This window comes from Equus przewalskii, chromosome 17, assembly GCF_037783145.1.
Source record: "Equus przewalskii isolate Varuska chromosome 17, EquPr2, whole genome shotgun sequence".
Lineage (NCBI taxonomy): Eukaryota > Metazoa > Chordata > Mammalia > Perissodactyla > Equidae > Equus > Equus przewalskii.
This window is the reverse complement of record NC_091847.1, coordinates 44,344,575-44,596,248: the sequence shown is the minus strand read 5'-3', so window position 1 is coordinate 44,596,248 and position 251,674 is coordinate 44,344,575. Positions and strand designations below refer to the sequence as shown.

Here is a 251,674-nt window from a genome sequence, read left to right as displayed (position 1 = left end):
AAAAGGAGGAGAGGGGCTAATATCTTTACACACTAATGTAAACATCCAGCAATACGTTTCCTTTGAGGGTATAAATTGGACGGCATCTGTATAACTTATGCATGGGGTCCTTGTCTACTTCACTTCTAATAGAACCTTTGCTCTCAACCCTCACTTGAGATCTCCAAATATCAGAACAGGTAGACTGCCTCTCCTCTGATTGTTTCCAACAATGTCAAGCAATAATTGTTGCTTCTTATCTGTCCTAAAAGGACTCTGAAATCCAGGTTATCCAACTAAGAAAATCCCAACTAGTCTGCTGGAGTCATACTGCATTCATCTACCTAATGAAACAGTAACTTATTGGACAGGAGCAGCCTTCCTTCTGTTTATCTGCTGTACTCTTCACAGGAAAGCAGTGTTCGTCTGTTTTTCAATAAAGCTGGCCACTGACTGGGCCAGGTGTTGTCAGGTCGTCCACGTGTGGTTTGAGCATGAATCAGCCAGTGACCATGAGGTGTTGAGAGTAATAATTAGCGACACCAATCCAATAAGCTCCTTTAAGAATTTATAATTACTCTAAAAAGTATTTAAAGGATTTGCCAGGATAACAGAGCCAACCTGTAGAGTGGATGAGAGATACCATGAGCTGGAGAACACAGAGGGGGAGAAAGAAAGAATACATTCATTGTCTGGAGCAGTGGTTCTCAGACTTCGACATGTGTCAGAGCCACCAGAAGGAATTGTTAAAATGCAGATTACTGGGCCTCACCTTCAGAGTTTCTATTCAGTACTCTGGAGTGAGGCCTGAGAATTTGTGTTTCTGAGGAGTTACCAGGTGATGCTACTACTGTTGGTCTCAAGATCATATTTGAATAATGTTAGAGGTTGGACATAAGAGAGATGCTGGATAGGGCCATCTGTTTAGAGGCTGGGTCAAAACACAATCAAGATGTAGAGATGCCATGCGGGAGCTCAAGGAAGAAACTGCAGCCAGAGACATAGGACGGAGAGCTATTGGCACATATTAAATACACTTATCCTGTGCCTCTTTTAAAAAAACATTTAGAGAAGCTTACAGAGGGGACAGGAGAAACCAAGACAGCAAGATTAGTGAAGAGTAATGACAAGAGAGAGGAGGAGAGTTAAGAACAAAGGAGAAAACAGATTACGGTCTAAAGTCAACACAGCTGCAGTGGTTAAGCTGAAAGTCTGGTCTGGAGCCTGTCGGCATTCAGGGACGATTGCCTAAGCGTCATCCTCTTAGTACGAGAAGGAAGAAAATATACCAGTTTCTCAAAAGTACACCAAGTTTTCCTAGGACCAGACTCTCCCTGGAATGTCTTAACTTGGAAAATTACATAAGGAATCGAGTAAAACTGGGTTATACTCATAACAACGTCATGCAGGTAAAGAATTCATGTCGCTGTCTTTTATAGGACACTTTAATAATCATTCCATTAATGTTTGCTCCCTGACAATGATCAGTATCAATAAATTTAGCTTTGGAATTTTTATTATATTATTCATTTATAGTGATATGTTAAATGCTCCATTTAAAAAAAGAAGCACAATGGCTGGCCAGTGGCACAGTGGTCAAGCTCACTGGCTCCACTTCAGTGGTCCGGTGTTCATGGGTTCAGATCCCGGGTGCATTCCTACACACCACTCATCAAGCCATGCTGTGGCGGCGCCCCACATACAAAACAGAGGAAGATTGGCATGGATGTTACCTCAGGGTGAATCTTCCTCACCAAAAAAATTGAAATAAAATAAATAAGTAAAAATTAAAAATAAAAAAAGAAGCACATACAGATTTAGTCTGTCCTTTACTCCTAACTCCCACCTGATTCTGGTCCTTACCACCTCCCACTCAGACTTATGCCATGGCCTCTTACCTGAGCATTCTGCCTTCAGGCTCTTCTCCCTTCAAGATGATTTATGCATCACTTTAAGAATCCTCTTATTAACCTGATGCTTTGATAACACTACTTGGTTGCTCAAAAGCTTTCCATGAAACTCTCGTGCTTTTAAAGACAAACTCCATAGCCTGTATTCGAAGCTTTCATAATAATATGGACTCAACATGTCATTCTGGCCTTATCTCTTGTATCTGTGGGAAGGAACCTTTATTCTAGCATAGCTAAAACATTACTTCACACAGAAATTGCTCTGTGCCTTTGCATTTGTCCCTGAATTATTGCCATTCTGTAATCAGAAATGTCCAAACCCCCCATCAAAACTCTGTCAATCGATCCGTCTTCTCCTTGTGCCATCCCTGACAACTCTAACTGCAAGTCAGTTCCTCCTCCTTTGGAATTCTGTAATTCTTGTAGTTAGATTATATGAAAAAACCTTGTGGGGCCAACCAGGCAGACAGTGTGTTTTAAAGAGAGATCACTGTGTTTTAAAACCTCTTTTTATTCTTTATAGCCCATGGCATGGTGCCTTAAATGTAGTAAACACTTAAGTATTTGAAGTGAGATTGATGATATGAAAAAGAAAATGGTTAATTGTACCAATGGCCATACAAATTATTTTATTAGATTTTTCCAGCTATAATGATTGTCATTCAGTAAAGTAGCGATTTAATGTGATGCAGTCATTCATCCAACACGCCGGTTTAGATAATTAAGTTGGGTTTCTTATTTTGCTTTATTATGCCTAGACCCTTCAGAGAAACTATTTGAAATACTCTTAAAAGGACTCTTTAAGTGCATACCAATTGGTGCTTATCTTCTCACTTATGTTGACTGCTAATTAAACATTTACTTGTATCTTTCTTAATTATAAGCTCCTTAGGACCTAAGACCATGTCATATTTAAGCTTATTTTTTGCCAGATGCTCATATTTCTTACTCATTCAAGATGCTCAATAAACATTTAATGACTGGAATCTATCTAATTGAGATGTATTTAACTCAAGTTTATAACCCACCAGGAAAACTTACGTTAACCCCTTCATTTAGTATTATTTCTAAAGAAACAGAGAGTCAAAACTTTAAACTGAAATGTATTTATGGTTTAAATGCAATTATCCACTGGCTTAACCTCTGCAGACAGCTCAGTAGTTTGATAGAGCACTGGAAAGAAGAGTTGCTTTAGGAACACACAAGCAACAATTGAAGAAAAACACCTCAGGCAACATGTCAGTTTGCAGTTTAAAATTGGAAAGACTTTGGAAATTTTTATTTGCAAAGCACAGTGGCAGCTATGTATTTATCACTTTTTAATTTTGTTTTGCTGGAAGACAACAGAGCCAGTGCCAGAAAAATGAGTTCCATCTAGGCTTCTCATAGTCAGGTCCCATCGCATAACAACATTGTTCTTTAATTCTTTAGGTTCTGAGAGGGAAAATAGTAAAGCATCTTCTAAGAAAAAAAAGAAAAATCCCTTTTTCCCGGAACAGCAGCCTTTGGGTGACTTCTGACTTTTCTTACATAATTTTGGATTCTTATAAAGTCTTAACAAAAATTTTCTGTTACCTCTTTTAACTGTTATTCCTTCATGTGCAAGATGTAGACAAATGGAAGTTGAGAATATGACCTTGGGTTTTCTGTGCTCTATGTCTCAAAGCATTTCCAAATGAATTTAGATTTGTTTCAAGAACTATAAGTATAGACAAGGGAAGGAAATTAACTTTAAACGTTTAGAAAAAGAGGTCTTAGAAAATCTTTGGGTTTCATAGAAGGGACTTCTAGATTGCACAATCAAGTGGGAGGTGCTCCCTCTTCTAAAGATAATCTGCCCTTTCAAAGTAGACATTTTAAAGAAGAAAATAAGAAATTTAAAAATATTAGCTTCAGGCAGAAAACTTCCTTGGAATAAATGATTTTATATGTGTAACCTAAATGTCAGCTGAGGACCCCTTACCTCCAAGTGATCTGTTTAAACTTGATCTTAAAATCCATTCCACGATCAGGAGCCTACTCCATAATTTTGGCAAATTTTTCTGATGTGCTTTCTAATGAATCTCTATGCCACTATAAACCTGTGTTCTTTCGCTTTGTACCTGTAAAACTCCACAGTACTTCAGATGCAAAACACAATCCCTTCATCATTTTCCATAAAAATCCACTCACATCATGCGTTGTGCTAACTTTTCATTGTTGTTGCATCTTTCGAAGATTTAGAGTAGTTGCAAGTAAGGGTCACATCCTAGACCATGGCTTTTGACCAGTCTTCAGGCTTCTCCATCCAAATTCCTCCTCTACTCTTCTCATTTTCCATCTCCTTCTCCAGATTAACAAGCAAATATTTCCCTCTGACTTCCTCAATGAAGTCCCAGCACTTCCAGGCCTCTAGAAGGCCACTCTCCCACTTTACCCCACACCATGTCATGGTATTTTTCCAGTACAAATGCCATTCTCTTCCTAAGAAGAAGGAAGATGGAAGCTGTCAACACAGCCATATTTTTCCATTTCCTTACATATAGGTGCCCTGTCATTTATATTCTGAATTGCATTTCTGATGACTTGCTCTCCATAAAAAGAGAAGCCCAGAAGACTTCTGCCTCGCCTAAAATTAAAACTTGGCTTCATGGCTTTAAATAGGACCTGTTCCATCAAAATAGGGAACAGAAGGTTGACCAGCTCCCACTGTGGTTTCCCAACTTGGTAAACCCACATGGGTTAAAGCTGTGCTTCCATCGGCCCCTATAGCTTATCTTCAGCCATTGTAATTTTTCACCTCACCACCTGTACTATTCTCCAAACATCAGCTGTGTTTCTGCCTACTTCCTTTGCACTCTGGATAAATTTGGCTTTTCAGAATTAATTAGCTGTAGTGGGTGAATAATCATCTGCTTTATAAGTAAGGGGAATCTGAAAAGTCTCTCTACTCATTTTCTCATATATCTTCTATGGAATGATACCATGGTATCTGACATATTGTTGATTGATCGTTAGTATTTAAAATAGAGACATCCTGGGGTGGGGGAGGGTGAAGGGATTGGTGAAATAGGTGAAGGGGATCAAGAGGTAAAAGCAATTCCAGTTATAAACTAAATAAGTCACAAGGATGTAATGTACAGCATGGAGAGTTTAGTCAATAATATTGTAATAACGTTGTAAGGGTACAGATGGTGACTAGACTTAGCATGGTCATCATTTTGTAACGCATAAAAATGTTGAATCACTATGTTGTACACCTGAAACTAATCTTATATTGTAGGTCAGTTATAATTCAATAAAAAAGTTAAATTTAAAAAGTAAAATAAAATAAAGCCATCCCTTAAGACTGGGGCAATAATTAGAGAATCCACATTAACAATTAGGATCCTCTAAGAGGATGAGAATGCTGCCCTCCCCATTTCTCTTCACCTCCCTAAATTCCAGCAGAACTTAAGATTCTGCCCAAATGCCTTATTCTCTGATGAGGTCATTCATCTCTTTTCAGTGCTTAGGCAAACTTGCACAAAATAAGTGTCAAAAAAATGTATGGGTTGAACCATGACAGCTGGTTTTGAGGGGGGCTTAAGAAAGGGAAGGGAGGACAACCTGGAGTCAATAAAGCATATGTGGAGCAGCCCTACGAAGCACCAGATCTCTGGGGATTAGGTCCCACGGAAGAATGGAAGCTCATAGGGAGTGAGAGGGCCCTTCAATATCTTCATTTATTCTCCCACTGTGTCCGCACAGGAGTCATTGCCACCACTGCTAACCAGCATGCAAGCCCAGGTTTCATTCTCTTCCTTCTTGTCATCATTCTTGATTTTCTGCTTAGGGGAAATATATTTGCAGGAAACACTAAACCAGCTGTTTAATAATTGTGGCAAATAGATTCATAAATTCTTTAACTGCCCCCTTTGATTGGAGGAAATTCCCTAAAAGCAGAACAGAACCCAGTCACAGACAAGATACAGACAAATGCGTCAAACCCATAATTGGATTCACAGATGTATGGCATCTACTGGCGATTAAGAGCTGGGAGGTGGTTATACTGCTTCGGCTGAAAAAGTATGGTCTGTGGACCAGCAGCACTGGAATCCCCTGGGAGCTCTTTAGAAATGCAGAAGCTCAGGCCCCACCCCAAACCTGCCAAACTAGAATCTGCATTATAACAACAGACACAGTTTGGTTCATGTTCGAGTTTGAGAAGCACTATTGTCCTTTGGGGTCATATCGGAATCAGCTATGAAACTGTTAAATAAGAAACCACCTCTCAGAGTCTACCATGCCCACACTAGGGCTTCTGGCACTGATGAGAATGTGTGATAACACATTTCTGGAGATTTGGGGAGGTAAAACAATTGTAAATCATTGATTCATGGCGATAGCACAATTTCTGTTTGTTCTGTTTTTTTGCAGAACAATCATGCAGTCAAAAAATGATTTTTTTCCCCAACATTGTCTAAAATTACAACACACTGGCCATGCTTCCTCTTTAGCTTATAATGGCAATTTCTTTTCAACTACAGTAGAAACAATGCTACAAATGAAGAAAACTTGCAAGACATCCTGTTGACTTCTAGTTTGTATGTGAAAAAGCCCCAATGAATAAGTCAGAAAGTTTTTAGTGTGAGAATGTGCTTTGAATTTATGGTCATATCTGTAATCAAACAAACATGGGGGGGAGGGTGGAGGAGCATCAGTGCAATGAATGTTTAAATCCTGAACATGGCATTCATATTTGAATGCATTACAAGGACAACGTATTAGATAAATGTATGAAAGTCTTAAAAAATACTCTCCATGTTGCTTCTAGATTGAGAAAGTGGTTGACTAAACAAAATATTCACTATCGTAAGACATGTTCTCCAATTAGACTGAGGAAGAGCTTAAAATACATTTTACTTTAATAGAGATACACACGTAATTACTTTTTAACATTAAAAGCTTAATGAAAGAAGCATGCTCTATTTAGAACCCAGTGATAACTGAGTCATACAACTTAATTTAAATTTAGTGAGTGTCTGGTATTTAGAGAAGGGAAAATATTCCTCATTCTAACCACAAGAACTCTTGACTAGGAGGTTGAGCCACAAAATGTCTTGGCTAGGTGGGGGCCACCCAGGTTTCCTCAGTCATCAGTGTAATAGGTTTTGAGGTCTGAGTCCAGAGTCAGAAGGATGAATCTCAACTTTGTCGTTATTCATGTAAGCAAGTGATTTAATCTTTGGATCCTCACTTTCCTCATCTGTAAAATGAAGAAATCATTATATACTAGGTTTCTGTGAGAGTTTTTCCTGTGTTTATTGATCATTTGAATTACTATATACTATTTATTACATTTACTTATTTTCTCCCCATAAGGTTTTTGCTTTTTCCTTGATGAATTAATGATATCATGCCTTTATGAATAATGTTTGTAGTAATTTTAAAAAATTTTGGTATTTACCTTTTAACTTTGTTAATTATTATTTTACCTAATGATGTTTTTCATTTTATATAGCCAAAATATATTGTTTTTGTTTTTTCAATAGTTCTTATCAATGTTCTTCAACTCTAGATAATACTTTACATAAATTATCTTCTAGTTTTGAATTAATTACAATTCACTCATGTTCTTAAGTATTTTTATTATATAATTATAAAGTGCATATTGTAAATAGAAGTGGAATAACAAAGCGTAAAGAGAAAATGAAAAATCACCGCTCTGTTAATAATTTGGTTTACTACCTTCCAGCCATTTTTCTTTGTATATTTTCTCCAAAATTGGGATAATGCAATTTTGACATAATAAAAAATATATATTTGGTCTCTGCCCCCAGTCCCTGACACAGAACTCCTGAAACCCTTGGAATTTCCTAAGTGATATGGGTGCTAGGAGCATCTTTTGTTCTAATTTTGGTCTTGGACCCAGATTCCTGACACAAGAGCTTCTGAAATCCTTGGGATCTCTGGAGTAATAAGAGTGTTTTTTGTATGCTAATGAGATGAGTGGTGACTAGGTGTCCCAAGACAGCTTCAGTATAGGGATTCATCACCAGAAAGACTAAGGCATGATTAGAAGGTTGAACTTTGATCTCCACCTTCAAACTCTGGGGAGGAGGAGAGGACTAGAGATTGAGCTAGTCACCAACTGCTAAGGATTTAAGCAACCTTTCCCATGGAATAAAGTCTCTGTAAAAGCTCTAAACAATAGAGTTTGGAGAGCTTCCTAGTTGGTGAATACATTGAGTTGCTGGAAGGGCGGCATGCCTGGAAAGGATGTGGAAGTGCCTTGCCATGCCCTCCACCCCAATACCTTGCCTATGCATCTCTTCCATTTGGCTGTTTCTGAGGTGTACCCTTTATAATAAACTAGTAATAGTAAGTAAACTGTTTTCCTGAGTTTTGTGAGCCCTTCTAGCAAATTATCTGACCCAAGGATGATATTGTGGGAACAACTGATTTATAACTGGTCGGTCAGAAATATGGGAACCCTGGACTTGCTTTTGGCATCTGAAGTAGGGGCAGTCTTGTGGGACTGGGCCCTTAATGTGTGGGATCTGATGCTAACTCCAGGTAGATAGTGTCAGAATCGAATTGAATCGAATTGTAAGACTCCCAGGTGGCACCAGAGAATTGGTCAGTGTGGGGAAAAAAGTTCACGCATTTGGTGACTAAAGAAGCGTTGTGATGTCAGAGAAACAGGTTTTCCTTTAGCTATACATAATGTACAGGGTCCATTTTTTAAAAATATTTACATTAGAGCATTTTCTCTTGTTATTAAAGTGTTCATGGTAGACATTTTTAACAGCTGCATAACGTTCCACTTTTCATATGTTCCATAATCATTCTCCTGTTGTTGTTTTTAGGCTATTTCTCATTTTTTCTATAAATAACATTAATGAACAATCTTTGACGTGAATCTTCATACCATATTTCCGTTATATCCTTAAGAGAATTCCATCCATTATACCATTATATCCTTAAGATAAATTCCTAGGAATACCATTACTAAATGAAGGAACATAGAATTTTTAAGGCTCCTCTTTTTTTTGTTCTGAAAAAATGAAATCTAGGTGTCACTGACTAACTGCCTCTAGTAACTCAAAGGAGATTTTGAAAGCACTTAACTGTTTCTCAAAGTTGCTTTCAGTTATGTTAAGAGAAGCAATCACCAGTCACCTTGAATCAGTCCAAACCCCACCACAAGGGTGACATCTTCACAGACAGGTAGAGAAGTGTCCAGAAGCTACCTTTGCTTCATTTTAATGTTAAGATCTCTGCTCCAGGAGGACTTAAGCCTTATTAGCATAACATTAGATGTATGTGAAAGTGGGTGTTCAAACTATGCCTGTGTGAGCTTATAGCTACCTCTACACGTGATGATGAAAATTCCCTTTTGAATATTCATTCCCCACCTGAAATAAAAGGTATCTGTTTTCCTTTGCTGGGGGAGCCATGGCTTTAGAAATGATTCCCCATGGTCTCCTTAAGTGATGCAAATAAATTATACTTTGTGTGACAACTGCTTCTGGGAAAGGCTTTGATTTTAACTCACCAAGAAGCGAACTCACTTTGGTTCAGTAACATGAGTAAGCTATACTAATTTAAAATTTCACAAGTATGCATGAAGGTCCATTTGCCACACATTAACACTATATGTTACCATTTAAAAATATTAGCCATCAGAGAGGAGCTGTTCTAAATGACTTTAAAACACAATATTTTGACTGTACACCACTAGAGAAATATACTTTAAAACAAAAAGAACATTAACAAATCCCCTGCAGTTTGATATAATCTTATTGATGGTATTTGTGGTGGTGTAGGAATTGCTATTCCAAGATTATTATGTAGATATTGTGGTTTAAGGCAAATGAGTAATTATGATGATGTCCTTCAAAATCAAGATTTCTGACATGGGATGCAGATATAACATCAATAACATTTTGTAAAATTCCTGTAGTCCTAAAATCGAATTGAAAATATTTGTATAAATTCAAAAGGTTTTTTTCTTAAAAGAATTAAAAATATATTTCTTAGTTCTGTCCACTGCAAAGGCCTAAAAGCAATGATGAATGCTTAACAGGTTGAGCACAGCAACGGCAAGACTGTGGCTTCCAAATACCTTTCCCACTAAGAGGAAGCCAGGCCTCTTGAAGAAATGGCTTATTTCAGGAGTAGAACAGAAAATATACAAGATAAGAATGGAGCATCATTTGATGACAGAAACAAAGAAGCAAAACCATCAAAAGAACTTGGAAGTCAACTTAAAGAGGTTTTCTCCCATTGGTTAAGGATGGGACAATATGAACATCAATTGGGACAATAATAGCAGTGGTTTAAATTAAATTCTGTATATGTGTTTTAAAAACCCAACTCATTCATCATCTTTGAAGGATTTGAAGGAACCAATGCATTATTTGAAAACTAATAAACTAGAGGAAAATTAAGCAGTTTTAGTCTTTCCTTTACAAGATGTACTACTAGGTAACCAAAGATTTGATGGGAGAAAGTTTCCCTTTTTGAAGTATTCAAAATAATAAATGAAAAGGGAATGTAGAATTAAAATATCACCATTTTTTACTCCTAGTGAATGAGCGTAAGCAATGATCATCAACTGCTGTCACAAAAAGAGGTAACCTGATATTGTATGCCATCAATGGAAAATTGCAACCCCACCTATCCAAAAATAAAAAAATAAAAACTCAGACCTGAATTATCAAGCTTCTAAATCTAACTTCCAATTTGTAGAAAAGAAAGAGGACAGAGGAACTATTAAATGACACCACTGGGATGCAATTGGCAAAATCCAGACTATATAAAATTCTACAGAGGAAATGATGTAGTTTCTTCAACAAATAAATTGCAAAAAATAAAGATGAGGAGTGAAGGAAGGTGGGGAAGAAGGGGGAAAGAGAGAAAAGAAGAGAACTTATAGATTAAAAGAGACTTAGGAGGGGGCCAGCCCCATGGTTGAGTGGCTAAGTTTGCATGCTCTGCTTCAGAGGCCCAGGGTTTCACTGGTTCGGATCCTGGGCATGGACATGGCACTGCTCAACAAGCCATGCTGCGGGGGCATCCCACATGCCACAACTAGAAAGACCCACAACTAAAAAAATGTATATACAACTATATACTGGGGGGGTTGGGGAGAAAAAGCAGGAAAAAAAAAGAGACTAAGAGACATGTTGTCCAATCACAATGTGTGACTCATTTAGATTCCGATTAAAGCAAACAAGTTGGGGTAAGGGGTGAGATGGGAAAATTTAAATGCTGATTGAATACTTGATGATATTAAAGGATTATTTAATTTTTTTAAGTGTGAAAGTAGTATTATGGTTCTGTTTTGTGACGGATTTCATCTTTTATAGACACACACTGAACTATTTATGGGTGAAATGGTATCTGAGATTTGCTTCAAAATAATCCATCAGGTAAAAAGCAAAGTGGATGAAGGTATAAATGAGAGAAGATTGTTCATAAGGTGGTAATTTTTGTCTACCTGGGTAATAGGGACATGGGCATTCATTATTCTATTCTTTCCTTTTGTATGCGTTTGAAATTTTCCACAAAAAAAAATGTTTTAAAAAGAACAAAATAGTTTTGGAGTGTCCTCCAAAAGGGGAGAAGAGGGAATGAATCTAATTACAAAGAACTTTCCAGGCCTACAAGGAGGAAATTGCATAATGCGACACTTTTTGAAACTATTTTTTTGAGCATTAAAAAAATGTGTGAGGGACTGGCCCAGTGGCATAGTGGTTAAGTTCATGTGCTCCACTTCAGTGGCCGAGGGTTCACAGGTTCGGATCCTGGGTGCAGACCTACACACCACTCATCAAGCCACACAGTGGCATCATCCCACATACAACACAGAGGAAGATTGGCACAGATGTTCGCTCAGGGCCAATCTTCTCACCAAAAAAAAAAGTGTGAGCTCACAATCTTCGGGTCATTGTAAAAGAAATGTTATCTTTGAACCAACACCTGTGCCCAACTTAAAGGATGATATAAGAGGAGAGAAACAGCTCTCGGTTCCCAAATAATAATTATTTTCTTGGGTGCAAAACTGAAATGGAAGTGAAAATAACTATCCTCAAATATTCTCCCTTCTTAGCTTTCTATTTTTTCTTTTTTAATATTAAAAATGGAGTTTGCTAGAATATAGACAAAGCGAGCTTGTCTTCTAACAGTGTTGAAGACATAATTATTATCTGCTGTGAGTTTTTTTTTAAGTATAGTTTGCCAGCGTACACATGTGACTAAAAGACATACAGTGTCCAAACAGGGTACTCAAATTTAAGGCACGAAAAGAAGCCTCTCCTTAGTGGGTTCCCTTTGACACTTGCTTTGGAGAAGTTTCTGGATAATCACAGGGCAGGATAGCTCCCCACAAGACCACAGAGGGAGGATCACTGTCTTCTTTTTTCACTTTTCCTCCCAGCAATACTCAACCTTCATGCTGTTCACAGCAACACAGCATCCTCAGGATGCATTAACACACACAACTCTTTAGGATCACAGAATCCTCGACTGAAACATTGGGAAAGGCTCTGAATCTCTATTGTAGTGTGAGAAAATTTCAGAACACAAATTATATAACGTTGAGGTAATTTGCAAGTACACAGTCTCACATTCCTCAATAAACTTGGCACAAGTTTAAAGCCTTAAACAGTCAGTTCTTGGATGGCTTACTTTTATTCCCTTTGGAGGCAGCTGGCCCCACCTTTGGCCTTGACCCAGGGTCACTGTCCTTTCTGGCTAGGCCTACCGTCATCCCAGGCCTCCTCTGAGTTTTATTTCCACAGATTTCCGCAGCCCCTAGAAAGCCAAGCTCCTTTCCAGCCTGGGGCCCGAGTCAGGTTCTTTGTGCTCACTTGAAAACTGTTCTGGTAGCTCCAAATGTGAACTGAGAATTTTTTCACCAAGCTTCCTCTGGAGTGTGGGCAATAACACAGTTTACCTGAGCTAAGCATCCTCCTATAATGAATATGTTCTGAATGAATGTGCTCTGAATGCACATGTTTCTCTTAATTATTTTGCTTTTTTCTCCTCCCTTTCCTATGTTTCAAATTTTAAGTAACTAATATTAGCATCTTCTTTCCCATCCTGATCACAGACACCTAAGGATTCCCCCCTACCAACCTCCGCTCGCAATTTCCATTACAGTTTCTCCGAAAATGCCCAAGTTCCAGGTGTGTCCTCGGACTTGTAACCTCTGCCTCACAGTTGAAGCCTTTGGCCCAGAAAACCTGGAGAATCATGGTTCCCAGCTTAACTGTAGATTTATGGCAGAATTGTGACAGCCATGTGTAGCAAAACCCCCTGGGGATCACCCAGACCCCCTCGGATCCTCTCTTCCGAGGACTGACCTTGAGCTGCTACAGCCCCTTCTGCCCTTGTGTTCTGTACAGAGAACCGGAAGTGCCTGAGAGGCACGACATTCCCGGGAAAACTCATAACCAAGTACTGACTTGTGTGAGAGTTTGACAGCCCATCCTGTACCTCAAAGTGGGACAAATCTGAGATGTAATTTATGTTCCAAAGCACCGTGCAGAATTGGTCTGAGGCTGAGAAATCACCTGAAATTTCTCTTGTGCTCGTCTTCTTCCTTCTTTCCAGTCCTGCTTCCTCCACTCCCTTTCCTCCCTCTCCCAGGAGCACCTCCTTAATAAATCTCGAAGATTTATGCATGAATCCTCATTTCAGGGTCACCTTCTGCAGAATTCAACCTGAGTCCATGCCATAAAAATGCCAGTACTTCATTACAGTCAATCTTTTGCATTCTGTACAGATGATCATTCCAGATTTAGCAAAATTTGGGAGAAAGTTTGCACTCTATTCTTGCCCCAAAAATCTAGAGATAAAATTATCCCCTGCTAATTTTTTATATTGTATTATTTTCTTGAGTGATAATTTTTTAAAACACTCGTGTCCAATTTTCATATTTTTAAGAATCAAAACTCATGTGGAGGGGTTTTTTTTAAAATAAATTTCCAAGAAAAATAAAGTATTTAATTTGTCCATAGAGTTGACTGAAAACAATCTTTCGACCTGTCACTTTGCTCCCAAGTATTCTGGATTACTTTTATTTGTAACACATTGTTCAGAAACATGATCAGTTCCAGAAGCCATTTCAAACAATTGGCTTTAGTTTATAAGTCAAACTAAGATGTTTCCAAGTTTATTATATGATATTTAAGTATAACTATGTATATAGAATTTCATATTGTGAATTTTTTCACTTATTGTATCCTTAAGGTTTTTTCATGTTATAAAGATATGTTGAAATACATCAAGGTCATATTAATGGACACATTTTTATGGTGAATAAATCCACTTTAATTTTATTTTTTCAGATTTTTCTCAGTTATGAATATGATACATATAGACATTTTTTAAACTATGTATAAAAATCTGAAAGGAAATACACCAAAATGTTATATTTATGTTGGGTTGTTTTCCTACTTGTCTATTTTTGAGACTATTATAAGAATATTCTATTTTCATAATGATAAATTTTAAATACATGTACAATAAAATCAAAGAAAATAGAAATATTTAAATAGCAAAACTTCCTAAAATACGTAAGTTCAATTTTAACAGTTTTTTCAAGACATCTCTATAATAGCTCATAAAGAAAAAAATCCTAGATTACTGTTATTTATATTGAAAATCACAGGTTATGCTTCCTCCATCTAGTAGATTGCCTAATACTGGAACACAATTCATATCTGCCAAATAAATGATATTTTATGGTTGAAAAAAAGTAGCTCTTATTTAGCTTTGTGTTCACTAACTGATTAAGCAAGATATTTCACAATGAGCATCACCAAGATATGAGGAAGGGTTTTGGTGCTTATATTACAGATAGAAATTCTAAATTCCTATTCACATGTAAAAACTCCTAATGAAAAAAGAAACATCAAGAACTGGCCCTGATGGCCTCGTGGTTAAAAGTTTGGTGCACTCCACTTTGGCAGCCCAGGTTCCGTTCCCAGGTGTGGAACCACACCACTCATCTGTCAGTAGCCATGCTGTGGCAGTGGCTTATAGAGAAGAACTAGAAGGACCTACAACTAGAATACACAGCTGTGTACTAGGGCTTTGGGGAGGAAAAAAAAAAATGGAACATCTATTTACATAAGCAGATGAATGTTAAACAGAAGATACAAGAATTTAATATTTGTCTTCCCTAAATGCAAACATTGATGTAGTAAGGACTTGTTTTTGAGATTTACACTTGTCATAATCTGGTTATCATTTTACAAATTTAGTCACTGCTTTTAATATTGTGGTTCTAAGGAAAGCCTATAGAAAGTGCTTTATATGCTATTGAGTACATCTGACTTCAATTTCAGACTTCTCATACGTCAAATGCAAACTTGTCTTAATCCATTGGCAAGAATGTAGAGACTTGAGCTAATTTAGGAAATAGAACACCTCTGCTGAGAAGAGTTGCGCTCTCCTATCAACAGTAGATAAAAAATGACACAGTGTTGATGTAAGAATTTCAGTCATTTGTAAGAGAGGTTCCACAGTTATTCTTCCCTTAAATTTGTATGAAATAATTAAATTAGTTGTGACATCTCTATATCAACACTCAAAAAGCATTCAAACATCTAAAATAGCAAAATATCACCAAATCTCAGCTCCTGCTCAATTTTCACTCAGTAATCACTGTCATAGTATGTCTTTTGTCCAGCTGTTCTGTCTTCAAGAGCAAAATCATAGCAAGAATGGGCATAATTCTTAATAACAGAAATTAGACAGATAAAGCTTCATAGAACAAACAAACAAAACAGGATGATTTAACATGAGACAGGCTACTGTAGCAAGAGGCTCTGGGTACTTTGTCTCAGGGAGTCTGAACAATACAATAACTGTCCATGTGTAGTGGACCCATCTGGATTCAGGCTGAAATGTGTCATTTTTTTTTTTTTTTTTGCTGGGAAAGATTTGCCCTGAGCTAATATCTGTTGCCAATCTTCCTCTTTGTGTTTTTTCTCTCCCCAAAGCCCCAGTGCATGGCTGTATATTATAGTTGTAAATCCTTCGAGTTCTTCTACATGAGCTGCCACCACCACATGGCTACTAACCAAAAAGTGGTGTGGTTCCATGCCCTAGAACAGAACCCAGGCCACTGAAGCAGATCTTGCCAAATTTTAACCACTAGGCCATCAGGGCTGTCTCTGAACTGTGTCATTTCTTGACGACTTTCCAGTCGTGTGAGCTTGTACTTATTCACGGAGGAAACTCTTTTGTATAATCTACAATATTTGACCTGTACAACTTCAGCTTTATGGAAAAAGTGAGACAAATTTATTTTCCAAGCAACGATTTAAAGAGGAAAAATATTTATGAGGTACTAGATTGTGATGTCTTGCAAGGCAAGATGCAATAAAACAAATGAGATTTTCTTTCACCTAAGAGGTATTTTTCACTAATTCAGATTAAAAAAATACTTAAATGTACTTGTACATTACGAAGGAATTTGAAGGGAAAGTTAACATTTTAATAGCACGTGTAATTAATGATGTCTTGCATGAAGTCAAAACAAGAAAAGTCAGTGTGAATAACCTTTGGATTGAGAAAAGGCAGCTGAAATGTCTTCAGTAATTATTTTGGCTGCGTAAAACCTGAAGCAATGAAAGCCGTTTCAAAGTTCTTTTACAGAACCCGTAGGACTCAATATAATTCATAAGCAGTGAAGTCTTGAGAAGAATTATGGCAAATTATTTAGATTAAAATATGAAAACTTGTAATAACTTTATTCTAGTTGTAGTCACCATGTATAGCCCAGCTTTGTCAACTTCATGAAACAAGAAACAAAACAAAAACTTTTTCTTAAGTTATTCTAATAATTTTGATCAGTTATTGCTAGTCTATGAGAACACAAATTTTTTCCTAAGGTATTTTATCATGCCCTTTATTTAACAGCCAGTACATATTCCTTATATTTACATACCAATTAATCTTTCTCATTTCTCAGAAATATAAATACATCTAGACGACCCAATGACAGTGCCAAGCCTTTCACGTTGTCCCTTATGTATTAATCACACATATGAGACAACTAAGATATTTTTACTGGTTAAGAGCAGCACTTAGGGTGTATCCCTGGCCTGATTCATCACCAAAGGGACTAAATGTAGAGCACCCCGGGATCAAGCCTTCCTTCCAGCATGTTCAGGCCCATTGTAGCATTCTTGTAGCTTTTGCTGTTTGTTCAAATCTATGCAAGTAAGTTATGAAATTTAGCTCATGTGTGCCCCTGGCCAATTTCCTTTGCCCTACACCCCTCTCTATTACTTGGAGATTCACCCCAGCTGCCTCTTCCAACTCTAATCTGAGGAGGGCCCTTTGTTGCCTTGGCTGTCTGCCAAATTTACCCAAGAAAGGCCAAGACAAACAGTACCATCAACAGACGTTACAAAATGGCTGTCAACTTAGCCAGGAGCTCCAGCAGACTCACAGGCCCTCAGGGGGTCTTTAGGGGTGAGATGAGTCAAACATACAAATCTCCAGACCTTCTGGAACTCTCTGCTGCCTAAGGATCAATGCTCTTCTCCTAAGTAGGAGGTGAGGATAATTTCAGGACGACTTTTCTGAGTCATTTACAGAACTTGCCCATGACCTCTGAGTATAAGAGGTAAAGACAATATTCCTTCAAAAGGAGGTAGGTAGGTAAATAAATGGCTACTCAGTCACACCAGGAAAGCAACAGCACTCCAAATGCACTGGGTTATGCCTGTCCGCTAAGAACCCACGGTATAGTATTTTTAGGTAACGTAGAACTTTACCAACAATAGAAAACCACTGGAGGGCTTTAAGAAGAGGAGCTGTGTTTTTAGAAGGTATTCTGGCTGCTCTGCAGAATATAAACTGAAGAGGACAAGAATGGGAGTGAGAAGATCAATGCAGAGTCCATTGTAATGGTATGGTAATAGAAGATTGTGACTTGGTTTAAGGTGCTGGTATGTGGGGAATGTCTATAAGAAAACAGTGTTCCACATTAGAAGGGCTTATCTGAGGACTGTCTTTGCAGCAATAATCACATGGCAGAGCTGATTACAAAGGTCACTTCAGTACCCCAAAATACAACTGTGTCACCAAATATAACAGTGTGCCGATTAGCTAACCACTCGGTTCTTCAACTTCTCCTTCCATAAAATGGGCTGATAGTAGTACTTACCTCATGAGGTTGCTTTGAGAATTAAAAGTATTAATACATGTAAGGCTCTTAGAACAGAGTTTTGCACATAGAAAGTATAAATAAATAGTTATTATTATTAACCTCACATTATATAGTGACAAACGGAAAGGCACAAATCAAAGATAGAATTTACATTAAATCAGTACATTTTACATTGCAACATAAAAAGAAGGAAACAGGGATAACCTTGCTTTGCCCCACAGATAAATATCTGATCTCTGATAAGCCAGTCCTTCTGCTTACTCACTTGGGTCCTGTAGGACTCGGAATGTCTCTACTGAGCAAAATTCAGTTTAGCTCATGGCTGATTCCTGCCCTCAGAGTCAAAACACAGAAGGAGCCTTTGAGGGACACAAGCAAGATTCTGTTATCCTACCACAGTTTTCATTACAGGGAGAAATTAGGGTATTTCTTCCCTTCTCTCCTGGTGTCCTAAGGAATCTCTGACACTGCCCACGGCTCCAACTCCTCTAGGCAGCACCCCCACCCCTTGCCCCCAGCAATCACTGGTCTGCATCTCATCATGGTTCAATCTCCAACCTGAGTCCAGCTTCTGGTTTCTGGTAACCACACAATCACCTGTTGTCCTCCTCGGCTGAGGGTGATTAGCGCTTCTCTGCGTTGCCTCACCAATCCATGTTTAGCTGCTTTGTTTTCCATCACCTGGGTGATCAATTCCCTGTATTAACTCCTCTATTCCAAAGACTGAGGGTGGTTTCTGTTTTCCTGGCTAGATGCTGAATGATAGACTATTCATGGAGTTGACAAAGTGGAACACAGTGGCAAAGATCAGAGCCCACTGTTCACAGCATTACATAAACATTTGGAGGCAGAAAATTTGGGGGAGGTGGGGGATAACTTTATCTATCGAGAGCTTTCAAGCTTTCAAAATAATTTTAAATAATGCTTAAACTTTTGTTGTAAAAATAATAACTGCTTATTTTAGGAAAAAACAGAAAAGTGTCAAAAAATAAACTTTTCTATTAATCACAGTTAATATGCCTCTTCTATATTGTACTTGGCCACTTCACAGTAGTATTTGGGATACGGGATCCGGAGGGGGAAGCAGTATTTACATTTAACCAACTAAATTTCAGCTTGTTAGGTTTGACCATTTAAGATAATGTAGATACCAATTTAATTTAATTCTATAATAGCAGAGCTCAAGAGAGGTGGGAAGGAGAGGAATGAGGATCTATTAAGACTCATTTGACTTCCTTTCCTGCTAAACGAAAGACCAGCAGGAGACAGTGACAGTTACTAAGGAGGAACAAGCAGTCTTCAAAATGGGGGCTTTCTGCTAGCATGGAGCAAGAAAACATGGAGGAAGAGAGAGAAGATAGTTCCTTCCAGGGGCAGAATGGATATATTCCTTTGACGTACACTCAGGCATCACACTTCACATTCCACCTTAATTCCTAAATAACATCTCTTCAAAGACTTATCTCTTGAGCTTTTCCTTCTTATCCATGAACACAGAGCACTGCTTGTATATTGCATTTAATAAGAATACCAGCATGTCACTCACGTGACTTTAATTAAATCTCACAAATCAATTATATTCTTCGTGGTAATTGACACATTCCTAAGACCTCAAAAAACATAAATTAAATGTTCCAGAATCACTCCATTTGAAAGAACTTACCTCCAAAAATATAAAATATTCTAGAATTTGAAAGAATGTAAAGAGTTCATTACATCTATCATAAGCCAACCAAGAAAGTTTATGTGTCACCCAACAATCATTATGAATTCATCTATAAAGTTCATCATTGAAATGTGTCCTTTAATTTCTCTTCATTACTTGCTTTCTTGTTGTCGGTGTCTATTCTACCACCTTAAGATTCTAGGAAGGGATCAAATAGCAAATGAGGGTCTTATCCTCAAGGGCAGAACTACCTTCCATTTTACAAAGGCTACAAGCAGTCCATCTTCTGTGCTGGAGGCCGGAGAAGAGGGAAGCAGACACAGCCTTGTCGGTAAGACAGAGCTGGCAGCTGTCTCTGAACAGCTGAATTCCAAGGTCAAACAGCCCTGCAGCTTCTTATTGCATCAGTCCTGTGGAGAAGGTTGGACGGTCCCATTTTTTAAAAGATTTAAAATAATAGATTTTACAACTTTCTACTATTGTCTTTTAAAATCAGAATATGTTATCAAAGGCTACCTCATTTTGAGGTTGATAATAAAGAATCAAAAAGTGTTGCAAAATTATAAACTGGCCAACAGAATGTTGACACAATGTATATATGTGGTATTGACTACTGGCTATATATAAAAGAACATAGTTTACTTATATTGTTCTTGTGCCTGAAAAAATACTTGATTTTAGGAGGTGGCCTGGTGGTGCAGCAGTTAACTGTGCCGGGTTCAGCGGTTCAGATCCCGGGTGCGGACATGGCACCGCTTGGCAAGCCATGCTGTGGTAGGTGTCCCACATATAAAGTAGAGGAAGATGGGGATGAAGGTTAGCTCAGGGCCAGTCTTCCTCAGCAAAAAGAGGAGGATTGGCAGTAGTTAGCTCAGGGCTAATCTTCCTAAAAAATAATAAAAAAGAAAACGATTTTAAATGCTTTCCACCTTAATTCCTAAATAATTTCTCTTCAAAGACTTATCTCTTGTACTTTCTCTTCCTATCCATAAGCACAGAGCACTCTTTGTACACTACATATGAGAATACCAGGATATTGCTTACATGACTTTAATTAAATGTTGTACCAAGTCAATTATAATAATTAATATTTTTTACTGAAAGGTCTTTTTCTCTCTCTCTTCATCTTCCCTTCTCTTTCTCCTCTTCTCCCTTCTCCCATTCATTCCACTTCTCTTCCTCTCCATCCTCCTCTTCCTTCTTCTTAATGTTTCTTTATTTAGCATAAACCTGATCCTAACACTCTCTCAAGTTCCAAATGTAGTCCTGATGCCCACTCCTTTCCTTCCCCACAAAATATCTTAAAAATTTATCTGCACTCACTTCCCATCTCTTTAAACCACTTCAAATCAAGACTTCATCACCATCTTTTAAAATTTCAGTTGTTATTTGTGAAAATTAGCGACAATATCCCAGTGTCACTAGCAATCGAGAATAACAATGTTAGAGTATTAAGAAAATTCTTCAGCTATTGGAAACTAATTTTGATACAAAATGTAATCTGTCCACTATACTCTGACTATGATCAGGTTTGTATTCACATAACAAAGTTTCTGCAGATATCAGAATAACTCCAATCAAATCAAATTTGAGTCACATTTTGTGATACACTCGTCAGGGCCACAGGCTCACTATGGGTGAGGCTTGGGCATCCCTTAAAAGAAGTTAATATTCCCACTGTCAGTCATGGGAAATGAGAAAATGAAGCCCAGAGGAAGGAGGCCTTATGATGGATGAGGAAAAAACATGCTCGGTCTGTCTCTGGGACCGGTGGTCTGCTTAGACTCCAGCCTTAGAGAGCCACGGGATTTCTGGTGGTGGGAGTGAACTGCCCTGGTCATGGAAAGAGGCCTGGAAAGAAAAAGCTGGAAGCCAGTGCATCTGGGCCTAGAGTAGTTGTAAATATTCTGTGTGTTTTCCTTCCATTGCATCATGCCCTCCCTTTGTGTTGTTTTCTTTAAAGCTATAACACGGTCTCAGTTGTACAATGAGTAAATAGAAAAAGATCTGTGCCCCAGTACAGAGCAAAAGGGTAGTGAGACCAGTGCTTCCTCCCCAAAGTCTGGAATGGGCAGAGAGATAGTCTCAGCAGCATCGGGGGCAGCAGCTCAGAGGAAGAGATGAAGAGGCCAAGCAGAGGAACCAACAGGAGGGCCTGGTTTCTAAGCACCCCCGAGGCTTAATAAAACCGAGAAACTCTCTAGTTTCTGGCAGACACAATGGGAGCTCAAATCATTGTGATTTGGGTTACATTTATGTCCATATCAAATTTAAAGAAGATTAAAAATAATTCACAGAAGCCTCAGATAATAGGAAACTATATAGTGAATGTTATAGATTTTAATACAACACAGTAAACATTCACTCAATGTTTATGTATAGAGAAGGAAGGAAGTTACAGACTGAAGGAAGTTACAGACTGCTCTTGAGGAATTTACAATCTACTAAAAAAATTCCAAATAAAAAGAGGAAATCATAAGGACCTTAAAAGTAGCCCAGAATTTTATGGAAGTACAGAAGAAGGAAAAATTTATTTCTGAGGTGGGGATTCGAGTAAGGTTTGATTTGCTCCATGAAGGATGCAGTGATGATGTAGTTTAAAGTAGAATCCGGGTGACACAGATCTATGGATGAAACCCAGATCTATCGAGAACCAGCTAGAAATTGTGACAAGTATGAACAACAGAAAACCCGATGAATAGGTTAGCCAAGTTAAGCTTTAGTCCTTTTACCCAGCAAGAATTTCTGGACAGGTGACAGTACAGCAGCTCCCAGTATCATCCCAGCAGGCTCTTTTCATCTTTTTGCTCTACCTTCCTTAGTGTTCGACTCAACCTGATAGTCTCAAGATGGTTCCTGCTTCACCAGGCACCTCGGTCCTGCTTCCTAAAGAATAAAGAGGAAGGAAGTGACAGGGACGAGACAACAACATATTGCCCAAATCCCCAGAAGACTGCCGTTAAGTCTCCTTGGCTAGAACTATGTCAAAAGGCTCATTCCTTGCTATAAAGGAGGTTGGAATATGTAGTTTTTTGTTTTCTTTTTGTCTTAGCTGGTCAAACTGCTACTCCCCTTCCCCAAAAAATCAGGGTTCTGCTGAAGAAAAAAAGGAAGGAAGAGTGTAGGTTGGTAAGTACTCAGATGTGCCACATACCGTTTATTAGTTGTACAGCCTAGGGTAAAAATCACTACCATTCGCGAATGTCCATTTCTTCACCTGTGAAATGGTTGTAACAATATCTTGCTAGGAGGTGTCTGGGTGGGAATTACAGATTATGTATTTACAATGTTCAGTATGATCCTGACATGTTAGGAGCTCAGGGCAAAGCATAGCTGCTGTTATTATTGTTTGGTGGGTTGGGTCCTTGGTTGTTTGACTAGGACTTGAAGGAGGAGTCAGATTGCAATACATAAATATTGGCAGAATAAAATTTTAGATGAAGCAAACAAGATTGCAAAAACATGGAATTAGGAAAAAAGTATTTAAGAAAATTTCGAGTGTATTCAGGAAATTTTGTATAGTTTAGGAAGACTGTCATTCATGTGAAAGAGAAAAAAGGGATAGTAAAGCTGGAAAGTCAGGTTGGAACTGGGTCATAGGATTTGTTGGCAGCGGCCAGAGAGTGGTGGAAGAGCCACGTCAAGGAGTTCGGATGCCTCAGCAGGTGGTGTGGAAGCCCCAAAGGTTTCAATGCAGGATTAAGCCCAAGCTGTGCTTTGTGCTGACCACTCTGACAGCAGGGCTAAAATACTTGGGAGCTGGAGAGAAACCAAAGCAAGGAGAAGAATAAGGGATTTATTTATATCCAAGCAAAACATTTAATAAAAGCCTGAAGTAAGATAGTGGCAACAGGATGAAGAGAAACTGATTCAGGAGGCATTTTTTAAAGCAATAATTGCAGCTTTGGCATCCAACAGAATATAAAAGGTCAGGGGAAAGAAGGTGCCAAGGTAGCAGGCTTTAAACTTGGAGTTTAGTGGTGTCATTACCATTAAATGGGCGGAGGGTAGAGAGCAGGCCAGGAAGAAAGAGGACAGCCTTGAAAAAGTGAAAGCAAAGAATGGAGAGGGAAGTTAAAGGGAGGGGAGAGATGGAAAAATACTGAGAGTAGAAATGTTTATTCATGGAAAATAAGATGTATAAGAACGATTATATTCTATGGGGTTGTTTAATCCGTAAAAGGAATTTTCTCAGGCAAATTAATGATTCTGTAACAGCTAGATGCCTAATCCTAGTCAGGCGCTCATCTGGCTGTGTGGGGAGGCACTGCCCTCTACACTTTAGAACATTTCTTCCTGTTGCAATTGCATTAGCATAGAAATGGTCCAAAAGTATGCAAACGAGTTTCTCAAGGAAATTCCTGCTTCTTAGTTTTTCACTCTCATTAGGATGCAAAATTAATCCTTTGGAAATATTTGGGCACAGCTTGCCCTTCCTAGAGGCAGAGGAATGAGTTCATTTACCTCTTCCGAATCGCTTCTTGCAACGTTCAGATCCTGTGATCCTGGGCTCTGGGCTCAGTTTCAGCAGTTAATGGGTCACAATGGAAACCCGAGGAGAAAGCAGACTGGGAATCATGGCTGGAATCAAGGCGCTTTGTCACTCTGAGAAGAACAGTGTAAGGAATATAAGCGGTCTATTGACAGAATTGTTTGCTTATCATTTTTAGCACCAGACATTTCAAACAGGGCAGGAAAGACCTTTGAAAAATGATAAGCTCAAACAGTTTAGAATTAATAGAGTACTTTCATCTCTATTTCTCGGATTTGGGGTCATTTTGATTTTAACATCGTATGTTGCCTCAAATCATCTAAATACATTCTTAAGGTTGCAGAAAGGGATAATTACAGTCTAGATTCATAATTTTAAAGAATTGTTCTGAAAATGATTTTAGCGAAAGCTTTTATACAGACACACTCTTTTCAGTAATTATTCAGTATTATTTCAAGTAAAATCTTAGCTCAATTTGAGCTTCAGAAATCCCTTTTAAAAATGTCATATGTGTTTTCTTCCTATTTTTTTAGTTTGCTTTAGAGTTAGTCATTTCTCCCCAAATGAAGACACGGGAATTTATTACCCTAGCATTTAATTTGGTACTTGCTCTGCCTCAGGCACTCAATTAGCACTGATATGAAAAGGCATAATTTTGTTATGCTAAATTATCTCACTTGTAATGTGTGATTAGGACTAAATCATCTTAGGAGTCGAAGTGGTTGTAAATAAATTCATATTAGAGGGCCGATTGGTTGAAAATCACGTGTTTCTCATCTTCTGGATTTTATTACGTGTGAGTTTACAGATCCCACGAGCTTATGGTACTTAACCTAAAGCACTATAAATGCCGAGCTGCATATATGATGATATCCATTAGTCACCTGATAATAAAAAAGAAAGACTGTGGCACATCCTCAAGTTGGCAGCTCTCTGGAATAAAACTAAGCTCCCAGGAATAGAACTCTTTCCTATTTGTGGAAGTACTCCGTTAGTCTGTCTCTCACTCTGAGGGTCCCAGCTTCTAAAGTAATAACGTCTTGAACGTAAATAGAACCTTCCTTGTACAGTTTTTTGGCATAAATACCAAGGAAGGAAATAGGAGATACCTGTTATAATCTCCTCTGCATTCCTATGGCTACGTCTTTTATAGACTTAAAAAGTAAGGGTTAAATCAAGGTCATCCAGTTAGAGATTAATTTTTTAACACAAAGTCTAGTGTTCCATTTATTACCTTATCTTTATTACCTTAAAAATCACACTCAGCATGCATTACAAGTGTAAACTTTGTAAAACACTTCAGATGGTTAGCATCTGAATGAAGGTATCACGCCTTACAAGCAGCTTGCTTAATAAACCCATTTGCTCAGGACATAATGCCAAGTTCAAAGAATCCAAAGAACTCGGATTGTGTTGCTTTTAGTAATTCTCATTATGACCTACTAAATCAAATTACAAATTGAAATGCAGCAGAAATAACCCTGTAACTGGTGCTGTTATGGCTCATGAAAAGGTTTCAGTCTCTAACACCCATCTCTGGGACATTTATTTTCATGAAAGTGAGGTCCATTTGCCAAGTACTAATGAGACATTTGTAGGACTGAAACTTTGTGTTTGAGTTCTTCAGGAAATCACAGCACCCAGGGAAGTGTGGGATATGGATGGGACTTCAATTAATTGGCATTGATTTCAAGTAGTTCTATTGACCTCCAACGACATGCCAGAGCCTGTGCCAGGACGCTTCTTGAACCTTATGACATTTAATTCTCCCTCAAACATGGTGGGATAGGCATGGCAATCTCCACTTCACAAATGATGACATTTCAGGACTCTGAAAGTTAGTTTAATGTTTTGTCCATAAGCTTCAGAGCAGCAAAATAGGTTGATGTTGTCAGCACCTTGCATTGGGGCCCAAGGATAAGCTAATATATGATCAAATGTTAACATTTATCATGAGTTAGTTAATTCATTTATAAATTGGGCTGATATTATTAGCAAACCGCTGAACTTATACATGAATAACATGCAACTTCAGCTGGGCTGTGGCAGTGGAACATATTGTAGGACTTTATATATTTCTAACTGTTTAAATGTTTATTAGACTAAATATTAATTAGAACTAATACCAAGTAAAATATAAGAAAATGGTAAGAAAACTTTGGTTAGATTTCTTTAAAATCTGGCACATCCACTTATTTTAATTTGATGCTGATTCTCCATACTAGGTGTGGCAGAAATCAATAATAATAACAGGAAACATGTATGTTCTATATATTCCAACATATTACTACATGCCATGTATGTTCTCTGTATAACTCATTTAATCCTAACAACTCTTTGAATTGGAGATTATGATTATCCCCATTTTAGAGATGAGGAAATTGTAGCACAGAGAGGCTAAAGAACTTTCCGAGTTTATAGATGTAGCAAGTGACACACAACCCAAGGATGCCTCCTAAATACAAGCCATTTAACCCCTACTCTTGATTCTCATACCTGCTTGAACTCCCCTATAGTGTAGTGTCATTTTGATACTGGTACTTTGTCAATGAATCTGCAAATTTCTAATCTTTGCCTGATTTAGTAATTAGAGAACCAAATTACATTCAATTCAATTCAACACATATTTCTGGAGAACCTGTCAGATGCTAGACAATATGCTTAAGATATATTAGCTATGTTTGGGTAGCTGAAGTGGTAGAAGACAGAGACAAAAAAATTCTTCATCTGAATTCTTCATAAAGCAGCACCTGTGACCAAGGCTTAATTAAATATAAGTGGTTAAGAGTATGATCTCAGTGGATGTGGGAATGAAAAAAGAATGGTGAAAGAATCCGTTAATGGATGCAATAAGTTGGCCACCACTCTGGTTAACTGGGTGTTCTATTCCATGGGATATTTCATGAAAAGCACCCTGGAACATCAGCCTGAGGGAAGAGAATGCCCACCGCCCATTGGTCAAGGGTAGTCCTGCAGGATTAACTCCTCCACCTTCAGATTACACTAATTTTGTACCCAGAATGTTCCCAAAGGCAGTCTGCAATATCAGAGAAGCCCTAAAGAAGGAATTTAAGATGTGGGTCTGAGACAAGGCACTATCAGGTTGCAACTGCATGGAGCTGGTCAAAGCCTGCAGGACACTAGTGACCACTGCCAAAGCTGGAAACATAAATGAGGCCAGCAGGATTAAAAGCTGTGCACAAGCTGTGTTCAATGTAATAACGACTAAAGGTGAGTAAATCCCATAGTATCTGAGAAAGTGGCAAATGCTATTGATAAATAAAAAATAAAGTAAAGCAGTGTAGGGAAATTTGGAATGGGTAGGATGAAAGCATTAGGCTTAACCCTAAATACATTGGTCAAGGTATCCTTTGTTAAGAAGGAAATAATTGGGACCAGCCCAGTGGCATAGTGGTTAAATTGGTGCTCTGCTTCAGCAGCCCAGGGTTCACAGGTTCAGATCCTGGGTGAGGACTTAGCACCGCTTGTCAAGCCACACTATGGAGGCAACCCACATAAAACAGAGGAAGATTGGCACAGATGTTAGCTCAGGGCTTATCTTCCTCAACCAAAAAGAGGAAGATTGGCAACAGATGTTAGCTCAGGGCCAATCTTCCTCCACATATAAAATAGAGGAAGATTGGTACAGATGTTAGCTCAGGGCTAATCTTCCTCAGCAAATAATAATAATAATAATAATCTGAATACTATCAATTATTAAGAACTGTTGAATAATTTCCTTCTGTAATCTTTTTGCTTCAACATCTGAAGTTGGGGGGGAGATTTTAAGTGTTCATTAAAATCTATTATTAACTAGAACTTTTGGTTTGTTTTCCAGGCATTCCATTAACTTCTTTCAATTTGCTGTTTTTGTTTATTTCCTGTCAAATATGGCAAGCTTTCATTAACCTTAGGTAAGAAATTAATATGGCAATAATGTAAAGAATGTATGTTTCCAACCCAGACTTCTCCCTTGGACTGCAGACCTCCAGAGCCAGCTGTGGACTGAACACCTCCATTTGAATGTCTGATGGACTTTTCAAACTTATCACATCCAAAATTAAGCTCCTGATATCCTCCTCATCTCAAAAGTGCTCATTTTACTTTTCAGTTCAGTACAATTCCATTTTTCAAGTTTTCAGTACCAAAATCTTGGTGCCATCCTTGATTCTTTTCTTTCTCTTACATTCCGCATCTGGTTTGCTATCAAATCCTGATGTCTCTGACTTCAAAATACATCCAGAATTTAGCTCCTTCCTCACAGTCAGAGGCTGGTTTAAGTCACCACCAGCCCTCACCTGAATTACTGCAATAACTTCCAGTGGTCTCCTTACTTCCCCCCTTTCTCTCCTACAGACTACTAAAGCTTGCTTCAGATCACGTCATTCCTCAGTTGAAAGCCTCCAATGGCTTCCTGACCCACCCAGAGTAAAAACCAAAGGCCAGTTCTGGCCTTCAAGGCCATACATGCTCTGACTGCTCATTGCCTCTCTGACCTCATCTCCTCCTCCTCTCTTGTTTCAAGCAGACACACTTCCTTCCCTTAAGCCTTTGAACTTGATATTTTTCTCTGCCTGAAATGGTCTTCCCCTAGATATTGGATGACTAACTCCTTCAATTCCTTCAGATTTTTCTCAAAAGACACATTCTCAGTGAGACCATCCGCCCCATGGAGAATAGCACAACTTCCCCACACAACACTTCCAGTTGCTCTTCTCTGCTTCATTCTTCTCTTTAGCATTAATCGCTTCCTAACCTTTCTTATCTCTTATTGATTGTCTGCTTCTTCCACTAGCATATAAGCACCTGAAACTGTGCCAAGCACATAACATATGCTCAATGCATTTTTGCTGAATGAAAGAATAAACAAAGGGTTTCAGAGGCATCCATTTGCCTCTAGGATAGTTATGATGAACAGAGTAGAAATCCAAAGAAGAAGAAAATGTTCAGCTTTTGACAACCAAGGTGTAATTTTTCAGGTAATCAATAGGTTTCAATATCAAAATTTGTTGAGAAACAAAATATTTTCCAAATTATTTTAGCTCTTCAGATGTATATTACGATCTGCCTACACCTCTCAGGAGTAAAATCATGGCAGGTGGGATATTAGTTAGGTTGAAAGGAGAGCCAGAAGCAGGATTTTTGGCCCTATCTCCCAATTAGTACCGTGGGAGTAGGTACTGGGAGACCATCCTCACACTGACACTGAGGCAGGGAGAGGAGAGTTGTAACAGTGTTGAGGCAGTGGAGGGAAGTGGTTAAAAAGGTGGTTACAATGAGGAAATCAAAGCACTCCCATATTAAAGAAGTTTGAGGCAGACACTCAGACCAGCCAGCAAGAGGGAGACACACCCAGAACAAATGGGGGATCCGTAGTGCTAGGATCAAGATCGTATGTAGTTAAAGGGAAAACAATTAGGTTCTGACTTAGTCAAGATAGACCATCATTTCTTAGCCAAAGACTTCACTGATGAAAACCAGCAAGATGCTGGTGGACTGGACCAGACTGATCATAAGTCAGTGGATATCAACCACCAACCATTGTAAATTCAGACCATCGCAAAGAGCATCATGAGGATACTTTCCCCTGCTCTAGATGCCCTCTTATGAAGGAGGTAGGCACAGGACAAACAGTCCTGATAAAGAGTTGATCTTTGAATGGACTAAATGTCTGCCTAACCAAATTGTTTTAACAGAAAGAAACTGTCTAAACTGAAAGAAAATGATATACCTCGAATTGGCAAATTGAAGTTTTATTCCCTACCTCAATTACCCCCACTGAGTGAACTGAGGTCTCAGGAAAATTTTATCAGTTATTGTTGTTGGGAAAGATTCACCCTGAGCTAACATCTGTTGCCAATCTTCCTCTCTCTCTTTTTTTTTTTTCTTCCCAAAGCCCCAGTACATAGTTGCATATTTTAATTGTAAGTCATTCTAATTCTTCTGTGTTAGCTGCCACCACAGCATGGCTGCTGACAGATGAGCACTGTGGTTCTGCGCCTTGGAACCAAACCTGGGCCACTGAAGCAGAGTGTGCTGAACTTAAACCGCTAGGTCATCAGAGCTGGCTCAAAAGTCATGCGTTCTTTGCATGTCTGTATAACAATGAATTTTCTACCCTACAACCACAAGAGATCCATCACACCTTACCTCTCTAGCCAGTTCTGAATTAAAATACTATGGCTGATGACAAACCAATCTAAATGACCAATTCTTCATCAGTTACTTTACACTGATCATTATAGGGCCCAGAAAGAATTTCAAACCTGTCCAGGGTCTTAGAGTCTACACTTCTGAGAAAAGTTATGTAGACAGGAAAACTAAGCTTTTGTAATAACAGAAATGTTGATTCTCAACATAATCAGAAGTTTATCAAATACAAAATTATATGTGTAGAAAAAAGATGTATACATAGTTTAGTCTACTTTCTTCTCCCGTGGTTCCAAGGAAATTCAGGACATACTTTCCTCTATATTCATTAAGCAGTCAGTCAATCAATATCCAAAGTAGGAACTCACACCCTAAAGTGTCTCCAAATGGAACACTGACCAAATATATGGTCGTGTGACTTCAGGTAAAACGTACAAATCAGGAAATCCCTTAATAAACATAACACTTCTGAATGAAAAAATTTCCTTGAAAATCATATAAAATATCTTGTTTTTATTTAATGGCAGTTTCTTCCTTTAACTCTATGTTTAATCTGGGAAAGTCTAGTTCAATGTCATCTGTAATAGAATCTCAGCTTTTGCATTGATCGTGTAATAAAGGAAGCTAACCTATCATTTGATGAATTTAATCACTATTTTTTGAAATAAAAATAAGGAATTATATCCTGTTGTTGTTTTTGTTTGTCCGTAACTGATTAGGAAGAGTTTCCTGGCTAAGCAGTTAAGCTAACGCCATAGTAATTACTTAAATTATAGATTGGTGTCTAAGACTTGCTGGGGAAAATTGATGGTCACGAAGACTTATTGACTAACCAAGACGAACTGTTCTATCCATCTTATAAAATCTCTCCCCAGAATAAGACAGGCAAGAGTAATTGAAATATCATTTGACAAAATATCATTTTGATCCAGGTATTCAAGTCATTTAAAATACTGTAACTGGTTTTAATGTGTACATCAAAATGAAAGACATTGTATAAGAAATCGAAGGTGAAGTGAGATACATATATTTCACTGTTTTTTTCCCATTTGCAATTTACTAAAAAGTTATCTCATTTGCCCCATGAAAAATAATTTTTTTAAAAAGTTTTCTTTCACTGCTAATACTCTATCTACCTGTTTCTCCAATTGACCACATTCTACGCTCAACGATTGGTATTTACTCCTCAGTCTCCAGTACCAGCTCGCACTTAGCCAGTTACAGGTGCTCCTAAATAGTAACACCTCATACTCAAAAAGTATGCTCTCTCAGCTTTCTTTAATGTAAAAATGGCTAGAAATGTATGTAGTTTTCAAAGTAAGCAATGAATTTACTGATGAGAAAATACTGTTGTAAATTTAAGACAAGTAAGGAGATGACAAGTTACCAAAAAATAGATCTGGTGATTTTTACGTTCAAACAGAGTGATAATCTGAATTAACCAGTTGGTTTAGAGAAATACAATCTTTTCTTCTCATTTAACGTTACAGAAATTTCAGAGATCAAGAGCAAGGTGACCCTCAAGGTGATCAGGTGATACAGTGTTTCCTTTAAGATTTTAAAAGTTAATGGTTTAAAAGTTAAACAAGCTTTATCTTGGAATAAAATCCCAAAGTTAAAAATCATTAATCACAATAAAATTGTAAAAAGTTAGGTGTGAAACCTAAAGTGGATTTAATTATCTTTTTATATTGTATCATTTTCAAAAAGTTGAAAACATGACGCTAATACAAATATAGACTAAACACGTGTCAAAGATTTATTTAGCTCATTAATGGGGGAAACAGGATGTTAAATGTGGTTCCAAGAGAAGAAATACCAAAAGTTACCAGTCCAGATCTCAAAAACGTGTTCTTTTCAGTGGGCATAAAATATTTTCCAATTCACTTGAACTCACAAATATACAAAAAACAAACACCAAACAAATAATCTCCAAAGGTTATTCTTGGAAACAAAAGAAGGCTGGTCTCCTTTTATCTTGACATGTGGGTGTCACAGGAGATGTTAATTAACCATAGAAATCTCCTTGCTGACGTCAGCTCATCTAGAGCCATACAGTGTTGAACAGCTTACCCAGGCCAGAAAATTTACTTCTGTGAAAATTTCATAAAGAATCTCAGGTTGCCGTTTCAATAGCCTCTATTACTCCAGAAATAGTTTTTAAATTGCTCTTATTGGCTATTTTATTCTGAGACTAAGGATCCAAACCAAGAAATTCATCTCAACAGAGTTCACCTGTAGGATCTATAAATTTGGGTAAATTCTCTTCTCCTCAAAGTCCCTAAAATACAATGAGATTTCTGGTCTGCCACAGAATGACATTATTTATAGCCTGTAAGTTCTAGAACGCATATCAGACCAATTTTCTGAGACTGTTTTATGGGCATTGGTTTCACCTTAGAAGTATAACCTTTGTTCCTTCATGGTGGGCTTGTCAGAACTGATGAAATGAGATTTCCTCTCACATTTATCACTTCCAGATATGGTCTTGGTTGCACAATCAATTTATCCAATTACGTCCTGGTATAAAGAAGGACAGATTCTTATTGAACAGGTACAAATTAACTATCATGCCATTAAAAAAGAAGCTAAAAGACTGAGGAAAGTATTTGTTCCCGAACTCTGAAGCCTTAGGAGAATAAGTTACCATTTAAAGACTGTTTCATTTCAATTTGCAATGAGATAGTCTCCTAAATTGAGGGCCAGGGAGAGAGATCAAAAAAAAGAAAAAAACTTCCCTATATACCCAATCAGAAAAAAATAACACAAAAAATAATGTCAACAGTTAGATTTCTCTATTATTTGAATCTTAGATATTACGTCAAGTCTGCTTTGTGCAGTTGTCTTTCTCAGGATTAAAAAGAGTATTGAAAATCCTGACTGGATCTTTTAGTGCCATCTGACAGTTGTCTAACTGGTGACAGTTGTCTAACTGGTGACAGTTGAAGATCCATATCCTACACCTGCAAGTCTCTGTCTTGAAATATCAATAGTTAAGAGTACAGGGTACAGTCCATATTTGTTTCCTATTGCTGTATGATAAATTATCACAAATATAGCAGCTTAAACAACTTCCACTTATTATCTAACGGTTCTGTAGGTCAAAAGTCCTCATGGGCTCAGTTGGGTTCAATCCTCAAGGTCTCACAACGCTGAGATCAAGATTTTGGCTGGAATGGGCTCTTAAGAATCCCACTTGCAAGCTCATTTAGGTGGTTGACAGAATGCACTTCCTTGCCGCTCTAGGTCTGAGGTCTCATTGGCTGTCAGCCGGAGCTCACTCTCTGCTCCTAGAAGCTGCCTGTGTTCTTCCACATCTAGCCCCTTCTATTTTCAAAGCAGCAACAGTGAGTGGAATCCTTCTCACACTTCAACTATCTCTGACTTTCCCTTCCGCCACCAGCTAGAGCAAACTTCCTCCTTTAAAGAGCACATGTGATTCAATTAGGCTCAGCTGGATATTCTCCCTCTTTTAGGGCAACTGATTAGTAACCTTAATTACCTCTGCAAAATTCCATTTGTCCTGTAACATAACATAATCACAGACCTGATAGCATATGACATTCATAGTCCTGAGGATTAAGAGGGAAATCTTGGGGGTTGGAGGGGAAGCATTTTAGGGTTCTGCCTACTACATAATCCTTTTAACAAGGCTCTGAGATTTTCTTTTTTCTTTCTTTCTAGCCTATAGTTTAGATCAGAGCATTCAGAGAAGGAAGAGAGGAAAGAAGTCACATGCTGATTATATGACAAAGTTTAAGGTTAATTTATTATAATAACTACCCATATCAGAATGGAAAAGAGTAAAATCTTCTATTGAAGTGTCACATAACTATTTCATATGGATTTGATCAATGTATTTCTTAAGAAAAAAATATGGAAAATGTGGGAATTGACAATTCTACATAGAAATATTCTGAGTATTACAAATGAATTGCTACTTCATAATTTCACACTCACTTCTCCTTACCTATAAATGACATTTTCAGAGCAGTTAGAGTCATTAAATAATAGCAGTGTGGGAGATTTTTACATGTTTCATATTCTTTTTTTTTTAGGAAGATTAGCCCTAAGCTAACATCTGCCAATCCTCCTCTTTTTGCTGAGGAAGACTGGCCCTGAGCTAACATCCGTGCCCGTCTTCCTCTACTTTATACGTGGGATGCCTGCCACAGCATGGCTGCCAAGCTGTCCACACCCAGGATCCGAACCTGCGAACCCCAGGCCGCCGAAACGGAACATGTGCACTTAACGGCTGCGCCACCGGGAGGCCCCTCATATTCTTCTTAAACCTCTCTCAACTACATAGAAGATGCTGAGTTTGAACACCAACATCTTTCCCAATCCACGCGTTGCCTTCTCCAGCCCCGACAAAAGATTTTAAAGGAGAAAAAGTAGTTAAAGGTTTAGCTACACTCCATTTTCTTTTTATTTGAGTTCTTGCTATTAGAGTCGCACCAAATCACTATTTTTTTTTTGAAAAACCGACCAGGTAATAACAATTTCTGTTCAGCAATAGCTTCTTTGTTAAAAGGAAGAAATGTTGCCCCCCAAACTCCTATTTTGTCGTCTTTGTCCTCTTCTTTTCCTGTCCGTGTCTCTCATTTTTAATTCAAAATGGTGTTATCCCTCCACATCATCCACAGAGCACAAAATGTCCTATGTTATAATAGAACAAACACTGCTTTATTTTTTAAGGCCTTTTAAAATGTTTGAAATGCTCATATTCATGAGAACCCACAAGATAAGAGGTGCTACAAAAAAGGTGTCATCTTTGTTTTCAGAGACGATGCTATTAATTACTCTCAGCAGGACAGTCAACAGTAAATTATTACTCAAACAGTGCTGATGAAATTACACAAATCCACTTCAGTTTATACTCTATTTTTATGACTGCTATCCAGGGCTCACTGTGAATTTAGGGAACGTGAAACAAAGTAATCCATGCGACACAGAATCTTTAGCCTGGCAAAAGAACATGTGGCATTGGACTTCTTCATTGTTTTTCCCCAGACACATATATTTGAAAACATCCTGCCTATGAAATTTTATCAGATTTATACAATATAAAAATTAAAAGAGAAGATTTGATATGGCATATTGACATGATAGTTCACTATACCAGGGACTGGCAAGCTTCTGGAAAGGGCCAGATAGTGAATATTTTAGCCTTTATGAGTCATCTAGTTTCTGTCTCAGCAACTACTTGATTCTGTAGTCCCATGAACATAGCCGTAGAAGATATGCACAATAAACATATAAGTGTAGTTGTGTTCCAAAAAAATCTTTCCTTATAGATGCTAAATGTTAATTTCATATAATTTTCATGCATCACAGTATTTTTTTCTTTCACTATTTTTCAACCAGTAAAAAATATAAAAATCAATCTTAGCTGGCAGTTTGCTGAGCCCTCCACTACACCATCTATTAGGCAAACCCTAAGAGTGCTTCTCAAGCCAGCATCTAGTAGTCATGGGGACAGAGAATGGAACACTGCTCTCATGGAACAGTGCAGCCACAAAACTCAACCTCTCTTTAGGGCTGATGTAGGAAGGGAAGTCTATCGTCTCCATTTCTCAGGTCCTTTTCTAATAGGGAAAAGTCAGTAAATGTTAGTAATTGCTATTATTATATTTGTCATTTCCCAGATGTTATTAGCACCTACTATGTACAAATCACTATGATAGGTACTTTGAGTGCCTGACATCAAGGGTGTGTATATTGAAAAGGAATAAGGGAAGTACAAGTAAAGACAGGACAAGACATAATAAACTAAGAGACTGTGCAGCTAACAGTAAGGCAAAAGCTTGTCTGTTTTGGGGTGGGGAGTGGATTTTAAGAAAGGCTGCCTGACGGAGGTATGATTTGACCTCAGCTTAGAGAAGAGGTATGACATCAACATTAAATATTGAAAAAGGACATTCTGGTTATAATTTAACTAATGAAGTTGCATAAAAAGCCCTGTGCACAATCCAAATCCTCTCTTTTTTAAACAAATGATACTTATCCACTAATAATCTGTGAGCTCAAATATTAGAAAGCACCAAGAGAAATACTTTAGGCACCCTAAAAGCCTTGAAAAAAAACCTCTGTATATTCACAAAAATATCAGTCTTTACTAATTATTAAACCCAGAAAAATCCGTCTACCTCCCCATTCAGTTCAACCCAGTGCTAAACCAATGGCTTTCCATTTTGTGTTTATCTGCATAATACTTCCGCAGTGTTTCAATTTGTGCTGTGAATTTAGTACGTACATAGTACTATGAGGACGTTTGTACCAAATGATAACAATAAACTAAGTGCTATGTAAATAGATAAGATTTTTCATTTGTACATTGTATATTTGACTTTGCTCTTTGCATTAGACGTAGTCCATTAAATCATCACAAAAAACAAACATCTGAGTGTGATATCACATTTTTTCACCGACTTATAGCAACATTTCAGAGACACTTAAACACTAAAGAAAGTTTATCCAAAAACATTGTTACAACACATTTAATCCTAGCATTTACTTTAAAAATCCCTCTTTACATGCATATGGTACACGTTCTCAAGATTTGCCTGCATTTCCACTGACGTTTTTCTCTAAATTAGAGAAGGTAGCTAAGCTTTGAAAAATCTAATTAAAATGAGTCACCCTAAGATATGTAATAGTTGGTAACGATGTTAATTTCCTATAGGCACTGCTTAAACTGCATTCAACAAATTTTTATCTGATATATTTTCACTAACAAAGTTAGAAATATTTTCTTTTTCTTTTTTTTCGTGAGGAAGATTGGCCGTGAGCTAACATCTGTTGCCAATCTTCCTCTTTTTTTTGTTGTTTGAGGAACATTGTCCTTGAACTAACATCTGTGCCAATCTTCCTCTATTTTGTATGCAAGACATCACCCACAGTGTGGCTTGATGAGCAGTGTGCAGGTCCGTGCCCAGGATCGAAAGCTATGAACCCTGGGCCACCAAAACAGAGTGCACACACTCAACCACTATGCCACCAGGCCGGCCCTGAAATATTTTCCAATTTCCCTTTTCATCCATGATTTCACTCTGATTTCTCTTTTTGCCAAGAACTATGTAGAAGTATATTAATTTTCAAATATTTAAAATTTTCTTTAAATACATTACTGTTACTAATTTCTAGTTTTGTCTCATTGCAGTTGGAGAATATACTCTGTATGATTTCAGATCTTGTAAATATACTGAGGTTTATTTCATAGCTCAGCATATGGTCTATACTGGTGAACATATCATGTACATTTGAAAATGTATATTCTGCTCTTTTGGGGGGCTATTGGACTATAAATGTCAAGTAGGTCTTAATGATTTATAGTGTTGCACAGATTGTCTATTTCTTTACTGATTTTGCTTTTGCCTAGTTAATTAGAACTAAATGTGGTACATCTCCCTTCTTTAGCCCCAGTCAAGTTCTTATAGGTGCCATGCTAAAATGAAAAAAAAGCAATCCAAGAGAGCAATAACTAGCTTTAGAATGAGTTTAGGATAAAAAAGGAAAAGGAATGATTCATATGCTTGTTGAAAAATGGCATTTTGGTTTTTTGGTTTGGTTTTTTGACAAGAAGCAAGCAGCTGTTGGAGTATTTCTTAACTAAAACAACTTCAACAACCAAAGACATCAAAGAGAGCCACCCTTGCTTCCTCAGCCAAACCCTCGCAGTTTACAGCCAGCCCAACCACGTCAAGTTGAAAGAGGACAGTTACAAACGGAGGGCGAGGATGGAAACAGCTGCGCAGAATCAGAGGATTGGGTACCAACTTCCTTGCTTTTTTCCTGTCTCCAGACTGCCGCAAGCAGTGGTTGATCATCCCTTTTTCTGCCCCATCCAGAATAAGCACATTCTGCTTGATACCTCGGTGTATTTAAAGGAAGGATGGCTGAATCATGCTAATCGTCGTGAGCTCCCACCCGTGAGTGACATGGCATGAGGGTTATGAAGTAATCTTGCTGTTCCATGTATCAGTTTTAAATGGTTCAGTCTCTTTCAAGTAAACTTTAAGTTTTTCATATGTATTTCTCTGTGATGTGGCCTCTGGGCATATAGAGGCTTATGTGAACTCATGGAGGAAAGGGATAATGGTGCCAGAGATGCACACATGTGCTGTCTGCTGGGCCAGGCTGATCTCTGTACTTGTTAGCACTATGATGCAACTGGATGCTTATTGCATGTGAGGCATCCTTGTACACTAGCGCTCTTTGTCATGACCCCAGGCCAGCCTATATCAGCCTTATGGTTCTCTCAACACCTTCTAAGAGCATCTGGCCAAGGAAGACTGCATGAAGGCTGGAGCACTAGGTTGAGCTCGCTTATCTCACCAATCTCTTACACCAAGGCACCACATTGGTATGTCACCAAGCTGGCTCCTTCTAGTGACCTCAAAATGTAGGCCACATGCTTTAAGCATTCTCAGGCTATCTTGTACTTATCTGAGCATTTCTAATACATTCCCCTTTCTGGAATTTGCACCTTTCAAGAGAGGAGATGAGGACACAAGATCTGACTTTCTCCCTCTGCCTCTATCAGTTTTCCTTACTTCCCAGGCTGGAAAAGCTAAGTTTTCTACTTCCTCTTCCTCTCTGGCAAGGACTTCAATTTAGTTACAGCCTCTTTCTTCAAGGAAGACTTAGCTGTTGGCTGAGCCTTAATGGTGGGTGTTATGTTTCTCTACTTAGTGGCAGATACCCTAGGATCTGGCTGTATAAGGCACGTACTCAAAAGCAAGCAGCTCCAGGGGCTGGCCCCGTGGCCGAGTGGTTAAGTCTGTGCGCTCCGTTGCAGGCGGCCCAGTGTTTCGTTGGTTCGAATCCTGGGCACGGACATGGCACTGCTCATCAAACCACGCTGAGGCAGCGTCCCACATGCTACAACTAGAAAGACCCACAACGAAGAATATACAACTATGTACTGGGGGGCTTTGGGGAGAAAAAGTAAAAAATAAAAAATCTTTAAAAAAAAAAAAGCAAGCAGCTCCATCACCAGGATCTGGAGATGACTAAGCATGAAGATATATTGGTATTATGCCAGATAGAGTATTTCTGTTACAGACATTTACAGTTTCCAGCATCTGGGAACACATTTGCTTTTTAAAGCAGGGTGAAAATATTTGTGGGAGAGACCATACCATTGATTCTTTATTTTTCTCTTAAAACATGAATGAGGTTATGGATTATGTGAGAATGAGAACTATTTGAGTAAATATGTATCAATATTCCTCGAATAGTTAAATGTATATAATAGAATATCATACATTTATTCATTCATCTCTCAAAAACTTACTGAACACTTATGAATTGCAACAAAATTTACATTTCTTTAATTTTTATGAATTGAATTGAAGCTCTTCTAACCTTTGCCAGTCCACCTGGAGGGAAAGCCATCACCAACCTATTGTTGGGTTATCCTCGTGCCATCTCCCATTAGTTGGAGAACACATGGACTTAAGCAACCCAAGAAAATTAGGGGAGGGCCCATCCTCGGTTTGCTTTAGTCAGTGGTGTTCCTGTAGCTTCTTTCTGTTCAGGCTCCTCTGTTGTATAGGATAGTGGTTCCTCCGTGGACAGACCCACAGGTTCTTTCCAGGCACTATTTGAAATGTCAGAGATACAGCAGTGTAAAAAGCAATTAGAGCCACTGCTCTTAAGGAGCTTTCACGTGAGGCAGGGAGGTCTACGCTGAACAAACATAGGGCATAAAATATAATATCCTTAGAATCTCATTACACTACTGTGGGAACCATGGAGAGACGATTTCCAAGGCAACATTATATTGGATTGCCTTACAGGAGACACAGTGATCCTTTTAGGGAAGTTTAGTTGCTATCGAAAAATATTTTTTTATCTCCTCCCTTATCGGGAATGAAGGTGCTAAAATGTCTTTCCTGACCACTGTAATGATTGTAAAGTCGTTTCCTGTCCCTGGGTGAACAGGCTGGCAACGTGTTTTGCTAAAATTAATTTTGGTGAGGAATACCCTACTACTACAATAATAAATGCTTGCTAAATGTTAGTTTTAATTATTTGTTCAATGCCATCACATGCCAGGTGATGTGAACCAAGTATTAACGGACTTGAGGACTGAAAACTTGAAATATTACTGAGAAAAGGGAAGAGTCAGCAATAGTTGATAAAAGACGGAAGGAAAACTGAAGACATAGATTTCAAAAGCTGGTGGTCTATGTTACTCAAAAGATAATGATTTATTGGTGATGAGAAAAGTAGGAAAACAGTGATGAACTCAGATTTCAACTTGCGAACTTTCATAATTTCAATATGTAATATATTAAATATCAAATCATTGTATATATAGATGTAAAATTGGGAGAACTATTAGTGTCGATTTGGGAGTTATTAAAAACATATGCTGAGGCTGGCCCCGTGGCCGAGTGGTTCAGTTCGAGTGCTCCGCTTCAGCGGCCCAGGGTTACGCCAGTTCGAATCCTGGGCACAGACATGGCACCGCTCATCAAGCCACGCTGAGGCGGCATCCCACATGCCACAACTGGAAAGCCCCACAACTGAAAATACACAACTATATACTGGGGGGCTTTGGGGAGAAAAAGGAAAAATTAAATCTTTAAAAATAAAATATGCTGGGGCAGGTCTAGTGGTGTAGCAGTTAAGTTCACACATTCTGCTTCAGCAGGCCGGGATTTGCAGGTTCCGATCCTGGATGTGGATCTACGCACCTCTAGCCAAGCCATGCTGTGGCAGGTGTCCCACATATAAAGTAGAGGAAGATGGGCATGGATGTTAGCTCAGGGCCAGTCTTCCTCAGCAAAAAAGAGGAGGATTGGCAGCAGATGTTAGCCCAGGGCTAACCTTCCTCAAAAAAAAAAAAAAAAATATGCTAGGGGCCAGCCTGGTGGTGTAGTGGTTAAGTTCCCATGCTCCACTTCAGTGGCCCAGGGTTCATAGGTTCAGATCTTGGGCACAGACTTAGCACCTCTTGTCAAGCCATGCTGTGGTGGCATCCCACATAAAATAGAGGAAGATTGGCAACAGATGTTAGCTCCAGGCCAATCTTCCAAAAAAAAAAAAAAAAAAAATGCTAGGTGAAGCCATGACAGTGGATGAATTTCCTCAAAAACTATATATAAAATTGAAAAATACTGAAAAATATGGGTCCAGTATTAAGATTGAATCCATAGATAGGAAAAATAAAGTCAGCAAAGAGATTTTCACTCATTTAGAAGTAATTCTTTCACTGCCTGACAAACGAGAGTGGAAGTGCTCAAAATACAGTAGCAGGGTAAATTATTAATAAATTAACTTAGGCCTTTTTTCTGACAAGGGTTCATAAGCAAAAAGAACATATATTTATTTTCATCTTCTTTCTTACAAGGGGTATTTCTAGCCTCGTCATGATCTTCGTGAGGTAGGGTGGGGAGGAGATGCTGTTATTTTGTTCTGGAAGATTCTGTCCATCAGGGAATTAATTGGAGTTGATAAGAAAGTGGAGGGCATGATTGCTGGTGTATTAATTGAAGGGAGGAAGTAACCCAAACCCGTTAGCGCCTAAAGTGAGAGATGGGCCGCGACTGAGAGATTTGTGCAGGCAGCAGGAGCCTGGGAGTCACTCAAAAGTATGCTGCCAGAGGAAGCATAGTCTTTGGGAACTGATAGTGTATCAGACTTGCTAAAAATGGAAAAGAACCTGCAGGTCTGTCCGCTGGCTCACACTGAGGAGCCACTGTCCTTTACAACAGAAGGAGCCTGAGCAGAGAGAAGCTACAGGAACACCATTGACCAAAGCAAGCCAAGGATGGGCCCCTCCCTAATTTCTTGGGTTGCTTCAGTCCACGTGTTCTGCTCCAACTAATGGGAGATGGCACGAGGATAACCCAACAATAGGCTAGTGATGGGTTTCCCTCCAGGTGGGCTGGCAAATGTTGGAGGAGATTCAATTCAACTCGTAACAATTAAAGAAATGTAAATTTTCCTGCAATTCATATAAGCTACACAAAGTGATTTAAGATATAATCTCTGCCTTCAGACAAGTATGGCACCTAGACAAGTATCTGTCTAGACAAGTATGGTGTGATAAATGTTACACACAGGATACAAAAGGAAAAGAATGTCACTGCTTAAGAAAGCACAATTCGGGGTCTGGCCCTGTGGCCGAGTGGTTAAGTTTGCGCGCTCCGCTGCAGGCGGCCCAGTGTTTCGTTGGTTCGAATCCTGGGCGTGGACATGGCACTGCTCACCAAACCACGCTGGGGCAGCGTCCCACATGCCACAGCTAGAAGGACCCACAACAAAGAATATATAGCTATGTACCCGGCGGGGGGGGGGGGGGTGCTTTGGGGAGAAAAAGGAAAAAAACAAAAATCTTAAAAAAAAAATTAAAAAAAGAAAGAAAGCACAATTCTTAAGCACACTAAAGGAAAGTACAAAGAAAAATATCAAACACTGAAAATGATGACTGTTAACATTTTGATATATTTGAATTTTAAGAAGGAATTTGCTTTTTCTGGCCCATTCACCCTACAGTCTTCTTACCCATGATAGTAATGGTAGCCAAAGAGACAGGAAATTTGATTCCAACCGTACCTGCTCTTTGTAATTTTGAAATATGTAGAGACTAAGGGCACTGGCCGAAAGAGAACTCACTTGTTCTGAATCACATCACATTATTTAAGGGGATAATTTTACTTCTTTAAATAAGAGTCTAAACTTCATCTAGCATTTCATTTGTATCTTGCATACTAGAAAACTATAAATCTTTTAGATCTCATCTAGGATTGCAAACCCTAAAGCCAGGGATAAAAATAAGAGGAAAATACTGAAAAGAAAACTCACCAAAGACCCTGTGTAAGGCCATAAAAAGCAAATATGCAAATTGTGGCTTTGCGTTGAAAAATTCCATAAATTGCATAGAGCACATATTGACTCCTTTATAGTCTAATAGGGATTAAATTCCAGGCCCCTGACAGCTGAAGGAGACAGGAATGGAGCTTACGGAGACTAAAAAGAGCAAAGTACGGGAAGGGGTGATTTCTTAGGAGTACAGAATTGGTTTATCTCTTTTGTGTCCCAGAATATGATTACTTCTACCCCATCAAGGGCCAGGTCTGGGATCATAAGGAAAAGATGGAAGACTTCAGGGGGTATTAAATTTATGAGACAGTGATTAACCACTACTGCAATTAGGCTCATTTTATACATATTTTTATATAAATGTGCAATAATTAACATGAAAAAACTTGAGACGCATGAGGCGCTTTAAGCCATCTGCTCTGAAAGACAATTTCCCAGTGCCTCTGACTATATTTGTTTCATTGATTTCTTGACTATTTCATCTTTATACACAACAGCTCAACTATTTAGTCAACCAGTCCTAAGAGATAGCAGCTATCTAAACTGTAAGTCACCTCCTTTGCTGTCTGTTGTTCTTGTTTTTATTAGACAGAATAAAAAGTTGAATTTAAGCCGGGATAAAGGATTTAAAAGGTGCAGGTATGCACCTGGTTTTGGCTGAATAGAATCTCCAGTTTATCCCCTCAAGAAGTAAGTTAATAACTAAGCAAGGTGGATAATTGTTAAGGGGGAGATTATTATCCTAAACTATAGCTAAAGTTATGCCAAGGTTAGCCTTTGGCTGCGTTAGACTCATTTGTGGAGTCAGCATTTCCATAACTAGTAGGCAAACAAAAGACTGGTTATCTTAGTTACATGTGACACATATCAGAATTGGCCTGTTTGCCTTGTGTGACTTTCCACATTTTGAATCACGATTATTCATAATTATGTTAAATACCAGTAATCATAAATTGGCAGGTACAAATCAGTAGTGGCGTGACTATGACTCGTTTTCACATGTACCCTGCATAGGGCAAGAATCTTTCAGTGGAGGGAAATGTTTAAGTTGGTAAAAACAAGGTATTAAACTTTAGAGTCAGAAACATCTACCTGAATTTGTCACTAACTCGACTTTATGTTTTTTTTAAAAAATTGGCACCTGAGCTAACAACTGTTGCCAATCTTTTTTTTTCTGCTTTATCCCCCCAAATCCCCCTGGTACATAGCTGTATATCTTAGTTGCAGGTCCCCTTCTAGTTGTGGCATGTGGGACGACACCTCAATGTGGCCTGATGAGTGGTGCCACGTTCCTGCCCAGGATCCGAACCAGCGAAACCCTGGGCCACTGCAGCGGAGCGCGCGAACTTAACCACTTGGCCACGGGGCCGGTCCCCCGACTTTATTTTTAATCTTATGATGAATCATGGGAGTCAGACAGGTTTACTTATTTATTCAGTGTACAACAACAAATATAAAACAATATTTGCACAACTTTGCCCTCTCGAGTAGACTGATATCTCGTGTGGCAGTACTCATGAAGAAAAGTTACCATAATCTCTTTCAAAGAAAGGAACCTCTTGTCTCATATATATAGGATGGTTGCACAAGTATAGTCATTGGTGCGTTTTTTGTTGAATGAATGTTACTTTTTTTAATGAGAAGAATGATTGATATTACACATTTCTTTATTGAGAAAAATAACAATCAGAATAGGAAGATATCTATATGGTTTTTGTGTGAGGAAGAAATCTCTAAGTATAGCTATAAAATAATATAACACAATTTCTTCTAATTGTACTGTCTAGTACTGAGACTGGCAAATGGAATTTAGACAGCATGGTAATAGAATTCTAACAAACCTCTACCTTACAGGGTAGTTGAAAAGGACTAGGCCTCTCTTCAATAAAGATCAATAATTTTAGTAACATCAATGCAAATAGAGACCTCACTGATTTTTTCTTTGGATAACCTTTAAACTTACCCCACAGTAAAAGTGTGGGGTATGTCCAATAAAAAACGGACAGGTGTAGAACTCATTTGAGGGCACTGAGGCCAGAATTATACAATAAAAGTTCAATTACATATTTAATAAGAAGTTAGGAGGCCAGCCCCACGGCCCAGTGGTTAAGTTCGTGTGCTCTGCTTCGGAAGCCCAGGGTTTAGCCGGTTCGGATGCCCGAGCGCCGACATGGCACTGCTCATCAAGCCATGCTGAGGCAGTGTCCCACATGCCACAGCTAGAAAGACCCACAACTAAAATATACAACTCTGTACCGGGGGGTTTTGGGGAGAAAAAGGAAAAATAAAATCTTTAAAAAAAAAAAGTTGGAAAAGAATAAATGTCATTTGTTTCCATTTTGTCCGACCAAAGCTTCCTTTACCTAAATGTCTTATGTGAAGGTAATCACAGATATTTGAGGACAATACAATTGGATGAATGTGGGACAGAAATTAAAAAGACTAGTGAAGGATCTGTCTTTTATTTGCCTGTCATGGGCCATGGCCTTCTCTTCTTGGATGAGAAACGCTCTAAGTCAATATTACTATTTATATAAAAACTCATTAGCGTCTTTTAATAAGAGCCTATTGTGGTGCTCTACTACACCCCACCTTAGGTTTGTGAAAAACGTGCTAGTGGCTCATGCATGTTATACTATAATACTCTGACGTGCTTTTTGCGATAGTGATTATGTTTTTTCTCATCAGTAAAACGAAGGTAATGATAACCATGCTGTATTTTTTTGACTCTTAAATAACGTCTACAAAGTGCTTAATACAGTGCCTGCAATACAGTAAGTCTCAAATATACGGTAGTTAGTCGCTATTTTTTTTCTTGGCTTCTTAGCAGAAGACAGATGATTTGAGGTTGTTTGAAGAAATCTAAAAGACTGCTTAAAAAGTGACTGTAAAGAAGCCAACTTAGAAGATTTAAATAGTCTTTTTGCGTCTTGTTCTCCTGGCGCTGGCTGGCACTATCTATTACAATTCATTATGCATTCGTATTGTTCACAGTTGCATCAGCTCTCTGTTCCCACATGCAGCCCTTTGAAGTGCCTCACCAGAGTCTCTCTCGGAACAGAGTTCTGTGAGTGCAGCCACAATCTTCCAGCACAGAGCCGCCAAGGAAGAGGAGTCTGAGTTCTTTAAAGGAGTCACAGTTTGCAAAATTAGTTGAACTTAAATGGAAATTTCTTAAATGAAAATTCTCCATTACTTTTCCAGGTATTCAAATATGATGAGGTAGTGATTTCCAAGAAAGAAGACTTTTGTGAAAATGGATTTGCCTTTTTTTGCCCTAAAACTTTTCCCTCTAGGAATCATAAATGTGTAATTAGAGTCAGAAACAAATACATGCATGCTCTTGCCTGTCTTAGCCTCAAGTTCGTTTGAATTTCAAGACAGAAAATGTTTGCAGTCTACATGGCTAGTTTTTAATCTCCTGTGGTAAAGCAAACGTGAGTTTGTGCCTGCTGAGTGTCACCTTATGGAGCAGTTTGCTTAAGTAGCAGTCAATGGCGAGCCAGACAGGAGAGGTAAAATGGCGAACGTTAAAACTGGAAGAGACACTGAGATGATGAAAGACCCAAAGAGTGTGAGATTCAAAACATTACAGAGCACATCAATTTCTATTTTAAGACAGGGTGGGAGAGGATGAGAAAACCAGGAATCAATATGTTTAACATAACATGTACACTAAGTGATTATACTGCTCAGCCAGGTATGAAATCCTGTCTTTGATAAAGACCAAACCCTAGAAAGGTCACAGAATTATTAAACTCCATAATTGTGGCCTTATCTAGATACTTCTTTTAACCTCTGCTTTAAGCAAGACTTTATTAACATAATTAGTGGCCAATGATAATAAACTAAACATTTTGAATTTATCTTTAAATATCAGCTCTGCCCCCTAATCTGGGAGGCTGGCCATGGTATTTTACTGCTCTGAGAGTCAAAATGGGGCTTAGATGAGTGACTCCTCAGGGTTTTTGCCAAGGTGATATTGGAATCTTGACATTATTGGTGTAAATCATCATAGCAAGTATTTACCAAATATCAAATAGTATATTTTGTTTAGATATGAATATTAATTTTCATTAATATATTTTTGTCAAATACCTAGGTAGTAGATGTAAATAAATAATAAGCATAAATAAATAGTGAAGGCATAATACTACATAGCAAATGTGTAATACTGTTATTACACATATGTATAAAATGTAGAAGTAAAACTAAATATATAAATAAAACCAAATGTATAGTACTAAGCAGTAAATATATAATACTGACAACATAAAAATAGTTCCCAGACCCTGGAAATATTCCCACACACCACTCAGCTGTTGTTTTAACAGCCCCTCAATTTATCTACATTTAGTAACCAAAACCCTCCAAAAGTACCAGGTACTTAAAAGCATCTCCTATGAGCTTGAGTAAACTTGTTAAGATAATTATAGAAAAATACTGTTTGTCTACAAGTGCCATCTACTTATGAAGACAAAAAATATGACAAGTAAACAACATTTTGACATATTCTTTTAAAAAGTGATTTACCCATTTGTTCTTTCTTAAAAGATTTCAAAATATATAGTTGATTTTGAGATCTATTTTAAGGCTTAAAAGACTTTAAGTTATCTGTATATTGCACTTTTCTTATAAAACAGTATGTTTGGATAATGCCATCCTGGCATGATTGATTATTTTTATAGGAGAAATTTGAACAACGTTCTAATCCATTTTTACTCCATTTTGTTATTTTTACAGTGATTCTATTATCATTGATTAATTATAATAAATTAGAATAATCTTAATCTAAAATAACTGAAAATAAAGTTATATTCCTTAAGTAATTTAAAAATAATTCCTGGCATTAAGGTAAGCTAACGTACTGTGTTCTTTACTAAAGATGTGGAGACTTAAGCACTACTCTTCCACTAATTTGTGGGTCCTTGGGGTAATACTATAACAAATCTGAGCTGCATTTTATTCATCTTTAAACCAAGAATAATTATGCCATCTCTTTGCCTTATGAGGTGTCACAAGAATTAATTACATCTTTAAAATATATAGAGCTCTTTACCACCTTACAAGTAAATATAACAAATACCAAACATATTATTACTGTAACATTAGTATGAGATTTTTCTCTTTCTTTATAGCTTGCTGGAAGGCAACATGTCTTGTAGTTTGCATTTTGAATAAAATCTCTTCTATAGAATTTCAAGATCTTTTATTTTTGATCATGTTTTCTTATTTCAGATATCTAAGGACTACTTTTATAAAAGAGAATTATAATTTGGAGTTAGCTACAATTACTAAATGCGCACAGCTCTCAAAAACAAAGCTTGTTAGATTTGGAGAGTATCGAAAACATTGGTCCAACTTCCCCTTAAGGGCAGGTAATCATCTCTATAACTTGCCTCATAAACTGACTTCTAACTCCAATTTGACCTTTTCCTAGGGACCATTTCACAGAGCAATGCATTGCATTTAAAAAATTTGGAAATAAATATGCAGTGGAGATCAATAAAGCCACAAGTTGGTTATTAAAAAAAGTTTTATAAAATCGACATAACTCTGACAAGGTTAACAAGAATAAAAGAGAGAAGACATAAATAAAAGCATTTAGAATGAAAAATGCAGTGTAATTACAGCTTTTCAGAAACTAAACAAATAGGATATTATTATCAATTTTATGTTGATAATTTTGAAAACCTATATAAAATGATTAAATTAGAAATTTCAGGGGCTGCCCCGGTGGCACAGTGGTTAAGTGCACACATTCTGCTTCGGTGGCCCAGGGTTCAGCCAGTTTGGATCCCGGGTGCGGACATGGCACTGCTTGGCAAAAGCCATGCTGTGGTAGGCATCCCACATATAAAGTGGAGGAAGATGGGCACAGATGTTAGTTAGCTCAGGGCCAGTCTTCCTCTGCAAAAAGAGGAGGATTGGCAGCAGTTAGCTCAGGGTAATCTTCCTCAAAAAGAAAAAAAAAATTCAAAAAAGAAATTTATATGAAAAGGATAAATTTACTCAAGGAGAAATGGAGAAGCCTAAGAGCTTTGGTGACCTCACTAGGTAAGGCCAATTCAATAGGCCCTGCCTCAGTTTCCAGGAAGTCCCCTGAGTGACATCCCTATCTGCCTCTGCAACTGAGGCTGTTTAATATACTAGCACTTCAATGCTAAAATCTTGGATTTGTTTTAAGTTACACACAAAAATGAATAAAGGTAGTGAGAAACAAAAATATAAAATAAGTGACAACAATCTAAAACATCAAGTTCAGATCAGAATAGAGCTATAAAACGATTTTGAAAGATTCTAATTCTTATTTTTTTTTAGCTAAGATTTTAACTACACTTAAAAATGACTTTAATTATTGACTAAAAGTATTCAGAAAACATGCTCTGAGGAATGGCTGCTATTCAGCTCTGGTTAACAGTGATGTCTAACCGAGCTACTCATGTTTTGACAAAAAGAAAAAAAGAAACCCTGATCCTTAAATGTGAACAGTTTTCAATTTCTGAGAGAATCGAGTAATTCAGAGCTTGGTAACTAGGGTCAATAGAATCAAAAGTTTCCATTTTAAATGATTAGACTGTTTTCAGTTTCTTATGAAGTTAAGGTTATGAATATGGTTATTTTACTTTTCTAAAACATACTAGTATAAAACTTAATCTCTTGTAGGAATGCTCTGTAACCTCCTTAATTATTCAGATTCTATTCCTGCATCAGCATATAGTTAGCCGTATGCCCTTTGAAAAGAATTATGATACATCTATGGGTAGTATCGCCAGATAAAACACAGGATACCCGGTTAAATTTGAATTTCAGATAGACAACAAATAATTATTTAGTATAATTAAATATTTATAACACATACATATGCCAAAAATTATTCATTGTTTTCCTGAAATTCAAATTTAACTGAGCATCCTGTATTTTTATTTACTAAATCTGACAATCCTATTTATGTCTCAATTTTCTAATAAATGTAATGGATGGCCTCTAAAGTCTTTCTCAAATTTAACATTGTATGATCCCTATCTGTTACAGTTAGACTTTTTTTATCGACTATAATCATTTGTCATATATATTCATAATTCAAACCTTGCAACATAGTTTATCACCATTTTATTTATGATGAAACTAAAAATTACAAAATTATTTTCCAAATTTTCCTTCAGATTTGGGATTATGAATTCCCACTAATAAAACTATGGTAATTGTAGAAGGATTAGCTTCACTGAATTGACTTGACTTTGAAATTTAAAGACATGTTAATACTGAAATAATTAGGTAATTTATTGTTTTTCTCTAGCCTGCTATAACTAATGTCAATTGAAACACAGAACTCACCAATAGAAGAATCGTATTTCAAACCTACCATTAACATGTTTCACCAACTTACTTTTTAAATTCCTCAACTTCCTCTAACATTGTGGAAAAAAAAAAGGTGAGCTATTTCAGAAAGAATTGGAAGGAAGCTCTTGGGTGTTGAAATCGTGTTAGTAATAGCTCAGCTTGTTCTGCAGTATTGACAGATTGCAAAATTTAATTTATAACATGCAGAAGAATCATGCTTCGAGCTATGAGGCAACACTTAATCCAAATCAAGATATATAGAGAGGAAAGTAGCCTCACATTTGCCAGGTGTAAAACTATGTCTTAGTAACAGTCCAAGGAAAAGGTCACTGATTGTCATGAATAGTTCCTATGCAGTCAGGGAATTCAGAGGTTAAAACCAATATGGTTGTACATCATTTCCTTTAGCACCCTTAGAAAGAACATCTTAATCCCATTTTCATGTTTTTATTCCAAAGGCAACCATATGTTTATTTAGTACATTCTTAAATCTCTGTATGAGAATATTCTTTCCTTGCTGACCAAAGTCATCTACTTTATTACAACAGAAAATCGTAAAGATCTAGAAAATAGCTATTACTACCTCTGAAATTTACCCAATAGCTCCTGTAAATATGTAATCATATAAAAACATACCAAATAGGAAAATCACCTTACTCAAGTAATTTCATCTTCTACCTACTCGTTTTGTGATGTCTGATAAATACTGCAAGCCTAGAAGAAAATATTTCAGTCAACAGTGATTTCTGCAAAGCTCTTTCTAGTAACTTTTTAATTGCAGACTTAGACTCATATGGCCAGAGCTGCTGGAGTGTCTTCTGTGTGCTAGTTCCGTCCAGTCTGTTAATGAAATAGGTATTATTTTTCCCATTTACTAGATGAGCTTAAAAAAAAAGACTCAAAGTTGACATGCTCACACACATAAATCAGTTTATAACTCCATTCTTTTCTGCTTTCCTATCACATCTTTCCACTTCTACTACAGTCACCAGAGCAAAATAGCTAAAATAGCCAATAATTAATATTCAAAAAGATATAAAACAGTACAGTAATTTCTACACACTAGATGGACTTTTGGTGGTGTGCTCTTTCCATCATACTATCAGTATTCCAAATATACATTTTGTGCGTTATTTTCCTTGTCTGGCAGCCTTTGTGTATGCAGATAGATTTTGTTTTTTCTTGTAAGGAGGGGGAAATATACAGTGTAATTAATTTAACTGCAAATACCTCACAGGGCAGATCTTAATAGGAATACAGAAGCATGCAACTTAACTTAACTCTGTTCTGTACAATTCTCAGAATATGTTGGGCAGTTCTGTGATCTCAGAATAGAACACGGATTGTTAATAACAGGATTTCACATTTTATAGCATCTGCTTTCTTGGTTTGGTCAAGGGTAGGTCACTCCAGAATGCGTCTGAATTTCTGATCACCCTTGAATTTTTCTGTTTTGTGTCCCTGACCTTCAGATTCCTTGGGTGAAACTGGAAACATCCACAATCTCAAAGTCTCCCCAGACGAGAGTGAGTCCTTTGGGATAAGGCAGGTTTGCGTAGCCAGTACCTTTGAAGCTGACAGCATTCAGAGACGGGAAAAGATGTTCAGCATGCTGTTTACACAATAACATTAATTTGCTGTGGAATAACTTTTAAAAAAATGTGCTGTGCTTGCAGCAAGTTAGCTGTAATATCTCTAAAAAATAAAAAATAGAAACAAGAAGTAATTTTTTTTTTTTTGAGGAAGATTAGCCCTGAGCTAACATCTGCTGCCAATCCTCCTCTTTTTGCTGAGGAAGACCGGCCCTGAGCTAACATCCGTGCCCATCATTCTCTACTTTATATGTGGGATGTCTACCACAGCATGGCTTGCCAAGCCGTGCCACGTCTGCACCTGGGATCTGAACTGGCGAACCCCAGGTACCCAAAGCAGAACATGCGCACTTAACCGCTGTGCCACCAGGCCAGCCCCAAGAAATAACTTGTGATCTTAGTTTTGCCACTTCACTAGTATCGAGGGTTCAGGCAAGTCATTTGCTCCAGTTTCCGGAACTGTAAAGTAGGGATATGAGTGTCTATCTCTGTAGGCTCTTAAAGGGCTCAAACTAGACTCAGTAAATGAAAGTACTTTGCAAGGTATTATAACATAAAGTCTTGTTATTCATTGTCCATATATATAAATTCAAAAGTTTTTAACACAGTGAGTTTGATTACTCAACATAGAAAAGAGTTCAGATCATAGAATATTTATAGATTCATTGTAGAGGTAAGAAAATTGAAGATTCCACAGTTAAGTCACTTAATCAAAGTCATCATGGGAATAAGAAGCCAGACCTCTCAGCGTGGGCAAGACTTCTGCTTTACAGACCCCACCTTAAGCAAAACACAGGCAGCTCCCATTTGTAACATTCTTTAAAAAAAGGGTCTCCATTACCCTCACTGGACGCTTATTGTATCTTCACTGGATGCTTTTTCTTTGCTAGGAACAGTAACTCTCCTAATGTCACCCAGACAGTAAGTGGCCAAGCCAGAGATGTAAACGCAAATCTGTCTGGCTCCAGAGGCTGAGCTCTTAACAGCTGGGGTACTTAGTTAACCACACACATGCTCAGCCTCCCAAGAGAAAAGGCAGAGGAGGGGAAGAGAGCCCTGCAAGAAGGAAATATGCCAAGGCTTGTTAGGTTTTAGGCCTGGAAAGCCAGAGTCAGTGGCTGCCTGGCTCAACGTTGTACATTTTGAAATACATGGAAACTGACAAGCAGTTAAAAGTTTACCAAACTCTTTAAGACTTATAAAGGGAGAAACACAGCTCTCAGTTATGGTTACAATTTAATAGGCAATATTAAAATGCTAAACACCAAGATTTAGTTAATAGTATCATATCAAATAAACATAATTTGAATTTTTTTTTTATCCTTAGACTGTTTGGGTTCTTTTTTAAGAGAAGAGAAGAAACATCTATATTTGAATGGTGTTTAAATTTTCAATCATGAGGGTTCTTTAAACAGAGCTGATACTATGACATAAAAGGGTTTATTCTCTTCTGATGAGTAAGAAAATTACTGCCAACCAGAACAGAATTATAGAATCCAGAAACAGAAATTCACTGTGACAAAAGGCCATCTTAAAGAGGGCATGAGAAAGTGGATTTTGGACAACTTGGTGCTGATACATCAGAATCTGTAGGCTGGTATTTGAATAGGGACTGAAAACTGTGCCCATAGTACTATATATTTTACCTGTCTGCATGCCCATGCACCTTTCTCCAGGCCTCACCTCTATCCTGGAATGTGTGCATGTTAATAAGAGAGTCTTGGCCTAGAAATGTATATGATAATACAAAAATATAGTGTCATTTATAAGAGATATAGTATACTAACCTCAGTCATTTCTTCTTTTGATAATTAGGATTGAAAAAATGTTTAATTTTATCTTTTAGAAGAGAGGTAGAGGTTCCTACACTGATCGTTGACCTATTTCCTTTAGATTTTCACTTGACCGAGGGCCACAAAAGCATTATTACACCCAGAAGTCTGTGAGCCCCTCAGGGCAGAGGCAATGTCTTTGCTGTCTGTTTCCCTAGTCCAATGCTTGGTATTGCAGACATTCAATAAATATTCCCTTTATTGAAATAAAGTTTAATTCATGAATATATAATCTACTTAGAAATTCTAAGAAAATGTACAGTGGTTGTCCAAGTTTCAACACATAAAATCTGGTGAGTTAAAAGCTCATTAAAATTGACAATAAAGCACATCTAATTCTACATTTAATCTCTAGAATGCTTGGTTATAAATAGCCTCCCAAAAGATAAAATGTATAACGTGATAATACAATTATAATTCCAAACATAGGGCCATGAACAGTGTAATTTACATTTTACCTTATAAATAGTATTGTTCTTATTTTTTTCAGTCTGATATAGGTAAATATTAAACTTCACAGAGGAAAAACAGGGGTTTACTTATATTTAGTAATGTAATAGCCAAATAGGACTTTTCTTTCTTTTAATAGTGTAAAAACAACTGTATAAAAATATAACGTCCTCCACACTCACCCTCTAAAAACATACCTCTGATCTACAATACTTAAAGAGGAGGCCTACATTATAGTAAACACTTGATAATATGAATAGTTGTATAACCACTTCATTAGAGTATGTCATTTATTTTATATGTTATAAATTATAGCAACTTGGATTACCAGTTTGCTAATGAACTATGTACCCAGAAGACTACGGGGGGGATAGTTTAGCATCACATGAGAACACCAAGTCTAGCCATTAGTGATTCTCAAAGTTGCCAAACATTATTATACCCAAGGTCAGCTAAGTAACGCTGGGCAACAGACTGCTATGGAACCAAAGTGGGTTCCCTACCTGGTGAGTTAAAATCAGACACTTCACCAGAAGTAGTTGTCACACAAAGTAGTTTCTTTGCAGCAAATAGGAGACCGCAAAATCATTTCCAAAGCCGTGGCTCTCCCTGAGCACAGGACAGCAGGGGCCTTTGATTTCAGATGCATAATGAATATTCAAAAGGGAGAGGTGGGAATTCGCTTGTGCAGGCTCAGATGGAAAACATGCTTCCACATACATCGCAGGTTATGGTAATAAGGCCTAAGCTCCTCACTGTGGAGATCTTAGCATTAAAAATAAGCCAAAGAGGGGCTGGCCCGTTGGCGCAGCAGTTAAGTTAGCACGTTCTGCTTCTCAGCTGCCTGGGGTTCACTGGTTCGGATCCCAGGTGCGGACACGGCAACGCTTGGCAAAAGCCATGCTGTGGCAGGCGCCCCATGTATAAAATAGAGGAAGATGGGCATGGATGTTAGCTCAGGGCCAGTCTTCCTCAGTAAAAAGAGGAGGATTGGCAGTCGATAGCTCAGGTCTAATCTTCCTCAAAAAAAAAAAAAAAAGTGAGGCAAAGGTCATCTCTCAGGCACTTTTCAGCCCAACTGCGTAGGAGTCACAGGCGTGGCTCTTGTGGTGGGGTTTGGACTGGTTCAGGGTGGCGGTGATTACATCTCTTAACAAAAAAAAAAATGATTTAGAGAAAGTTAAATGCTTCTGAAATCTCCCTTGAGTTCCTCAGGGCAATTAGTCAATGACAAGATAGCTCCAATATTTCAGGGGCTTAACCCAACACAAGTTTATTCTGGTTTATGAAGATTCTGTTGTAGGTCCTGGGGCTCTCCAGGGCAGCTGTGCTCAGGGTAATAGTTTAGCATTCCAGGATCCTTCAGTCCTGTCCTACCTCCATCTTAATATGTATTTCCATGCTCCCAGCAGCAAGGGAAGAGCATAGAGTCAACAGTAGCCCTTAAGTGATTCCACCAGGAAATGAAACATTTCACTGTCTGCTCACATTTACTTACCCAAACAAGTTACATTACCATACCTCATTTCAGGGGAGGTGGCAAGGTGGGGGCAGAGGGGGGGCTTAGTACAATCCTCCCCTAGCCTAAAACCAGGAAGGGCAGGAAGAATTGGTGAGCAATGAAAATGCCTTCAGCAGATATGAAAATGTTTTATGTTTCAGATTAGCTTAATGGAGTCAATATTACTAACGTCATAAATTAAGGTAGAAACTAATTAAAGATTAATCTTGATCTTGTGATTGAAAGTTATAGACTTTAAGTAGTTTCACTATTACTCAACGTTTGCATTATTGTCTGAGCAAGCAACTGGAAAAGCTAGTCATTTAGAGGCATAAGTGATTCGTGAAACTGTTTAACCTGAGTTGTTTGAAGGCTAAAATCCAGACACATTTAAATGAATTGATTTAATATTAAGTAAAATATTAAATAGCAACTTTTTCTGACACGGTTCCAACATTGTAATCCAAATAAACCATTTTTTATTTTCCTATGTAAAGATACACTGAAAGGAATATATGATGCACAGGAAGGAATAAATACCAATGAGTGTCCATAATAGACAAATGGCATATTACTGGGTATTTAGTATGTTACTTAATTTCAGCAATCTTTTTGGTTGCTACAACTAAAGGAGCATTTAGTCTAGCCTTAGTTCTAAGTACCAATTTAATTTTCACCACCTACCAAATATTATCCTACCGGTAGGGTGAAGTGGCTAACACAGATTTGTTACTTGATGCTAATACCACAGTAGAGGCATCCTTTAGGATGCTGTTTCATCTACCCTCTCTACAACAGTTTATTGCAACATTTTTTTATTTTTAAACTGTAAAGTTAATTTCACGTTATTTTGCTGAAAACAAGCTTTTGGATCTTCAAAAATTGCTTGCACCTTACAACAACTGGCACTTATAATAATATACAAGATATGCAAATACACCTGTTTGCCAGGTGTAAAGAACTAGCTAAAGAGCATGCACATGGGAACTAAAGCGTACAAACAGCACGCAGCTCTGTATGTGATTCCTTTATTCGTGTAAAACTTCCAAGAAGTGAACAAAATCCATCATTCGCTTCATGGCTTATAAATCGTCATCAGACACGCTATTGTTCAGTTCTCATGTCACAGCTGTTACAGGCTTAAAAAAAAAAAAGGAAATATTCCTCTGAAGACAGGGCAAGCTTAAACCTGCCACAGATCAGAAAGATCAGTGTCACAGGTACGCTTTTAACAGACTAGCAATCTTTGAGGTCAGGTTGAAAAACAAAACACCCAGAAGGTGGGAGGTCAGACTGCAGGAGGGCCAGCCTGCAGCCCGGTTCCTTCTGCCAGTTTCTCTCCCCACTTCCGCGGCAGCCCGGGCGCTCCCGTCGTCCTCGCAGGGCAGGTGCCCTCCCGGCCTCCCCACCTGTCCCGCGCGCGCGCTGGGCCAAGCGACGCCCTAGCGGTGGGAATGGGAACACTCCGCACGGTAGCTTCCTTTCCGTTCGGCCGGCCCCGCCGGACCCCAAAGACCCGAAGCCCTGGGGGGGAGGAAATGCCAGCTCGCTCCTCGGCGCACCCCACCCCCCGCCCTGTTTCTCGCTCCGGCTCGCTGCCTCCCTCGCTCCGATGCCGCCGAGCCTCGTCGCCACTTGTGGGTGGCCGTCTGGCGGAGGTGGCAGCGAGCTCCGGGGCTCCGGACAGGGACATGGGGCAGGGTGAGTTAGCCGGCCGGGGGGAGCCCCGCCGGGACCCGCAGCCCGGGGGAGGCTGCGCTCTCTCCTCCGTTCAAGTCCCGGCTCGAGAGCGGCCGCAAGCGCGCGGCCCGGGGAGGGCAGAGTGGGAGAGGCAGCCGCGGGCGGGAACAGGCGAGCCACTGTCTCCTTTCGATAAGCAAGTCGGAGCCCTGGGTGGGAAAAGAGAAATCAGCCCTCCCGCCTTTTCTCCCCGGAAGGAAAGTTTCCCCGAGGCGTCTGGTTTGGGCCAGCTCGGCCGCAGCAGCCGCGGGCTGCGCTGCCGGCGTGGCGGCGGAGCCTGGGCGCCTCGCCCCTCGCCCCGCTGCTCCTCCTCCTCCAGCCTGGGCCGTCCGCTCCCTCCCCGAGACGCGCCAAATGGCTACCCAGTAACCCCGCGGGGCGGGGGCTGCAGCGCCGCCTCCTGCCGCCCGCAGCTCCAGCCAGCCGCCGCCTGGGAGCGGGGCCCGCAGGTGGACGCGCCCCCGGGAGCGAGGCGACGCGAGGCGAGGCGGGCCGGCCCCGGGGCTGGGGCGGCTCGGGGGGGCTCTTGACGCGCGGCCAGGCGCGCTCGGGCCCGGGCCAGGCGCGGCCCGCCCTGACCGGCCGGCCTCTCCCCCTGCAGCCGCGAAGCGCCGCCTCGGAGCTGGAGCCCGCGCAGCGGCCCGCCGGGCGATGGACGGCCGAGCCCCGCGCGCGCAGGACGCCCCGGCGGCGCCCCCACCGGCCGCCGGCCCCGCAGGGTAAGCCGCGAGCGCGCGCCGCCCGCCGGGGAGGGCGAGGACCGCGAGGCCGCCACCCCGGACCGGGCTGCCCTGCCAGCGGCCGGACGCGCTGGCCCCGACACGCGGCCGCAGACGCGGCTTCCCCCGGCCTCTTCGGAGGCCGCCCGGGGTGGGGGCTCTGGCCGGTTGCGATCGCTTTCCGACTGGGGCGGCCCTGGGTTGCTGGAGGGCAGTTGAATGCCAGGAACTGGGTGAGGAGTCTGGGAGCAGGAATGGTAACAAAGGGCCCCTTGTTGGCGCTCTGGAAGAGCGGCGGGCGATACCTGTAAGTGAGCTCCTGGGAAGGGGGAGAAAAGTTTCCTCGGCCAAGGGCTGAGGCCCAGGCAGGTGAGCAACGTCAAGGTGACTGTAAGGAAGGGGTTTTCTGCGGGCGGGCGGAGGGCGACGGGGGGTGTGCCAGCTGTCAGCCTGCTTGACAGTTCCCGACCCGGCGGGCAGCGCGCCTCTGATTGGGGGGTGTGTGTGCCTGTGGCCAATTGCTGGTGCCAAAGCCCAGCGCAGTCAGGCTGGAAACAACGAAACTTTTCTTTGTATCCTCACGTGTTTGAGGAGAGATTGGAGGGGAAGGGGCTGTCACATGGTGAGTTAATATTAACTGAAGCATGTCTTCCTGCCAGATATGCTAATAATCACCTTGCTAAGCGTTTGGGTAAACAGTAATGAGAACAGGTAGTTCTGCGGGAGATGGGGAGAATCTGAAAATAACCTTCGTCTTGGTTAACAGTGGAGGCTTAAGCTGGATGCTAGTTGAGCTTCTGAAGTGGGAAACTCCTTTGTTGGAGTATAACTTTTTCTTATGAGTGTTGCCCCAGCTTACTTTCTTTTCTGGTAGTTGATCTGAACGCAGAAATGCCCTAAAGAGAATATGAACATCTCAGAAAAGAAACGTTAAGGAAAAATCGACGTTGGGACTAATGAATGAGAGGAGTTGTACAGTTTTCCTGATTTAAGCGTAGAGAAGTCATTTTTCCCTGGAACATGACAGGCGTTTCCTTAGGAGCCAGTCACAGCATGTTTATTCATCAGAGAGCATGCGAACATTGGCAGTTGTCTAGAGGAAACATGGAAAAGTCTCAAAGAAACATGACGAATGTAAAAGATATTTCATATGGTGCTTACATGGAAGGAATATGTAGTGTATGAATTCTTTCATTTTGTTCCAATTAGTTAACTTCTCCCCTCTGCAAGGAGCTTTATTACTGTTGACTTCTGCTCCTGCTCTTTCCCCAGTTTTTTCATTGTTTAGACATTATCATGTATTCTGCCATATATTCTCACATTAGGATGTAAGAGTAAAGAAATACATAGGTAGAAAGATATTAATCATAAAGTCCTGGGCCTGTAAATGGAGCTGTAGTTATGTAAGTTGAAGATGAGAGAGCTTTCGGGAATACTACTGAAATGTATTCAGGTACCACAACATAAGATAGTGTTAAATTGGTGGATTTGAAAATGGATTAGGTTAAGGTATTATTAAAAAAAAAAAAAGAACCTAGCATATGCACATACACCAAATCCACTTAGGGGTGTTCAGAACTCGAATAATACATTTGAGTAAAATAGTCAGGTGACATCAGGTGCTCTGAGATGAAGGAAGTGAGAAGAGCTTCCTGGTGATAAGCAGACTGTAGTAAGATACTTCAGATTTTACTGTTGAGAATTTGAAGCTTAACCTGATAAATTCTTTACTTCAAAAGAATGTACAACGCTGCTTTATCTAATTTCTCGAATATAAAGAAAATACCTTTAAGGAAATTTTGCCCTCCCCTCTCCAAATTTAAGGAGGAACATCTGGAAATGTGCTTCTACGTCTTATCTAAAGTAACACCCCCACTGTGTCATTTTACTTTGCGTTACTTTATTCAGAGGTTATCCATTTCTGAAAAGTATAAGCATAAAAATATTTCTTCTCTACTTTGTCTTCTTCCACTTGTCTATCTTGTCCCCTAGGCATACCCAACTGCCTGTGATACAATGTTTATTGAATATTCAGTATTCCTTTTCTTCTTTTGCTCAAAGACCCAGAACATTAAAAAGGTTTTAATTGTGGGGAAAAAAATTATCCTAGATGTGAGTATTCGGGAGGTGGCAGGGACCAATCGCAATCAATATGTTATAATAAATTGTTTGGTTTGGAAAGTAAATTTCTTGCTATAAAACTAATTAAATCATGACTCATTACCCTAATAGCCTATGAGGCCTAGTTGAGTCCTTATCCTTGGATGTTACTGCTCTCAAGAATCTCTCTGTAATTTTCCAAGTTCTGCATTGTCATAACACCATTTTAAAGAAATTGAGTGCAACTCCATATTTTACAAATGAGAATCTGAAGCCCAGAGACACTGAGTGACTTTGCTGAAGACTCAGAGCAAATTGTGACAAAACCTGAAGGAAAACCCAGTACTTTAGTTTCCCAGTTCCTTGCATTAATTGCTTTTAATCTTTTCCTGGCCACAATATAATATATTTAAATTTCAAAGAGTCAGCGTAGGTACCTTATCTTTAGAACTACTAGTGCTTGAGTTTTTTACTTGCCCAGACAGATAAGTACTTTTTTTTTTTAACTCTTTGAAATTTAAGTGTCAAAAGTGTAGGTGACCTTGCTTTAAGGAACGTTAACGTTTTGATCCTGAAACAATCTTTCAAGAATGATCAGGCAAAAAAAACCTGTCTTTATAATGTTTGCAGCTTTGGAGCTGTGGAGTTAATTGAAAGTGTGGTAAAAATTAAGAAGGGATTTAGCAGCTGCTTTCTTAAGCTTTTATGTGGGTGTGTTATTGGTTCTAAAGTTTTACTGATTGTAGAAACTTGAGTTCTTGTTAGCTAACATTTATTGAGTACTTAGAAGTTGAATGCCTTAGCTGAAGTTTCAGCCTGAAAATTACCTGGGGATCTTTAAAACTAGACCCACGTTCTCACACCCCTACATATTCTGATTTTAATTGGCCTGGGCTGGGCCAAGGGCATTGAGAATTTTGAAATGCTGCTACGTGATTCTAATATGCAACCAGATCTAACAGTCATTGATTAAGTAGATGTCAATAGCTGAGATGGAGACGAAGCCATAAGTGAAGTGGAGGCTGCTAGTAATCATTTTTAGGGAACTCAAGATCCTAAATTTCGGCTTTATTTTGCCTTTTTAAAGATTCCATTTAGGTGCTTTACAGTATTATTACTGAAGAAACTGTGCTACTCCTTTTTGAGGAAGCGTGTTAACTGCATTTTACCGTCTTGGAAACTGGGGTTCAGAGAGTTTAGTTAACATACTCAAGGCCACACAAATCTAACAGATGAAAGTGTCAGAAACAAGGTCTGATCTCCAAACCTATGTTCTTCATCACTAGGCCTGTTGTCTCCCAGGGTGTTTGCTACCATGGATTATACAGAATGGCTAAAGAGTTTTTATTTCAAGTGGCTTTCTAGATGCATTGTCTTGATTCTTTTTTCTTTCTTTCTTTCTTTTTTTTTTGCTGAGGAAGATTCACCCTGAGCTAATATCCATGCCAATCTTCCTGTTTTTTAGTATGTAGACTGCCAGCACACTACGGCCACTAACAGAGCAGGGTATGTCTATGCTTGGGAACTGAGCCGGGGCTGCCAAAGCAGAGTGCCACTGAACTTGATCACTAGGCCATTGGGGCTGGCCCTTCTTGGTTCCTTTTAAAATCATGTTTATATTATATTTTTAAACAACTCCTACAAATTCTAATGCATATGAAAAAACCCAAAGCCTAGCCTTTAAAGGGAACTTAAATATTTGGTTTATGTCTTCAAAATCATATTTAATACTTTCATGTGTTTGGGGTGATTTAATTTAACTCATAGTAAATGGACAGCCTTCTTTTGTCATATAACACTCTGTACTTATTTTTGCTATTAGGCAGCTATTAAATTTATGGCATCATTTCAAAAGTAGGATTTGACTACCAAATAAGAAAAATGAAATTGTTTGTTAAGATAATGCTAGACTTTTTGTTCAAAGTCTAATTTCCTCTGAATGTGTTAGAGGGTAATTGAATAACATTGTGATCTGACCTTATCGAAATTCCGGGTGCATTTATATAATAATAAATGTCAAGCTTCATGTTTTTTTTTGTTTTAAAGATTTTATTTTTTCCTTTTTCTCCCCAAATCCCCCCGGTACATAGTTGTATATTCTTCGTTGTGGGTCCTTCTAGTTGTGGCATGTGGGACGCTGCCTCAGCGTGGTTTGATGAGCAGTGTCATGTCCGCGCCCAGGATTCGAACCAACGAAACACTGGGCCGCCTGCAGCGGAGCGCACGGACTTAACCACTCGGCCACGGGGCCAGCCCCTCAAGCTTCATGTTTTTGAGACAACTTCTTTCATTTATATAGTCAGAACTTGTGAGCCCTTATTTTACGTAAAACACATTTTTCTAGGCACTGGGAGATTGGCTTCTGATCTTATGAGCTTTACTAAAGAAACTATCTGTAATTATGCCAGAAAAAACAAAGGAACATGATGTTAGCGTAGAAGTGGTACTTTGATGTTAGCTTTGAAACATTGTGTTTATACTTAGGACTTAAAATGCAATAGCCTAACTCACTGGTCAGCAAACTATGTCCAGAAGGTCGAAGTGGGCCCTCCACCTGTTTGATTTTGTTTTTTGTCCAATTATTTTTTTATTGTGTAAATTTTATAACATAAGATTTACCATCTTAACCATTTTTAAGTGTACCATTCAGTGATATTAAGTCCATTCATATCGTTGTGCAACCATCATCACTATCCGTTTATCTTTTCATTTTGCAAAACTGAAACTCTGAAACCATTGAACAATAACTCTTCATTCTCCTCTCCCCCCACCCCCAGCCCCGGGCAACTGATGAGGATTTTAGGCTGGTTAATTTTAAAACTGCAGATGAGAAGCAGGCTCCGAGGAGTGGAGTTTGCTTGCCCTTTGAGAGACATTTGCATTTGTGAAGGAAATCTCCATGCCTCCCCCTCTGCACCAGGAGGAAGGCAGGATGGCCTTATATCTGGAAACTCTTAATGGGGAAGGCAAGGACTTAAGTTGGTTACTGTCTGGCAACCTCATGTAACTGATTTAGGGTGGTGGCTTCTGGCCTTTACTTAATCCGATTTGATTCTTATCTAAAAGTTGTGGGACCACCCAATGGTCAGACCCCACCTGCACTGATACCATTTTAACTTTTTTACATGTTCTTTCCTTTGTCTTGTACAAAGATGGCTCACATACCTATGCCTTAAATTTAGCCTTACTCTCCACCCATGTTTGCAGCAGAAGCGGCAGCAGCATCGGCTCCTCCTGCCGGTGGGTCCTGTCCCCACACAGCAGCTCTGACTGCCCGTGGGTCCTGTCCCCATGCCAGCAGCAGCAGCAGCAACATGCCGGCACCAGCTCTGCCTGCCCATGGGTCCTGTCACCATGCCCACGGCAGCAGCAGCTCCCCATGCCAGCAGCAGCTCTGATTGCCCATGGGTCCTATCCCCATGGCAGCAGTAGTAGGGGCAACAGCAGTGGCTCCTCCTGCCCATGGGCCCTGTCCCCACGCAGCAGCCTGACTGCCCATGGGTCTTGTCCCCATGTCGGCAGCAGCAGCTCTGACTGCCCATGGGTCCTGTCCCCATGCTATTCCACACTATTCTCTAAATAAAAGAGCACTACCGCCAGATCTTGAGAGTCCAAGAAATCTTTCTTTCGACTCCTCAGCTCACCAACCCTGCATCAGCAACCACCATTCTACTTTCTATCTCTGTGATTTTGACCATTCTAGGTACCTCATATGAGTGGAACTAAACAGTCTTTGTCTTTTTGTGACTAGCTTATTTCACTTACTGTAATGTTCTCAAGGTTCATCCATGTCGTCTCATATATCATCATTTCCTCTTTAAGACTGAATAATATTCCACATTTTGCTTATCCATTCATCTGTCGATGGACACTTGGTTGCCTCTGATTCTGATTTCTCCACATCCTCTCTAGCTCTTTTTGATAGTAGCCATCCTAATGAGTGTGTGGTAGGATCTCGTAGTTTTTTTTTTTCTGCTTTTTCTCCCCAAATCCCCCAAGTACGTAGTTGTATATTCTAGTTGTGGGTCCTTCTAGCTGTGGCACGTGGGACACCGCCCCAACGTGGCCTAATGAGCAGTGTCACGTCCGCACCCAGGACCGGAACAGGTGAAACCCTGGGCCGCTGAAGCAGAGCCCGTGAACTTAACCACTCAGCCACAGGGCTGGCCCCTCATTGTAGTTTTGATTCGCATTTCCCTAATGATTAGTGATATGAAGCATTTCATGTACTTATTGGCCATTCATATATATTCTTTTGAGAAACGTCTATACGAGTCCTTTGTCTTTCAACTGGGTTTGCTTTTTTAATTTGTTGAGTTTTAGGAGTTTTCTGTATTTTCTGAATATTAATCTCTTATCCTCTACCTGTTCTTGTAGAGTTTTGTTGACACACAGTCATAGCCACTCTTTTGCATGTTGTCTATGGCTGCTTTCACATTATAGATGGATAGGCCACACAGAGATCATAGGGCCCACAAAGCTAAACGTATTTTCCCTCTGCCTATATATGGAAAAAGTTTTCTGACCCTCTGACAAGTTGGCCTAACTTGTGAAATCAGTAAATGGAGCAGAGATTATTTAATTCAAAATTTATTTACTGAGGAGGACTTCTAAGTATTGAACTTAAATATAAATTGTAACAAAAGGATTAATATTATGTTTGCATAAAGCAAGATACATCTTACAGTAAGCGATTCTGCAGAATGGTGATAGTGATTGATTTTTTTTTTCAAGTAAAGACTTAGGCTTGGCCCCTTGGGAAGCATTATAGAATTTTAACATTTGTATGATGTTGGAATATATTTTAAAGAGAAGTACTAAACTGAGCTGGAGACACTTTCACAAAAAATGACTGCTCCGTGGTTAAGATGTTTAGAAACAAATGTGCTTAGGAGGAGCTGGACCAAAGGTGGAAGGAGTTCCTATCTAGTTTTCTGAGTCTATACTTATTTTATGAGTTAAGTCAGACTGTCTTTATAATTTCCAGCAAGTTTTTTTGTTGTTGTTATTAAAGATATTTCATATCCTTAAGCTTTTAGTGTTCTAACATTAGTATTATAGTTGTAAGACTTTCTTTTTTTTTATGACTTTGCTTTGCTAAATTTTTTTCTCCATCTGTTACAGTAAAAACAAACTAAAAGTATGGGAGAAAGAAGTTTCCCATGACTATTTATAAAGGGCCAAATGTCTTCAGTTTTGCCTATAAACTTCATATCTGCGGAATGAATCCTTTGGAAAAAGCTCTCAATGACTTTAGAAAAATGCTAGAGTGAACTTGGGTTATTATTTTTTTTCATATAGTTTAAGTTTACAGTGCTGTTTATAAATTTAAATAAGCTAAAATTATTAATTGACTTAAGACATAAAAAAAAGGCTGTGGAGCTGAATTATGGAGTAGTTTGACAAAGGAAATACTTTAATTGGATGGTCATCTCAGAAGATGAAGAATGCAAAGGCAAGAGAATTAGTTTAAGCTCAACTCATGGAAAGCTGAAAACTTAGTACTATTGGTAACTTTTAACACATTTTAAATAGTTGTAAATCTTACAAAGATCAGAATTTGCAAATTTCTTAGGTAGCAAATAAAGGTATTTGTCTGTGCCTTATGCGCTGTAGCTAAGGGGTATGGTTCAGAGGCAGGCCTCTAGGAATTAGGTGGGAGGAAGGCACAATACCCTATAGAACTAGGTCCATTCTTAACTGCCTACTCTCTAGAAAAAACTGTAGCCCATTAAGGCTTTCAGGTTTGTGGTTGTGAGGTAGTGAGGATGGGGTTGCTAGGTGAGCAGGGGGAAGAATGACCTCTGAATCCCTCATTTTAATTTCCTCTAGTTACTCCTGTTCTCTCCCTATTGGAACCCCCTATTGAAATCAGCTTTAGAGATAATATAAATAATTATATTTTAAAAAGTATGGGTTAATAGGACAGAAGTTTTCCTTTATTATTGCCTCAGACTTGTAGAAAATTACTTTGGACGGAATTAAAAGGTGAAAATGCCATATTTGGGGGGATTTGATTTTTTTTTTAAATAACCAAAGTGGTTCAGAGGCAAGCCTCTGAAATAGGGTTGAAAAACAACCTAAGTGATAATAGTTTGGGTCCAAAATATGATTGTGCTTATAAAATAATGATTCTAATTTTCTTGTATGGGGTGTAAGTTGACTTTAAGTAGGGTTGAATGCCAAAGAATATGCCAAAGAAAATTAGAATCTGTTATTTAAATGATAGAATCATTGGAAAAAGTGCATTGCTTCTCAATGTGATTAATTTGAAATATTAATACCAAGTAATTTGTATGCATTCCGGTATATTTGTTAAAATTAAATACACCATTTCACTTTGTAGTCTAACATTACAGCTTCTGTACTTACACCAAGATATATTTGCAAGAAAGTAGAGTTACCACGTTCAAACCTGGGTGGGACGTTTATCACTAGTCCTTGAGGATTTTCGTCTCTCTAGCCTGCACACGTGTTATCACATGCCCATGCACACGTGCTATGATTTCAGGAGAAATGGAAGTGAGGAAGTATTAGATGTGCCCAAGGGGATAGTGGTGACAGGAGCCAGAGTTTTAACAGCTGCTCCAGTCATGTATCAGTTCAGATATGCTGGAAAAACAGGAAATTGAGTTGCTAAATCTGAAAATGGCTACCACCCTGCCGTTCCCAGGTCTGATGGATGTGCGGTAGTTTCTAGACCAATTGAGTCAACAGTTGTCAAGATAAGTATAAGAGCCACTGAATTTATTTTCTCCTTTGTGCTAAAGTAGATGCAGGTTGTACGGAAAGCACACATGTCAGAGAGAGGGGCGAGCCTTTGTTTCTCTCTTTTATGCCTGATAGTCAACTGCTTTAAAAGAATTAGGAAAGAGACAGGCTCACTGTCTTATGGGACAGCATCTGTATTTTGTGGTCTGAGGCTGCCCTAATTATTATTAGGTGTTCATGATTCGGTTACTAGTTGGCAACAAAACTACGGAGCAAAGTGTTGTACCAGATTACAGGAGTGGTTTCTTCCCGTCTTTTGCCTACATAAGATGTCCATTCCCAGAGAGCAGCTAGCTCGTTTTTGCTGTGTTTCAGGAGAGCATAGTGCAGAGAATAAGGTTAGCAGGTGAAAAGAAACTGATTTTTACACTGTACTTTGTGACCCTATGCTATCCGTCTTCTATCTTCAGTTTTCTCTTTCTCTAAAAGAGGGTAAGTTGGGCTATGGTGGTTTATTACCTATGAACTTTTTTCCCCCTAGGAAAGTAGGGTGTGGCTTCATCTGAATGAAAAATATGTAACACTAGTGATCCGAAAGGGGAAACAGGTGGATTTTTTTTCTCCTCACATTTTAATTGGGACAAATTTTGTCTTTAGAACCTATTCCAACCTGTAATTTACTCTGTTTTACCATATATTATTTTTGAAATCTAATCTGGTCTGAAAGGAGCAATATCCTAGAGTCGTTCACATCATCTGTTTGTGATCCTGTATGTATGTAGAAATACATGGGAAGTTCACTCTTAGATGATGCTAAGAAAATGCAGTCCTTAAGTTTGTGCTGGTGTCTTTGTGATGCCTAGGAACGTGTTTCCAACTAACTGAATGGTTATAAGTGGTATAGCCTTGAATTTGCTTAGGGACCTTTTTAGAATTTTGTAATCAAATTCAGGATTTCATATATATGTTTGGGGTGCCAGACTTTGGGATTTTCATTTTTTTATGAATCATAGTTATTTAGGACACTAAGCTGATTATGCAAGTTAGACTAAGCGGCAATTCTGAAAGTTATCTGAAGGTGTTGAATGAATATTTGCTGTAATTTTTGTAATCCAAATCCATTCTTTTTTGTATTCTTCCAGATATTAAGCATACCAAAAGTTGAAGTTGCAGGAATGCATATTTGAATATCAGGGATTTGGGTCATTCACAGTTTCCTTGTATCACTGGAAAACCTTGGCAAGGTAAAGAACAAGTTTCTGGATCCCCACAGATAATTGGAATGGTTCCAACACAAAGGTACCCAAATACCGTTGGTACTAAAGGAACAGCCCTGGGGCACCAAGAACTGATGTGCCGTGCTGAGCCGTACCTAGTTTAGGAGGCAGTACAGTGATACCTATTGAATTCCATTGGTGACATCTTTTACCATCGGTCTTCATAAGATTCCCTGTCAAGAAGCAGTTTTTAAAAATTCTGGCACTTAGCCATTGTGTTTTAATAGTTAAAGGCTATCTAGCATGCCTTGCTCTCTGAATTAAGTACCAAAGCCTCTGTTTATCGTGATGATCATTCATTCTGGTGCGTGATTTCGTGACTGATGAGGAAGCTGTCTGACCCAGGGGCTGAGCTGTCGTGGATGGCTTTGCACACGTGGTCTCTGTGGCCTGAGGAGTATTTCCTCAGTGATACTCACCAGCGCAGCCCTATGTCGGACATTCTTGTGGAAGAAGGCCAGTGAGTGAGAACAGGGGGAGTGCTTAGAAGTTGAGAATGAGGCTTTGTTTCTTCCTTAATCCTAGAGAACCACCCAGCTGAAATTTAACTCTGCTAGTGAGAAACAGTTTTCGTTGATATATGCCTTTTAAGCTCTAAAATTGGCCATGACTAAGTGGAAAAATTTTTTTAAATTGTCTATTTTTAAAATAAAATAGGAAAATTTGGAATAAGTGGTAACACCCTGTAGATAAAGCAATTTGATTTTTCATTTTATATTTATATACATAAAGAGTATCTCAGTTGTGTATATAATACTCATTAACTCCCTTTGCTTGAGACCCATGTCATCTGCTTATGTTTTTACACTACTGCATCATGGAAAAAGAATTAAATTTCATGGGTTATGAAGGGGAGAATTTTCCTGGCTTTTTTCCTTCTTTGGTTAGCCAAGTAGATGAATCCTGTGCTAAATGGAAATGTAGAGATAATTAAATTTTTACTTAGGGATGTAAATGAAGAAAAGAACAAGAAATATATTCAGTGAATGGACAAATGGAAAACAGAAGAGTCTCTGATGGCAGGAGAAAAGGCCGCAGTGCTAAATGTGAGGCCGTGCTGGCGTTAAACTGGCAGTTGGTGGTTGGAAGGCTTTAATCTCTTATGTTCGATTTATAACTCTGATGCTGTTAGTTTGTGAAACCCTTCTGTGATCTTAGGTTATTAGAAAGCATTTTCTACCAAAGACCATCTATAACCTCTTTAGAAGTACCATAGATGCTGTTTAGGGGAGAGATTCCATCCAAAATTAAACTGATAAGTATGCAATGACAATAAATCTTTACAGTGGTATTTATAGGTCACATCATTTATTCATTATTTTTCTAATAGGCAGTATATTCAAACAGCACAAAATTCAAGAGCAAAAAATGACAACATAGTGAGAAATCTACCCCCAGCCCCTTGGCTCCTGTCCCCCAGATTTTCTCCCCAGAGGCTATCAGTGTTATTGTTCTTGTGAACCTTGGTAGGATACTCTATACCAGTGATGTGCAATGGAAACATAATTGCCACAAATGCAATTTTAAATTTTCTAGCTGCTACATTAAAAATTCCATTTCAATAATATGTTGCACGATACAATGGTTAACATGATTCCAGTTCTACAAAACAACAAAACGGTCCTTAATACAAAAATATTTTACACTGAGTCAGATTTGAAATTTAAATTAATTACGTAAAATTTCTTAGTCACACTAGCCGAATCTCTAGTGCTGAAGAGCCTCATGTGGCTGGCGGCTACCGCATTTGACGGTGGATCTCCTCACACTCAGGAGCAAATGTGTGTGTAAGCGTATCGTTTCTCCCTCTTTTCTACACAATTAGTGCTGCTTTGTACCTTTTCTACTTAACAATATAACTTGCTGATTATTCCATTATATACAGGGCTCAATTTTTTCTCCCTAGCTCTGTATTATGTCTTTTAGGGATGAACCCAGAATCTGTATAACCAGTCCCCTATTGATGGATACTTGGATTTATTTCTCTCCCCTCACGCCCTGTTTGCTGTTATTAAGTGGTCATTTTAGCATCCTTTATGCAATTTACAATCTACTGTGCTAATACTCTTTGCTGGTGTGTTTGATTAAATTAACTAGATTGTGAAACCCTAAAAAGCAGAGGCCATATTCTTGACTACTTCTTTTGTGTGTACTGCTGGGTTTAATTTAATTTCCTGCACATACCTAGACACATAAATATTAGTTAGTGGCTAGATATTGTTTGAATTTGCGTGAACTTGAGCAAGAGGTCAGTATTGGGGGTGGAAATCATTGAATTACTCATCCACTAGCATGGTAGCAGGTCAGTTATGCAAAGAATCGAACTAAGTATTTAACATTCATTTTTGCAGCCATTAATCAATGAGTTGTTGTTAAGCCACCATCAAATGCTACACCATTAAAAGGGCTGTTGTGAATCTCTCAGCACTCTATTATTAAAGATTCCATTCTTGGTTTGAGATTCTTTTTCAGCATTGTTCCCTGCAGTGGTGTTTATAAAAGAAGTATGCATTTCATTAGTATTATAAGTGAAAATTCTGAGAAATGTTATTACCTCCTCAAATTTAGAGAAAATGAAAAGTTTGGCTATCATGGGCAGTGTTGTTTAACAGAACATAAGTGTTTTATTATTATTTACAGCCTAAATATTCCTATTTGAATAATGATAGCAGAGTAACATTTGATTTATAGAATAAGTTATTGCTTTTGAGAACAAAGCATTAGTTGTTAATTATATGATTAATTGGCGGATAAAAATTCTAATTATTTGTGTGAACACCCTGCAATCTAAATTGTCAGGAGCCTTGCTGTTTTGATCTGGTTCTTCTGCTGGTGGAAGAAATTAGCCTTCTGATGTGACCAACAATGGCTGAAGGATAAAACCAAATAATAAAGGGTATTTTCTTCCAGCTCCTGAAAGAAGAGATTGAGAATTAGAGTTAGTATGAATGGAAGAAATTAAATTGTTAAATAGGCACCTAGGGCAGAAAAATCAGTCTGAGTGCTTCTTCTCCTCAGTATTTTTGAGAGTTATACTTCAAAGTGGATACAAAACTGCAAATATCATAGTAGATAACAATTTTGTCCATTTTTTCCTAAGAATGTGTTTTTGGCAATAAGTTGACATTTTACGTTGTCCTAAAATAAGATGAAATTCTAAGCCAGGATTCATCAGGAAAAAAACTTGTTCATTTAATGTATGGGCAGGTGACACCACATTCCATACAGCATTTGAAGTGAGCCCAGTACTCTCCATTTAACTCTGCAGGCTGCCTTACAGTTGTCTCGTGGGGTGAACCAGTGCACTTGGCTCTCGGGCATTTAACAGCATTGGTTTTGGTTTCAAATAAAACTGGTCCAGCCAGAAGTCAGAATAGCAGCTCTTGCAGAACGGATTTGGAAACAGAAGACCTGGAACCCAATCTTGTATCTGCCACTTGCTGGTTAAGGCACCTTCTTTCCCCCTCATTGGGCTCAGTTTCCTCCGTGGTGGGACAAGATAATAATACAAGAATGTATAATTATACAAGATAATTATACAAGAACAAGAATGAAAGTGTGGAAGTAACACCAACACTTATCAGGCATTCAGTATATGTTTGTTAGTTTTTTTTTTCTTTTTGGAGGAAGATTAGCCCTGAGCTAACTGCTGCCAATCCTCCTCTTTTCGCTGAGGAAGACTGGCCCTGAGCTAACATCCATGCCCATCTTCCTCTACTTTATATGTGGGACGTCTACCACAGCGTGGCTTGCCAAGCAGTCCCATGTCCGCACCAGAATCTGAACCAGCGAACCCCGGTCGGCAGAGAAGCGGAACGTGTGAACTTAACCACTGTGCCACCGGGCGCCCCCTGTTAAACTTTAAATATTGTCTGCTTTGTTAGAAAACAGCCTTTTGTAATGCTGGCATCGATATTATTCTAATTGGAAACCAAGGAGTGAGGGAACATGCCATGTTCCTTTCCCGGGAAGTAGAAGATGGGGTTGGTTTTCTTCGTAAGTCCACTGTGAAAGTCCCTGTGCGAGATGCAGGGAAGTTGTTCTTGGAACACTGAATAAAAAATGGGTACTAATCTCAATGAAAATCACATTCTCTTTTAGAGGAGAAAAATGCCCCCTCTGAGATTAGGAATATGCTACCAGGGTGATTGTAATTCTGGCTGTTTCCTCACTTCCGCGTTCTGAGAATTGCCTTACCTTTTCATGTTTCACTTTTTTTCTATGTAAGATGAGAGTAACTCTAACTGCATTTCTTTGATTTTGTTAGGACTGATGTGCAGTGACTGAAAATTTTCAGTTGTAATGTCACACACAAGAACATCATTATTCAAAAGAGGAAGTGGGAATTTGAGACACTGTTCTAATTATAGACTATCATATATTGAAGAGAGCTTCTTTTTTTTGACACATGGATTAAAAATCAAATCTTCCTCTTCCTGTAAACTAGAAATTGAGGCCTTATACTATACCACACATGCTGTAGAATTAAGTGGCAATCTAGAAAATAACTTTAGCTATTGATAAGAGAAAGAGGAATCTCTGAGTCCTGACTCCTTCATCCTTAAGGATGACTGTGACTGTATCATTTAGTCACAGGGGAGGGAAGTGGGCAGCATTTGTCCCTGGTTGAGTCAAGCTGTAACTCTTTAAGTTCTGGTGGCAGGATGATGACACAGTCTGAAAAGTAACCCTGCAAACCCTTGACAAAAAGCCTTTATTATAGCAAGTACAGTTCAGTAGTCTTATTTATTTATATTTTTCTGGATTCACTCTTTTTTGTAATTTAGGAATATTTTCCATATTCTTGCAGGTGAGTTTTAATGTCAAAGAGGAAAGACTCATTCACAATTTCTTTTTTTTTTTTTTTAAAGATTTTATTTTTCCTTTTTCTCCTCAAAGGCCCCCGGTACATAGTTGTATATTTCTTTTTAGTTGTGGCATGTGGGATGCCGCCTCTGCGTGGCCTGATGAGCAGTGCCATGTCCGCGCCCAGGATCCGAACCTGCGAAACCCGGGGCCGCAGAAGCAGAGCGCACGAACCCAACCACTTGGGCACGGGGCTGGCCCCATCATTCAAAATTTCTTAACATGATTGTGATCTAGTTTATCTTAGTAAGTATAATGAAAATTTTCAGGCAGAATGAATTATACCCATGCACAGACTGCATTTGGAAAGTTTCTTGAGCATTAAGGTGTTCCTGGTAAGTTTACTTTTAAATAATATGTTTTACAAGACAGTATGTAAAATAATATGGAGCCTTAATTGCTTCAGAGGTTGAATGAATGTTTGTAAATTCATTCAGATTTCCACTAATTAAAAGCATCAGGGTCACTGTAATTGAAGGATAATGGGCAGTGATTTGTATGACTGGTCACACAAGTTACAAACATTTACTGAACACTGAGTATTCCCCAGGTACTGTGTTAAATGTACGACGCATATTCCTGCATTTAATAGTCCTCAACCACTCTGTAAAGTAGATGTGGTCGTTGTCCAGCTTGTGCGGAAGAGGAAACTGGGGCTTAGAGTGTAACGTATCCAAGGTCGCATGGCCGGGCAGTGGCAGATCTGAGACTGGAATCCAGATGCCATTTGAAATCCGTTTGCTTTGACCACTTTGTGTTCTACTCCCCTCCCCTCCACCCTTCAAAGTGCCAGGGGTGGCAAAGCCAATATGATAAATAACAGTAGGAATGATGTTAAATGGGACTACACATTTTTTTGCTCTTTTTTTTTCTGATTACAAAGTTGACGTGCTTATCACAGAATATTTGAAAGCAATAGGAATATGTAAAGAAAAATAATCATCATCTAGACTACCTGGAAAGCACAACTGTTAACATGATTTGCATTTTAGCATTTTCCAAGGTGCATTCTGAATAAGATCCAAGTTAACATGTTTTCTGCAAAAACAACTTCCATGGTCAAATAATCTTGGGAAAGTCTGGGTTAAACAAAATTAAACTGTTTTCTTCTCTTTAGGTCTTTTCAGGGAATTTAATATGCTAATATGCATACTGGGCTTCCAAAGTGGAAACATAGAAAGTAAAAATTTCCAAATTTATTTATCTGAAGAACACTGATTTATGTCTTGAAACCAGTGTTCTTTCAGATACAGTTTTTACGTAATGCTGTGGATAGAGTGCATACTTCCAGACTTTTAAATAAACATTTAGATTTTTAGCTACATACTCTATTTTTATATTCCTTTTCTCCAGGTTTATGTTATAGGTTGTTTTAGTTATTTAAAACTCATTTAAAAATCCTTTTTGAAATAGTTGTAAACAAACCATATGTATGTCTGAGTGTGTGTTTGCATTTTTTTTTTTTTAACCTTTCGCCTATTGTGAAACATTTGGGCTATTTCCAATGAAATCCTTAACTGTGGAAGAGTATGAGTTTCAGATTTGGGTGAACGTGATTCCAGAACTGAAAGACTGCAAAGTCTACAGCAGTGAGGAGACCAGCCCCAGGGTTTGTTCCAGTTAGAAACTGTGAAAGCCATCACAAGTTTCAGAGAAATCTGTATGGGATGGCCCTATGACATGCTGTCAGGGAGAGAGACATGCGTAAGAAAGGACATTCTTACTGGGAAATAGGAGTAGTCAGCTGTTAGAATGAGCTGAGAAGGTAGGGGTGTGTGTGCAATTACCTATTTGGTTTGGAAGTACACATTTCTTCAAATGCAGCCTGGGTGGTCCCCAGGCCAGGCTTGGTCTCCACCCAGCAGCACTGGGGAAGCTTGGACGCAAGTGGAGTTCTGGTTATTAGACTTTGCTGAGGTCAAGGATGGTAAGAAAGCTCGGGGTCTCAGGCTCCGTTGAGGAGTGAGGAAGCTGGGCTTGGGGACACGTATGGATTCTGAGAAGGGAGTTTTAAACTTGGATTAGTTGGGGAGGATTGAGTTTGGAGCTACTTAATAGATAACCCATTGTCACAACAACAAAAGTAAGAAATCGTCCTAAAAGAACCAACAGTTCCTGTTTGGTTTTTTTCATTCAACAGGTACTTTTGACAGCTAACTATGTCTCAGGTGCTGGGCTGGGCACTGACAGCTAATTGTATTGAAAATATTACTGTACATTATGTGGAAATTTTATTCATGGGATCAAGTCACTTTGGCTGGAATGAAAACATGATTCAATCTTATTAAAAATACACATCTTTGAAAACCTCCAAGGCAGTGGAAACAATACTCTCTCTGTTTTAAAATAAGTCCAAATCTCTGAATTGCCAGTTACTACGCAGCTTGAAATACTTTTTTCTTTTTTTTGCCTTGGTTAACGTTATATCTGGTCCCTCAGATTTTCAGAAGGTTTACACAAATATAGAACTTGTAAATGTGTATGTGCCCTCTCGCTGCCCCCATCACACTTCTCCCTGAGATGAGTTCTTCTCACTGGACTCTGGGAAGTTGTTAGTATTGACTTTTCTTGGCCAGAACTGCGTGTCGAAACTGCCTCTCTCTGCCTAGGATTGTTAATGGCAAAACTGCCTCACTGGGGCGGTGGATTGCAAGGTTCGAGGACGTGCCAAGGGGAAAATTCCTAAAGGGAATATCCAGCAGCCCAGCAGGTCTGAGGTTCATTGCTATGACAGCAAGAGGTGGTTGGCTCTGGCCTCTTCCTTCCATGCCCGGACTTTCAGGGCCTCCAGCTCAGCAGGCACGGGGCAGAGCTGCCAGCTTGACATCAGGCAGCAGCGCTCACTCTTCATCTGACTAGACTCTAGCAGTCACCTTTGTCGCCTTAAACTTACGACTTATCTATGTGAAATGACAATCAAGAAGCCCTGGGAATAGTCTAAGGGGCACAGGGTTGGCATTTCAGGGAGCCCTGTTGTTAAATTCTGGTTCAGCCTTTGAACAGTTAGGAAATTTTGGACAAATTATCTAACCTCTTTGCATCTGTTTTCTTTCCTTCTTTTTGTTTTTTTCATCTGAAAATAGAGCTACCTATCGAATTGGCTTACGCCTGGGATTAATTGGAAGTGTTCCATGAAATATTGACCAACTAATAAGACTCTCACTGACTGTGATTTTAATTTCACAATTAATTGTAGCTGAATTATTAAAGTTTTTGAACATCAGTCAAATGAAAAATTCACAAGATTGGTTTAAGCTGACCACTCTTGGTTTCTATTCAGTAAATTATAGTTGCTATTTGGTTAAGGACCATTGTTTCCCAAATATAAATAATGCCGTTTTGTAACTCATTAGTTCATAGAATGTGATTCTCTGTAAGCAGATTTTCTTGCCCTTTACAATCGTTAGAAAAAGCTCTACCCGGTAAGATGTGTAGATAGTGAGCACACAATGTGTATATTGTAAACTTTCATTCCTTTTTCTTCTAGGAAAGAAAATAATCAACTAACCAAATATGTTCTTTCACTGGCCTTCATTGTTGGCAGCGGTGCCTAATGAAAAGACCTTATCTTTGAGACTACCAGACAGTTCCCTCTTGTATGAGAAGACTAGATTTTTATTTTGTACCTTCCTATCCACAGCTCAGGTTCCATCCCTTTTTTAGGAAGCTGCAGTAACAGAATATAGGCTGGGAACCTCTCACCACATGGTCACGTACTTTCCACATCTGTAAACTACAAATAGCCCCTTTACGTTAAAAATGCTAGGTTAGATGAGAACCACATATGAATTTTTGGTTGATAATAATTGTCTTGAAATGAATGATTCAGTTTGAATAGGTTATGCATTTCCTTTCTAAATTCTTGATGAGGTTGGTTCTCTTGACAGCACAGATTCTCTTGGGTATGGAGTGTGAGGTGACATCTGCATGAAGATGTTCTTTCTCATTGAGCTTGTTGGTGTCATCTTCATGTCATGTCAGATTCATTTCCACATGGATACTCATCCAATTAAAAATTGTCAATGCCATTTCTGAAGGAACGCAGATTGTTACTTTGGTCATAATGCAAACAGCTGTGTTTTTTCCTCATTAAGGTATCCCAACCAGGTTACCACTGGTCATAAACTATTAAAAATTGGTGTGAACCCTCAAGGTCATCGAGAAGGAAGATATGATCCTGGAAGAGGGTAGCCTACTAAAGTGTGTTCACATTTTGAAATGGTGTATTTTCTAATAAATGCAAGCATTCTTATTGAAACTGGCTGTTATTTGAACTGTATGAACACTTGTCACACATTACTATTTTGTGATTTCAGAGAAGTGGGCAATTTTAAAGGTTTGTCAAGCATCATTGAATTTCCTGACAGTACTTGTATATTTTATGAAAATAACAGGATTTTGCTCTTTGCACTAAACTGTTCCAAACAGAGAAAGAGTACATGAAGTTAAAAAAAAGACAAAAAACAAGGGGCAAAACTAGCTGTTCCTCCCCCACCCCCCCAAAAATGAACAAAAGCCTATAAAATTTTTCCATCTTTTTAAGTCAAGGACACACTTTAAATGACAGTCAATGAAAGCCTGGCCTCAGGATTATAAAGAGTAGAAACATATCCAGTTTCTGAACAGTTATTTCCTTCTCCACTTAACATTCACATTGTGTTTGACACTTGAGCACGTTTCCTGACATCACGAGCCTTCATTGCATTTTTCCAGTTTTGAGTTTGATTAAAAAAAAAAAAATCACTTTCTACATTGTCAAACCTAGATGGTTTCCAGTCTGATAGAGGAAAATGATTATGATTATTTAAATTTGTATTTTTTAGTTCATTGATAATGTTTGAGAAGCTCTTAAAATATTTAATTTTCACTTGCTTTTCTCTTAAAAATTCACCTCATACCCTTTATCTCTTCTATGTTTTTATATTCATCTTTGTCATTGATTTTGTAAGAGCTCTGAATATGTATTTTTCTCTTAAAAACCTATTGAATTTTTATATTTTATGTTCTAAATATTTCCCCAGTTTTATCATTTATCATACAGTTTTGCTTATGGAAGCATTTTAAGCATTCTAGTTTCATATTATTTTAGAGACAATTCCAAGTGTTTTCATTTGTCTTACTTGGAAATGCATGTACGTTATAGGTCTTTGAAATATTCCCTGAAGTTTATGATAGATTAAATATTGGATGAAAACAAACTGAAGTTTATTCTCTTGTGGTATGAGATAGGGTCTAAATTAAAAAAAGTAATTGCCTGAGCATTGTCTATTGAACAGTTGATCTTTTCCCACTGATTTTAAATGGCACCTTGATTATATGTTAAATTTATTTTAATTCATGTGTGTGTTAGTGGGCTTTCCATTCAGCTGCACTGATTTTTATGCTTTTCTATCAATCCAAAATATTTTACTTGCAGTGTCTCTATAGTATGTTTTAATGATCTCGTAGGGTAAGTCATCACGGTCAATGTTCTTTTTAGAAATTCTCCTAGCTGCTCTCAGGCATTTGTTTTTCCATGTTGAATTTAGAATTGGGAATGAGAATTGATTACTTGCATTGAATTTCCATATAGATTTTTAAGGAGTTGATATTACTACCATGTTGAATTTTTCCATTCAGGGACATGTCTCCAGCACTATTTTCTTCCCCTGATGGCTCACCTCTCTGTCATAGGACATCAGATTTTAGAAAAGTATGCCTTTGTAGGTGCCCTCCGTCAAGAGCAAATCATATTGAGGGGTGTTGAATTAACCAAATGTATCCTATTAAGTAACTTTCTTTGTCATTGTGGTTTTCAAAGTGTGATCCCTGATCAGCAGTGTATCCACTGGAACTTAATAGAAATGCAGATTCTCAGACCCACTTCAGACCTACTTAATCAGAAAGTCTGGAGAAGGAGCCCAGCGATCTGTTTTGCATGGGAAAGGCTGAGAACCTCTGGTGTAGTGTATAGGGCATAGGCATTGGAGTCACATGGTATAAAATCCTGTTTTAACCCTTTACTACAGTGTATTTTGCATAAGTTACTTTTATATTTGTCTTAATATCCTCATCTGTAATATGGGCTGTTACAAGAATCATCTGTATCATAAACAAGGAGTGTAGATACTGAGTAGCTGTGATTGTTTCTAATAAGCAAGGGCTGAAGTAGTGCACAAAATAAGTATTAGATAGTAGTGGTGGTGTCTAGGGTAATGGAGGGAAAGGTCTGGAAAGCAAGGGGTGTTGCTGGTTTTGATGGGTTCTAGATAATGGGTGATGCCAAGAAGGGCATAAAAATAACCTGGTATGGGACGGTGAGAATAAACATTTTCAGTCTTGTTCATGGTTGGCACCTTTTAAGTGGGCAGACACACAATGGCATACTATTAGTGAAATCCCTGAATTTCCTGTTAACAATAGGTGGAGGATTAAATTGTTGCAGTTCCATTGTTATATTGAATGAAATTAAAGACTGTTATATTTCTCTAGTTTTAAAAAATTATCATAACAAATTTTTAAGAAATTGAGGGAAGGGTAACTAGAATATGCAAATGAAATAAGGGCTAATATCTTCATTCAAATGGTAAAGATTAAAATGAAAATGTAAATACAAAAAACCTTATCCGTTATTGGCAAACTAGAAAAATGTTAATTTACTCAACATATTGATAAATTACTTTATGCCAGAAACTGGGCTCTAAGTAGAGGGTATAAAATGATGAGTAAGTTTTAAATGTGGCTCATGAGTGGTTCACAATTGGGTGGTAGAAATAGCCAAGTGATGTGAGACTATCAATTGCAAGGCTAGGAATAAAGACAGACGTGGATGGCTGTGAGAGTCTCAAGGCTTCCTGGAAGAGGGAACTCTTGAGCTGATCTTGAAAGACAAGTACATCCAGGAGAAGTATGTAGAAAATGCTATAGGAACTCATTCAGTGATTAGTTCTGCTTGAAGGCACCAAGACTCTTACAGCATATGTGACTTGAAGGTTGAATGGGAGTTGCCGAGCCAGAAAAAACGACAGATATTCTAAATGAAGACCTCAACACACCAGAGTGACCTGAATATTGTGGAATGTGGAGTAGTCTGGTGTGAGTAGAGCATATGGACTGGGCAGGGGCAGGTGAGGCTAGAGGTGAAGTTGGGCCCAATTGCGCAAGTTCTCCTAAGGTTATGGTAGATTGAAAGACTTCTCATTTTAATATTTAGATTTGTTTTTGGTAAAAGTATTTTATCTCAGTTGTTGCTAGGTCTTCATCTTTCTTTCCTTTTTTTTTTGGTAACCTATGTCATTACACTCATATCAGATAGGGAATTTAGGTTAGGAGTTCAGAAAAACATTTCTGTTACAAGTTCATGTTCATATAACACAGTTTTAGTTTGGGTCCTATTCAGCCTTTCTCAATATTAAAGACTTTCAACCTATGGGTGCGAAAGTTCATTAGTTAATTCAGACAAAGCCTCTTCCACCAGTTGGTGTGGCCTGGAATTATTCTTGCCTCCTGAAGCTTCCTTGTTAAGTGTGCTCTCAACATCCATATATCCAGGACTTTCCCCACTGAGCCCCTGGATGTTTCTTATGCTGCACTGGAGTCCTGTCCTAAACTTTTGGTCATTTGGCTGGGCCCTGACTCCCTGGCTAGCTAATTTTTTCCCCTTGTGGCCTGGATTTCTGTGGCCTCAGTAAGCAGTTGTGAGCCTGCTGTGAATCAGAGAGACCACTGGGAATCTTGACCACACCCCTAACCTGACTTATACATATACCACAAGTGCCTTGAGAGCTTGGCTGTTATTTCATCCACCAGCTGACACCCCTTTAATATAGCATAGGTACCCCTTAAAACCAATATTGAACCTATTCTTAGCAACTGTTGGGGGTTATTGTGACTTTAGGTTACACATGACTGGTCAGGCCCTCTTGTCTCAGCCCCACTCAGCCTGCTATTAACTTTTACTCCAAGTAGAGGAAATGTATTTGTATATTATAAGAATTACAAATTGCTAAATCCTGTGGGCTCTTGCAGTATAATGTCTTTTCTTATTTCCATTTTTTGATGTCCTAGTGTAGGCTTGGACTGTTTTGATGGCTCCTTCTTACCCTTAGTTTTTATTTTTTAAGATTTAATATACTACAGGGATATTTCCAAGCCATGAGTCAATTCATTTCAAGCTCCCCTGCTCTCCCCCAAAATAATGTTTGCTACCTGTACAATAAAGGCCAGACTCTGTGGTAGGCATTGAGAATGCATGGATGCCTGGTCCTAACTTTCCTTTCGGGTCTTGGCTCCTACCTACATTCTTTTCAGACCTGGGAGACAGCCTGTGACATCTCCTGAATACTGGGGAGTTTCAACCTCCTTGTTTTTCTCTAGTGTTTCTTCATTGTGGAATTCTACTGGCCCACCTCACTGCCCAGAGGAATCCACACATTTTTCAAGGCCCAGTTCCAAATTCCACCTTCTTCTTGAAGCTTTTATAGATCCTCGAGCCAGATGCATTTTTTTCTTGCCTTTGCTTTCATGGTACTTTGCCTCTAACTCTGCCAGAGCATGTATGACTGTCTATCTTCTATTTTTGTTTTGTTTATAAGCTTGTTTTCTCAAGTTGTAAGCTTTTTAAGAGTGAGATTTAGTTATCTTTTTATCCATGGTAGCACTCCCTCACATTATTTTGTCCATTTGGGTTTTCAATAAATGCTTTGTTTGTGTTAGGATTTTGATGGTCTAAGAAACTTTGGTTTTTACAAAAAGGGGTGCAGTGGAGGAATAGAGGATTTGGGTGAATGCTTGAGGCTGTGTGAGAAGGAATGGTTTGGGAAGGGACACTCTCCATGGACCTTTAACTAGTTATGGTAGTTGTAATGCTTTATTTGAAAATTGCTTGAAAATAGATCATAATCCTTATCATTTATTGATATTATTAATACCAAGTACCTATCTTGGTTTAGCTAATCCTCCCAACAACTCCACGAGGTTCATGTTATATCCCTTTTTATACAGGAGGAAACTCTGAGGCTCATACAGATTTCTTAGCTGAGATTAAGTGAAGAATAGAACCAGGTTTTCATGTCAGGTCTGTCTGATTCCAAAGCCAGCATTCTTCATCACTGTGTTCTCCTGCTTTACCTAAGCATTTGGAAAGTAGGTATTTCTGACCCCACCTTCCTGCTACAGGGAACAAGTCAAGTTCTGCTTCAGATCAGCTCACAGCAGAAAAATTGATTTGTGTGTGCCCATCTCCAAACTAGTGCTTATCAGATTATAGATGCTTAAGACGTCAGCAAGGTACCTTAACCTATCAAATTGAATTATAGATAAGAAAATGAAGTTAAAAATGTAAATATTGGTTTAAAGACATTTATGTCATGTGCAGTCAGTCGATGGGCAAACACAAAGAATTGATTGATTTTGGCTCTTCTTTCTTTGTTGTATGGTTAGAGGACTGGTAATTAAGAGATCCTGTTGGAGGGTAGTAGAAGATTTAAGAGGACAGTGAGAATTTATACATTTTTCTAGAGTGGAGGGTGATTTACTTTCAAGTGGAGAAGAAAAAGCTGTGAATTGAGGTATTTTTTACATGCATGTCTGCCTGGTTTTTCTTTACATGATGTATGGAAGTTCTGGGGGGGTTTTTTTGTTTGTTTTTCCTCTTTCTTTAACCAAGTAGGACTTCCTCTGAAGGATCTTTTGTCCTCAGAGAACTTTTGAATCAAGGCATCATTGTAGAGAAAAAGAAAGATCAGCAAGATGGATACCTTCTTAGTTAACTATCCATCAATGTTTATATGTTGAGATAAATGTGAATGTTAAATTATTAGATGATTTGTTTATTCAATGACTGTTGACTTATATTCCAGACTCTCTATTGGGACAGGGGATAAGACAGACCCAGTGACTTCCTCAGAGACCTCTCAATTGTTGACCCAGCAAAGAGTAAAGACTCTAATTTTACATATGACAACAAGAGTAATAATATAAAAGTTGACCCACATTTATTAAGACCTTATTAGATGCTAGGTCTTAATGCTAAGTATCTTAAATATATTATAGAATTTTATCTTTATAACAACCTTTTGTGAGAGATCCTTCTGTCTTGGTTCTTATTTATCAGATGAACAAAAAACCTGAGACAATTAGAGGCAGCAACTTCTCCAGGATCATACTTGGTAACCTTGCTACTGTGATCCATCCATTAAAAGTATACGTATATGACTTTAGTATGTTCCATGTGAAAGTGAAAGACTTTCTTTAGAGATTAGTTTTCCAAAACTTCTTGAAAAATAGCGTTCTGTCTGCCTGTTCTGACTTTGTCACGTAGACTTTGGTCTGAATCAAAGATGTGCCATTTTCTTATTGGTTGACCTTAGGCAAGTTACTTAACCTCTCAGAGCCTCTGTACCTTTACCCATAAAATGGGGATTAAAACCACATTTTGCATGTATATGTAAAGCACAGGACCCTAAAATCTTAGTTCCCATTTCTTTTCCTCTTATTTTTCCATGAAATGAAAGATAGTACTGAATTTTTCAGCTTGACTACCAACAATTTGCTTGTAAACAACTTGAGGAGTTCCAGCAACTTAAGAAGTCCAGTTGTGATACTGGAGAGTAAACGTTGGACTTGAAATTGGAAGTCTTGTATTTAGGTTGCTACTTTGTGGTCCATTTCTTATTTTAAGAGGGATGGAAATATTTTCATCTAATAATTAACCCATGACTTTTTATTACTTCTTGATGCTTGAAAGGGCTACCGACTCCGCAGTCAGGCGAAGAGCAATAATCAACCTTTGGGTGTTCCATTTGGATAGTGGGAGTCAGTTGCATAATAGGAATAATGCTGTTTCTATCTCTTTAGCTAAACTAAACAGCCTTGATTCTAGATAAAAGCTTTCCTCACAGATAAGCTTCTGGAGTGCCCAGTTTGACTTTATAATTTCGTAACATTTGGTTACCCCCATGAGGTCTTTTGAAGGTACATGATTGTTTATCTAGTGGTTAAAGTAAGTACATGACTATGAAATCTTTGTTGTTGATTAAACGAAGATGTCATATGACAGTGTGGATTTTTTGAGGGTATTGTTCCGTTTAGCTGTGCTGAAAAACTAGATTTAAAGTAACAACTGACTACAGTGAAGTTGTGTAATACCATATTAATTTAACATTTCCATGTGCATCAATCCATTTGATGATATACCTATATGAATCATAATTAGAAGTATGTAACACTTTCTAAAATATAATTCTGGAGAAATTGTTAAAAAAAATCAAGTTTTTTAAAATTTGGAAATTTAATTTTGGTCCTATATGGACTGAAAGAAGTTGTTATTGAAAGAAATCAATGGTGAAATTTTTGGTGAGGTGAATGATCAAGTCCTAATTTATTTGAGTTTGCATAAATGGACTTTATTTGGTTATGCCATATTTATGGGAAAGATACAAAAAAGATTAATTTATTTCTATCTTGGTATATAATGGTTTGCAACTGCATAATAATCCTTAAACAATGACTTTTTTTTTTTTGCTGTGAAAGATTTGCCCTGAGCTAACATCTGTTGCCAATCTTCCTCCTTTTTTTTTTCTTTTCTCCCCAAAGCCCCAGTACATAATTGTATATTCTAGTGGTAATGACTTTCTTTTTATAAGGTCTATGCTATGTTAAAATGAATCCGGGCCCTAATTTTTAACATAAAAATCAGCTAACAATTATCAAGTGCTTACTATATGCTAGACATTGCACTAAGAGCTTAATGTGTGTTTTACTTTTGTAGCAACTCAGAGATGGGTGCTAAGATGCTTGTTTTACAGCTGGAGAAATGCAGGCAGAGAAAGGTGAGATCTTGCCAAAGTTGCAGATTTGGAAGGTGATGGAAGCAGCATGTGGACCCACTCACATTCCCTTAACCGCTGGGCTGCCGTTGCTTCTACGGTATTACAAAAATGTTTTTTCACTTTGCTGTGAGATTTTTTGTGTGTAAATGAAATTTATCTTTAATATTTTATTCTAGAATATAACTAAATAATAGATGTGAACCAAGTAGATTCTAAAACCTTAGGAAGACAGGGACAACGTATGCCTTCCATATTTCCCTACATTGATCACATATGCCTAGGACACAGTAGGCTAGTTCATTCATTTTTAAAATTGAATCAACTAAAACATGCTTTTGTAGAAAGTGGTATAAAAAAATCATATATGATGATTTTAATTTTGTCTGGAAAACAGGCATTCACTATTGAAAGGCGTTCAAGTGTTCTTGACTGATCTAGTTTCTTATACAATGCAATGAGTGTCAGAAACCAAAAGGGTTCTTTTATTTGTAGTGCTGGATGTTGGTGAAAATACATCACAAAATACCTCTAGCCAGTTGTGATGTCTGACAAAAATGCTACCATATAGCATCCATACCATATAGCATTATGAATTTAGATTAATAGTTGTGAGTAGATGTGTCTAGAGTTAGAGTTGGAGAATATAAATGAAAACATTTTATTTTCCTGAACTTTTGCAGACTGTTGCTCAGGGTCTTGACTTACTCTTAGTCTTACCTTGATGACAGAAACCTGGATTTACCTTTTGAATGTGCCACTTTTTAAACTTATCTCTTATTGATTCTATCCTTAGTATATTTCAGAGAGGGATTTTTGAAAATCTAACTTTGATTTTTTTTCTGGAAGTCAAAATACCTTTTTAAAAACAGTAGTCATAGAGCCAAGAAAATTGAGAGAGAAACTAGTGCACATATTTGCATTTGGGTATGGAAAGTAGAGCCCAAAATAGTACACTGGTCACACATGATAGATTTTAGCTCTCTAATAGAGTCAATCTTTAGACATACTGTATTTCATTGAATCTAGGATGCAGTCAAATTTCAGATTCACCATTATTTTATGTACCTCTAAAAGATAAGACATGTCCAATTAAATTGATACAATGCTCTTAAAAATGTTTTTATTAAGGCATGATTTATATATGCTAAAATTTACCTAGTTTAATGTGTAGTTCACATTTGACAAACCCATGCCATCATGACACACCATCACAGCTACCATCGCAATTGAGATATAGAACAAGTCCATACACAACATATTACGACTTAGTTTTTATATTACATTTAATGAAATTGAAAGGTATTTTAAATTAATTTCACGTTTTCATCATGTCATTCTTGTGCAATCTTAAAAAGGAACATATAAACAATAATTTTACAGTTTTTCTTAAACTTCATATTCACAGTCTGACTCTTCTTTTGAATTGAATTGTCAGTGACTGTTATTTCACTCACTCTTGTCCTCATGCAGTCCAGAGCATGGATACAGCACTTCTGGAAATATATTCTACTATGGCTCCTGGGATTTTCATGTCCATTACATAAGTTTCAGCCACCATTTTCTTATTTTAACAACTGTGGTTTTTGTTTTTTCCTCAATAGTAACACATCACTGGAAGTTAAGCAGCTTCGATTCAAAGTCAGTAGGAACTTTCTGACAAATTGATGCTTGAAGCCTTAATGTTAGCCTTGCTGGATGTATGAAATGATTGGTCTCATTAGCTTTTTGTTGCTTTCACATATCTTCATATTGTCCAAGAGATTTGGCAGTTACTTTGCCTCTTGTTGTTTTGCTTGGTTGGCAGTACTAATGTGTAGCAGCAACGATGCACGTAATTCTCTGGGGTTGGCGACAACATGGACACCTGGGACCACATATGGGCATACTTGCATCATGACTATCACCTGGGCAACAGCAACTGAAAGCTGCCGTTGAGTGTAAGATACAACTAGATTTCACACTTATTAAAAAGTGAAAAAAGTGTGGCTTACAATTGGTAAAATATGGTTTTTAGGTCCACCACTTAACAATTTTATGCATGAGGAGATTTAGGTACACAGGGATTAGTTTGGGGTCAATACAGCTCTTTGGAAGCAAAGCTGGGATCAGATACTGGGTTTCTGTGTGCTCGTTTGAAGTGCTTTTCACAATACTCCTGGGAGAGATGTTTTGTTCTAACAGGAGGTGTGGGATGGTAGCAAAAGGATTGGCTCAGTGGTCTGACAGACTAGTTATTTGCATTTTGGTTCTGTGCTTACTAACCTGTGACTCTCGAAGTTATTTACTTTCTGAGTCTCATTTTTCTCATGTGAGAAATGAGATGATGATGATACTTACCTCAGAGGATTGTTAGGATTAAATGAATACTAGCATAAAAGATTTCACACATTATTTCTCTTTTAATCAGTATTGAAAAAAAATATTATTCTCTTTTCTTTACAAATCTATTACCCTAAAATGAATGGTTTGTAACTCTCGAGACTTTTAAGCTTCTCTATCATCTTCTGAAATTCTGTGTCCCTGTACATGTAGTGATGTGTCCTGCTGTGACAGAAAAGTCCAACATGAGTTTGACCATTGACATGAGATAGACACGTGGTAGTTCCTTCCTCAGTCATGGCAGCTACCTGATTCATAAATGACTTTAGCATAATACTGCTCAAATGTTTAAAAGATTTTTGAAATGTTCTTACACTCTTTGTATTTGTTTTGCAAAGTTAAATGCTGATAAATTCAGAAAGTACAAAACACTCAGATTTCCACCACCCAGAAATCATTTAACATTTTTTTAAGTCATTTTATCGTCTTTCTTTAGGAAATAAAACATTATAGGTAACCACCACTCCTGTCCTAGTCACATTGTAGAAGTGACCAATATCGCTTAATAATGTTCATCTTTCTGATCTCATTTTTGTACTTAATAAGTATAAACAATATATGATACTGAATGCTTTTATAATTTACTTAATTGGCACATGCTTTTCATATATTTGTTTATTTTATTTTATATTTCTTTTCAAACAACTTTTGTTTAGGATAGAATTATTTTTTAAAGCTCTTGCTGTGAACCAGATTTCTGACATCTGAATTCCCTTTAGAGAACTGAAGAAAATTCAACAGTAAGAATTTTGAACTTTGGTGATTTGGAGAATTATAAATTTTTAAAATATATTCATGGCATAAATAACAATAAACAACTAACTTTAACGTTACCATAAAAAGAAAATAATTATTTTGATTAAGGTGTTTCTTTTACCTGTTTAAAAATTTTAGATCCTGTATTTTTATTCTATGATAATCATAAATACATTGCTTCAGTCTTCATCAAAATTTTAATAGCTACATCATATTCAATTGCATTGATGTGTCATTTATTTAACTCTTAAATGGCACATGCTTCATTATAGAATTACTTTTGGATTATTTTCTAATAACTTGGATTTTTAGAAGTCAAACTTTTAAGTTTCCTGATAAATATTTGCTTTGGTAATATGACATATAAGCCACACATATTTTTAGAACATAACCCCCTGACCCCAAATCTAATTTTCAAATCTCTTCTTAAGAAAAAAGATCTTGAATTGAATATATCTCAAATACTAGAAAAGGAAAAATATTCCATAGGCGAGCATACAAAGATATGTATCTTTTCATTAGAAGTATAAGTAATGAAAATATTATGATTATAAGATGATATCCATTCAAGTTGAGATTGATAAAAGTGAATAATTCATTTTTTTCTTATCTAACTATATTTTTCTCTTTCATACATATGAAAATATATCTAGTGATATTAAGTTGATGTTTTACCTTTTTCTAAGATAAAATTTTCTGAACATCTCAAAGTAAAATAAGGTACATGATTTTTAATGAATTATTTGGAATTAATTTTAAAGACTTGATTTTTAAAATTCTTTATAGAGAGTTTAAGTGAATGTTACTAGAATTGTGTGGCTCTTTAAATACAAAATTCTGGATATATGATATTAATGTCGTGTGAATATATTTATTGCGTAAAATATTGAGCTGAAGTATATAGGGTACTTATGTTTGAAAGATGATATATCATGATCAGGACAACTCACAATAGTAGAAAGATGCTGAATCTGGGTATTTCAAAAATAAATAATCTTGTGTTATATTTAATGAAAATGACTGAGTAATGTAGTATGTAACTGGACAATTTATTCAGAAACTTAAAAAATCGTATTTGTATATAACTTTGAAGTTCACTCGTATAATAGTACGAGAAAATGCTGTGTTCTCTTGTCTAATAGGTACATCAATACATTTGTCTTAAAATGATAATAAGAGACAGATCTCTGAATGAAAGAATTACAAGTTTGTTTTGTCACCATTTATGTTCTTTAGAACCAAAGATATGAAATTTACTTAATGAAAAAGTCAGTTACTTAAAAGTTAAATATCTTTTCGTCATTGTCATTTTTGGATTTCTTAATACTCTGAGACTTGGGTAATTTTTGAAAGACCAATTCTGTAATTTTGAGCTGTTTTACATTTAGCTTAGGCATGTAATCCTGTAGAATTTTAAGCCAAGAAATGATTTTTATATTAATCTTCTGATTTTATAGATGAAGAGTAGGGACTTCCCAGAATGACAACCTCAGCAATAGGGATTTTGCTGTCTAGGGACATTTTATTATATAATAAACAAATAATTCACCATCAGATGTTAGTTAATAGTGAATGTTTATTTCCTTTGTAGTTGGGTATTTTTTAAAGTGCTTATATAAACATACCTACCAGAATACTAAAATTTGTAAGCTGCATATATCTTTCAACTTTCTGATTTCTACAGAAATGTGGGCATAAAATGCTGCAGGTTAATTCTTTTCTTAAAATTCATCAAGTATACATTTTATTCATATCTAATTTAAATGATAGAATTTATCCTTTAAGTCAAGAAAATACTGTTTTAGACAAAAATGGAAATATTTAAGGTACTTAATGTATTGGTATTTTTTGAGGATGACAGAATTACAAATGGTCTAGTGCTATTGTCTAATGTACATTGAGACTATTTAGTGAATGTTGTGGAAAATACCACATTGTTTAGCTATAAAAAGAAACATTGTTTGTACTTTTTTAAGACTATGTGAGTGGGGCAACAAACCAGCTATTTCTGGTTGAAACAGCTTCACTTTAGTTAGTGATAATCTTTCAAATGAAGTGATATAGAAAAAATTATACTTTAAAATACTGTGGACTTTTGTGCTATATACTTAAAACAAAATTTTCAACTTTTAAAAAAACAATAGTGTAGTATTTTTATTTTTTCCATGTACTTAAGTACTTTAAAAATCTTTAAAAATAAAGTACTGAAGTACCTTTAAGTATTTAACTAATCTTTAAATACTAGTTAAAGTTCCACTGTACCTTGGAAAACTAAACTGAGAACAAGGAAGTAAGTAAATAACATAAGGTCAGAGTAGCTAAAGCAGATATTCCAAAGTTCAAGTGTTTTTCTCAAAGGGCACCTACAGATTCCTTACTCAAACCTGATCAGATTTTAACTTTTAATTCTAATAGACAGGACTATTTGATTTCAAAACCAAAGGCAGATGCTAGAAGTACTGATTTAGCAAAGTGGAGATGGAGTACTGAAAGTGTGACACACTAAGTGATGACTGGAAGAAAGTGAGGAGACAGAAAAACTGTTAGAACTAGACTCAAGAACTCCACGGACCTTCCCATGAGGGCCCATGCACATTGGTAAGCCTCTAAGGTGTTGTGTAATCCAGCAAGGACATAACACTGAAAATAATATTTACCAAGTTAAAAAAGAGACCATAAGGCACTAAACCAAGGGAAAATGTGTTTAATATATTTAAGAAGGTTGTAAAATTAATTATAGACTGGGCCAGAAGGAAAAGCTAGTTCATTTCCACAAGTATGAAATTGTACAGAGACAGTCTTTGACCCAAAGATATTAGTTAAAATAAAGCTTAAACAAAAACCACTCAACCACATGGAAATAGTAGACAAAGTGAAATTTAATCAAAGTGAAATAAGAATCAAAGTGAAAAATAAGAGAACATGAGCTAAGAAGTTCAGCTCATGATGCTAAAACAAAACAAATGAAAGGAGGAAGTAAATAATACATATATAAGCAGAAATCAATGATTTAACAAATACAGAACTGCAAAACTATGTAGTTATTTTTTTAGGAGGGGAGGGCAACACAGCTCTCTTTCAAATTTGATGAAAAAAGAGGAGAAAAAGAAAAATCTTATAGATTCCAAGAGTTTTTAAGTTACAAGAATAATAGGTATAACTTATGGTAATAGGTTAGAAATTCCAGATGAAATGGATGACTATCTGGAAAATGCATGAAATAAAAATTTGAATCAAGATTTAGAGTTGTTAAATCAATTGATTATAGAAAAACAAGATGAAGAAGTTATCAGAGGTTCTATCCTCCAGAAGGTTCTGGGATTAGTTATGGAGGCAAGCCTGTTTGGTCTTCTAAAGAATAGATAACACATAACATTCTGGGTTTTTTTTGGTTTTCTTATTGAGCTTACTGGAAAAAAAATTTTTATGTTTAAGGTATACAGTATGATGGTTTCATTTACATATATTGTGAAATGATTACCACAATAGGTTCAGCTAACATCCATCTTCTCATATAGATACAATAAAAAGAAAAAAGGAAAAAAAATTTCTCCTTGTGGTGAAAACTCTTAGGATTTACCTTCGTAACAACTTTCCTGTATATCATACAGCATTGTTAGCTATAGTCATCTTGTTGTATATTACATCCCTGGTACTCCTTTACCTTATAACTAGAAGTTTGTGCCTTTTGACCACCTTCCTCCAATTCACTCTCCCTTCACCCTCTGTCGCTGGTAACCACAAGTCTGATCTTTTTTTTCTATGAGTCTGGGATAACATTCTTTAAAGCTTTACAGAACATAGAAAAAACTAGGAAGTTTCTGACTTTATTCTACTTAGTGAGCATATCTGTACTGACATTTTGCAAAGAAATTGTACGAAATGAAAAAGGCTATCCTCTCTTTTCAGTGCAACTGTAAAATTGCAAAATAAAATTAAATTCATCAGCATATTACTCTGTCACTAAGTAGGATTATTGTGGGAATCCAAAAATGGCTTACAAGTAGAAAACTGTTTATATATTACATTAATAACTCAAAGGGAAAGTCATGCTCAAGGTTACATTGTTTGTGGCAAAACTAGGTGTCAAAGTCAGTTTTGCGATGCACATGTTAGCCAGTCACTATCCATCCCTGGGAAGTCACTCTTATTTCTCCTTACAAATTAAAATACTTCTCCTAGACTTCTCTGAGGCCCCCTGTCCTGCCCTGTCTCTCAGTTTTATCAAATGCTTATCTCATTCATGCTGCAATGACTCCAAGACAAGGGGCTCACAGCCTCCTGAGCCAGTCTAGGTCTATATTGCATGCTTGTCCATTTATCCTGTGAATGTTTGCTGAGTGCCTGCCCAGCACCAGCCGTGGTGCTGGTGTCTGGGGCGACAAAGATCAATAAGAGAGTCTTCCTGCTTGGAAAGGCCCCTGGTCCGTCAGTACTTCTCAATACTGTAATAAACTGTTTTTGAGAGGGTATAGTTTTTTTCTTTTAATGGTCATGTTTATTCTACTCTATTAGGAAACAATATGTATCAATTCATGGGTTCAGTATGTTATTGCTTAAAACAAGAGAAAGTAATTAAAATACATAAATAAAACATTAATATTACACTAATATGGTGAAAATCTTGAAAGGAAACAAAGATTGGGAAAGGTCATATGGTATAATAGGACAGCTCAGAAAGTGTGAACAGTATGGAACTGAAGTGTGTGTCTTTATAACTTCTAGTGTATAATTATGTATAGTTATATACATATAGCTATATAGTTATATATAATTCTGTCCTCTAGAGAGACAAAACATTAAATCTGGTTCTTCTGGCCACTGAATAGTTCTTCTCAAAATATGATGGAAAATTAAAACTGAGAAACCTAGAAATGGAGGGATATTGATTAAACAATTAATTAAACAACATATATATTAAGCCAATAGAAAACATTATAGTTAATGATGAAATATTAGCAGTTATATCATTAAAATCAGGAATTAATTAAAGATGCCTCCCATTACCGTTACTAACTTTTTTTCTGAAAGTTCTAGATAATGCCATTGGATAAGATATGACAATGAGAGGTATACAGATTCAAAGGAGTGTACTTTTTTCCCCTCCCTTCTCTCTTTTCTTTTTTTTTTCCTTTGGTAAATAAACTGCCTAACACCTAAGATAATCAAAGGAAAACATTTAAAACCCATACAAAGGTTTAGAAAGTTGTTGGGATATAAAAATTGATAGGCACACACCTATTAGAATAGCTAAAATTCAAAATACTGACACCACCAAATGCTGACAAGGATATAGAACAATTGGAACTCTCATTCGTTGCTGGTTGAAATGCGAAATAGTATAGTCACTTTGGAAGACAGTTGGATAGTTTCTTACAAAACTGAACATAGTCTTAACCGTACAATCCCGTCATCACACTCCTTGGTAGATATGAATTTCAAATGAATTCAAACCTTATATCCACACAAAAACCTGCACAAGATTGTGTATATTAGCTTTATCATAAATGCCAAAACTTGGAAGCAAACAAGATTTCCCTGAATAGGTGAATGGATAAATAAGTTGTGGTATACCCATTCAATGAAATAGTATTCCACAATAAAAATAAATGAATGATCAGGCCAGCCCAGTGACACATCGGTTAAGTTCAAATGTTCTGCTTCAGCGACCTGGGGTTTGCCTGTTCAGATCCCCAGTGCAGACAAGCCATGCTGTGGTAGGCGTCCCACAAATAAAGTAGAGGAAGATGGGCACAGGTGTTAGCTCAGGGCTAATCTTCCTCAAAAATGAATGAATGAGTGAATGATCAAACCATGAACAGATATGGAGGAAATTTAAATGTATATTGCTAAGCGAAAGAAGCCAGTATGAAAAGGCTACATACTATATGATTCCAGTCACATGACATTCTGGAAAAGGCAAAACAATGGAGACAGTGAAAAAAATTCAGTTGCTAGAAGTTTGGGATAGGAGAGGGAGGAACGGATAAGTGGAGTGTAGGATTTTTAGGGTGGTGAAACTATTTTGTATGATATAGTAATGATGGACACATGTCATTACATTTTTTGAAACCCATGCAACTGTACAACAGAAGGAGTGAACCCTAATGTAAACTATGGACTTTAATACTAATGTATTAATATTGGCTCATCACTTGTAACAAATGTAAAAGGTGTAAACAATAGAGGAAACTTGTCAGGGGAAGGGATTAAGGGTATATGAGAACTCTTTGTAATTTCTAATCAATTTTTCTAAAAACCTAAAATTGCTTTTTAAAAAAGTCTGTTAATTTAAAAAATTAATATGGAAAAATCTGCATCCTTGCCCCTTAGCCACTTTAGGCCATCATTATCTACTTCCAAAACAGTGGCATCTGCAGAGAAGGGAACAGGAGATGACTCATTGGTGAGAGAAAGAAAATATTAGAACTTCCATTAATATGTAATTTTATAAAACTAGAAGTTGGGGCCAGCTCCGTGACCGAGTGGTTAAAGTTCTACACACTCCGCTTCAACGGCCCAGGTTCATGGGTTTGGATCCCAGGCACTGACCTTCTCCACTCATCAGCCATGCTATGGAGGCATCCCACATACAAAGTAGAGGAAGATTGGCACAGATGTTAGCTCAGAGCTAATCTTCCTCAAGCGAAAAAAGAGGAAGATTGGCAGCAAATGTTAGCTCAGAGGAAATCTTCCTCACCAAAAAAACCCAACAACAAAAACCCAGAAGTTAAGCTCTATTGATATTTAAAGCGTGGTTAGGCACTGAAGAAGTTACTCAGTTTGTGGGTCAGAGAGTTATGTCACAGCAAGAGAGGGTGAGTGTGCCGTACTGGGGCCACCTTGCTAACCTCATGTCGTTATTATCTTTCAGTGTATTGCAATTTACATGTTTGTCAGTGTTTTACACATCATATTTATAAACTAATGTTCAGGATGGACAGATGTGAATATCTGCAAAGAAATCACACGTTGAATATGATAAAAATACAAGCACAATTGAACTACATGGAAACAGCAAAGTTGACACTTATTTTAGTATAAGCTTGTTGTCAGCCATGCTATAAGAAGCAATCAGATCTGATAAGAATTGGAGCCCCAAAAGCAGTTGACTACTTGAAATAAGAATTTACATCTACTTTTTACTAATAAATACCATTAATACATAAAACATATTAAATGTTTGTTTCATTTTATCATACTCTTCAATTGCACTTTTTTTATTTTTTGCTGAGGAAGATTCGCCTTGAGCTAATATCTATTGCCAATCTTCCTCTTTTTTTTGCTTGAGGAAGATTAGCCCTGAGCTAACATCTGTGCCAGTCTTCCTCTATTTTATATGTGGGTCACCACCACAGCATGGCTGATGAGTGGTAAAGGTCCATGCCCAAGACCCGAACTTGTGAACCTGGGCCACCAAAGCAAAGCACACTGAATGTAACCACTAGGCCGTGGGGCCAGCCCCTTCAATTTCACTTTTGAAAAAGGACCCATGAATACAGCAACACATGTTACTTATAATTGAGTTGCTGAGTCTACTTTTTCCTTTCACTGATAGAATTGTGTGATCAAATAAGATCCAGATTTCCAGTCTGGATTAGTCTACCTGGTTTTCCTGCCTCTGGTCTTACCTGCCTTCAATCCAGGCTCCATATTAGCCAGGGAAAGCACTCTAAAATGCAGCTCTGATTCTGTCACTTTTTTGATTTAAACACTCCCTCTTTTTTTTTTTTTTTACTTAGATTGGCACCTGCGCTAACATCTGTTGCCAATCTTTTTTTTTTCTTCTCCCCACAGCCCCCCAGTACATTGTTGTATATTCTAGTTGTGAGTGCCTCTGGTTGTGCTATGTGGGACGCCACCTCAGCATGGCCTGACGAGCAGTGCCATGTTCATGCCCAGGATCCGAACCAGCAAAACCCTGGGCTGCTGAAGTGGAGCGCGTGAACTTAAGCACTCGGCCACGGGGCAAGCCCCCTCCCTACTTTTTTATGCTAAGGCCCAACTTTGGTCCTGTAAGATACACTGCTAGGGGCCCTGTCTTCCTCTCCAGGCCTTACCCTCCCCCATCCCTGTCCCTAGAGGATCTTTCTCTCCCTTAGCACTGCCTAGAGGACTTTCATCCCCCCTTCACTAGGCTGTGTCTTTCTCATTTTTCAGGTCTGTTGAGCTGTCAGTGCTTCCAAAAGGCCTTTTCTACATCAAACCTGGGTGAGGTGCCCCCTTATGCAGCCCACTGTCCAGTCAGCTTGGCCTAGACTATTGCTATTTGCTTGTTGCCATTGTGACAGACTTCAGCAGGGGTCTCTAGGAATTACCACCATGACTGTCCTAGTGTTTGGAACACAAATTTATAATTAGATAAATTGATTAAAACCATGTTTTAGGAGAGAAATGGTATGCAAAAAGGACCCTATACAATGTTAGTTGATAAAGATATTATAAGCCTGATTATCTCAAAACATATTAGATGAAGAATAATAAATAATGCTAGTTTTGTTTGCCAAACTTTGTTTCTTAATTCTTTTATGACTGTTTTATCACTTATTAAAGACAATATTGTATATTATTACTAATAATACAGTTATTGAAAGGCAGGGAAATGTGCAATAACTCAACTTACTTAATGTAAAATAGTTAAACTAAGTTACTTCCTAGCTTCCTCCAGAAGTTCTGGTCGTTATTCTATGACCACGTTTACAATCTATGATAAGATTACTAAGCCTTTAGATAGTGAGAAAATTTTTTCCTGTATTTAAGGAAATATTTATGTCATAAAAATTGAATTAGAACTCTGTATTGTAACCTTTAATCCTCGATTACAACGGCAATTTCTGTTCTTCAGAAAGGGAAGGACCATCTAGTACTATTATGTGACCTGATTATTATTTGATTTTGGACAACTTCTAGACATGTCTTGCCTTAATTATTCATGTCTGTGTGCCTTCCTTTCTCTTTCCCTCCCCTTCCTTCCTTCCTCCCTCCCTCCCTTATTTTGAGTTTGATTTTAAAATGTTATTCCCAACTTGTTGGTAGCAAATCTACCTGGATGTTTCTGGGAAAATTGTATAGACCTAGAAAAATAGTTATGTATCAAAATACTGGTATTTCAAAGTACAAAAACTGTTAGTATTAAAATAAACCACCCCAGAATTCTACTGTAATTTGTTGTAAATTTCCTATAGCCTACATCCCTGAACATATTTATGCTCTGACTTCCTCCATCACATCATACAATGGACCTTACTTGGAAAGTAAGTCAACACTGTCTGATGAGTGATGCAATGGAAGCTGGGCACACAACCTTCTCGTGACTTCAATAACCCCCATCCCTTGCTTTTTCCTGCTGTACTGGGCCACGTGAACGCAGTTTTTCCACATTTAGATCATCCTCTGCCCCCAAATTCATTACTGGCAGGTGCATGTGCACGTTTGTATGCGTGAATTGTTAAAGCTTAGCCCTCAGTAGAGGTACATGTTTGAGCTATGGGCTCTATGTTGAATATTCCTATTCACTGCTATTAGATAATATCTTATGGACTTATGATGAATGCATCCCACGTGCCATCCCATGGCTGAATGCTATGAGGTTTACAAAAATACAAGTTTTTTTCTTCTTTTTTGCAGATTCTTAACTTTAATTTCTCTAAAGTTATGCTTTTCGTTTTGTTACTAGCATTAATTTGTGAATGTTAATTTGCTCACTGGATAATGGAGTTGACTGTAAATAACATAAAAGATGGTTAAATATTTTATGTCTATTTTTTCATGTAAATTTTGATTTAGTTATTAAACTCTATTTCTGGACACTAAGCTAAAATGAACTTTTACGTTTACTTCAAGTCAGGAAAATTCATTATTATCTTCTTTTTTTTTATCCTTTTGAATGCTCAATAAATAAAACATGTGGTTCAAAGGACTAGCAGTGTCTGTAGGAGTTTGTACTATAGGCCAATCTTCCTTCAGCCTCTGGAGCCCATCATTCTGCTAGAAATATACAGCATGTTCACAGATAATGGAAATAAATGTTATTTACTTGTGCAATTGCCTTCTTCTGTCATGGATAGTTTTACGTTAAAGTGGAGTGGAGGCAGGAATAGAAAATTATGTGGCAGTCTGGGTATCAATAACGGCCATTCTATTAAAGTTTTTTGAATAACATACAGTAAAATTAACCTTTCTTGGGAGTATAGTTGTAGGAATTTTAACCCCTGCACAGATTCATGAAGACTCCACCCAAGTCAGGACACAGAACAGTTCCATCCTCCAGAAAAATCCCTCTTTGTATTTAGACCTTCTCCCATCACTAACACCTGGTGACCACAGACCTGTATTCTCTGTCACTATAGTTTGACTTTTTTAAGAAGGTCATAAAAGTGGAATCATAAAAGTGGGACCATCTTCTTTGACTCAGAATAAGGCCTTTGAGATTTATCCAACTTTAATGTGTATCAGTAGCTCTATTTTGTTGCTTAGTGTGGTATTCCATATAATGGATGTGCTACAGTTTGTTTATCTGTTCACCCACTGAATGCCATTTGGGTTGTTTCCAGTTTTGAGTCATTATGAATAGAATATTTATGTACAGGTTTTTGTGTAAACACTGAGTTTTCATTTCTCTTATGTCTAGGAAGGTAATTGTTGAGTCATATGGTAAGTGTGTATTTAACTATAAGAAACTTCCAAGTGATTTTCCAGACTGGCTTTACCATCTTGCATCCTGCCAATAATGCATGAGCGTTTTATTTGCTCTCCATCTTATTGGCACTTGGTATTGGCTGGATTTATTTTAGCCATTCTAATAGGTGTGTAGTGATATCTCATTTTGTTTTTAATCTGCATTTCCTTAGTGGTGCTAGGTGTTAAAGAGCTTTTCATGTGCTTATTTGCCATCTGTAGTGAACTCAGTCCTTTGCTGATTTTTAAACTGGGTTGTTTATTTTCTTATTGTTGAATGTTCAGAGTTATTGATATATTATGGATATAAATTCTTTGTCTAATGTGATTTGCAAATAGTTTCTCAGACTGTGGCTTATCCTTTCATTCTCTTAACAGTGTATTTTATAGAGCAAAAGCTTTTAATTTGGTAAAGTCCAATTTATCAAATTTTTCTTTTAGGATTATTCTTTAGTGTCTTGTCTAAGAATTTGTTGCCTAACCCCAGATCATGAAGATATTCTCCTATGCTTTTTTTTTTTTTTAAGTTTTACAGCTTTTCATTTGTGTTTAGATCTAGCATTCATTTTGAGTTAATTTTTGTTAAAGGTATAAAATTTAGGTCTAGATTTATTATTTTTTTTTAGCATATAGATGTCCAATTATTCCAACATCATTTGTTGAAAAGACTATCCTTTCTGTATTGAATTTGAACCTTTGTTAGAAATAAGTTCTTTATACTTGTGTGGCTCTATTTCTGGACTCTATTGTGTTCTGTTGCTCTCTCTGTCTATCCATTAGTCATTACTACACTCTTGATTACTGTAGCTTTATAGTAAGTCTTGAAATCAGTAGTGTGGGTTCTCCAGCTTGCTCTTGTTTTTTAAAATTGTTTTTCTATTCTCATTCCTTTGCCTTACTAGATATTTTGGAATAAGCTTGTCTATATTTACAAAAATCCTGCCGGGGTTTTTGTAGATAAAATTGGGATTGTGTTAAATGTATAGATCAGTTTGGGAAGAACTGACCTCTTTACTGTGTTGAATCTTCTAATCCGTGAACATTGTATCCCTCTCCATTTGGTTAGATCTTCTTTGATTTCTTTTATCAGTGTAATGTAGGTTTTAGAATACAGATCCTGTATACGTTTTGATGGAGTTATACCCAGGTAGTTCATTTTTGTAGTATTTTTAAATGGTCCATTCTATTCTATTCTATAGAAATACCTTTGGTTTTTGCAAAATGAAATAAAAAGGGCATTTTCCTTCTTCTTTCTGTGCATTGAGACCCCTTTCCTGCTCCTTAACCTTGGAACTATAGGGCTTCTCCTTGTACCCTCTCTTTGCATCTATTGTCTACTTCTGAGTTTTAGGCTGCCTTGAGTCCTGGCTGGGATATAGTGGAGGGGAAAAGTGGTTAGCTCACTGCCAATTCAGTGGTACTTTGAACGCTGATCTTCTCCAATCCACCTGCTCTAATTTACTTTCAGAGTCCTCAAATTAACACTTCATGCATTCTGTCTGAATTTTAGAGCTGTATTCTGCTGAAGAGACAGGGTAGGGTGTGCTTAACTCATGTTTCCTGAAACTAGAACTAAGACCAATCTCTTTTGCAGTGACTGAAATTAAGTATTATTAATCACATCTCAGATTTTGTTTGCTGTTAGCAGACAATCCCCCTCTGTGTTGAGATCTGGTAACATTTCTTCCTTGTCTACTCCCTTTCAAGAAAGTTACCAAATAACTCTTTGCCCAACTCTGAATACCCAGCTCCTATTCATAGTTGTAAAGTATCTATTCGGGGAAAATAAAAATTTTTGGTTTGCATAATTGTAATTGAGTATGTGATGTCAGAGTAACATATTTGTGACAATTTTCCTTAAAGAAGAGAAATCATGGTAGTATCTGAAAAATTATATTTGAGTTATTTAAGACTGCTTCTGCTGGCAGCCTTGGCAAATATAAGAGAGGATTGGAGGATTGATATTTTGAAAACAAACTTGTCTGTATGAAGCAAATTATGTAGAAATTTGATGTTACTCATTTAAAAAAAATTTGTATAAATGATGAGATGTAGAGGCAGATATTCTAAAGAAGGAAGAAACTTTCTTAATTTGCATAAGAATCTCAGATTTTATTTATTTTTTATTCACTACCGTAAAAACTGCTCATTTATCTAGCCAGGAATTTTGCATTGACAATTTCTGTGTTGAAATTAGGCCAGATAGAGACACTTTCTTTTAAACTTGTTGTTCACTTTTGTGTTTAAGGTTTGCTTTAGGTATGCTAAGCACAAGCCAGTATAACCGTGGATTTCTGACTTCATCTCCAGTAACAACTGATCCTTTCAATGTAAATTTTGATAATACTGTAGCTCAGCATAATCATTTAAGGGTAGAGTTATATAGTTTCAGTTTCAATCTGGTTTTACCTCAAACTGAAAATACTTGTAGCATGTTCTTGCATGTGGAAAAAGAAAGCAAAGTTCACTTCTGTCGTAGGACAAGAAAGTACTCACCTGCTTTTTCAAAAGTGGGTAGAGTGGTCTATATTCTTTCTTGCTTTCTTGGAGGAAAAGTGTACCATAGTCCAAAAAAATATAATCAGAACTTCTTGAAAAGACTGACAAAATATTTGCTATGTCTCATTTTGAAGAAGGATAGGAGTCTGAAGGGAGGAATGGGTGCATGATCATGATGAAATAAGCGTAGACTTTGGGATAAGAAAGACCTGGATTTGAATCTAAACTCTGTCACTAAAATGATGGATATGTTGCTTAATAACCGAGGTTCTTCTCTTAGGTATGCTTGATTTACCTACTTAATTCATACATGTATTCTATGAAATTCAAGAACATTTGTAAAGGGACCCAAACCTGTGCCTGCCATGTGGTGATATACTTATTAAGAAATAGTGCCTTTATTGTACATCAGCTAGAGCAAAAGAGTAGGTAGTTTAATAGCTCAGAGCTTTCTGAAAGATCACTTGCTAATATTCAAGCTTGATGAATAGCAAGGAAAATGTTTAGCTTATTTAATAGGGTGCCTAGTTTTTGACCAGAGTACCCTATTTTGCTTACATTCCCTAAAACTGAGACACAGGGGAGTCGTGGGTTTAGAGTAAGGTTCAGGCAGGATACTCTCCTTGTGTCTGTGGTTAGCAGGCTCTTTTTTTTCCATCTTTTAACTTTTCTCTTTTGTGACTACATGAATGCCATCTCACAAACACAAATGTTCTAGGCCCCATCTCATCTGTATCACATGATGGTGTCATTAAAGACCCGTAGTGGATTTATTTAGACATTTTAGTCTTTAAGGTGAGCTTGTGAAGATATTAGACTGATAAGAAGGAGCAGAATAAAAAGTAATAGGCCAAGGGGTGATTATATGAATTTCTCACTTGCATGTGCCTGAGAAAACAGACCATATTATTTGGCATCTCTAGCTGTTTAGTCCAAAGAGGAGATAGAAAACACATGGGAAATGTAATATAAAGAATTATTAACTGCGATAAAAAAGTAACTGTAATATATAAGGAAACACTAGGGTACCCTAGGACTGAGGGAGAGTCACCAAGGAACAACACTCGCAAAGGGTTCAGACCTCCTTGGAGGAGGTGTGGTTCAGCCTGTCGGAGGGCAGAGAAACTTGCTAGTTTTGTCAGGCTGGGGCTGGTGTTGAGTTGTTGGGCAAGTCGTCCACCCTCTGCAGTGCAGGTGGGAGCAGGCGTTCACGTGTAGTGGGAGTCTGAGTGCTGGCAGAGGCAGAAGTCCTTCCCATTGCATGGGATGCCTGGGATGGGAAGGGTGGAGGTGATGAAGGTTTGGGGGGGGGGGGTGCTTTGTAGAAGCAGCTGCTGCCCCGAGTGTGACCTTCCAGGCCACAGGTGACTTTGTGCATGCCGCAAGGGGTCCCGCCAAGAGAGTACAGACACCAATACAGGCAAGAGCCTTCAGAGCGTTCTGTGTGTGTAGAAGCTCTGGTTTCTATGACAAGAGGGCCTCCGAAAGGTTATTTCCAGGAGGAGGCTGCAAGATCTCAGGGGGATGGTGTTTTATGGCTGTGGCTGGGGCTTGGTTCTACCAGGTCTCTTGACCCGTATGCTCCCAACCCCTCAGCCCAGGCTGGAAATTCCAGGAAGCCCCTTCCTCTGCCGTGTCCCTCCAGTGCCCTGTATACAAAAGCTTAGCATCATGCCTACCTTAAAGGAGAGATGCTTAAAGGCATTCCATGGTTTATTGATCGCAGGACCTGCGTTGCAGGGTACATTTGGAACTGAGAGCCGGTAAATTGATAACTCACACAGCATTTTTCATTTTGGAAAGGGAGTGGTTATGCCAGCATATTGAATCTGTAGACTATGCGAAATGTTAACTTGATACTCATTTTTGCCTTGCATACAATTTCCTGTCTTCTGAAGGAATGATTTAGAAAACTGAGAACTTAAATCATACGAAAGGTACATGAAAGACTTGCTGAACTTTGATCCTAACATCCCTTGAATCTTCTGGAATGTCTTTAGGTTTGCAGCAGCTGGTCTCAAGTTACTGATGATCGTCTTGGTGGCAGAGGGTGTTTGGGGTTTATAGTTTATGGGAGAGAAGCTTCAGGTCCATCTCTCCCTGTCTGTTACCTGTTACCATCCCCTCTCCAACCTTGCCTGGCAGAATTATCCAGCAGAGACCCAACATTGCCTGTTTTGGTACTGCCTACACAGAAAGGACTTTTAGTTACTTTGACATTTTATCTGTAACTGATGACATCAACAAGATTCCTAGAAGTAATGCCTCATTTTCTTCTAGCCTTGTGAATAGCATTGACTTTTAGAAGATTTATGGGCAATATTAGATGTGAAATGATTTCAATTAATTTTTTTCCATCAGGCAAGTTTATTACTAAATCCTTTCCCTTCTTTTGGAAGGCCCGCAACTCCATCTGTCATCATACACCATAAAATTTTATAACAGATTGGTTGCCTGGACGGAAACTCAATCTCTTTTTAAGGTTTTTATTAATTGTAATAAATTTATATTAATATTACTTTATTATAAATAGCATATATTCATTGTAGAAAGTTAGAGGATATTAATAAGCAAAAGTAAGAGAAAACAACATTCTCTTATCTAGGGATTATCTTATTTATACTTCAGTGTGTAGAATTCTAGATCCATTTATTTCCACATAATTTATTTTTACAAGATGGAATGCTATTTTTGTCATGTTGATTTATCAACCACTTTTTTCTGATAATACTCTTCACCTTTCTATGTCAATACATTTTCATCTTTTGTAATACCCAGCTCCTCACTTTGGCTCAATGGCCCCTAAAACATTTACAAATACTTTATTCTAATTAGGATCTAATCTAGGACATTGCTTTACAGGTATGTACTGTAAACTTCTTCAAGTAATGACACTTACTTTTTGAAGAGACCAGGCAAGTTGCCCTATAAAATATTGCACTTTCTGGATTTTTCTGTTGCTTCCCTGTGGTGGTGGTAGTAGCTTGTTCTTAAATCCTTGAATATGGAAAAGTTGGATGTAGGCAACATAGACTCAAGTTAAATGATTTTTGGCTAGAATATATTGTAGGTTTGTCATTTTTTACAGCACGTTACATCAGGAGGCACAGTATCCAGAGGAGCCACCATTCATGTGGCACACTCTTTAGACCCCAATATCAGAGCTGCTTTCTAAGTCTGCCAAGCTTTTATTTCTTGTATTTGGCCTTACTACATATTGAAGATCATAATTTTTCAACCTTATAAGAAAGTTATACATTTCCTTTAAACATTTTTTTTAGTGTCTCCAGTGAAACTTTGAAATTTTTTTTCAAATATACATTTTAAGGTTGTCAATAAACTATTGCTTATCGGATGCTTTCTCTAACGTTAAGCATGTATTGTTTTAGACTTCATCATGTGGGATCTTTGGTCTGAAGAAAATAGTAAAGCATCTTAGATATTTTAGATGTATATTCTGTAGGATTTTTTAAAAAGAAATAGTATGGCAATTTAAAGCCTGTAAGGGGCTATGATGAAGATGTTGCATACAATCCTGGAGAGAATTAATTTAACTGGGAGGTGACTTATTTGTCAGTCTATCTACTCCCGGGGCAAGAAAGGTTTAAAATATATTTGAAATGATAAGTTTAATAAAGTATAATGAATAAATGGAAATAATGAGTAGTAATGCCATGAAAAAAAAATTTGTGGCATTTAATTCATTTTCTAAACCTTGAGGAAATTGCGTATTTTTATCAAAAGTAAAAGGTATCATTTTTCCATTGCAATTTCTGTCTCTCGGTCTCTGTCTCTCTCTCTATATATTTACACATACAAAAAAATGCATAATATTCCTCTTTTGTTGAAGAATTTTCAGTTTATATCTTTTTAGACTTGTGAGTGCTTCAAAATACCGTGTTGCCTTTCAAAAACATTTTAAAGGATCTTCTTTTAGAATGTTGTTAAAAAGAACTAACTTTAAAAGAAACATCTAGGGTAGTTTCCCTTTCAAAATAAACATATTTGATTACTTGATATGTGGAAGCAACTTTTCCCTAGCTGTGAAGATGAGAAGAGTCCTAGAAGGAAATGGGCCTAGTGAAGACTGGTAAATGTGATAACTATTTCTCACAATTCCCTTTTGTTTGTATTGGCTCTCACTGTTGGCATTGATTTAGAAGGCTTAGAAAGTCATAGTCTTTGCTTTTCCTAACAATACTAGGTCTTAAACACTAGTACTTATTGGGTGGGGAAAGGATTTGTGAGTTTAACAATGTCTTTTGCTCTTATATATAAATAGTATTGACTTAATAAGAAAACAGTAGAGCAACAGGGCAAGGAGTGTAGGGAGGGGTAGTGGGAGGGTGTCCACGTCTTTGAACCGTCAGCTTTTGTGGAGGAGAATGAAATTTCCTTGTGATTCCTGGGGAGTTAAGAACCTGTGCCGTGTATGTCCTGAGCCCCAGTTAGTCCTGTTCTTTCTTCTCCTTTCTGCGCTCACTGTATCATTCATGAGCTTGCACCTGACTGAGCAGTGGAATTTGCTGGGCCATCACTGTGCCTAGTAAAGGGTCACTGAAATGTCAGAATTCTAAATATGGCATTGTATAATTCTTCAGGGTGTGTCTGCATTTGCCCTCATCTGATTTTTGATTTTTGTCTTCGTACCTGCCTCACCTTATGCACCTCCCCCAAATGACCTGAAATGAACTTTTGTTTGTATACTTCTGAAGATTCTTACCAGAACCTCCACCAGGTATAAGGTACCTCTCAAACATAAGGGCATTCTTTCTATCCCTCATATGGAGCATTTAGACAAGCACAGTTTTCTTTTATCTTACATCTGTGCAATGATTTATGGTATACAGAACTTAAGCCTTACAATGACACTGTAAGAATAGGCACAGCTATCACAGGATACAGATGGGAAGGCTGTGCCTAAGCTTCCACCCCTTCAGCTTTGAGGTTTGGGTTTTTCCTTTCAAAGAGACGGGCACATTAAAAAGGCAATTTTTTTGCTTGACACAGAGAGTTCTGCTGTTTCTTCCTTCAAATTCATTCTTCCTCTTCTGAGTCTGTATGACCTTGTGCTTGTAAATAGTAAACCATATCATTTGAGGGGGAGAAGTTCTAATTATGATTAAATAATTAAGTAACTTACGTAAAAGCTGTTTTAACCGTCGGCAAAACTGCCCATAATATGAATTTGGAGACATACACATACACAAATCTCTAATCTGTAATTGAAAACTGCTTTTTGTCAATGACCCTAATAATATTCATACTTTGTAACAGCTTACTAAGGAAAATATTTATGGTTTTACTAGTTTTCTAGATAAACAAAGTGATATTAATCCCAGCCTGCTATAAAATAGACACTTATGCTTGGTTTTGATTTGTTGAATGGTTCTTCATACAAATGTCTTTCTTACTGTATGACATACTAGGGGGATTTTTTTGTTTTTTGCATTTTATTTCTGGTCACATGTAGACCCATTAATAATGGAAGGGGATTTCACATAGCTTATCACATGAAAGCTATAAAAACAAAAGTCTTTCAGTGCAACATGTTTCCAGGTCACTAGTGATTTCAGTCATAAGGATCAGGGCAAAAACGTAGGTGCGTTAGGGCAAAACCTTATCACAACAGTATCTCATTTGTTTTTCCTCTAGTATTTTCCAGTACTTAAAATATATGTCAAAATTACATGTGAAAATACTTGAAATTAAGTTTTAACTAAAATATATCACATTTGTCAAAAAGTTCAGTTTTGGTCGTGCTGGAAATCTGAGATGGTATGAAGTCCCTTCTTTTTAATTTCTTTTAAAGAGAAGACTGCAACCTTTCTTTAAAAGTAGTGTTTTATTCCAGCTGAAAAAAATGTTCCATTTATTTCTACAATTTAAATACTGTAGAAGTCTCGTCAGAAGGAATAAATTGAGTGTTTCAGAGAGATTAGTTGTATTTAACTAGGAGATGGGTCTGGGTCCTGAGGGTAAGTTTAAGAGTTGCTGCCCTTGGTGGGCAGCTCTAGGGGTTTATTATCTCAGGACTGCCTTTTGGAAGAAAGAAGCAGATGAGCTTGGTGATTCTTTTCTCCCCCAGGCTAAATAGTGATCCCTGAGTGGAAATTTAGTGGAGTTTTGTGGTAAGAACATTTATGGGTGGGAGCTGTAGGGTGTGTCTTCCAATGGAATGTCCACTCCAAGGATTCCAGGATCTAACAGGACTGGAAGGGGATTAACCCTGGGATGGAGCAGCAGTCAGTCACTTAATCTTCCTAAATATTGAGTTTAGGGCAGGAGTTTCTGAGGGAGAAGATCTCCACCGAGAAAGAGTATATGCTCAAAAGTATTCTCTCTACATACGAAACATTAGTAAAAACTTGATGTTTCAAAAATTTAAATATTCTAGAAATCTCTTTGAACCAAAAACTTTTAAGTGACTTGAAAAGGGAATTTTTTTTTCCCCTCATGACATCTCATGCTTGTTAAGGCACTTTATATATGTGGTTTTAATACAAACACTATGTGACTGGCACTGTTCAATTTGAAAGTTGAGGAAATTGAGGCTTACTTCTGTAAATTAAATAACTTGCCCGAAGTTACGTAGTGAGTAATGGAGTCTGAATTTGACCCTAGGTCTTTCCAACTTGGATTATGTTTCCTAATCTTGACCCTATTGTCAAAAGCTGACCATTTCCAGTTATGAGATAACCCAGAGGCTAACTCTGTTCTTTCAGGAGCCACTGGGAATTGGTTTGGGAAGTGTATTTACTCCTTACTTAAAATAGCATCTCTTATTGTGTTTATCAAAGGAGGATTTGGATTACAAAATAAAAGGAGCACTTACCTGATTCTTTTTGATATCTTAATATACATATATTATTGTCAGTTCTTAGTTTTAGAACTTAAAAACTACCAGTTTTAAACAGAAAAGAATTTAGTACAGAGAATAATACTTATAAGAGTGTTGGCAGTTTGGGGCTGCTGGACCCAGGCTAGGCCTTTGGGTGTGGTAGCGCCATTTATCTGGGCTGCAAGAGGCACTGCTGCCTCTCTACCCTCCGGAAGGTGGAGAAGCTGCCCTGGAGCTTAGATGTGACCCAGGAATCTCGTAGACTTCATTGCAAATGGTCACTCCGAAGCCACCCTGTGCAAGTTGGATTCATCTCAGCAAAAAAATGAGTGTCTCATGCTTTGCTTTTTTACACCCATGAAATTAGGGACTGGACAGTGGAGTGCTCCTGCCACAAAACCCAGTGTCTTCGTGACCTTGCTTAGCTCGCTTTCTCCTTCCTAATCTCATGCCTGTGAATCTAAACCCCTAGTTGCAAGAGAGCCTGGAAAAAGAAATGTTTAGGGTTTTGGCCTCTGTCATACAGGAGGGCACGCAGGAGGGAAGTTGGTACAGAGGCTGAGCGCCAGTCCACTCTATCCACCACACTGTGAAAAAAATCACCACAATGGATGAGACTTTGCTTTATTTTCCATGGTCACATTTCCTGACTTTCTTCACCTCCAGCCCTCAGTAAAATGTCACCTTTGGCCTTTCTGGTCAGGGGTCCTGTGGAAGATTTTTTGACTTTTCCTTTCTAATGTTTTGAGTGTGTAGATATATAGGTGACAAGAATTTTTTTTTTTTTTAAACCAGAGATATTCTCAGTGAATAAATACTTTAAATGTTTGATTAATATATGCAGTTATACTTATTTTTTTTTAATTTTGAGAAGTTGGATATTATAGCAAGTGGAGCAAGGGATGCTAGAGCTAAGCTCTAGCACTTAATTCCAAAATACCAGAAAAAAACTAGTTAGTGGCTATAACTAGAAGAGTGTTCTAAATCTGTTATATCTTTGGGGGAGTATTCTGCAGGGTACTTTTTCAGAGGTAAGCTGCAGAGAATCAAGTGTGTATACACAGTATAAACTTATACATATATATTTATATATATTTTTTTCTGAATGAAAAGTAATTTAGATGTGGATTTTTCTGGAGATTTCTGATGGGAGTTGTCCTTTGGAGAACACCTTATGAAGAGGATGGTTCAGGTGATGCAGAAGTGTAGAAAAGAAGGAAGTTATTTCTAAGCTAGAATTATGTCTTTTGGTGTTTTTAGGTCAGGTGCCTAAAACTGTCAGAGGTTGAATTGGTTTCTAGAGAGAAGTAGAGTGTCCCCCACAGCACTTTCCCTCAATGATCGGTGCTGTGTTATGTAAACCATGTTTTCTGAGTTTCTTGTGTAGTCTTTCCATTTTCTTTCTTTACTTATCCTCTTAAAAGCTTTTATATTTGATGAGCAAATATATGATTACTACTTTATAAGTTAAGAGAAAAAATTGAATAAGGAATCTTTGGTCATGTTTAATTATAGAGAGTATTTGTATTTCATATTTTTATCTTGATATCTATATTTTTATCTCCTTAATCTGTTTCCTTTCAATGCATTTGAGTATGAGGAGAAAAAAAACAACTGGTAAGCTAAAAAAACCAGCTGGCTATTTTGGAAGTCTTCACAGTGATGTAATCAGCCCAATATGTGTAAAACATCCATCAACTTAAGGGCAGGAAAATAAGTAGTAATCTTAGCTGAGAATTATCCAGTTGCACTCAATTATTACTTATTTTTGAAAATGCTCTATAAAAGGGGTAATTGCAGATAGAATATCTGCAATTACAATCTAGATTTTGATAGGAGAAATAGGTTTGCTGATTATAGGTTTTCAGGTAGATATTTAAGTAGTAATTAAATTAATCTTATATTCTCACCTATTCTGAAATCTGAATAGAAATAATACAATGCTAAAAATACAGACTTTTGAGAATTAATGGATTAGCTACGTGTTCAGCTGTCCCCTCTGAACCTCTACTGTATGACAAACACAACTTCAACTTCCACCTCCCTCTGTTCCTTGCGTTATTCTTGTTCTTCGAGAACGTTGCATTTCCTTTGGAAGATATTCATTCTCCTGAGCACAGAGATAGTATTAGTACTGGCTTTTCCCTATGCCTTGTCTTTACTTCATATTATTCTACACTCCTTTTAAGACAAGATGTAAACAATCAAGAAGTCTCTGTACCTTGGAGATGGATCTCTTGATCACTCTTGATCACCTTCAGAGCTGCCCTTCCAGTTTTTCCTCATTCTCCTCTGACCATCATCATGATCTCCATTAAGATGGGGTATTTGACTCGTTCACTACCCTATCTTAATGTTTTGGTTGTTGTTTAAAAAAGACAAAAAAACTTCTTTTATACCTCTGCAAACCATCTCCCTTGATACTAACTGGAATTAGCATACTTCTGAAATGGTAAATTCAGAAATTCTACTCACTCAACAAATTCTTATCTGCCCTTTCCTACTAAACCTATTCTGTTGCTCTTTACCTCTCTTGAACATTTTTTATTTTTCGAGTTATCTCGCTTCTCATGCATTTATTTCTCTCTTCTACCTAAACTCCAGGGTCAGTCATTTTAATTCCCTTCAATAGTTGGCTCAATTTCAAGCTTTCTCTTCTCCCTGGACAAAGTTTTGCTCAACATGCCTCTGACCATAAAACTGAATAAGCCTAAACTGTAGTATCTCCCATTTCAGTTCTTCAGCTGCTGGATGCTATTGGAGAAAGAAAGTGGGTCTGGATAAACTGGTGGCAGATTCTTTGCATGTATCTCATGTAATTTTCATAACCTCCCTGGAAGCTATTGCTATCACTTTTTTTTTTTTCAGATTTAAAAAAAAGAGAAGGTACTGCAAAGTTGGGTTTGAACCCAGGCTTTCTGATGCAAGACAGCACAATGGATGCAGTGTTCCAAATGCCACATCTGCATATCAGTCTTTCTTGGAGAAGAAAGTCTCACTTCCCCTCATTGTCAAAAAGACTCCCCGGCTTCACTCTGGACCGGCTTTAAGCCAGTCTCCATAGCAATTCCTATGCCAGAGTCATGCCAGCCTCTAATTGGTTTGCTCTTGAGTTATTGCTAATCACAGTAATAAGGTTGTGAGATTTTGCTACTTCTTTTAGGCAAATTAGGGCCCACTTATGTGGCTAGTTTATGTGAATCCATCCAAACTAGTCACCAGGACTGCTAAACTGTGCAAGAAGTATGAAATGGGTGCTGGGGAAGCAACTGACAAGAGTCTGTTCCAGTGGCTGATATTTTTACTCACTATAAAGAAAGGGCTTCTCACATTCTCAAATTCTAATAGTTTATTTCACGTTTGTTTACAGAAATTTAGAAAATTTATTTAAATCATGAGAGAAGACAGTCTGAAATCAATAATGGAACAATTTTGCAGGGTTTACTTTCTTCAGAAGTCCCATATGAGAGTAGGGAAAGTGTTATAGTAATTCCAACTTGGGCTTCTATGAGTCCTACAAGCTGGACGATCTAGAATGCAGAGTAATCGAGATTGTAGGTGAAAGCATAGCTCAGGTGATTTGCAAATAGTCTACATGGATGGCAAGTAAATGAGGCGAGGGTATTTATTTTAGGAGTCAAGTACACAGAGCAGGGATACAGGAGTGGAAAAGATATAAGCAGTTATAATCGGAATGGGGTATTAAAGTTTGATATTTCTGATGTGGCAGTATTTCAGGCAATGACAGGGTCCTGTGGTGATGGGCTACAGGTGTGAAGAGGCCAGTGAACTAGGTAGGATGTTGAATGAACCATCAATATGGGCACTGAAATTTATAGAGTAGTGACAGCAATAGGCAGGGTAAGTGTACTACGAGCCAGATGTAAAATTCCTCAATGTTTGTAAAAGGCAGTGTGGAGTTAAGTGATTAACATGGATAAGGTGGCAGTGCACCTAGATGGCAAGCCTCTTGGAGGAAGAGGAGTGGTTGTTAGTGAACTAGAGTAATACATTAGCATGGAAGGTGCAGGAGGGATTCAGGAAATGCTGACTCTGCTGACTCTGCTCCCTTTCCCCGGTCTTCAGAGGCAAGGGGAAGATGAACAGACTCCATTTGAGAAGTTTATGATGGAGATGGCATAATTGAGGAGAAGACAACATACATTAAGGCAAGGAAGTAGAAGGAATCTTTGTAGAAAATGTTAAGAATGGTGTACCAAGCTTCTTGGGAATTAGGTAGCAGTTCAAGAAGTATGATAGAAAAGGGTATAGGTCAGGTTTGGTGAGAAAGAACCTGGAAAAATGACACTTAAGCTACTCCAGGCAGTGATTAGGAATTGTGGGCCTGAGAAACATGGAGTTGCAAAATAAAGGCTCTTCATTCAGGCTCTCTCTGGTGTGATTTGAGACTATTTTTTTTCTTTTAGTCTTATCATTGGCTATTGCTTGAGCCACTCCTCCTAGACTACCCCATGAACTGAGCTGCTCGCTATTCTCCAAGCCCCATTTATGCCTGGCTCTGCTTATACATCCAGTTTTCCAGAAATGTCTCTCTTAGTCCATCTCACCATCTATAATCCACCTCCCATGAGACTGTGTCAACCCCCACCACCTCCAGGGTGGTTTCTTCATACTTCTGCCCAGATATATCCTCTGTTTTATTTGGCATGACTTTGAAGATGTTTTGCACCTGTGTTATTTTATGTCTGTTTATGGCCAGACGGTACTTTTCCTATACTATCCAGCGTGGTGCCTTGCCCTTTGTGTGTGTAAAATTCCTTTGTGAATAGGGCAGTCAAAAGGGACTCCAAGTGCAGTGTAGGGAGAGCCCTCCAGATGAGTGGAGTTTTGATCCATGTGTTAAAATATTCCTGATTTCATTTCTCCATGCAGCAGGGTCAACTTTCTAACTAGAATTATTTTTATGCTTAGAAAAACTGTAAATTGAACTTAAGACATTTTATTAGTCTAAAAAGTTAGATTTACTATCCTTTTTTAATGTCACTGCTTTATTTCAGTCCCTTTATCACCTTTAGCTGCCTGTTTTATACCTGTCTGGTATAAAAATCCCCCCCTTTTGGGAGGGTTTGGGGATTTCCTCTAGCTATTTTTTAATCAAAGCAGGTCTTAGCTGTAGCCCATGTATCAGCTTCCTATTTTCTTCTGGAGAATATGTCTCAGATGTTGTTTTTCCTTTCTTGGGCTCAAACATCCTTGAAAACCCCTAGCAAGTGGAATGCATAGTTAAATAATGACTGGAATATCTGTATAAGGTTTATTTTTGCTACCATAGCAACTACCAGCAGTTACATTGTCTCTCGCTTTTGGAGCTCCTAGCTCCCATGAAAATGTTCCCGGTAACTTCCTATGTTAAACCTTACTGGAAGTTGTGGCTCTCTCCTTGTTTCATCATGAAGAGCTTTACCTATTGTTTTTTTGCTTTAAAAACAAACGAACGAACAAATAAACACCCCAACTCTTTAAATCTTTGACTACTTCAGTTCATTCATGGGGTTCTCTAGAAGTATTCTTGTGAATGTCTGAATATCCTTCCTTTTATATCCATTTACACTTTATATTCATCGTTTTAAAAATCTTTTATGGCCTCTTTTAGTGCCAATGGAATTGAACAATGAAAATGTTAAATTTCCTACCTTAAGGGAATCCACAATGTAGGAAGGGAAATAGATTAATGCATAATAAGCACTGTATAGAGCTTTTGTACTCCAAATACCAGTGACTGGCCTCCTCTAAGTGCTTGGTGAACGCACGACAGGGGTCTAGAGTGTTCCACTGGGAAGAAGAGGGAGAGAGTAGGATGTCTTCTTAGAGGAATTAACATTAGAACTGCCTTGTTAGAGAGAACCAGTGCTTTGGACAATGGATATGCACACATCACCAAGGAATTCATGGAAGCAGCCTCACAAAATAGTTATGTATGTGGATTGAGCACCTTCTGTATGCTTTAGCAGTGTAGAAGGAACTTGAGATACTAAAGAAATATGTATGAATTATTCTTTAAAGGAAAGAACTTAAAATTTAGTTAGAGATACAATCTGTAGATACAAAAATAGAGTAGTAAGACAATCTAGGGTTATAAGCATAGGAAGTGTTTATTGAGGGACTTCTGTGTACTGTACTTGTGGTGACTGTTCTCACTTCTTTGAGGATCTTAAAGTCTATTTGAGAATATAAAACATGCATATATCAAAACTTAGCATTTTAGTTACTCTATAAAATTAATATGAATGAAGTTAGAGATAAGTACTGTGAACACTGTGAAATGAGAGAGATCCCCATGAGTTGAGGAGAGAAAGGAAGCCTGAGAAGGTTATAGCGATCCACTTGGATCTGCTGCTTCTCCTGCCTGGACCCTGGTCTTGCTGCCACCTCCTTATGGCCTAGCTCAGCGCCTGTAAAGAGAGTGTGACAGTATCCACTCCCATCAGTAGTGTTTGATGGTTTTAACTTCATTTTTACCTCTTGCTCACACTATTAAAATGTCTGATGCCATTATCTCTCAATCTTGGATGTGCTTGGAATGTCTGGGTTGGAGGAGGAGATTTTAGTTTTGGTTCTGGCCAGCCCAGCTAGGACATGTGTTTCTGATGCTCCCAGTTGACTGGATGGCCTTTGTCAGGGCCGCAGCCCACAGCCTGAGAGGCGTGCATCTTGCCTTTTTGAAAGACCTGTGGGATTTTGGCATTTATTGTTGGATTATTGCTGTGGAAGCCCAAAAATACATGGTTATCATAATCACATACTGAAGGCTCAATTGTCCCTTTACATCATATAAGAAAAAATGTTGGAAAGCTTGACAATCTACTGAACTATTGAGAACATTTTAAACATAAGCATTTTGTTTTAAATGTATCTTTCCTTAGAGGAAGTTATAATTTTCCAGGAGATAAAACTGTACCTGCAATGGATTTGCTTAGTATTTCAAACATGCTAATCCTTTAAACTTTTGTTAAACATTATTTAATACATAATGTATTAATAGACATGTTACTTTTATATCCTAATTGCTATTATCTAAGTATAAATCTTTCATCAGAGATCTACCTGTTATATTAATAGCAGTCTTAAAATATCTGGCTGTTTTTTTTTTTAAATTGTGGTAAAATACACATAAGATGAACTTTATCATTTTAACCATTTTAATGTGTACAATACAGTAGCATTTGGTACAAGTACAGTGTTGTGCAACCATCATCACTATCCATTTTCAGAACATTTTCAACATCCCCAAAGGAAACCCATACCCATTAAGCAGTCGCTCCACATCCTCCCTTCCCCATGGCCTGGTAACCACTAATCTGCTTTCTGTTTGATTTTTGATGTAAACACTGATGTCATAGCTTGCAAATTCAAGGAAATATGATAGTTTAATCTTTATTGCTCAGTTTATATGGTGGTATAATAATACTTTTCTATTCTGTTTATTAGACTAATTTTCTGTTTAGGTGAGCATTTGAAAAAATCTGAACCAATTTAGAGAGGTTATTTAGAAATGTTATTTAATACTAAAACATTAATAATTAGTGGAGTAAACAAAACTCACAACATTAAGAATAAGTAGTAATAGAATAAAGGTCAGGCATTTTTTTTTTTACAGGGGAAGATTCGCCCTGAACTAGCATCCATGCCAATCTTCCTCTATTTTTTAGTATGTGGGCCGCCAGAACAGCGTGGCTGCTAACAGAACAGTGTAGGTCCATGCCTGGGAACTAAACCTGGCTTGACAAGGCAGAGAGCCCTGAACTTAACCACTAGGCCACTGAGGCTGGCCCTCAGGCATTTTTTTTAAGCTTTCGTAATACCGAGCATTAACTACTATAATCACACTAGCCATCAAGATTATTCACACTTTCATCATCTTTGGAAATCTAAAATTGTAAAACAAAAGTAAAAGGCAATGCAAAGTAAAAGTATTGTCTAAATGAAAAATATCCTGTATTACAAGGATAAAAATTCCCTTTTTTCTACTGGATAGTCTTCTCTGAGGCTAACGAAAAAACACCATTAAACAAATAATGCATGGCTTTGTTCAGTTTTTAAAATTGTATATATTGATAATTAATAATTTTATCAATTATTTAGGAAAGCATTTTTACATTTTCTCTAAAAAGCAGTAGTGAGGTTTGAATACCTTTTTATGCTTCTGATATCTGTTGAAAATAGGTCTATTTTATTGGTTTTCTCTGTGTGTATAGTTCCCGTATGCTTTTTTTTTTTTTTAATATTTTGAGAACAGAGTGCTTATGTACTCAAGCTGTTGCACAGATAAGGCCTTTGAAACAAAATCAGGTTGGAAGATGTAATTTTGGAACACATTTGGAATTAAGTTTGACTTTAAGTTTAGTGGATAAGCATGCAGTTCTGGAGTCAGACTGCCTGGGTTCAAATCCTGCCCGCCCAGGTGTATGCCCTACCTCACTGACTCTCTAAATAGTTCTCATCCTTAGGTAAGAACTAGCTTTCTTGCAAATAAGCAGCAGGCCTGTTTGTGGGTTGTTGTAAGAAGGAAAGAGTGCCTGAAAAGCCCTTTACAAAGAGCCTGGTCTGCACTAGGTGCACTGTGAATGTTAGCTGCTGCTTAGGGTCGTGGTGATGCCAAAGCGTTCTTAGTCTAAAAAGTGAAACGTCAGCTCGACACTTCTACAGCTTGTTAGGAGCAATTTTATTTTCAGCGCCCTTTCACTAAATTGTTCTAACCTCTCTCCCTAAGTATTCACATATTTTTTCTTTGGACATGGGCCATTATGGTGCTGGTTTTCTCATATGGAGATGAGGCACCTAAAATATTAGAGCCTTTTTGATTAAAAAAAGAAAGTCTTATAACTTAAATCAGTACAAAGAAGATAATTCTCTGTTTCTCTATTCATTGTGATCTCTATATAAGGAGTTGAATCTTATTTTCGTGCTTTTGATTTTAAAGTAGTGAAAATTACTTTTACAACTAAAATGTAACTTTACGAAATTCACACTATTACAGAGGGCAACACATTATTCACTGCTCCTGAAATTCTAAAGGGAAGTGTGTGTATTTGGAATTCTCCCAAGATGAAGGAAACACCCAGGGGAAAATATGCACATCGCAGGCAAGGTATTCTTAAAGGGTGTCTGTTCTAGCGATTGACTAAGTGGAAGAGCAAATTACTGACTGAGAATTATATGTACCCCTTGCCCAGAGACCTCACAAGGCGACAGTGTGTCTTCACGAAAATACAGCCTCTCCACTGTGTCTTTGCTTACGCTGCCTTTGGATTTCCACTGAGCCCGGCAGAGACACTGACAGCACCGCCCAGGGCAAACACCATTTGGCTTCTAAATAAGGCACAAAGCTGAAAATAACAAAAGTGGAGTGGTTGCTAAATAAATAGGAGTATTGCAGCTCCTGTCCATACTTGGCAGTAATAATGTCTGTGTCTTTGTAGAGCTCATAACCCAATATCCTGGAAGCCAAGGAAAATAATATTTAGCTCTTCAGTTAATGTTGATTATTAATTATTTTCCAAGGAGAGACCACAATAAAAAAGTTGATTTAGAAAAAGCCCTCATGAAAAAATCTCAAAACTTTTCCATGTGACTCACTTAGTGGCCTTAAAAAATATATAAGTGTGTGTCTTTAAGTTTAAATTGACTAATAACTTATACACTTAAAATTTTTAACTGATTTACCCTTTTTTAAAGGAAGGGATTGCATAGAATTAATTCATATTCAAAAATATTTGCTACAAAGTTCTACTTAATGTTCTCTTTGGGAGCATTAGAACGCTTAATAAGTGCTAGCCATTTCTATGCTGCAGACACTGTGCTAAGGACTTTCTCCATGTAAGCATATCAAATTTCCCCAGTAAACCCCTGAGTATCCATTATTGCTACCCCATTTTACAGATGAGGATCTAAGATAGAGTGAGGATAAGTAACTTGCCTTAGATCACACAGCAGTTAATGGCAAGCTGGGAATCAGCCCAAGGGGTTGGCTCTGTCTTGCTAGACTGCCTCCTATCTAGCAAAAGTAGCACTTCGCTTGAATTGTAGGATCAAGGAGTGAGGCTGTAATTATGTCTCTAAACTACAAAAGAAATAAGAGTAATCCTATATTTTTACCTTTGAAAATATAAAAAGTGTATGAGGCAAACTTTGTTCTCGATCGGCCTCATCTCAGGCCTAAGTGCAACATGGGAACGTTCCCGCAGATGAAGTCCTGACCCACGTTTTCAGCTTGCACATCTCTTACTCTCCGTTTAATTTTGCATCTCAGCTAGTGGCGCTCTATCACCTTAACTCTTCCTCTTTCCTCCTAGACTGAATGATTGGGACAGTGGCTGGCGGAAGCACCCTAGTCTGTGCGGTCTCTGCTGCAGGAGCTGGAGGGCCTTGTTGGTGGAGGGACTCTCAGGGGAGCCTCCTGCTCTGACGAGACAAGCCTGAGTGTCTGTGGGAGGCTGGGAGGCATCCTGCTGTGAAAAGACTGACAGGGTATCTCTTCTCAGAATTTAGATTCTGAGGGGACCAAGGTTTTGGGAGGACACCCAGACAAACAAAATAAATAAAAGAAAAATAGCAGTGATAAATGCTTTGAAGAGAATTAAAATAGGGTGATGTGATAGCAACTGGTTTGCTACTTTAAACAAGATCTCTGAAGATCTTTGTGAGAAGATAACATTTAAACTGAGATCTGAGTGATGCGGAAAGCTCAAGGGGAAAAGAATTCCAGGTCTAGGGAAGAGCAGAGGCAAAGCCCCTGAGAAGGGGAGGGTTTATGGATGATAGACCTACAAGAAAGTCCATGTTGCTGGAGCATAGTGGGCTGATGAAAGGGGTGTGAGAGCCAGATAGGACCAATTTGGTTGGGTTTCATTCCCTAGGATGAGGCTTTTGGGATTCATTCTTACAGCCGTAGGAAGTCTTTGGAGGATTTAGAACAGGGAATGAATCGATAGAGTTTATATTTTAAAATGATCACCACTGAAGTTTTTGGAAGAGCTCTGATTGCAGTGTGAGAGCAGAGGCAAGGAGGCTGTAATGGTGATGTAGGCGGGAGGGGATGGTGGGTTGACCTAGGATGCTTGTAATAGAGATTAAGTGTATGGATTCAGCATCTATTTTGGACTGAATGTGGGCAGTGAGGGAAAGCGCAGAATTGAGGTTAATTCTTAGATTTTTGGCTTTCATAGGCTGTGTATTGAGATGGGGAAGACTGAGAGAGGAGAGGTGAAGATTTCACTTCAGGCGTTGTCAAGTTTGAGATGCCTAATTAGACAGCCAAGAAGAGATGTAAAGAAAATGGACAATAGTACCCCAGGTAGGGTGACTATGTAATTGTGCAACTTAGGACACATTTGAGAGTAAAGGTGGGGTGTGGTGGGATTGGGGTTTTAAATACTAAAGCAGGCACAACAGAAGCAAATTGGGACTCTCTTGACAAACTGGAATGCATTACGTGTAGGAGTCTGGTTCTGGGCAAAGATTTCAGGACTGGCAATATCAGATGTTTAGAGTAGTGCTAAGAAGTTAAGTGTGATAAGAACAGAGAAGAGGTCTGTTCTTCAGTATCCAGAGCAACATGAAGATCGTTGGTGATAATAAAAATATAGGACAGTCTCAGTGGGATTTGGGCTAGCAGCCAAGTGGGAGTGGACTCATGAGTGGATATGAGGTAAGGAAGTAGAGACAGAAACTGTAGACATCCTTTCAAAGAGATTTTGTTGTGAAGAGGATGTTGGTGAAAAATAGCTAGAGCTTATAAGAGACCATTGAGTCTCATCAAGCCTGCAAAGGAAGTCCCAGGGGAAGTTCTTGTTCTATTTTAGGCTATAGCTGCATCAGAGTCAACATTGCTCGTGTGGAAAGAGAAATAATGCTCCTATTAGTGAAAATAATGGGACATAATTTTGGATCATAGTGTCTATTGCTGTTATTTGAATAATCTGTATTCGATTTTGAACATCCTAAAAAAATATGAATTGTTGCACAGATGAGCTTTGATTTATAAAAGCAATGACTGTAAAATCTAACCTTTCAGATTCCACTGCATTCACTTGAGGGTCATACTCCTCTGGTCTAGTAGGTGTGAGGTCGTGTAACTCACGTATTAGCTTCCATTGGCTGTATTGGGGTTTTCATGGTGGAAGATGGTGTTTCCCTTGAAGCAACTGGGAGAAGTCTTAGAGAATTTACCTGTTTTCTTCTCCTTTTTACAAAATTAAATGGCTGATCTTTTCTCTGAATTTTATTTTCACATACCCAGCTTTCTTCAAACTATCATCCTACAAGTAACGTTAAGATTTTTCTTTAATATTATACAGATGAGTTTCTTAATACTAACATCTAATGATTAACTAAATTACCTAGTGAGTGAGATGTGGCTTAAACATTTTTTAAAATATTTGTCTACGTTGAGAAATCTGCAAGCATTTAGAACTTTATAAAGGAGACAAAAACATTCAATTCTCTGTTTTTTACATTGCTTGATAGGGAGCTACTTTTTAAAACTACTGTGTAAAACACATTCTCTTTGGAAAAAGGACCTGTGAAAATGTTACATGATCATTCCCGGAACGATTTTGTAAGACCGATGAATTCCTTCTTTTATATATTTGCCAGAGGTAAGAAGTGCCTGGCACTTACACACATGATAAACAGTCGAGTTAGCAAGAGAACAGGGCTGTCGGTTTAGCATTCTCTAAGAGTAAATGGCCACAGGAACTGTACTGCCTCATAGAGACTTTCTGAAAGAATTGTAAGTATATACGATTTGTTAACTCAAAATAATTTAATATTTTCTACTCATCTGCTTTTAAAAAGGGTCTAATATTTTCATTTGAACTATTATTACTTTTAAACATTTTAATATGTTTGAGGACTCTTTCAGTCAAAATTTTTGTAGAAAAAGCTAAAGAACTCATGGTCTTGTGAACTGATGTTTTGGAGGGTAAATTACATAATGTATATTCTTTGACACACTAAATATATGTGCTTGTTGTAATTTATGCTTGTTGGAGAAGAAAAAGTAATTGAAATATAGTGCTTAATCCATTAAACTCCGTGAGTATATAAAATTCGTTGCCGCTGCTTGTTATATTCTTATTTGATACGCTTTCAAGCTTTAAGATGTGAAGTTCCTTTCAAATTATCATGAACATTTCGATGAACAATATGATAATTACAATTATCTAGGGTTTTCACTTTTACAAAATACTAATCACCATCTTTTTCATCACTTACAAGAGGCCTGTAAAGCAGACTTTGAATATTTTCTTCATTCAACGTCAATAAGTAAGTAAACTGAGATTCAGAGGTGCTAAGTTACTTAGAGAAATTCAAGCTAGAATTAAGCATTTTGATCTCTAGACTGGTCCTCTTTCCCCTGTACCATCCTGCATAGGGCCTCTCTGTATTAACACGCCTTTAGGTAGTGAGTAAAAATAGCATTTAGTCAGATTTACCTGAATTTAAAACAAAAAAATGGTAAGACAAACAACCAATCCTTAACACATTACTCTCAGAGCAGACCTTGCATTATGTAATATTAAGTCTGTCAGCATGAGCCGTGAGTAAGAAGGTTGCTAGTGGAAATTCTGACTTGGCTGGTACTTGATTACGTGTGACTCGGCTTCCTTAACTAACCCAAGAACATAACCTGACTCATCACTTTGCTTATAGTACTGTACTTCTTTTGTTAAAATGTGTGTGCTGAAACTTAGTTCTTTTTTTAAAGACCACACTAACTTCATCCCAAAAATAAATGCCTGGCATTATGTAATCTTAGATGAAATGTGAAAATGAGTCTTTTTGTGTATGGTAAAATTTGGGGTTAGAATATCTGTGGATAATCGAAATGCTCCCTTTAATTGAAATTCCAAATGGTTCCCATTGGAGGTTTGGTGACTTAAAAGAAATAATAAGGTGAAGAAAGATGTGAGCTAATAACATTGTCTTGTGATAGAAAGGGTTTTTTTTTTCTGGCTTTATTGAGATATAATTGACATATAACATTGTGTAAGTACAATATGTTGATTTGATACACATATATTGCAAAATGATGGCTACCATATCTTTAGCTAACACCTCCATTGCATCACATAATCACCTTTTTTTTTTTTTTGAGGAAGATTAGCCTTGAGCTAACATCTGCTGCCAATCCTCCTCTTTTTACTGAGGAAGACTGGCCTTGAGTTAACAGCTGTGCCCATCTTCCTCTGCTTTATATGTGGGACACCTGCCACAGCGTGGCTTGAGAAGCAGTGCATAGGTCCACACCAGGGATCTGAAATGGCAAACCCCAGGCCGCCAAAGCAGAATGTGCAGACTTAACCAGGCTGGCCCCGACCCTTTCTTTCTTCTTCTTCTTTTTTTTTTTAATGGTGATAACATTTAAGATCTACTCTGTTAGTAGCTTTTAAGTATATAGCACAGTGTTATTAACTATAATCCCCACCTGTACATTAGATCCCCAGAACTTGTTCATTTTATAACTGTGTGTGTAGTCTTTGATCAACATCTCCCACTCCTTAGCTCCTGGTAGCCACAATTCTAGCCTGTTTCTCTGAGTTTGGCTCTTTTAGATGCCACATATAGGTGATATCATACAGTATTTGTCCTTCTCTATCTGACTTATTTCATTTAGCATAATGCCCTCAAGGTCATCCGTGTTGTCACAAATGGTAGGATTTCCCTCTTTCTCATGGCTGAATAGTATTCCATTGTGTGTGTGTATAGGTGTGTGTGTGTATGTGTGTATCACATCTTCTTTATCCATTCAGCCATTGATGGACACTTAGGTGTTTCCATATCTTGGTTATTGTGAATAATGCTGCAATGAACATAGGAGTGCAGATATCTCTCTGATATCCTGTTTTCATTTCCTTTCCTTATATAACCAGAAGTAGGATTGCTAGCTCATCTAGTAGTTCTCTTTTTAATCTTTTGAGGAACCTGCATACTCTTTTCCATGGTGGCTGTACCAATTTACCTTCCTACCAACAGTGCACAAAAGGATTTCTTATAACATAGCTGTTTAGTATTTTAAAAAGTCTTCTTATAAGTGATAAGATTATAAGAACCATAGAGAGCGGAGGAGAAGTAACAATTATTTGTACCTAGGAAAGATTCCAAGTGTTCAAATTATAAATCAACTTATTACTATAAAATATATCTAAAACCTGAAAAATAATAGTTCAGTAAGATCAGAATGGTTACTTTTTTTTTTAGCGAGGACTATGTTCCTAAATACCTTGTAGAAATCTGGCCCGCGTAATTCAAATTCAGTTTTCCCATAGAAATAAATACATGAGATGTTTATTTTTTAAATTTCACTCACAAAGAAACCTTATCATATTTAAAGTTCACATAAATCAACACAGCAGAAAATGCAATCACATCATATTTTATTTTAAAGATCAAAAAGATATATCAAGTTATTATCTGCCTCTGGTTAATTGCTGCTAAGCACACACTGAGGATTAAGAGCTAAACAAATCCATTTATCCGTGTAGGCCGGGAGGTCAGATAGCTGAGACTATAAATAGGCAGATTTAATAATGTCATTAATAAGGAAGAGGAGAATGTACCTCTGGGGTATCTTGTTTACTCCCACTAAGCATATGTTCTTTGGAAAGCAAATTACTGAACCAGATGAAATAAGGAAAAAAACTAAGGTGAGTAATGGAATTATTTAACATAAACTCATTATACATTCAACATTAAGAATATAATTATATTCCATTTTTATGTTTGAAATGATTATGCATTAATCTTTAGAATTAAATTTGGGTGAGTGTTTTCCACAGAGTTGGAGTTATATAGTTATGACTCTAAATGGGTGTTTGCATGCCTTCTTATCCCTCTTTAACCTTGTCAAAGGAAAGAGGATAATTATTCATACAAAGACAAAATGTGGTGGTTAGTCCATAAATCATATATAGGGAGATGTATAGCTAGAAACTCGTTCCTTCTAAACCCTGCTGTTTCAACCTTCCCACAATGCTTTGCCTGGTACTGACACCCTTCTCTCTTTTTTTTAACTTCATTCTATTGTCAATTACGTCATGGAACTCTCAAGTCATTTGGAAAGTCCACTAATAATTCCATTTGTTGGGGTAACTTGTTTGTCAAAGGTTTTCACCTCTTGTAAAAAATGTACCTGTTTATTTTTTTCCCCCAGAAAGAAACTCTAGAAAATAGTGTAAATTGTTGTTTAAACAAAAAAAATTTGGATGGAGTATTAAATTGAGGACTGGTTGCATTGGTTGTTTCAGGCTTTTTGGGTTTTTTATTTTGAGAATTTCTCTTGGGGAATCACATAAAGATGATTTTCCAATTTTAATAGTGAGTTGCAAAAGAGTTAAGTTGTTGGTCAAAGTTAGCTCTCATTTCTTAAAGTGCAAACACAAGGTATCCTATCAAATTCATGAAAATATGCAATAATCTAACAAAGAGAAATAGGATAAGAATTAGTTTTGCTTTTGAGGTAAAATATAAATGACATTCTTTATCTTTTCTAGCTTTTATTTTTTACTTTTTTAGTTTTCCTTAAGAAAAGTGGTAGATAGAGATTCAGAAAATAGAGTAAGAATAGCATGTGAATAGCACTTATGAAATTTTGGGGACAAAAAGTAGAATGTAATCTTTTTGTGAGATCATTCCAGTAAATATATCTGATTGGTTTTTGTTTTAGGATCAAAAAATGAATGTGTCAGTTATTATTTTATCTTGGCATTCATAATACCAGGACCACACCTATATACCAGAATACTTGTGCTAAAAAAGTTGTTCTAATGGCTTTGATATCGTAAGAGTTATTTTTGAACACAATCTTTGCTAAGACTTTGTGCTGTATTGACCACCGGTACTTGGCATGTATATATGCCTTTGTTTCTAGATCCACCTATTTCCTCAGGGAAAGTTTGTATAAATGAGGCCGCTGTATATTTCTTTGTCATTTCCTTTTGTTGTTTCTCGGAAGAATTGCAATGGATTTTACAGTATTTCTACGCTAAATTAGTTACCTTTCTGTGGAACTGAAATGTGTGGTGGTTGGGAGGGCCAGGAATAGTATTTTAGGTTGTTTAAACCAGACAGATGACACATTATCAACTTTTTAGAATGTGGGTGATTTCCTTTGTTTGTAAAGACGATAGTTTTATAGATCATGAAAGCTGTGGTTCTGCTGAATTAGTCTTTAGCATACACATGTCTCATGGTTTTCTTCTGGTGAGTCAGTGCTTCTTTTAAACGTTATTCCAGAGAAAATAATAATAAATTGTACTTATTGGGTAGGTTCACACAATGTTGGTTTTTGGTTTTTTTCCATCTGTCACTCCAAATAGAATTTTGAGGTCTCCGATAGTTGTTTCACCAGTGCTGGACAAACACAGGGGACATTTAGTAGCAGATGACATGGGGGGAAGGAAATGGGCTTGGAAATGCACTATCCTGGGTTTAAAACCTAAATCTCCAGTTTACTGACTGTGACCGAGAACAAGTTAATTCTCCTCTCGCTAATTTGTTCTTCACGCTGTGTTGTATACATAACAGCAACTCAGAAGGTTGTTGTAAGAATTAACTGTAATGCATACATAGCTTCCTGCCCGTTGTAGCTTAATGAATTGCACTATTGGTCTTATTATGGGTGCTTCACCAGTGCTCATTGATTGATCATACTGAAGACACCAAAAGAGAAAGGGAGAGCAAGGTAACATTTGGAGCTTTTTATGTGTAGTTGAGTAAAACTGTACAATATTAAACTATTAATTTTTGAGGGAAGGAACTTTTGTATTTATTTCCCTACCCAAAGCCAGTGTAAGTGCTTAATAAATGCTCGTTGTGTGGGAGTGTGTGTGGGAAAACTCTTGTTTCTTTACTTCCTCATTCAGAATTCTTTCACACGTATCATTACTTTTAACTCTGGACAATTACTATATTAAGGGAGCTCATTTTGTTTAATATATAATTTGCCCTTCTTCACAGACAGGAATATCAAGTACATTCTTATTTGCTGATGATTGGGGGAGAATATATATAAAATAATTTCTTTGGAAGAGTTGTCAGACTAACAATGTGAGAAAATATTAGTAAAAGGTAAATGACTCTTTATGATAGATGGGAGGAGGAAGAGAATAGATTTTGGAATGCTAATGTTTGGTTGGTTATTTCATACATTGCTAAAAGACAACCAGATTTTTGTATGACTGAGAATAATTTATTCCTTATGCAAGTTCTCCTTGTTTTCTGAGAATCACGGTCAAATGGTGAAAGGAGACCATCCTTTCACACCAAATACATCAAATGTCCTATCCCAGCATGCTTTTAAGAAATTAGGATTTTTTTTAGTTGGTAAAACATTTGAAGACCTGACTTTCTGTAGGTGTGTGTGTACTCATGCAAATGCCAGTGTGTGTGTGACAATATTTATCTGAAAAAGAGAAGGAATTCATTCATTCAACAGTATTTTATTAAGCATCTTCTTTGTGCTAAAGAATATTCTAGATCCTTCAGGATATAGCACTAAACCAGAGAGTTAAAATGCCTGGACCCGGTGAGCTTCCATTTACTATTCAGAGTTCACTAATCTGAACTAATCACTAGTCAGACTTGTGACTGTTTACAGTAAGGCATTTGAACATTATTGTTGCTGTATGAAAAATATATAGTATGTAAACAGGGATTTCTTTGCATAGTATACCATTGTATGCTTGTGATAAATAAAGAAATACCTAAAAATAATTAAGGAAATAAGAAGACCATCTCTTTCACAGAGTTCTTTGTCTTTTTATCAATATTCTTTGTCAATAATTATTACTTGGTTTTCAGTTTCACTGTAATTTTCCAGTTCTGATGGCACAAATAAGATTTTTTTACTTTTATTTACTTTGGGATTGAAAATAGTCATGAAAGCATTTAATAGAAATGGGATAGCTCCAGATCATTTCTCTCCCAAATAAAAGGGATTGTTTCTACAGAAGGAGAAAAATGATGGTTTCTGGAGAGTTATACTTACGAATTTATATTGTATACTGCTTAGATAATTATTCTATTGAGAGAATTATTAATATCATTTCTGGCATGTGATCTGAACCACAGTGTTCTCATTTTTTATTACGTTTCTTAAAAATCATGTAATAAATTAAGGGGTAGTTGGTGTGGTTTTTACTTGGCCTACAAGTATGAACTAAAAGAATGGAGTTTGGGTCCATGATTTCTTAAAGATTTGTCAGTGTATGGATCAGAGTTCTCCAGCAGTCCTACATCTAGTGATACTTAGAAATTCTTAAACTTCAGTCAGCTCACTCACTGGGTCAAATAAGATTTCCACTCCCTTGGTAAAATATACTCAACGGCTCTCGTTGGCACAATGAACCCCCAAATCCAGTAGGCTACTCTACATTACCTGCTCTTGCCTGTTGTTATACTTCATCAAAAATTTGCTTTGACTCTTTCCTAACCTGTTAAGGCCTGTTTTTACAATTACTGATTATAATAATGTAATTTAACTAAATATTTTAAACATGTGATTTGAATTCAGTAAGAGTGTCGTTTTTATAAAAGCAAAGTTAAATACTTTAGAAAGAATCTTTGGTGAGTCTCCCCTCCAAAAAAAATATACTATTGAATTATATATGAATGAGACAGGTAAAAGAATGAAACAAAATTATGAAAAATCAAGGAATTTACACTCAAATTGCTTGTGGGTGTCTTGAAATCCTTAGTTCACTTTAAAAAATTGGAAGTGGAAAGCAAGCCCTTCTTCTGTGTGCTTCTTATTCAAGAAGGACAGGGTGAAAATCCCATCATTGGGTGCATTTGCAATAAGAAGCATTCATTCTACATTGAAGACCAATGAATTAATTTATATCTGTGTATTTTAAGTTAAAATAAAATGTTTAAAGTTTACATGAACTTTTGATTTCCCACTTTAAATGACTTTTTTATAATCTAATCTAGATTAGAAATATTAGAGAGCTTTTGTTAATTTGCCTTCCTTTTTGATCATTTTCTTAAATCATTTTTCTCAAACTGTTTTCTGTAAGATAATGCTAATATCCATTCTATTTATATATGTAAGAACTCTAGAAATTCTTTTTCCCCAAAATGAATTTATTTAAATATGTAAGAAAAATAGTAAAAGCATTGATGCAGTTTTATGTGCGAGTTTAAAAGTACAATTTTGAGGGCTGGCCCTGTGGCCTAGTGGTTAAGTTTGGCATGCTTGCCTTTGGTGGCCCAGGTTCAGTTCCTGGGCATGGACCTACACCACTCATCGGCAGCCATGCTGTGGCAGCAACCCATGTACAAAATAGAGGAAGACTGGCACAGATGTTAGTTTAGGGGGACTCTCCTTCAAGCAAACAGAGGAAGATTGGGAACAAATGTTAGTGCAGGGCAAATCTTCCTGAGCAAAAAATAAGTACAATTTTGAACTACACATTGTTGCATAAGCAACACTTATGGAGAAATCCTATCTTTTCTGTGTGTAAGTAGTGAAACCAGTGCATAAGTTAAATGTAGTTTTTCATTTTACCAACTACCTCTTTCTTTGTTCGATATGTTAGTCTATTCAATGATTGCTGCTTTGTAACTTTTCTTAAAACAAATGTGTTTAATTATAGTATTCATTATATATAGTGTATTTGATATTTATACTGACCCATTAATCTGTAGTTGAAAGAAGAATTGTTCAATGGAAAAGCAAAATCTTATGGTTTTGGAGCTATTTTAATCATAATCAAAATGTTTCCTGGATAATCAATTTGTGTCTGAGGCTGTTTTGTATAGTCTAAGTGTGTTTTATAATTGTTAAATATCTATTGGTTTTTACTGAATATGTTGTAATTTTAAATGCCAGTAACTTCAAATTACTTTGGGAAATCATGGCTTTGAACTATTCCCGTGTATCTAGAGGAAAGTGGGGAAAATTACACTAAGTACTAGGAACATGCTCTGTTAATTTTGTTGTGAAATCTTAACAAGAGTGACATACCAAAAGGGGTGTGTACAAAGACTTGCACGTGAACATTCACAGCAAACTTTATTCACAATTGCCAAAGAGTGGAAACAACTGAAATGTCTATCAACTGGTGAGTGGATACATAAAATGTGGTATAGTCATACAGTGGAATACCACTGGGTAATGAAAAGTAACCAAGTATAGATACATGCTACATCATGGCTGAACCTCAAAAGCATTATGGTCAGTGAAAGAAGCCAGGCACAAAAGGACACATATTGTATGATTCCATTTATATGAAATGTCCAAAAAGGCAGCTATATGGAGACAGATAGTAGATCAGTGGTTTAGGGCTGAAGATGGGTTAGGGCAAAGATATTAGAAAGAAAAATGATGATCTTTGCTTATTTAAAGCACTTAGTAGGAATGTTAGAGTGGAAGAAACTACACAATTTTTTTTGCACAGCTTTTCATTTTACATATAAAAAGACAGAAGTGACCTTCATTTAGGAGATCAATATTTATTTATTTATCTATTTTTTGTGCCCAGTCACCCCTTTTGCCTTCCCTTCCCCCTTCCCCTCTGGTGATCGCCAATCTAATCTCTGTATCTATGTGTTTATTTTGTATTTTTATCTTCCGTTTATGAGTTTCACACATCTCTTTGATGGTTATGTAACTTAAATCTCTCATTCTTTATCAGTTCATGCCCCACTCCCATCCCCCCTATTTTTCCCACATCATTGATTTGTTAGAGAAACTAGGTTATTAGTCCTATAGACTATCCACATTCTGGATTTTGCCGATTACTTTCGTGTGGTGGTGTTTATATTGTTTTTCAATTTATCGTAGTTGAATCAGATTAAATTTGTTTAGGCAAGAGCACTTCATAAGTGATACTGTGTATTTGTCATTGCACCACATCATGAAGCACATGATGTCTGTCCAATATTTAGTGATGTTAAATTTGAAACATGGGTTCAGGGGGTGTCCATCTGATGACATTCTCCGTCAACTTAGAGTCCATTGATGAATGGTTGCTTAAAGCCATTTTTGATTAAGGGTTGAAACCAATAATTATTTAATTCTTTTATTCCTTATGCAGTTTATTAGCTGGAATTCTTTAAAAAAAATCTTTGCTCATCAAATATTTTGTTTATCAATGAACTGTATTTCAGGCAGCATAAATACTTGATTCTTTCCCTACATTTTCAGAGTACTAAGTGTACCTAGCAAACTTCAGTGGTAACTGTTTAGTTTATTATTATTAAGAAGACAAAGATTTTTATAAGTTTTATGTGTTTCAATGTAGTCATTTTTTGATGTTCGACTTGTCCCGTATTAGGTCAATGAGAGCCCCTTCCAATTGCGCCCCGACCCACACCCCCACCCCACAAGTCCTTTTGACATGACCTCACTAGTCTGGAATACCTTCTCTGACCTAGAACATCTTGTTTGCCAAAAAGGTCTTTTATGCTTCCTGGCCCATACCTGGAGTCAGCCGTTTTTTCAGGGAACCCTCGTTCCTTTGGTGGAAAATATATTTACAGACCATCTGTACGTGCTCATTGTTAATGAATGATTACTTTCAGTGGACAATTGGATAATGTATATTTTTGAAAGAAGAAAATCATGTCCATACTAATAATTTTAATCAAATTTAAGATTACAGGTTTGTATTGAACTTTGATTGTATACATTTATCTCTTCTCATGCAAAAATCTTGATTCTTAAAAATAATGCTGCAAGGAGTAACCTTACATGTAGTTCATTTAATAGGTTAGCTGGTGTTCTTTGGGATAGCTTCCTAGTAGTAGTATTACTGGGTCAAAGGATAACCTCATATTTGATTTTGTTAGATATGGCCAAATTTTTCTCCATAGGCAAAATTTCTACCTTTAGCTCTCCCACCATCAGTGTATGAGAGTGCTTGTTTTCCCAATCTCACCAATAGAGTATGTTGTCAAATGCCTTTTTTCTTTTAATCTCATAGATGAGAAGTGTCTTTTTGTAAAATCGAGGATTTTTAAATTGTATAATAATTTTGTTATCAGAGATGTTACCCTTTATACCAGGGACCAGCAAGCTTTTCCTATAAAGGGCTAGATAGTAAATATTTTAGACTTTGCAGACCCTACGGATCTCAGGCACAATTCCTCAACTCTGCTGTTGCCACGTGAAAGCGGCCATGGACAATAGGTGAACAAGTAGTGTGCCTGTGTTCCAATACAATTTTATTTAAAAAGTGAGTGATGGGCTGAACTTGGCCTGCAGGCCATAGATCTGACCCCTGCTTTATGCCATCTCCAAAAATGTAGACAGTTTAAAATGACCAGATATGTGTACCAAGCTAGCTAGTTTCTTCTCATATAATAGATGCGCATTTAACATCACTTAACGAGTCAGACTCAGTATGTGTTAGATGGATACTAGAACTAAAGTTTACCATCTCATAATGCAGTGCTTTTTTCTTAGTGCCCCACTGCCCTTCCTGGTTTGTTCGGGACACTGTATATTAGATTGTGTTTCATCTGTGGTAGAGGAGATGGCACCACTGGCCAACCTTATATTGAAAGTACTTTTTGAGTTGTCATAGAGGTTTCCTTCTTCAAACACACGTGCTCAGTTGGCTTTTGTTTTGCCCCAGTGATGCTCACTTTTTACTGGCTTGGTGGTTGGCACTGTCACCTGTGAACAAGGAGCATGGTCAGATTACATAGGCCTATAGGGAGGGATTAAGCCAAAGATTGAAGATTTCCTTGAAGCCATAGTAAACAGCTGAAATATTTGAGCATAATCAGAAAATGACTGTAATTTTTCATCCAAAAGAATTTATTTTTCCACATGGCTGAGAGCAAATGAGCTAGTATTTAAGAGCTTGTGGTAACTGTTTAAGGTAGAGATTAGCGGCATTTCGGAAATGGTGTTCTAAGACTTTGATTTATTCTCTGTTACATTGCTACATTTCTTCTGGTAATAGAATGTATGGGAGACAGTAGGAAACTGTGATTCATTCCTCCCTGAGGAAAGGTAAAAGGGGCCTAGTAGGTGCTTGGCATAAAGACATCTGATGTCAATGTGAAAACCGTGGATCTGGGGCTTGAAAACGTGGGCTCTTACCCATTCCTGTGAGCAGCCTCCTAGGAGGGAGTAATCGAAGGTTAATCGAAGGATTAATTGAAGCCTACTTTTTGGGTTTTAACTCTTACTATATTATAATATATGTGGGTTGATCTTTTAATGTTTTTTTTTCCCCTAACAAAAAGAATCTTTTAAATTAAATGCCTTGATCTTATAGATGTGCATGTGATTTGGCAACAATCATTATTTTACACAGAAAGCAGGTAAGTACCTTTAATAGACTTTAAAAATGTGACCCTTGTTTCTCATTGAGGATCTCTTTTCCCTACCCGCGTTTGTTTTAATAGCATTGGTCTTTTCTTATATTAGCATTTTCGATTCTGTGTTGATATATCAGATTTCTATTATGAGTAACAGTATTTATGTTTTTTAAATAGATCGAGAATTAATTTAATTTGCCTGTCTTGCACTGTATCTATAAATGAGAGCCACTTGGCCCAGTTATACAGTCTATGAAGATTTTGAAGTAGGACTTCTTTGGTGCTTAGCCACTAAATAGAACAATACATATTGATGTGGATCATTATTTTTCTTTCCGATACTTTTGCCTTTTTTTTTAGTTCCTTGCTTCTCAAACAGTAATATTCTGGATCATCAGTATATATCACTTGGGCCCCATATGCAGACTCTACTTAAATAGATACAGTGTGGGGCCACCCAGGCAAATCTGTATCAGAAATAATTTCCATAGGTGATTCTAATGTCCATTGAATTTTGAGAATCACTACCTTAGATATATTTTTCGTAGTTTTTATAAAATTTTTAAATAGTTTGATTTGGAAGAAGTTGAAAAATTAGTGCAGAAAGTTTCCCTGTGTCCTTTCTCCAAGCTTCCCCCAGTAATAATATCTTACAAACCATAGTACATTGTGAAAACCAGGGAAGTGATGTTGGTACAATACTATTAACTCAGGTGCAGACCTTACTTGGATTTCATCAGGTTTTACGCACATGCCTTATTATTATTACTATTATTATTTATTTTGATTTATGATTCTAAGAAAGTTTACTACATGTGCAGATTCATGTGGCATCACCATAACCAGAATACAAAGCTGTTGCATCATCACGAAGAAACTCCCTTGTGTTTCCCCTTAACAGTCACACCCTGCTTCCAACCTTTGGCAACTAGTGATCTGCTTTCACTTTGGGACTCATATAAATAGAACCACGCAGTATGTAACCCTTTGAGACTGGCTTCTTTCACTCAGCATGATGCTCCTGAGATTACCCAAGCTGTTAAGTGTATCAAGACTTTACTGCTTTTTTTGCTGAGTAATACTCCATTGTGTGGATGCACCGCAGTGTGTTTATTCATTCTCCCACTGAAGCACTTTGGAGTTGTTTCCAGTTGGGGGTTATGAAGAGAGCTGCCATAAACATACCTGTACAGATTTTGTGTAAATATTTGTTTTCATTTCTCTCGTGTAAATACTCAGGAGTAAATTACTGGGTCATATAGTATGTGGATGTTTAGCTTCATGTTACACTGCCAAACTATTTCCCAAAGAGGCTGTACCAGTTTGCATTCACATGATACAAGCCACATATGAAAGATCCAGTTTCTCCACTTTCTTGTCTGCACTTGATATTATCAAGTAGTTTTTGATTTAGGTGTATAGTGGTATCTCCCCAAAGCTTTAATTTGCATTTCCTTAATGAGTAATGATGTTGAACGTCTTTTCATGTGCCTATTTGCCATTCTTATATCCTCTTTAGTAGAATGTTCAAACCTTTTGCCCATTTTATATTTGAATTCTTTGTTTTCTTACTGTTGAGTTTAGAGGGCTCCTATATATTCTGGATATAAATCTTTTTTGTTGGACATGTGACTTACAAATATTTTCTCCCTGTCTGTGGCTTATCTTTTCACCTATTTAGCAGGGCCTTTCACAGAGACAAAATTTTTAATTTTTGATGAAGGCCAGTTTATCGATATTTTTAAAATTCTTTTATGGATTGTGTCCTTAGTATCATGTCTAAGAATCTTTTGCCTAAGGCTTGGTCCCAAAGATTTTCCCATTTTTTGGTATAAACATTTTGTAAGTTTATGTTTTACATTTAGATCAACTTTAGGTTAATTTTTGTATAAGGTACTACTTTAAATTTTAATATTTCTGAACTTTGAGACACTATCTTCAAGTAGTTCTTCTCACCAGTATTTAACAAAACTTGCAGCTAGGAAAATTAGAAGGACTTTTCTTTATCAGTATGCAGTGAATTTTGATCTTGAATATGGTTTCCTCCAACACACACCACAAACAGATTTAAAACTTTAAGAGACTAATGACTAAATCCTGTTTAATATTTACCAAAGTATATATTTGAGAGTAGATTATTGAGACTGTGACTCGAAAGCAACTTTTGCTTTCATTTTATGGTTCGTTAACCTACCAGTGTGCTTGCTTGGCTGGCATATACATACCCACTACTTGATATGAATATGTGCATATACTTTAATAAGTATAGTATCCACATTCAGTGATTTTTAGTTCCTAATCTAGCATGCTTTTGAAAATTGGGAAAACATTCCAACTAAGAGCATTTGTTCTGAAAGACAATTTTTTAGAGCAGTTTTAGGTTCACAGCAAAATTGAGCAGGAGGTACAGAGATTTCCCATACACCCTCTGCAGGCACACATGCACAGCCTCCCCCATTATCATTATCCCCCACCAGAGTGGTACATTTATCGTAACTGATGAACCTACACTGACACATCATAATCATCCAGAGTCCAAATTAGGGATCACTCTTGATGGTATACATTTTATAGTTTGGACAAATGTATAATGACATGTATTCATCATTATATCATTTAATATTTTCACTGTTCTAAAAGTCCTCTGTGCTCAACCTATTCATTCCTCTCCCAACCCGTGCAACTCCTGGAACTACTGCTCTTTTTATTGTCTCCATAGTTTTGCCTTTTCCAGGATGTCATATAGTTGGAACCATACAATATGAAGCCTTTTCAACTGGCTTCCTGCACTTAGTAATTTCTATTAAGGTTCTTCCATTATTTTCATGCCCTGATAGCTCATTTCTTTTTAGCAATGAATAATATTCGATTGTCTGGATGTACCATAGTTTATTTGTCCATTCACCTACTGAAGGCCATCTTGGTTGCAACCAGGAACTTTTTAACTTCCTAATTTTAGGGGTGAACATTTCTTTCTTTACATTTATAAGATAAAACAATCCCATGGATAATTTTTCATCTTAAATTTAATCAGTAATTTTTTCTTTGAATTTTTGTAAGTCTTTAACCTTTTTTGAAAAGTAGAAATATCTCTTTCTAACAATGCTTTTTATACTTAATATTTCTGTGGCAAGGGAAAAAGCCTCAAGCAGTTTTGCACAGTTTTCTCTCCCCATGTTTTTGCTAATCATTTTTGAATTTTTAAATTGTAGTGTCAATCACATTCTTTATTACCTTTTCAGGCTAATTCTCATAAACTGCGCTGACTCTCCCACATGCATTGCCTGCAAGGCAACACATACAAAGTGAAAAGGAAGCTTTCAGTGGATGATGGTGAGCCCATTGCTACTGATGTTTATTGCTCACTGGACAGAAGTCTGTGCATAGAGAGAGTGGAACAGCAAGCGAGCACTGGGTCACAGTTTTGGAGCTTCAATTTATTTTTGAGAGAAATTATTTGCTAATTTCTATCAATGTTTATGAATTTATTAAGGTACCGAAATATATTTTTTAAAAAGAACAGTATTTATCAAGGGATTACCAACGTAAAACATTTGCACAGTTCCTGGAACTAGATAAGCATTCAGTTAGTTTAGAATTTTTTTATAGGGTCCATTTAGAGTATCTTTGAAATTGTTTGGGTTGACTCATTTCATTTTGAAGCTACTGGTATCTGAGCACTCATATAGTATGTCTTTAATCTACCCAGTTTTTTTCTATAGCACTGAGCACGCAGTGGGTGCCCAATAAATGCTGTTGACTGTCTTGTGACTCATTGTTTATATTGCTTTCAAGTCTGTTTTTTTCCACTTTGCTCATTTGTTTTGATTAATTTTTTATCTCCTCCTTTGATATGCCCATTTCTACCAGAGGCTTTCTTCGCTGTTTTCTTGTTGATGTTTGACTTTCTTAACTCTGCATAAAATAAACATCCCCATAAGATATTTAGGAAAGCCCAGAGACAAACTGAAATTGTGGTGACATTTATGGGACAGATATGAGAAATTTAATCTTTACTTTTTAATTTATCGATACATTATCCTACTCTATATCTTAGTCCCTGTGATGGTTCCTTGAGTGTGTGTATATATGTTAAAATGTATTCACTAATATTTATAAATTTCCTGTATATAAATTATGCCTCAGTGAAAAATATCAAGGGAAATTTATGTTTTCCTTCTTTTCGTAAGGAATTTCCTTCTTTGATAAAAGGAACCAAAAATATAATGGGGGTTTGAATTTGAAAAAGTTATTACTAAACTTTTGCACAACTTTTAAGATTTGTTATATTCACTGATTCTGAGACCTTCCTGAATTTACATGAACTTGATTGACCCTAGAGAGAAACCTGCAGGCAGTGTTTCAGAGTTTACACAGTTCTTATCGAGGTGTATTATTAACTCTAATTGAGTATCACCGTGTGTCACGCATTATGCTAGACCTGTGGTTCTCCAACTTGGCTGCACTTTAGAATCACTTGGGGAAATTTAAAAAATTCCCACAGCCAATTAAATTAGAATTTCTGGGAGTGGGACCTAGGCTTTAGCATTTTCTAAAATTCCTCAGGTGAATCCATGGTATACCCAAGTTTGAGAACCAGTGGGCTAGACAATGAATATACGTTACCCATTTAACCCCCTCAGCAGCCTGTGAGGCAGGATATATTATCCAGTTTTGCAGTTGGAGAAATCTTTTCAGAGAGATTAAATGACATAATAACTAATAAGCACAGATCCAGGTGCAAACCAAGATCTCTGATATTTTGAAATCTTAAACTCTATCAGTAACACTTGGTGATTAATATGTAGTTTTTTTTTCATTTTTACTTGTAAACGTATACCTTTTTTCTATCACTGTACCTTTCTGCCATGTCTTAATGTTGTCACTGGAAGGTTATACTGTGTGTGTCTATTAAAGAAAGGAAATTATAATTAAGCATGAGTCAGAACTATTTATAAGATGTATTTGAGATGTATTTTGCACTCGTAGTGATTTATATATATGTATATATGTAAGTGTAACAGAATAATAAGTATTGTCAATTTGTTTATATGATTTAAGGGGACAGTGTATTTAAGCAGCAGCTGAACTGTCTAATTTGATTTAAGAAATATCAGCTTTTGAGTCGATACGTAAGTTTAAAGAGTCCTGTCTTTATTACATGACACATTGCATGAATTAGAGTTGTCGACGAAAATAATCCATAACCAATCTATAAATGAAAATTTGGGTGAGTTTATTCTGAGCTGAAATCTGAGGACCATGGCCCGGGGCCTTTCTTCCTGAAGGAAGAAAGGGCACCAAAGAAGTGAGGTGCACAGAGTGGTTATATACCCCCAAGCAGGATGTTTCACATATGATTGAAATGTCCCTCCCACAATAGTCACAAGATTGCCCTGTCGGCACAGCGCTTGATGGACACAGCAGGTAGTGGGTCCACTATCTCAGAGGGCGTAGCAGGAGGCAAATCTATTGTCTCCAGCTGGGCGGTCACAGGTGAGCGCAGCAATCAGTTTCTAGCCTAAGGAAAGATGCTTAATCCTTAAGGAGATGCCAACGGTTGGGAGGGGGAGGGAAGTTGCACCTTTATCTCAAGGGCCTTTGTTCTTGCCATAGGGAATATCTAAAGCAGATATACAATGCATGCTCAACAGCCAAGGTCAGGCCCTTTTGGAAAGACAAGGTCAGGCCGAATTAGGTTTATACCAAATGGCTTCCTCATATTCTCCAATATATCCTATTGCTTTCCATTTTTATTTGTCAGAATATAGAGCAGGTTATGTCTTTCTGGTTATATGACAATTAAATCACCACATAAGCTTCATCTACTCATGCTAACTTATCCTCAAAGACCTGGTGTTACAAAGAGATTCTATTGTGTCCCTGTCCCTCACTTTACTTAACTGTGAAGTTCCCGAAAGCAGGAAAAGGGGAAGATTTGAGAGAGAGATTACAAAAATGTGAATGAACATAATGAAAACTATAGTTAAGTAGATTCATTCTTTAAGAAATAATTGAGCATACACTGAAAAAGATGATATTAATCAAAAGTACAAAAAATTATATTCATGATTTCTGCTACCTTATCTGGCAAATAAGGTGATATACAGTAGAAACTATGCTATAAGACACAAGGTAGCCTGGGGTGCTTTATTCCTGCATTGTATCAGTTCTACTGATACTGGCTACTTCTTCGCTCTTTCTACCACACCGTAAGTGCTTGAGGGGAAGACCTATGTCTTGTCTTTGGATTTACCCCACTCCATCTCCACAGTGTGATGGGTGTGGGACATCATCATAGCTACTTATTGAACAAAAGGCTTTGAACACGTGTCCTCCTATAGATATAAACAAAATACTGAAAGAATTTAAAGTGGAAGGACTCGTGGGTAAAACAAGAAAGGTTCTTGAAAGATGAGGATGCAAAGAGAGACACGATTTTCACTGGTGGATTGTAAAGATGTCCTCTGTGTGCAGGTAATGGCATGAGCAGTGGGTGCTTTAGAGCATAGCATGTATGTTAAATCACCTGAAGCTGAAATTGAGGTATAAGGTTTATATAGAACTGTAGTTCTCTAGCTTGCTGGTTAGGGAGGCGATGCTGCAATCAAGGTATAGGCTAGGGCTCAAGTCTCCCCTGGGGTAGGATCTGATTCCAAGCTCACTCTTGTGGCTGTAGGCAGGCCTCAAGTCCTCCCTGGCTGTTGGCCAGAGACATGGGACAGCTCATAACCTGGCAGCTGGCTTCTGTTTAGAGAGAGGAAGTAAGAGTACCCAAAACGGATGCCACAGTCTTGGTAACCTAATTTCAGAAATGACATCCCATTACCTTTGCTGCATTCTGTTCACTGGACACAAATCACTAAATCCAGCCCACACTTAAAGGGGAGGGGATTACACAAGGAAGAGCAGGGTCATTGGGGGTCATCTTAAAGGCTGCCAACCACAATAATATGTTTCATTTAACCCAGCATATCAAAAAATATTTCAATATGTTATCAATATATAAAAATTGCTAATAGATATTTAATATTTTTGTACTAAGTCTATGAAATAGTATGTATTTTGCACTTGTAGCACATCTCAATTCAGATGCTATATTTCCATTGGATATACTTGATCTATATTTTGATGTCATAACATTTACACCTGAAAATAATCTATACACCTAAGTTGTTCCAAATATACTTAAATATTTTCCAATAACTGAATCGTCAGCTTTAAAATATAAATTAAAATTAAATAAGCTAAAAATGTAGTCCCTCAGTCACACTAGTCATGTGTCAAGTGCTCAGTAGCCACATGGCTTCTATATTGGACAGCAAAGTTCTAGAAGTTTGGCTGTAAAAGGAGGGAAATAAAATGGAATTTGAAAGGAGCAGGAAAGTGGAAATTACAATAACAGAAATCTGTGCACTTTTTGTGTGTGTCCTGGGGAGAAGGAAAGAAATCTAAGATGATGGAAACACAGGGTATAGTGGCTTTAGATTTTTGGTCAGATTTGAGTGGAGGTGCAATGGGGCGAAAAAGCTGACGTGACGAGTGGCTTGTGATAGTGATCTTGTATTCTGGGTGTTGAAATGTACAGGAACTGAGTGTGGGAGATGGAAACCAGAAGCTTTTCAAGAGGCTTTTTGCTTGGAAATGGAACCATTTCCTGCAGGCCTCACAAGAGATCCTTTCCTGACCAGGACCAGAGTTGTTCTCAGGATAGGAAGAGCTCCCTGGGAATGGGGGTCCTGTCCATATCCCTCTTTTAAGCGAATGGTAATTGTAAATTAGCTCAGCCACTGTGCCCGGCCCCCAGGCTTAAAATACCTTACTGAGGCTTCCATTTTCAGTTTTTAAGTAAATTATTATGCATAAATCTCTGTATGTTAGAGGTGGGAGGGACCTGAGATCATCTAGCCCAATACCTGTATTTTGTAGATGAGGGAATGGAGGACCAGAGAAATTAAGTGATTAACTTAAGGTAACACAGGTAGCCATTTAGGATACTCCCATGCTTTTTGATTCCCAATACACTGTTTCCACAACTCCACCTGCAGAAGCAGCAGCCTTGGTTGGTGTGAGTGGGGCATTCTACATCTGGCATCTGTGTTCCTATTTAAGCATCAGGAATTATTTACATGATCCTTGTCAAGGTTATCAGGAGGATTTGGTACTATGTTCTGTGTGCTTCGGGGCTAGTTTCTTAACCTCTGTAAACCCCAGCTAAATGGCAATGACAAATGCCTCATGAGATTAAATAGAAAAAAGGCACCTGCACAGTGCTTAGCAGTAGATATTCAATAACTTCTCATTTTTTCTCCTCTAACACTTGGCTTGTGCTCAATCATTTTTGTTGTTGTCAGTTTATTTTGTTTTAACGTTTCAGTTCCCAAAGGGACGATATAGTGTAGCAGTTAAGAGCACTGGCTTTAGAATCTCACGACTTGGATTGAAATCTCCACTCCAGCACTTAACCTCTCTGCTCACCAGCTGCCTCATCTGGAATGGAGAGATAGTAGCACTTACCTCATACAGAGCTGTGAGGAGGAGTTAGTATATGGGAAACACCTAGGACGATTTCCAACACGTGGTCAACACTCAGGGGTTAGCTGTTGTGGATAATACGATAGTAACATAAGAAAAAAGCCATTTTATGTTTCCTTTATGTCCTCATTGGAACTTACTTTTGGAACATGAAGGCACTAGCATTTAATAAGTACGTACTTTGATGCGAAGGATACCTACTGCCTCTTCATTTGGTACATTATGCCAAATGTACCTGAAAGATGAGTTCCATTCCTAAAGTGAAAAGGTAACACAGAATTAAGTTATTCTCCCCTCGTATTAATCATGATCCTCACTGGTCGAGGGAAGCTACAGCCAGGACATCTGAATTCTGACCCACAGATTGGTTACGTGGCCTCAGCCAAGTCATTGAACATCTGGGCAAAATGAAGGAAGTGTCTTTCCACTATAGAATTCATTCTCTTTCAATTTAATCCCGAGCCCTATTTTTTCCCCAAATACGTAGAGGATTTAATATCTTCCTGAGGATTAAATACTTTTACCTATGTAAGTCTCTGTGGAGTTCTTATACGTCTGACGGGTCACAGAATAGCTTGTGGTACAAAATAGTTTGACTCTCAGCAACCCACCAAGCTCTTACTCTCCTATGAATTCATGGAACTGATGTAATTTTCCCTCTCTTCCTCCCTCACTTAAATCAGCAAACACTTATAGAGCACCCACTCCATCTTGTGTCAAAGTTCTAGGTACTAGCAGAGAATGAGACAGACCAGGTCCCAACTCTCATGGAATTTTTCATTCTAGAGGCTAAATTCAAATAATAAACAAATAAATAAATAAATGAACAGGATGATATCAGATAATGATAAATGTGATGAGGACAAAACAGGGTTATGTAAAGAATGGGCAGAGATGGGTAGGGATGGGCATTGGCACCTCTTTTGAGTGGTTAGAGAATATCTCCATGAAGAGGAAATATTTGATCTGAAGTCTGAATGAGCTCAAGGAGCAGGCAATTTGAAGTTCAATGGTTAAAAGCATTTTGGGCAGAGGGAACAGCTGTGAAAGTCCTTCAGCTGTGAGGGGGCTGGATCTATTTGAGGAAGGAAAAGGATGCCAGTGTGAATTAAACAGGGAATTGAAACTGAGAGTGGTAAGAGCAGAGCTCAGATGTTGGCAGAGGCTAGCTCAGTGGTTTCTTAGACTTTAGCATGCATCAGAATCACTTGGAGGGTTGTGAAATGAGGATTGCCGGGCTCTACCCAGTGTATCCGATTATATAGGTCTGGGGTAGGGCCTGAGAATTTGCATTTCTAACAACTTCCAAGGTGCTGCTGCTGCTCTGAAATCACACTTTGAGAACCACCAGGCTAGCTCATCTGGGGCCTTGTAAACCAAGGAAAAGAATTTGGGTTTTATTCTCTATGTACTGGGAGGCCAGTGAAGAATCAGATGTGTCATGTAATCTGATTTACGTATTTAAAAGATTTCTCTGACTACTGCAGAGAAGAATAGATTTTAAGGGACGAGAGGAGAAACAGGAGAGACAGTGAGGAGGCTATTGGAGCAGTCCAAGCAAGAGATGATGGCTTAATTGCTGGGGTTGGTAGCAGAGGAGCCGGTGAAAAGTACACAGATTCAGGATATGTTTTAGAGTTAAGAGTCCACAGGGCCTGATCATGGATTGGAAATAGGAAATAGAGACAGAGAATAATCAAAATATGCCTAGGATTCTTGCTTGAGTTAACAGGGCAGTGAGTGCGGTGCCCTTTGCAGAGATGAGGAATACTGGGGGAGGTTTGGATGAGAATAGGGGTTGGGGGTGGAGAGGAGATCAAGAGTTTTGGTTGTGAGATACCTATGGGACATCCAAACGGAGATGGCCGTGAGATTACTGGGCATGTAAATCAGAGCTCAATCAACAGGTCAGGATTGGAGATGTGAATTTGAGAGTCATCAACTTGTAGATGTATTTAAATCTATGGGATTTGTTGAAATCAGGTGGGGAGTGAGGGTTGTAGAAAGAGAAGAGAAAAGGACAGAGAAAGAGCCCTGGGGTGCTGAGAAATCAGGCAAGGAGATCAGGGCGTTGGAGACTGAGGAGTGTCAGTGAAGAGGCAAGAAAGCTATAGATTATGTTGTCACATAAAGAAGCCAAGGGAAGAGAAGGCCAAGCAGAGAGCTTGGGCAGCTGTGGAATGTGTTCCTGATTGGAACTTAGGAACTTGCTTAAATGTGACCAAGATGAGACAGATAATTGTCTATTAGATTTAGACACACATAGGCGATTGGTGACCTTGACATGAGAAGTGTCTGTCAAGAGTCATGTAACGCCTTGAGTCTCTCCTTGTTGCCTTTCATTATTGCTTATCTTTTAAAGCCACTTTGATATATTCCCTCTGATCTGATATTAGGTTCATCAGGAAAAAGGACCTTTTGGTGTTCTTAATTGCATTTCCTCAAGCACATAGCACAATGTTATGCCCACTATTGGAACAAATTTTTATTTAATAAAATCTATTTGATTAAGCCCAGAGAGAGACACCAAGAAATTGTTTTGAGGAACTGGTCTCCACTTTTTAGTTGAAATGCGTAGTTTAGGGACCGTCAGAACATTGCCAGTTATTTTGAAGGACTTCCTCATCAACGCTTGTCACAGTGCATTTGCTATTGGATGATCGGTACTGAGAGAAGGTGACCATTACAATCCTTTTTGGTCATTATAACATTAAAACCAGTTTGCATAGTACTTCTCTTAGTGAATTTATAAGAATTCTGCATAGATTTTGCAAACACATGAGATTCTGTTGGATTTGAGTAGCTTATTAAGGATGTAAGTATATCTCGTATACAATTTAAGGCTTTGTTTTTTTTCAAACCAAGAAAAGGTATTTGAGTAGATTTTTGTTGTTTTTCTCTTTTATTCCCTCTTTTCATTGATTTAAGGATATTAATATTGACGGAAATGGAATAATGATTAGTATGGACACATGATTTTGAAGTGCTTTATAAATCAATTGATAAAAAGACCAATCAGTAGTAATAGCAGCATACCAATTCTGTGTTAAGATTGTTTTGATATTTTCTAAGTATATTATTGCATAATATGAAATTTCACCTTAATTTTCATTATGAAAATCAATCATCATATTGAGATAATCTTCATGAATAAAGCAGTAATTTACTTAAGCCATAATTTACTATGGCTTGTGATTTTTAAGGCTTGATTAGCGAATTTTTGCCCTGACCTAGACAAGTTTTCTGTCCCAAGTATCTTTTCAGTATAACCTCCTTTCCACCCACCTTTGTTGAAATTTGCTATTGTTGACTGTTAAGAGTAGCACCCTCTAAGGTGCAGAAACTGATAGTCAAACTAGGCCACTGGTGATGAAGAGCTTATGTAAAAATCCCTTGGGTAAGAAAACTGCACATTCCTGTTTAAAAGTCGTGGGGGCCTTCAATGGCAGTTATGGTGATTTTAAAATATTAAAGAAAGCTAGTATTCTTAAGCACTAAATTATAGTTATTGTTGCAGATTCATGTGTTAACTTTTTTTTTTTCTGCTTTCCCAGGATTTCCTACACTTTAGTTATAACCTTTGATTATTTTCACTAGATCTTTGACTTTGGTGACATTTAATTTAATTTTGTTATTGCTTCAAACTGTCTCAGTCAAAAAATTAAGAATATTGGGAGAGATGTGACTAGGTAAAAGGTATTTTAAAAATTTTGCTGGTGAGTAAAAGGTCAAATAAGTTAACAAAGTCTTAAAGCTACTTAGGATTCAGGCCCAATCCAGGCCTCTACCTGTATTCTTTGTACTAAACTGTACTATGTGCTAAGCAAACTTTAACCAGATAGACACATTCCTAAATTTAATGTAAACAGGTCACAATTGGGAACCAACATATACCTGATCCTACAGGCTCTACCTGTTTAAATTCTGCTTTCCTTTCGAGAACTGAGTCACATGCCTCTTCCCTTTGAAGTGCACCTTGATACCTGCTTCTCCACCCCCACAGAGCTAGTTTCAGCTTGCGCTCATTGCTCTGAATTTTCAAGGTTGCCCATCTGTTTAATGACACTTCTTTTTTGAATTGTATTCCTTATTTAATTACTTACACATTGCATCTTCCCTATTGGATTTCTAGTTCAGTGTGGAAGGATCTTGGTCTGATTCACATGTGCTTTCCAATTTTCAGGACCAAAGATGACAGATGCTTTTATATTTGAAGTAATACTGGGGAATATTAAGATGTTCTTAATAGAAGTTCTATGCAGATAATATTTCAATTAGTGCTTTGTTCTGCTTTCCTTTTTTTTTTTTTTTTAAAGTAGGCTTATCTTTAGTAATTAGAGATAGGTTTTCATCACAGACGCAAACTACCTTAGGAAATGAGACAGAATACACAGAACATTAAAACTATGAGCCAGAGGAGTTCATTGCAGTGTGCAGTGGACAGGGAAGACGTCCCAAGGAATTGTGACTCACTCTGGACCTTGAAGGATAGATAGAATATGTAAAGGCAGAGAGGATGGGGAGGGCATTCAAATGGAGATCATGATGAGCACCACTTGACCATGGGAAGGTGCCTGGAATCATGAAAGCAGGGGCGGGGACGATCCCCCTGACAGCTGGAGGTGCCGATCAGACCTTCTTCACTGCTGCTTCTCCTGAAAGCCTGGTCCTCTGTGGACCGAGTTTTTCCTGCTGCTTCACCTGCCTGTCTGTGGCAGCTGGGCCTCTCTTCTGGCCTTCTCCATGAAGCTCTTTTAAAGCCCTGAAGTTCCCAGTTACCCTTGCCAATAAATCTAGTGTGTATTTGTCAGTACTCATCTCCTTAAAAATAAAATATAATCAATTTCCAAAATCCAACAGAGATAATCTGATATAAAATTTCATTTTCCTCCTTCGTGGTAAGAACTTTTCTCCTTCCCAACTGTACACTCATCTTTGTGGAAGTATTCACCGAATTCATTCATTCAGTAAATATGAGTGCCTACTATATAGCAAGCATTGTTCCAGAGGTTCTATGCATTTGCAAATATGTGTGACACATGGCAGTGGACACAAGTCTCTATTCTCATGGGATGAATTACTCTTTAGTGGAAGGAGACATGATAAACAAGTGTGTTAAGGGCTGGTAAGCCCTAAGGCAAAAGTAAAGCAGAGAAATAGAGGTGTTATCTTAAGGTCCTGAGCCAACTCTGTAGAGGGTCCTGAGTCAGGGTTGTTCTAAGTGTGTTCAAGGAAAAGGCACGAGTCATAAGATTAGAATGCAGTGAGCCTAGGGAGAAAGGCAGGGAGAGGAGACTGGAGAGGCTGGAGGTAGGAGAGGACAGATCATAGGACTGTGCATGTTACTTTGGGTGAGGCCAGAAGCCATTGGAAGGTGGGAGAGGAAGTGTGGTGCTCTAACTTACATTTTGGAAGGGTCACTCCAGCTGCCATGTTGGGAATAGAATGTAACGTGACAAGGTTGGCAGGAGGGAGACCAGTTAGCAGCTGGAACAGAGGTGTTTGTGAGCAAGGGTGTTGGTGGATTCCGGGTCTGTTTGTAGAAGAGAGAGCTGGCAGAATTTGTTGATGGTTGTATCGTGAGGATGTGTGTGAGAGGGGATTTTGGGCCCAAGCAACTGAAAGGATTGTGATTTACTGAGATGGGAAGACTTGGAGAGGAAAAGATTTGGTTTGGAGGAGCTGGGGAGAGGAATCGGAAGTTAAATGAAGTTGTAGATTCCAGTTAGTGATCTGAGTCCAGATGTCAAGTAGGTATTGGATTTACAAATTTGGAGTCAAAGGGAGAGATTCCAGCTGAATATTTTGTGTTTAAGATTTCCTTCATATAGATTTTGCAAAGTTCTTGTTATATTTATTGTAACAACTTTTACAATTCATTTTTGTTGTTGTAAAAGAAGTTTTTTCTTTCATTATACTTCCTGACTAGTTTTTGCTTATGTTTACAGAGACTATTGACTTTAGCTTGTTACCTTTGTACCAAGCCAATTCTCTTATTTATACAATTCTTGCCAAATTCTCTTATTTATAAAAGCTTTTTAATTGATTCACTGATTTCTTGTCTCCTGTGAGTTCTCTGTGGAATTTTACCAAACTGTTCAATTCTAAAAAGTGCCACTTTGTTTCATGGCTCCATTTGCTTTCCTCTGCCTGCAATATCAATTATTTCTTGTTTTTTCCCTGAGTTTCTATTCATTCTCCAAAACCCAACTCATGTTTCTCATCTATAAAACATTTCTGGATTCCTAAGAAAGTTTCTCTTTCTATGAGCATTAGTGGTGCTATCTGCAGACCTATATTAGAGCAATCATCAAACTTTATTGTAATTTTGTGTATATCTATCAGTCCTTTTTGGGGTATGAACCCTTTAGGGGTAGGAACTGACGACTGGGTCTTGTCATCTTCACATCCCCAGTGTTTAGCTGAATCTGCTACATGATTGTCTGTTACAGGATAAATGTTTCTTGAATACATGAGTGGTCAATTTCTGTGGATTAAAAATGTTGTGAAATTGGATAAAGTTTTCTTCATATAGATTTTATAAGCTTGTTATATTTATTGTAACACTTTTAAAACTTCATTTTTGTCACTATTGTTAAAGAAATCTTTTCTGAAGTGCAATATATCTCTGAAATTATACTCCTAAAAATTAAAGCCCTATTATTTTAGAAAATTTATGTACAATGTAGGAAACTTGCTTCTATTTTTTCATGATGCTGAATGTGTAAACGTGCTTAGATTTGTGAGGCCGTAAATTTTGAACATACTGAATGGCTGGATGTTACATGTGTACCGACAAAGAAGCCCTTTTATCTTGTTTGGTTTTTGTTTTGCCTGGGAAATGGGGAGAGGGAAGAATCAAAATTTGTGTTTTTCTGAATAGAAAGCAGTAGTATTTATTCTTCCAAAAGCAATCGGCCTGTAATGGTAACATTTTCAAAAGTTCTAATTTGCAAGACTTTCAAAAAAATATGTGTATGTTATTACTTGTAGTTACTTTATATTTATTTTCGTTTCCTTTTTCAACCCATCAAATCATTGAATTGGCCCATGTGAATTTTTTCAGAATGTTTGCTACCTAGTTCTATTATAAATCAGTTAAGGGATCATCCTAGTAAGGGACACTGAAGTGTGTTTATTAGAATAATTATTTGTAACATTTTTCATTGAAACAGAAAAAATAATTTATTAAGTAACCAATCACACTTCATCATTGATTGTGAAGCTCAGTGGGAAATACAGCATGCTTCTTTCTTGCAGAGAGTTATAAATGGTGGCAAAGAGGTGGAACTGACACCCAGGAAAAAATGGAAAAAATATTTCCTTTATGGAATCTGTTGTCTGTGCTCTATAGGGAGAGACTCTGTGTAGGGGGTGGGTGGGAAGGAGAGATTGGTTTCAGCTAGACTTTGAAGGATATGTAGGGTTTATCTGGAAGAGAGGCAGAACACACTAGATTAGAAATTAATGGATAAAAGGCACAAGAGCTATAACGAGGTGTGAGAATGAGATATTGACAGGAAGGATATTTTTTTTTTTAAAGGTACGCTCTTTGGTGAGGAATATTGGTCCTGAGCTAACATCTGTTGCCAGTCTTCCTCTTTTTTTTTTCCCCCTCCCCAAAGCAGTGGTACATAGTTGCATATCCTGGTTGTAAGTTATTCTAATTCTTCTATGTGGGATGCTGCCACAGCATGGCTTGACAAGTGGTGTGTAGGTCTGTGCCCAGGATCCAAACCGGTGGACCGCAAACAAAGTGTGCAGACTGAACCACTTGGCCACGGGGCTGGCTCCTGAAGGAGGATTTTTATAATTTATCTCATCAAAGAAAATGTTATACTTTTGCTTTGCTATAGTGAGCATGCATTAATTGAACCTAATGGCTGCGAATATCAAATCTCTTTATCATGTTTCTTTTTATTACCAAGTAATGTAGGCATATTGTTGAAAACAAACAAGCAAAACTGCTGATTAAGACAAGCCAAAAAGAAAATCCTTAATTCTATCATCCCTAGTAAACTAACAGTTAAGTTTTGGTGCATTTTTTTGTCTAGATGTGAAAATCATATATACATGCACATTTTGTGTTTTTATGAAATTTTTTCATAGTAAAAATTTACTTTTAAAATACATATGTTTTATTTTTCATGTTTTGTTTTTATTTTAGGAAAAAAACAAAAGCGAAGGCACCACTTCCTCCAGCTGAGACCAAATACCTTGATGCCTCTTCAGTTGATGATTCTATAGAATCCTCTGCTTTTATCATGGAACAGAAAGAAAACATGGTAGATAAAGACGTTGAACTCTCAGTGGTTCTGCCTGGGGATGTTATCAAATCTACTACCGTTCATGGCAGGTATGGTGGAGCGCATGAAATACCAGGAATTCTCTTTCTTCTTCTGTCATTGAAACCCTCTGTTGTATACTTCTTGATTTTTTTCTTTGACAAAATATGTCATTTATCACTTAGTTTAGTTATCTATTTAAAAAAAGTGCTAAAAGGTATTAAAATTTTTCTGATGATGTTTTAATATCAATGCTATGAATTCCACAACCCCTGTCAAGTAACTCTTGAAATTTAGAGCTATTTTATATTTAGTCATTTAATAAATTTTTTTAAAAATAGCCTTTCCCAGAAAAATGGTCATCAGTTATATTGCTTTTGTAAGACAAACTTACAAAGCAAGTCAATGACCCATAAAAAGAACCCTTTCCCTTCCTCTCCAAATTATTCTTTCTCTTTTAAGCTGCTTCTCTGAATTTGATTTTGCAGAAGTTACTAACTACTTTTAAAATGTAATACTCTATTTTTTATCAAAAGAGATAAATCCATCTGTAAAACTAGCAGGATTTTTAATTTCATTGAATGATTTAATTAATTTATTTAAAAATGTGGATAAATTTAATAGAAATGTAAAATTAAACTTTAACTCAGAAGTGAAGATGTGATTTAGGAGGCCTATTTTTAATAACTGCATAAAAATTGGAAAAATGGAATAGAGCCAAGTATAATTTTCCATTTCATTTTGAAGTGGAAAGTTACGGGAGTTGTGTATTGGTCCTTTTCCACATTTCACCTTCAACTGCGCATTTGTTATCAGGAGTCAAGTTGTAGAAATTCAAGCTATTTTGACCTTAGTATAGTGTGTGTGTGTGTGTGTGAAAGAACAAAAGAATAAGTAAGCAATATATTGGGTGTTGCATTCTTACAGTGTGCTTTTATCTAGAAGAAACTCATTCAAGATAACCTTAATCTTAAGATTTATTGTCAAGGTTATCTGTAACTTTACAGACTATTGCAAGAACATGAACATAGAAAAGCTCAACATTAGCAAACAATACGTAGTATTGTATATTAAATTCTCATCAAATTTAAGTAAGTCGTGTTTTTCCATTTATTATGTATCGAAAGTAGTTTTGGAGATCACACACTGAAGCATATTTGTGAGGTTGAGAAACCTCTGAACGTCCTTGGGGGCTTTCGACCTAAGACACGGGTAATCACATGGGTTATTCCTCTGTTCGGTGAGGAAGGCATCTTGTAAGTCATCATCTTCAATCCCTGAAATAATACCATTACCCCAGTTTTAAAATAATAACAATAATGGACATGGCTGGGGGTAATAAAGGCAATTCATCTAATTTTCCCTGAATTGAACGTACGTTAAAAAAAAAGAAGGCAATGTCTGTCCTAGTTCTTGATGCTGACAGGTGACAGTGGTTTCATTATCACTACTCCTCAAAACTTCTTCTTGGACACGCCAGTCATCTGTTTACACTGCCGTCTTCTCTGCTATCAGCCTTCTGAGTTCTTTAGATTTTTTTTTTAACCTTAATGACTTCAGTATTAGAATCAGGGTGTCCTCTCCTGTCTCCCATCATAATTATTTTAGACCTTTCCACATGCTCCCCTGGGCTAACTTTTCTTCCATTTCCTTAACTCTGGGAACCTACATCCATAGTCTACTTCCCCTGTCCACCAGGATGGTGGTAACTGATCACTTCCAACCTGTTCCATTCCTGAGATCTTAAGGTGTTCCCTCTTTGGACACAACCTTTTTGACATCTAGCTTACCCACTTTCTCTTTCTTAATTGGATTTGTTATTCATCTTCCTTGTTAAGTCTACTTTGTGACTGGTCTTCCAGTTGCTGCGTTTTTCCTCATGTTTAACTGGGATTCTGCATCAGTCGTTTCTACCACATTCATACTTACAAGGACCCTAGATTTCCCTCACCCTTTTGACCTCCCAGCATAATTGCCTGCCAGGTCCCTAAACCTGAGTAATTTTTCATCAATCAGCTTTTTGTTTCTGGGCGATGAACTGTTGTTGAATTATTTTTCTTATCTATAAAAATGTTTTCTAACTGAATTCTTCCTAGGATTACATGAAATACTATCAGTGCCTGGCAAGTATTGGCTTCCTCCATTTTCTATTGAGAACTGCTTTCCTTATCCTAGGCTCTCCCCAGTTACCCTCCACCCTCGGATTAATCTGACTGAAACACCCTCTGTTTGTGGCACTACTTTGATAAAAGACTGCAGGAAGAGCAATTCAATACCAAATTAAGGAAGTCTAGAGTACCAAGCCTGGAGATTGGGACACCTTATTTTCTTCTCCTCTGAAATTAAGTAGGCTTTTCCCTTGATACTCCCCTTTGAATATCTTAAGCTTTCCAAACTCTTCTGACACTTCATACCATTGATGGTTATCAAATGATATATGTTCTATGCTATAATTTATATGTATGTCTTCTTGAATAAACCATAAGCTCATATGGACATCATTACTCTTCTTCATAGTGTTTAGCACATTCTTGCAATGTAGTAACTAAAGTCTTCCTAGACCCTTATACGTAGACGGAGGTAGCAACTTAAATGAGGTGCTTTGAAGAGGCATTTCAATGGGCCCTAGTTGCTTCCCCAGGATCTTTTAAATATAGGTGTTTTCTCCAGGTAGACAGCAAGGCAAGCATGCCCGGAATGCAAATGCCCCAAATACTGATTGCTTTTTACATTTTGTTTAGGGCTGAAAAATTTTTCTGAGGGTAGAATTTGTTTTATATCAATGTTTTTCTAGGGGGGTTGATTTAGGGACTTTGTTCCTAATAGTTTTATTCAGGAATGACTCAAGCTGTAGATGCTATGACTAAAGTTTTTATATTAAGCTTTTATGATTAAAAGTGGTTCTGTGACTGAATATCTTAGGAGTATGATTCTGGATATCTTAGGAATGATTCTAGATCTCTTAGAGTATGATTCAGGATATCTTAAGATTGTGATTTGGGATGTATTGAATGTTGCAGCCACTCTTGGCCCATTGTTTAAAAAAAAAGTTAACAATAACAACAACAACATAAAGGTTTAAATAGAAAAATACATTCTACTTCTGAAAAATGTTAGCTACCTAATGTGAAGACCTGTGACATAGATAATTTACATTTCTTCATGGCTTTATTACTATAAATGGAATAGGAAAAATTTCAACAAAATGATACAGGAATTTGGTGGGGGCCTAGGGAGGAGTAATTTTAAATAAGTTTGAGTGCATAAGGTTTTCTTAGGTAAATCAGAGTTCCATATGTCACTGTGAAGGGTCTCTAGTATAATTTTGAGACCATCTTTTCTTAATTTGTGTAAATATTCCTTTATAATTATGTTCCAATGTAGATCATATTCCAATATAAATATGTTTATCTTGATAGTATTATTTCTATGCATTTCCTTTGAAGAATAATATCAATATTAGACTGAAATAAATATTTAGGAAATTTATCATATGTTTCATTTAACTTTTCAGAAATATTGTTTTTGCTCACAATGTATTCTTGGAGATTGTTAGAAAACTCCCCTCTGTCTTCCTAATACAACTCATGCAGAGTTATGCTCAGAATGTTCCATTTTCAAGAATGTGAACACACAGCATTATCTTCAGAAGAATGCACTTGCTGTACATTGGTTTTTCACCAAAGAGCTGACTCAGATTAGGGAACACAATAAAGTTGGAGTTGGTAATAGACTTTATGCTCAGGGGGAGACTAAAAGCTTGTTATCCTGAATTGGGTTGGTATCCTTCTTCTGGCTTAACAATCTTTAGGTACCAGAGCTTAGTGATACTGGCTCGTTAATGACCAAAAGTCACCTCGTGTCTGCCATCTTGCCTTTGTGATCCTTTGCAGGGCCAGCCGGAAAACTCTTGAGCATTTCTGTGTATCCTCATATGATGGATGGTTGGGCTGAAGGAAGGAGGAATTAAAATATTTTATTTATATATAACAGAAAGTATACTGTAGTATAGCTATATATGTGTATGTGTATATGCGTATATATACCTATATATATTTATGTATATATGTACGAGTGTGCTGGTATAGTGAACGACCTTTTTCACCTGACACAGCAGCTCTGTGCCTTTCTAAAGTGAGCGTTAAAGGTGACTGTGGTTAGAGACCAGCTGCCTAGAGGCTGTCCTCCTCAGAAAATGCCACCCTACGCAACAGCCTAAGTGGTGGTGTGTACCAGGACTTGGGAAAAGTTAATTTTTAATGAAAATTAGCTTATATGCTGAACTGTGATAAATACTACAGAGAACAAGGAAATATGGGGTCCTTACCTTGTAGCCAGTGTCTGCCCCGTATGTAATTATTCCTCACTGAATAAGTGTTCACTCCGTTTTCCTCTTTTCTCTTCCTCTGGGACACTTTACAAGCAGTTTTCATTTGAGAAATTTGTTGAAAGATGGGCATTAATCCTCTTTGTTAGCCTATAGGGAGAGCATCCTATGGCTATACTAGCACACTCGCTCTCCTACAGAGGGAAGGATGGAATCAATACCATTTATCACAGGGGAGAATATTTCTCTCTTTTATGCCCCTACCATACATAGGAATTTCTTTTGATTTGAGCAAATCTGAGAATGCCATGAATGGAAACACAAATAAGGAAAGCATAGAACTTGAAGTTAGAAATCTCAGGCCCTATAGTTGATTCCATAACTTGCTGTGTGACCTCAAGCAAGTCACTTCACTTCTCTGGCCTTTGCCTGTAAAATGACCCAGGGATATGTTGCACGATTTGTGGCCTGATTTGCCTGTCCAGTAGCACAGTTTATAGCAGTGTTGCGAATAAGCCCACAGATTTGACTGGCGTTGGGTGGGTCAGATAACTAGCTTAGGAGCATTTTACGTGGACTGCAGTGCCACCTATTGGAAAAAAGTAGACTATGAAAAATGACAAGATAATACTGGATCATGTGGGTCAATTGCGTTTTTAAAAAAAAAAACAGTAACACAGCAGTATAGATCTCAAAGAGTTTCAAAATTTCCTTCCATACTTATATTTATTGAAAAGTGTCAAATGATGACAAATGTGTGATAAATACATTATATAATAGGCTAATAGATTTCAAAGTTGAACTCTGTGAAAAAGAATTGATTTAGATACTAATTCAACTGTAGCTGCTTAAAAGAAACGTTGGAATTTTAACTGTTATTTAAGTGTAACAGTGCTGCCTGAGTTTTCACTTGGTGGAACTGAAGAATGCTGTAACTGAGGCCCTGGGACTGCCCTGCACAGCCCTGAGCCAGGGAGCATGTAAGCATCTGTTGGCTGATTGCTCTCCGGGTTGAGAATGGGTGACAGAATCCTCACAAATGCTCTCTGGGTATCGTTCCTAGGAGGGCCACCGTCTTCCCTATCCTTTCCTGGCAGCTTCGCCTTATAAGAATGACCCTTGTTAATTTTTGTTTTTGATTTTTCATGGCTACAAATGCAATAGTTGAACATTAGAGAAAGTAGGAAAATACAGAAAAGCCAAAAAAAATTTGAAGTGCCATGGCATTATTAAGCAGGTAGATTACAACGATTAACATTGTGGTGTATAACCTTTTATTCACGTACACATGTATGCACACACACACAAATGTTTCTGTATCCATATGCCTATATAGGCACTTTTTTTTTTTTTACCAATATGGCATCATATTGCACGTGCTATCTGTTTACCTGCTCTTTTTTCAGTCAATGATTTCTAACTTTCATGTCAATAAAATTTTACCTTATCCTTTGTCCATATTTCAATTGCCCCAATTGCAGTGAGATATATTTGTGATATTTCTGTTTTTATAAGGGATGTGTATATGTTTTAATTGGTATGTCCTTAAATCACAGTATTTATGCACTTAATTATAATTATCTCCTAATATAACATCCATGATAATTGACCAGGTAGAGTTTAGTCTAAAGCAGTGAATTTCAATTTTTTTTCTTTTTTACTTTTAGAAATATCTGTTTTTAGTATTTGATATAAGAACTTTTGTCCACTTAATGCTGATCTGATCTATTATCAATTATCTTCAACTCTTTATTGTGCATAATTCAATAAGCATTCTCAACTTTGAGACAAGGTTTCTTTGTTTTCTGTACCTGATCCACTTCATTTCATGTATACAGGCATAGGTAGAGAGCATTGCTTCATTTACAAACTCATTACTGAACTAGATGGGTTAGCATAAGACAAACAAACATCAGTAACTGTAGGAATGTTCTAAAAACCCCCATACCATCATTGGTAAGTCTAATTGAGTTGTTAGTGTGCGTTTGTAAGGGGCAACTAGAACCAGTTCAACCAAACTCAGTTTTGAGGATGTATTGAAAATGGGTAAAGTAGTTTATTATATACTGGGGGAGATTTAAAGAATCATAATAAGGAAGACCCTTTTTCATAGAGTTCAGCCCCTTATAAGATGCTTGAAACTCATCTATTCATAATAAGTACTTTTCATCATGCATCCACGTTTTCCTATGACAGTCCCTGTTTTAACCTATTATCCCAGTGTAACTACTAATAGTGCCCCCTTTCACTCTCAGGTGTCCCAGGTTGGATGATAAATTACATAGCCACCTTATTGGTAAGTGACTTTGTTTAAACACCTTTGGAGTTTGGAAATTCACCAAGGCAATTGTTGGACACCTTGCTGATGTGAAAGCTCTGTGGTGAACCGTGACTTTCATTTTTGGTACCCAACTGGATCTTTAAAACACAAAAATGGAAGTCTTCTATTATCTATCAGGTAGCAAAACTAGGACAAGATTACCTGTGATATACGTCATGAACGCAGAAAGGGTTACCAGAGGATTTAGGAGGTGAGTTAGTGATGTCATTAATCCATGAAGTAAAACTACAGCAGATAGCTTGTTGCAAACCATCCGCCCCAGCCTGAATCCTGCCTTATGGTATCATGAGGCTAAATGTAGCTGCATTAGGAGTCAAGACGTTCTAATCCTGACTGCACCCTAATTCTATGTATGCTCTTCATAATCTGCTCATGTAACTTCTCTAACCTCAATTTTTTCATTCATAAAATGGGAGTAGCTTTTGTGGTGGTTGTGAGCTCAAATGAAGTAACAGATATGAAATTAATATAAAGGATTGTTATTTATTTTTAAAAGGAAGTGGGAAATCTCATAGGGATTTCTTCCTTTCAAAGAAGAGTTTTTAAAGAGTCTTAAAAACAAATTTGCCCTCCAGGAACTCATTATTTTGCAGGAGAAAGATATGTAAATAAGACTCATGCAAAGCATGCTCTGTTAAGTACTATAATAAACCCAAAATTCAAAGTGACACGGTGGTATAATGGAGGAAGAGACTGTTACCTATTTGAGTGAGGAAGCGATGATCAAGTTCAGCCAGTCCTTTTCAACTTTTAATAACTTGGCTCAGCTTTCAGGTGGACTGCTAGAAGTACTCCCGCCTTAGCAAACAAGAAAACAAGCATCCTTCCTATGGTGATCCTGTGGTTGAAACTGTGAGCCAACTGCTGTTTGGTGCGTCAGCTCTGATAATTATCCTCAAACCAAAATGGTTGTCTTTGGTTGAAGTAATTTGGCATCCGGGTGGATAATTCTAAACAACTATGCTCAAGATGATTTCATTTTCTGTGGGTACACTTTGTGACTTAAATAATCCTAACGGCAGCCCCACTGGATGGACCCCCACTTAAAAGTAATGTCCTACTTTCATAGGGTTACGGCTCCTTTCTGGTAGAGCTAGACAGTCAGTAATTCCCACCCTCAAAATCAGCTAGGTTAGGGTCATCTCTTCTGTGCTTTTAGTGCCAACTGCTGAGGTTTCAATTAAATGCTTCAAGCATTCGAACTGGTCTGAGGCTGTTTTGGAAAAGGTCTTAGCCCAACTTAATGCTTAAATCTAAAGATGTCATGGCTTTAGACACAACAAGGCTACTAGTCAAGTCTGTTGATTAAAAAGCAACACAGCTGGGGGGCTGGCCCCGTGGCCGAGTGGTTAAGTTTGTGCGCTCAGCTGCAGGTGGCCCAGTGTTTCGTTGGTTCGAATCCTGGGCGTGGACATGGCACTGCTCATCAAACCACGCTGAGGCAGCATCCCACATGCCACAACTAGAGGGACCCACAACGAAGAATATACAACTATGTACCAGGGGCTTTGGGAAGAAAAAGGAAAAAAATAAAATCTTAAAAAAAAAATAAAAAAATAAAATAAAATAAAAAGCAACACAGCTTTCACACCTGTATGGTGGTTTTTAAAGCCTCTGAATCTCCTTTCAACAACTTTGCCTTTTCATGCATCAGATACTATACAGAGATCTCAGTTGTATATTATCTGTTATATGTTTCAGCTCATGGATATTTACGCAGAATTACCTAGAGATAGATGGTCGCTGGTTCCTATAAATTCCTCATTCAGTGATGTTGACCGCACTATGTGCTTGACATTGTATTAGGTCCTGGGAATAAAGGTTGCTAAAAGATGGCCCTGCTAGACAGGAGTTCACATCCGGGTGGAAATGGAACCCAGATACCAGCTTGAGGTCACTCTGCTCCTTAAGGTCTAGATAAGATTGACCTGAATCCCACCTTGTGGAAAGTTCAAGACCCTTTATAATATTATTGTAAATGCCCAAGGATTTGTTTTCTTGGAGCCACCTCTGGCTCTGACGTTCTTATTTTCGAATTCTTGTTTTTCAGCCTCTGTCTTCTGAAATTTCCTTTCGTTCCTTAATTTAACCTTTCCCAAGGCTACCAGGACCTTGGTGATGGTTTATAGGTCACCAGGGAGAGCTTAGTAAGCATATCACATAGCAAATAGTTTAAACTAGCGTTTTAGGCCTCCCGTCAGTCCTCTCAGCAACCCCGCCACTTTGTAGCGCCCCTGCAAACCTGGCCTCTTTGCACTGGCTAGCTCTTCTCTCTGTTTCTTGTGCCTTCTTACCCCTTTCCTCTTGTGCTGGCTTTAATCTTATCAACTCCTTGCAGAATGTATCTGGATTCTGACGGGTCATAGCCACCACCATCTCCTACCTAAATTTTTGCAGTAGCTTTGTAACTGCTCCCCGCCGGCTACTCTGAATACAGCCATCAGAATATAATCCTTTTAAAATGTGAAGTAGATGGCATCACTCCTCAGAACTCTTCAGTGGTTTTCTGTCTCACTCAATAAAACCCCAAGTCTTCACCAGGCCTTTAAGCTCTGTAAGATCATCGCTCTGATTTCACGTCTACTGTTTTCACCCTAGAGGACTGGTTTCTGTTTTTCCGTAAACACGTGGAGCACACTTCTACCTCAGAGCCTTTGCACGTGTCAGCTCTGCCTGGAATGATCTTTCCCCAGATGTCCCATTACATTGAGTTCTCTATTCTAATGTCATTTTGTCAGTTAGGATGTTTCCTAACCTCCTTCCCTATCTTATTTTTATCATAGCATTTATAATTATCTGATATACTATATATTTTACTCGTTTGTTTATCCTCTTCTCTCTAGATCACTGGTTTGAAAACTATAGGATGCGTCAGAATCAGGAGTGCTTGTCAAAGCACATACTGCTGTGCCTCACCCTCAGAGTTTCTGATTTAGTGTCAAGCCTCGGGTTGAGGCTTGACAACATGCATTTCTAACAACTTCTCAGCAGTACTGGTGCTGCTGGTCCGTGAATCTCACTTTGAGAACCAATGCACTAGAACTGCTCTGCCCAATACAGTGGCCACTCACCACATGTGGCTACTTAAATTGAGTTGAAATGAAATGAAAAGAAAATTCAGTTAGTTAGTCCACCAGCTCAACGTATTTCAATTGCTCAGTAGCCACATGTGGTGAGTGGCCACTGTCCTGGACAACATGGATACAGAAAATTTCCAGCATTGCAGAAAGCTCTGTTGGACAGCACTGTTCTAGAACTAACCTGCATAAAGATGAATTTCTATCCTGGGTTTTTTTTTCCCCCTAGAGCTATATCCTCATATTTTTATATGTCCTCCACTTGGAGCTTACTTTAGTGTAGGAAATAAGTTAGATGCATAACTTATTTTTCATCAGATGGCTAGTCAGTTTTTCCAGTATCAGTTGTTGAAAATTCAGTTCTTCCCCCAGAAATCTGAAATACCATTATCATATGCAGTATTAAATTTCCATCTGTATTTGTGTCTGTCACAGAACTTTCTGGTCTGTTGCATTTATCTGTCTGGGAATAGGAATATTTTCAAGACAAAATTGGGCTTCTAGAATTATTGACTAAAGAATTAAACCTAAAATTATAGAATGAGAGAATAAAGTCGTAAAGAAGTTGTATGATTTCTAATTGTCTTTCAAAGAGGCATTTTTACTAGAAAATATTTAGGCAGTTTTGAGTTCAAAGGTCATGATATAGCTCTAGTCAGCATGCAACCTTCTTGCCATGAAATCTGGTCTAGTGTGCAAAGATTACAAATGACCAAGTTGACTGAGGGAATAGGCCCTTATTATAATATTCTTGGTCCATTAGAAAATTAATATATCACAGTTATAAATACAATAATTCATTAAGGCATATCAGAAGAGTTAAATAAGAAGTGTACATCAAGAGGGTTAAATTGTTCTTACCTTTTAAAATGGATAATATCTTTTTCTTTAAATTTTTATATGTTTGTACATAAGGGGATGAAAATGGCACAAAAATATGGATTAACAAAAACAAAACTTTAATAACTATTTTTGTCTTGTTAACTTTTGTGTAGCTCTGGCAGAGATTCTAAAGAACTGTACCTTTAAGAAGTAAAAGATGTTTGAAGTATAAGTTTTAACTTTTACATTTATTACTTGGCACATTTATACATAGAAAGAGAAATATAATCTGAACGTGTCACTATTTATTCATAGACAACAGTGGACAGCTCTCCATTCAGTTGGCAGTGAAAGTTCTCTCCTCTTCCAGCTTAACTGTATTTATAATTATGTTGTATTTATGTAGACATTACCTAATCCTTCCTAACTATATTTGCTATCAGAAAAAGAAGGTACCATTTCCATGTGGCATCAAATTTCTCTCATGGCATACTATGTTATTAAAAAATAAATTTCAATAATACCATTATGCTAGTCTCCCTCTGGATGAAATTTAATATCTACTATCCAAAGCCAAAATTTGGGCAATTATAGACAAATTTAGGTATAAGCATCCTAGATAGCTCAAGAGAAGCACATAAAACTCCTGAATATTATTGTGGAAGCATCTAATAAAGATGTAGGGAACACATTTTGAGGACTGAAACATATTTCAGAGAACTTTTTCTTTGTGAGGGACTTAGAGTCTTTTATTTATTTATTTTTCTTGATATTTGTGTAAGGGGTGCTACTTATATGGGCGGGAGGAGAAGAGACGTGAGGGTACCATTACGAAACATACCTCTTGAGATTGGAATGGCCTAAGAATGGGCAACAACCACAGAAGGGGAGGATGAGGTAGGGGGCTGGACACCGGATGGTTTGAGAATCTATCGAAAGTGCTGTTTGACCTCAGGAACACACACTGTCAGACAAGACTGCCTCTCTGGAAAAACTGAACCAGAGAGGCTGGAGACCCGAGGACTCCACTTAGGAAGGTGAGGGTGAGGTGCATATGAAAAGATTTACTAAATTAAAAATGGCATGCTGAATGGTGAGATTCCTAGCCTCATTTCCCTGTCAAGTTTCTGAAACCCAGTAGTCAGGTTCATATCTCTAGTCGAGAAATCGGAGAATTGTTTTTTATTGACATTTATATTTCCCAAGGGAAAAATATAGCTGGCTACCTGATTACCCTCAAATAAAGCCCATTAACCCGTACTTCAATCCATGAAAATAGGACTTTTACACAGTGTTTTAGCACCTCAGTATTAAGTATGAACTAACAGCTTAAGTCGGCAGACATTTGAGGAAAGCAGATAATACAAAAAATTTTTCAGTGTGCTTCTCTTAAGGGCTGTCAATTAAGAAAGACTCAGAGACCACATTGTTCTGTTGTTGGTGTAAATGAAAACACAAGTCTATGTCAACAATTGGAGTCTATGGAAAGAGAAGTAAAAAATTGGGTAGTGTCTCTGAATGTCAATTTGGGTGTGCAATTTCCTATAGAAATAGGTTCTGTATTACCATTAGTACTTAACAATTACTATTTGAAATTATCTCATGCATTTGCTTGGTTACTTTTATTTTTTTTTGAGGAAGCTCAGCCCTGAGCCCACATGTGCTGCCAATCCTCCTCTTTTTTTTTTTGCTGAGGAAGGCTGGCCCTGAGCTAATATCCATGCCCATCTTCTTCTACTTTGTATGTGGGATGCCTACCACAGTGTGACTTGCCATGTCATGCCATGTCCACACCCAGGATTCAAACCAGTGAACCCCGGGCCACCAAAGTGGAATGTGTGCATTTAACCACTGTGCCACTGGGCCGGCCCCAACTTGGTTACTTTTTTATTGTCTAGTTGAAGAGCCCATAAAATATTTATGTCAAGGACTCAATAGTAAATATGTTAGGCTTTGTGAGCCATACAGTCTCAGTCACATCTACTCAAATATGCATTGTAACATAAAAGCAGTTCTAGATATTATGTAAACAAATAAGCATGGTTGTGTTCCAATAAAACTTAATTAACAAAAACAGGCTGTAGGCCCACGTTGACCTGTGGATGGTAGTTTGCCAACACTTGATCTAGTTCACCTTGTTGAGTATTAGATCTATGAGGGCAAGTGTGCCATAACACTTGTACTGTGTCTTCAGTGCCTAGAAAATATTAACTGGTGTTTGAATGAATTAAGAAATCTAGGGGGCCAGCCTGGCGGCCAAGTGGTTAAGTTCGCACGCTCTGCTTTGGTGGCCCAGGGTTTTGCTGGTTCGGATCCTGGGCGTGGACATGGCACTGCTCGTCAGGCAGTGCTGGGGCAGCGTCTCACATGCCACAGTTGGAAGGACTCACAACTAAAAGAAATATATGTATATATAACTGTGTACCAGGGGGCTTTGGGGAGAAAAAGGGAAAATAAAATCTTAAAAAAAAAATCTGTACTATACTCTTCTTTAGGATTTTGTGGGCTTCCTCATGTAGATACTCACTATGCTTTCTAAAGCCCAAAGGATGATGATGGTTCTTAATGCTTTATTCTTATGAGAACTTTGGAATATAACCAGTTCATAAGCTAAAGACTGCTAGTATTCAAAATAGTATTATGAAGGAGCAACTGCTAAACAAGTCACTGCTCAGGAAAGGACTTCTTCTAAATTTATAAAATGGAGACAATTTGGCAGATAAATTATAGGTAATTATTAACGCTAGGATCCAAGCTCTCTTGAGTACTACTCAGAACTTTTTAACTATTAAAATTTTGTCTGCTTAAATATCTTGCAGTTAGATTTTAAGCTGCTTTCACAAATACTGTTTTATAGCCTTATTGTATCTACTGAAGTCAGGAAAGCCCTAAGAAGAATAGTCGAAACGATAACTTTAACAGTTAATGAAATTGTTTTATGGACCTTTATGATCAGCATTACTTTTATTTTACAGTAAACCTATGATGGACCTGTTGATATTCCTCTGTGCACAATATCACTTAAATCCATCAAGTTACACAATTGATCTGCTGTCAGCTGAAAAGAACCCCATTAAATTTAAACCAAACACACCAATAGGAATGTTGGAGGTGGAGAAAGTAATTTTAAAGCCAAAAATTTTGGATAAGAAAAAACCTATACCTATAATACCGGAGGTAAGAATTTCACTGTAGTTTTTGGTGTCTTGTGGCTAAAATACTAAGTTGATTTTTAAGTCATTATCTGCAGCTCAGTATAAATGAAATAAAAATTGGCTTTCTTGCTTAAATTTGATGTGAACATAGTTATCATGTTTTCCTAGGCCACATTATTTAGAATTCATCTGGTTATTGGTCCTTCATTAACTAGAATTTGGGGAATACTTAAGATTTTAGATGATCCAAAGTGATCTATATATGACCATATCAGAATCTGACAATTAGGAATGATCTGTATTTTAAGCTATTCTTTTAAAAAGTATTTTATACTTAAAGGAAGATTTTAGAATCTTTTAATGAAAATTCACTTAAGAATTTATTAAAATAATTTTTTGCCCTCTCTGTACTTGATAAGCACTGGTTGTAACTTCTTAACTTCTAAATCATTGTTAATTTGTGCTGCCCAATGACTCAGTTTTCTGTAATATATGAGTTTTAAGCAAAAAATTTTAACCACAATGATTCTAATATCATCAATTCTTTATAAAATTGTTCTGTTTCTAAAGCAACAAGGATAGAAGTTTATGGGTTTCAAAAAATACTCTGGGGCCAGCCCCATGGCCAAGTCGTTAAGTTCACGTGCTCTGCTCTGGTGCCCAGGGTTTCGCCAGTTTGGATCCTGGGCGCAGACATGGCACCACCCATCAGGCCATGCTGAGGCGGTGTCTCACATAGCACAACTGGAAGGACCTAAAACTAGAATATACAACTATGTACTGGGTGGCTTCGGGGAGAAGAAGGAAAAAAAAAAGAAATATTCTTTCATTAGGAACATCAACTTTTTTTTTAACTTCAGGAAATATATAAAGTTATATTTACTAAATATTACCTATATTAATAATAACTGATCTGTATATTAAATTAATAGTTTATCTACATATGACTTGAGAACATATTTTCTTCATATTGTTATGAAGTTTTTTACAAAAAGGTTAATTTTTTATACTATTAAAACATTTGCTTTCTATAAAATGTGAATATTAAATATTAGAATATTGGGCTATTTTCTATCTAGGTACATGTGCTATGTATCTAAATGGAAATCATTTATGCTTTATGATGCGATTATACATGGTATTTTAGTTTAATGAATACATGTTAAGCTTTAGAGATCTGCAAACTGTAGATTTTATTTAGCATGGTCATGTTTCTAAGTTACATTTATGTACAGGATTTAATTATATTAAAATGCTGATGTTGAAAATCTCAAAAATTTTGAATTAGTATTAGGTGTCTAAATAAGGAATATTTTCATATTCTTCCTTACTATATGAAAATTAGTCAAAGTAGTAGTAGTAGTGACAACAATAGGTAATTATAATACCTAATGTTTATTTATTGATAATTTACTATGTGCCAGATGTTGTGCTAAGCTCTTTATATGGATTATCTTTTATTTCCAATAGAGAGAAGCACAAAAGTTTCATATTTTAACCAAAATACCCCTTTTTTCCTTGAGACAATTGACAAACCATTAGACAAATATTCCTCAAGTAAAAGATAGAATAAACCATGGATAATTCTGTATTATTGCATATGTTTGCTAATTTTAAAGTAAATTTTAAGGAACAAAACAGAAATATCGTCAGTACCAGGTGAGGCTTTTGTGTTCCCTTTTGCATTTAGATCTACCTAATACTTTACTGTACGAGGGTAATGAATTTAACCTAGATTCTATAATAAGCAGAATGTGCTAAGAATCTGCTTTGGATTTAGGAAGCAACATTAATCAAAAAGAGAATTTTACACCAAAATAGAAAAATGCTCTTTATTATATGAATATGAAATTGTAGATTATCTCATTGTTCTAGACATCATTGTAGAAGGTTTGTCTCGGTAAAGGAATTATGACATAACTGTGGCTCTAATCTGTGTTTCAGAAAACTGTGAGAGTAGTGATCAACTTTAAAAAAACGCAGAAGACGATAGTGAGAGTTAGCCCACATGCACCACTTCAAGAACTTGCCCCCATTATATGCAGCAAATGTGAGTTCGATCCGTTACATACACTGTTGTTGAAGGATTATCAATCTCAGGAGCCCCTCGATATGACGAAATCTCTTAATGACCTGGGACTAAGAGAATTGTATGCCATGGATGTCAACAGAGGTAAGTTACTTTTTGTGTTATTAATTGACAGGATGTGCGTACACGTATATATGCGTGTGTTGTGTTTATGTATAGATTTTCTCAAGTTCGTATTGGCAAGTTAATGGATCCTACAGCTAAAAGTCAATACATGTCACTGGGAATAAGAAGAGAAAAGTAAATATAATGAAATTTAACTTGATTTCAGTTATTTAAATTGGAATAAAAACTTGTCTTTCTTGGCGGTCATCCACATTTTACACTTTTCCATCTCCCCTTGAACAGAAAATAAAAATTTACATGTCAATTCATTGTTCTTATTAAGTGTGAATTACTTCAGATTCACTATGGTTTATTCTGAGTCTTAATTATCATTCAGGTTTGGAAGTTTCTTGACATATTTTTTTCTGAGTTCAGCACCGCAAATCAACTGACTTATAAAATGAATCAGTCTAATTCCAAACATTTTTCTAAATAGATACAGCTTGCAGTATTCATCTATAGAAATAATTTAATGTATTAAAATTTGGAGACCTTAGGTAATGTTGGTTTCTATGATGTCTAATAGATAAATGCAAGCTTCTTTATTCAACATGAATTTGTTTGATTAGGAGAAATAAAAGTTTAGTGATGGATAAGTACATACACCCTCTATGCATTGAGACCTTCAAATTTATCCTGAAATTGTGGCTTTAAATAATCCATAGACGACTATTTCAATTCAGTGATGTTTTATACTTGAGCAAACATCATCTTTACAGTCAATTTACCCTCTTTTACCCCCTCCTTCTGTAGCCACTTCTGTTACTGCCTTCAGTAAGTCATCTTTACAAGGTAAGACATATGAATCAGTAGAAACGAGTTATAACATGAAATTTCTATTTCTGTTGGGTAAATTAAAAGTAAGCTTCTAATTTTATCTGTTCTTAACATTACTAATGTGTACATTCTGTAAAAGATTTTAACCTAGAAGCTCTTTGGTTTTTACTTCCTGAAAAATAATTTACACAGCACCTCCTTGATTTCTAAATTTAATACCATAATTATGTTTCAGTAATTGTTTAAAAATTAATATCATCCGTGGGGCCAGCCCAGTGGTGCCGCAGTTAAGTTTGCATGTTCTGCTTCGGCGGCCCGGGGTTCACCGGTTAGGATCCCGAGTGTGGACATGGCTCCCCTTGGCAAGCCATGCTGTGGTAGGCGTCCCATATATAAAGTGGAGGCAGTTGGGCACGGATGTTAGCTCAGGGTCAGTCTTCCTCAGCAAAAAAAAAAAGAGGAGGATTGGCAGCAGATGTTAGCTCAGGGCTAATCTTCCTCAAAAAAGAAAACAAATTAAATTAAAAAATTAATATCATCCTAAGAATGTTGTGAAACATATTCTTAACTCTCAGACAAGAAAAAATGATTTTGCTAGGATCTTTATTGGATACAAATGCTGAGAGTGTGGAGGTATCATGGAAGGATCTCAGATTATTTCCATTGAACACTTATTCAGAATAATCAAGGTATATTCATCATCGGAAATTTTGGCAGCCATTAAATTGTGACTGTTTTGTAATAACATGGAAAGTGCTTCTGCTAAAATTAGCTTTTAAAGCATTTAGGTGTGTTTAATATGGTATGTAAAAAAAAACTTCTACATGAAATTTCTGAAAGAAAATATATAAAAAATTTTAATAATAATTACTTTTGGATATAGGGCTTCAGGTGACTTTTCATTCTTTTCTTTATATTACAGAATTTTATAATGGGAATGTATTACTTTCATAGAGGAAAACTTTATTAAAAATTAGCCGATCATAATAAAACCTGAAAGTCTTTTTCCCCCATTAAAAAAAGATAGGCTCAGATAATTTATTACTGTAATAATTACCACCCTGCTAAAAATAACCCTAATAAACTGTACATATTATGTGTTATTGGAATCTTCTTTCTTTACCCTTCCAATTTTCTCATCACACAATGAGCCTCTCAGTTCCAAGATTTAAGCCCACATTAGTAATAGTGTGATTATTTATTACTAGTGGCTATTATAAAGACTACCCTAATCAAAGGAGTTGAAGATCCTTAAGATCGTAAAGTGTATGCTGGCTACTCATCAGAAGATAGGCTTTTTAATTCTGACACTATTCTAGCTGTCAAACTCATCTGGCAAGCTGAGAGGACAAATAGCTTTATGTGTCTGGATCTCACCTTCACTTCTGTAATAAAGAGGTTGGAAAAAGTAGTCTCTGTGATTCTTTCCAGCAAAAACATTCGTTACTTATACTTGGCTTTTGCTCCTAAATTTGCCGTTCCCTACCTTCATAATCCTAAGCAAATTCCGTAATCTTGTTGATCTCATTTTGAAGGTGTTGAATGCATCTTCTCATATCTCTTTCAGCCAAAAAAGTAGATGGTTTATTTAGAACGTTAAGTGTTGTGAACATAACTTTAAGAGATTGGAATAGGAAAATTAAGAAAGCTCCTTTTACAGTGTCAGAATCTACAAGGTCAAGCCAATGGCTCTAACTGCCCCTGCCTCCTAATTTTGTCTGATATTATCAGAAGGTTTAGAACTTTGCATGCAGTTACTTATAGCCTTTGTTCTGGAAACAGGAAACTACAGTATGTGAGTTGCTTTCTAAGTAAGCTCAAGCCCTTATTTGTCTTTGTCTTTAACTCTGACTTGCAGTGATGCCTGACACAGAGCTTTAAGTGGAGACTTAGGGTGAACTAGTGTGGAAGATGACTGGGTGCCTGGAAATTGCTTTACCAAAAATAACTGTATGAAATACTCTCGTTATATTTATTGCACTGCACCACCATGTGAATTTTCCATCTACTGTTCCAACTAAAAATTGTATATCTGTATTCAATTAGTGGAGGATTCTATTTTAAGATGAAATGGTAGCATTTCTTTCTTTCTTTCTTTCTTTCTTTCTTTCTTTCTTTCTTTTTTTGTGAGGAAGATTGGCCCTGAGCTAACATCCATTGCCAATCCTTCTCTTTTTGCTTGAGGAAGATTGATGCTGAGCTAACATCTGTGGCAGTCTTGCTTTACTTTGTATGTGGAATGCCGCCACAGCATGGCTTTATTAGTGGTGTGCAAGTCTGTGCCCAGGATCCGAGCCCACAAACCCCAGGCCACCAAAGCAGAATGCGTGAACTTAACCACCATGCCACCAGGCCAGCCATGAAATAGTAGCATTTCTGAAAAAAAAAGGAGGGGATAAGTTAAAAGTGTTATAAATCATCTTTAAATACATACTAGTTTTAATTCCACCATTTAATGCCTATGTGTATTAGTGCAAGTTATTCAAACTCTCTGGTCACCTAGGTCCTCAGATATGTAATGGGGTGATACCATTTGCTTCCATTTCTTTACATCCGCCTACTGAGACAAAGGGCTCAGAATGATAAGTTATGATACCTACTTCGCAGAATTGTTCTGAGAAATAAATTAGGCATGAAAAAAATCTTTAACCGTGAAGTGCTATCTACATGTTCATTCTTATTAGTTGTTAGCATTGTCAATAAACTCATTGTGCAGAATGCATACTGCTTACTCAAGATTTGAAGCATCAGATTTATGAAGTTTTATTTTGTGAAATATAATTCTCCTTTAATATGTTATTGAGGCATATTGCATTAATATATTTATTGGCGTTAACTATCTTTTCTTTCCTGGAATAACCCCTACTTTGTTGTAATTTATTTTTTTAAACATTTCTTTTAACTAAAAAGATTATACATTTACCTCTAAGTAAGGGATATTTACTTAAGATTTAAATTTATTTAAGACTATACATTTACCTCTAAATTCTGCTTAGCTGTATCCCACAAATTTAGATATACTGTACTTTTTTTCCAATGTTACTGAAATTATATTGTGATTTACCATAAAATCCATGTTTCTTTATAGAGATGTTTTTAAAATTTACAGATCCTCACTCCTTGTCTAACTTTTGTTTTTAAATTTGCTCTTTATTTGTTAAAGAAACGAGGTCATTTGTCTTATAGATTTTCCTACATTCAGAATGTTGTTGATTGCATACTGTGGTACCACTTAGCATTTTTCTCTACCCTCCCTATTTCCTGTAAATTAATTGTTAAATCTAGAGACTTGCTCAGATTTAAGTGAGATATTTTTGGCAAGAATGCTTTGTAGGTGTATTGTCTATTTCCATTGGCAGACATGTAATGACAAGTGATCTTTTTTGATGTTAGCTATTGATAATCATTGCCTCTCTCTAAGTTAATTAAGAGTTGAAAAATGGCCATAATCTATTGCAAACATTCCTTTGATTATTGGTTGAGATATTTCTGAGAAAGCAAATTTCCCCATGTCAGCTATTTGTCTACTTAATTAGAATTCATTCGGAAAAGATAGGATAAAAGTGTGATTCTTTCTCTTCATCAGTTTTTTAAAAAATGAACTCGTTCCTTAGCATTACCCAGAGGTGAACAATGAGGATCAGTTATTATTTTAGTATCACTATGAATGCATGGAGTTAAATGTATGTGATATATTTCAATTTATTGAGTTATTCCTATATGCCCAAATTGTCCTGACTTTTGCTAGTAGAAACCATATCAGATTGGTTCCTGAGTTCTTTTAAAACAATCCCACTAGACTTTGCCTTCTCTCTGGTATGACTAGATAGTCCAGGCTCATCTTGTACATTCCTTGATGTCGACAGAGAATCAGCCATTCCTGAGCAATCATGTTCCTTTTAGTGGGAAATGGTGTTTAGAGACAATTTGGGCCAAGGTGACTCAACACTGCTGGGTTTGTAATTATTTGTAGGCCCTTTCATTTGACATTAGGAAATACTTTTTTGGAAAATGAAATATTACACATACAGCCCTGAGTTTGACATTTGCCATTCTGATTAAACTGTGGTTTCTTAATTTCAGCACTATTGACGTTTGGTGCCAGATAATTCTTTGTTGTTGGGGGGCTATCTTGTGCATTGTATTAGGTTTGGCAAAATCACTGGTCCCTACGTGGTGGATGCTGTAACACATTCTTCCCACCCTACCTCCAGTTGTGACAACCAGAATTGTTCCCAGACATTGTCAAATGTCCTCTGAGGGGTGGGGAGGTAAAATCACCCCCAGTTGAGACCACTGGATTAAAGAAACAACACTTATGAAACGTTTAACAAAGTACTAAGTAATTATAATACCTCATGTTCTAGAGAATAAAATATTTCATGATAGCTTAGCTCTGAGACAAAATTATAATTCAAAATAAACAATGGGACAAACTGTATGAGAGCAACTTCAAATTTTAAGTGTCCTTTTTACTCTGAAATGTTGGTAATTATGTATAGAACACAGACTCCGAGTCACAAAGAATTGAGTTTATGTCCTAGCTCTGTCATTTCCTGATTGTTGATCTTGAATATGTATCTTAGTTTCTTTAAGCTCCAGTTTCCTCTGCTGTGGAATAGAAATAATAATACTAAATTTACTTGTTGCTTTGAGAATTAAATCAGATATAATGTGCCTAGCAGAGTGTGTGGTTCATAGACCATAATTAGTAGCTTTTATCATTAGAAAAATTTTTCACAGCAAAGCAATTGAGGGAACACTTGAAAGTGAACATACAGTTCTGTGTACAAAATTGAGGTGCTTTTCTTCTATTTTAGAGTCCTGCCAAATATCACAAAACCTCGACATTATGAAGGAGAAAGAAAATAAAGGGTTTTTCAGCTTTTTTCAACGCAGTAAGAAAAAGCGGGAGCAAGTAAGTATTTTTTTATGTAGCCTTGTAGTCGATTTTTCTAATGTTTTTTAAATTGCATGTGCTTTTTATCCTGAAATTACATACAGATTTTGCCTTTTTATTCTTTATTAGACTGCAAGTGCCCCTGCAACCCCTCTAGTAAGTAAGCATCGCCCAACTTTTATGAGGTCCAATACCATTTCCAAAACTTATGTTTCAAACACCCTGCCGTCGGATGCACCCAAGAAGAGGCGCGCTCCATTGCCTCCCATGCCAGGGTCACAGAGTGTCCCCCAGGACCTTGCTCACATCCAGGAAAGGCCAGCTTCTTGTGTAGTGAAGTCGATGAGTGTGGATGAAACACATAAGGTGCGTAATTTTGTTTTGTGTTTTTAGAATGGGGCTGGTGACCATCTATTTTTCCTCTTATGTAACTTGTCATTTTTCGAATAGACTACTAGTAAGGTTAGTAACAGTTACTAATGTTACAATAAGATGAATAGCTAGTTGCTAATTAGATTGGTACTGAGAAGAGATTCTCTATATATGTATAGTTCTGCAATGCAGTAAAGAATAAACATGTCAACTTTAAGTAGCTTTCATATTCAAGCAAATAAATCCTTCATAAACTGTAACGTCCTGGTTTACTAAGGCCCAACCAGAGGCTCTTGCTTGATGTATATATTAGGAATGAAAATACTTATTTTTGTACACTTTTTTTTTAAACAGCGATACAGTGTTTGTGTTGTGTTCATGGGTTTTTAAGTATATATATATTCTTGACCAGACTCAGATTCTCGTTGGGGGGTAATCCTGGTGTCTGCCTGGTACATAGATACTCTACAGTAAAACAATTTTTTTTAAAAGACTTCTTTTATATAGAATATGTTATAGTTACTCTTATATGCTTTTATGTTCAAACCACTTTCTAGGTGAACCTTTTCCCCAAGTTTTATTATCCCTCGCCTTTAATCCCAGATTTTCATGGAGTATGCTATTTTGTGGAAATCCATTTGCAGACTACTTTTCATGCCTATAAAATCTGTACATTCCTTGCTTTATTCATGTGAGCTATAAATGAAGTTTTAAGTAAATGCAGCTGAACATGAGACCATGTATTTTGTTGCTTGTAATCAGAAAATGATTTAAGTAACTTTGTGAGCAAATTTTATTTTGAGATATTTGAGACACTGAGAAGTTTTCTTGTATCTAGTTGGAAGGTTTTATTTCCTCCTTCTCCACTGGAAGCTTACTAAATTCAATGCTCAAGTAAATTAACTCTTCACAGCCGACTAATAAACATTTCTATCCTTCCTAAACTATCATATGCGTCTTTAGAAAGTAAATAGCAACTCGAGTAGATAGAAATGAACCCTCAAAATGCTTAAACTCAGTTGTTACTTGGAAAATTATCTATTAAGCTGCCTTCTTATTTCTGTTAAGATTCTTTTGTCTAACGGTTGTGGTGTAAAATCTCATCAAAGCAGGAATATGGTTATTTTTTCAAATCATAGAATTATCCAGTGACAAAGTTTTCCAGGGTGACTGCTTGGTAGTTGGGTGATATGTCACAGAAGAGGTGATTTTTGGGTTCAGTCTTAAATTGTGTGGGAGTGTGTTCATCAGTCAAGAGGAACTCTGTTCAAAGATGCAGGAATGTGAAGCTATGACATGCCTGGACATGAGCAAGAAACAGAGATTGAAACTGAGGGATATGAGCCGAGGGCAAGTCAGGGTCCCCAGTGACTTCATTTTGTGTCTGTAACTCCCTTATATTTCTTCATAGTAAGTCATTTCAAAGATAGAACTTTCAGAATTGTTTTATTTTTTAATTACCATAAAACTACATTCTAAGCGTGTAAGTTATTTTACCCTTGAGAAGCTACCAAAGTCTACTTTTTCTTTACTTAAAAATAAATCTTAGCCCCTGCTCACAAATTTTTATTCCCGCTGTCCTCATCCAGTCTATTCCAGTAAACTTCCTTTGTTCTCGGATCCCAAAGAGGTCTATGTTGTCTTTCTAATAGTCTGCTTGTTGAAATTCTGTTCTGTGCTCTCTGTGACCTCACCAAAAGCTGTTTCTTTTGATTCTCGCCCTCTGCTCTATGACCAGTTGATGCCCCATGTTAAGTAATCGTTTTTTTGGTATGTTGCCTTTGGCAAACTAGCCATCTTTATACAATTTTCTAATTATTTTTTCTTTTGATCTGGACATCTGGATAATTCTTTGATGTATTGTTCAGTAGGACCCAGAATTATTTGTTTTTCCCTAGAGAAACTGAAGAACTATTTTTTATTTATTCATTACAAAAATTCTTAACGATTAAGCTGTGGTTCTGTTTGTGAGAGTGAGTGTGTGTGTGTGTGTGTGTGTGTGTGTGTGTACATACGTACACATGGGCATGCTCATGTGAATTCATGCCTTCCTAGGCATCTCAGCACTTATTTCCTTAACTTCTTGGCTGTACTTGATTTGGTGAATCACCCCCTTGGTCTTGATTTTTCTCTCTTCCATGATCCTGATTCTCTTCGTATATCTCAGCTCTCTTAGATATTTTTTTTTCTTGGCACCACTTCCTTTACTCCTTTTCTAAGTTTGGACATACCTGAACCCATGGTCTTAGCTTATATTTACTATACTCTTTCAGAGAAAACATCTATTCTTTGCTGAGTTCTCAACTGTAGTAGTTTTAACAGTGTCTTCCCAAAAGATGTGTCCAAGTCCTAACCCCCAGCACCTGTGAAGGTGACCTTCTTTAGAAATAGTTTTTGCAGATGTAATCAAATGAAGGATCTAGAAATGAGATCATCCTGGATTTAGGTTGGGCCCAAATCCAATGACTAGTGTCCTGATAAGAAGAGACACAGAGACACAAAGGAGAAGGCCATGTGACAATGGAGGCAGAGATTGGAGTTAGGCTACCACAAGCCAAGGAATGCAAGGAGCCACCAAAAGCTGGAAGAGGCAAGGAAGAATTCTCCCATGCTGCTTTCAGAGGGATATGGCCCTGCCAGCATCTTGACTTTAGACTTCTGGCTTCCAGAACTGTGAAAGGATAAAATTCTGTTGTTTTAAGCCAGCCGGTCACAGTAATTTGTTGCATCAGCCCTTGGAAACTAGTACATCAACTTTGTAATTCCAATCCCGATATTCTTCCAGTTGCAGTTTGAACTCACTGTTGTTATTGACTCGTCACTACCTGAAAATCAGCATATTTAAAATCAAACTCATCTTTTTTCTCCCAGATTGAAAAGCTTGAGATGTTGTTTCCTTTTTCGTTCCACATCCAATTAGTGACCAATCCTTCATTCAGTCTCCCTTCATAATGTCTCCTTGCCCTGTCTCCTGTTCCGTCTGCTGAAGTCATGCCTCAGAGAAACCCAGCGCAGTGAGTAGGGAGAAGACTTAACTCATCTCCCCATTTCTTGTGTTCAGAATACAAAGAACGTGGTAAGCTGCCATGTTTATATTTTGTGTTATCACTTCCTAGTTCAGAAAATTTGAATAGCTGGCTATTATTTTCTGGGCATGTAAGGTCCTCTACAATGATCACAATTTTTGGGGGGAGGGTGGTGTTCTAATTTCCTTCCATCACTCCTTAGCTTTGTTGAGGTACAATTGACTAACAAAGTTGTAAGATATTTAAAGTTTACATCGTGGTGATTTGAAATACATTTACATGGTGAAAGAATTCCCCCCATCTAGTTAATTAACACATCCATCAGCTCACATATTTACCTTTTTTGTGCGTGTGGTAAGAACATTTAAGTTACACTGTCTTAGCCAATTTCGAATATATAATACGGAGTTACCAACTGTAGTCCCCATGTTTTATGTTAGATCCTCAGACCTTATTCATCTTACAGTTGAAAATCTGTCCCCTTTTACCAGCCTCTCTCTATTTCCCCCATCCCTTAACCTTGGGCAACCTTTTCTACTCTCTGTTTCTGTAAGTTTGACTCTTTTAGATTCCACATATATGTGATAACATGCAGTAGTTTGCTCTTTCTCTGTCTGGTTTATTTCCTTTGGTGTAATGTCCTCAAGGTCCATCCATGTTGTCGCAAATGGCAGGATTTCATTCTTTCTCATGGCTGAATAATATTCCATTGTATGTATATATACATATATATATACCACATCTTCTTTATCCATTCTTCCTTTCTTGGAGACTTAGGTTGTTTCCATATCTTTGCTATTGTGAAGAATGATGCAATAAACATGGGAGTGAAAGTATCTCTTCAATATCCTGTTTTCATTTCCTTTGGATACATACCCAGAGTAGGATTGCTAGATGATATGGTAGTTGTATTTTTAATTATTTGAGAAACCTCTATACTGTTTTCCATAGAGGCTGTACCAATTTACATTCCCACCAACAGTGCGCAAGCGTTCTCTTTTCTCCACATCCTTGCCAGCACTTATCTCCTATCTTCTTGTCGATAGTCATTCTAACAGGTGTGAGTTGATATCTCATTGTGGTTATGATTTGCACTTTCCTGATGATTAGTGATGTTGAACACTTTTTCATGTACCTCTTGCCCATTTGTGTATCTTCTTTGGAAAAGTGTCTGTTTAGTTCCTCTGCCCATTTTTTAATTGCATTGGTTATTTTTTTGCCATTGAATTGTATGAGTTCTTTATATATTTTTCATATTACTCCCTTATCAGATGATTTGAAAATATTTTCTCCCGTTCCATACGTGGCTCTTTCATTTTGTTGATGGTTTCCTTTGCTGTGAAGAAGCACAGTTCTTTTTTAAACTTTAATTCCTCATCATTTTCAGCATGCTTCTAACTCTGCCCAGAAGACTTGTCTTGTCACTCATCAAAATCCTGTTTCTTATCCTTTCAGTGTAGAGTGACCTCCAGCTCCATCATCTTCAGTTCTACTCACACATTCAAATTAAAACTATTCTTTTGTGTGTGTTGTGTGTGTGTGTGTGTGTGAGGAAGATTTGTTCTGAGCTAACATCTGTCCCAATATTCCTCTATTTTATGTGGGATGCCACCACAGTATGCCTTGACGAGCGGTGCTAGGCCCACGCCCAAGATCTGAACCTGCTAACCCTGGGCCACCAAAGTGGAGCATGCGAACTTAACCACTATACCACCAGGACAGCTCCTCTTTTACCTTCTTCATAGAGAATTTTCTAAAGATTCCAGCCCAGAGTGATCTCACTTTCTCTGAATTTGTCTCTCTTGTGCCTTTTTATTCTATTTATTTTTTAATTTAGGTATATGTGTAGGTAGTATATTCATGGGATATATATTTCTAAAGATAAAAAGGAGAATACGGTGAAATCCTTCCCTTCTCTACCCTGCCCCTAGCCAAATTCTTCTGCCTAGAGGCAACCTCTACTACCAGTTTCTTATATATCCTTCCAGACATAATCTATGCATTTTAAAGCCAATCTTCATGCTACATATGATTTTTTTATCAGGTGATCATATGCTATATGTGCTATGTCATACCTTACATTTTGGTACCGAATGAAGTATTTTGGATATCCTTATCAGTACATAAAGGGCTTCTCCTTTTTAAAGGATGCATAATATTCCATTCATGGATATAACGTGTTATGGGTTAAGTTACCCCATTCTGTGAAGATAAACAGTCGGGTTAGATTAATGCTTAAAGCTTTTAGCATTATTAATTTTTCCCCTTTTCCTCTCCCCAACAGAAAGCAGGAATTGTGTTCCCCAGCAAAATTCTGTAACATAGTAGATGTTCAAGAGAATCAATAAGTAAACTTTAATCACAGCTTTCACATAGCCAGGTATAGTATATACAATGAGAATGTCTTCACACAGAATATCACAAAATATTAGTTTTTCATATGTATATCTGGTAAATTTTCAGAAATACCTGGATAACTTAAAAATTGCTTACATTTACTTTTATAGTAAGTGGCCCAGGTAACTCTTGGCAATATTTTTCCTAAGCTTCTACAGAAAAGCTAGAATTTTGGCAAGGTTGTAATGAAAGCTTAAGGACCAACAACTAAAACGTAATGTGCAATACATAATGCATAGAAATAAAATTGACCCTTGAATTGAAACTGTTTATATAGCTAGATGCAAATATTCGGGAAATTTAGTGAAACATTTAAGTTTATGGGTGAATTTTACTTATTTTACTGCTTGCTTATTTTAAACTTAAAATCAAAGATAGTCATCATTGCTATAGACATTTTATCTCTATTTCAGCAACTTAGTTTTGAATTTGAAATTTTAAAAAGATGCTGTTTTTAATGATTGAAAGTAATAGCAGGCTGGGGAGAAAACTTGGGGGAAAAAAGTAAATGACAAAATCATTTCCAAGTCCATGAATAATTTTGAATACATTCTTATCCTGTAATTTTTATTGTTCAGGAGGCAAAATAAACCACAAGGGTGCGCTGTTTAACAGAATTACAGCATACTGATTTTTCTAGTTTCTTCCCCAGCTCATGCTTTAATAAAGCAGAAAGAAAATATTGGCAATAGTTATATTAGAAATAGCAAATGCTTATCTCTTGCAGGTGAAGTGCCAGAAAATAGAACTCAAGAGATAAATAACAGTAATGCATGACAAAGTGATTTATAATTAGCCCAATGTTAGTCCTTTTGAGCTTTTATTTCATTTTAGTGTTCTAAGTAGTCATTGACATTATATTTACCTTAGACAGGCTTACGGATAAGTCAGTCTATCGCTTGGAAAAACTTTTGTCACCCACATCTATTTTATACTTTTTGGCTGTCTATATTTAATAATTTGCCTCATTCCTCTAAGGCATTTCTCAATACTGGCAAATTAAGGTATTTGGATAGTGATTTTGGAGCTTAAACTGAAATATTCACATAAAAGGCTGTTGATTTTCTGAGCTAATTTTGGCAACCGATTATGCGGTTTCCAAAGAGGATTCAATGAAGATCCAAGTTAGGAAAATAATTTATCCTAACGTTTTTGGGGACATTTCTGCATCTAAAATTATTTTGTCCACCTGAAGAATATATTTTAGAGAATGCATAGTTTACTGTCATTGCTACAGCGTCCTTTTCATGTCCCTCAATTTCTCTGTACTCTCTTTCACATGATTCCAAGCCTTGTGTCACTTTCCTTATAAGGGTGAATATACTGTCTTCTATGGAAATGTTCATTTGGAAAAGGAAACTAATTAGAAATTTTCTGGCAATTTTTCTTGGTACCTTTGGAGTATTTTGTGGATATGATTCTGCCTAAAGATTTGAAATGCCATTTGTGCAACAACATATGTAAATAGCCGGCTCATGCTGTTCTTTATGTGACCCATATCGCGTGTGTTACTGTATGAAATGTATATCCTTATTTACAATAAGATTACATGTATGTAGTTATTTACATAAGATTGTCATTTATTTCATACATGACAGAAGTCAGAAATGCAATGACGTTGACTTAAATTGAAAATGACTTAGAATTCTGGGGTTGAAACTAAGTTCAGAAATCCAGTTTCTGCACCGTAACTGCCAACCACACGTCTGTGAAGAGCACATTGAATAAAATCAGTGTCCAAAGGATATCCTAGTATTATTGACAAATTATCCTTTTCAGCTAATTTTAAAGCATTTGAAGAAGAGGAAGAAGAGTTAGAAAGAATTTGTGGGTAATCTTGACCCATAGAATTCACAGAACCTTTTGAAGAATTCTTCATTTTTGCACATTTGGTGTGGCTTTGCCGCTTGAAGTTGTGTGTGTATACGACAGCAAGCAGCTGTTCCTGAGCTGTTAACGTGGTACCACATTTTCTTCAGGATATTGACTTTGGACTGGAAATTCCGTACGGAATAATCTTCATTGGGTTTTCCGTTTGGTCTCATTTTGCATTCTACTGCAGACAAACACTCAGATATTGAGAAACTGAAATACTTTGCCATCCAGTATTATGCAAGTGAAATTTAATACTTAGAATGTTAGTTTTTTGACAACTGACTTGATTCTTTTTAAAAAATGTTTCACATTATTCATCTTTTACCCAATTTTATCTTTTAATATTTATCATGGTTTACAAGCAGATGATAGATTGTCATATGTTTATGAAAATGCGAACGTATATATTTGGTCTTAGTTTCATTTAATGAGTTTTAATCCTAGTTGTTTTATGCAGAGTCATTAAGGTTGTTGTAATAGAGTAGATATTTGTAATCTTTAAGAAAGATACCTCCTTTTAGTTTTGTTTTTTTTTTTAAAGATTGGCACCTGGGCTAACAAGTGTTGCCAATCTTTTTTTTTTTTCTGCTTTATCTCCCCAAACCCCCCCGTACACAGTTGTATATCTTAGTTGCATGTCCTTCTAGCTGTGGGATGTGGTACGCCGTCTCAACGTGGCCTGACGAGCGGTGCCATGTCCGCGCCCAGGATCTGAACCCTGGGCAGCCGCAGTGGAATGCACGAACTTAACCACTTGGCCACGGAGCTGGCCCCTCCTTTTAGTTTTTTCTCCGGGTTATCACGTAACAAATGATTTTCCCTTCCACTCTCCACTTATATTTATTACATAGGAAATGGACCACAAACATAATTCTACAATTGCCTAGGAACAGTGGTTACCATGGCATTTGCAGTTTGATATATGGGATACAGCTGTCTGTACTTCCAAAAATATGACTTGTTTCATTCAGTAGAGAAATGCAGCAGCACAGTACAATATTTAATCTACTTCCTTTTTAAGGCTTTCCCAGATATAAGATATACTTTGTCATTGTAGTTTTTATCAGATTTTCAAAGGGTCATAATCACAATAGCAAAAGTAATGACCAATGCTTATATAGCACCTACTAATGTTCCAGACAAAGTTCTAGGCACGTTACTTATTTAATGCTCACAAAAATCCTCTGAGCCATTACTTTTTAGGTTTCTGCCAGCTTTACCTGTGACCTAAAAATAAAGAACTATACTCATTATAAAGTTGTTAAACTTTAAAGGACAGTACTATTCAAAGAACAATAGGTCATTTATGGAATTAGTGTGGATTCCTCTTCCTTATCTACTAGTATACAAAAGTTGTGCCTCTCTGAAGTGCATACTCTCTGAAGTGAAATATCATTGAAAATAATCAGTGTTAAGAATCTGCTTTACAAGGTCCCATACATAGTATGAATTTTACTTGGCCTTTCTACCACAGTGACGTTTGGGACCTCATGCAGGAGCCATGCCTTTCTCTGATAACCAGCAGGTATTATTAGAGGCCAGAGCAGAGAGAAGCAGGCCTCTTTCCTGGAGCCATGGTGATAAAACTATGGAGTTACTTGGGTAATGCCTGCCGTACAACCTTGTCTCCCTTTCTGGGAAGAACTGAGTTGGTCCCAGTTTGCTCTCTTGATTGCTACTTACTCTAGCAGAGGCCTTAAACTCAGCTCACCTGTGTATGTTCAGTATTCTCCTACCTGCCCCTAGACATCCTCTGTCTTTTTAACTTGATCCTGAGCTCTGCTTCCTCCTGGTTCATCTTGTCTTTTTTCATCCAAGATGTACCACTGAGTTAGGCCCTCATCGTTGGGCATTTAAAAAATGTTGCAAGTAAAGGATTACCACTAATAAGACTTGGTTATGTGCTGTCTCAAAGTATTGTAGGGTTGATGAAATGAAAGCACAGATTGCCTCAGGAGGAGAAATGTAAAAACCTCCCAAGGGTATAACACAGGTTGTAAGATTTGTTTTGTTTTCTCTCTGATGTGCCTGGAGAAGGATTGGAAAGGAGGTATGTTGTGGCAGAAGAAGCCGTTACCAGGCTTGAGAGAGAGGCTTGCATCTACTCCTAGGTCTATTCTATTCTTCTTTGTGTTGTCATTTTTCTCATTGTATTCTTCATCTTCTACCTTGAAGAACAAACCATTGAACTTCTTTATGGCTTGGGTTTCTCCTGTATAGAATGAGGTTTTGTAACTAAATTTCCAAAACTCTCTTCCAACTTTAGTATTATAAGATGATTTTATTCTTTTATTGTTTTTTGAAATTGGCCTTTAACAGATGAAAGTGGTTTGTTTCGTGGACCTTTGGTTAGATCAGTGTTAACCGGATAGTAATACTTAGTCCTGGTCTTAGTCCTCTGAGGATTTTTGAACCTTAAAGTACAATAGCAAAATAAAACTTGACTGACTGACATCTTTCTCCCTGAACTCCTGATTGTAACACGAAAGTCAACACAAGTGCTTTGGGCATCACTAAAACTGGGTAGAAAATACAAAGTTTGAGGAAGATATGCTCAGGTTAATGAGCTTGTTACAGAGAATACAGATGTTATCATTGACTAAGGATGACTTTAAAACGACATAATTTTGAGAGAAATTTAGTGGCAAGCTTGGCCACTCAGATTCCTTTGAAAGGATTTAATTTTAGTTAATTCAAAAAGGCACAAGTTAAGAGTGGTAGTAGTATTTAGACACCTATAAGTGAATCCAGCTCTAATCTCAATGCTTCCTCTCATAAGTTTATTTCAGGAGATTGATAGGAACACCTTTAAAATTGGCAGAATAGATGACTGCTCACATAGTGCGGATTGAAGAGCACCAGGCTCAGATGATATTGCCCTATTTCTCCTTTCCCGGAATTGAGTTGTCTGGTTCCTGAAATGTCACCCCTATTTCTTATACTCCTTCACTGATAGGATTTTTTAAATGTAAGTTGACCTAGACAAACAAAGACTTTCAGTGCTATCAATGAAGGATCTTAAATCAGGATTATGGGGGTCGGCCCATTGGTAAGTAGTGGTTAAGTATGCTCGGCATCGGTGGTCCAGAGTTCACGGGTTCAGATCCCAGGCACTGACATATGAGCATGGCTATTGCTCATCAAGCCATGCTGAGGCAGCATCCCACATACAAAATAGAGAAAGATTGGCATAGATGTTAGCTCAGGGCCAGTCTTCCTCACCATAATAACCCCCCCAAAACAACCATGATTCTGTAGAGAATAAGAAAATAGAATACATAAGTCCTAAATTTTTAGGAGTTGAGAGAAAGTGCCACCCAAGAGGAAAAAGGATCCAGAACAAGGAGACTCAGGGCAGCAAAGGAAACATACCCTGGTCCACTGAAAGATAGCGTTTCATTTTATAAAACATCATAAACAAAGAAACTGGCATGTATACTTTCATTCAATAAAAGCCAAAATATGCATTTATGTGTATGGAGATATAAAGGATATGTGTCAAAGCCTGGATACCAAAACTTCTTTGAGGTGACCTGTATTCATTGGGATTAACAGGGATTTTTCTTTTTTCCCTCATCAATGTATGCATTGTTTGCATATTATATGAGATTGTGCTAATTTTGTGATTAAATCAGTAATAAAACTGATTTTGTTATGATTAAAAACACTTGCCTTCATAGCTTTGCCTATTTTGCAAATTCAATACCTCATACTTCTATATTACATTTTTTATATCATACGTTTTGGAGTTTAAGAAAATTGATTTGTTGTCTAAGTTGTAAAATTATTTTAGAAAGAGTTCTTCCATCAATAATTAAAAGAATTCAAGTTTAACCTTCAGTTATATGAAAATTCAGTCACTGGGATATAATTCATAGTAACTTAAATAATATGTCATAGGATTTATAGAGAATGTCCCGATTGGAGAAGGATAATGTGAGTCTGTCCCTTAAGAAGAAGAAAAAAAAGTTTTGTGAGTTTTAAGATAATTTTAAGAGATTTATCAGGTTCTCTCCTCTAACCCCAACCCTTCCCACATCTAGAAATAATATGAATAAACAGAAATAAAAAGCCAAAAGCTTTTAATAAAAACATTTAACAACATCATTGAAGTTGGGCCACTGTATTTCCATCCTTTGATCCAAATTTTTTTTATTTTTCTATTTGTATTCTTTCACTTAACTTTTTTGTCCAGAATATGTTGATTTCAGTGACCCACATCTTATAATTCAACTATGATTAATAAGTGACCTAATAACTAGTACAAAGCTAACACTCAGTAAATCTATTGAATGCCATTCAATTCTGTTTTCTTCAGCTAAATTTAGTTCCATTTTGAACCAGTGAATTCTGAGGGATTAAGTATCTGGCATGGTTTTCAACGTGACCTTGCCACTTTCCCTAGTGTATTCTGTTTCTCTACGCAGTGTTTTCCTTTTCACAGACCGTAAAATTTAGTGATGTGCGTTCCTGTTAGAGATGGAGTTTTCGCAAATAGCAGGCAGACTTGGTGACTCTAACTAAAGTAAATAATTGAATATCTCTAATAATTAACCAAAGCATTTTTCCACCACTGAGTAGAAACCTCTCTTATTTTCTTGTTTTGTAAACCCTTTGGACTTAAATATAATTGAATCTCAATCCCTTTTTAAAAATTTCAGTCACAGTTTGACCAAAGGAAATTTATCTTGGTGGTAAAAACTAAAGACAGTGGTAAACAGTTCTTTCATTTAATTCTTCACATTAAATTTATAAAATAGTTCAAATTTATATGCTATTATATACATCCAAAATTGTTGTTAAATATTTAGCTTTTATTAAATTCCTTTCAAGTACAAAGGAGCCGCCTGAGGTGACTTACAGGTGGAATTTTTCCACACGGTGAATTACACGCAACGAATTTGGCTTATGCAGTGGACCAAGCACCAGTTGCCGACTGTTGGACGCTGTCAGGGTTTTAAGGCTGATTGTAACTGAGACTGACTCTAATCAGACTCCCACCACTACTGTCATGAAAGAGAAAACACAATCTTAGAATAAATACCTCCTTTTATCCATACTTTTTACTTTAATCTCTACATTATAACAATAATTTGCTTATTTTATTTACAGAGCAATTTCACGTACTTTAAAATGGACAAATCATGTGGAATAATGTTAGCTAATATTTATGGAGCATGTGCTGGATGCTGGGGACAGCACTATTTTTCACGTCATTTCACTTAAGCATCCAACCCCTTTTGAGGCGTAGGTACTAGGAAGAGTCACAGTGCACGCTCCCTGGGTCAAGCCCTGGCATTGTCCCCAGAGCTCATCTGTTTGGTAACCATTACACTGGGCTGCCTTCCAACTGGCAAACCCTCTGGAAGCCTCTCTGCAATTAGACAAACTCACACTCGGACATACTGGGTAGCTCAACCCTGACTAATGCAAGAAGAGAACTAGTGGGAGCCTATTGGGAGCCTTCTCCTGAGGTGCAGAGAGAAAAAAAGGGTTTGAGAATGCTGCTGGTTATGCTTTGGTGGCCATCATGGCCTTTTTTCTTTCCTTTTTCAACATTTTACATAGGAACTCATGATGTGTTTACTTAAATAACTGTGGTAGTTTAGTAGATCTGCTTTTTAGCAGGAGTCATTCTTGGGTCAGGAGCCTCTCCAATTTTGTGTGTCAGATTATGTATATTCCACCCAAATCCCTCACTACACACTAGTTTTTTTGTCTACAATCTGTTTAGAAGCACCTAGATCTTCTAACTTAAATGCCCCTTCTTTTCCTGCAGGCTTTTCCCCAAGAAAAGGATGTTTTCAGTACATATAGAACATTTCTTTCTTAAGGCCTAGGGTTTCTCCATTTTGGTCTTAAAGTTAGGTCTTGAGTTAGCACAAAATAACTCCAAGTTTGATTTTTATTCTCTTAACTTTCCTTGGTTGCTTCTTAGCTGATTGAAATCCTTTTCTAACAGTCTTTGAAAAAAAAAGAAAAGGAAAGCTCTTTCCTCTCCCTCTTAAAGGACAGGAAATATATGTGAGCTATTTCCTTGAACACTAACATTGATATCACTCATATCTCAGGACAAAACTTATATTTCTGTCATTAATCTTTTGGTGTTTATTTAAGCTTACCATTCATATTCTTTGAAAATGCCTACCTTTGGCCCATTTTACATCAGTTGTTGAATTTATATTTTTGTCATAAACTTAGTAAGTTTTAACCATTAATTGCAGATAGAATCTAGTTATGACAGGTCACATAAGTCTACCTGGTGTTGCTCAGTGACAATCATACTCTCTTCCCCTAAAGTCTTCGTTCCTAGTCTCTTTGATCCAACTACTGCTCTAGAAATATATGTCCATTACTTTCATGATACACCCACACAACAGGTTAAAGTGGATAAGTCGTAAAGAATAAAGTCATAAAACATGTGCTCCTCCAAAATGTTGATGGCTTTGCCCTTCTTGTCCTTCAACTGTCTTCGTGGATGCTACTGAAAATTTTTTGGCGTTTGTAAAATAACTCATTTAGTGGTCTTTTCTTTGACCTGAGAAAAGCAGTCATGGCATGAATTTCTCAGACAATAGTATATGTTTAGGAGTTAGAGCTCTTAAATTTTGGTTATAATATAATAAAGCAGACAGTATAGAAATAAAAAAGGGAAGAATTTGTATACACTGACTCACAAATTTATATGAACCTACCCATAATTCAAAGACAGAATAAAAATAGACTCATATATTTCATTTATGACCCTAGAGGTCTTAAAATAAGCTCACTTGTTTTTGTAAAGGATATTTATATTTCTATGGATAAAGAATTTAAAATTTGTCAAAATATACAGATCAGTGAAAACGTGGGAAACGAGTTTTCAGCATGGAACCAGGAGGTTCATGCATTCGGCTGTTACTTATTGATCACCTGCTGTGTTCTTCCTGATACGCTGGGTCTGTGCAGTGAGTGCAGCATGCTAATAGGGCTTCACAGAAGCACATTCATCAAGAAATAACATGATAGATTCTACTGCTTTTGATTTTTAGATCAATATTTTAAAAAGTGAAGTGCCACATTGTTTTAGGGAAAATTTTGGCCTTCTTCCTAATGATTCCTAAATTTGTTAGTTTTATAAGCTAGCAAATGAAAATGTCCAAACACAGAGATATATCATCTGTAAGAACTTTACATTCTACTCAAAATGATATTTAAATACTGCTAATCCAGCTCTATTATACTGCGTTTCTCTCCCAACTCTTTATGGCCGAGGGCCCTTCTCCTGATAGATTCAAAAGTCCACGCTGCAATTGCGGATCTGTCCCCACATCCACTCTGGAGGGAGGTGTGGGGCTGGGCAGGAAGGGATGTGGAGGACTATGGAGGAATGACCCTCAGATTTAATCAGAATTGCATTTAGTGACTTTGAATCAATATGAGTTTGGGTGGCAGGCTTTAACTCTTTTCTTGCTGGATTGTGGAGAAGTCTTAAGAGTTCTGGAGGAGGGACCAGAGTAGTGAGGGGAGAGGAGGTTGGTGGCTGCAACTGTTTACCAACTGGTATGGAAAAACTTTAATGGTTTGACTCCCAGTAAAGTCAGCCCGTGCTAACCTGTCCCACCCCCTTGTTAGGAGGAGCTAACGTTAGTGAGAGGTGTGTTCAGTCAACACCCTCCGGCTGTGAACCTAACTCTGCCTCTGTCCCTATGAAATGAGCTGCCTTCCCCTTTAGTTCCTAACATAGCTGCCAGTGGTGAAGACTAACTCAAGCTTTTCTTTGTTGGGGCAGGCTTCCTTTCTTCTCTGGCAGGTATATCACATAATTACCGAATAGTAAATTTGCTAAGTTTTTCTTGGTGTGCAGCAAGATATAAAGACTGAAAGACATCTATGAACTAGTTCACTTCCCTTAGGTGTGCTTACATTGTCTCATAAGATTGGAATGGCCTAAGCTTTACATGCTCTCCTAGTTTATCAAGGCTTTTTGTTTGTTAATGAAGAAAGCAGTATCTCATTCACTCTTTCATTCCCTCCACAAATATTTGTTGAGAAACTTCTATGAGCCAGACATTGTTCTGGAGAAACAGCAGGGAGCAAAATAGGAGGGGAAGAAATCCCTGCCCTTATAGTCAACCCTAGTGGAAGGAGAAAATAAACGAGGTAAATAAGCCAACTATATGGTGTGTTAGAGAGCTATTAAATGCTGCTCATCAGGATAAAGCTGGGAAGAGGGAGAGGAAGTGTTGGGGGTCAAGGAGGAGCTCCTTGAAAAGGTGACACTTAAGAAATGACCTGAAGGAATTGAGGGAGTTATGCCTCAAGTTATATCAGAAGAGCATTCCAGGCATATGGAACAGCAAGTGCAACCGCCCTGAGGTGGGAACACTCTGGCGCATTTGAGGAACAGCATGAAAGGCCAGTGTGGCTGGAGTGGAGTGAGCTGCTCCACCCTCGGAGAAGGAGTCAGTCAGAGATTAAGGGGCCAGGTCGACAATTGCCTTAGAAGTCATTACACAGACTTTGGCTTTTCTGTGCCAGTTAGGCAACCATTAGTGGATTTCTAACAAAATGACCTAATCTGACTAATGTTTTAACAGGATCCTTTTGCTGATATGTTGAGAAAGGGCTGTAGGGAAGCAGTGTAGAAGCAGAGTCCAATTAGAAGGTTCTTGATGATAATTTGGACTACATGGTAGCAATCAAGCTGGATGAGCCAACAGGATGGACTTTATGCAGAGTGTGAGAAAAGGAGATGAGGGTGACTCCAAAGTTACTGGCCTAAACAGATGAAGAATGGCTTGTTCTTTATTGAAACGAGGAAAACTGCGTGAACAGGATTATTTTTGATGGGGGAGGGGAAAGGAGGGATTACCAGGATCTCAGTTTTAGACACCAAGTTTGAGATGGCCTTAGACATTAAGTGGAGATCAGATAGAGGTCCAGGATAAGTTTGGAGTTCATTAGCATATAAATAGTACATGAAACGAACAGAATAGGGGAGATTACCAGAGGAATGAACAAAGATACTAAGGAGACTACGTCCAAGCACTTAGATGAAAAGGAACCAACAAAGAAAACAGAGTTTGGATCTGTGCAGAGTAAGGACCTGGTGTCCTGGAAATAAGAAAAAGAGAATTTTAAGAGGGTGGTCAAGTCTGTTTAATGCTGCTAATAGGTCAAATAAATGAGTTCCAAGAAGTAACCATGGATTTAGTCATGGTGGAGGTCATTGATGACTTTGGTAGAAATAGTTTTGATGAAATGAAGGTTGGGAAAAGTCTGATTGGAAGGGTTCTAGTGGGAGATGAAAAATTGGAGACAAAAACTATGAATGATGCTTTTATGCAGGTTTGTTGTAAAGGGAAAGAGCAAGATGACATGGCACTGGGCCAGGAGGCACCAGCCAACCTGCTGAGGGAGGATTGTCTTAGGGTCTGCTGACACTCACATGCTATGAGTGTGAATGTTAGCTGTGCATAGAGTCCGTGGCCTCCAATGACCTTGCCTTGGGTAGACATATAGATTTTTGAAATGTTTGTCATTGATTCATTAATGCTAAAAAGAGAAAGATGAATCAAAAGCTATCTTAATGTACAGATATTCTTCACTTTCTCCCTTCTTACTTTACGTCAATATTTTCTCCAGATTTTTCTTTGAGAGTTAGTTTTTAACTGTACTGCTTATGAGTCCTCTACACTATAATTAGTTGTTTGCATGTCCGTCTCCTAGCCTAAGTTTCTTGAGAAGGACCATATTTTATCTTTCTTTATGTATCCATCTCTCAGCCTAGCTCCTGGCACATGGCAGATACTCCATATGTGTTTTTCGAATGAATGAATATGACGTTCCATGCTGGCATATGATGCATTAGACATAAAGATCAGAGGCTTCCTAAAGTTTGCTATTAATTTCTAAATAGAGATTGGGTGTGGTCATTTTGTTTTACACAGGGTCCCTGTGGAGCAGGCATAGTGAGGACAGGCTCGCTGCAGCTCAGTAGCACATCTGTTGGGAATTCATCGTTGAAAAGGACCAAGCGAAAAGCACCTTCCCCACCCTCTAAGATGTCCCTGCATCAAAGTGATGAAAACAGTCCTGTGACTGGTAATGTTACTTTTCCCATTAACATTATATTTGCATTGTGTTTTGTTTAAATAGATGGTAGAAATGATATAGGTTATAAATCATGTCATTTTATTAAATAGTAGTACTTAAACTTAGGTTTATAATTAATTAATTTTAATAATAATACTTAGTCGCTGGTTATTCTCAGCTGCCTTTTTAAAATCTGTAACGTAACAATATCAAATGAAAAAATTGTTCAGCTCCATTATACTAAAAAGAGCTTGTGATAATTTGTGAATCTATTCAGAAAGATCCCGCCTTTCTGGGATTGACTACATGTAGGAATGGGAATCTAAGTAGATTTTAATTGTATTAAAGCTGGACAGTAAAAAGGCTTCTAACAAGGTTAGGGCTATCTCTTTCTGAGTTATATAAAAATAGCTAAGTTAAGCTACTGAGGCATTGTTTCATTTGTGAATGTGACTTGTTTATAAGTCGTGTTGCTTCTGTCTTCTAGCCCTGGAGTCAGTCCATGCAGTTCCTACTGACAGTGTTTCTGAAGCAGACTCTCCTGAGGGTCTGTCCAGCCCAGGTAGGACACCTGTACTCCATATTACGTGATTACTGACAAAGAGCTTTCCTGACGGTTGAGGAATGAATCTAGTTATAATGCTCTGTATGTGAAAGAGATACTTGCTTTGACTCCATTTCCCAAATTTTATTTTATTGAAATGAAAAAATTCCTCCCCAGTATGAAACTGGCAGAACCCCAAATTTCAGTTCTGTGTTGGTGCCTTGAGTACCTTCCCCGTTAGGTCTCCTGTTTTTCCTTACGCAATACCGGGTTATCATTTATTAATCTCCTTCCCAAGAGGAAGGAGACATCTTTGTTGGGAATGTATCTTGGTGTGTGCAGAAGAAAACTGACATGAAGATGTACAGCACTGTTCTTTATGCAACTATCCTAGCTATGAATTCAAGTACATAGTGTCTTAATCTAATGGTAAAAATTTGTTATCACGAAATCTTTTCCATTATATGGTCTCATTTTGGATTCTCCCCAAATAAATGAAATTCTAGTAAAAATAAAATAGTTCAATGTAGTACTGTTTGCTAATATTTTTAATAATAGCTATTTAGTAGCTATTATAAGAATAAGTATGATAAAATTTCCTAATCCTTAGACTTAAAGTTAGATATAAATGAATATGATATAAATTCATATTCATAAATACAGGAAAAATTCAGAGGAACCCGAATGCCCCCAAATCTTTAATCCTTAAGTGACATTTAGGACTTTGGGATTTTGACACATCTTATATGGAGGAAAGAAGATTTCCTCTGTGATTAAAAATATTATCATTAGGGCCAGCCCGGTGGCATAGTGGTTGGCTTTGCACACTCGGCTTCAGTGGCCCACGGTTCGATGCTTCGGATCCCAGGCACAGACCTACACGTTGCTCGTCAAGCCATGCTCTGGCAGTGTCCCACATACGAAATAGAGGAAGATTGCCACAGATGTTAGCTCAGAGCCTATCTTCCTCACCAAAAAAAAAAAAATTACCGTTAGATAACTAGTAATGATTTTTCTTAACTCCAACCCATGATACTGTCAATTATACTATTTTACTCCACAAAGGCAATTTATTAGATAATATCAAACTATATAAGTGAAATGAGAAGATTCTGAAGTATCAGTAAAAAAGGTATGACTACTATTTAAGCTTTGCTTGCTATCTCGTTATCTTTCTCTTCCTTTTTTTCCCTGTTACCTCTTCTTGTCTAATGCATTGATAATTCTGAGCTAACAAATCTGATTTCTTCTGAAATGCTTCGTGATCTCTGCTTGCCTTACGTCTGTTGTCTAAGTACCATTTCCACAGATTTTGCTTCCTTGGCAGAAGCCTCCCTTGGCCTCGCGCTCCCCAGTCACGAGCAGTGCTCTGTGCCCACACTGACGGAGGAAACCTCTCTCTCGGAGTGCCCTGGAACGCCCGAGGCAGCCGTGGCCTCTCTGACATGTAGGTGACCCGGCCTTTCCTGCCTGGTGCTTTGTTTGATGTAGGTCAAGTTGTCATCACCTGTAGATTCAGTTACTTGTTCATCCCTTGGGTAAAAATGTCTCATAAAGAAACAGTACTTTCCCCCTTTTCACTTGGAATTTTATTACAGCTTTAGAATTTGATATTCTCCCTAACTATATAGATGAATATGGCAAGGTGCAAGATAAATAAAATCAGTGGCTCTGAAGGATTTCAGCTTCTTCTCTATGTGACTTTCTGCTTTTGGCAAAACCATTTGAACTTTATTATTTTCGATGTGTAACTATATAATCATAAAAGAATAGAAGCCAGCCTGGTGGCATAGTGGTTAAGTTCATGTGCTTAGCTTCAGCAGCCCAGGGTTCGTGGGTTCAGATCCTGGGCACAGGCCCACACACTGCTCATCAAGCCATGCTGTGATGGCGTCCAACATACAAAACGAAGACTCACATGGATGTTAGCTCAGCGACAATCTTCCTAAAGCAAAAAGAAGAGAATTGGCAATGGATGTTAGCTCAGGGCCAATCTTCCTCACCAAAAAAATATATATATATATTTATATTTATATATATATATATATATATATATATATATATACACGTTTTTCTTTGTTGAACTACTCTTTTGTTATCTAGGCATGGCTTATTTTCTATAATATTGTTTTTGAATGGGATTTTTACTTTTAAATTATTGAAATTATTTTGTTACCAGATGCAAAACTTTATAGTTAGGTAATACTTGAATTTTATCATAAATAGTTTCTCAGTGACTCAAAAACAGTCCTTATCACCTCAAACCAGTTATTTAAAATCACATACTGTTTATAGGAATGCAAAATTGTGTGGCCAGTTTGAAAAATAGTTTGTCAGGTTTTTTTTAATTAATTTTAAGCATTCATTTTCTATACCACCCAGCAATCCCACCCCTAGGTGTTTTCTCAAGAAAAATGAAAAGCTACTTGCACACAAAAACTTCCACGTGAATTATTGTGTAGTTTTTATTCATAATTGCCCCAAATGGGAAACAACCCAATGTCCCTAAACTGAGGAATAAACAAACTGTGATCAGTCCATCCATACATTGGAATACTACCACCTAGCCATAAAAAGGAACAAATAGCTAATACATGCAACAACATGGCTGAATCTCAAATGCATCATGTTCAATGATGGAAGCCAGACTTAAATGGCTAGATGCTGTATGATTTCATTCAGATTCGTTCGTGCAAAGGCAAAACTATAAGGATAACAGTTGCCAGGGGCTGGGCTTGGGGGAGGGGTTGATTACCAAGGGGCATGGGGGAATTTGGGGGGCGGTGGAATTGTTCTATATCTTGATTATGGTGGTGGTCACACAACTAGATTATATATCTGTCAAATCTGTATCCCCAAAATGATCAATTTTACTGAGTATACCTCGATTTAAAAAAATGAAAGGGAAAACAACTTTGTCTGGCAGCAACTATAACAGTGTCTGACACAGTAAGCATTTTTTGAATGAATGAATGAATGAATAAAAAAGTAGTTCACCAGAATGGATTTAATTTAATACAATTCTGTTTTAGCAGAGTGGTATTTGTCAGATAACTTTGCCATTTTAATTATCTCCAGGAAAATAAGCAAGGTATCCCAAAAGTCTTAGTGAAATTTTAAGCTTTAATAACTTGCAAGTAAAATGCTACAAACTTACAAAATGTCTCTTGAAAGTTTAATTATTTAAATTCCTTTTACATTTTGTGAATTTTAAATAATTTTTAATTGAATTTTATTTTAGAGGGACTGAAAAAATTAAGATAAAAAGTATTCAAGTATTAAATTAAAGCTAAGTAAATGTAAAAGAAGTTTCAATAATTACACTTTCAAGTGATGTTTTTTGTAATTTTTTAATGTTTATACTTTGGAAGTTATTAAATCTTAAAATTACACTAAGATTTTCAACTGTGTTCTTTGAAAGTGAATATTCTTCCTTTAGAACTTATGAAACTGAAATATGATAGTTGTAATATAACACTTGTGAAAATTAATCATTGTTCACTGCCTCCACCCCAATTTTTTTTATTATAGTCCTAAAATTTGGCCATCATATCAGTCTGTTAGTACATACAAAACAAATATGATTTAATATTTTTCAAAGTTTGGGGAAATCTGTACTAGTTAAATAGCAAACTGAAAGTTCTCTTGAATGATTAGAATTTTTTAAAAGAATCACAGCCTTTTCTAAGACTTTTAATAATAAGAATGCTTTTCAAGCTACTGAAAAATATATATTTAAGCAAGCCTATATGATGCTTGTAACTACCAACTCAGAAAAATAATTTGAAAAGACTTGAGACATATAACTCCTTCTCCATACTTTAAGTAATTGAGAACACTTTCTCAGAGAGGGTCCATGCTTAAAGAAAAGTTGTATATCTCTGAAATACTCATGAGAGGCAAGAGAGAAATAGGTATAATGATTAGTAATCTCCTAAATGTTACCTCAGTTAATCTAATTTCCAAAAGAGCTTAACATATATTGAGGAGCCATTTATAAAACACATTTGCGTCTAAACCAGAGCGGCCATTCATTTTTCTCAATGTACAGTTTTCAAATTATATAAACACACTCTTACTACATAAATGTATTATGCTATCATAGACACATAATATTGTACCTTGGCATCATAATGACTATTTCACATGTCATAAAATTTGCCAAAAATATATATATTTAAAAATTCACACACTCAAATTCTTTATATTTTTTCTGTTAAGTAATCTATTTTTTACTACAAGAAAAATGCCATTAAGATTCCCCATATTTATTTCTGATAATGTATAGGAAAAATCTGTTAAAGGATTTGCCTCTGAGAATCAAACTGGATGGTAATAAAAATTAATTTTCATTGTATAATACTTGTTCTATTGTAATTTTGAAAATTATTTTAAGCATCTAAATCAGTGGCTTTTAGCCCTGTTGCATATTAAAATCATCTGAGGAGCCTTAAAATTCTTGGTCCCACTCTTTAGACATTCCGATTTACCAGGTCTGGGGTAGGGAATGGGAAGCATCAGTGTTTTTTGTTTTTTGTTTTTTTAAAGATTTTATTTTTTTCCTTTTTCTCCCCAAAGCCACCCGGCACATAGTTGTACATTCTTCGTTGTGGGTCCTTCTAGTTGTGGCACGTGGGACGCTGCCTCAGCGTGGTTTGATGAGCAGTGCCATGTCCGCGCCCAGGATTCGAACCAACGAAACACTGGGCCGCCTGCAGCGGAGCGCGCGAACTTAACCACTTGGCCACGGGGCCAGCCCCAGCATCAGTGTTTTTAAAAGGGGCTCAGATCATTCTCAATTGTAGTTACTGATAACTACTGAGCCAAATTTTATAAATGCGCTTGTAGACAATATGAAAATCTCATGTTTTTTTTTGTTTTTTTTTTTTTAACTTGTATTTAGAGCTATGGAAGAATATAAAAATCATTTGAATTTAAAGATATATTCTTAAATATATAACTCGAAGTTTATGAGTTTAAATAATCTCTTTTTTCTACTATGAATAAAACCTAGAGTGACGGCATATTATTTTTCGGATTATGTGTGTCTGAGATAATCTGATTATATGTTAACATGATTAATCACCATTAAAAAAGTATTTACTATTAGTTTTGAACCAGAATTTTTAGAAGTCCAGCTAATTATTATTTCAAAAATTCCTTCCTTGCCAGGATTGCCTAGGACGAATGGGGCAAATTAATATTTAATATTGTATCTTCATTTCTTTGTAGCTGGCATAAGCTCTGATTATAGCCTCGAAGAGATAGATGAAAAGGAAGAACTGAGGGAAGTGCCTAAAGATGAGGCTGAAAATATTTCTCTGAAGTCACAAGATATTCCGTGCGGGTCTACTGATAGAACAAATACACTGAAAAATGATGCCGACGCAGCCCTGGGCAATGGCACTGGCGGGTCCTCACCAAACTCCGCAGAAGAAAAACAAGAAGCTGGAAACGCAGATGGACAGTAAGTCGTCTGGGTGCCAGAAGGGTTGGGAGCACTTTGTTTAATTAATACTAGTCTTCTGAAATAGAGATCTGATATTTTAAACATAAATATGGTGGTCCCTTTAGTTTAGACTCTATCCCTTTTGCCATCATTATAAAAATATTTATTTATAATAAAGTATCTATTTGCATGTAATTGTTTCTAAATAAAATCAAATTCAACAGTTCTGGTATCCCTGTGTCAGATTAACCATAAAGTGTACCTGATTTTTATGACTCAAATATAAACATTTTTATTTGTATTCTATCTGTTTTGCCTACTAACTATTTGACCTAAATGAAACATTTACTTTTTAACTTTCGCCAAATGCTCCCCAAGGATTTTCACCGACTGATATGTAAGACAATTCTGCATATTAGAATTTAACGTTAAATTACTAATATTATTTTCACAGTCAACTTTATGATGCAGAGAATGCACTTTCCATTTGATCCTAGGAATTGAAAGATAGAGTACGGTACACTTACATTATGTTAGACATGCCACACCGTGAATAAAGATGAATCAACTAGGCAAAATAAACCATCTTCATCAAAGTTTTACTATAATTTGCATGAGATTGTCTTCAAACTAAACTCTTCTATCACCAAAAAAAACCAGTGAGGTCAAACCACATCCTGACTTGCTACAAGTTGACTTTGCCAGATGCAGGACTAAAATGTTTCATTTACTTTCCTTTTTCTTTAAAAGACAAATAATTGATAATAACAAAAAGACACTGTTTTTGGGAAAGTGTCTATTTTACCAAGTTTCTTGCATCTTTCTCTGTAATAAGACCGCCATATGAAAGCTAATGTTTCATAGCAGCATTTCCTCTCTGTTGTATTTTTTCTTTTTCTTTGCTATTACATTTCCAGTATTTGGCAGAAAAAAAGATTATTTCAGTCTATTTGTCTTTAGAAATTACTGCCTGTTTTCTCATTGTGTATTTGTGTATATGTTTGGATAGTATCAATATATTACATACAATATCGTATTTTGCAGGGGACCACACGTTATGGTATATAATGCAAGCAATGAAGAGAAGGTAGTTGACAGTGTAAGAAACTTGAAGTCATTGGGCCCAAACCAAGAGAATGGTGAGTTCTATAAACACAAATAGCCGACACTTTCACAGCACTTACTATGTGCCAAGGACCATTCTAAACACTTTAGTCATGTGTTGCTTAACGATGGGGATATGTTCCAAGAAATATGTCATTAGATGATTTCAGTGTTGTGCGAACATAGACTGTACTTACACAAAGCTAGATGGTATAGCTTACTAGACACCTGGGCTGTATGGCACTAATCTTATGGGACTACTGTCATATATGTAGTCCATTGCTGTGAACCATCGTTATGCAGTGTGTGACTCTCTATATCTAACCCATTTCATCTTGTATATTAACTCATTTATGGGTATTATTATTTTTAGTACCATCTTACAGATGATTGAGCCCCAAAGATATTATGTAACTCACTTGAGGTACCACAATTAGTAAGTGGTGGACCTCGGATTTGAACTCAGGCAATATACTCCAAAGTGTGCTTTTAACTACCGTGTGTACTACTTTTGTTATTGTTAAATCTTAGAAGTTACCTGTCTTAGATCTTGGGTCTTAAACTTGTACACTCGGTGAGTCTACTTGTGATATATTTCTTTTTTTTCCTTCTACTGACTCCCTAGTCCAAACCTGTTGTACTTCATACCCAAGTTGCTATATCTTGGGTGAAACTTATCTGCCTGATTTTTAAGGCTCAAATCACCTAATTGTGTAATGTTATTACCCAGTATTTCCCACTCCCCACCCCCTAAATCAACAGATTCTTCTCCTTCTCATCCTGTATTTCACTCAGTTCTGTCATTAGACCTATGCTCCTTTTTGTCTTTGCATGGAAAATAATTTTCCACCTATCTTCACCCGTTCAACTACCATCCAAATCCTGCCACTTCACTTATTTTGTTACTTGATTACTAGAAGCCTTGTAGTTCTCTGGGCTTGACTCCTCGACTAGACTGAACAGTCTTGGATCAGAGAAATTCTATCTGACAGTTTGTTTGAACTCCTCAAAGCACCTAGCAGAATACCGAGATACTGTTAAAATATATACTTAAGATTGAATTTCAGAAAAATGGATACTAAAAGATACAAGGAATGCACAGTGGTATTTTAAGGGGATATGAAGGAAGTGGCTTATGAATTCTCATGGTCTATTATGTTAATATACAAATATTATGTTAATTTATGTATGTTAATATACAAAACTAGGTTAATAGTCTTAGAAAACAGGAATGTATGTATTCATATTCAGATAAAACATGGATTATCTCAGTGTCACAAACAAATAGAGAAGTGGATATACAGGTATATCTCATTTTATATATATAGTATGTGTTGGTTAATTTGAATATGTATGTGTCTGATTCATTTTTCCCATGGTCAATGCTGTCTTGAGATACAACACTGAGAAGGCCTAAAAGTATATAATTTCCCATTCTTTTTCCTCTTGATTCAGTTTTTCACAACATATACTATGAAGGCAATAGCATTTCTATTGAGAAATAATGAATTAAAAGCTGCTTCCTTCTTCTTAAAAGCATAGTCAAATTGAATCATTTTTGCTAAGATTTGGCATCAAGTTAATGCTAGGGTCACAAGTATATTTCTGTAATAATATTTATTTTGATTTGCACTTGATTTGCAATGACCTTTGTCAACTCTAGGTGATCTTTAAAATAAATAGTTTCTGTTATCCTTAAAGTAGTCTTATTCTGTTTTCCTCTTCCTTTTTTACCTACCCTGTGTACCTACCTAAATCATCCTTTCGTCAGGTTGTAGGTGTTGGTGTCATAATAGGGAAAGGACAGGATAGTACAAAATATACCTTCTCCCTCTACTGGCCATTCTTGGAAAATGGCCTAACCATTCATTAACATTTGGTTAACATCATTATCAGGTATGTATGAGGATGGATTAGCTATGAATTCACTAGTGATTCTAGCTTTCCAGGCCTGACAATCGTTGGGAATAATCATGAAATTTTGTTGAGACATTCAGAGTTAGACATTGATAAAGTAGGTGTAATCCACCGAAAATATGAAAAATAGAAAACTGGAGCTCTAAAACCAATAAATTAGGGTTTGTTACAGGGGATTCAGTTTAAAATATATTTTTACATTGATTTACTTCCTTTTGAAAAACATTTCTATTGTATAGCTGGGGTATACCTATATTCAGTGAAATAAGAAATAAACAAGAGAGAAGGAAATGCATTTAGGCTATTTCCTGGTGCCAAGGACCATTTCTTATATTCTTTTGTACTCATAGCAGTGTTAAGAGCACCACTTTTCATATAGATATTAAAAATACTTATAAACCAAGTAAATAAGCACACAGGCAGAAATGTACTTCTTCCATGGTTCCTAATCATGTGTCCTTAATTTTATAAGTTATAAAAGTTGGTAATTATTAGTCATTGAGTGAAGTCACTCATACAGACAATACATATCCTGATAATCAGTTGCATTCTATTTGGGAAGAATAAAAATGAATTCTGTTTTAAATTATATGTTTAATATAGGGAGCTTGCAGCATAATATAAAGTATAACTATTATGACCAAATGGTTGTACAATTAGGCAGGGTTTAAAAATATGAAGATATTTTCAAAAATTATTTGTATACAAATTTACCTGGCAACATGACTTTTTTTTTTTGCATGCATATTTTTCTTTTTTCTTTTTTAACAGAGGAACTATTTTAAGTAGCTCATGACATTTTAGGCAGTGAATTTGATCTTTATCTTATAGGTGAAAGTGAGTGATGATAAAACTAGAGAGAAATACTTGACTTTCTTTCCCAATTTGACTCCCAAGGCCCGCATTTCGCTCATGCTGTGCAAATTACACAGCTGAAAGGGGAGGCCGCTAAGGATTTTGAAGATGAGGGCTAGTTGGTCATTTAGGAGAAATGGTTCTTCAGGGCAATTGACTAGAGGAGCACATTATAGACATCACTTGGCCCAGTACCAGACACATGGTGCACACTCAGTAAACCTGTGTTTCCTTCCAGAAGCCTCATTCCAATTCTTTGTTATCATGTTGTTGGCTGGCAACTGTTGCTTTGTTAACCTGGACACTGGCAGACGGTCTTCATTTTCAGGAGGTCTGAATTAGGATGAAGAGGAAAAGTAGTGCAGGGGACAGGCGGGTCATTTTCTCTACTTGGCCTCTGACAGGAGAAGAATAAGGATATCTTTTCCCACAGAGAAAAATCAAAACCCACATGATTGTTTTTATGTAATTGAAATCACCCATATTATGACTAAAAACAAAGTCCTCTAAAGCTCTTTAGCAGGCATACCTAATTAACAAGACAATCATCTGAGATTCTTAAAGATAATGTTTCTGTTATCTCCCTTTATTCAAACTGATAACATTTGCTGGGGTTGTTTCCGTTTTAATGTTAGGTATGAAATATAAATACAAGGGGCTATAGAAAAGACAGAGGGAGAATCAAAATGGAAAAAAACCCAGAAGAATACAAAATACATTTTCTGAATTTGTCAATTTCTTTCATCATTCTTAACAATGACCGAAATACTAAATCTTATAAGAAACATAGCTATCTTCTATGAAGTGCTTATTCTGGGTAATATCCTATCCTAAAAGCATGTTATGTAAGTGATATAAAAAATATAATACATATTTTCCCCTTTTTACATCCGAGCAAACTGAGGTTCAAAGGGGTTAAGGTACCTTTTGTTGCCACAGAGACTAATTAGTCAGGTGGGTTCCAGACCGAGGTCTCTATGATACCAAAGCCCATGTCGTTTTCTCTAAATGCCAATACCTGCTTTTGTGTAATTAATGAGCTGAAAATTGGCCGTAGAATTCAAACTAACTGTGTCAGTTTCAGGGAGACAGGCATTGAAAACTTGAGATTTTTCTACTTTTTCATATATTTGATGACATTTTTTTCTCTCAGTAGATGAAAATGAAATAGTTGTCATTCCAATGAACACAGAAGATAATATGAAAAATGGAGTGTGGAGAAAAGAAATCAATGCAGGAGGTGTTGCCAAAAATAACAATGTGGACATGGAAGTTGACAGACTATCAAACTATGAGGCACATAAAACTGATGGTGCTAGAAGTTACAAGGAAAATCATCCAGCTGCTTCATTAGTACCAGATCAAAAACTGAATCAACCCAGTGCAGAAAAGACAAAAATGCAAGATGCAGCAATTCAGACAACGCCTTCCTGTACCAGTTTTGATGGGAATCACCAAGATCATAATTTGTCTGACTTCAAAGTTGATGAAAGCGTGCAAACTTCAAGTAACAACAAATCAACTCAACACTCACCTTTAAGTCCACAAGATTCTATAGATCTCTCAAGAGAATTCAGGAGTCAGGGCCCTCTAACTCTACATTCAGAAGATCAACTCACCATCAAAGATCCAATTTGTGCACAAAGTAATGATGGTCTTTTGTCTCCTGTCGATGGGATTGATAAAAATTCAACTGCATCTTATATAAAGAATTATCCACATTACAGACAAGACTACAATCCCAAGCCAAAACCTTCAAATGAAATTACAAGAGAGTACATACCCAAAATTGGGATGACTACTTATAAAATAGTGCCTCCCAAATCCCTGGAAATATTGAAAGATTGGGAATCAGAAACCATAGGGTATAAGGATGATCAGGACAGACATACTTTAGGAAAAAAGCACCCTCATGAGAATGTGAGAGAAACGGCAATGCAAACAGAAGATCTTATTTCTGAAAGCTCAAAGGAGCCACAGGCAGCCCTTAGACAGAAGCCTGCCCCGAGAACAGAGCATCAGGTGCACAGTATGGAGAGCTCACCCCACAGCACCACGGCGAACCCTCTGAAACTTACTCCCAGAACGACAAGAGACACTGGCACAGCTCCTTTTGCACCGAATTTGGAAGATATAAACAACATTTTGGAGTCAAAACTTAAATCTCGGGTTTCAAATCCCCAGACCAAACCAAGTTCTTTTTTCTTGCAGATGCAAAAAAGAGTTTCCGGTCACTATGTGACATCTGCAGCTGCCAAGAGTATCCATGCTGCCCCTAATCCTACTCCAAAGGAACAAATAAAGAAAGAGGTGGAAAGAGATATGATACCTCCTCCAGAGCAAACTCTTTCTCCCTTAAGTAAAACAGCTCACTCTCCACAGCCCCACACTAAAAACACTGATGATGACATCCTCAGTAAGAAGCCCCCTGAAACCTCTCCTCCTCCCATAGCTCCGAAACCTACTCCTCTTCCCACGAGTCAATTAGCTGCACTAAATCTGAAGACTTTGAAAACTTTTGGTGCCCCACGACCTTACTCCAGCTCTGCTCCTTCACCGTTTGCCCTCGCTGTAGTGAAACGGTCACAGTCTTTCAGCAAATCACGCACAGAGTCGTGCAGTGAGGGTGCATTGGACCAACCTCCAGCTGACACAGAGGAAGGGAAGACTCCTTCTGTAGATAAATTTGTGGACATCCCACAACTAGGTGTGAGTGATAAGGTAAATGTTACCTTTTTAAAAATAAGGGATTCTTGGAGACCAGCCTGGTGGCATAGTGGTTAAGTTCCAGTGCTCAGCTTTGCTGGCCCAGGGTTCATAGGTTCCAATCCCAGGCATGGACCTAGTGTGGCTCATCAAGCCCTGCTGTGGCAGCATCCCACATCAAATAGAAGAAGATTGGCACAGATGTTAGCTCAGGGCCTATCCTCCTCACAAAAAAATTAATAAGGGCATCATATACAACATGGTTTAAACGGGGGTGAACAAGCTTGTTGGTATGTCTGTTACTTATTTCTGAATTCATATTAATCTAATATTGAGCTGCTGTAAGAAAAAAGAGTGGTAATACATAGAATCCGATTATTCACTCTCAGAATTATTGTAATTCACATAACTTGATCAGGTATTACTATAAGGTCATCATTATATAATTGTATCCTTAGCAAATATTTTAACTTTTCTTTGCTTGTACATTTGTATAATGTACTAGTTTGTAGTTCTGACTCTATATTTTCCTGTGTTTTGCTATCTCAATTTGTTTATAACTTTTCTGGATGTTCTAGTTTACTTGATTTTCTTCTCCAGTTCTACATAATAGCAAGATTAATAGTTTCAACTACATAGAAACATAAGCAATGTCAAAGACTAGATAAAATAACCAAACATATCTCAGCTACGCGTTTTCTATCCTATACATTCAACTTCCGCTTGCCAAACATTTTTACATGTAAATTTAAATTGAAACCAGAGTTTAAATATGTAATTTTTGTAATTTCCCACTTTGTTAATTCAATGTCAACTTTTCCAGTTATATGTATGTTGGCCAAAATATCATTTAACCACTATGTAGCCGTAATAATTTACAAAAAGAGGGATTTGTTGACTTAGTGTTCAGTTGACTGAATGTTCTAATTTCCTAGGTTGAGATAGTCTGGTCAAAGGAGAAGATGAAATTCACAGTATGAATTATGATAATCCACATGCAACTTTTAAAAAATGCTTTGTGTACTTTTACTCTGATAGTGTTTAAAGAATATGTTCATATTTGTGTGACAGATCCAGAAGTATTTTATATTACTTTTTCAAACATTCTAGAGTAACAGAACATTAACCATATTGCCAAGTAAAGATTTTTCCATAATTTTAAAGCAATATTTATCTTGTAGAATATTTCTTCATATATTTCACATTTATGTTTATTACTTTGTTATAATGTCAGGAAGAGATGTATGGTAGAGAGATTAATTCTCTACTTGGGAACAAAGCCTGTGTTTTTTCTTGGAATGGAATACCATTCCTAAACAACGGAAGCTTGGTTTAGAAAATACAGTTTTTGAGCCATTGCCTGAGCTCTCTTTAGCTCATCTTTTGTAAGGATATTTGGCACTTTGAAAAAGACATTTTTAAGATTATTTGATAACAGTTGCCAGTTAAATCAGTTACTAAATATTCTTTGCTAAGAAGTTTAATTAATTTTTTGATTCTTCAATTTGGAAATTCCTCATATTTTAGAAAATATGGCCATCACTTGGTCCCTGTGACTTCCAGAAATAAGCTATTATGTGTAGCAAAATAAGCTGTTATGTGTAGCATAGTAATTAGTATTCCTTGATTAGAAGATATGCTAAATTCAACCAATATGAAATTGCCAATATTTGTCCATTTTTTTCCTTCAAAAATAATAATTTCACAACCTAATATGTTGGAACTATGAAAAGGGGTTATTTTTTAGTCTGTGGAATATTTCTATTATTAATTTGGCTCTTCTAGGCAACTCCATTAGAGAAATTAGCATTATTTGACTCAAGGACACTAAAATTACCCGTGTGTTCATGAAACAAAGAGAGGTACCACTTTTCTTCCTTAGCCCCCTGAGTTCAAGAGAAGGGAAGTTAATGTGCTCATCTTCCAACTGAGTCCTGGCAGCAGACATAATGCAGTGAGTGAGGAAACAGAGCTGTGCCTCGAACAGCAGTGTGGCCAACGGTGATTCTTTAAGAACTGATAATGAAAATTTTTGAAAACTGGCCCATTCTTCACTTGGTATTCATATAAATATTTTGCATTATTTTTATAGGAAAATAACTCTGCACATAATGAACAGAATTCCCAAATACCATCTCTGACTGACTGCCCATCATTCACCCTTAAGAGACAAAGTTCTTTACCATTCCAAAGCTCTGACCCAGAACAGGTCCGGCAGAGTTTGCTGACGGCAATCCGTTCTGGAGAGGCTGCTGCCAAATTGAAAAGGGTAAGTTTTCTTTATCAGATGGGTGACAGTAGGTTTATTTTCAACATTGTCAAACTAATACTTAGGGGAAATTGTTTTCTGGCATTTAAATCTGAATAGGGAAGATGCCAGAAGTTATTTTTTTATGTCAGGGTCATTTTAGAAGTATCAGCTGAGAGAGTCCAGAGTCTTACATGGAGTTAAAAATGTGTCAGGTCTATTTTCCGCAACACGGGCAGGTGCAGAACATGAGTTTTGCTCATTATTATGTAACTATATAGAGAGAGTGCCCTGGTCTCTTACTTTTAAGAAATTATGTTAGCACAGCAAGAAGGGTTCTTTTGGAAAGAAAATCCCTCCCTATTTCAGAAAAACTGCCCTAGCAATAGGAGCCTGCAAGTTTTCAGTCATCACTCCTACAGCGATCAAAGTTACTACCCTATGTGGGATTGTGGGTGGGGGGAAGTTTTACAGGTTAAACCAAAAAATGTAGGGGAAATCTAGAGAATTTAGATGAGACCTAATGCAGAAATTCAAGTCTTAATCCTCCCCTGCCAGAGCTGCCTGGCTCCTCCTTAACTGAGGGGAAGCAGAACTTCAGGAGACCAGGTATGCTGCTTCTGGGGCAAACACCCACCAATTCTTTCAGGGAACTCTGCAGCTGAGTTTCCTCCCTCTGTCACCGGTATCCACTGAGAGAGGAGGTGGGGAAGCCTGAAGCCTGGCGTCATCACTTGGACTTCCCAGGGCCTGTAGTCTCCCTAAATGTCTCTCTTGTTCTCTCCTCAGTTGTCTTGGTTGCCAGTTCCTCAACACCCAAGACAAGAAAAGTGCTCATTATTCCACTGACTCCCTAGGCATTTCATTTTGTGAATTCCTTCCCTCATCATTTTAGAAGCTATATTTAGAGAAGAGTAAGAGACTTGTTGAGTAAAACACTGAGCTCAACAGAAATGAAATCCACGAAGGAACAGGAATGCTGCAAAGGCAGAAAGAAAGGGGAAGGCCCCCGGACGCATCTACCTCAGCCAGGCTCGCCCACACCAGCCAGTTTCTGCAGCGTGTTTCCATGCAGCCATGAGTGACAGCCGTCCTCACGGAGGGCTTGGCGCTCCCATCTGGGCAAACATGGAGACAAGGCAAAATATTGCGTGCTGTCTGGAGTGGAGGAAACACGAAGGAATAATTCAGGGGATTAGGTTTGAATTCTGTAGATTATTTGTAGAGTCTGAATTTATGTGCCAGGCAGCAAAAAAATTTGGTATAGCTTTAAATATTAAAATTGGTACCTCACAGGTCACAATATTTATATTTTTGTGGGCAAATATGCCCCTGTTAATCACACATTCTCATTTATAAAAATTTTTCTATTTCTCATCTTGTAAATTAAGGACAAATTTGAAATCAATCATTTCCGATCTAAAGCTTTTTCTCAAGTCTATAAATTTGACAAGCATTTTTTTAAGCACATAAGGACCAAGCATTGTACCAGATACTAGGGCTACAAAAATGCGTAAAATAAGCCTCAGCCTTCTGGGTGTTTGCAGCCTGGGACTGAGAAACAGTGGTCCATCAGGCCTGCACAAGAACCGAGTACCTACACAGAAACTAATAGCAGTGTCTTTGTACTGTCAGTGGCTGGATTAATCATTTCAATGAATTAAGTGCAGAAAACAGTGCATTAAATTGGAATTGCCTTTTAGGCCAACAGAATTGTACAGGCAAGCAGCTGTATGCTTGGTGTGTTATGGGCCCTGATTTGGCAGTCTCTTCACATATAAAACTCATTGCTTCCAGAATGAGCCTGGATGTGGATCAACACAGAAAAACAGGCCCTAACTGATGATCCTATAATTGTATCCTGTTTATAACTCATTACTTTAGGTTCTATTGAGTCTAAATTTTCTCTCTTTCAGTAGGAAGTTATTGATAGTTCTGAGTCTATAAGTCTATACAGGGCCAGCTCCTAAATTTTATTTAATGAAAATTTGTTACATTTCCATTTTTTTCCCACTAAAAATGGACACAGGGTCTAGTCTAGTAAAGTTCTCAATATCCCCACTCCATGATCAGCATTTTCACTTCTAGTTACGTATCCTAAAAAGGTGTGTGTTTGTGTACCAGAACTCACATATTAAAAGAATATCCTAGAATATTGTTTGTAATAGCTCCAAATAAATATACCCTTAATATTCAAAAATAGTAGAATTAATAGTATATTCAAAGAATAAACAATCATTTAGCAATAAATTGGGCAAAATACAGCTAAATGCAACAATGTAGATAGAGACATATAAAAATATAGGTGTAAAGTTTGACAGCATGCAGAACTAAATTATATTCTTTAGTGATGCATGCATAGGTAGCAATTATTTTTAAAAATGATGAAATAATTATAAAAATCTTGATAGTGGTTACTTCCAGAGGGGAAGAAAAGGGGTTGTTAGGGGCTTATTGGAGCAGGACAGGCATACAATTTAACAGGGAACCAAAAAAAACTAGGTAATCAAGATAAATCTTAAGGCAGTATTTTTTAAATGTCCAAATTAATGTAAAAATCCATGATGAAGAAAATGTCAAAATTTTAACTAAAGACAAGATCCGTGGGGAGCTGGAGGTACTCTGTCTCTGGACCTGGGTGGTGGGTTATATACATGTTTGTGTTTCCTTTCATTCGGCTGTTTATTTAAGTTCAGTGCATTTTTCTGTACGTGTATTTCAAAATATTGGAAAAAAGTGGTTAAAGATGGACACAAGAAGACTCTCATTTCTTGTGATCTTTGCTTAAGTCCCAAATTTCTGTCCTGTACTGAACATTTCTCCTGGTTTGTTTTAAATTCTAACATTTCTTTTATAGAACAGCAGTTACAGTGCCAAATAAAATCTCCAGTGATTTTGACAGTTGGTTTAGATTGTTCATCAGAAAGTTGGCTCTGTGTTTGCCTACATTTTGGCACCCAAATGTTCAATTTAACTCCAGGTACCAACCTGCCTTATGGCTCTGGTTCATACCCGAGCGATTAACCTTCATTATAATAGTTGGTTCACATTAGAACAATTATCTAGTTGATTGCTCTAGTGTAAATGTAGTCAGGAGCATGCTATGTTTTTTCACATTTCTTAAGGTTTTTTCCATACCTTACCCCTGCTTGACCCCCATGTGGTCACAGAAATTTGTCTTGTCTTCACAGAAGCACTAATAAATCTACCTCAGTATTTTATGAAACGTGTTTGATGTCAAGATTTATATGTGAGTCAGCAAATTGTTTTTCAGAGAATAAGGCAGATTAAGTAATCCTTTATTGTCGACTAGACAAGAAAGTTCTTGTCGGTGCTTGAGTTACTAAAGATTATTACACGATTACAAGTCGAATATAGGTTTGTAAAAATAAAGTCTGCGAATACACTAATGAATGATAATTTAGTACTTGATAATAAGTGTTTCCTCAGAATGTAAAACTTATCTTTGGCTAGATAGAAATCTGGAAGGAAGAAAAAAACTGAATAAGTCACCCAGAATCTTGCTGGTTTGTTTTGTTTTTTAAATTGGTCTGCCTTTTATTCATATTTCCTTGGTTTGAATTTGAATTATCTAAGGGTTTCAGGTTGGCAGTTCTTTCCATATATTTTTAAAGCAAAAATAAATGATAGTTTCATAGTTAACACTCCTTGATGGAAATCAGAAAGCTGTGTGAATATTCCTGAAGATTCTTTCAACTTAAAGGGTGGACAGTCAACTAGTAGATGCTCCTATCAGTAAATCCTGAAACGCTGTTTTTAAGAAAGATCTTTATTATAAGTATTGTATGTTTATTCAAAAAATTCTAGCAATACTTTCTTATTTTATAAATGTTTGTAAAAAATAACCATATTCCATTCAAGAAGTATTCATTGATCTACAGTGTGCCAGGCTCTAAAATAAACATGAGAATAAAGTGGCATTAAAATAGACAAGTTCTCTGACCTCACAGAATTTATATGAGTCTTCGAACGATGCCTTCTCATGTTTGAAAGTTTAGTAAACAAATTTTTAAATATCAAACAAAATACCACTTTCCCCCCAAATTAACTACTCTTGATAAATTATAGTGTAACCTTCCAGACCACTTTTGTAGTATGTAAACTACATACTACTATTTTACGAAGATAGAATCCTCTGTGAATCATTCATAAACATCTCTCTCTCTGAAGCTTTCCATCTTATTATATATATATCCGTGCTATTTTTTTAAGACTACGTAACATTCGACTATATGAATGAACTGTAGCTTATTTGCTCCTTATTGGTGGACATTTAACTAGAGTCTAGTTTTTCATTCTACGAATGATGCTGCAATGAACATCTTTTACTTGTAGAAATTTAGAGCCATCGGTATGTTTTTTAAAATGCTTAAAACAACTTTTCTCTCTTTCACTTTACAAAGAATTAGGAGAACTGCAATTTGGGCAAGGATTACAAAAATAACTCCTACATACAGAGACTTCTCAGACCAGATTACACAGTGAAAAGTTCTTACCTGTCTATTGTTTGTTGGCTTTACTTGGAAAGAATTCCACCTGAAGGCTAAACAGGATGCACATGAGTTTTCCTTCCCCTGGAATTCTTAGGAATGTTAGGAATTTATTTCAGGTGGATGGTATCAACCATTCTACTCCATCCTAGATTGATAAGACAGTCAAGAAAATTGCTTAGTTTAGATGACCAATCTTCATTTAGTAAAAGGCAAGAAATGAAGCACAAGAAAACCAAATCCAAACTAAATTTGCGAATCTTGTTTTCTGTTTTGCTAACTTCCTCTGTTGCTAGGCAGAATCTGTGGCCTTTCTTACTTCACTTCCCTACTTATGAGAAGATGATTGTTTTTAATTATGAATCTAAACTAGTCAGATTATAATCTGGAGATAAACCATTTTTCTTAATATATTGTCCTTATATGTTATGTATAATATTTCTAAATATTATACCTATTTCCTGTTCAGAATCCAGGTGATTTTTCTTTATATTCTTCTAAATAATATTGGAATTTCAAGCTATTTAGAAAATTTTTATATTAGTGTATTTCTTTCACTTACAGTTTGCAAAGAGGAGACTTTGCCATAGAATTTTGGAACTTAGGAGTTTATTTACTAAAGAAAACAAAAACAAACAATTCCTTATACTATCAGTACAAAAATTGTAAAATTCATTGCTATGTGGAATTCATTTTATTTTTCTACATTCTCCAAGGCATTCTGGGAAGCCAGAATTAGTGTAGCTAAAAATGCCGTTAACAGCTTGCCTGCAGTCTGTTTGTGTTCTTGTCCTTTGAGTTGATTTGGTCATTTTGTAAAGACTATGATGTGTTAATGGATTACTTAACTTGTTTGTTGTGGAAATAACAACTCGCTCGTTTTTTAATTTCATGGTAGAATGAACATTTATTCTCGATTATTTGTAATTTATTGAATAAAAAATACTAAATGTTAGCATTTACAATTAAACAGAAGTTAAAATGTGGTAACTGTTGAAAATTGAAAATTAGATAGCTGTCCTGTTTTAAATTGATGGGTGCAAAGTATGTTTCTTTCTCTCAGGTGACTGTTCCATCAAATACAATATCTGTGAACGGGAGGTCAGGACTCAGCCGTTCCATGTCCTCTGATGCCCAGGACGCCCATTAAATGTTGCCCTGCCCTTCTCCACCTCCACTTCACAGAACAGCTTCATACTGATGGAGAATGTCGGCAAATGTATATTCAGATGTACACTAATATATTATCTATTAAAGTGTAAGAATTTGTGCTGTGGCTTTTAATGCCAAAAGAAAGAATTACAAGAGTTTATAATTTATAATAATATTTTTGGCCTTTTTTGCCTTAAGAGCTGAGTATGCTGCTTTAGATCTTTAAGACAAGGTGTTAATGACTTTCATTTTTTTCAAATGAGAAATAGTCACCTTTTGTTGATTCCACTTACTTATTGACACATTCTCTACAATGGTGACTTAGACAAAAGGATAAATTAAGATTCATAGACGTATATTTGTATGTCATATAAATAACTAGGCAAACATAGATTGACGTGGGCTGCGTCAATGTCGCAGTTTAATTGGAAACGTTTATAAGTTATATTAAAGCCTGTTTTGTGCTGAAAGTAGGATCTAGAAAACTAATGATATCAAATAAGTATATTCAGTTCCACAGTTAATTTCAGTGATGAATCACTTAGCGTGCAAGTCTTATCTTGCACATTCTTTATGTAATCACAAGATCAGTGTCAAATTTATAGGACGCTCATAATATTTTAATATTTTATCAACGTGGAACACTTGGTTTTTTAATCTTTAGAACTTAAGTTGCACAAAGAGAATTTTAAATATTTTCTGTATATAATTATGACATTATTGTCACACAGATATTACACATTTTATGTGCCAGAAGCCTTAAAAATCTTCCTGTGAAAATGTTGATATATTGTGACAACTGTTTCACATTCAATATGTAGAGAGGAATAGGGGTTAGTTTATGTCCATATTGGAAAACTTTAAAGACTACTTGGAGGTTCCAGAAATCCTGGTTTTACTTAAAATAAAATGATAAAGTTATTATGTAGTTCGGATGCTAATATTCTAAATAATAATATATATTTACATTAAAGCTAAAACTGTTAAGCAAAACGATGCCTAATTTGTTGTTCTGGGGTCTAGAGCTTGTTGATGTTCTATTCCTACTTTAAGAATTTAATTGCTCACTTATTCTAAAAGCTTTGTCAAACAAGCTGATGTTAAGCTGGTTTTCATTAAAGCTACTGGGATATCTGTCTCTTTGGAAAATGTGTTGATTCTTTTGCCCTGTTTAATAAAAGCAAGTTATATATTTGGGATGCTTTTTTTTTAAATGCAGTTCATGTCAACCAGCATATTTGTGTACTTGACCTGACGACCACAGCTCTATCAGCCAGTAAACAAACAAGTAATAGGAAGGCCTACCATTTACCAGAGCTCCCCAGTATACATTTCAGCTGAGGCATTCCAACTCCAAAATGCATGAGCAAAGCATGTAAAATGCTTGGTTTAGTTCCTGACAGAGGGCAAGTGCACATTAAGTGTTAACTGTTGATGCTATTTCTTTGAATCAGACTTGGAGAGACCTTTATATATAGAAACTTCAGTTATGTCGTTATAAACTAGTAGAAAAGGACTGGCTTTTTGAAAAATGGTGTTTATATGATTGATTTTCCTCTTGGTAAAAAAAAACAAAAAAACTGGATCCCTACCTCAAACCATAAATATATCTGGATTGGATTAAAGATGCCTTTTGAAAGTAATATTTTAAAACTTAGATAAATATATTCAACATGCTTTCAGACCTCAATGTGGAAAAAGTTATTTAAGTAAGACACAAAGGTGCTTAAGGCACAAAGTCATAAGAAATAGATATGATAAATTTATATTAAAATTTAAAACTTATGTACATTAAGTACTATAAAAGTGGAGAAATAAGCACAAGTAAGAAGATGTTTTTAATATATATAAGGGTTGATTTATAAAAATGTAAATATTCCTATAACTCATGAAAAATTCCTATAACAGTAGAAATAAGCACACACTGAAAAAACAAAGATTTCTTACAGGAGGAAATCTGAACGGCCACAAACATATGGAAAAAATACTCTTCACTAATAATCAAGGAAATACAATGTAAAAACACAAGGAAGTACCATATCACACCCTCAAATTAGCAAAAATGTGTCAAAATAGTAAGAGTTGTCAAGGACAGTGAAGCAATGGGAGTGTTTCTGCTGTTGGTGGGAAAATACATTGGCATCTAATTTGTAATATCTAGTAAAATTAAAAATCTCTTACCATGTTACCTTAAAGAAGTACTTATGAATGTGCATGAAGAGACATATACAAAGTGTTCATGGCAGCCTTGTGTATAAGAGCAGAAAGGAGCCCTCACCAGCACTCAACATTGGTAGTTATTAACCTGACAGACTTCTGTACAACTGTCAAAATGAACAAACCAGAGTTATGCATGAAAACATGGATACATCTCAAAAATAATGAGCAAGAAAAGCAAATTGTGGAAAAATGTGTGTTTTATGATAGTAGTTATGAATAGTACAAAATATGCAAAATGATACTATTAAGCATACTGTTATGGCTGTGTATATAGAAAGTAAAATACACAGGTTTGGTGGTGGGAATGAAGAAATGAGGATTGGACTGGGGAGATTTACAGGATGCATCAATTGTGTTTGTAGTATTTTATTTCATGCCACTTGAAAACAAAGTAGTTTTATTCTAGATTTTAGCATACTTGAAATAGTTTATAATTAAAATATTTTTTAAAAATCACATAGGACTCAGGGGAATATGTACATGAGCCATTAATACACACACATTCTAAAAATATTGCCTTCTCCACAAAATTTCAGGAGAAAAACGTGTGCTACCCTCTCTAGTCAATTGGGAAAGAGATTTGTGACAGGTAGTTTTCACCAGTTGTATCTCAAGTAATAGCAAAATTAAGATACAGGAATGGTCTAGAAACAAAGTTTGATTTTCATATTTAATTTTTGGCATCTAGGCATTTTGCTTTTCCTTTTTCCCCCATCAGGTTATTTCTTCATAATACATATTTTAAAATTCTCCAGATTCTATATAAATTGTAGGGTACAAAATGAAATACTCTCTTTTCTGTCTCCAGCATCTCAGTCCCCTCTCCAGAGATAACCACTGTGAGTGGTTCGATATGAATCCCTGTATAGGTGTACTATTTACATCCAATATATATCTATAGGTTTGCTTTGGGCTTTGGTGTTTTGTGAGGTTTTGTCGTTGTTACTGGGTTTTTTTTAACATTAAAAAAAATCACACTCTAATACCCTTTAGCAACTTGCCTTTTACACCAGTGGTGTTCTGGAAGAGCTTTTCTTTGCGCATAGACAGATCCACTCTATCATATTTCAGTTTCCCATTCTTCTGTTGTTTGTTTCTTGCAGTGGTACATAGTTCAGGCTAGAGCCAATATACTTGGGTTCAATCACAAGTCTGCCACTTACAAGTCATGGGATCTTGGGCATATCACTTATTTTCTAGATACCTCCTTTTTATCTCTGAAAAATTGAATTATTAATATACCTACCTCATGGGAATGGTTGTAAGGATTAAATGAATTTTTAAAGTGTCTAGCATATAATTAGTTTTAAAAAGCTACCTATTTTTAATACTACTATTAGTGAACAGGTATTATTTATTTAATATACTCGCCATCCTTCTAAAGAGTGACCCTCCCTCCCATTTGAAGGCCAGATCTGGCCTTGGCCACCAGGCATGGCAACCGAATCCACACTCTGCCACCTGATCCAAGTCCTTGAATGAGACCAGTCTTTTTCCTGAGACATAAAGTTGCCTATACTGGAAACTGGAAGAGTCCCAACTAATACAATTATTTGTCTAATGCCAGTTCGTTTTCTCCCCACTACCAGTGGATACAATAAATACAAAAATAGCCAAGAATCAAACATCATTTTTACTGTCTATTGACTTTGATAAATGACTTGAAAGAAAAGGGAACTTGCAATTAGAGGTCACAATGAAGATTTCCATGGACAGAAGCTTTTTTTCTGAGGTTATTTTTGAAGTAAAAATAGCTCATTTATTTGGTTCTTCAGAGTTTACACAGAACTTTTATGCTATTTGATCCACATATGGAAGCAAAAAAGTACACAAAGAGACTGCTACTTTACAAAGGTCACTCAACCAGACAAGTGTCAGAATCCCAATCTGATTTCCAGTCTGCTCTTTCCGATAGCCAGACTTTGCAAATGATGAGGAAAATGGTGCTAGATTTCAAGGGACACCAAAATAGTAACCTGCTTATTCTGGATCTTCAGTTGGTCTTTTTTTCTCTTAAATGTTACCACTCTCCTGCAAGTTTTCATCTTTAACACCTCACACTCTTCATATGGATAGATGTATTTTGTTTATGGCAAGAAAAATGCCACCATGTGCTCCCTCAGAAGAACTTTTCTGCAGGTATTTCGAGAGGAATGGTGAAACATTCTGGTAATTTGTGTAGAACTGTTGGCATTTCTGCTTCACAAACTGGAAAAATTCATTTGGAAGTCTTGCAAATTACTCATCTTGGAGAAGAAAAAGTGCTACAATACCAAACAAATTTGTAGTTTTCAAAACAAGCAACTTCTTTACTTCCCAATTCATGTTTATGTTCCTACCCACCCCTTGTGGTAGATTATGGTGATTGCCCCAATTCTTTACCTCACCTGCATCCACGCCTTTTGCCATGTGACTTTGCATTTCTTCTCACTAAAGAGACAGCTTATTTCTCCACCCATAGAAGCAGGTTTTGTAACTAATGGAATGAGGTGAAAATGATGCTGTGCCCGTTCTGAGATGAGGCCTCAAAGGCTTGCATGTTTTTGCTTGCTCGCCCGGTGCCTGAAATGTTGCCGTGAGAAAGACATCTCTGTTAGCTGAATGGGCCTTAGAAAAGGCTGAGAGGTGCCTGGAGGAGAACTCACAACTGAGGCCAGCCTAAAGCATTCTACAGTCAGACCCCCAGACGTGAGCAAGTTCAGCCAAGACCAGCAGGGCCACATAGCCACCCCATAGCTGACTCTGATGTGTGGGCGATGAGTGCTTACTCCCTTTCATGGCTGGTTGTTCCACAGCATGAATGTGGCAATAGATGCCATATGCTCCCTTAAACTCTTTCACATATGACTCGACCCCTAATCAAAAATTTACTCAATTTGTTCAGGTCCACACACCCTTTGTCCCACAGAGTCCCACAGACTATTTACTAAATCCAACAAATACACACCTCAGGCTCACTGTCTAGCTCCCAACTATTTCAAAACAATTCTAACTTAGTCAGCCCTTTATTATTTGTAGTACAGAAATATTTTCTCTCCCTTTCTCTATCCTTCTGTCTCATATTAACTTCAGACCTGGTAGCATGAGAGCCCAACTATCAAAGAGGTCCACAGCCTCCTTGGAAGCTCTTTGGATTTGTCCATTTCATAGAATTGCCAGACAGAATACAGGATGCCCAGTTAAATTTGAATTTCAGATAAACAATGAATTACTTTTTAGTATAAGTGAAACCAGCAAACAGCCATTGATGATTAAGTCGGTAGGAACTAAAGGTTTTTTTTCTTTTTGCAATTACTGATTGTAGCTTTTAGCTGTTTAACCCACCAATTGTTAACTATGCTGTTTAGGCAATATGCTATCTGACTCCCACTGGTTTCCTATAGATAACATCTCCCTGGAGCCTGGGTCACCATGGTAATGGGTGTGTGAGAGGTTTTTTCAGGAATTAGAACCCTTTGTCCACTTCAGGCCAGTTGAGACCACCAACCCATCCACTGGGGCCACGAAGATGCCCAATAAGCGACCTTTTGGCATCAAGAAGCTAAAAACTCCACCCTCAGATCATGCCAACGCCACCATTTTGTGGACATGCATCCTATGAAGAGGCGTGGAGTCTGACTACACTTGTACAGATCATCAGTTACCTCACTTCTCCTCACCCCCAACCACCTGTCTCCACATTTCAGACCACCTCCCTCATACCCCATAAATATCCCTGAGTCCCCATTTTTGGGGAAGCAGACTTGAGACTCCTCTTGCTTCCTCACATGGCTGCCTTGTGATTAAAACCCTCTCTCTGCTGCAATCTCATCATCTCAGTGTTTGGCTTTCCAGGTGGCGGGCAAAAACGAATCTGGGACAGTAACATAAGTATGTCCCATGCAATATTTGAGACATATTTATACGAAAAAATTGTTTTTCTGAACTTCACATTTAACTGGGCATCTTGTATTTTTCTTTGCTAAATCTGGCAACTCTACTATTTCATTGAAAATCTTGAAGGAGTAAACAGAAGCAAAAAGGAGCATCCATCATGTGGAGAAAAGAGAGAAGCGAGCAGGCCCAGGCTCAGCTAAGTCAAGAGAGCAAGAAGTGGCATTATGGAAAAGAGTAGTTCAACCTTTGTTCTCCTTGATAGTTCACCATCAGAGTAACCCTCATGTAATGAGTGTGGAAAAGTTCATTGAATAGTTCACAGTGAAGAAACCCTTTGGATGACTTCTGTTGGTGGGTTTTAGATAACTTCAAATCATCAGGAAATAATATACTTAACAAATTCTGCTAATATCCTCATTAACTTCAGCATTATTATTATGATAATTGTTATAACAATTGTTAAATCTAGGTGGGACGTATGTGGTTATAATTATACATGATTTTTAACTTTCCTGCATGTTTGGAATTATTCATAATAAAGTTGGGAAATAAATTATTGAGACATTCCTATTATTGCAACCAGCTGCACTATACACATGTCGGGAGAAAGAGATTTAATTTGTGGTCATTTGTTTCCCTTCTACAAATTAAGAATTTTCAGCAAGTCAGGGTAGATGATGCGAAGCAAGTATTCATTTGGCAAAAGCAACTTGCTGTCAGCAAAGTTTATTGAAGGGTTTTATGGTTCAGTCTTAACTAAAAAACGTACACTCCAAAATCTGACTGAACACAGCATTATTTGTAAGAGGGAGGAGAGAAGTGAGGAAAACAAAATTTAAGTACCACCGATACACCATTCACTCTGGTGGGTGACCTTTGAGGTGGATTTTATCATCTTTCTTACACTTGAGGCCCAGAACAGCTAAGGAACTCACCTAGGGTGGTTCTGAGGTTGAAGACAGATATTTGATTCCATGGCCCCCATTTTTTCTACTATACTCTGCTGCCTTTTTCCAGTCAAAAATTTGTACTTGAACAATCTTCAAAAAGTTGTTTTTTCTTTGCAATGATTGTCTCTTATAGAGCATATCCATAGCCTTTGTAACCTGATCTCAATTGCCTGAACCTGGGAAAAATCAAAATGTAGTGACCAATATTTCTCTGAGACAAGTTATTCTGCCATTTTGAAACTTGAAGGATGGCTATTAATTTTGCTAGGTGTTGTGCAACATCCCCAGTGAATGTTAATTGAGCATCTCATAGAGCTGCTGGGTATTTAGACAAGAGGATGGCCCCTGCCCTCAAGGAGTTCAGAATCTAAGCCAGAGAGAAGTGCCACCAATGTGAAAATGTGGAGTAACACAATTCAACAAAGAGTAACACAACTCAATAGTGCATGAGGTGTCCCAAAGGAATATCTGGTAGATGTAAGGGGCAGTGAAGACTTTATGACATAAACAGGAACCATGATCTGGACTTCCAAAGATGGATAGGAGTTGGTAATATGAATATAGGAGGAGAGGTGTTTAAGCTGAGAATGTGAGCGAGGACCCTGAGGGTAGTGGGCATATGGTGAGTTTTGTTAACAGAGTCTACATTATTCTAGAATGGCAAGTTTGCTCGTTTGTTCAATGAGTATTTATTGACCATTTTCTTTCCACCAGGCACTGTGCTGGGTGGTAAGGAAACAAAGATAACCAAGACACAATTCTAGTCCTCCAAGAACTATAAACTAGCAAGAGTTTATGACACATGGTCGTAAAAGAAAAGTATGCTAGAAAATTTAATTGCCTGTTTTTCCACTGGGTCATTGTCTTTTTATTTTTGATTTTTTGGAGTTCGTTATATATTCTTGATACCAGCCCATTATCAGTTATGTGTATTGGAAATATCTTCTTCATGTTTGTAGCTTGTTGTTTCCTATTCTTTAAGTTGTGGGATTTTTTTTGCTGAGGAAGATTCGCCCTGAGCTAACATCCATGCCAATTTTCCCCTATTTTTTCATCATGTAGGCTGTCAGCACAGCGTGGCCACTAACAGAGTCGTGTAGGTCCACACCTGGGAACTGAACCCAGGCTGCCAAAGCAGAGCATGTCGAACTTAACCACTAGGCCACCAGAGCTGGCCCTTTAAGCTGTGTTTTTAATGAAAAATTCTTATTAAAGTAATTAAATATATGAGACTTATAGCTAAGATTTTTTGCATCATATTGAAGAAATCCTTCCCTAACCTGAGGTCAGAAAGGGGTATTCATTGATATTTTATTCTGAAAGTTTTAAGGTTTTGTTTCTTAAATTTAAGGTCTGGATGCATCTGAACTTGATTTCTTGTATGGTATGAGGTAGCAATCTGTTTCTCCTTTTGCCCCCTATATCAAGGGTCCATTTTTCCAATGCTATTTGTTAAATAATCATGCCTTTCCCCAATGACCTGACATCAACCCCACCATTTTTGAAGTTCTTGAAATGAATTGGTCTGTGTTGGGTTCTTTTTTTCTGTTCCATTGGTCAAGACGTCTATTCCTGCACCAATATCGCACTGTCTTCATTACTATGGCTTCATAATAAGCCTTTATATGTTGAAGGGAAGTCGCTCCTTTTTCTTCTCCTTCAGAAATGCCTTGGCTGTTCTTGGCTCTTTCCTCTTTTTATATAAATTTTACGATAAACTTGTTAAGTTCCACAGAACATCAATGGGAACTTTACAGAAGAGTTAATGTTTCTGGCTAATAAACACAAAGAATAGCTCAACTTCATTAGTAATCAAGGGAAGGCAAATCAAGACCACAAGGAGATACCACTTGAACATATTGACACAAATTCAGAAATCTAATAATGCCGTGTTGGAGCAGATATGGATCAACAGAATCTCATACACTGCTGGTGGGAGTATAAATTGGTACCAACACTTTGGGAAACAGTATGGAATTATATCATATTTAATATTTGCACATATCCTTTTACCTCTCTAGATCCAGTCTCCAGCCTTCTCCACGCTGCTCTGTGTTCTTGGAAGATGACCTTTATAATCTTCATCAGTGGGTTCCCTCACATTCTGGCTTCTGGTTGGGTTCAGCCAATAAGAGATGCTGGCAAAACAGGTGGAGAGTGAGGTCAGGGTTTTTAGTGAGATCAGCTCCCTCTGCGACAGGCTGTTGATTCGCTGAGTTCTTCTGAAAGCTAGAGCTCTGTTGAGTAATCCTCTCCTACAGCTGCATCTCTCCTCTTTGGGTTCCAATAATCATTCTCCCCCCTTCTACCTCTTCAGGGATAGGGGTGGTTATGGCTCCCTGCCCTTGCTAGTCCTAGCAAGCTTCATTACCCTGTAATAGTGCCTGTACTAAACTTTCCTCAATCACTACACAATTTGATCTTGTTCCTGCCGGGACTCTTATTGGTACAACCTAAAACTCAACAATTTCACTCTTAGGCATATGTCCAAGAGAAACCAAAGCAGGAATGCATTCCAGGAAACACGTTCAAGAATGTTTGCAATACGCTTTGGTAATAGCAAAAAAAAAAAAAAAAAAAAGAAAGAAAGAAGGAAAAAAAGGGAAAGAACACAAAGCCAATTGTGATATATTTGCCCAACATAATATTATACAAAACTGAAAATTAGTCAGCTATAACCACATGCAACAACATAGATGAGTCCTAGTAACCAAATGTCAAGGGAAAAAGTTTGAAGCAAGTCATAGAAGGCAAAATATAGCATGATAACCTTTTCATAAAATTAAAGGTCTATTGTTTATATGTACATATATGTGCTAAAACTTTTAAAAAGTGAGGCATGATACACACTAAAATTAGGACAGTGATTACCTCTGAGAGGGAAGCAAGAGGATAGGATCAGTGTAGGCAAGGAGCACTTGGGTAAGTTATTGGTAATTGTCTTTTTTTTAAAAAAAAAATGGCAACCGAACTAACATCTGCTGCCAATCTTCTTTTTTTTCTTTTTTTCTTTCTTTCTTTCTTCTTCTCCCAAAAGCCCCCCAGTACATAGTTATATATATATTTTTAGTTATGGGTCCTTCTGGTTGTGCTATGTGGGACACTGCCTTAGCACAGCCTGATGAATGGTGCCATGTCTGCGCCCAGAATCCAAACTGGTGAAACCCCAGCCATCGAAGTAGAGCCACTCGGCCACAGGGCCGGCCCCTGGTGATATTTTATTCTGTGTTATGAATTGGATTGTGGATTTAGGGATTAAAATTAATAAATCGGTTAAATAGAAGTGAATGTATAATTAATTACTGTTAAAAATGAAAAGTGGGTTTAGAAAGTCTGGAATTTTATCCTAACAGTCTAAAATTTATCCTCTAAGTAATCTTCTGAACTTTTTGTGTGTGTGTGTGAGGAAGATTGTCACTGAGCTAACATCTGTGCCAATCTTCCTCTAGTCTTTTGTATGTGGGATGCCACCTCAGCATAGCTTGATGAGTGGTGTGTATGTCCCTCCCTGGGATCCAGACCCGCAAACCCCAGGCCCAAAGTGGAGCATGCGAACTTAACCAGCAAGAAATGGACAAAAGCAGAAATTCAGAAGTTAAGAATCTTTGCCAAAATCCAACTGTGAACTGAGGGAGTTGTGGCCCTAGGCGTGGCTGTCGCATCAGAAGAGAATGGGAAGGAAAGAGAAGCAGGGCTAAGAACTGAGAGAGTGTCCTTGGTGGAAATGCAGAGGCAAAAATAAGAGAGGACTGAAATAGAAGGCCAAGAGTTAATAATCCAGGAATCCAATAGTTTTCCACAACAGAATTTTTGAAACCGGCATTTTAAATACGGTCTTTTAAGGAGATAAGAAGAATGTGAAATCAATTGATGCTGTCTATAGTGGCTAAATTTATGCTAAATGATACAGAATGCCTCCATTTCTTGGGCTCTTCCCAGTCCTTACTACGCACTGGGAATTGAAAACAAGACCAAAGCTGTGACACTCCAAATCACCGCTGGGTTGTAGATGCATCTGCTAGATCAGATGTTTTTATCTAACTGATAGATATTATCCATGTTTGGTTTTTTGTGGTATTTTTGTCTGTTTTTATACCAGGAGGAGTATATTAAAAGATAAAAGGGACATCCCAGATGAAAAGGTTAAAGAAACTCTATTCCAAATGACAGTGTAAGTTGTCACTGCTTGAATGTCAATCATTATTAAATTCAGAGCACACTTCTATAATCAATATTTCTCTTAAATATTTTAATAGTATCCTATTTCCTGCATTTGATAAAAATAACCAATCTTATTAGTGAATTCAACCCTGCAGGTTGTTAATCCCAGGACTCTATTTATACAAATTATTTTTCAAGTTTATTTCCTATTTTTATCTTGTCCTTCAACTGCGGTATAGTTCAGGGTTACCTATTTTTAGCATACTCAAGTACCACACGGTGGAAATGCTGTAACACTTCCCTATATGCCCGCGGCCGTCCTGGACTGCACCTTCCCTTCCAGCAGGCGGCCCGGGCTTATATTATCTGTGTCTTCCAATTGAAAAGATGAGCCCAAAGTTTCCCATTCACCCGTCATAAAGAATATCCATGTTGTTGCAAGAAGAAAAAAGAAAGGAAACATAAGATATTTTGATTACCCCTATATTTTAGAAGAGACCTCAAAAAAACTTGTCTAAAAATAGGATAATATTTTTAATACAAGTGCCGATGATAAAGTAAATCATTGTTAGTAACCCTGGAACTTTTGACTCACTCTTTGTCTGGTCTTGATTTGGGGAATCCTAATGTGAAAATCGTTTTGTTTCATTTTTTAAGAAAAAAAAAAAAATCAGAGAAATAAGCTTGACTTCTTGAAGAGTCTTTGACAGCATTCTTTTCTTTTTAAATCCTCGTCTAGATGAGCTGTCTGTGGAACAGCCAACAGTCATGTAAATACGGATTTAAAATCTGCCTTAGACATTTTTGATATGTGAATGGGGGCCAAAATGCCAAGAGTGTTTAGGGATATCTGGTTAATATAATTTTTTTCTGCTTTTTCTCCCCAAATCCCCCCAATACATAGTTGTATATCTTAGCTGCACGCCCTTCTAGTTGTGGCATGTGGGACGCCACCTCAACATGGCCTAACAAGCGGTGCCATGTCCGCGCCCAGGATCCAAACCAGCGAAACCCTGGGCCGCTGCAGCAGAGCCTGTGGGCTTAACCACTCAGCCACGGGGCCAGCTCCACTGGTTAATATTTTTGCAGATTACCCACATAGGCTTGCTTCTAGAAGGCTGAAAAGTGGAATCAGAAGAAGAGAAATGAGTATGTAATTATGACGTGGTGTTGTGGAGTAAGATGATGGTGGTTGGGTAAATGGAAATGTATGTTTCCTCCTTGGGAACCATCAGGCTGTCAATGCCATCTGCTGCATAATGTGAGGAACAACTGAGTTCCTCTTCAACAAACACTAGCAGTTGGTCTTTTCATTTCTTCCCAGAAGTACTTGCTCTTATCAGGATAAAGGTTGGGAGCATAACAGAGATTTGTGCCTCAAGGAATGCAGCAAAATGAAATTAGGATTGTTTTCTTGAAACTTTAAGTGGTCATAGAAAAATGAGAAGAAAAATGGAAAAATTAATTATTCCAGGGCTGTGTGCTCAACACAATGTTTGTGACGGGAAATTCCACTTGCTACTCACTTGAAAGGGTATGTTCACCCTGGAAATAGCAAAGATTTAGAGACTCAGTCACCAGGGCGTGGAATAGCATAGCGAAATGTGGTTCTGTTTGGTTCCAAAGCAGAAGAAAATGACACGTGAACATTTAGAGAGATGTTACATCTCTGTTACATTGTTCACACTATACTTCCCTTACCACTTAACGTAATTGTAATTTAAAAGTATTCATCCAATTATTTATTTAATGACTATTTCCTAGTACTAACTTTTATTCTCCATGAGGACAGAACCATATCTATCTTGTTTATTCTCCATCCATAGTCCATAACACATAATAATAGCAGCAGCTAACACTTATTTTCCCGTATTATATGCTCTTCAAAATGCTTTATTGATATTAATCACTTAATCTATAACAGTAATAGCTATTTTTGTTGTTACCTCCAACTTACAAATGTGGAAACTGAGGAACAAATTACCCAAGACATATCTAGTAAATAGAACAGAGCATAACCCAGGTACTGTGACTCGATTCCTCCTTCTTCTATATGACCTGTCGTCTTAGGCAGGCATTATAAATATTTGTTGAAAGAACAAATGAGCCATTCAGTAAGTTACATTTCTTTTTAGCATGGCTGAGTAAAATAGATCATTTGAAGTTTTATTCTATCTCTCATTAGAAATATTGATCCACCTCCCTGCAAATGTTGTAAGAAAATAGTGGTAGCCAATAGTATTGATGGCATAATAATATGACAATGGCCAAGCTTCAATCTCGATGTAACTATTATAGAATTTTCTCAGATTCTAAGAAGATATCAGGCAAATGTTGGTCATTTAGATTAAATTTGCTCAAAGTAGCCTTGATTTCCATTTAAACATATTCTGCCATCAATACACATAAATACATTAAAAAGCACAGAACTCTTCATAGTACTTGTAAAAGTGGTTTACACACTTAGAAATTCATATAAGTGAGTTCATTAATCTATCCTAAAAGCATTCATTAAGTGCCCACTCTGTAAAGTACTGTGGCTTCTAACCAATTCCCCACCCCTCGCCAAGCCTTTATTTTTAATTCTATGGAAGAGAATAACTCTGAAAGGCCACTGTCTCTGAGTTTGTATTCATTGTGTATTTTAAGCTTGACTTGATTATTACTTGTCTCCATTTTGACAGATCTCCATAAGGGAACAGACAATTTTCACTATCTCATAAACAATAAAATTATTTTAGACTCATAAGGAACAATAGATATTATGTGTACTAATAAATATGGTTGCTTGTTCCAAAATTCTACTTCATGATATAAGTTTAGTAACATTTGACTGGGGAGAGGTTTCATTGCCTTTGGTAGAATCAGTTTCCTTTGGGAGCACAGAGAGTCTTGAGTAAGGTGCTGAGGTTTGCATGCTGGACCAGGACACCAGAGAGCTGAGTTCTAGTCTTGGTGAATCCACCAACTTACCTGGAGATCTTATCCAAGTCACTGAATTCTCTGAGTCGCAATTCCTTCACCGGCAATACCCAGGTTCTGTTAAATGACCCTTGTCTCTTCCAGAAAACATTAATTTTTGTGAATCATCACACAAATACTGTGAATTTAATAGTAACATGTTTTAACATAGCCATTTTAAGGGGAAAAGAAACCTGTCCTTTCTTGAAATCTAGATTCCATCTAAGTGACCCTGTTTCTCTATGAAGAAATAGAATGAGCTATGGGGAAGTGACTTGTGTAAATGATCTCATTCAGAAGGCACCGAGGGGACAGAGACTTGTCATTGCCAAGTAAGTCACATTTAAATTCCCTCACGCCTTGAGAAATAATGTGAGGGAAAGTGCAAAAATAGCACAGTCATTCCTTTGGACCCAGTTGACTCCTAGGCCTCCGGAGAGCGCTGCAGCTGTGTATTCATCTATATGCAAAGAGAATTCATAAGAATCATCTATATTTGACACATGGTGCTTTTCTATATAGCAGGGTGCTCATCTAACAATATATTTTACGCTAAGACTTTCAGTGACGAAAGATCCACTATGCACATGCCTTGTGCACAGCTACAGGCACATATTGAAGATGCTTTTTACCCCTGCAATACGGAAAATTGCAAGAGCACACAGCCACGCTAAACCATCCAGAATGAAAATAGAGGCAGCTGTATCTGATTGAAACCATGGAGAGAATTGAGATTGACAGAGTTGCAGGGCTAGGAGGTTAATGAGTCCATAGTCCTGCCTCCAGGCAGAACTGTCCTGAACCATTCCAGGCAAATGACAGCTCAGCCTCTTGGAAAAAAAAAATTTCATAACGTGCTTCGGTAACATATTCCATCATCTAAATGTCCTTATCCTCATAAAGTTCTGAAAGCAATATAAGTCCACACTCTGCTCTGTTTAATCTCCATGTTGACAGACATAGAGAATAATAAATTGACAGAAACGTCAAAGATGATGAGAGCCTTAGAGACGGGTCACAGAATGGGTTATCATCACCTTTCCAGAGACCTCAGAGGAGAGAATAATTAGCACGTCTGTGGATTGTGGTTCTAGTTACGGCAATATTATGGTTCCAACTATTCGTTTTTATAAATAAGATCAACTATTTATTGAGTCACTAAATGAAATTTTGCCTTGCACGTCATAGCAAGGACCATAGGTTTGGCAAACCCTTTCTTGAGCTGAAACATGTAATAAAAAAATAAGTTCTTACATAAAAAAAGCGAAGGAAATACAGATTGGTGTAGTAAATGGACCCATACTTCTTTATTTACTAATTTTCTTTGCTAATAGGTTTCCAATTTATGGATACTTTCTTACACACAGTACTTCTCATAATAGATTACTGCCTGTCTTTTACTTCTGGGCATTAGGAACGAAGAATGTGTTGGCAGCCTTACATAGAGAAAAGAGTAGGAGATTTGGAGACCAGGGTTCGAATCCCTTGTCCACTGCTTATCATCTGCATAGTTTCGGGTAAGCTGCTTGATCTCTGAGCTTTATTGCCCTCACCTGTAAGGTGGGACTAGCAATACCAGTTTCACAGTGGTCTTGGAGGATAAAATGGGATAATACTGATAAAATCATCTAGGGGCTGTAGGCACTAGAATAAATGGTAGTTGGCCGTGAATCTGATCTGTCACACACTGCCTTTCTTTCCTCCTCTCCATTCCTTTGCGGTTCTGGAAGTGAATTAGTGAGGGACAAAGCAGCCTCCTCTGAGAGAGTCCCCAGGCTGTGTCTCTGCTTCCATTCGGCCTCTCCTCCCTCTTGCTGGTCCCCATGCAAGCTCATGGGGGGATTTCCCTCAGGGACATAAAGGGTAAGAGCAAGGAGACCTTCTGATGCCGAGGGAAACCTGATGCTGGATTTTAACTTGAATTTTAAAAAATCTGTGCATGTTACATTTGTGCTAAGAACAAATAGATGGAGTTCAGATTCTGAAACACTATATTCATTTTTAGAAAGCGGTAATAGAACTGCTTTGTGCAAAGGATAAAAAGACCTATTCAAAGATAGATTACTTTTTAGTTCACAGGAGTGAGCAATAACAGTAACTACTATTCACTGTGAAGTAGAAATGCTAATATCTACACAATTTGAAATCGATTTAAATAACTTATTATTATCAAAGAAATATGTACTTATTACATAAAACAGAGGTAAATGTGGAGACATTTTAAAACATCACTCCTAATTTTACGATCCAGAAACAAACACTGATGATATTGGGGCACGTTTTCTCTCGACTTTTTTCTGTACATATTCTGACAAGCAGGACTGATTTCAAGTTCAAGTTCTCCCACTTACGAGTTGGTCTTGGGCACGTCATTTAGCTTCTCTAAGCATCCATCACTGCATCTGAAAACTGGTATCAACTTCGTTATTGTGGTGATTAGTGAGATAATGCATGCAAAGCCCGCAATACTGTGTGTGAGACATAATAAGCATTGAATAATGTCAGCTATTGTTATTATTATCTTTGTTATGTATTATATTTTAAATGGAAAAATGGCAATTCAAGGGGAGGAAGCTATTGTGACTTGGGCTTTTGGAGTCAGTGCAGTACAGAAAAGTCAGTTTTCTCACATAACAGCGCCATAGACAATTTATTGAATACTTTACTGTATGGTTCCAGACACTGGGATAGCATAACTCCTTTAATCCTCACAACAGTCCTATGAGACAGGTGGTATTATTATTATCTTCATTTTGCAGATGAGTAAACTGAGTCAAATACAGTTTAAGTAACATGCAAGGTCTCACAGCTAAGTGACAAAGCTGGAATTTGAATGCAATCAACCTAGTTCCAGGGTCCCTTCTTGTAAACAGATACAGAAGAGTTTATTATTGAGCAGGTATTTTTGTAAATGTTAGTTTAAGTCAAACATTCTAAAAAGCACATGATTTGTAATTAATTCGAAAAGGATCAGATAGAGAAATACCAAGAAAAGAATTAGCTAGATGTCCTATACCTTTAGATAGAATGTTTCACAACATTCCCAATAGGCCCATTATGCCCATCCAGCAAAATTAGAGGGTTTCACATTTAATTCATTTCTTCTGAACTTTGTAGGTGGCTAGAAATGGTTAGGCAGCAAGCAGTGTTCTTGGAAAAATAGATTTGTATTACCCTTGGAAACAGACTGTGTTGCAAGAAAGTCTTTGGCATAAAACAAGGCTGAGAATACACAGTTGTCTCTCAGATGGTGTGGGTTTGGAAACATAAGTGGACAAGCCAAACCCTTTAAGTCTTCCTTTTCCTTTGAATTGAATTCCAGAATGTGTTTTTGATGTCACTATGCAGCATTTGTGTTTATCCTTATTTATTCCTGCATAATATTTCATTGAGTAGACGTAACAATGGCTATTGAATGAAAACAACAGGATTCCTCAGTCATTCCAAACTAAGTTAGAAGTTCCATGCTTTCTATGTTCATTTATTCATCCCTTTTGGATAGTGAGAAAGAGGGAAAAGAAAAAGCAGCCCCAAGCACAGATGTGGTCAAATGATAAAGCAAAATTGATGTCAACTTTTGCAGAAAACTGATATGCTCAGGTTTTGCTGATGAAAGTGTAAATTGGTATATTCCCTTTAGAAAACAATTTGGCAACACTTACAAAGTGTACTATAAATGTTCATACCATTTGGCACAGTTCCCCATATTCCTGGGAATTTATCCTAAGGCAGTAATTAAGAAGAAAAAAACCCATAAATGTAGAGAGAATTCAAATGCAGAGTTAATTATAAATAAAAACTAAGGAGCATACTGATTGTTCAACAATAGACAAATAGATAAGTAAACATCCATGGAATATTTTATCCCATCAAATAATTATAAACATAAACTGTGTAATAACATAGAAAAACAAAAAGTTAGGAAGCAGAGCACTTGATGATCTGTATACTTTGATTATACCACATGACATGAATAAACTGGGAGGAAACATTGACTGACAGAAGCAATGGTGTTAAAATAGGAATATGGACTCTGTAACTGTTTCTTCTTCAATTTTTTAAAATGCTGCTTGAAATATGCAAAAGAATCAACAAATAAGATAAATAAATGGATGAAAAGTTTTCTTTGTCATTAGAAGAGCGAGTAAATCTTCCTCGGCTCACCCCCCCCATGATGGATGCCAACCAACCAAACACATCAAAAACTAAGCTCCTTGCCATTTGCCTTCAAGGAGAGCTGGTGATTTTAGGGCTTATGTATGAAATAGTCACTCTAGCAAGAAAAGAGATTGAGAATGATCTTCTGGAATCGGGTCTTCGATTTTCAGTAAGATATCACTTCAAAAATTAGATTATACCCTTTCTTTCTTCCTGTCTTTTTCTTTCTTCCCTTCTTTTTTTCTTATTCCACAGCAGACGTGAATGTTGCTTCTTTCCTCCTTCCTCTTACAAATTGCTTTCCCCGCCATCAACGTGTCTTCAAGGCTCCCTTTTTAGTACCTTTTTGTACATTTTTTTTCCTTCAACTTCCATCTTGTTATGATTATTTTACCTGTCATTTCTATTTGTTATTCATAGTTGATTCTCTAATGTACTTTGACTCTCGTCCTGCTTTGTGTCTTTTTTAAAGATACCTTGGCTGACTGGCTGCATTTCCATTTTCAGTAGTGGACATAAATAAAGGTTAACTCCACTCCAGCTCTTAAATAACACTTTATTTGGTTAAGCAATTTCTCAGGAGAACTAAATGAGAATAGCTTTGTGTCACTGAGAACATCTCATTATTCCTGTCTTTTATTGAAACTCTCTGTTATAAACAGAGGAAATGCTTTAAATTTCTGTAGGTTTATTTAATATAAATAAATGCCTGTGAGAAATTAACAGTACTTTTTCACCTGCTATTAAAATAGTTTTTGTCACTTAGTTTATACAGTTTGTCTTATAGTTGAATAGTAACTCTATTTTTCAGTCATGTTGGAGTAAACGAGCAAGGTGTCTACTGTTTAGTCTGTCTGCAGTCATTGTACCCCCATTTTGGAGTTAGCAATTCAGTTTCTGAGTTATTCACATTGAAACATTTTCTTTCCAAGTGGATCATTGCCCTAAAGCAATTTTCAACTTAATACATATAAGTACTAATTGGGCTTTTCATTTTTGTCATAAGGTCTTGATTATAGGCAAGGACTGCTGATTTGACTCCATGCTTTGACTTAGTTCTTTTAGCATTTGAAAATACCAGATATTAGTACAGAAACTTATGCTTCTCCAAATGGAAATGTAACTCCGTGTTTTCATAGGCGACATGTAAGTGCACTTCTGAGGGCTAATTTAACCATCATAGGTGAACATTCGAGCAGTGCCATCATGGAATACTATGGAAACACTTGGCCTTCATTTAGCAATACTCACCGAGAACCTACTACATGCTAGGCTCAATGTGAGGCCCTGGGTACAACAGTAAGCAAAACCTTACCCTCTCCGCATCCTATGCTCTTCACCTGCAAAATGGGAAACTGACACTTTATCTATAAGGGCCCTTTTAGGTGTCAAGTCTCTAATAAATCTGATCATTTTTATTGCAAGAATCAGATAAGATTACACATTTTAGTAAAAGCAAAACTTTAAAAAAAAATAAAGATATTTTAAGAGATGCCCGATTCAATATTTAGAGTTTACCATGGTAGACAATACTGGTAAATGTTAGGGTTATCTTTGAATATGGCTACAGATATGTGTATTTATATTTTCAAAGATATGTGTATTGCACAAAGAAATTTAAACTATAGGTTTCCCTATGCCCTCAGAAAATTGAACAAAGGAAATGAAACATAATAAGCACAACTCAACACAACAAAGCAGAAGTTAGAGGTTTTTACCCAGAGACTAAAACCATTCCCTCAAAAATTCATTGCATACACTGAATATGTCTACAACCATGATACTGAGATGAAAGGATGGCACAATAATATTATACACTGACTCTTGAGGAAATCTGAGAGTAAAAATTTTAAATACATATAAGAAGTAAGTGTATAAGTTGCATGTGTCACAAGGAGTCATTTGCAGGTTTTCTTTAAAAGGAACCATTTATGATCCCTCCACCAGTACATTTACAACACAATTGCATGTGCAAAATTTCCATTTCCACACAGTTTCTCAGTAACAAATCTATTGTGTAAAACATGGTCTACTTGTAATCTTCTTATACCATACAAGAAAGTAAGGCTGAGTAGCCTCAAGGTCATTCAGACTGGTTTTTGGCTTCTGTGTGAAGACAGCCCCAAGCTATTTAAGGAATATCTGGCTGCTGGAGAGCTGGGAGCCAAATTTGCAGCTCATCGCTAGTAAGTGTGTGTTTTTTAGATATTAACCTCCCTCCTGGCTCCATTTAACTTTTCCATTCCTGTTGTTCCTTTACCTTATTTAAAATCACTTACTGATTTTTAAAAATTTTAAATATTAAGAAGACTTTTAGTAATCTTTAAATTGTTTTTAGTGCATATCTGGGTGTAAATAAATAAATAGGGACTACATAATTTGTATGATGATTAGGAAACCCAAAAGACCAGAACTATAAAGCAGCCTATTGTCTTAATTATGTTTATGCTAAAATAGAAAATGAATAACCATAAAAAAGCATCACTTTTTAACAGACGTTAACTCACGTTTTGATAAACACAAAGAGCTAGCATAGGAAAACGACTTACTTAAACATATGGTTTTCCTTAAAGTAATCTTACGAGTACTTATTTATAAATTAAATTCTAAAAATCTGGTGAATGTGCATAAGTAGACTGACATTTTGAAAACTCTGCTTCAGTCTCTAAAATGGTACATGAAAGTCCATTTACAGCCTGATCCTCGTGAAGGCATCTGTGACGTCTACATTAACACACAGTGAAAGGATAGTAATCAGCGAAACTTCTGTGATTTCCACAAGAATCAACAGTCGTGCGTTGCTTAATGTAACACTCAATTACATCATGCTTAATTTATGTGGAAATGTTTGGATATGCTTAAAATGTCTGTGGTAGATCATTTTGGAATCTTAATTGAACAATTTTCTGTGATAAATTACTCTGTAAACACTGAAATAATATTCTTACATAACTACCAATTTATTTTGAAAGGCCCCAACAACCCCAAATCATTATCCTATTTTCTTTGCATGAGCCAAAGTTTGTATCCTTCAGGAATTTATTTTCCTATCCTGTAGCAAATAATCCTAACATTTATAAAATGCTTATTTCTATCCCATACCTGGTTCTCATTTTTTAAAACTCAAAATATTTGTGTTATTTTAATACAGTAAATACTATCATGGTGAGCTATAGTGTCTCCAATAATGAAAAATGCTTAGAATTAAAATTTGCTGAGATTTAAAATCAATACTAAAGTAACAGTGCTCTATTTCCAGACTCAGTTACTTTATCATCAAAAATATTCTTAAGAAAGGAGTTCACTTTCATGGTGGAGACTAGTTGAAATGTCATTCTTATAGTTAATAAGGAAAAGTTTTATGTGAAGCTGAGAAATAAACATTTTGTAACATAAAAAACTATCTAAAAGTCAATAACTTCCCAGGTACAGTCTCTACAACTACAAAATCCAAAAATGAGAAACTCACTGGGGCTTAAGTCACTGCCTGATGAAATATTTACATCAAATAAACTCTATTTTGAAATTTTTTATATACCCATTTTCTTGGAATAGAGCTATAATTGGTTTAATTAATATAATTTTATTAAAACATGCAAATTTATATTATTCCAATAGTTATAAACTTAAATTGGACTAGCACTTTTGTATCATTTAACAGAAAAATGAGTCAACAACAAATTAGGTAACTATATCAGTCAGAATTCTTGGTTGCAAACAACCAAATAAACAGTGACAATGAGAAAGCATCATGATACAGCAAAAAGGGACCATGGGAACGACCAAGATTGTTCTTCGGCTGAGGCCTTAACTGGATTTTTGCGACTCCCCTCCTCCACTACACTTTCCTTTGCCTTCAGCTTGAACCTCAGTGGATCACGATTCTTTACTCAATATGGTGAGGGATCTGAGCCCCTGGTGCCTTCACTTAAATCAGGTTGCAGTATATTGACATTTTCTTCCTACCCACAAATGTGGCAATAACTCTCCTTTCCCTTAAGGAGAACAAACAAACATAGTAACAGTAATAGGAGTAACAATCTTTTCTTTTTTTCGTTTTTGTTTTTGCCTGCTTACATAGGACATGAAGAACCCAAACTTATTAGGTACAGCTGTAGCTTGCAATTCTATGGACTTCCTCTTCTCTTGGTGCTATTCTATCAGAATCCCAAATCTAAAGTACAGAAAGCAAATAATTGGCAAGTGAGTAAGTGTAATCCTCAGAACCTCCATTCCAGTTTTGAACCCTATGATTCAGACTCGGATAGTCTGGCCAAGGGGAAAAGGAACTCCACGTGGTAGTTATTAGTTCTGAGCATAAACTGCATCCTGAAGGACAGCACCTCAAATCCCAGGTCGTTGACCCTGGTTAAGCTCATCTGAATCTTCAACGACCACTTCCTTCTGAGTAATGGGGTGTGCAATATGCCAATAACTCCCTTGAACATTAGCCCATTGCCTTGCTTGTTTCTTTAGAAAATTAGTTATTTTAAACTGAAGATATTTTGTGTGGGATACCATGGCTTTGCTTAAGGCAACCTATTAATCTGCAGATAGCATAATGACGAAGAAAAATGATCATGGAAAACAAAAACAAACCCAGAACAAACACCTACTGCAATAAGGAAAAATTGTTGATCCCCAAAATATGATAGATATCCTGTATAGTCAACTTGACACCAGATAGTTCTTTGGTTCCTCAAGGTATAATGCTTTTCAGGAGCCCATGATCAGTTACTGATACTAGAAAATGGAGCATTCCTCAAGGCTGTAGCCAGATGGCCATTGATGAGACCTCCATGTGGTTGAAACTGTGGATAATCTTCACTCCTTCCATGGTGAACATTTGTGGAATGTGAACATTTGATGAATCCACTGGCACTGCTGAGAAAGGAAGTTGACCTATATCTACGGAGTGGGTCATCTTATCCACACTCAAGGCCTTGTGGTGAACAGATAACTTCCCAAGAAATATACTGACATTCCAGGCTCGTCACGAGAGGTCATGTCACTTCAGCAGACCCTTTCCCCCAACTCCCTCCACAATGCTCCAGTCTTGCTCTTTCCAACCACCTGGACATCCAACTAGTTCATTAGCCTCTGAATTGGTGTAGATTCCTGTTCTGGCTATCTTTGCTACACAAAAAAATTAACCTACAATTTAGCAGCTTAAAACAATCATTTTATAATGATCATGGATTCTCTGGGTAAGGAATTCAGGTGGGATACTGGGGATGGCTTTTCTCTGCTCCACCATACCTGCTGCCTCAGCTCGGAAATCTTGAAGACTGTGGATGTCTCGATGGCTATGGCCTGGAACCATTGAAGGCTCATTCACTCACATATCTGGTACCTAGACTGGACCGATTCAAGGACTAGGACTGGCAGCTGGAGCACTTACATGTGGCCTCTTCTGGCAATCACATAGCATGATGGCAACAAGGCGCAAAGATTTCACTCCCAGTGACTGCAGGAAAGAATTTAATTCGATCTTTCTCTTTTGCATACTAGAATCAGGCAGGTGTAATTTCTATCCCTAAAATGACCAGGATTTTAAATTCCTTCACCTTCAGGCAGGCCAGATAAAAGCCTTAGATTCTGCCACTTTCACTGAGGGTCTGTGCTGCAACTCACTACTGGTAATAATTTCTGTTTAAATGGGGGTCTTGTTTGCACAATGGAAACTGACTCTGGTCCTGCTAAGCAGAAAAATACTACATTGGGAGAATATGGGTTGGCTCGCATAGTCTATACAAGGGCTAAAGAAACAAGCTTGGAAAATAGGCCTGAATTAGAGACTGGGAAGCAGAGAATGTAGCCAAGTTCATGTCTCAGGATCAGCCCAGGTAGGCCATTGCCACTAACAGTGCCACCACTGGATTCTTGCTGCTGTTGCTGACATGAAGACATGTCACCACTGTGGCATAACTGCTCTGTTGCCTCCAGACAACTCCTAACTACCCCTGATTCCGTCACTTCCCGCAGATCCAACATTCCTGCACAGAGCTTCCTGCCAGCCAAACCTAAGTGAAATGCATACATCTTAGCTTTAGGGTGAGAAAAGGACATAAACGCTCCTTCCATTTCTCTAGAGGGAAGTGGGGCTTTGCCTCACCACACGCACACAGCAGAATTCCTACCTAGTAGGAAGGGGGCTTAGATTATGGGCAGACAAAAACCAGGCAAATACCCACTGAACATGTTTAATCTGATTGTTTACTAATTAAAATGAATGAATGCATTAATTAATTGTAAGATTTAATTAGTTCAAGCAACTACTTGATAAAAAGAGCCCCCAAATTCTAGCTTTGGTGTTGTTGTGTGTCTGGGTAAATCATTTAACCTCTATAGATCTCTTTTCTCATATATAAAATGAGAATTTGACCTCTGATCTCTGATTTTCACTATAACTAACTTTTCTTTTTAAAAATTACTGTCAGTGTTATTTGCGGAAGCTCATCCACATGGTGGAGCCATATGCCTGGGACTTGGCAGTACCCACTGCACTAGTTTTAAAATATTAAAGAAACTCTTAGTGAACCAAATTGGCTAATTTTTTTTGTTACAATGGGTTGTTTTTATGTTTGTATATAAACATATAATGAAAGATTATTGAACAAAGTTGGCAAAATTTAATGGTCATGAATACGATTTTCCATTGTACGTGTGGAAATTTGGGACTTTTTTTGACAGTCTAGTTTTATTTTCTGAGCTCCAACACAAGTTGATTGTCTGGAGATAGGCTCTAGTCTGGAGAACAGCAAACTCAGGAAACACCCTTCCCAAGAGAGTGTGGGTTCTTGGTACAGAAATCTTCATGAGGGACTTGGTGCCAAGGTTCTTTATGAGGAAATTTGGGGACTTTCCATTTAATTCACCTCATCTGAGTCATTTCTCCAGTGGCTTAGATGTCACCTCCGAGGATGGTCCAACCTTTTCAAGGCAACACAGAATCTCTTCTCTCTGCTTTGGGAAAGATCGTACATATTCTTTGGAGGAAAAGATGACGGCACTCCAGAGTTGTTTGGCTTCCCCTTTCATAGTGTATCTACTAGGGAGTTTCTCAAGCTTACAGGAAATCCCCCCGGATCCATCTTCTGGCAGCCAATACCGAACCAAGACCAAATCTTCAGAGAAGATTTCACTTGCAATGGCTCCTACAGTCCTCCTATGTGAGCCGCACAGAACTTTCACAACAGAGCAATGTCTTGTGAATTCAGAGAAGCATGTTTATCTTTCGGACAAAAAGATAATTGACCAAAATTTTGCACAGTTTTTTATGCTGTTTACTATAGGGTAGATCCAAATTCCCAGATAGGGTTACCATAGAGAAACCAGACAATTGGAATAGTCATTCAGAAATGGCTGCTCAGCCAGCAATATGAAATTCCCATACTTGGGGACTTTTGGTTTTATTTACCTGACCTGAGTCATGCCTGTGTTAAAGGGAAATTCCCAATGAGGTCCTGGATGTGACCACTGGGTGTGCTCCAATCTCCTGAAGCCAATGCCAGATCAGAACAGGACTTCATTCAGTGAAGCTTATAGTCAGACTGGCTCCCACAGTCTCACTGTGAGACTGGCTCCATGGTTATAGGGAAGTTCACACAGAAGGAATATGCATTCAGAAAGTTGCTTTTCCACCAGCTACACTAAATTCCCACATTGTGGCAGCCAATGGTGGTCGCATTTTATCACAGATACAACTAAAGATTAGTGGTCAATTTAATATATAATATGGACAATTGATGGGTAAATTTCATAAGTGACATAGTGTTGTTTGAAACATTTTAGTTTTCCCATACTGCACCAAGATTACAAAAAAACAAAAACACACAGCTGAAGTGACTAGGAATAATGATACTCCGAATGAGCCGACGGAGGGAAAAATCAAGAAGATAGTAAATGTTCACACTTGTGTTGGGTTAAAATTCTTCACACAGGGCCTGGCATAATATGATCATAACAATTTATATCAGTTAACTTTATGACATGGGTATATAATTACATCTACTTTCTAGGGAGAAAAACTTGGAACAACAAAAAAAATTTAGTGGCCAGCCCTGTGGCCAAGGGGTTAAGGTTCTGCATGCTCTTGCTTTGGCAGGGGGGTTCACAGGTTCAGATCCCTGGTGTGGATCTACTCCACTCATCAGCTGTGCTGTGGAGGCATCCCACATGCAAAGTAGAGGAAGATTGGCACAGATGTTAACTCAGGGTCAAGCTTCCTCATGAAAAAAAAAATAGTTACATGGCTAGTTAGAGATGGGGTTGAGGTTTGGACTCAGGTCTTTTTCTATCACAGTCTATGTGCTTAGCCACACCACTGCCTGTGATGCTTGCAGGCTGAATAATTTTTTTTTTATGAAATAAATACATTAAAAACATCAGTGATAGAATATATAACTCCTTTTTGGAATATCAATTTTTAAACCTCTTCTTCATTACAATATATTTTACTAATTTATTTTGTTAGTGTCTCAAATTCAGTTTAGCAAAAGATATTCCTCCTAAACTTTAATGAACTCTGTTGGTTAATATAGACGACCTGCCTTTTGTTAACTTTTTATACGTGTTTACCTATGATGTATATACTGTGTAGTTGTCTTAACTCTCAAATTTTATGTATATATAAACAAAAACAAAAGCTCTTGTATTTTTTTAAAAGGTTGATGAAATGATAGAGTGCACTGAAGACCTATGTAAATATAATAGATTGGCTGAAGGATTTCAGCGGCCTTTACATAGGGGAGTCAAATTCAATCTAGCATGGTAAACTTATTCCACAAATATATGTCATTTTTAGGTGTCCTATTTATTGCTGAAGGGATATTCTTATGTGCTGTAAAAATGACAGTCATTTTACGTAGACTCTTCTACTCATTTGTCATTATTCTCTGTTCCTTTTCAGAATTCCCAAGGATTTTTATTTCCCATTGTATGGCCAAACCAACCTCATTGTGTCCCTCAAAATGAACTTTCCAGAGAAGTATACAGAAGTCAATAAACAAGCAACAAAATATTTTAGATAAGTTTTCTCGATTGTTCAACTGTCACATATGCCACAAAAATCGCTGTTTTTGTATGGACTGGTAATTAAGTGACATGATAATCCGTACAGGAAATGAGTCATTCTATTCACTTTCATCTTATCGTATTATACAGTCATCTACTGCTCTGGGAATAGAATACTTACAAAATATATTAATTAAAAGGTCTTTGTCAAATAAGATAAAATTTACTTTAGTCACAAAATCAGGAATTGACAAACTTTTTCTGTAAAGAGCCAGATATTAAGTATTTGAGGCTTTGTTGGCCATATGGTCTCTGTTGCAACTAGTCAACTCTACCATTGTAACACAGAGCAGCCATAAACAATAAACAATTGTCTATGTTCCAATAAAATTTTATGGACAATGAATTTTGAATTTTATTTATTTTTCATGTGTCACAAAATATTATTCTACTTTTGGCTTTTTCAACCATTTAAAAATGTGAAAGCATCCTCAGCTTGTGGGCTCACCAGCTATAGTTTGCTGACATCTGCAATAAACGTGAAATCAGACCTAGGTCACCTCATGCCCACCAGAATGGCTATTATTAAAAAGACAACAAATAACAACTGTTGGAGAGGATGTACAGAAAAAGGAACTCTCATATCCTGCTGGTGGGAATGTAAATTGGTGCGACCACTATGGAAAACAGTATGGAAGTTCCTCAAAAAGTTAAGAGTAGAACTATCATATGATCCAGGCTCTGGGTATCTCACTTCTGGGTATTTATCCAAAGAACACAAAAACACTAATGTGAAAAGATGTATGCACCCCTCTGTTCATTGCACATTTTTCACAATAACCAAGACCTAGAGACAACCTAAGTGCCCAATAATGGATGAATAAATAAAGAAGATGTGGTACACATACACAGTGGAATACTACTCAGCTACAAAAAAGATGAAATCTTGCCATTTGCAACAACATGGATGAACCTTGAGAGTATTATGCTAAGCGAAATAAATCAGTGGAGAAAGTCAAATACCATGTGATTTCACTCATAAGCGGAAGATAAAAACAACAACAACAGCAACAAACAACACATAGATATAGAGATTAGACTGGTGGTTACCAGAGGGGAAAAGGGGAAGGGGGAGTGCAAAAGGGCTAAAAGGACACAGGTACGGTGACAGATGGTAACTAGTCTTGGGGTGGTGAACATGATGTAGTCTACACAGAAATGGAAATATAATGATGTACACCTAAAATTTATATAACGTTATAAACCAATGTTACCTCAATAAAAAAAAATCCACCAGTGGAATAATTTTTTAAATGTTGATGATAAAGATGCAAAGATAGTGGCATTTTAATCATTCTAATTTACTTTTACTTTTTATCTCTGCAGAGAATTTTCATCTTAAACTCATAGATTCACTTTTCTTCTTTTGTTACTCCTTATGAACTTACAGTGTTTTCCAAATTCACTACCTTTTTTTTTACTGTCAATCAACCATTTTACCTTCAATCTTGTGTACTTCAAAACTTGCTTTGATTTGCTGTATTATTATTTATATCAAGGAAATAAATGACAGATATTATTTATATCAGGGAGATAAATGATAACAAAGGATATGTTTGCTTTTTCTTTATCCTTCCCCTGATAAAAGGCATCATTTTATGTTTTAGGTTTTTATAAATGCAATGTGTGTTTCTCTGTCCTTTTATTAAAATAAAATTTTCTTCCCTCACCTTTCCCTTTACTGACACATTATCTTTAAAATATGGCTATGTAATATCACAATTTTGGCTAATCTAATAATAATTTAGTCTAAAGTGAGGATTAATGACTGTTTATAATATTGGCCCTGGTGGAAGTGGTCAGCACATGGAAGGTCAGAAAAAAAGGACAGGGAGGACTATAGTTTAGGCGAAAACTTGAAATATGAACACACAAGGATAATTGTTTTAAAGATAAGGAGTTGAAGATATGATATTGAAAGAGAGTTCAAAGCTTGGCCATACATCCAAGGAAAAAGGACAAGCATATCAGAAGAATAAGTGACAAAAGTTCTAAAAGTTCAAAGGTGTCTTCTCAGGGATGGACAAGGCCATTGGACACAGCTAACGAATACTGAGCTGACACTTTAATACAGATTATGGGTAAGATTCATAAACAACATTGTGTTTGAAAGATGTTCGTTTTCTCATAACATCATTCATGTTACCAAAAAACTCACAGCAGAAGGGAAGAGACCACTAAGTATGAACAAGTTAATGAACTGATAGATTGGTTTGGCAGCTGGTAATAGAGATTCTGAGCTAGAGAGGCCAGGGTTCAGAGCTGTGTGAACGGCAGGCATTGCAGGGTGGAAAGGCCAAGTGTAGAAACTGGCACACTAAGTAGGATAATCAGAGACAAGATAGAGAGAGGAATGGGGTCGAGCAAGATGCTCACAACCTGGAATCTGAGTTATCAAAGATAGACTGAAACTTGCAGTGAAACCACCCGAATTTTGAGTTCCTGTGTTGGAAGAACACAGTCACAGATGAGGTTCTTCTGATGCGGAATTAGAATTGGCAGGAAAAAAAAAAGAGAGCGAGAGAGAGCTGTACTGTAAGCAACTTGAGATAAGAACGAAGTAACACCGGAGGTAGATTACATATTTTTTATAAAGTGAAACCTGGGTCTTTCAATTTCTTCATTTAAATTATGTCACCATTCAAATTAATTTGTGTGTCATCAATTAGAGGTCAGTTGATATTCGTTTTAGTCATTTTAATTCAAAATATGGTCATAGAAAATGCATATTTGATCGTATATGTCCTAACATCTAGTACTCACACCTCCTTTGGAGAAGCCCTGGTCACATACTTGGCCTCACACCTTATCAACCCATAACTAAGTCTTATCCCAGCCCTGGAACTTCTCTCTACTCATCTGCTTCTTTCTTTTCCTGTTGCCTTGACTTACCTCAGGTCTTCAGCTTACTTCACGTGGATTACTGAAATGTCTTCTCAAATTCTTTCTTCGCACTCAAACCAAATTGATCTTTGTAAAACAAAAATTGCATCAAGCCTCTTCTCATTACCTTTAGGAGCCCAGCTCCATTACTTCTTACTGTGCAACTTTGGCAAAGTACCTTTAGTCTCTGTGCTTCAGTTTTATTATCTACAAAATCTGGAGTAATAACAGTACCTAGAACATACACTAGTTGTGAAGACTAAATGAGATAAGTTTAGAACAATGCAGAGCCCATAGGAAGCACTAGAAATGCTGCTTATGTTACTCATTATTTAGACATCCAAATGGACTTTTGACATCCAAATTCCTTTCAGGGCATTCAGCACCCCTCGTGATCTTGCCCTCCTTTCCTGTCCAGCATTAACCCTCATCACTCTCCATACCATTCCCTCCCTGGCACCAGCAACACTCAGCTCTAGCCATTCTGAACTACTTGCAGTTGTTTCGAACCTTCCATTTTTTCTCCTGGGTTAAGGCCTTTACATGCAGCTGTCCTGTCTGGAAAGTCCCATCCCACATAATTTGCCTGATTAAATTCATTTCTTCTTTGAGACTTAGCTTCATGGTCATCTTCTTTGCAAAGGCTTTGCTGTTCTCCCAAACCTGGACCGGGGGCTCTTTCTGCCTAGATGCCCTTTAGTATCTGTGTTCACACTGTCCTTCATGAAACTCCATGGTAACTGCTTGCTTCTTGGGCTGTCTTCCCTATTAATCCATAAAATTCTTGGAGTCAGAATTTTCTGAGGGCAGAGCCTATGATAGTGCCTGGTATATAGTGCACATGTAGTAAATATTTCTTGCCCTCCTGAGTGAATAGGTTGCTTATGACATAACACGGTTGTTATTTCAAAACGGAGAAATAAAGCAAGGCAAAATATATTGGAGGCAATTATGCAAGCATCCTATTTGTTTCCTTCCCCAATATTCAAGCACACTGGAAATACATAAGTAAATGCAGCATTTGAAGTATAAATATGTCTTATTCAAAATGGAAGCTTGTAATCATTGTACATGACACATTTTCAAAATGTACTGCAAAAATGCATTTAACGTTACAAGCTACAAATTATTGCACCAGATAGGAAAAATAAAATTGGCAAATTGACTCATTATATTTCTATATAATTATTTCTGACTCTTTTTTGTCTTTCAGTTAGAGCCCCTGCCTTAGCTTTGAGATAAACATGTTCACTGAGCTTGTCTTACCGGACCATAATCCAGGACCTACTGAAACAAAGCACGCTGGGGAAATACAAATATATTTTTACTCATTGTGGCAGATGCTGTTTGAAACTTGAATTGTGAGAACAGAAGTTCAATTAATGTGTTTTACATTTGTTCTTCTGACAGATAGAGGCCAAATGACACAGTGGAAAGATCCTCAACTAAGTGTCAAAAGAAAAACTCGTGTTCTAGAGTCCTCTTTGCACTTAAAATAGCCTGGTTACAGTAAGTGCATCATCCAGCATCTCTGAGGTTTAGAAGTGGAAAAGAAAGACAGTTTGTAAGCGGTGCACATGGGTGATGGAAAGGCTCTGACATGTTGGTGCCCGGGTAGCGCTGGTTTTGCCACCACTACTTGGGTGACCACTGAACAATTTGTTTCCATTTTCTCTTTTACTCATTTACATGTGCTCAGTATATACTGACATTGTGTTAGGGGGTTCAGAATTAAAATATGTGGCTCTCATCTGGAGGAGCTCAGAGTTCAGTGTACAAGACAGAAATCCAAACCTCCGATCACATATCTCTAACAACACATCTCAAACTTTTATGTGCATAAGAATCACCTGGGGATCACCTTAAAATGCAGATTGGATTCAGTAGGTCTGGGGTGGAGCCTGAGATGCTGCATTTCTCACAAGCTCCCAGCCTGTGGAGACTGCTGACTGATGGACCACAGTTTGAGGAGCAAGTGCCCTGACATGTAAAGAGAGAGATGCTAGAGGAGCACAGAAGAAAGGAAACTAACTCCACAAGGAAGGCTCCACAGAGTGAGACGGAGATGAGGGATGAGTAATAGAAGGTGAAAGGGGAGATATTATATGCATTTGAGTAGAGGGAATATCTTATATAGGACACGGAAGTGCAAATGGCCATGGTGTGGGTGTGGAAAAAAGATAGCAAATTGGGGAAGGTATGTGGTAGGGACACTAATTTCCAGGAAGTGCACTGGTCCTGTGGGGGATGATGAGGACTTAAATTGCCTTAATTTATTTATCTGATTATTCATAGCTCAGTTTCGTAAGAGGTGTGTGGTGAAGAGGGCATGATGAAGGCAGGGAGAGTAAGGATGCAAAAAAGGAAATAGACTTCTCCCAGTATATTTACGAGGTCAAACATGACAGGACCAGATCTCTGACTGGATGAGGTTGAGGGTGCAGGATGAGGCATGCTGGGGTGCCTGAAGCTCAGATGACTGGAAAACAGGGTTGTTTTTTAACTCAGGGAATCCAACAGGAGAAGCAGGTGTGGATTTGGTGGAAGAAGTGAAAAGTGAAGACGAAACGGGTTTTGGACGCGTGAAATTTAATGACTGAGGAACAGAGCTTCACATCCATTCGGCTCTAAAGATCTATTCTTGCTCCCATTTGTTAAGTCCATTGTCCTCGTATGCTGCACAGAATTACGACTTTCTGTTTAGTCTATTTAAGAAACAAAAGAACAACTTTGAAAAAGAATTAACATCTTACCCTCATTTCTCAAGTTCCTTCAGGGATTTTCTTTCCTCACTTATAAATCCTCTTTGTGTATTCCTTAAAAGTTGACTGCTATAACTTTTAATAGTGTTAATTTTTTTTTTTCTGAGTACAGCATCTTTTTATTTTGCCCATGGGTGGGTCGTATAATACAAATCATTTTTTTGTGTCTCTTCCTCTTAATTATTGCCAGCATCGGTTCAGCTGCTTTTGTTGAAAAGTGATTATTGACCTTATTTTCTCCTTTGACACTACCTTTGCATTTCTCATGGGCTATATCTGATGATACTCCAGACTCTATAAATAAGCCATTCTGAAGCAAGTTGTCACGAATAAAGTCTTTTTGGTAGTAAATAATATTGTGAGTCTTAAAGAAAGATTATACAATAAAATGAATTTAGTAAACTTTTTTTTAAAGATTTTATTTTTTTCCTTTTTCTCCCCAAAGACCCCCAATACATAGTTGTATATTCTTCGTTGTGGGTCCTTCTAGTTGTGGCATGTGGGACGCTGCCTCAGCGTGGTTTTGATGAGCAGTGCCATGTCCACACCCAGGATTCGAACCAATGAAACACTGGGCCGCCTGCAGCGGAGCACACGAACTTAACCACGCAGCCACGGGGCCAGCCCCTGAATTTAGTAAACTTTTATCTCCATCTATAGAGCTGATTCTCTTTCTTTATAACAGGAGTTGCAGAATCATAAATCATCAGGGCCAGAGATGTAACGCAGTGGAGAGAGGTGGGCTGAGTGTAAAAATTCTGGCATTTTGATGCTGTCATAATTAATGTTCAGTACTTGAGTTGAAACTTGGCCTTGGCGTCAACTGAAGTTGAAACTTGGTCAGGGAGACATCAGTGATCAGTGGGGAGTGTGGCAAACTGGAGAGCACAGGCCCATGTAAAGGGGCAGCTATCTGTTAGTTCCAGGGGATTGATACCATTTGGGAAGACAGATCCTCTCTTTCAAGATCTTCTGATTTTTCGAGAGAAGTAGAAATCCAGATATTCATTTGAAGTCTACTTTTATTTGAAGTCCACATCTTATCAACATTGGGTCAAATATTTAAAAAATACTATTCATATTTGTTATGGGTTGAACCGTGTTGCCTCACAAGATATGTTGAAGTCCTAACCCCTAGTACATGTGGATGTGACCTTACTTCAATATATGGTCTTTGTGATCTAATCAAGTTAAGATGAGGTCATGAGGGTGGGCCCTAATACAATATGACTGGTATCCTTATAAGAAAAGAATAGAGGAACTTACAAGGAAAAGGCCAAGTTAAGAACAAGGCAGAGACTCTAGTGATGTGTCTACAAACCACATCAGGAGTGGCAAGGATTGCCAGCCATCACCAGAAGCCAGGAACAGAGGCATAGGACAGATTCTCCCTCACAGCCCTCAGAAGGCAGCAATCTTGCTGACTTCCAACCTCCAGAACGGTGAGACAATGAATTTCTGTTGTTTTAAGCCACACATTTTGTGGCACTTTGTTACGGCAGCCCTAGGAAACTAGCACAATAGTAAATAAACATGCCTCTGAGTGTTATGTCTATGTATGTACATATACAGTTTACCACCATGTAATATTAAGTAATTTTGTTACAAATATAAAACCCCAGGAATTTGTAAAAGTACATATTTTTGGCTATGTTTTTCTGGAATATGGCAAGTTACTTTGTGTCATTATCAACATTTCTATTTTCATCCGATGTCTTAACTCAATAGATGACCAGAAAGTTAAGTATTTGAATTTATTCCTTCAATAAAGATTATGCAATTACCAGGTGCTAGAGACAGGACTAGACACAATGGGTAAAACTATGAGTAGGGACAGCCCTTTTCCTCAAGAAATTTACCATTCTAGGGGCTGGCTGCATGGCCAAGTGGTTAAGTTCATGCGCTTTCCTTTGGCAGTCCAGGGTTTCACCAGTTCAGATCCTGGGCATGGACCTAGTACCGCTCATCAAGCCATGCTGAGGCGGCATCCCACATAGCAGAACCAGAAGGATCTACAACTAGAATATACAGCTATGTACTGGGGGGCTTTGGGGAGAAGAAGAAGAAAAAAAAGAAGATTGGCAACAGATGTTAGCTCAGATGCCAATGTCAAAAAGAAAAAAAAGAAATTTACCATTGTAACAGTAGTTATAACACAATAACTGCAATGATGGGATAGGAGCACAGATTATGATGGGAAGATGATAGAGTAGGGAAGGAAGACAAATCCTCTACCCTCTGGGTCCTTCTGTCTGGGCTATGAATTAAATTGACATGAGACAGCATAACAGGAGAAAATCAAACAAAGCTTTATAACATGTATACAAGGGAGACACTCAGGAAAACTGAGTAACTCCTCTAAATGGTGGAGGCCCTCATCTTAAATACCATCTTCAGCTAAAGACAAAGGAAGATGTTGCAAGTGGTGGTTTGGGACTTCAACGGGGTGGAAGGCAATTTACATGGAGATGGAAATGTAAATGGGCCAACTACAGACAATGTGACCTGAGAGACATGTTTTGGGGTGGCTAATTCTGATCCCCCACAATAGAGTACAGGCACATAACACCAACAAGAGGTCAGGAAAATCATCCAATTGTGATGTGCACAATTAATTGTGCAGAAGGAGTGACATGTCAGCTGATTTGTCTGCCAACTAGTATATAACTGAACTGACGTTCCAACCCAGGACCTCTGACCCAAATTTCTTTCTACCTCACCACGCTACCTTGGTTTTTTAATCTGCAAAAATGAGGATACTACTCCTTAAAGCTTCTGTGAACATTAAATAAAACATATATGAAGCTCGATGTCTAGTCACGGCAGACCTTACTAGTGCCCACCAGAATCCGCTTCTCCCACCTGTCCTGCATACTTGGAAGACTGTATTTCCTAGACTCTTTGCAGTTAGGTGGAGCCATGTGACTAATTCCGGCCAACGTGTCAAAGCACATCAGTCAGTGTGTGATTTTTCATGCTCTCTTCCCCTGATGCTGGGACCAAGGAGACCATGTGTTCTAGATGGTGGGGCTATAGATGATGAAGCTTCGGTCAGCCAGGGTCTCTGAGCAGCTGTCAGAACAGAACCCCTGCCAACTCATGACGGAAATAAATCTTTGTCTTGTTAAACTACTGGGATTTGAGAGTAAATTTTTTACAGCAACTTATCTTAGTCTATCCTGACTAATACACTGGTCCATAATACGTGCTCCACAAATTTTCTTCTTTCCTTTGACGATAATTTAAGTCACAGAGTGATAGAAATAAGGTTTAAATTTAAAAATATATATTAATATTTAGGTCATACATTACCCAACTGCATAGAATATATTTTTATTCCAGATGCTGAAACAAACCAAAAGCAGCTTATGAAAATGGAGAAAGTAACTGTGTCCTAAGACACAGTTGAAATAAAAAATCCATTCGCTGTCAGAAAAAAGTCACCTCTCATTAAAGATCATTTCTCTCATTCCTCCAAACCAAATTATTTAAGTTTAAAAATAGCAAAAGGACCTTATGAAAAAACATATAAATGCTAAAAATCCCAGCATGAGGTTTCGGCCACTATTCTTAACATACCTTCAGAGGGTTTTGACTGTCATTACTACAAATAGAAGACTTCCAGGAAGGAATTATTCAACAAAAAGAAGTCTTTTTATTTTCTCTACAAATTTGGGACATGGGGAGAAAGATGAGAGTAAATATAATTCCAAGTTTTCTGCTCAAACAAATCTAAATGCTTCTGTCTAGCATTCAACGTCCTGATGATATGTTCTCATTTGCTAACTAACCGCATTTTTCACTTTTTTCCAGTGTAGACTCCATTTTAATCAGGTCTCCTCTAGGTCCACAAACAAGCCATATTCATCCTTTATGCCTTCATCCATTCGCCTGAAATGCCCTTCTCTCTTACTTGCAGAATGAGCTTGAGGGCCACATCCTGTAGTTGTATTTTGTCCTCTAAGACTCAGTGCTTCTTTTGCTTTTATTTACTGATTTTATTTTACCATTCCTTCTTTTAAAAAAATTGAGATATAACTAACATATAATATTATATTAGTTTTAGGTATACAACATGATGATTCAGCATATTTATATACTGTGAATGATCACCACAATAAGTCTAGTTAACACTCATCAATGCCTTTTCATGCCTACTAATTTTGTCTCTTATCTGGACTATAAGTTCTCCAGGAACAAGAATGATTTTTTACACTTCACATGCAAATCCCCAAAGCTCTGGGACAGTACCGAGCACACCATCGTGGTAAATAAATACTTCTTGGTTGATTGGTTTGCAAGTGCATGTGGAGGTGGATGAATAACACAGTTTAGAACAGGGAGAATGGAAAACTGCAGAGGTTCAAGCAGAAGCACTTGTGAGTAAAGTCAAAACCACTGTCTGTGGTGGGGGAGGGGCTACTTGAAAATCATCTTCCACAGTTTTTTTAAAGCTGAGTATTACCAATTTGGGACCATTTGACACCACAACTGCCCCCTAGAGAATGAAAGTAGGCAAAGAGCCACCTCAAAAACTTTCCTGCTGGGAATAGCCCCGGGTAGCTGGAGAAAGATGCCCTAAAAATGATAGTGTTCACATTTTAAACCATAGGCATTGCATTCTCTGTTATTGCCTCCACTTTTGAGAAGCAGATACATGATCCCGGGGTACATTGTATGTATTAATGTCATTTCGCCCAAACTGTCACCCAAATCACAGATGAGGCACAAAGATGTTTTCTGTAACAATGGAGCTAGTTAATAATGTTATGATACATATTCATGTGAAGTGTATTAGCACCAAGAAATACAAATATTTAAGATGTATGGGTAGGTTTTTCTCTGCTGCCTAGTTGTATTACACTGTCCTTTATCTTGTGATGATGGCAGTTTTCAGATATATCATGTTCAACTAGATGTTGAGTTAGATTTGACATACCTAAAAAGGAAAGGTTACATGGTCGACAGAGCCATGAACTGAGCTGCTCAAGTGGAAGTAGAGGACTTATTGAGATAGATGCTAAATTGAGCTCAATTTACTCATTCCATAAGTTTTTTTGAATGCCAGGCACTGTTCTAGGCATTGAGGAGCTACAGGTAAACAAGGCAGACTTACCCTCTGTAACCAAGGGGCTTACATTCCATTTGGGGTGATAGACAATAGACAAATGATCAAGACAGATTCAGACAATGCTAAATGCTATGAAGTAAATAAAACAAGGTGTTGTAACGGAGTAATGAGGGAAGGGGTGGCCAGCAAAGACTATCTGGTGAGGTGACATGTAAACAGAAGCCTCAATGACACAAGGGAGCCACTTTACCCTAAAATGGGGAAAGAGGGTCCCAGCAAAGCCTTTAGGCTGGAGTGAGCTTGGTATGTTTGCATTTTAGGAACAGTAGGAAGGCCAGTGAGATCAGAGCATGGCAAGGAGCAAGGCAGCAGGGGGATGAGGCAGGAGAGAATGGCATGGGTCAGACCTGTAGGCCATGGACGGAGTTTGGGTTTTGATTTCATTAAAGATTGGACCCCTTACCACTTGTTTTATTGATTCTGGTAGTACTTGCACATAGTCTGCCTTCGTTGTCCACCTGTTCCTAGGTTGTAGCTTCAGGTCCATGTTCTCTTCTTTCTCTTGTCCTAGCTGCTGTTCTGAGGAATCCACCATCTTTCAAGCAGGAAGACTTAATGTCTTTGAGGGATTACGTGGAGAAAACACATACCCTGTAGCACATCAGCCCTTCCTCATAAAGTATAACTGGTCCTCATGCGCAGCTATTGTGTAACAAATAGTGTACTAGTTATGAAATTCAAATCTAAATATGAGAAGCTTTATTTCATCTCTTACGGTGTTGGTGTCAGAGCCAACTTATCCATGTGGCATTGTACCTAGGGCCCACAATACTTTTAGGGGCTCATAAAAATGTTTTAATTTATCTTAAAATTAGAAGAAAAAATTAATTTTTAGGTTAGAGAACACAAGTAGCATTAATACATTCATCTTTATACCAATGTAGTCATAAAATATAATTTTAAATATTCTTATGGAAGAAGAGGCCCATGAAAGCAAAAGTGCCTAGGGCTCATGAAAGTCATATTACAGCCCTCGGTGGTGCTTATATGATAACAGACACTACGGTGCTGTTTACTTTTCAATACAATTATTACTCTCAAAGAAAAACATTTTATTTTGTTCCTTCTAGTTTACTAATTTACTGGACTCTAAAATATATGAGTAGTAAAACCTTAGTAGTGAAAAAATTTTGTGTATCCCATAGGTGTATATTTACTTATACAATATACACATACCTACTACTGTACTTTTATATTGTATAAAATATAGCATATACATAGTTATAAATATGTAAATAGAAAAATTTAAAGGCTGGATTAAGGATAAAATAAATAATGTTTCAAAAATTTTTAAAGTTACTAAGATATATAAAATGTTTGCTCTTAATAAAGTTATGATAATTGTTTTTAGTGAAAACAACAAAATCTAATATGTTGAATTTCTATGAAAGTTTTATTTTATCATTCAGTGATCTGAGAGTCAAGTTAAATGTTCAGCTTTTTAAACTCGGTTTCAAGGGCTAACACAGATGAAAAAGATACTTCATAAAAAATCTGTATATTCCAATGAAATGAGTATTTCAATGGAAGCATTAGGAAAGCATGATACTCATTTTTCAATCCTGTCTACCAATTACGCAAACATTTTGTTGAAATTCTGCAACTTGGTGTCTTCTTTGGTACCAATCACTTTCTTTTTTTTTAAAGATTGGCACCTGAGCTAACAACTGTTGCCAATCTTCTTTTTTTTTTTCTGCTTTTTCTCCCCACATCCTCCCAGTATATAGTTGTATATTTTTTTAGTTGTGGGTCCTTCTAGTTGTGGCATATGGGATGCTGCCACAGCATGGCCTGACGAGTGGGGCCGTGACCTCACCCAGGATACGAACTGGTGAAACTCTGGGCTGCCAAAGCGGAGCATGCAACTTAACCACTCAGCCAGGGGCCGGCCCCACCAATCACTTGCTTTTGAGACCTAATCAGAAGTTGTTGCATCGTTATATTTTTAGCAATGAGTTCAAGATCCACTGAAATCTTCATTTAGAAAATATTTTAACAGATTATAAAATTTTAGTTATTTTTTTAAATTAAGGGGCAGCTATATGAGTATTTATAGATGATATATTTACATCTGCTGTTAAAATGCAGCAAAATCACATAGCAATGGAAACATCTCTGAAGATTCATTTTCAAAATGTTTTTGTGATATATATCTTCCTCAACTCACATATGGAGTTACAATGGGGTCATGTCCTGATAAACCCATTGTAAGTTGAAAATATTCTAGGCATTTAATACACTTAACTGACCAAACATCATAGCTTAGCCTAGCCTACCTTACTGTGCTCAGAACACTTACTTTAGTCTACAGTTGGGCAAATTATCTAACTCAAAGCCAACTGTATAATAAAGTGTTGAATATCTCATGTAATTTATTGAATACTGTGCTGAAAGTAAAAAAGAGAATGGTTGTATGGGTAGCGAATGGTTCTAAGTGCATTGTATACTTTTGTCATCATGTGGCTGACTGCGAGCTGCAGCTTGCTGCTGATGCCCAGCATCACAACAGAGTATAGTATTGTACTGCATATCATTAGCCCAGGAAAAGATCAAAATTCAAAGTACGGTTTCTACTGAATGTATGCGTGTTGCTTTTGCATCATCGTAAAGTCAAAAAATAGTAAAGTTGAACCATCATGAGTTGGGAACCATTTGTATTAATGAGTTTCAAAAACAGTGAATCACTCAACTGTTGATTAAAATGTCAACTTTGTCCTGATGAGATGGATTAAAATATGTCTTTTTTGAAAAAGTATCTACAAGGTAGCATTCTATTGAGACCACCCATCATTGCAGCAAAATTCAGCAAATTTGGAGCACTAATTTGTAAAAGAAAAATGTATAACTCACCTTTTATTTCCACAACCACTTCAAGTACTTCAACGAGATAACTAGTGAACTTCTTTGTAGGATCAGACAATTTTGTGATCATTGTCTTCCTTGTTACAAACTATGTAAAGGCAATAATACTTAAAATAATAAATTTTAAAATTCACTTAATGTGACTAGGAAATTGCAATACATGGCAAAATGCTGAAAGAGAACCCAAGAGTGATGGAAGAATTCTCAAAGAGCTTTCGATGGCACAATATGCTCTTGGTATATCTTGCACACCTTATATGATCCATGTCTTCCTGATACGTACAGGAAGTGAGGGTGCCAATGTAAATATCTATATTAAAGATTGGTACAGCTTAATTTCTTTTCTATTTTTTAGACAAGAAATAACTACAAATAGGAGGCTTGATATTTTCCTCTTGCACTATAATGGATTATTTGAATTTGGAGACGACTCTGTTAAATTGTCATTGGGCATTTCTCATCCTTTTTTACTTTTTATTCTAGTTGTCTTCTCTTAACATATTTACTATGACATCGATTCCTTTTCTTATTTTTGCCAATCAAAATGTTCTTTAAAAATAACAATAACAAATAACCACAGAGATTACAGACACTTTCTAAAGAGTCTATGCATTTATATGGATTCTTTTCAGGGTTTCTCATATCAGTTGAAATTAATAATAGAGAGTAATTGAAGAAAAGTACTTTCTGCAATTAAAAAGCAATTTTCCAAAGCCTCTGTTTATTATTCAAAAAGAACAAGCCTGGAGTAGCAAAAATTATTCAGAAAGCTATGAAATATGCATATTCTTATTAAGACTGAGCAAACGAGCTTTGATCTAGAGCAATAGAGTTATTTTTCACTTTTTGCTTGCTTTTTAAAAGAGTATTTCATACTAAAACAATAGAAATATGCTGTGTGCTTATCAACTACTGGAAAACAGAACAGTTTTTCTGTGGCTTTAGCATTACGAAATGATAGTGAAGCAAATGTTACGTCAAATCGAAATTTTTAAAAAGTCACATGACGTTATCTAACTTCTTAAAGGCTGGAAATCAGAAGGCAAAGAGGAATTAGTATTTCAGAGATAAAATATTAGAAAAATAAAAGGGTACATTAATAGCTGACATATAGTCATTCAATTAGTTGACTATTTTCAATTCAAAATCCTCTAACATCACTTGCTTGGAGTTCAATTCACATTTGAATCAAGTCTAAAACTTAGCTTGAAAGAATATTCCTGAATGTTTTAAGAATTTACTAGGAATCCAATATCCATTAGTATTGCCTATTACTTTTATTCAAAATAAGGGGGAAAGCCTGGGAAAATAAATCCAGGTTTTGAAGTAGCATTGTAAAAAATGTTTTAAAAGTAAATGGCCACACAAAAAAAATTCTATTCAGCTCATCAAATTTGCCTTGGTG

General features: G+C 37.2%; 1 protein-coding gene across 50 annotated transcripts; it reads left to right on the top strand.

Annotated features, from left to right (window-relative positions):
• The first annotated feature begins 57,542 nt into the window (after positions 1–57,542).
• COBLL1 (cordon-bleu WH2 repeat protein like 1) lies at positions 57,543–210,422 on the top strand. Of its 50 annotated transcripts, none has more exons than XM_070581434.1 (16): positions 57,797–58,371; positions 85,112–85,232; positions 149,287–149,475; positions 162,947–163,148; positions 165,071–165,299; positions 166,074–166,112; positions 170,918–171,015; positions 171,127–171,363; positions 188,600–188,753; positions 189,232–189,306; positions 190,598–190,735; positions 194,521–194,755; positions 195,782–195,876; positions 199,767–201,334; positions 203,412–203,588; positions 209,142–210,422. In XM_070581434.1, the coding sequence occupies exons 2-16, from the start codon at positions 85,120–85,122 to the stop codon at positions 209,226–209,228; spliced, it is 3,636 nt and encodes a 1,211-aa protein (XP_070437535.1). In that variant the 5' UTR covers positions 57,797–58,371; positions 85,112–85,119; the 3' UTR covers positions 209,229–210,422. The 50 variants fall into 50 exon arrangements, with proteins under 50 accessions (XP_070437586.1, XP_070437581.1, XP_070437535.1 ...); XM_070581473.1 differs by lacking the exon at positions 85,112–85,232 and adding an exon at positions 155,987–156,027 and having other exon boundaries at positions 58,277–58,371; positions 190,616–190,735; XM_070581471.1 differs by lacking the exon at positions 85,112–85,232 and adding an exon at positions 155,987–156,027 and having other exon boundaries at positions 58,280–58,371.
• The last annotated feature ends 41,252 nt before the right edge of the window (positions 210,423–251,674 follow it).

What these genes read in the sequence shown, in the direction of transcription:
- COBLL1 (XM_070581434.1), top strand. Translation starts at nt 85,120, where the DNA reads ATGCAGGCAGAGAAAGGTGAGATCTTGCCAAAGTTGCAGATTTGGAAG. An exon ending in TCTACTACCGTTCATGGCAG is followed by an intron (nt 149,476 to 162,946) that starts GTATGGTGGAGC and finishes TTTATTTTACAG; the next exon opens with TAAACCTATGATGGACCTGT. An exon ending in CTATACCTATAATACCGGAG is followed by an intron (nt 163,149 to 165,070) that starts GTAAGAATTTCA and finishes TCTGTGTTTCAG; the next exon opens with AAAACTGTGAGAGTAGTGAT.